This window comes from Rutilus rutilus, assembly GCF_951802725.1.
Source record: "Rutilus rutilus genome assembly, chromosome: 21".
Lineage (NCBI taxonomy): Eukaryota > Metazoa > Chordata > Actinopteri > Cypriniformes > Leuciscidae > Rutilus > Rutilus rutilus.
Genome location: NC_140226.1, coordinates 2,247,398 through 2,523,386, shown reverse-complemented (window position 1 = coordinate 2,523,386; position 275,989 = coordinate 2,247,398). Strand labels below are relative to the sequence as shown.

Below are 275,989 nucleotides of genomic sequence, written 5' to 3'. Positions count from 1 at the left end.
TGGCAACAAAGGCTAATTGTATGAACATACAAATCTTTTTAAACTTTCAGACCAGTCCACAAAATGTTTCCCTTAAATCCCATACAATTAGGCCTACTTCAAAAGCAACTCGCACAGCACTCACTCACTCACCAGCAGGTGGCAGTAATGGCAAATACCAGCCCATTTCACCAGTCAGATCTCTCCAGAACCACTAAAGACAATCACTTCAACAGCAACTCAGTGTTTCTACTCACCAACAGGTGACAACAAAGGCGAATTGTATGAGTATAAGAGCCAGAGTATAACAGTCAGACAGTTTCAGAATACAATAGCAACACACAGTGATTTCAGCCAATCATTTAACCTTTAACAAAAAAGACCAGACCAACGACAACAAAACTATTTTAATGTGAGCATGAACTGCTTAATGATATTACTGTATTTTTAGCTGTGCTTAAGATAAGCTTTTCTTCCTGGGCTTCCATAAAAAAAAAAAAAAAAACACAGCCTATGCATCCAAAACAATGCACTCAAATAACCAGGATATGATAAAACAAAATTTAAAAAGGACTGCTTCTCAAATATTAATGAAAACCAGCTTACAGTCTGATATCCATATCAGTGAGACCCCTGGGATTGCTTGGCAGCCACAAGAACATCATACCGGGGCTTGAAGGTTGACAATGAGACACGCAGGGTATTCCTCACGTCCAGTCTGTTTCTAAGTCTGGTCTTAGTGGCAGTCATGGCAGAAGAACCTGCCTCGCACAGATCGCACAGTCGGGAAGGGGAGCAGGGTCTTCAGTGCAAGGGTGCTGATCTCAATGCATTCTCTTGATGCTTTGATCCAGAAGGATGTCAGTGGTGTTGAATTAAAGACCGTTTTCAGGCCTCCGTCTTTTCTGAGCTCCAGCAGCTGGTCTTCTTGTCTTGATGAGAGCTGGATCTGACCGTCATCATCTTCAGAATCAGAATCAGAATTGACTTCTATTGCCATTAGGGATGCACCGAAATGAAAATTCTTGGCCAAAACCGAAAAAGAGGAAACCAAGGCCGAAAACCGAAAACCGAAACACTGAAAGAAATTATGCCAATTATTGTTAGTACCATTGCATTTATGGCTATGACTGTGTACTAAGTTTACTAAAATCAAGGCATTGCAATTGCATAAATTAATATTAAAGTTTCAAAGAATAAATCCATTAAAATGTTATGCAAATATTTATTTAGCATTTGCAAAGTATAAAATTAAATGTTTAACTTGACCCCACTCATGTGTACATTAAATAATAATGTAAAAGCCTACTGGCCTGGAGAAAGGTTTAAAAATGAAATGTTCTCTCATAAAAACAAAGTGCATTTAGGTCAATACTGCCATAGCCCAAAATAATATCTGCAGTTATATGCTCATGGACGTGAGTTGCAAAAACCATAAACAGCTCAGGTAAACCTCTGAGAAATGACGGCTGCTCTGCACACACACGCAAAGGTCTCTCGCTCCCTCTCTCTGCCGCGCGCTACGTATGCGCGCTCATGCTCGCTCGCGATTCCGGGAGATTTAAACTAATTTGTGGGCATTAGGGAGCCGGTATCAATACGCGGGAGACTCCCGGAACTTCCGGAAGACTTGGGATGTCTGTGTTTTGAAAATCGCTGTCCGTGGGTCACTCTTAGATATATTTAAATACGTCCACACCGCAGATATGTAATGTTGCTTCAGACAAGCACGTGCAGGTCGCGGTGTCTGCTGTTTGCGTCATCACAACATTTCGGCCGTATTGTTTCGGTGATAAAAGTCTTTCGGCCGAAAACCGAAAATGCACTTTTGGGCCATTTTCGGCCGAAAATGTTCGGTGGCCGAATATTCGGTGCATCCCTAATTGCCATGAAAGTTTTCACATACAAGGAATTTGCTTTGGTGTTTTGGTAAATATAAGAAGTATTGATGTTTGAAAATACTGCATTACTATTTTGCCAAATTGAAAATTAAATAGAAAATATATTTTGGGGAGGGGCATTATATATATATGAGTATGTAATGTGCATATATTTGCCTTGGAATGAATTGCGCATCCATACTTTGCCATTCCTTGGGTCTTTTTCAGATGGGAAATAACGTTCAAACTCATCAGACAGTGATGTCAGGTGGCTGTGTATCAAGTCCTTCAGCATCCTCAGAAAAACTTTGGGAAAAAAGTTGCTGAACATGTCAAAAACACCCCGGTTGAGGCGCCGTGCCCAGGTTTCCAGCTTGGCTTTAAACCCAGCGATTTTATCCGCCAGCCTGAATGTGTCGGCCATCCTCCCCTGCATTGTCAGGTTCAAGTCGTTCAAGGCCATGAAAATGTCACTCAAGTAGGCCAGTTTAGCGAGCCAGCTCTTGTCACTGAAGTGCGCCGCTAAGGGTGACTGCTTGTCGGAGAGGAGTTTCTGTAATTCCTCTCTTAGCTCAAACACTCGTGTTAGGCTTTCTCTTTGGACAGCCACCTAACTTCTGTTTGTAGGAGCAGGCGCTCGTGATCTGCATCCATGTCCTCACAATAGTTCAAACAAACGCGTATTCAGGGCATGAGCTTTGGTGTGGTTAATGACACGTATAGCATCATTAAGGACCGTGTGGAGCTCTGGAGACATCTTCTTGTTTGCCAGCATCTCTCGGTGAATCATGCAGTGAGTTGCCTCACATTCTGGCGCAACTTCTTTCACCCTGGCAGTGAACCCCAACAACCGGCCAGTCATCGCGGCAGCTCCGTCAGTGCAGACACACACACACACACACACACACACACACACACACACAACTTCAATCCAGTCTGCCTGCAATGTATTCATTCAATACTTGGAATATTTTGGAGCCGGTGGTTGTGCTTGGAAGTGAAAGACAACAGAGTAAATCTTCCTGCACCTCATCTTGATGCACGTACCTCACATAAACTAACATGATCGCCTTATTTTCCACGTCAATCGATTCGTCCACTTGAATTGCGTACCACGGAGATGCTTTTAATCTGCCCAACAGCTGCCCCTCAATATCCTCAGCCATGGCATCAGTTCTCCTGGCAACAGTATTGTCAGATAGTGGAACATGTCCCAGCTTGCTAGCTGCTTTTCCCCCCAAAAGTTCCCGACAAATATCTTTTGCAGCCGGCAAAATAAGCTCTTCTCCGATTGTAACGTTTTTTTTTTTTTTTGCTATTTGGTGAGCAACAAGATATGACGCCTTTGTTGCAGCAACGTTTACTGATGTTGAGGATATCAAAACTGAGCATCCAACTCGTGTTTCTTTCTTTCGAAGAACTCCTCCGTTTTGTCCTTGAGAGTTGGGTGTTTGGTGGTTAAGTGCTTCTGAAGTTTTGACGGCTTCATTGCAGAGTGTTTCACCACGAACAACACACAATGGATTTGGCACAGCGGGATCGCCTGTTGCCGTAAATCCATACTTAATATATGAGGCATCATATTTACGATTGAACCTTGACTTGCTTTTCTTTTTTCCACTATTTTCAAGTTGGTCATCGCCCTTTCTTTTATTGGAACAGTCCGCGATGAAATGGGCCATGGAAGTTTGCTGGGGCCTGATCATCTCTCCACATACTTCTCTGCAGTCCCGTCAGATACCATATGTTCAGAACCAATGAGACTCTAAGCAATCGCAAGGCGCTCAAAGAAACACATTTTGATCTATTTATTGTTTATGTTTTGGATTAAATAACATGACTGTAACAGTCAAACCTGTTAACATGTTTTTTTTGGTTGTTGTAATTATACTACACACCTTGAGGGGGCATCAAGGAGTAATACTCTCAGGTATATAACGCATAGATATCATATAATAAAGGCTAGATGTCTCGTGCGCGCTGCTGGCCAATGGAGGTCGACGTCCGCACGTGGCGGCCATCTTGTCACAGGCAGCTCGCTCACTCGTAACATTGTGTTTTAATGCTGCATGTACTTTTTAAATAACCATAACTTGCTCAATTTTCTACCGATTTTCAAATGGTTTGGTTTGTTATAAACGTCAGAGATGTAGTTATGACACTGCATACATATGAATAATTATAACCAGCATTCGGAGTTATAGCCACGTTAATAACGTTTGTAAGAAACCAAATCGTTTGTAAATCCGTCAAGATTTCAGCGAGATAAGAGTATTTGTGTTCGTGCTGATCACTCACCTTACATCAGGTACCACAGAGCCCGCCAGAAAGCCTGCCTGTGACAAGATGGCCGCCGGTGATGCCGTTCGAGACTCAGCTGTAAGACATCTAGCCTTATATGGATATCTACGGGTGTAGAAAGTAGAAGTAGTAGATTTGTAATGGAGGAGTACGCATGGCTTATGACTCCAAATAATCAATAGTCCTGATTGGGAAACTTTGAGTTTGATGCTCAATCGGATGTAACCATAGTTTATTTTCTTATATTGACTAAATGTTTCTGGTTGATGTATGAATAGTTATTTTCCTAATGTGATTATTTTTTGTAGAAGGACTCCACATTCTGTGGGATTTATCTTTGTGGTTCACATGCCTGTCTGGACCCTTGTCTGAAAGATGTCTATGAAGTGAGTTTAGAGGCCATGTGGCTCATTGCTGTGGATCCTGAGGCTGGATTATGCCACATATGTGATTTGGTAAAGACTTTCTGGTTTGCTGGTATCAACACTATGGAAGGTTTGCACTGGGAAGATTTGGGATTTGCATTCTTGGACCTGAGCTTTCATGGACATTGATTCCTATAGTGTGGTCAATGAACTTTCAAATGTCATTATCCTTGTCATCGTGGCCTTCATCGTTATCAATCAAAAACAGATAAGACTTTCATTTCTATGTTGCTGGTTCCTGAGTGGTAAAACATGTAAGATATTTTGTGTGTCTATCAAAGGGTTTTGAAAGATAAAAAGATGCAATGAATGAGAAGTATTTATTTAGGCTATTGTTTTCTGCATGTCAGACTTGTTAAGGTTGGTAATAAACACTTCCAGAGTACCTTAAACAACATATAGTTAGTGATTCCCACCCTTTTTAAAAAACAGATTTATAACTAATTATTTTGTGAGATTAAGGAAGGAGTTATAATGTCATAGCACAATTTTTTTTTTTTTAAATTGTAAAAAGACAATTATTATGGTAAAAAAGAAAGAAAAAAGTCCATTATTCTGGGAATATTTCAAGGCCCGGTACTAACGGGTCCACTGACCGGCGGACTGGTGGTTGGGTATCGCTGTATTATACAATAAAGAGTTTCGTTGAATGCAATTGGTTGCCTTTTTTTTTACTATTTTAAATTCAGTATTTGTTTGCATTAATTATATTCACTTGTTGTGTATGCTTATAAACTTGTAAAAATCTAAACTTATAAAACTATCTAATCTAATGTTTGATAATGATAATGTCTAAATGCAAAACCTAAAAAAATAAGCAAGCAATCATGACTGACAATACTCTGGAGCAACTAGACTAAAGCTATATAGATGTATATTTATTTAAGAGCCATACAGGCATCTAGTAGTTAATAGGGGTGGAGCGGATCGCAGTAGATCCATATGGACTAGGCCCCGCGGTTCGGCACGCATGTGATTCGCAGATTACTAACTTGTAAGACTGAAAATACTGGTTGGGGCCTAGTCTAATGAGACAAAAGGCACTGCTGGCTAATTAACATTCGACCTCCCCCATACAATCTCACTTCCTCTCACAACAACTAAGAACTCACACAAAAACATGGTTTAATGTGAATGTTTATCATTGACTGTTATGTTTTTGGTGTGATTTGAAATGTCTCAAAGTGAGTGGTACAGATATCTCATATCCAGATAGATAAAATAAAAGGAAATAAGGTTTATAGAAGTTTAGAGAAAACTGGTTCAGAGCCATTTGAGGGTGGTCTCCCCCATCCCCCATGTCACCTGGTCAAGAGAGAATAAAGGAAGGTGTTCTCGCTCTCTCGGGGCTCTTCTTTGCTGGACGTGAATGGAATAGGTGGTCTTTCTCTCTCTTTCCCTTTCTCTCTCTCTCTCTATCTCAGGTAGTCTACAAGCTGGGTAAGATTATTTGGTGTAACCAATGTATAACCATGTTCTAGATATTTGAATTGATTGTGGAATTGATCTCTAATATCTGAAATATTAAATTGTTACATGTGATTATTCTAACTGATTTTGACATTGTTCATTTAATGGTTAAAAGGAACAGTCATACATTCGCTCGCTTTTAGTGAGGCACAGATGTTATTAAAACCTTTCATTTATGGAATCAGATGAAGTAACGAGTAAATACATATGATCAATGTATTACAAATTTAACCAACCAATACTTTGCATGAGTGAGGACAGAACACGTGATACCTTCCCCGTGTATTGGCGAACCGGCAATTGGACCAATATATCGGGCCTTACAAACTGCTAAATTTAACCATCATAGAGTGAAAGTTTATAATTTGGACATGCTTTGTCTTTTCAGTTTAAATATTCAAACAATATTAAACGCAGAGAAGAGGCAAAAATCGGGGAGAGACAGACAGACAGCGCTCGAACACCGAATTGATTCCTCTTTCGCGTTTCTTTGCCCTTGAACGGACACATAAACACAAAATTATGTCTAAATACCCGTCTCAGTAAGTATTCTCTCCATTGTCATAAATGAACAGTTGAGAAAGAAACCGGATGATTGTCAGTTTTTTTTGGCCCGTGCAGTGGGTCTGAAGTGACAGCACACACCTACTGTTGTCTGTGTCATTAATATTAATAAAACATCAAAATACAGCTTTAAAGGGCTAGTTCGGAGTAAATTCAACCTAGGGTCCTTTGCACCATGACCTCGAGCCACACACCCCCCAGAAGCCTTTTTTCCCTTGATTGAACATTATTAAAGTTAGAGCTTATTTAGAGATATCAGCCGGATGTTTTGGTGCAGGCGCTAATGGATCCAAGGCTGTATCTCGTAAATTACCCCACTAATAATGCCCAGAATGGTACCAAACTTCTACAGTAGTACAAATAGGTTCTGTACTCATAAAACGAGGCATTGGAAAGTTTGTAAGTACATCAGGAGTTTATTTAAATAACACTTGCCTGGCGGCTCATGCTACCGCTAACCCGGACGTCAAGGTCACCTCAGGGGTTTGGGAAAAGCACGTAAAAGTCCTGGCAGAAAGCGATGCATAAGGATGTAGTGTAACGACGCCCAGTTCCAGGAATGCACTAATATTTTGTTGGTAGTACCAGTTTGCAACAATTATTAGTTAACACTAAGTTGTCAACACTTCGGAAAAAATTAAATAAATTCACTAGCTTTTCCCTTACACCTGTGAGTTTTGCAAAGGACTTTTACGGACTTTTACCCCCCACTGGCACACAGTTGGCCCAGGGGTCTACACAAGTATGTATTGTCCCCAGTGAGCCTCATTGCACAGGCTGTGCAAGGTCATAGAGGACGCAGAACAGGTCCTAATGGTCGCGCCTTATTGGCCCAAGCAGACCTGGTTCTCAGAGCTCACGCTGATGGCGTCGGCCCCTCTCTGGCGAATCTTCTTGAGGGGAGGACCTTCTTTCTCAGGGTCTGGGCACAATCTGGCACCCATGCGCAGACCTCTGGAGCCTCCATGTACGGACCCTGGATGAGGCAAGGAGGAATTCAGAGGGTTATCACCAGCGGTGATAGATACAAGTATTAAGGCTAGAGTCCCCTCAACAAGATGGCGATATGCTTTGAAGTGGCGCCTATTCGTTGCTTGGTGTTCTTCCAGAGGTATGCGGTATTGGGTCAGTGCTTTCTTTCCTCCAAGAGGACCTGGAGAGACACCTATCTGCCTCCTCCTTGAAGGTGTATGTGGGTGTATGTGAATCAAGACACAGTGGATGGCAGATCTTTAGGAAATCGCATCCTGATTCTAAAGAGGTGCGCAGTTTTTGACAACTTCAAAAGTGACCGATAGAAAAGGAAAGTCTTGGTTACTATTGAAACACTCGTTCCCTGATGAAGGGAGTGGAGACATTGTGTCCCTCCTGCCACAACTCTGAACTGCTGATGAATTGGTCGTAACACTGTCATGGTTCCTCAGCCCAAACCTGAATGAGTGAAGCACGCTGGCCGTCTTTATACTCGGATGTCCAGTGGCCAGACAAGCAGATTTCACTCGTCAATTCCATTGGCCTTTTCTGAATACGTCAGAGGTGATTGGGGCTTCCAAGAGCGTAACTGAGTAACTGAGCTGTTTTCTTTTGTCAATTCAGGAACAAGAGCCTCTGTGGTGTCCGAATCACACTCTTCAGCAGTACTATCTGGTAACTGATTTGTATTTTAGATGGATTGCTTTTCTACAAGGGCAAAAACGGTTCAAATCGTCTGGTGGTGATGAATACGATGCAAAAGGAAGCCATCCTTCGAGATTCTCATGACAATGCAGAGACGGGTCGACATCAAGGGCAGAACAAGACATATTACAAAGTTTCAGCCTCATACTACTGGCATGGCATCACAGAGGACATCATCCAATGGGTGAGATGATTGTACAGCAGTTGATATTGCTATTGTTTCTAGGGCTTGCATTGAGTAACTGGTAAATGTGAGATTACCAACAAATTTCAATAAAGGTATAGTTTACCCAAAAATAAAAGTTTTCATCATTTACTCAATCTCAAGTTGTTACAAACCTGTAGGAATTTCTTTCTTCTCTTGAACACAAAAGATATTTTGAAGAACATTGGTAACCAAACATCTGATCGGCTCCATTGGTTCCATAGTAAATGTTATGGAGGTTAATGGGGTCCATCAACTGCTTGGTTTCTGACATTCTTCAACTTGGCGGTCTTTTTTGGTGAACTATTTAGATCAGTGGTCTCAAACTCAATTCCTGGAGGGCCACAGCTCTGCACAGTTTAGCTCCAACCAGCTCCAACTCACACCTGCAAGGAAGTTTCTAGTAATCCTGAAGACTTGTTTAGCTGGATCAGGTGTGTTTGATTAGGGTTGGAGCAAAACTGTGCAGAGCTGTGGCCCTACAGGAATTGAGTTTGAGATCACTGTCCTAAAGCTTAGTTCCATATAAATTCACGGATAATTTGTTGTTTTGTTGTTAGTGAAAATCAATTTTGACCTTGTGTTTGAAAAAAGATCCTCATATAAGAAACAATACTAAAATTCAGAGTGAGTTCATTCGCATTCGGATATCGACTATTTTTGAGTGACAAATTGCCGGCGGCCGGAAACAACAACAACAGCAACATTTAAAATATACTTTTATGTTGTTTCTACATTAATTTGGTGATTGAATGTGAAATTAATCGTGATTAATTACAGAAAAATGTGTGATTTTTTTACCGATTGATGGCACTAATCAAGATATATTGTATTTATAGTAGGGCTGTCGCGGTGAAGGATTTTCCCTTGCGGTAATTTTGAGTGGCTCAATAGCGCGATATGCGGTTTTACCGCATTTATTAATTTATTTTGAATTATTTATATTTATTTGTTGCTATATAATTAAGTGTCACGATGTGGTCAGCATGCACAAAAACGAGTACATTTTAAGTAACCAATAAACCGAAACAAAACCGCGTCTCTCCACATTGAAAGCCTGTCACTCAGCGCGCAGTTGTTATGGCAACGGACTGTCTTTGAGTGAGTCATAAACCATTCATTCAACAACACGTTCAAAAACGCTGACTGATTCATTAAAAGATAGTAATGAAACAAGGTTCATTATTTTTAACTTTGAGCTCCACTTTTCAAGGCTCAGCTGACCAGCAATGCGTCGCATGGGTAACTGAAGCTTCACTTAATAGAGACAAATGGCATTGATTCAATGCGTGACTCACTGAGTTTTGTTTCCCGCGGCCGCGACCGCGAGTTCCTCGGTAAATCCATGGTAAATACCCTTTATTTTAAACGTTAAAAGGATGACAGGACATATATTTAACTTTCCTTGGCCACACGGCAACCTTTTCACGAATATAACTTGACCTCAAAGACAGACGCAGGTAATCGCACGCGCTCAGTCGATCTCTCTCATTCACTGTCTGTTTAGGCTTAAGTGCAAATCCACGAAGCCTCTGTACAAATCACCATGATAAAACCACGATCGCCGCGTCTTATTATCATTATTAACTTATTTAACATTCAATACACATGCACGAAGTTCAAAACAAGGAGGGAATAGCCTTATGAAAAAGAAAACACGCGAATATCGCGGTTGCTGCGGTAACTTGAATTCCTCTGCGGTTGGCTTGTCAGTAGCGCGGTACTGCGATATTGCGGTTATCGCGACAGCCCTAATTTATAGTGTTGTATCTAAATGTGTAACAACCATAGTAACCTTTAAAAAAAAACACAACTTGTTTTTGATTTTAAATGATCTTTTCAAACTGGACGAAAACGTTTATTTTTATTTTTAATATAAACTGAAGTTGTGTGTTGTACAAGCAAAAATATCACAGGCTATATTAGGCAAACAAAGTAGCATTTTGATATCGCTCATTGATTGGATGCTTTGTTGGATATTACCATTATTATTGTGACTATTATAATATAATACAAAAATAATAAACCACTTTATCAGTGAAGATTACATTTTCTAAATTTATTCATTTGTATTTTTCACTTTTTTTTTTTTTTTTTTTTTTTGATAATTGAATTATCAGGATATTCATTAGTTGCAGCCTTGGTTACCTGTAACATTACTAACATGCTTATTCTTTCAGATCACCCATTGTCCTCAATGCCAGAGAAACAATGATGTTGAAACAAAAGCTCCAGTGATGCACCCGTACATTGTCAGCACACCGTGGACCGTCATAGTCATAAATCTGACCCGCCTTTTCCCAGTCAGTCTTCAGGGGAACAGTCATATACTTACGATGACTGACCTCTTCACAAAATGGGCCATTGCAGAACCCATAAAGAGTCCGACTGCGTATGAGGTGGCAGAAGTCGTCATCAAAAAATTATTTGAATTCGGACAAGTGAAAAAAATAATCACAGACCAGAAGATGGAGTTTGAGGACCAGGTTGTTATTATTAATGCTAATGATAATTGGTATAATCACTGTTTGCTGTTACTAGTGCTAGTGCTGCTTGGGATATGCTGAAATCCTATTGCAAGTTAGATTTTCATATTGTTATGAATTTATTGTGCTTAGGGCTGCCCAATATATCGAAAATAAAATCAATATCATGATATGGCTTAGTGCGATTATCAAATTAAATAAAATTAATGAATATATTTAAAGGGATAGTTCACCCAAAAATTAAAAAATGTTCCTCACTTTTCACCCTCATGTTGTTCCAAACCCGTTTGAGTTTCTTTATGCTGTTGAGCACAAAAGAAGATATTTTGAAGATTGTTGTAACCAGACATTTTTCGGCACCCATTAATTTCCATAGAAATAAAAATGCTATGGAAGTCAATGGGGACCAGAAATGTTTGTTACCAACATTCTTTACAATATCTTCTTTTGTGTTCAACAGCATAAAGAAACTCCTACAGGTTTGGAACAACACGAGGGTAAAGAAGTGAGGAACATTTTTACATTTTTGGGTGAACTATCCCTTTAATTAAATAAATATATATTGTGTGTATATACAATAATTTATTAAATATTCAGTTTCTTATTTTACAGTAAAATAATTAAAGTAATACAATATATTTCTTATGTTGTTTAATATATAAATTAATAAATAATCACACAAATTTATTATTTTATATGTAATTGTTTAACAGTGGGAATGTGCCCTATGCAAACTCAGTTTTTGAAACTGTTAATGTTATGGTTGTTATATGAAAGCTCGTTTCTGCCATGGAATAAAAAAGAGTTTTATGCCTTTTATCACACAATTCTGACTTTTTTCCTCACGATTGTGAGATATAAACTTGCAGTTGCAAGTTATAGTATGAATTGTGAGGAAATAGAAAATTGCAATAACCTTTTAATTTTTTATTTTGTGGTGAAAAAAGCTTCCATATTACTGTAAGAGTTTCGTGTTCTTGTAAAGAGTCATTTTAGGTTGAGGGCAGATGGGGGGAAAATACCTTCTTTTTTTTAAACTAGTGTTGTCACGATACCGAAATTATTGTTTCGATACCGATACCAAGTCAAGAATTGCGTTTTCGATACTTTTCCTGAAAAGGGAGAAACACTCTCAAATATCATTGCTGTGCTTTATTTTAAAACCGGGACAACATTCTAATCATATAACACACTAATAAATGAACATATGAACAGCAGATATATTAAACATTTGAACAAAATATGAAATATCAAAAATAAATTAGAGCAATGACATTCAAGGTAAAAAAAACAAAAAAACATTTAGCAGCATTATCTCAGTTATCATAAGAAACAAGAGTTACCGGTAATAACTTTATCTTGATTCTGAACTTAGAATAAAAATATGAACAGCTGGTAACATATGATAAGCCTCATTGGTGATATATTTGACATATGGGGAGAGAGTTGTGGAAGGCCTATACTTCATGTTAAACATAAATATATAGCAGCAAAGACAACGTCGGCAGTGTTGACGGCAAAATACGCTACAGAATATTTCGTTCTGTATTGAGAGGTGCAGTATTTGAAAATCGATATTTTTTTTTAAATTACATTTATATCTGCATTTATGTCAAAACCTAGAGACTTTCAAACATCAAAATGTCATTTATTAATATGTATTCGTGTCAAAATGACATAGAAACATCTTTTCCTGTTCTATTTTGCCTGGAAATGCTTCCAACACGCTTGCGGTGTGCTAGCTCTAACCTGTTAACAAGGGAGCCGAAATAAAAACGGACACGCCACGCAGCTGAGACGCTCACGCCACGCAGCCAGTGTGTCGCCGGCCTTACAAATCTGGATCGCGGTCATTCTTAGAAGTATCGATACTAATAAATTTAGGAATCGTGACGGTTTTAATTTCCGAGAATCGTGATACTTTTTAAGTATCGGTGCACGTGCAACACTATTTTCAACTGCATTTGTTTTTACAGCGAAAAGATTTTATTAGATTTTTAAAATGTTAAAAAATTATTAGTGATGCACCGATTTAGATTTTTATGGCCAATTCCAATTATTTTTTTTTACAAGTAAATTGGCCGATCCTGATATCGGTTTTAATTTATTCTTTTAATTACATGTTAAATGTATTTGTTGTTTATCTGCTCTAGAACAGGTTAAACTGGCCTTAAACAAAAAATGTGTAGCCATTTGATATTAGAGGCAATCACTGCATTTTAATCAAAATCCAAACAAAGATGCTACACACGAACATAAGCAGTTATTTTTTTATTTCAATTAGATTGTATCATTTCAAGATTTATAGGAAAAACAGAATGGTCTGAACCAATGGTCCAAACATAGCTATTCAAATAATCAGGTGAACATTCCTGGATTTCTTCATATCGCAATATATATGGCAGAAAAAGTAAATATTGCACTGTCAGGTTTTCCCCCCAATACTGTGCAGCCCTAATTGTGCTTAATATACCTACTGAAAACAGGTGAACGAGGTCATATTTGAAGTCTTCGGTGTGTGGAAGTGTCTGACATCGGTTTACAACTCCCAGGCGAAAGAGCTAGTAAACAGGACCAATACAATCATCAAGAGGACATTGCCGAAGTATTGCAATGCTGAGCAGAATGACTGGGACGAGCACCTGAGTACAATCATGTACGTCATCAACACCTTAGCGCAGGTTTGTTACGCTACAACAGAGTCATTAGTATACATTGATTAGCAGGATTTGTTCGTGATTTGAGCAGCATTTTGTGTTTTCAGGGCTCGACGAAGTTAACACCATTCTTTTACATGTTTAACCGCCATCCGCTTCTTTACAAAACAGTCGAGGCAATGCATGCAGACATTGTCATTGACAATCCAGAGCTCGGCACTGTTACAAAGATTGCTGAGGTGTTGCCAAATGCTAAGGTAAGTCATTTGTGTTATTTGTAGTTGTGATGTTCAGCACTTTGTTTAAATCTGTATGTGTGGAAAGATGTATATTCTGTAGCTGTTCACCATTTCTTTTAACAATTTCACTGGGTTTTTCTTCATTCAAATGGTCCTACGGTCTTACAAATGATACTGTAAGAGTACAAATATTCCTTGTCTCAGTATGAGCTTATTAAAACCACACAATAATTACAATACAGAACAATAGAGGTTATGCGCGTCACCGTTGGCTGGAGTGACTGCGGTCACACACACCGAGCGGCAGAAACACTGAGTGGCAGCATTGGTTTTCAGCGTGAATGCCGCGAAAAACACAAAACGCATCTGAAATGGGAAAGAGCTTTGAGATTGACTTTACAAAAAAAATTGACAAGAAATCTGAGGTGTGTTTTTACAGACTGCTGAAAGCTACAGAACAGAGAAGCAAATGGATCGCTGTAATTCACAGAAACAGCTGGACACGTTTACATGCACACTAAGCTAATAACTCACAAATATCAGCTTATTGAAATAACCAGTTTACATGAAAACCAGTAACCATTACAACGCAAGTAAACCGTGGCACGTTTACATGACTTTATTACTAAATCAGGCCATGCCCCATGTGTGACGACAAAACAATAATTTGCGTGTCTGACTCTGAGTATTTCATTTGTTATGGCGGTTGTGATGTTAAATAAAACTTGCGACATGTCAGCGGGAAACTTACAGCTCGTATGTATTATCCTCTCATGCAGTTACAGATGCAGCGTTTTGACTAAACCACTTCTACTTCTGCTGCACGAGATGAGAGGACATTTTTATCATTTTCTGGGTCATGGAAGAGTCTGCGTTTGTGATACATTTTCTTTTCTTTTTTTGCTAAACGCTCACTCTCTCTGGATGTTTAAACCAGGGGGGCAGCGTTTCAAATTATGTTGAAGCTTCCCCGGGCGCCGCCATTGGCTATCAGACCATCACCTGCTGTTAGCATCCCATTGACTCCCATTCATTTTGGCGTCACTTTGACAGCGAATAACTTTACATCTGAGGCGTTAAAAGACTCCATTACCTTGTAGCTTACGTTATGGCCCCGTAGAAGCAGTTTTTGTGAAAGTAGGCTAACGATTGCGTCATACCAACGCGACTCTCTGTCGCACAGTAGAGAGATTACCGTATGGACAGGAGGAGAAGCTCGCGCGCAATCGGGGGGACGTGGAGGCAAAATGGCAAAGTAATTAATCAGAATACTTAGCAAAAGTTTCTCCTGCTCCAGCTCATGGACACCTCCTACTCACACTCTCCGTCTCTGCAAGTTTCGGAAGGGAATGATTCAGATTTCGCTTGGCACAGCTACTAGAAGACAGACGGGTTGCTTACGTCACATCTACGTCGTCAAGCTCAGTGTGAGTCTGCGCAGTACGCTCGACCATCAGGAAGTTAGTGCTTCTAATTGACTTCACTTGCCTCCGTTGAATCCAATGGGGTCGCTGTGTCCAGTTTATATACTGTCTATGGTTTTCACCAGGCGGTCAGGGTTTCATATTATTTTGAAGGTACCCCCGGGAGCCGCCATTGGCTAACAAGCCTTCACCTGCTGTTAGCATCCCATTGACTCCCATTCATTTTGGCGTCACTTTGACAGCGAATAACTTTACATCTGAGGCGTTTAAAGACTCCATTTGTCCATTGTTTATTTCTAAAGAAACACGACAATGTATAAAAGGCTCCATTACCTTGTATCTTACGTTATGGCCCCGTAGAAGCAGTTTTTGTAAAAGTAAGCTAACGATTGCGTCATAACCACGCGACTCTCTGGAAATTACCGTAGAGACAGGAAGAGAAGCTCGCAATCAATCGGGGGGACGTGGAGGCATAAAGTCCGATAAAGTAAAGGGAGAAGCCCATAGAAAGTCATGACGTTGCTCCTGCTCCTAGCTCATGGACAGATCCTACTCACGCTTTCCGTCTCTGCAAGATTCGGAAGGGAATGGTTCAGATTTCGCTTGGCACGGCTACTAGAAAACTTACAACTGTCAGGCAGGCTGCTCACGTCACATCCACGTCGTCAAGCTCAGTTTGAGTCTGCGCAGTACGCTCGGCAATCAGGAAGTGACTGCTTCTAATGTGCTTCAACTTCTCTCCGTTGAAACCTATGGGGTCGCTGTGTCCAGTTTATATACTGGCTATGGTTTAAACCTGCACCAAGGATGCGTTCCTGTCACGTTTCACACATGCGCACTTCAATAATCCGACAGAAAGCAGGTTAATACGTTTACATGCTGCGCGAAATAGGAGTAAGAGGCAAAAAACTACCCGTCGACCGGTTTATGCTTAAGATGTTTATGACCGTACTCCAATAAAAGTGACCTTACTCCACGTTTACATGACCACATGCACTGTCGGCTTAAGCATAATCGGATGTTTTTAAATAAACACTGACAAAAAACTACACAAGTTTTTGGGCTGGACATGACATGATGATATATACAGTGAGGAAAATAAGTATTTGAACACCCTGCTATTTTGCAAGTTCTCCCACTTTGAAATCATGGAGGGGTCTGAAATTGTCCACTGTGAGAGACATAATTATGACCGCCGCTAGCATAGCTAGCGAAAGCGGTCATATAGGGATTGTCAAAGTTTTTTTTTATTTTATTTTTTTTTATCTTTTTCAAACTCATTTTTATAATACATTATGTAGGGAAAACCACTGTTATGAATGTGACATTTTCACATTACGGATGTTAAGTGTCTAAACTAATGACTTTTGATATAAAACTTAAATAGTAATAGCAAATAATTACAAAACTCTAAATTATCCATGATCCACAGGAATACTCCAGACAGTCTTTTAAAATATACAACTTATATACATAAACACGCAATACAGCCAAATTGCTCCACGTCATTTATTTTTGTGGAAAGCCAGTGCAGGCCTGAGCGGCGGTCATATTTTGTACCGCCATGCGGTACATCTAGTCAAAAAAAAAAAAATCCAGAAATCACAACGTATGATTTTTTAACTATTTATTTGTATGATACAGCTGCAAATAAGTATTTGAACACCTGAGAAAATCAATGTTAATATTTGGTACAGTAGCCTTTGTTTGCAATTACAGAGGTCAAACGTTTCCTGTAGTTTTTCACCAGGTTTGCACACACTGCAGGAGGGATTTTGGCCCACTCCTCCACACAGATCTTCTCTAGATCAGTCAGGTTTCTGGGCTGTCGCTGAGAAACACGGAGTTTGAGCTCCCTCCAAAGATTCTCTATTGGGTTTAGGTCTGGAGACTGGCTAGGCCACGCCAGAACCTTGATATGCTTCTTACAGAGCCACTCCTTGGTTATCCTGGCTGTGTGCTTCGGGTCATTGTCATGTTGGAAGACCCAGCCTCGACCCATCTTCAATGCTCTAACTGAGGGAAGGAGGTTGTTCCCCAAAATCTCGCAATACATGGCCCCGGTCATCCTCTCCTTAATATAGTGCAGTCGCCCTGTCCCATGTGCAGAAAAACACCCCCAAAGCATGATGCTACCACCCCCATGCTTCACAGTAGGGATGGTGTTCTTGGGATGGTACTCATCATTCTTCTTCCTCCAAACACGTTTAGTGGAATTATGACCAAAAAGTTCTATTTTGGTCTCATCTGACCACATGACTTTCTCCCATGACTCCTCTGGATCATCCAAATGGTCATTGGCAAACTTAAGACGGGCCTTGACATGTGCTGGTTTAAGCAGGGGAACCTTCCGTGCCATGCATGATTTCAAACCATGACGTCTTAGTGTATTACCAACAGTAACCTTGGAAACGGTGGTCCCAGCTCTTTTCAGGTCATTGACCAGCTCCTCCCGTGTAGTTCTGGGCTGATTTCTCACCTTTCTTAGGATCATTGAGACCCCACGAGGTGAGATCTTGCATGGAGCCCCAGTCCGAGGGAGATTGACAGTCATGTTTAGCTTCTTCCATTTTCTAATGATTGCTCCAACAGTGGACCTTTTTTCACCAAGCTGCTTGGCAATTTCCCCGTAGCCCTTTCCAGCCTTGTGGAGGTGTACAATTTTGTCTCTAGTGTCTTTGGACAGCTCTTTGGTCTTGGCCATGTTAGTAGTTGGATTCTTACTGATTGTATGGGGTGGACAGGTGTCTTTATGCAGCTAACGACCTCAAACAGGTGCATCTAATTTAGGATAATAAATAGAGTGGAGGTGGACATTTTAAAGGCAGACTACCAGGTCTTTGAGGGTCAGAATTCTAGCTGATAGACAGGTGTTCAAATACTTATTTACAGCTGTATCATACAAATAAATAGTTAAAAAATCATATATTGTGATTTCTGGATTTTTTTTTTTAGATTATGTCTCTCACAGTGGACATGCACCTACGATGACAATTTCAGACCCCTCCATGATTTCCAAGTGGGAGAACTTGCAAAATAGCAGGGTGTTCAAATACTTATTTTCCTCACTGTATAACATTGATATAAGTGATCAGCTGGATTTATACCTATATTATATTTATATAAAGCATTCACAGGCAAATTTGCTTTATGTAACGTTATTTACCCAGCGTTATTTCAGGTACAGAAATTTGAATAAAGTAATCAAATGTAAAATAACACTGCATATTCATTACTGTATAAATTAAACATAGATGGATCTTTTTGTAAAGTTACAAAAGGTGGCCTATTTAGTCGTCAGTTCAACTTCATTTATCAGAATCAGAAGATTTATTGTCATTGTACAAAAAATGAACAACGAAATTTCTTAGCAGCAGTTCACCCAGCAAACATAGAATCTAAATTTAAAAGGCAAGAAAATAAATTGTAGAACAATATCATAATAAATAGAAAAATTATACACACTAAAAGTACTAGTTATTGCACGTGGTCCGTATGTGAAAGTGTGAGTGTGTGTGTGCGGTGAGGTGCTAGTGGCCGTGTGCATTCAGTATAATAATGGCTTGTGGAAAGGGGCTGTTCTTGAGTCTATTTGTCCTGGTCCTGATTGACCTGTAGCGCCTGTAGTGTTGGTGAATGGTCACGTGATCCGCATTTTCAGTCGTTTTAATGTGGACGGAGATCAATTCTAATACGCAGCTAAAACGCTGGTGTGGACGGAGATCGTATTCGTTTTAATTCTCCGTTTCTAAACTAAAACGCAGTAGTGTGGATGGGGCCTGAGTGCTGTGGGAGAACCACACCGTAATGCAGTACGTCAGGATGCTCTCGTCAGTGGAGCGGTAGAAGGTCACTAGCAGCTCCTTCCTGACGTTGTTCTTCCTGAGCACTCTCAGGAAGTGCAGGCCTTGCTGTGCCTTTCTGATGACAGCTGTGGTGTTTACTGTCCAGGAGAGGTCGGCAGAGATCACGGTGCCCAGGAAGGTGAAGGTGTGGACCCTCTCCACGCAGTCTTCGTTGATGTAGAGGGGGCTTAGATCTGCCCTGTGCTTTCTGAAGTCCAGAATGATCTCCTTGGTCTTTGCTGTGTCCAGAGCCAAGTTGTTAGTCAAGCACCACTTGGACAATTCTAAAACCTCTTCTCTATAGGCTGACTCGTCTCCCTCAGAGATCAGCCCGACCACCATTGTGTCGTCAGCAAACTTCAGTATGGTGTTGCTGGTGTGGACGGGTCTGCAGTCGGCGGTGTAGAGGATGTAGAGCAGCGGGCTCAGCAACACACCCTTGTGGGGAGCCCGTTCTCAATGTTCGAATGGAGGAAAGGTTGGGTACAAGTTTTACTGACTGGGGTCTGTTAGTAAGAAAGTCTTTGATCCAGGAGCAGGTGAGTGGGTGGAGCACTTAGTGATGATGAGTGTTAGTGCCACTGGGCGGTAGTCATTGAGGTAGCTCAATCCACTGCACGTTTTTCTCTGATCAGCTCACGCACCACAGCTCTATAGGCCAGCGTTACTATACTATATTTCGTTTAATATTCCACTAATTAGATAGATTTACTTCATAGAAAGCCTTCTTTTTTTATCCCCATAATACTCTCTGTTGTCAGTGTTTCTTTGTCTGGACACACACACTGCCTGGTATCGGTTGTTGGTACAAGTACATGAGCTCAGTATCGGGCCCCATCCCTAGTTTTTAAGAGTTCATAACATCAGAGTTGAGTGTTTGAAATAAATTGCTTTTGTGATCTGACTTTGCTTATAGCATGAGGCAGAAATTATATTATTATACAGTGGTAAAGGCTACTGTATGTCAATTAGCATTGCATTAGAAGTACTTTATTCTTATGAAAATACCCAGAGTTGTGTAGAAGAACAGCTATATATTGTCACAATTGTATGTTTATTGTCTTCATGTTTCATCAGTCAAAACGTCTCTATCTGTGTTTTCTGCTGATGCCTTTGTCCATATGAGGGATTTCCTGGAACATAAGTTTTATGACTTCTAAGAGTCTCTCTTGTGGACTTTCTGTGCGAGGGCGCCCTCTGGCTACGAGTACTCACTAATGCGCACAACACCCCATTTTGGTAGAAATAGGAAAAAATCAATACTTTTCTCTAAAGAAATTTGAAGTAAACATGCAAATCCATACGTTTTTTCCAGAAGTGGATGCAAAATATTTCCTGAAATTATGAAATTACTATCACAGATTTGTTTCATTAATAATTTACAATAAATCTTTAGACTTTTCTAATGATTTATTGGAAAATAGAGCTGTATTTTCAAATGCTCAAGCAAAAGAGATGGATTTCATTTGTATAAACAAAATTAACTTAATGTTAAGCAAGAGGTGTTGCGTTCCTGAAGTCTGCCATCTTTGGCAAATAAAGAAAATGTTTGTCTGAAAACATTTCTTGCTAACGTTTGCATTTCGTGTGCCCTGTTATGACCATTAATGTCCTTTGTCAGTCACATGCCGGTTTAAGTGATGAACTGCACCTACTTGTGGTTGTTTTCAGAGATGGTAACAGACATTTTATTCTTGTGCAACAATTCTGTGTCCTGTGCTACACAACTTTGAATCTCTCTTGCACCAGTGCTATGTGCAAACAGATGTTTTTTTTCTGGTACATTTATAATGGCTAAAAATACGCTATAAATAAATAAATATAAAATGCAAAAAAAAGTCTTCCTTGTTTGCATTTCTTCTGTCAGGTGTTGTTTAACACAGAAAAAGCTCCAGGGAGGCAAGAGCCTCTTCAAGAGTCCCATGAAGGAGAGGATGTACTGTTAGAAAACAAGAAAAAACCAGAACACGCATGTGTGGAGAGCGGCTTGACCGGACCGTTCCTGGTGAGAAATATTTCAAGCAAAGGTCAGGGTGCACGGGCAGATGAGTCGGGCTGCATTGAGAAAGCAATCGTGTCCCGTCTGAAGACATACTTCAAATGCGTACATGAGCTGGACGCTGGGACAAAAAATGGTGAGTCAGAACTTGGCACAAGTTTTATTAAAATTCTGTGTATTCAAATTGTCAATCTAATTTATTTTTTAACAATCTCAGTTCATACCACTGACCACGACTACAGTAAGAAAGCAGACGTGGCTGTTGATGGTGACGATGCATCAGTTTGAGGTATGTTGTTTGAAAGCAAAGTTCTCAATTTACAAGCACATTTGATCAAATCAGATCATCCAAATCTGAATATATATATATATATATATATATATATATAGTTAAATGCCTGAATATAATAATATAATATATATAATGTAAACCATGATAAATAAATGTAAATCTGAATGTATAGTTATAACGATGTGTAGAATGTATAGAGTCCAAAGATGAAGATAAGTCAAAAGTTCTAATCCAAAGGTATTTAATAAAAGAATAAACTCAGAATAGCCAATGGGACTATTTGGTATTGAACAGGCAGATGCTGCTGCAAAGAAAATCTCTGTCTCTGAGAATTACAGATTCCTCCAGTGGATCTCAAACCTGTACTAAACTTGTGTGTATATACAAAAAATTACAAATGGAATTGGAAAACTGCATTAATAATAAGCTATGTGAAGTCAATCCAATCCTTATTTTTGAGTGTAGACATGACTGTCTACACAAAATGCCAAAATTGGTCATTCCAGACTTACTCATTTGTTTTTATTGAAAGGTGATGTACCTCCAACATGTAATTTTTGTCAGACTCCTCTGTCTTTAAAGCATTTTTTTTTTAGGAATGTACTGCTTTAAATGCCACTAGGCAACATTTTTACTCAAAGTTCTCTAATGGATGTTTTCAAAAACATTTCACAAGGAATAATCTTACTTTTTTTTTAAATCAAATAATGAAATGGAAACTCTTATATAATGTTTGTTATAACGATGTGAGTTGTTTTTCATTACTACTGTATGTTACCACTATTTGTTTCTTTTAAAATGTATTGATCTTGCCATGAAAATAGCCGTAGATGCTGGTATGGCATCAGAACACCGAACTGCAGGGGAAGACCCGGCGGTAGCACTGATTCACTCGCGCTGTCTGAGAAATTAAAGTCTGACAGAAGATTTCAAATTATTAATTTGATCTGTTCATCTGGATGAATGAATTAACTCATACATCCTGCTGCATGCTATAGTGAATAAATATATGCAGGAATTTAACACACTATAAGAGTGGAACTTGCGGAAATGGGTAAAATACCCGTCCAGGTAGTGTAACCATTGTTCCTTTAACTTTGAACTTGCGAATTATGCTTTCAACAGTGTCTCGGGGAACATTTAGTGCCTAATCTATCTCTTTGTGTCCTGTTCCTTGTTTGTGAAGGATGATGATATCTTCTCTTAACTTTCTGAACCATTCTTTTGACTTAGCCATATTTCTAACATGCAGTCAAACGTGACACTCATAAACCTAGCCAATTCAGATATTTTATGTGTTCTAGCTCAAGCACACCTGGTGCATCTAATAAAGCTCTTGATGAATTGTATAATGTGTGCTTGAGACAACACCTGTTTTGCACATATGTGCTGTTGTGAGGGATTCTATTTAGGGGTTGAATAATTTTGAGAATGCGGAAGTCATTAAAAGTTGCATTTTCAGTTGAGTTTGGGGAAACTACTTGAAACATTTTTTCCCTTTCAGTCGGTCACTCTCGATGTCAAGTCTGATGACTGACGAATAGGAATCTTGCTAGAGAGGCCAATCTACTTTGAGTGTAACTAAAACAAGGCATGTGATAATTGCATCAGCTGCGCTGCATCGCGGCACATGCATATAATGAGCAGCAGGTGCATCGCATCTTCAGCCTTTTGCTTCGGAGCTGAGCGGTTCATGTTTTCTGCTCTCTGCAACAGTGTTCTTTAATGAGCAGCTCTTTTTGGAGAAGCTCTCCTCGTCAGTGTTGGAGAGACGGTGTTGCAGTGGGGCTGGATTTCCTCTTGTTCCTCTTGTTCCTCTTGTTTTTTTTGTTGTTGTATTTGTTGTTGTTGTCTAAGCACACCATAGGCTGCACTAACCCTATCTGTGTTGCTGCGGCTGTTCCCCTGCGTGCTTCAGCACTGAGAGGCAGCAATTCTCTAAGAGCTTACACAGGTCTGGTCTCATTGACTTCCATAGTAGGAAAAAAAATATACTATGGAAGTCAATGAGATCAGAAACTGTCTGGTTACTGATATTCTTCTAAATATCTTCCTTTCTGTTCAGTAGAAAAAGGAAATTCATACAGGTTTGAAACAACATGAGGGTGAGTATATGATGACAGAATTTTCATTTTAAAGTGGAGTATCCCTTTAAAGATGACATTCAACCCGCGTGTTTCTGGATGCGGTTGTTATCTGGCGCAGAGGTATGGTCACGATCGCTGTGTCACGTTCCTGGGCTTCAAACACACTAAGATTGCGTTCGTGAATGAGTCATGCACCCATTGCGGGAAGATGACTATCGCAGAGTTCCTTAGGGGAACCAACTCCCTAGCTCCGCTCCGCAGCCAGTAGAGTTGCTTCAGGAATCGTTGGACCGTCTGAAGGCGTTATACCAGCCATATCCTTTGGGGCTTCTCCCGACGATCAGATGTCGATCGCTGCATCGGAGGGTGAACCAGACCCTTTTGGAGATGATGATTCGGCTATGCTGCCTCCTTTGGGAACCATAGCGCTGCCCAAGTCAGATCCTGAGATTATGGCTATGTTTTTCCGGGGCTGCTGAGAGGATCTGGCTCGAGTGGAACCCATCACCGTGTCCCGAGCCCTCATGGCTGGACGATTGGTTTCTCTGTGCTGGTTCTCAGTCCCACGAGGTGCACGAGGAGCTCACTAGGACGTGGAACTATTCACTTTTACTGCCCGAAACCGTCTTGGTAGCTTCTCCCCCCTCACCACCCTTGATGGCGGGGCCGCTAAGGGTTGCACAACGATTTCGCCTGTGGAACGGCACATTGCAATGCAACTGTGCCCTAACTGCACCTGGTGGGGGAATCCATGTCTCCCTTCCCAGGCCTGTAAGCACTCGTCGGATTTAACCGGCGAGGCTTACCAGGCCTGTGGGAAAGCTGCCTCTGCCATACACGCCATGGCGTTGTTGCAGGTCCATTAGGCCAAGGCATTGAAGGACTTGCACGAGGGTGGTCACAACCCAGAAGTTCTGCATGAACTTCACACCGCGACGAACCTCACGCTTTGTGCGACGAAGGTTAAGGCGTGGTCGTTGGGTTGTGCGATGTCCACATTAGTGGTCCAGGAACCAACTCTGGCTGTGTCTGGCCGACATGAGGGAAACCGACATGGTCAGGTTTCTTAATTCCCCCATGTCCCAGACCTGCCTCTTCGGTGACGTGGTTGAGAGCTTTGCCCAGCAGTTTTCAGCTGTCCAGAAGCAGACTGAGGCTCTATCACACATCCTGCCCCGGTGGTCCGCCGGCTGCATCACCAAACTCTACTCGTCGCCCCAGCCGCAGACAGGGCGCCCCACCAAACCCGCCGGGAAGCGCAAGGGTAAGAGACTCTCGGACGGGTGACCCGGAGATGGAGGGGATTGCTCTTCGGGAGACTGTGACCGCACCCTCGGAAGAGGGCTGGGTGGAGAATCTTGTGTTCCGTTTTGTTCATTCTGGTGCTTTGAGCACTTCAGAGCGCGCCCTTCGAGCCTTTGCAGCCAGCAGATTTAAATGTTCTGTCTATAAAGACTTTATTGCTGGTTTCAATGGTCTCCATCAAGAGGGTAGGGGCCTGCAGGCATCTTCAGTCAACGAATCGGGCCTAGAGTTCGTGCCGGGCAACGCCCACGTGGTAATAAGACCCCGACCTGGCTATGTGCCCATGGTTCCAGGCTGCGAGCTCACTCAACAAAAAGTGTTGCATCCTCCTGGGCATTGATGTGGTGCCTCGCTAACAGTTATTTGTAGAGCTGCGGGCTGGGCGGCACCCAACACATTCGCTGGGTTCTATAATAATAATAATAATAATAATAATTTGTTACATTTATATAGCGCTTTTTCTGAGACCTCAAAGCGCTTTACATAGAAGGGGGGAATCTCCTCAACCACCACCAATGTGCAGCATCCACTTGGATGATGCGACGGCAGCCATATTGCGCCAGAACGCCCACCACACACCAGCATACTGGTGGAGAGGAGATGATGAAGCCAATCAGTATACGTATTGGTAGGGGATTCCTGTTAGTCATCATCCGAGTGACCAACTGATAGGGAACGTCTCAGTTACATATGTAACCCTCGTTCCCTGAAGGAGGCAACGGAGACGTTGCGTCCCGTCGCCACATTTACTGTGCCCCGCTGGTCACCAGCTCGGCTTCTCAGCGAAAACCTTAAGATGCATTGCACTTGTTGCCCATTATATGCGCGTGCTGCGATGCAATTATCGCATGCCAATGTGCATTGGCTCGTTTTAGTTACACTTGAAGTAGATATAGTAGGCCAATCTAGTGAGATTCCTATTTGTCGGTCATCCGACGTGACGTCTCTGTTCCCTCCTTCAGGGAACGGGGGTTACATACGTAACCGAGATGTTGTGTTGAGCTATTTCAATTACTTTTGTATGATTTGTTCATTGTCTGTCTGTAAATTTTGTCAATAAACTTTATTTGCTATGGGGGTGGGATCATTTTAATTACAACTGTATATATATTCAGACTTATAACTATATATTCAATTTCATGTAATTATTTCCTTTCAGGTTACGTTATTTGTACCCGTAGGTAGATTTGTTTTGCAATGTAAGAGTCATCCACACATTTTAGAAACAAACACAGACAATTGACATTAGACAATATATAAACATCATAAACCAATAAATAAATAAAATAGATAAATAACATTGCTCTGTGACATCTGTGCATTTTGTTCCTCTGAACGATGGCTGCTGGAACAAAACGGTTTTGATACCGCTGTGTACATGGCTCTTTTTAATGTTACTTTTTCATGTTTTTTTCTTACAGAAACGCGACTAAAATCTCCATGTGCCGCTGTTTTCTGTTTGCCTCATCACTGGCTTGTTCTAATGGTGGCACTAAGAGCGTTTGTGATCATGCACGCTGTTGTATAAGGTAATGTTGCTGGTGATGCAGAGAAGGCAGTGTGTGTTGCTTCAGTCTGAAGATGGACTGGGCTGCTTCTCCCAGCATGCATTGTGTGCAAAGAGACCAGTCCAGATGCTTGCACTTCCACACTTCAAGATGTTTGATTAAAAGACCTTTTTTTTATTCATCTAGTTCATCAGCAGTCATGAATGGCAAGTCAAAATCCTAAAACTTTGCAGAAAAGACTTTGGCTATTCCTGTTGACTGTATAAGTTTGTTTTATATGTTTAATATGTATTTTTAATATGTCAGTTTATGCTTTATGCTTTAGTTTATGCTGTCAGCTTTTAAGCTTTGAATGTTTCACAAAGTAAATGTTTGGTAAACCTGAACAAATTTGACACACAAGATTATAACATGCAAGAGGTGATGCTTGTGTATGATTTTATTTGTAATATTTGTATTTCCACAGAAAAGATTACATTGTCAATTATCAGTAAAGTTTGAAAGCAGTAGTTTATCTAAGCAGCCTTGAACTTCACATTGTAATACACATAGTATCCGTTGTTGTACATGTAAAGTTTCTGATCGGCAGGATTGTAGTCCAGGTACACGTAAAAGTCCTGGAACTTCTCAAAGCGAATGCTAACGTGGCTTTCCTCGTTTTTATTGGTGTCATAGGTGTAAAAGATCTCCTCTGTTTGGGTGTCTACTGACCTGGTCGCGTACAGAACGCCGCATACCATGAATGCGTTTGTGATTGACTCCTTGTATTCGCTGGTCTGCCAAACCTGCTCTACTTCAAATGTCTCCTCGTTGATCTTCCCTAAAACCAGGTTACCGTTCGATTCCTCCGTGGCGTACGTTACCCACAGGCCGGACTCATCGGCTGCGAAGTCCAGGTTCTGGTTGGCCGAGTAATGGTATGAGAATCTGGCGCTGGCCTTGGGAATAACCTTGCTCTGAGCTGTTACACTGGTCATGTTGAACTTTGCCATACCAAAAGTGCTTCTGAACTGATAGTACAGGGTGTTTTCTCGCACAACGTAGTTGTTTCCAGTGCCTTGCCAATCATATTGATATCTGACGTAAAGCTCATGTGTCTTAAAGGCCTGTCTCATGATCAGCTTGTAGTAGTCTGAGTACTGTGTGATTTTAGTGACCAGAGTGTCTGTATAGCCGTAGTACCAGTACATGTTCTCAGAGCCAGGCAAGGGCTTGGAGTCTTTACCCCATCCTCCATACTTGAAACCTCCGTTCAAGTCTGCGTTTAGCTGGCTGACGACGGGTTTTCCAATCCTGAGAATGCCTCCATGCTTACAGGACCCTTGGAGATTTTAGACAAAAAAAAAAACTTTTATAACAACACCTAACACTTAATTTGTTAACATTAATGCATTAGCTAACAATTAATGCATGTAGTTAACAAATTAAATCTGACTGTAAATGTTTAATTGTGAAGTATAATTGACATTTAACCAGGTCACATTATTTATTTAAAAATTGGATGAACGGTCTAGGAGGTGGAAAAAATAGGTTAGGTTGTGTCCTAATTCACATACTTATGCTCTATTCTATGCCATTTTGTATTATAAATTGAGCGATTAGTGTATGCACACTGGAAAGTCCAAAAAGAAAAAGTGCACTTTAAATAGTGTGGAGTTTTGGACACTTCATGCATTCGTTGGACACTTCATGCATTCACTTCATGCATCCTACCAGCTTTAGTTGCGTAGCAGAGTGGGAGGGGCTTCAGACTCCGATGATGAATGACAAAATAATCTTTCATAACTAATTCATACACTAGATGGTTGAGTACACAGTGCAGAGTATAAGTGTGTAGTGCGTCAATTTGGACACAACTTCAAAATTTCTGCAAAAATTTATGATGGAAAAATGACATAGTAACGTAGAGGTGCAGTCGAATCTTGAGGCAAATCAAAGGAGAATTTTGTTACTAGCCCTTAAAGGATTAGTTTACTTCAGAATTAAAATTTCCTGTTAATTTACTCTCCCCACACATCATCCAAGATGTTAATGTCTTTCTTTAGTCGAAAAGAAATTCGTTTTTGAGGAAAACATTCCAGGATTTTTCTCCATATGCAAGAATGCAAGAAGTTTTTCGGCCTTCCCTACATTTTTGAAGCGTAAAACTTGTGCATGTCCTTCCAATGTGATTACGCATCTGACAGATAGCCTACATTTTTATTTTATTTTTTGAGAAAGATAATACATGAACATTCTACGGCTGGATCGTGTAGAGCCTTTGAAGCTGCACTGAAACTGCAATCTGGACCTTCAACCCGTTGGACTCCATAGTCACTATATGGGGAAAATCCTGGAATGTTTTGCTCAAAAACCTTAATTTATTTTCGACTGAAGCAAGAAAGACATGAACATCTTGGATGATGTGGGGAGAGTAAATTATTAGTGAACATCCTTTTTAAGGTTCAAAAGTTATTAGCATAAACATGAATACAAGTTTGGTCAGCTAGTGGCGCTAGAGGGATTGAGTTAGAGACTCCAAATTTGCTGTGGATAATGTTGAGACTGTCCTCTGTCTCTGTGCCAAATGTCATTACATTCCCTCAAGTGGTTCTGTGGGCTGCCATAGACTAAAGATCAGAAGAACAAGAAAATGAATGGATACAAGAGATTCCTACGCACATTTAGTGTAATAAAATAAAAATAATAAAATCCTTCTTGTTACATGTATCATATAAAACACTTCAAATAAGCCAAAGGTGTATAACTTTCTCAGAAAATGAGTATTAGCCGACCTATTTGTGCATTAGAGTAGTCTTCCTTATTATCCTGACATTTCTCCAGTTTCCGCTGAAGTTTGGCGAACTCGATGCGAATCACTTCTAAGTTGCTTCGGTCGTAGCTCTCCAGTTGGTCCACAACTAAACTCATATTGCGAATCTTACAAAAGAAAACAAATTAGAGTCATGCAAACACTATAATGCCATGTTTTGTGTAAGTGAAGGAAGTTTCACCTCTATGAAAAGACTCTCGAAGGCGGGTGAAGAGGAGTTTAGAGAAGTTTTCAGTTGCGTGACCAGAGCCTCAAACTCTCTGAGCTCAATGCGGAGGAGCTCAAACTCTAGTTTGATGTACTTGTCCGGTCCGCTCTCCAGATCCTCCACGCGAGCCGTCAGGTTGGAGAGCTGGCCGAGGAGAGTGACTAGCTGAACTTTCAGACTGCTGACCTGAGCACATTAAATAGAATAAAAAAAAATGAGAAATGGATGATTAGCATAGCAAAATGCATTGATTTAATTGACTTTTAACAGCGAGATGGAGAATATCTTTAGTTGATGTCAACGGTTGTGTGTTCGATCACAAACTCTTCTGTCAGTTGGTAGAACTCATCAAACGGATATGAACAGGTTGTGTGACGCACTCATCCTCAAAAAACCATCAAGAAAACTACACTAGGTCAAAGAAAATACGACAGGGATGAACATGGTCTGTGCTGTAAATGATAGTAGTAGTTAATAGGGTGCACAGAGTGTCAAAATGATTGGTGACCTCTTGACCTTGCCACACCCACTGGACCACTGAATGGGTAGGCCTACTATGATATTAGACCACATAGCCTATAATAAAAGATAATGAATTTCAAACCTGAACCAAACATATTTTTATTCAAAGATCAACAGTCTGTCATTAGTCTTTAGTCTGACACAAAAAAACAACATTAAAATTATGAACTCAAATGTCATTGTGAATAAAATGGCCCACTCCTCCTGGTACCTGCAGAGACGTTTTTGCTTTTTAGCGGCGTGTTGGGGTTCCGGTACACCAGCCATGTCAACGAAACGAATTAATGAAAATTAGCCTATCAATGCATATCTAAATTCGTGCCTACGGTTTCTTTGTAGAACTTAAAAAAAAAAAGAAACAGAAAAGATGCTGCAGCCAATGAGCAGCCGGCGGTGGACTCAACCTCCACGGACAGTTTTTAAGGTTTTATCAGACAACAACTACTCACGATTTTGCTTAAGTATAATTTTCGGTACAATTAGGGCCGTATTCGGGATTCGGGACAACAGCTTAGATTCGGGACGTCTGGTGACCCTAGGGTGGTCAGTGATCAGGATGAGACATTGTGAATGTTTTGTTACTGCTGAATTTATTTCAAGTTACACAGTGTTTAGTTGCAACACCGGTTTCATCACTTGCCCACCGCAGCACCGCACATTTTTTTTTTAAAGCAATTACGCAGTATCCGTATTTTCTGTCACCAGTTGACTAGCGTTGTATGATCACGCTCAACCATTCAAGCGCGACAAAACAAGAGACCGCGCTGTAAGCCCTGCCTATCACACACACGCACGCACGCACGCACGGAAAAGACGCGCGTCAGTATCGAGTTCTCTTTTCGGCCTTGAACAAAACATAACACACACAAATTATGCCAAAATGTCCGTTTTGTCGAGTGTCCTCATAAGAGCAAATGATTTAAATAATATCATAAATGAATGTAGAGATTTGTGAGAAAATGGGACGCGTGTCAGATGGAGTGTCATTAATGTTAATCAAAGAACAAAGGTAAGAGAGTAAATTAGGCCTACTCACTCAGACCCGGCGCCAGGAGGATTAGTATACCGGTAGCCTAATAATCATGACTCTCTTGTGTGCATGAATGAATCTTTTACCACATCTCCGGCGAACGGCTTCTTCACGCAAAAGAAAAACTCTTCATAAAGCGCAGTGAAATTCATGTGGCGTTTCCTGATGGAACGAGGTTGTTCGTTAACTTCATTTTATACGTGCAATTCACACGAGCTCTAAACGAATGCGAGACTGCTGCGATTAGTCAAACTTTATTAATGAAACAAAATCAGAGGGAATAGTTTCTTTAATGTATTTTTTCTTTTCTTTTTTACTGGTTGGCCGGTCACACGGCTTTCATAGTTTTCAGTTAGGCTAGTGCGGAGACCAGGGCCGGGTTTCCCGATAACGATGTATCTTAGCTCTTAAAGGGTTTGTTCACCCAAAAATGAAAATTCTGTCAGTAATTACTCTCCCTCATGTTGTTCCAACCCCGTAAGACCTTCGTTCATCTTCGGAACACAAATTAAGATATTTTTGATTAAATCTGAGAGCTGGCTCACTCCTCCATAGGCTTCTAAGACACTATAACTTGCTGGCCCAGAAAATGTATTAAAGACATCGTTAATATAGTCCAAGTGACTCCAGTGGCTCAATCTTAAGTTTATAAAGTGACGAGAATACTTTTTGTGTGCAAAAACAAACAAAAATAACGACTTTATTCCACTTTTCATTTCCTTCTCTCTGGGCCTCGAGTCTTTTCACGTAGTGTTTAAGCGTAGCGCGTCTGTGTTGCACGTCACCACGTATCACACACATGACCAGCGTCGCCCAATAGTGAGCCTACGTGTGACGTGCAACACAGACGCGCTGCGCTTAAACACTACGTGAAAAGACTCGAGGTAAATAAAATGATGACACTAAGTAAATGATGACAGAATTTTCATTTTTGGGTGAACTATCCCTTTAAGTTAAGTTAGAGAACAGACACTTACAGTTAAAAGAACAATTCAGCGTGAGCCGAATGACAGTTGCATGAGTCAGATTTCATTTATCGTGTGACGAGAGAGTGACTGAGGTGAACTGATTTTAAAGAAGATCTTAAGATGACATTGGATTTAGTTTCAAACCGGAATGCTAAAGCACCTGTTTGGCAATATTTGGGATTTAATCCGAACGCAAATAGGCAACCAGAAAATGTAAATGAGGCCATCTGTAAACTTTACCTGATAAAAGTGGCAGCAACCGGAGGAAACACCTCTAATTTACACACGCACCTTCAAGCGCACCACAAGAACGAGGCTGCCAAACTGGGCCCCGCTGCAAAAAATCGACCGCAGAAACCAGACACCCAGGTACAGCTGTCTATCAGTCATGCGTTTGCGCGATGTAATAAATATAAGAGGGACGGTGCAAGGTGGAATGAATGCACTGATGCAGTCACCAAATACATCTGTAAGGAAATGGTGTCTTTCAACACGGTTGAAAAAAAAAAACTTTTAAAGAACTTGTTACCACACTCGACAGCCAGTATGAATTGCCAGGGCGAAAATATTTTTCCAACACCTACAACCGTGTCCGGAGTGAACTGCAACTGGCTATATCATCAGTCGAGCATTTTTCACTCACGACAGATGTGTGGTCCAGCGCAAACATGACGCCTTACATTTCACTGACATTCCATTTTATTGACACAGAATGGGCACTGGTGTCAAAATGTCTGCAGACAAGTTTTCTGCCCCAGGACCACACTGCCGTAAACTTGGCAGATGCTTTGCAGGAGGCTCTGGATGACTGGGGATTAGCAGTGGCGGATTTAGCAAATTGGGGGCCCAAGGCGAAGGTATGTATGGGCCCCCCATCCGATCTTTAAAGGTGCAATGTGTCATATTATGAGGATCTATTGACGGACATGCAATATAAGATCCATAACTATGTTTTCAGTGGTGTATAAAGACCTGAACCGTTATGTTCTTATTACCTTAGAATGAGTCATTTATATCTACACAACCGCGGGAACCCCCTTCTATGAAGATCGACATATTGTGACATCTAAAAATCACACACTGCTCCTTTAAAAGAGAGCAAAATCTTTTTTTTACAGACTGAATGGTGAATAGGCAGGTAAAGGTTGGAGAGGAGAAATAAAACTTCCCCTTTAAACCTTGCATACACTTATTCACTCCTAAACAGAAACGTTACAATGTTTACATGGTACAATTTCTGGTAAGCTCTGTTTTTTTTTTTTTTTTTTTGCTTGACAAATTTCACCATTTCGATTCAATTCTTGTGATTTGATTCAATATTGACTCATTTGTATACATATTAGGTACACAAGATAGGAGTTAATTTTTCTCAAGAAAAAAAAAAAACTCACATAATGCTGCATGTGAACATACAGACAGCCATATCAGCTGGTATTATTTAAGGTTAAAAATAACTAAAATTAAACATAATGCGTTTTTATTATAATTAAATTATAAGTAAACAATATACTAAATAAATAATATAGTACACATATTTAGCTAAATACTCTTTATATCTTATTTTTCTAGTCAACTAACATGCTACCTATATTATGGTAAGTAAATGGCTTTCCTGAGGTAATGTTAGGTTAAACGTTATGTGACGATTGTTCTCTGGTCAGCTTACCTCTTTCCGCGGTTGAAAAACACTGATTGGTCGATATTATGAATAAGGAATGTACATTTTGGTAAGTTATTACCGAAGATGATCAGTTCACGTGCCTCTAGGGATCTGTCACGTCACATTACAAGCTCCAAACGGTATTTATTGTTTGAATTTTTTAATAGAATTGACAGAATCTGAGAGCTGAGATTTTTCATATCATAAGTAACCTAATTTAAACTGCTCTGTTTTGTCTGTCGGTCTCTATGTCCTCTTTGCTTCACGATTTTTCTGTGCGTTGGACGTTTGTTGTTTCTACCCATAAAAAAGTTTGTCATCTTTGGCAGTTTTCCCAAATACTTACAGTATCTGAGTCTTTTTTTCTTTTATTTGAGACACTTGGGTAACTTCGTTAGCGTTGTTGTCATTGTCAGCGGGCATCACAAAAAAAGTTTGTTACCTTATTCTGCAATTTTTCCTCCTTTTTTCAGCACCGCTTGGGTAGCTTCGCTTCGTTTTTACTCTGTACTCTGTACACTCTGTCAATCACTTCTTTTTCGTTTTTTGTCGCAATACAGCCTTGTCACTTTCGCAGATGCGTGAGATAATGGAATAGTCCAATGTAGTGAGGTGGGGGGCCCCCTCCTTTCTGCGACTAATGATTTGATGCCATTTTTCGCAAATGGAGATTTAGAAATATAATTTGCGAAAAGTAAAAAAAAAAAAAAAAACGTAAGCATAAGTTAATGGGGCATTTTGGGGGCCCCTAGGTAGCTTGGGGCCCAAGGCAATTGCCGACCTTTGCCTAATGGTAAAGTCCGCCCCTGGGGATTAGAGGAAGACAAAAGTGTCTTGTCTCACGACTGACAGTGGTACCAACATAAAGGCCGCAGTTCGCAAGTTAGGCTGGCCCTGGTTAAGCTGCTTTGGGCACAACCTGAACCTAGCTGTGTCCAACACCATTGAAAAGACGGAGAAAGCCCGCACAGACTGTGCCCTAGCGGTTTGCCGTACAGTAAACGGCATGTTCTCTCACAGCTGGAGAAGGAGAAGTGAGCTGCAAAAAGCTCAAGCTGATCTTGGTCTCCCAGAGCATTCGCTGGTGACGGTAAGTTTATTATTAAGATAATTTATAATAAATACTAAACAAATGTAATGTTTTAGCCTATGCCTTTTTTTTTCTTAGATGTAGGCTGTTCATATTTTTTATAATAGCTACTACATCCTATGCATTTTTAAAAATTATTATTGATGATAATATTTTTTTTTTCTCCCGTTAGGACTGTGCAACTCGGTGGGGCTCGAAGCAAAAAATGGTTGAGAGGATGCTAGAGCAGAGGACGGCCATCAATCGAGTTCTTGCTGATGACCGTAAAGCCAATCTCAACATCACATGGCAAGACGAGGATGTGTTGCACTCGGTGAACAAAGCGCTGTTAGCGAGTTCACTGACATTATGTCCGGAGAGAGTTATGTAATCGCGTCATCTCTACTCCCTGTGCTGCATCTCATTAAAGAGGACACATTGGCCCCATTGGATGAGGATGGACAACTAACAGCAAATCTGAAAGCCGGCATCATATTTATTTTAAATGAGAAATATGAAGCTCTGCCAGAAGCAAGCCAGCAGTTAATGCGCAAGGCAACATTCCTGGACCCGCGCTACCGGGCTGACTACGACCCGAATGTTGAGGAGACCAAGAGGGTGATAGAGGAAGAAGCGGTCATCCTCGGTAGGAGAGCGCAGCCCATGAGAGAAGAGGCAGAAAATGAGGAGGAGGAAGCTGCCGAGCCGCAGCCCAAAAGAAAAAAAAACGTTTTTAAAACGTAAAAAAGCAATTTTATTAAAAAGAAAAGCTGGCGCTGCTGCACCGTCTGTTCCAGAAAAGGTGGTGACGGAAATCGCCACCTATGCTCAGGAGTCTCCCATTAGCCCAGAGCAGGATCCTCTCGTCTGGTGGAAAGATAACCAAAATAGGCTAAGCCAAAGGTAGCCAAAAAATATCTTTGTGTGTGCGCAACAAGCTGCGCGTCCGAGAGGATGTTCAGCACAATGGGAAACATAGTCACCCCCACAAGATCCCTTCTGAAACCAGATAGGATGAACATGTTAGGTTTCCTAGCAAAGACCATGTAGGCTAGGCAATCATTGTCACAAACAGCGATATAAAATGGAAAATGGAATTTATAATTTCCATTTTTTTCTTTTAATTTTGAAAAGCATTTTATTGACTTTAGCTGTTTTTATTTGGTTCCACAGTGTTTAGGCCTAGCGTTACTGATAAAAAAAAAAAAAAAATTACTTTTTGTAATTCATTTAATTTATTTTGCAAGCATGATACCGTGCCTCCAAGATTTATTATTATTATTATCGTATTCGTTAATTAACGTTCTGTTTCTTTTTTTTTTTTGGTTCCACAGTTTGAGCTGATTTCATTTTTTTTTATTAAACGTTGTGTAAGTTAGCCTATATTTGTTATTTTATATAGCATGGTGTATTCTAATTCTTTTTAATAAACGTTCTATGTTTAATATAAGCGTTTGCCATTCAAATAGGGCGTTATTGTTCTCAACATGATCTCAAGCAGTGAAAAATAGAGGACACTGACAACGCGCTGAAAGACAGGACCGAGCAGGTAATATTTAATATTTAATTTAATATTTCAAATTTGGTCAGTCAAACAAAAATAAAATAGGCCTACCATTTTTTGGCTCTTTAATGTGTCGTGACAGATTGCCTCAGTTAAAGCCAAGTTCAAATCCACCGAAGTTAATCAATAACTCTTCTGACTGCTTTGTCGCACAAAAATGGTGGAATTTGATTGGTCAGATCGCATGTCAATCAAACTCAATACGAATGATGAATTGGCGCCATGTAAAAAAAAAATTACATCACTCTAACACCCCCCACCCCCACGATGAAACTGGTAATACCGGTGTTGTCACAAGTCGATTAACCGGTGGGAGAATATTATCACCGTCACATCTCTAGTCACAAGTCATCTCACACATGAGAAATGTTCAGTATATACTTAAAGGGATACTTCACCGATAAGCATTACAGTGGGTACGGAAAGTATTCAGACCCCCTTACATTTTTCACTCTTTGTTATATTGCAGCCATTTGCTAAAATCATTTTAAGTTCTTTTTTTTTTCCTCATTATTGTACACACAGCACCCCATATTGACAGAAAAACACTGAATTGATGACATTTTTGCACATTTATTAAAAAAGAAAAACTGAAATATCACATGGTCCTAAGTATTCAGACCCTTTGCTCAGTATTTAGTAGAAGCACCCTTTTGATCTAATACAGCCATGAGTCTTTTTGGGAAAGATGCAACAAGTTTTTCACACCTGGATTTGGGTATCCTCTGCCATTCCTCCTTGCAGATCCTCTCCAGTTCTGTCAGGTTGGATGGTAAACGTTGGTGGACAGCCATTTTCAGGTCTCTCCAGAGATGTTCAATTGGGTTTAAGTCAGGGCTCTGGCTGGGCCATTCAAGAACAGTCACGGAGTTGTTGTGAAGCCACTCCTTCGTTATTTTAGTGTGCTTAGGGTCATTGTCTTGTTGGAAGGTGAACCTTCGGCCCAGTCTGAGGTCCAGAGCACTCTGGAGAAGGTTTTCGTCCAGGATATCCCTGTACTTGGCCGCATTCATCTTTCCCTCGATTGCAACCAGTCGTCCTGTCCCTGCAGCTGAAAAACACCCACACAGCATGATGCTGCCACCACCATGCTTCACTGTTGAGACTGTATTGGACAGGTGATGAGCAGTGCCTGGTTTTCTCCACACATACCGCTTAGAATTAAGGCCAAAAAGTTATATCTTGGTCTCATCAGACCAGAGAATCTTATCACCATCTTGGAGTCTGTGCTTTCATGTGTCTTGCACTGAGGAGAGGCTTCCGTCGGGCCACTCTGCCATAAAGCCCCGACTGGTGGATGGCTGCAGTGATGGTTGACTTACTACAACTTTCTCCCATCTCCCGACTGCATCTCTGGAGCTCAGCCACAGTGATCTTTGGGTTCTTCTTTACCTCTCTCACCAAGGCTCTTCTCCCCCGATAGCTCAGTTTGGCCGGACGGCCAGCTCTAGGAAGGGTTCTGGTCGTCCCAAACGTCTTCCATTTAAGGATTATGGAGGCCACTGTGCTCTTAGGAACCTTAAGTGCAGCAGAAATTTTTTTGTAACCTTGGCCAGATCTGTGCCTTGCCACAATTCTGTCTCTGAGCTCTTCAGGCAGTTCCTTTGACCTCATGATTCTCATTTGCTCTGACATGCACTGTGAGCTGTAAGGTCTTATATAGACAGGTGTGTGCCTTTCCTAATCAAGTCCAATCAGTATAATCAAACACAGCTGGACTCAAATGAAGGTGTAGAACCATCTCAAGGATGATCAGAAGAAATGGACAGCACCTGAGTTAAATATATGAGTGTCATAGCAAAGGGTCTGAATACTTAGGACCATGTGATATTTCAATTTTTCTTTTTTAATAAATGTGCAAAAATTTCAACAATTATGTGTTTTTCTGTCAATGTCGGGTGCTGTGTGTACAATAATGAGGAAAAAAATGAACTTAAATGATTTTAGCAAATGGCTGCAATATAACAGAGTGAAAAATGTAAGGGGGTCTGAATACTTTCCGTACCCACTGTAAGCTTTGTATCAGTAGAAACCCGGTAGTATTTTCGAATGACCGTGCTTCCCTCCCTCATGTCCCCATGAGACGAGTGATTTCTGTATTTTGTGTCTGGAAAAAATCCTCTGATGACGCAAAAATCGTCATTTTGCGTTATCGGAGGATTTTTTGCCCAGAGGCGAGAGACTACAGCCAGTAGTAGGAGCTGTTCCGCATGTTTTCAACCCACCCATAGAGGGTGGGATCTCACTCACAGAATGTACAAATAGTGTCAGCCATCCTTTTTTTTTAAGCTAAGCTAACAGTCTCTTGTTCTGTGGAGAAAGCAGAGTAGTAGGGGTGACCATACATCCTCTTTTTACCGGACATGTCCGGCCGGGATTTCGAGATCGTCCCCAAAATGTCCGGGATTCGGCTTTTGCTTTCTACATTCGCCATTCATTATGTTTACATGCACACCTTTTGTTTCAATTGGACTGAATTCATTCCGATTGGCGAATCTGAATGTAGTGTTTACATGAACGCTAAACAAGTGATCGGTTGATGTACGTTTTTGCATTGCTAAGAAAATTCCTGTGTTTTCGTCTCAGTCGGGATCTGTGTGAAGCAGAATGCATGACCTGCAAAGCTGCCACGTACGTGTCAGTGTCAAATAATGTCAATGTAATGAGGTTTGTTGTTAAGGGAAGGAGGAGGCGGGAACCGGCGAATATTTAAAGACTTTAATGACAAAATAAAACGAAAGTAAAAGACAGCAGCCCCTCACGGATGACTGCTGTCACATCAAATAAAACATAAACATCAAATAAACTCCAGGCCGGCCTCTCTCGATCTCCACTGTCGTCGCTCCTCCTTTTATGCTTCTGCTCCTCCGTGAGAGATACGAGACTGGTGCGTCTCACAGGTGTCACTCACCAGTTCTCCCATGGCCCTCAGCCTCGTCCTGCTCGCCACAGTAAACATAATGAATGGCGACTGTAGAGCGCAAAAGCTGAATCCCGGACATTTTGGGCGATCTCGAAATCCCGGCTGGACATGTCCGGAGACCCGCGCTGGGGCGGACTAACTCGCCACGGAGACTCATGATGTTTCGAGTCAACTAGTAGCCTAGTTGTATCATTTCTTCCGATACTGCCCTCTGTAACCAGTAGGCTTGACTTTGGAGTGGCCTCATATAGGGCAGCGAAGCAAGTGCATTCTGGGAGTTGTCTTTCATCCACATGAGCCAAAAATCACCGCCGCGTCTTCAGAGAAATAAGTTACTTGATAATCATTAATGATAGTTTTAGGATATAGGGTGACAGACCAGCTGAGCCTTTGGGCGTCATGTCATAAAACGTACTCAATGATTGCTTCTCCACTGAATTAGCTTTTGTTTAGCATCTGCGCAGCCTATGGGCACGATGCTTTTCCCATTCATCTCGCACATTGATAAAAATACTACTGCGTCAATTTATTACTCCTGAGAGCTTTAAAAAATACACAATAGGTCTCTGAACACCTCTGTGAATCACATCGTAAAATGACGTCCGCTGAATTATCCATTGTTTCGTATCCTCGCAGCCCATGTCTGTGACATTACGTTTTCCTCACAGACCATAGAGCGCTGAGGACATCTGGCGCTCAAAATCTGTCATGTATATCAAATTTAAATGTTAAAGATTAAAAACAATAAGTAGAAATAATTAATATAAACACCACAAAAATATCTTAAAAGTTGCTTATAATACAATCATATATGTATATATATGCATATAATACTTATATAATATTAATTCTATCAAGGAAAGCGATTGATAGTGTTTACCAACCGAAACATGCAAATATACTTTTCCATAAAAGTGTATATATAATCTAAACACATATTATTCATACCATTATTTCTTTTTGATTTGATTTATTTAATTATATCAAGAATGCCTTACACATGAAACAAAAAGGCATCAAATACAATCGAGGATAAAAACACAATAAAGTCCAGGACTTATTTTCATTGTGGTCCTCAACACATAACATCAGGACAAGACACGTACAAATTGTGTGATAATCAATGACATTACATAAAAACATTTTTCTTAAATAAATAATAATAAAAACGGTAACTGGCCCCTGGTTCTATTCCGCTACCTTCTCTAGGAACCAGTCCTTGATTCTCTTTTTTTTTAAAGTTCATGCTGGAAATGACTTTAATTTGCCGGTCTAACTTGTTCCACTGAACTGCCTCTAAATAGGCAAAGGTTTCTTTCCCTAACACTGTCTTAAATGTATAAGGACAGAGGTCTGATATGCTGCCACGAGTGTAAATATTGTGTGTGTCCTTTACCTTAGTAATAAGACACAACAAAAAATTTGGGACATTACCAAACAACATTTTATGGGTCATGGTCAGCCTTGACATAATAACACGCGACTCAACAGAGAGCCAGTTGAGCTCAACAAATTGTAACCTACCTATATGAGACCTATGGCCCAGGTTCAGAATTACACTTATAATTTATTCTGTGCTGTTTGCAGCCTCCGTTTAAGTCGTTTTGTTAGGCCTTCATACCAGGAAGTACAAGCATATTCAAACTGATTTAAAATTAAGGCGTTAGCTAAAATGATCATTGTTGACCTATCTAAAAATGTAGAGTTTCTGGCTAAAAACTTTGTGAGCCCGGTGACTTTACTCAGAACCTTATTAGCCATGTTCCTGCCATCCAAGTTGTTTTCTAGGATGCAACCCAGGTATTTTACTGATGTTTTTGTACTGACCACAACATTATTCAAAATAACCCTAAATTCTAAGCATCTATTCAATCTGTATTTTGATCAATCTGTACTTATCAAAATGTAGGGACAGCATATTGTCAATCAGCCAGTTGTTTACAGAAGATAGCTCAGAACTCAGGTTACTCTCTAGAGTGGATTGTTGTTTATGAGACATTAAAAGTGCCGAGTCATCAGCGTACAGAAATAGTTCACATGAGCAGGAGTCTGCCATATCATTAATGTATGTTAAAAATAAGGACGGTCCAAGAATACTTCCTTGTGGAACGCCACATTCAACTACACAAGGGTCTGACAGTACTCCCCCTAAGACCACCAATTGTTCCCTCCCTGATAGGTAAGATCTAAACCACCTAAAGGTGGAGCTGTCTTCCCCTAAGGCCTCAAGTTTGGCAATCAGTCATGATTCACCGTATCAAATGCCTTTTGAAGATCCAATAACACCATTCCGCAGAGATTTCCATTATCTATTTCCCTGCGTATTGTGTCGGATATATAGAGTAGGCATTATTCTGTATCAAATTTTTTATACTGTGCATAAAATAGAGACTGCTCTGTAATTACCAGGATTTTGGCTGTTTCCCTTTTTTAAAAAGCGGAACTACCTTGGCCCTCTTGAGATAATTGGGGAAAACACCAGTTTCAACCAAGCGTGTCGCACAAGCCCTGAAAAGTGAAGCCAAAACGTCTCGATCGCCCCCCGGTGACTGGTCCTTGTATAGGTTATAAGTCCCGCCTCCCTGTGTTATTCAACGGGACGTGAGACCAACTAAACAATTAAATTACACTTTAAATATCTTTTTTCCAAAGGTGGTTTCTGTCATTTATTGTAGTTTTTATCACGCTGATGTAAGTTCAAGTGTCTGTTTTTAAAATAAGTTTGTTTTTAGTTAGTTACGCGATGCTATAAAAACGGTGGTGTAGCGTCATGATTGACAGCTGTGATTGACAGGTTCTCTGAGCGACTTTTTTTCGGGATCTTCGGAGGACTGAGGAGATTGTATTTACTTTATTTTAACAAGCCTCTTGTCGTACTGCAATCAACAGACATAAAAATTGAAGCAGAACGGAGGAACGGAGCAGACATAGGCCACTTAAAGTGCAGGGAGAGTGCATTCTGCGAGAGTGAGGGCGGGGCGTTGATTTCGCGGCTTTACTTCCTGCTCACTGCTGCACAGGTCTGGTCCCGAGATCGCTACTGTGCAGACTCAAGTCCCAAGATGTCAGCGCCATATCGGGACACTGGCGGCTTCAGTTCTCACCAATGGAAGAGAGCGAAGAGGCGTCGTCCATCTTTTTTTACAGTCTATGGTTCCAACAGACAGGTTAAAAATATGGGAGATGTATCTGGCTATTTGGGCAGCAGCATCTCGGAAAAAACCGAGGGGATAACCCATCTAACCCAGGGCCCTTAGAGCAGTCTAGCTGTAATAGCTTTTTTCCCATCCCTCCTACCTCAACCTTCCGTAAGGAAAATGAGTTAGGCAGTACTCCAAGTTTATTATAGAATGATTTCACCCTATTAATGTTGAATAACCCATAGGAAGGTCGAAGATTTGAGACCAGCTGTTCTGCTATAGAAGTGAAGTAAGTATTAAAATGATTAGCAACCTCTTTCTTTTTGAAATTTAGGATACCCTTAATTGTTTGTCCTGTGCTTCTTGGTTTCTTAGTATTTGTCTTAGCGGCCCCCAATTTCTTTAAGGTCTTCCACAACTTTTTTGGGTTATCTTTATTATTTGATATATCATTCTTATAGTGGGTTGATTTAGCATCTCTATTAAGTTCCTGATTCTTATTTCTTGCTTGTTTATATAAAATAAAATCATCAATCTGCTTTTTCCCTGGTTTTAATAGCATCATGTATAACTTCGTCAAACCATGCACTAGAACGCTGTTTAACTCTTTATATGTCTAAGAGGGGTCACTTTGTTGATGATTTTTAAAAATGTATCTTTAAACTGTGACCATGCTATGTTAACACATGAACAATTTACAACAGGGGACCAATCCACTTCTTCAGCCAGCATCTTGAAAGTTTCCTGGGAGTAATATTTAAATGATCTGGATAGTACAGTCTTGTGAGAGTAAAAGTAAAAAGTTTTTTTTTTTTTTTACAGTTTTTCTTGTGCAAAAAAATATATTATGATCAATTATGCCATAAGTAATAGTACCACTTTGAGATATTTTAGTTAAGATCAGATCAATAATACTCTCAAAAGTCTTGCTTATTCTCGTGGACTGTTTTACCAGCTGTTCAAGACCAAAAGAGCGACACAGGTCCTCCAGCATTTTGCCGTATGGATGAGAACAGCCCGACACATTTGTGTTCATATCCCCGATTCAAATCATCTCAGAGCTCTCTTTGTCTGATAGGCTCAAGAGAACTTGTTCTAACTTATCATAAAAATTGGTATGGCCTGGCGGTCTGTAGCAAGCCCCCAATAAAATGGGTTTGGTTTTTGGTAAACATATGTCCATCCAAACAATCTCTAAATCACTAGCAATGTCATCTCTACAGTTAAAAGCCACATCTGAGTGCACATATACACAAACCCCGCCCCCTTTTCTATTCCTTCCTAACTATACAGTAATTATTAATGGAAATTTCCTCATCGCTTATAGTTTCACCTAACCAACTTTCCGTTAAACAGATAACCCCGACTTCTGATTATTTTACAAGTTGTCTAATTTCCAGACTTTAAAAATGTGGGAAATGTAAACCTTTCTTACTAAAAGTTGATTTAAAGTCCGTGACCTTATCCTCTGGCGTCAGGTCATCCGCTGCCTCGCTGTTAGAAGATGCTGTCATGTGCATATTGTCATGGTCTTCACTACACCGGGGCATATTCTCAGTTACATTATGGTGATGGGCACCGGAGATAGGAGACGCCAGGACAGTGACTCTGTAAGACCCCGATCCACAAGCTGCTGGACTGCCAGGGGCCGCCGGCACGTCCCCATTGACGGCCGGGATGTCGCCGCGTCTCCGGTACGACGTATCATCCGAAGCACCGTCTCTGCCACAGTGAAGAGCTCTGGGAAGCGTGGATAACGAGGTCGCAAACCCAAACCTCAGCCCTGGATTAATTAGCTGGGAAGCAAGGTTGTTAGTCCACTGGTAGTCCCACTGACAGGTGAAGCTAACGAGATGTTGTGTTGCGTGGCTGACAATAGGATCCATGTTAGTGGACGGCCATGGATGTGGGGCCGGATCCAGCTTGATATCCCCAGCCAACAGCAACATAACCGCTATTTGGGCAAGACCCTGATTAGTTGAGTGTCTCTTGCCTTTGTCTAACGAGGACGGGGCGCTAGCATAGCCATTTACCAGCAACTTTGAGTATAGTACGTGTTGGCTCCTTGCCGCAGGTGTAAACAAACATACCTCAGCCCCCGAAGATAGGATTGCATGCCGTGTTTAAACGGCACGACTGTTTAAACAGCAGACACCGCTGCTGTTGTGCCTGCTCCGTGGCGGCCATCTTGTTTTGGCCATCTAATAAATATTTTAATGCTTATAGCACAGTTTTGAACACTCGACAATCCCCTCAGGGTTATTCTATAGCAATGCCCCATCTCCTACAGCGCGCGATGCTTAAATATCTTGCGTCAGTCCAGAACGTAGTATTCTCTCTGAAAACATCGGTGAAACTTCTTTGCTGCTTTTCATCTGCCTAGTGATCATGATGCCGAGATTTTGTGGTGAGTAAAACATTTATCTTTATATCATTTAAGCAGTGTTGGGTGTATTGTCAAGTAATCTCTGTCGTAATGTACAGTGCTATGCATAAGTTTAGACACCCATACTAAGGTTGACTAAAAAGAGGAATAAAAAATCATCTTTTGGAAACTGAACTTAATGCCTTAATTTAAAAAATTAGAAAAAATCCAACCTTTAAGGACACCAATTTTCTTTGTGAATGAATAATGCATCGTAAATAAATAAATGTTCTTCCTTAAAATACAGGGTGCATAAGTTTGGACACCCCTATGTTGAATTCCCATAGAGGCAGGCAGATTTTTATTTTTAAAGGCCAGTTACTTCATGGATCCAGGATACTATGCATCCTGATAAAGTTCCCTTGGCCTTTGGAATTAAAATAGCCCCACATCATCACATAGCCTTCACCATACCTAGAGATTGGCATGGTTTTATTTCAGTTAGCCTAATAGCTAGTTTGATTTGCATTGAGAGATGATCTTATGGAAAGTACCCCATGCCAATCTCTAGGTATGGTGAAGGCTATGTGATGATGTGGGGCTATTTTAATTCCAAAGGCCAAGGGAACTTTATCAGGATGCATAGTATCCTAAACATTTTTTTTTTTAAATACTTAAAAATAAAAATCTGCCTGCCTCTATGGGAATTTAACATAGGGTTGTCCAAACTTATGCACCCTGTATTTTAAGGAAGAACATTTATTTATTTACGATAGATTAATCATTCACAAAGAAAATTGGTGTCCTTAAAGGTTGGATTTTTCCAAATTTTTTAAATTAAGGCATTCAATTTCCAAAAGATGATTTTTTATTCCTCTTTTTAGTCAACTTTAGCATGGGTGTCTAAACTTATGCATATAGCACTGTATCTCCTTAAAGTATGAGAATACGTTAATATGTCGCGATTTAATCATACTTCTGATGTAATTGTATCAGAATGTCTATTGCTGAAATATACATTTTAATATGACGTAGGATTAACTATTTAACTATTATAGTTAACTATTTTCATTTGATAGATTTGACTTGCAATCAAACATATGCATTGGTTTTTGTAAATGATTTTTATGCATGTTTGTTCTGAGTTTGTAAAAGTTGTTTTTATGCATCTGTCGAGTTTTGACATGCAGGGATCGCTATCGTACAACGTTCTGATAGATTAATTTTTGCCGAACGGATTGTGGGGTGTGTAGCGCAAACCAAGATACTGGAACTCGAACATTCTAGATTCAGTCACTAGAGTACCTCTCGAGGATGGGGGGTGCGACTTACACAATCCTGCTATTAATAGTATGTATATGCCTTGTTCATCTTCCTGAATATGTGATTTTATTAATTACCGTCAGTGAATATAAAACTGCTCACCAAATGTTTCAATCGTAACAGATCTTATATTTCCCTAGGTTCAAACGTTGAGCAGGACGCTTTCGATGCCATCGAATTATGTAAGGATTTATCTTCATATGTTTACACTCACCTAAAGGATTATTAGGAACACCATACTAATACTGTGTTTGACCCCCTTTCGCCTTCAGAACTGCCTTAATTACGTGGCATTGATTCAACAAGGTGCTGAAAGCATTCTTTAGAAATGTTGGCCCATATTGATAGGATAGCATCTTGCAGTTGATGGAGATTTGTGGGATGCACATCCAGGGCACGAAGCTCCCGTTCCACCACATCCCAAAGATGCTCTATTGGGTTGAGATCTGGTGACTGTGGGGGCCATTTTAGTACAGTGAACTCATTGTCATGTTCAAGAAACCAATTTGAAATGATTCGAGCTTTGTGACATGGTGCATTATCCTGCTGGAAGTAGCCATCAGAGGATGGGTACATGGTGGTCATAAAGGGATGGACATGGTCAGAAACAATGCTCAGGTAGGCCGTGGCATTTAAACAATGCCCAATTGGCACTAAGGGGCCTAAAGTGTGCCAAGAAAACATCCCCCACACCATTACACCACCACCACCAGCCTGCACAGTGGTAACAAGGCATGATGGATCCATGTTCTCATTCTGTTTACGCCAAATTCTGACTCTACCATCTGAATGTCTCAACAGAAATCGAGACTCATCAGACCAGGCAACATTTTTCCAGTCTTCAACTGTCCAATTTTGGTACGCTCGTGCAAATTGTAGCCTCTTTTTCCTATTTGTAGTGGAGATGAGTGGTACCCGGTGGGGTCTTCTGCTGTTGTAGCCCATCCGCCTCAAGGTTGTGCGTGTTGTGGCTTCACAAATGCTTTCTCCTCTGACCTCTAGCATCAACAAGGCATTTTCGCCCACAGGACTGCCGCATACTGGATGTTTTTCCCTTTTCACACCATTCTTTGTAAACCCTAGAAATGGTTGTGCCTGAAAATCCCAGTAGCTGAGCAGATTGTGAAATACTCAGACCGGCCCGTCTGGCACCAACAACCATGCCACGCTCAAAATTGCTTAAATCACCTTTCTTTCCCATTCTGACATTCAGTTTGGAGTTCAGGAGATTGTCTTGACCAGGACCACACCCCTAAATGCATTGAAGCAACTGCCATGTGATTGGTTGATTAGATAATTGCATTAATGAAAAATTGAACAGGTGTTCCTAATAATCCTTTAGGTGAGTGTATATGTTTTATACATTTTTACAAAATTAAATTCACAAAATTTGTCATCTGCTTTTAATTCACAGTAACTGCAACAGCATTTGATGTAGACAACTCAGACAATGGTAAAAAAAAAAGAAGAAAAAAAAGAGAACCATCTTCTTGTAATGTTCTTAATGTTTATGACGAATCTAAATATTCTCATCTTTTTCTTCCTTGTTATAGATTTGGTCCAATTTGTAACGCAGCCCGGTTTTATCGATCTGACTCAGGGAGATGGTGAAGAACAGGGTCCTAGCACCAGCGCTCCAGCTAGGAGAGTCGGATGTACCCCTAATTCTACGCCGGTCAGAGCTGGGGAGCATATCATTTCCACAAGCGAAACGATAGACCTTACTTTTAATTCACATGATCGTCCAGGGTCAAGCGAAAGAGGAGAAACATCGGTGGTTCTAGTCCTGCGAGGAGTCCTGAAACTGCTAATATACGGTAAGACTATTTTCTTTATTTTTAATTTTTAATTATTAATTGACTTAAAATTTTTCATTTAATATTTTTCATTTATTTTTAATTATCTCATTGTTTTTAATTTCCTTTTATTATTAATAATATTTCTACTTTTATTTATTTTGTTTAAAAAACCTGCAGATGGCAGTATTAAATCCCTAACACATAGAGCAATGTCCAAAAACAATTTAGATTTAATTTAGATCATAATTTAAGTGATTTTTTCATAAATTAATTTTTCATGAGCCAATTTATGGGAAATTTAAAAGATCTAATTTAAACTTTTAAGATTATAATAAATTCAGCACTAACAAAACATTCACAAAGTCTCACCCTGATCACTGACCACACCCCTCCCCTCTGACTCAGAGTGTGTCAAACGCTGGTGTGAGAAGCTCTTACTTCACTCTGAGGTCTTTTGTATTTCAACTTATTGCAATTTTGTAAACCCCTTCATACGTGGTATGGACATTGATGTGCTAGGATCTACTTCTTAATCTCTTTGAAAATGTAAGATGATTTTGTAAATTTTTTGTTTATCTAAAACAAAAATAAATGGTTAACTGTGTTTCAGTAAATTTAGAAAGGTGTTTATTTGTATATTGAGTGATATTATCATTTAATGTACATTCTTTTAAAAGAATAGAATGTTTTTCACCTTTTCAACTGTAGTTAGTGTGTAATACCGGTTTGAAGTGTGTGTGTGTAAGTGTGTGTGTGTGTGTGTGTGTGTGTGTGTGTGTGTGTGTGTGTGTGTGTGTGTGTGTGTGTGTGCGTGCATATTGTGATATGGGCTGTTAACATTTTTCCTTAATCATCATTAGACCTGCATTTACATAAGCATGAGATGGAATACGGACACAACTGGATGTCATAGGTCAAAAATAACCCTCAGGACTTAAATTATAAAATGTCAAAGCTCAAAAATGAATCAAAGGACGTATTATACTCAGGAGGTCATAGGCCAACATAGGCAAACCAATCATCCACTGGTCATAGGTCATTTTCATCCCCGGAGGATACCCAAGGTCAAAGGTGACACCGGCCTGTGTGGTCAAGGTCGTCGGTAGGGCACGACCTGGGTGGTTCAGTGGGCGTGGCAAGGTCAAGAGGTCACCATCAATCATTTTGACAGTCTGTGCACCTTAATAACTACTAATAGTCTGCAGAAAGCCATCAAATTCATTGAGATGGCTGAAAACCAATGGAGGCATTTAGAAACTAAATACTCATACTATTATTATATAAAATGTTTGGTTAAATTATTAAATTTGTACAAAAAATAGTTATGGTAATTAGGGCTGTAAATAAATTGTCACAATATATCGCAATACAAAAATTCAACAATATATTACATTTACATTTACATTTATGCATTTGGCAGACGCTTTTATCCAAAGCGACTTACATTGCATTCAAGGAACACATTTTACATTTTGTCATGTCCTTGCTTTCCCTGGGAATCGAACCCATGACCTTGGCGTTGCTAGCGCCAACGCTCTACTGTTTGAGCTACAGGAAGGCCTGTATATATATTGTGTATAGTTCACCCAAAATAAAAATTATTGTGTGAGGATTAAAAAAAATCAAGTTTAAAGAGTTTTAGTGTCGGTACTACATGAAACCACTATATATAATTTTGAATAATGCAATGGGGGAATATTTGTGGGTCCTGATAATGCCAGATGTCTGATGTTACCAGTAAAAGTGGCCTACATTATTTTACATATATCTAGTCAGTGACAGAACAAGCATATTCATCTACAATAATGCTGTATTTTCATCTTCAGAATCATGAATATTGTTATTCTGGTGTCTCTATTGTCCTGTGCTTTAGGTTTCAGCACCAAGTCCAAGCCTGTTCATTTACACACACACAATGTAATACCTAATTTAGCATTTTAATCAACTGTAAATTTTTTGTTAACCTTTTACCATATGTCTTGGTGTATTGCATAATACAGTATCGTGATATGTGTCGTATCGTTATACCCCTAGTGGTAATGTGTTGGCTCCAGGGTTATTATAGTTAACTAAAACTAAAACCATAAAATAAAAATAAAATAAAAAACTAAAACACCTTTGTTACCTGAAATAAAATAAACATTAACTGGTATAAAATTAAGGAAACATTTCTTATTTTCATTTACTTTATAACTTGATGCACTAAAATAACTACAACTGAAATAAAATGAATAAAAACTATATAGACATAAAATATATATATATATATATATATATATATATATATATATATATCATTAATTAAATTTATATATATAATTAAATCAAAACTTTAAATTAATAAAAATTATAAAAGCATCTCTATGAAGTTAGTTATGGGGTGGTGTGGCGCAATGGATAAGACACATGCCTTTGGTGTGAGAGACCCGGGTTCGAATCCACTGTGAGACACCAATGTGTCCCTGAGCAAGACACTTAACCCCTAGTTGCTCCAGAGGCGTGCGACCTCTGACATATATAGCAATTGTAAGTCGCTTTGGATAAAAGCGTCAGCTAAATGAATAAATGTAAATGTAAATGTAAAATAACACATTGGGTTGAATATAAAATCCGCTTATCTAGACTATATAAACATAAATCTACCTTGCTGATGTGGAGCTTGATTTTTATAGAGAGCTGATTTGAGGACGTCTGTATTTGCTCCACACGGTCCGCTGGGAATGAAGTATCAGGCAGGAACACGTTGCAAACACACTGTCCAAACTCCCCGACGGAGCCGTCGACTCTCCCAGAGCCCCAGTCCTCTAGAGACTGGAAAAACATTATGGGATTATTCATCTTAACATTAAGATATGTTCGAAAATCAAATCTTTGGAAATGGTTCAGCAATGAATCAAAACTGAGATAGTGAGTGTCAGAGTGATTCTTAGTCTCTTACCAGCCATGTGTGAGCAGGGGCCGCGAGCAGGAGCACGAGCAGCAGGAGATCCATCATGTGTCCAAATATGTTTCTCTTTCTCAGCTACGGTCTTATATGCAGCATGTTATCAGAACTAATCTACAGCACGTCTTATTCTCATGACAGTTGTGTTTGACATCCAATGGATGTACGATGAAGTTCCTCATTAAGACATATACACACAGTTCGTGTTTGCTTAATACGTTTGTACGTGTTTTATTGTCATAATCGCCCTGAAAGGAAACATTGTTTGCCAAACCTGGAGAAGGTTCATGGATTACTGTAATAACGTGCCATCACAATGAGTGCTGGTGTGATCTAGACCTCTGTCTGTCCGCCTTTCTGTGCGTCCATTTATTCATCCGTCCATGCAAAAATAATGCAGTAAACTCTATGGAGTGTCTAATAAAAAGCAGCATAACTGGTAACATACACACAATATTTTTTAAATAAAAAAGAAATGTATTTTGGGGGTGGCCTTGATAGAGTTACATTTAAGTGTGCTTTTGCCTACATTTATTTATTTATTTTATGTGGATCAATTCAATAAAAAATGTATCGCAGGGAATGTGCCTTTATAAATTATAAGGTGATTCTGACTTTTCAATTGCAAAAAAGAAAAACAATTTCAGCAATATTTTGTAGTAAAAGTATACATATTGCCTTAAGTATACAACTTCTATTAATTTTAAGGTAGTTCATACTAAAACCCTTTTTTACTGTAAAGGTACATGTATTGTCTTTTAAAATATAGGGAACAATGGGGCTAAAGGCACAACTTAAACAATTTGCTTTTCACTATTCACATAGTGTATGATTGCAGAATAAATATGTTTGTTTTTTGTGTGAAAATAAATCATAAAATTGGTTTATTTTATACTTGTTCAAAACAATCACTTTAGCAAAGTATTTTCTGTTTATTTTGATAAATAAAAGATTTCATTTTGTTCACTAAATATAGGCTACTTAAAATGTTCATATAAAAATATATTTTTTAAATACATACAATTATTTTAAAAAGTAAAGATTGTGAAAGCATTGAATGAAATTCCATAGTTTAATATAGATTTACAGAAGTAACATTAAATCATATTTTATTATATATATATATATATATATATATATATTTTTTTTTTTTTTTTTTTTTTTTTTACTAATTATCAAAATAAAATATAGTTCTACAAAGCTATTATTACCAGAGCATGTGATCAGGGCAGGTAATATTACCATTGTTACCCAGCATGGCTATACCAGCTCAGCAAACAGAAGTCTACTACTGAGAAATTTCACATTATTTGAGCAGACTTTACTTTTCCAGTGCGTGATCGTACATGATTGGAGCGTTTGGGCCTTTAACAACAGAGCAGAACTCGCAGCGTAAACACGGAGCGGAATATTGAGTAGAGAGCGCAGCAGCGCGCCGACACACACACACACACACACACACACACGGAGCGGAAAAGACCCGCTCATGAAAGCTGCGCGAGAATGAAACCTGATCGCCGAACACGGAGGGGCGGGACGGCATATTTTCGGCCTTTTCAATAGAGAGCCTAAGTCCCGCCCCTCCGCTTCCGGCTCATGGGACCTTATTTCGGAAAAAATATGTATGGAAGTGAATGGCGAGAGATAACTTATCTTTTTATTCCGTCTGAACTGTGCCCTGAACTACACATATGATGTTTGTCAATTTAAAAGGTAATTATGAAAGTCAAGAAAGTCGCAGTTTGTCATAAAACAGAAGAGTAACGTTTAGTTTTATGTGAAAATCGCTCAATGAACTACATCTCTCGTCTCGCACTATGTATGTCACAAGATCCGTTGCTCGTATGTGTGCAGTCTGGTACAAAACACTCAGGCATGACGGCGTAACGTTACGATTATAATGTAAGACTATAGAAAAAATGACAGACGTTAGCTTCAGTAAAGTTAGCTTCATTCATTGAGAAAAAAGGTATGACGTCGCATGTGCGCCTTCTGGGTTTGTAGTCTTTGTAATTACGTATTTTCACAGTCTTATACCTCAGCAGTTTTACATCAAGCTGCGACTTTCTTGACTTTAAAATGTATCTTTTAAATTGACAAACATCATATGTGTAAATCAGGGCACAATTCAAACGAGATCAAAATATTTGTTGTCTCTCGCCATTGACTACCATACAATATTTTTCCACCAATATTATTCACCAAGGTCCCATGGTGGTCGACCGGAAGGGGAGGGACTTAGGCTCTCTATAGCAGCCGCAACAGGAAATCATTAAAACAAGGCAAAAAAAAAAAAAAAAAAGTGCTGCTAATTGCGTTTTTTTTTTTTTTTAATGCGTTAAACATTTCAAATTAATTGCAAAGATTAACGCATTAATTCCCCCAGCCATGGGAGTCAGTTTGGTTTGAAATGTGCTGTGGAGACAGAGACGCATTCAGAAAGTGCATTTTCAGAAGTGCTGGGTACAATGAGGCATTCATTTTTTTTTCTCTTTCGCGCAGGTTATGTTTTGAAAGATGATGTCCTGTAGCTCAGGCACGGCCCCACTTTTAAACAGGCCCACCCAAAAAAAAAAATCTAATTTTTTTTTTTACTATATTCTAATTTTGTCAATAATAAAAAAAATTTTTTTAAATCGCCAATAAGATCATAATTTGTGCTAAAATAGTGTTTAGTTTTAAAAACCATTTAAAAAAGCTGGTTGTATTTTGATGTTTCTGCGCAAGTTCAGCAGACAGTGAGGTTCGGGTTTGTTCCGATCAGAGCTCGTGAGTGAATATTCCGCTCCGCTCGTTCATTCCGCAGGGTCGTTCGCTCAACCCAGATGTCCTGTTGCCTGGTTCGAAAAAATGTGGAATAAGGGCTGCTTCCGACTAAAAGTTTTTTTCCTAGTCGACTAGTAGGCTAGTTGTTCATTTAAGTCATTCGTGGACAAATCGACCCTTTATATTAATTGAATTACTTATATAGCCTGCCCTACAGGATAATGAGCTTACATAATATAGCCGCACTCAAGCGCACGACCGCACACATAAAGCTTGCCACAAAGAACCGGTAAAAGTAATGATTATGACTGCGTCTAAATACACTGTGAATGTGCATTATACGCTGAGTTTCGGTTCATTTATGAGACGAACTCCAGTTCACTCGCCGGCGCCTCCATGTCGTGATTCTGCTATATTTACTTCTTATTTATTAAATCCAGGCAATTGGTTCATGAAACATTGATTAAAATTAAGATATAATTAATACAAAACGAAATTCACTTTAAAGAAAGGCAGCTGTTCTGTTTGAGGTCTCTGTGAAAGTTTTAAAGCAGTATTTTAGTGCCACTTTCAGAGCGGTCACGTCCGTAACCGAGAACTGACATGTTGTTTATTCCCTCATAAATGCGAACACGGAAAATAAAATACCACTGAAAACCACTGAAAACGGTAAAAAAAAATCTAACCAAAAGTCAAATTAATATGGACGGAAGTTAAAAGTGGTGGGTACAAAATGACTCATGACGAAATCTGGTGGGTACGCCCCCCCCCCCCCGTCCCCCCCGAAATCGACGCCTATGCCCCCAGCCCTAGTGTATATATATATATATATAATATATATATATATATATATATATATACCACCTTATCACCATATTTATAATGAAACCATCATATTTAAAAAGGAAGTGCAGGCTGTCGTGAGAGCTCGTCGGCTGCACAACTGAGCAGTCCCGAAATGTGAATGGAACGAAGCGACCTCAGATGCTTCTGACTCTATGGGAGGAGATGGTGGGCAAGTTGGGACATGTGACGGAAGTGTAGACCCTTTTTGATGATTGATGTACGCAGCGGCCACAGTGCGGACCAGTACAAGCTCACCTAGTAGCGGCTGTTTGAGCGTAAGGCGTACTGCTAGCAACTCAAGGCAGTTGATGTGCCAATGTAGGTGGGGGCACGTCCACATAACCAAAACTGCATGCCCGTTGTACGTGCCACCACAGCCAGTGGTGAAGGCATACGTGAAGACAACAGCATGGCTGGACACTTGCTCTTGCTCCTGCCTGTAGAAACAAAGGGTCTGGCATAACCGACTGCGTTTACGTGATTGCTCGTCAAGTCGCCATTTTGACACATAAGTGCGTGTATTTGATCGGTAAAGCACTGGAGAACTGAATTGGGTGCTTGAACGCTGACAGAAGGCTTTCAGTGCACACGCCTTGAGTATGTGCTCACAGAGGGCTGCCTGTCAGCATGCGAGTGCTGAATTCAGATCTCTTGTGTGGTTTATGGCAATTTTAATAACTTATCAAGCACGTTTTGCCTTTTATTTTCTCATTCAGCCAAGTTTCTTTATCGCTTAAACGCGTCAGTTAGGCTACTTTAAGCAATCATGGCAAGACGCATTGACACGGTTGTAAGATTTCAGAATACAACGAGTGACAGTAAAATGTCAATCTATCCGGTTATTCCGGCATTTTAAGACCTTTGAAATGTGGATTTAAGACATTTTAATGCTTATTTGTACATAAAAAGTCTTGGGATATGTGGACACCCTGGCCTTTGCTCCTGCACATTACAATAACCTTATAAGATGGGTGTGAATGAGTGTGCTTGCGAACATGTGCATCTGTATATGTTTTTGACTACCATGTCCAGCGTTCAGCAATCAGCATTAAAACCAAACTTTCCGCACAGTTACACATTTACCACATGGCAGGTAAAATTGTTGTGCCGAAGCAAATTTACCCTCATAACATGCATCAAACAGGGTACAATATACAATCTTTTGTTTCAATATATATTAGGGTTGCATTAGTAGTGGCGTAGTGATATCTTAGTAGTTATCATTCGGGAATGGTCCAACTGTTAATCAGTATATTGCATGATTGAGCATTTATGAGTATCAAAAGACTTCCATTCAAGAATTCTGTTTAGAATTCCACTCCTGAAGATGCATTGATCACAAAAACGTATATTTACAACGGTAGATTAATCATGACTGCATAGTTTGAAGAAGATGAGAAATAAGGAATTCAAAGACAAAAATTAATTAAGCACAGTTATTGATTAGCATAAGAAGAAATCTCACTTAGATCATAATGCTCATAAGAGTTTATTACACACAGTGAAATACAGCACATTCATTGCTGTTCTGTTTTTGACAGCTTAATAAAATATTCATAATTCTCTTTTATCAGAATTCGAGTTTATCTCTTGAGCCCTCACGGTTGAACCAAACATGATAGCTGACGTAATAACCATTGTTGTACATGTAAAGTTTCTGATCGGTGGGGTTGTAGTCCAGGTAAACATAGGAGTCCTGGAACTTCTCAAAGGGGACACTAACATAGCTTTCCTTTTCTGTGCGAGTGTCAAAGGTGTAAAAGATCTCTTCAGTTTTAGAGTCTACAGACCGTGTGGCATACATAACCCCACACACCATAAAAGTGTTTCCTACAGATGGTTTGAAAACACTGGTCTGCCAAACCTTCTCTACCTCAAATGTCTCCTCGTTGATCTTCCCTAAAACCAGTTTACCCTTCGATTCCTCTGTGGCGTATGTTACCCACAGGCCGGACTCATCGGCTGCGAAGTCCAGGTTCTGGTTGGCTGAGTAATGGTATGAGAATCTGGCGCTGGCCTTGGGAATCACTTTGTACTGAGCTGTTGCACTAGTCATGTTGAACTTTGCCATACCAAAAGTGCTTCTGAACTGATAGTACAGGGTGTTTTCTCGCACAACATAGTTGTTTCCAGTGCCTTGCCAATCATATTGATATCTGACATAAAGCTCATGTGTCTTAAAGGCCTGTCTCATGATCAGCTTGTAGTAGTCTGAGTACTGTGTGATTTTAGTGACCAGAGTGTCCATATAGCCATAGTACCAGTACATGTTCTCAGAGCCAGGCAAGGGCTTGGAGTCTTTACCCCATCCTCCATACTTGAAACCTCCATTCAAGTCTGCATTTAGTTGGCTGATGATGGGTTTGCTGATTCTTCTAATTCCACTGTGATTGCAGATTCCTGTTAAAACAAGTAAATGAGTTAATAAATTGTTCAAGACAGGTACGCATTCAGTATTTTGATACAGAAAGACTTACCAATGCTGGGGTTAAAGATTTCATTATGGCGTATCTCACACGCCTCTAGTTTCTGCTGAAGAATTAAATATTCTCGACGTGTCACAAGAACCAGGTTCTTGTCGTAGGTGATCTCCAATTTAGTCAGCACAGAAACCACGACACTGATCTGTTTTCATCAAAAAGAAAATTTGATCAAGTTAATCTCAAGCCAAATGTAGGAAATCACCCAGAATAGTCCACCACAGAGTTCACATGCATGCAATTATGCAATTTTATAGTCTCCAATTCACCTCAAGTCTTTGGTTTGTTGAACACCCAGCAACACTTACTTAGAGAACATGCACACTCAACCTATTTTGTTGATCCTGGAACAACATTCCTGTCTTAAAATTGTATCCTAACCATATCCCTATCCTAAACCTAACCCTAACCATAACTTATCCCTAAAATCAGAGGGAAATGATAGGTGAATAATAATGATGTAGAAGCACCTAGCCCTGTTTGTAAGCCTAAACTGTAAAATCGTCCCTCAAATATGATAATTATTTTGGAAAGTTGTTCCAGGATCAACCAAGATGTTGATCCAGGAACACGTTGTATTTGGTCAAATCACGTTCACCTAATACAGAAAGGCCTCTTGAGCCAAGCAGGAATAAAACGGGACTTTCTTGCTGGACGCAGCCGTGCTACCCACTGAGCCACCGCTTGAGAAATAGAAACTCAAAAAGACCAATTTTGATTGTTGGCTGAGCAAAGACTCGCCTGGACATTGGCAAGAGTTTGAAGGTTAAATTCCCTGCTGAAAAGACCAGCATGAATCTCCATGCCAGACTGGTTTTGACTGATTAGTGTTTTTTGTACTAGTGTAGCTGTTTAACCAGCTTTACCATGCTGTAACACCAGTTAGCTGGTGAAGATTAGTTTGTGGCTGTAGCTTGAAATCTACAGGAAAAGTTATAGTTGAAAAATTTGGTCTTGGAACAGAGATTTTTGAAAAGAATCAAACTCAGGCTTTTACAAAAGCTGTAGGTTTGCTTTGTCAACCCAACCATTATTTTATTTTGATCAGAGGTTCAGAAAGTGTCACCTGTTCGCGTATGGTTATAAGCACGGCAGAGGTGGCTTGAATAGACGCCTGCAGTTCCACAATTAGAGCCTCCACTTGCTTGATCTTGATTTTCACCTCCTCCAAGTGGAGCTCACTGTAGGAGTCGGGGTCATTCTCCATCAGCTTGATCAGCACTGTCAGGTTTGTTATCTTTGCCATGTAGATGCTTAGTTTAACCTCGTAAGTCTCCACCTGTACAAGAACCGTTAAAGAACCATTAAAGCATCTGCATGTTACTTCATTTTAGTCTCATGAGTTATTGAGATTGTACCAAACCTTGCTAATCTCTATCTCCAGTTTGCGGTTGATCTCAACTGCTGTGCTCTCCAGCGAGATAAGCTCTCCGGTTGGAAATGTGCTGTTGGGCAGGAAAGCCTTACACATGCATTCTCCACTGGGATCTCCACTGCCCTCAGTCCAGAGACCCTGTGCCAAAAGAAGAGAGGTGAAAGCCATCAGCCTTTCTCCTCTTCTACATCAGTTTGCATTTCATACATTTGTTAAAGAGATTTATATTGCATTCAAGGATTTCATCTTATTAGTTCATGCCTTCACTGGGAAACAAACCCATGACCTTGGTGTTGCTGGTGCCTTGCTCTACTGCAGGCATGACAAAATAATACCAGCTCTGACCCATTCAAGTTCTAAGTCCCAATCTGTTCGTCATATAAAGCGATCAAGTCTCTTCAGAACATTAGGACTAAACTACTTGATTCATGTGTACTTTTCGAAGCAACAAATGGTAGTTCCTTAGACTGTTAATGGAGGGACAAAAATCTCTCAATTTCATTTCAAATATCTTCATTTGTGTTCAGAAGATGAACGAAAATCTTACGGGTTTGGAATGAAGAGGCTAATTGATGACAATTATGGGTGAACTAACCCTTTAAGGCTTTACAAGATTCAGTACCAAAACTACATTGCCTTTGCATTGATCTTTTATTCATTTTCAGGTATCTGAGATATTCCAATTAATATTTTATGGTCTGCTGCTTTAAAATCTATGAGTGAGCATGGTTTCTCTGGTGTCTACTAAACTGTAATCATTTTATATTGATAAACCATTCAAATCTCATCTTAAGACCTACTTTTTCATTTTCCTGCTGAGTCAAAGCAATGACAATGGGATCAGTAAGTATCATATATCCTCTGCTTACTGTTAATTTATCTGTAAAGAACTTTCAGTTTTTGCTGCTTTCAAACATCAAGAAATAAACTGCACTCACCCCCTCGACCACAGCAGACCTGAAGAGGACGAAATAAAGAAGTGTGACGATCATTGTGCATCAGTTAGTTGTGTTGCAGGAACAGAGTTCTCTGGCTTTTAAAGACGATCTTATCTTACATCCCATAAACAGCATCTGGATTTTTCATAGCATTATTACCTGACAAATGATGATGTTCAAATTTGTCTTTTACTCAACACTGCTAAGGCACTTTATTTTATGGATTTAAGGCAGTGGGTATAAACTTAACTGAGAGAGAGAAAAAAACACGTGTGTTTTCACATGAAATATGTCATCAGCAGTTCAGGACAAGACTCGGCTGTGTTGTGTAATTTAGATAAACTAGCATTTAAGAAGGAATGATGTAAAGAAACACATATGGATGTTATCAGGTCACCCAAATTATTATTGAGAAATGGGATATTAGAAAAAAAGTTCTCTCTTTATTTATAAAAAAAAAAGTTTACCAACAATCTATAAGCAAAATTAACTATGGTCCCAAATAAGCAAGACACTATTGAGTAACTTAATTTGGGCTTAATCTGCAACCCTGTAAATATTATGAGCAATAAATCATAACCGGCAATTACTTTTCAATTTATACTGATTTCAGCTATAATTTGGAATAGACAAATAAATTGTATGTGTATCCTGGTGCTTTGTATGCTACGTTAAAGTGGCATTTAGAAAATTACTGAAGCAGTATTTGGGAGAAGTATTGGTGGTAGAAGACATGACCATGCTATATGTATATAACTTTACATTATATAAAGCTATATATAACTTTACTGGAGCACTGCAAATCATTTAAATACATTTTCATTTACTTAATTTGGGGAATCGACCTGGAATCACATACACTACAATCACGTACTGTCAAAGCGTGTACTGCATTTGATGTGGAACGAACTTCTTGAGGGAAGCACAGCAAGAAGGTTCCCGGTTCGAGTCCTGGCGCCACTAAGCAAAATTATGTTCAAAAGACGTCTTTTCAAGCATACGTTGAAGAGACGTCCACTGAGGAGCCAGAATGAAAGTTTTTATGACGTCTTTTTTGACGAGTTCTGCACGTCCGATATAGACGTTCATGGAACCTCCGTACAAGTTTAAAAACCAGTTCAAATGTCATTTTGGACATATTTTCAACATCATTTAAGGTGTCATTTTGACGATTTATACTGTTTCTGGACCAAATATAAACAATCTCAGGATGCATTCAATTTAAACTCACATTTATTTCAATGTAATTTCCATCTTTAATTGCAACTCACAGACAGTGTGTGTTTGTCCAAAAATCATGAAAATAAAATAAACCACTCACACCTTTAGACAACTTAGCATCTGTAATTCACACATCTTTGGATTGTGAGAGAAACCAGATCTGAAGGAAAGACTTTCTGGCTCAGACAGTGATTCCCACTGAGCCTCTTGTGCTGCTCTTAATCACAGACATACAATACAGATACTTTGGCTATTTCTGTCAGATGTCTACAGAAGTTCGTATTGAGAACTGACAGAGGTTTAGACGTTGATATTTGTTTCATTTGAAGTCACCATTGAGGAGGTCAGTGTTTGCTTTAGTTGGGCTCTTTGGCCTCCCTTGACTATTTGATGTCAGTTTTTCTCTGGCTGCTGTAAGTGTGTGTTTTAGCAAGAGAACATGTAATCAAGTATGTTGGCTACTTGATGATAATAGAAGTCTTATCATAATGTAGTGGCTTGATTTTATTCAGTGATTGAATGTCTGGTATCAATTTTACATGATCATAACAATGTAGGATTTCTACACCATGTGATCCTGACGCATTGTAATCAGAAAATCTGGAGTATTTCATTTAAAAAACAAAACCTGTGTACAATAAGTTTTAAACCTCTTCAATGAGACAAAAACAAACCTCAAGATTCACCGCATGAATCTCAATAATGGTGACATGCTTCATGCCGCAATGCATTCTGGGTGCATCATACAAAACTCATCAGTGGCTCCCAGAATGCATTGCGGCATGAAGCATGTCACCGTTATTGAGATTCACGTGCTGATTCTTGAGGTTTGAGTGTGTCTAAGTGAATCAGTAGTTCAAAAGTTTTAGTATTTTTTTTTATATTATGATACAGATTTTCTTATTTAAACATGGTTGGATGTCATGCTAGAAATATTACTACAGTGTGTGCAGAATTATTAGGCACGTTGATTTTCTGATCATATTTTATTTCCAGGAACATTTTGCCAATTCCAAACCATATTAATCTTAATAACTACTATTAATTTTGTATTTAATCATGTATAAGTGATATATAATTGTTCATGAAGGCTGGAAATGAAAAATGTCTTATTTTCAGGTGTGCAGAATTATTAGGCAAGTTTTCTTTTACAGATAAAATAAGCCAAAAAAGAGATTTAACAAAGACTGAAAAGTAAAAAATTATTAAATCCCCATGAGAAGAATGCAATACTAATGCAATACTAGAGATTACAGTTAAGGCATGACCATTGGACAGTGAAATGCTCATTGGGTCAGCAGGGTCAGACAAAAACAGGTGGAGAAGAAAAAACACATGTTAACTGCAAAAGAATGAAGAATTAAGGTGAAGAATTAAGTGTGAAACCATCGGGAACCCTTTAGTCTCCAGCGCCACCATTTTCCAGAACTGCAACCTACCTGGAGTCTCCAGAAGAGCAAGGTGTCAGGGTCTCAGAGACTTGGGTTAGGCAAAGAATCCTAAAAAATGACCCTCTCTTAATAAGAGTCACAAGCTGAAGAGTAGTAAAATACATGAAGACTGTTTTTTTTATAGGCTTTATAGACAGACAGATTGAGAGTGACTCTTGAAGGACCAGCAACACATCCTCTTCTACCACTGTTTGAAGAATTCATCTTCCAGAATACATTTTAATACGTTTTGGGAGTTAATTTTTAGTCCATCTCTGCAAAACGGACTTCAGGGTAGGAGATGGACTAAAAATAAACACACAAAACGTATTGACACAGTGTTAAGAGTTACTTCGATACTTAAGTGATTAATTGAGTGATGATTGGTTGATTATTGAAGACACCTGGGGCCTATACCATGAAGCCAGTTTAGGTGGCTAGCCAGCTATGTTTCAGTTTAGTTTCCGCCAACCCTGGGTTTTAGGTACTATGAAAGTAGCTCGGCTTTAATCGGTGTTCGTCGCCATGGTATCTTACGCTGCACGGCTAACCTGCTCCGGGGCAGGTTATGTTCTGGATTCAAGATCTCAGACTGAAGTTTGACCAATCAGCTGAGAGCAAAGAAACATATAGGTGACGTAACTTATTCCCAGTGTCTGTTACAATGACTTCACCTTTTCTTCCAAATCCGGTGGACATCTCAGCGCAAATTGTGTGACGAGCACTTCGTAGAGAAAGAGTTTTTAGCCAGACAAAATCCCCTTGCCTTTCCTGATAGTTACTTGTATTAAAAAGATACAGATTTTCCGCGGAAGGAATGTCTTATCTTTGCGAACTTCTTGAGCCGCACATAAAGAATTTAACACGTCGAATTCATGCACTACTGTACTGCAAATGGTATTGCGTTGCGTTTTCTTTGCAAGTGGTACATACTTGCACGGTGGGTGACGCACAGAAGCTCGGGGAAAACACGGTTTGTCGAACCTTTCGCAAGGTGGTCCTCGCTCTGCAGGAGAATAGTTTCATTAATAGTGTTCCCCGGACAGTTATCGACCATGTCCATAAAAGAGGGCTTTTATAAAATTGCCGGTAAGATATAAGGTGACATCACATGAACTTTTTTTTTTTTTTTAAGCAAATTTCACAAATGTACTATACAATATAATACATGTTAAGAATTATTTTAAATCTTTATTATTCTGTTAATCTTATGATAGGATTCCCTAGAGTCATTGCAACATGTATGCAGTCTATTGCTCCAATCTCCACTGCTCTAGGGGAACATGAGGCAGATTATGTTAATAGGAAATCCTATCACAGCCTTAATGTTCAGGTAGAGATGATGTGAATATGTGAGATGATTATTTTCTGTGAGATGAATCTTTAAATTAATAGTAACATTAACAGATATAACAATGATCTACTAAACATTTCATCTGCAGACGACTTGTGGTCATGAACGTATGATCACAAGTTTGGATGCCAAATGGCCTGGCTCCAGTGCTTGACTCACAAATTTTCCGTGAGTATGTGTTGTGTCAGTACAAAACACGCTTAATTTGAACTGAGATAGAAAAACCTACACAATAACCCCCTGACCTCAGACAGGGCCACAGCACCGCTTCAATGTGGCCCTCAGTAAAACCAGAGTGAAGATAGAGATGACCTTTGGCATCCTAAAGGCACATTTCAACGGTGTTCGGCGCTTAAGAGTCACCAGAGCGGGCATCACAGATGAAAGATGTAGATGCAATCACCATACAATATTACACTTAATAAAAGCACATTGAAACTGCAGATAGGTCTCAAACTGTTTTATTGGTTTTGTGGGATGAGAGGGAGAAAGAGAGCAAGAGAAAGTTGCATTAATAAATATTCATACTAAAGTGTTACTTGGTTAAATAAGTTCACATACTGACATCAGTTTTATCCAGCTGTTTTTTTTTTGGAGCCTCCTGAGCTCACAGTCCACCAGCTCCTTTAGTGAACAGTCTAGTTCAAGACTCCTTTTGTACAGGGCCCTGACTGAGTCTGTTTCCACCTGAAACATAATTCCACCACAAACATGATCATTACAAGTTTTCTGGTGGCTCATCAAATCACAAAAAGTTCCTTGACTTCCTACAAACACAGGACTGACTGTAATTTATGTCAAGGTTTTTAAATCCTTACCTTGTTCACATTTCTTCTGAAGCCCATTGAGGTAGAGGCCTCAGAGTCTGGGGCAGGTTGTGAAAAATCCTACAATAAAAGAGATGTGTAAGGGCCAGTCCCTTTTTTATGCCACACATTCAAATGTCTGCCATAATAAAAAGCCCAGTGCATTCACATCAGCAACTGTCTGAGAACACACTGGTTTTCTGGTTTTCTGAATTTAACTCTTTATTTCTGTTTGCTGCAAACAAGTGTTTGTGATAAAATGTTCACAAAAGTAATAAAAGGTTGTGGTCAATTCTCACCACTGAATTATATTTTTATATTTTGTCTTTATCTGCTGCCAAGAACATTTGGAGTTGGGGTTGCATCTAAAAATCAATGAATATTAGTCTTAGTACATACATGCAATTTTTTATATATATAACAATAGGCTATAGGCTATATTAGACATATAGGCTACACATACATATATACATACATCATTTTACATAAATATAGAACGTATTTAACTTACACATTAACAATCAGCAATCTTTCTCCAACAGTCATCTCTTGCTTTGGCAGCAGAGACCGTATTGTTTCGAGCTTGAAATACATATTTAAATTCATCGTAATTCTGAATGATTATCTCTTGCTCCTCCGCGGAAAAATATATCGCTCTCGCTCTACCCGCGATTGGTTGTTCAGTGTCGACGTCACTCTTTTATGTGCACGCGCGCCTGGAGTAATCATAGCTTAATGAAGAAATTGGCTGCATTTGTTGCGATAAGCGCAAAACCACATCTTCCAGATTACAGTGTTTGTTAGAATATTACTAGTGCCTCACAGAAAGGTATGCATGTACAGTATGTGTCAAATATAAAATTATATAACTTGTATTACTTGTGAAAAACGTTAACTCCTCACTAATTACTCAAGCATTACCTTGTCATCCCGCAGGAACTACTAGTGATGTGGCCCATTATTTTAAAGTGGCTCTAGAGTTCTGTAAGAATTTTGAAAGAAATCGGCCCCTAGTTGGCGCTAACTCGCCTTATGCCTCTGTTATCACGTTGTTTTTCACACATACACACAATATTCTTATCATTTGCTCCATGGACAAAATAACAGCTGAAAAGTAATGTCAAACTAATAGCTTTTTTGTGAAGCAGGTAATGTATTATTAGTTTTATTCATTATATTAAAGGAGTCATAACCTGCAATTTTCACTTTTCCACGAGAATCAATGTATGTTATGATCGACTAACGATTATACACTGGCCGGGAAGCCGATATTTAAAAGTGAAGCGTTTGTTTACCTCAGGGTAAATAAACCAGCGCGCGTGCACGCGCACTCAAATACGAGATTTTGATTTCAGCTCCCTCTTGACGTCATGAGGTAGTAGGATATACCATATATGGACACCGCAGCAGGAAGCAAGCCCCCCCTTCCCCTCTCCCCCTCATAGTCAGTTCAGTCGAGAAAGATGGAGAAACCGAGTGCACACCGGACTTGCTCTGTGGTTGATTGCCATAAAAAACATGTAAATGTGTTTTATCTCCCAAAATCGGACGAAACTATCAGGGACCAGTGGATGAAATTCATTTTTAATGACGCTGTCCCAACAACCCTTTCAACTGGCGTGCAGAGCCATATAGAGCGTCCACGACAGCCAAAACATCGCATTGATCTCGCGAGACAATAATGCCTTCAGAAATAAGGGTAAAAGTAGGTCTGTGTTTATTTTTTTTCCACTTTTCTTTTTTAGAAGGGCCTGAAAGACTATAATACAGCAGTAGGTATCCAATGTAATACTAGGTTATGACTCCTTTAAAACTCTGATTCTACAAAATAAGAGCTAGCAGTTTTTTGGCAAACAGATAAAGTGAAAGATTTAACAAACAGTTTGTGCACAAAAAGGTATCATCTAAAATACTCTGTGGTATTATGCTGACTCACACAGACATTAAGAATAAGCAAATAAATCTCAGCAATGGTGATAAAAGTATTTGTTCTACAATGCATGATGGGAGTCTGAGTGAGTACCTGTGCTGGTACCCAACATGCACTGTGACATGAAACTTTTAATGTCAACATCGTTGAGATTCATATGCTGATTCTTGATCTCTGTGTGAGTCAGCATAATACCACAGAGATTTTTAAATCAATGAATCTTACAGTATCATCAATTGTGCTACATGATTAGTAATGTGAAACCTGAAAATGGTGTTTTACAAAGGACACTTGCAGTAAACATTTTGTTACCCATCATATATTTCAAATATCTGTATCTAAAACAAAATGTTTGCATGTGTGTGTGTGTGTGTGTGTGTGTGTGTGTGTGTGTGTGTGTGTAAGCATGCTTAGTCTACATTAAGTATTATTATTTATGCCTTTCATTCTTTTGTGAATGTGTTTGAGCATATTCTCCATCATGGATATTTTATGGTGTCAGGCTGTCAGCCCTACATTTCGGGTTGGCCTAGACCTTAACAGCATAGTTGGCATCTTAAAACGCTTGAACCCCGCTAATTGCTGCTTGCAGCTATATTTATTAATATATTTTCACCAGCAATGCTTTCTTGCCAGAGATCAAACATTCTGAATTAAATTTTTAAATACATTATAAGAAAAGAAAAACCTTTAGATACACAAACAAACATCAAGAATCAGCATATGAATCTCAATACATATTATGTTATTTATCTGTAGTGGTTGATGAAGATGAGTGTCATTAGTGTTTGTTTTTGTGTTATTGATGTGTTATACATGTCATATTTTGAGAAATAACAGTATTAAGGCCCGTTCACACCAAGGACGATAACTATTAAGATAACGATAAAGATATAGTTCTTAAAATCGTTCTAAATATTATAGATAGTAGAGTTTACACCACGGTTATAACGAAAATAGGCATAGAGAAGCGATATTGTTGGAATCACTTTCAGAATGATTTTTTCTCCAGCTGATGAACGTGTTTTGGATATTTTACCTGTTTCAAAGAAATATTATTTGCTTGCTTTTAAGTTAATGCCAAATAAAGATGCTTGAAAGCTGCTTGGAAAGAACCTGCATTACTTAAAATGGAGTTAATGTAGAAACAAATGTATTTGAACTCTTTTTTGTAGAGCAGGATGAGATGAGCAAAAGTTTTGAAAGTTGGGTTCTGGAACTTAATGTTTTGTAACCAACCACAGAGATTATCAAAAGGATACACAGGAGTGAAGAGAACGTGTTGAAACCGCCTGTGGAGATGAGATAGATGAAGACTACAGTGAAGAAGAGCAAGAGTGCTAGAAGAAGACAACAGCATAAACGACAGAGGAAGGACATCCAGCTTATTAAGCATGATTTGCAGAAACCTTACCTCACCTCAAGAAGTTTCCTCTTTGGACAGAAGACAAAATTACCAATCCAGTTTAATCAAGTTTGGCAAAACAGCAGTTGGTTATTATAACCCAGCTGGGCAGTTTATGAGGGGGTGCATCATTTCTACTGTCAGTGAAATTTAACACCGTGTTCATATGGAAACCATCAGCAGAGTGTTAAAGAAACACAGACACAGTGTTAAGAGTTAATTCGATACTTAAGTGATTAATTGAGTGATGATTGGTTGATTATTGAAGACACCTGGGGCCTATACCATGAAGCCAGTTTAGGTGGCTAGCCAGCTATGTTTCAGTTTAGTTTCTGCCAACCCTGGGTTTTAGGTACTATGAAAGTAGCTTGGCTTTAATCGGTGTTCGTCGCCATGGTATCTTACGCTGCACGGCTAACCTGCTCCGGGGCAGGCTATGTTCTGGATTCAAGATCTCAGACTGAAGTTTGACCAATCAGCTGAGAGCAAAGAAACATATAGGTGACGTAATTTATTCCCAGTGTCTGTTACAATGACTTCACCTTTTCTTCCAAATCCGGTGGACATCTCAGCGCAAATTGTGTGACGAGCACTTCGTAGAGAAAGAGTTTTTAGCCAGACAAAATCCCCTTGCCTTTCCTGATAGTTACTTGTATGAAAGATACAGATTTTCCGCGGAAGGAATGTCTTATCTTTGCGAACTTCTTGAGCCGCACATAAAGAATTTAACACGTCGAATTCATGCACTACTGTACTGCAAATGGTATTGCGTTGCGTTTTTTTGCACGGTGGGTGACGCACAGAAGCTAGGGGAAAACACGGTTTGTCGAACCATTCGCAAGGTGGTCTCGCTCTGCAGGAGAATAGTTTCATTAATAGTGTTCCCCGGACATTTATCGACCATGTCCATAAAAGAGGGCTTTTATAAAATTGCCGGTAAGATATAAGGTGACATCACATGAACACCTACACAATAACCCCCTGACCTCAGACAGGGCCACAGCACCGCTTCAATGTGGCCCTCAGTAAAACCAGAGTGAAGAGAGATAACCTTTGGCATCCTAAAGGCACATTTCAACGGTGTTCGGCGCTTAAGAGTCACCAGAGCGGGCATCACAGATGAAACTGACCCGATCACACTTGACCACCCAGCTGGTGCAGATGTAGATGCAATCACCATACAATATTACACTTAATAAAAGCACATTGAAACTGCAGATAGGTCTCAAACTGTTTTATTGGTTTTGTGGGATGAGAGGGAGAAAGAGAGCAAGAGAAAGTTGCATTAATAAATATTCATACTAAAGTGTTACTTGTTTAAATAAGTTCACATACTGACATCAGTTTTATCCAGCTGTTTTTTTTTTTGGAGCCTCCTGAGCTCACAGTCCACCAGCTCCTTTAGTGAACGGTCTAGTTCAAGACTCCTTTTGTACAGGGCCCTGACTGAGTCTGTTTCCACCTGAAACATAATTCCACCACAAACATGATCATTACAAGTTTTCTGGAGGCTCATCAAATCACAAAAAGTTCCTTGACTTCCTACAAACACAGGACTGACTGTAATTTATGTCAAGGGTTTTAAATCCTTACCTTGTTCACATTTCTTCTGAAGCCCATTGAGGTAGAGGCCTCAGAGTCTGGGGCAGGTTGTGAAAAATCCTACAATAAAAGAGATGTGTAAGGGCCAGTCCCTTTTTTATGCCACACATTCAAATGTCTGCCATAATAAAAAGCCCAGTGCATTCACATCAGCAACTGTCTGAGAACACACTGGTTTTCTGGTTTTCTGAATTTAACTCTTTATTTCTGTTTGCTGCAAACAAGTGTTTGTGATAAAATGTTCACAAAAGTAATAAAAGGTTGTGGTCAATTCTCACCACTGAATTATATTTTTATATTTTGTCTTTATCTGCTGCCAAGAACATTTGGAGTTGGGGTTGCATCTAAAAAAAAAAAAAAAATCAATGAATATTAGTCTTTGTACATACATGCAAATTTTTAAATGGAAAAATATATCGCTCTCGCTCTACCCGCGATTGGTTGTTCAGTGTCGACGTCACTCTTTTATGTGCACGCGCACCTGGAGTAATCATAGCTTAAGGATCAAAGCCTGAGTTGACAGAGAAAGTTGATGAGCTGCATCATGGTACCAATAAAGCCTGATTGCATCGGTTTGGTTTTGTCAACTCAAAACTAATCCTGTAACCCCGAGTTTGTTCAGCTACCTTCATGGTATAGGCCCCTGATGTTAATGAGCAGAATCACTGAAGAAAAGAGAAACCATTGTGGTGATCAGTGTTTCCTTTAGTTGGGCAGTTTGACTCTGCTTTTTATAGTTTTCATCATCATAAAGAAAAATGTTTGACTAAACTTATAACTGACCAAACCTGCATTGTTAGACCTTACCAGGCTTTTTTACAGTAAAATTATGGCAACACTGTTGCCAGTAATTTACTGTTAATTGTACAGTTCTTTACTCTAATTAAATCATTTCACTTGCAGAAACCGACTGCCTTAAATCAACCAACTGTCATTTAAATGTATTAACTAAAATTTATAATGCACAAATAATGCGAGCAAAGTATTACTGTGAACTTATTTAATTTGAGACCACTAAAAAATATTGTACATAAAAATATTTCCACTGGACCAGCAACTACATAGTCACTGCCTCTTAAATAAAGCAACACACAGCATATCATCAATGTTTCTAGATCTTCTCCTGGACTGAAGCACAGGCTCTACTCTTCTGAACAATGGTGACCCAAAAAAACCTACATTTTACAGTAAACTTCTGGCAACAGTGTTGCCAGTATATACCCGTTTTATAACTTACAGTTTATTACTGTTAAAATACATTTCGTGGGTGTGTCTTTTTATCTTACACTATTAACCCTTTCAACCCCACAGGACAATCCACACTACAAAGAGTAAAAAGTAACATTGACGCAGTGTTGCAGTGAGATAATTAAGGGAATATGTAAGTGATTGTTGAGCATTAGTGATGAACACCTGCTGTTAACAAGCAGAATCACTGAAGGAAAGAGGAACACACGAACAGAAAATAGAGAAACACAATAACTACAACTGCCTTCCAACCATTACACATTATTACACTTATTATTACACAGTATGACTTTATTTCTGTCATACATCTACAGAAGTTGTTATTGAGATGTTTAATTGAAAATGTTTGGTTTGAAGTTACCATTATCAGGGTGGGAATTATACCGCGGCCATGGGCGCCGTTGCCCTACACTTTGGCCTTCATGCCCCGTGAAAAAAAAAATCATTGTACGGCCACAGTGGCCTGTGTGCCCTGGCCCTGTCCAAGTTCCATGTATAAAGCGCCAGTGCGGCATAGTGGGCTTGCTTTGAATTACAGCGAGCCACCCAAGTAGTCTCTGAACTTCGATTAGTTCGTGGATTTGCGCAGGTGCAGTGTCATAATCACATCGATGATCTCACGCCTCAAAACAGCAGTGCAAGAAGCATGTAACGTCAGCACCAACAGAAGAACGACACTCAGGTAAGCATTAGCAAACGAGCTAAGCCGATTTGATATGATACGTAACTGATTAATGTGGTAGGATTTGACTGAACGTAACACTTAGTATTACCGGTATTTGCCATTTTTGCATGCTGAACTAGCAAGCTAGCTGCTAGCTACTTAGGACAACAAACATCTCCTCAGGGGGAAAAAGGTCGGCGGCTGCAGCGCCATTTAGCATTTAGTTTACTACCTGAGGCTGTGAATGTAACGTTAGCTAGTATTTTTCCTGCTAAGCCGTATTGATATTATAGCCTACATGACGGACGTATGTGGTGTTACGTTGAACTGAACATCTACGTTTAAAAGCACTATTTGGTAGGACTATTTAGAACTATTTGTAATCAACGTCTCGCTGACGTTAGTGCTACATTAAACTTATGCTAGCTGCAGCTAGACACTTTTAAATGATGGGTCACTAATACTGTCACACGTCTTTTCCAGAAATGCCAAGCTTAAAAAGAATTTGCGACAAAAATGACAAACTATTATGGGAGTCTGCTGCTAAGTGCATGCGTCTGGATAGATTTATGATACGGTGAGTATCAAGTTCAATCCCAACAGTGACAAGTGTCTTACTAAGAAGAGCACATTCTTAATGTTCTGATCTGCTGCTGATGTTATGGATAGCAATAACGTTATGCCACAGTGTTTTAGTTGTGCTGGTTTGTTGTATTTTCTCAAGGGACGCAATAAGTCAGTTTTTACTAAAAATCTATTTGCTAGTAGATAAGAGCCCTTTTCAGAAAAGGGCCCTATGCAAGGTTCCAGAGGTAACGTTATGTCTTAACCTGTTAACCGTTGCCAGTGCGTCGGCGCACTGAAGCGTTTTATTTTTTTTAAGTTCAAAGTTACTATAAGATTTAATGTTATTACCTTGACAAACTATACATCATTAAAAAGATATAAGACTCACGTTTCAGTACCTTCTGGATGAAATGGTTCTCTCTCTCACACTCACATGATATAGAGGACTGAATGAATATTTTGAATGCTTTTATTGGCATTTGTGTTGTTTCTGAATGCTTTTATTGGCATTTATGTTGTTTCTATTGTGTGAGGGTGTATACCTTCTGGATGTAATGGCGCTCTCTCTCTCTCTCTCTCTCTCTCTCTCTCTCTCTCTCTTTCTCTCTCATTAATTTTTTTTATTTTTATTAAAATTAGGATGTTATGGTATCAATCTGAATGGGAAAACCATCGAATTGTACTCAATGGCCTTTGTGCCCTGTCATATGGCCTTGGTGCCCCTAAAAAAAAAGAAAAGGTGGAGGCCAAATGGCCTTGCCCCTAAAATTACATAATTCCCACCCTGACCATTATAGAGATCAGTGTTTGCTTTAGATGCTGACCCTTGACTTTTTAACATTAGTTTTTCTCTTGCTGCTTGAACTGTGTGTTTGCAAGCCACACTTGTGCATACACACATGGTTTCTGAATGCAGTTTGTTATATTGATTATGATGACAAAATCATCATATAGCCTGTTCATTCACTAATCTCATTCAGAGTTCAATGCTGTATCAAATGTGTTACATTAACACCACTGTGAAACTACAGTATTGCGTTACAATGAGTCCATGAACACATCATACACAGCCAAAGAAACAGAGTTACACTGTCTTGTAGAAACACAGAGATATCAAAAATCAGCACGTCTCTTAACAATGGTGGCAATAATTTATTTATTTATTTATTCATGCAGCAGTGCATGCTGGGAGCTTTATACTATTCTAGAACCCAGCATGCATTGCGACATGAAACTTTTGATTGTCACCATTGTTGAGATTCATATGCTGATTGTTGACGTCTGTGTGTGTCTGAGTCAAGCAGGAGATCAAAATGTTAATATGCACTATATGATTTCGACTATCCTTCAGAATAACTGATTACAGAAATATTGCTGATTTCATGTTGTAGATTAACAGATATATGGTAATCATTATACAATATCCATTAACTCAAAGCTTATATACAGGATGAGGTCAGAGAATCAAATGTGTCCAGAATGATTATGGCATCATTACAACAACCAAGAACACCTGATTATCAAGGCTCTTGGCTTTTTCATGCCATGACAGCCAGAGAGAAACTAATATTATAATTTCATGGGTCAAGAGCCCAACTAAAGAAAAACACTAATCTCCATCATGGTGACCACAAAACTTTACTATTTTCAATAAAACATCAACAACTAAATATTTGTTAATTCTCAACAAGAACTTTGGTACATGTATGAAAGAAATAATGTTAAACTGGTTAGTAAACTGTTTACACACACTGTAGTTCTTGTGTTTCTCTTTTTTCTGTTCTTGTTTCTCTGTCCTTCAGTGATTCTGCTTATCAGGTGTTCATCAGAGTCTGAATTCACTCACTTTTCATTCAGGTGGACTATATTAGTGAACTAATGTAGGGAATAGTGAATGAGGGTATAGGGTGTGATTTTGAACACAGCCGCTGTTAATTGACCCTTCGCTGGGAGTTTGATTGACAGGTGATCTGACCAATCATAATCCGCCGAATCTGCCTTTTTTGTCCGACAAAGCAGTCAGGAGAGTTAGTAGATTAACGTTGGAGAATTTGAACTTGAAAAATGGTGTGTACTGAATATCTTTCCGCGGTTAAAACAACACTCCTTCTTATTTTCTTTCATGTTTATTTGATGCTATAAATTAACTAGAAGGAAGAGATGAACGGTTCACGAGCAGCTTTAACTGAGGCTCTACAGCGATCTGTCAGACACATTAAAGAGCCACAAAATGGTATTTATGCGTGAGAACATGGTGGGGCGTAAGAACAGGCTTGTCGGACATAGCAACAGTAACTAAAGGGGGCGGGTCTTTGCGAACGGTCAATTCACAGTATATTCTTGTAGACTATTTTCTCATAAACAACAAATGTAACCCAGAATGCATTGCTTTCTATGGTAGATTTCTTTTTTTAATGTAAAATGATATGATACTGTCAGAATTTTACCCTTTTTTTAACAGTAAGGGTTAACAGTGTGGTTATTCATTGTTAATATATTTTCACCAACTGTTACAAAAAACACAAACTCACATAAAAAGACAAGAGTCAAACTGCCCAACTAAAGGAAAACACAATATTTTCAATAAAACATCAACATCTAAACCTCTGTTTATTCTCAAAAAGAACTGTAGACACATGACAGAAATAAAGTCAGTCTGGTTTGTAATAAGAGATATTTAATGTATTTTCAGTTGATTTCATCTAAAGCTGTGGTTGAAGTCAGCTGTAGTTCTTGTGTTTCTCTTTTCTTCAGTGATTCTGCTCATTAACATCAGGTGTCTTCAATAATCAAACACTCATCACTCAATTAATCACTTAAGTATCTAATTAACTCTAACACTGTGTCTGTGTTTCTTTAACACCCTGCTGATGGTTTCCATATGAACACGGTGTTAAATTTCACTGACATGATGCACCCCCTCATAAACTACCCAGCTGGGTTATACACTCACCTAAAGGATTATTAGGAACACCTGTTCAATTTCTCATTAATGCAATTATCTAATCAACCAATCACATGGCAGTTGCTTCAATGCATTTAGGGGTGTGGTCCTGGTCAAGACAATCTCCTGAACTCCAAACTGAATGTCAGAATGGGAAAGAAAGGTGATTTAAGCAATTTTGAGCGTGGCATGGTTGTTGGTGCCAGACGGGCCGGTCTGAGTATTTCACAGTCTGCTCAGTTACTGGGATTTTCACGCACAACCATTTCTAGGGTTTACAAAGAATGGTGTGAAAAGGGAAAAACATCCAGTATGCGGCAGTCCTGTGTGCGAAAATGCCTTGTTGATGCTAGAGGTCAGAGGAGAATGGGCCGACTGATTCAAGCTGATAGAAGAGCAACTTTGACTGAAATAACCACTCGTTACAACCGAGGTATGCAGCAAAGCATTTGTGAAGCCACAACACGCACAACCTTGAGGCGGATGGGCTACAACAGCAGAAGACCCCACTGGGTACCACTCATCTCCACTACAAATAGGAAAAAGAGGCTACAATTTGCACGAGCTCACCAAAATTGGACAGTTGAAGACTGGAAAAATGTTGCCTGGTCTGATGAGTCTCGATTTCTGTTGAGACATTCAGATGGTAGAGTCAGAATTTGGCGTAAACAGAATGAGAACATGGATCCATCATGCCTTGTTACCACTGTGCAGACTGGTGGTGGTGGTGTAATGGTGTGGGGGATGTTTTCTTGGCACACTTTAGGCCCCTTAGTGCCAATTGGGCATCGTTTAAATGCCACGGCCTACCTGAGCATTGTTTCTGACCATGTCCATCCCTTTATGACCACCATGTACCCATCCTCTGATGACTACTTACAGCAGGATAATGCACCATGTCACAAAGCTCGAATCATTTCAAATTGGTTTCTTGAACATGACAATGAGTTCACTGTACTAAAATGGCCCCCACAGTCACCAGATCTCAACCCAATAGAGCATCTTTGGGATGTGGTGGAACGGGAGCTTCGTGCCCTGGATGTGCATCCCACAAATCTCCATCAACTGCAAGATGCTATCCTATCAATATGGGCCAACATTTCTAAAGAATGCTTTCAGCACCTTGTTGAATCAATGCCACGTAGAATTGATTCAGTTCTGAAGGCGAAAGGGGGTCAAACACAGTATTAGTATGGTGTTCCTAATAATCCTTTAGGTGAGTGTAATAACCAACTGCTGGTTTTCCAAACTGGAATAAACTGGATTGGTAATTTTGTCTTCTGTCCTAAAAGAAAACTTCTTGAGGTGAGGTAAGGTTTCTGCAAATCATGCTTAATAAGCTGGATGTCCTTCCTCTGTCGTTTATGCTGTTGCTCTTCTTCAATGTAGTCTTCATCTATCTCATCTCCGCAGGCGGTTTCAACGCGTTCTCTTCACTCCTGTGTATCCTTTTGATAATCTCTGTGGTTGGTTACAAAACATTAAATTCAAGAACCCAACTTTCAAAACTTTTGCTCATCTCATCCTGCTCTATAAAAAAGAGGAAGTCAGAACTTGATCACATGTTCTCTTGCTAAAACACACACTTACAGCAGCCAGAGAAAAACTGACATAAAATAGTCAAGGCCAAAGAGCCCAACTAAAGCAAACACTGACCTCCTCAATGGTGACTTCAAATGAAACAAATATCAACGTCTAAACCTCTGTCAGTTCTCAGTACGAACTTCTGTAGACATCTGACAGAAATAGTCAAAGTATCTGTATTGTATGTCTGTGATTAAGAGCAGCACAAGAGGCTCAGTGGGAAACACTGTCTGAGCCAGAAAGTCTTTCCTTCAGATCTGGTTTCTCTCACAATCCAAAGATGTGTGAATTACAGACGCTAAGTTGTCTAAAGGTGTGAGTGGTTTCTTTTATTTTCATGATTTTTGGACAAACACACACTGTCTGTGAGTTGCTTTGCAATTACAGATGGAAATTACATTGAAATAAATGTGAGTTTAAATTGAATGCATCCTGAGAGTGAATATTTGGTCCAGAAACAGTATAAATCATCAAAATGACACCTTAAATGTTAAAAATATGTCCACAATGACCACATTTGAACTGGTTTTTAAACTTGTACGGAGGTTCCATGAACGTCTATATCGGACGTGCAGAACTCGTCAAAAAAGACGTCATAAAAACATTCAATCTGGCTCCTCAGTGGACGGCTCTTCAACGTACACTTTTGTGACAAAGACGTTGAAAAGACATCTTTTGAATATAATTTTGCTTAGTGGGAGACCATTCTGTGTGGAGTTTGACCTGCATCCCAGATAGCAACATAGTCTGGGCCAAATCCGGCTTACATTTGGCACTCCCGGGGGGTATTCCAGAAAGCAGGTTATGTGACATACCCGGGTAAGTTTAAGGGTAAGTTAGTGGATAACCTCTCAACTTTCGGTTCCAAAAACGGAGGTAACTTTCTGGGTATGTATGTAACCATAGTAACTTACTCTCTGAAGATAACCTGCTCGGTAGCAGGTTATGTTCCAGGGTTAGTTTGTTTCAGAGAGGTGACGGAGCATAGCGTGCCCTTTTGAAGACGATCCAGTGGATGTGGAAGCACAGATAATACGAAATCTTTTCCGCCGTGAGGGTGATACAACCACGTATCGATGTGTTTTCGTATCCAAATGAATATGTACCGTTTTTCAAAAGAATCGTTAATTTATTAAACGAAGATAATGGAGTTAAATATTTAACTCCATTTATTTAACTTTTTTGCGACAGGGAGTTTTTTGTATACAATAGGCGATGCAGAGCATGTGGGAAAGGCAACTGTGTGTAGGGCTGTTCGTACAGTATGCATTGCACTCAAACGGTTCCTACACACTTTTGTGCAGTTCCCTGGCCATAAACCACTGAGGGTCATTAAAGAGGAATTCCACAGAGTGGCGGGTTTGTCCATTCTATGATATTCTATGAAAGACCATTTTAGTTACATAGCACTACTTAATTTATTCATACTGTATACAGCCACAATAATTTTAAATGTTTCTAATTATATAACTTTCAATTTCAGGGTTCCCAAATGTGATTGGGTGCATTGATGGAACCCACATTCCCATTAAAGCTCCTTCAGTCAATGAAGGAAACTATGTTAATAGGAAGTCAATCCATAGCATCAATGTGCAGGTGACAATAGATTTTTTGGGTGCTAAATGTTTGGGTGTTTAAACCATTAAATCACCCTCATTACTGGTCCCCACTAACTAGGTAATATGTGATGCAACCCCTAATGTTGAAGCCAAATGGCCAGGGTCTGTACATGATGCCAGAATGTTTAGGGAGTCATCATTGTGCCACAAATTTCAACAGGGTATGTTTTGCCTTACACAATGTTTTTTTTTTGTTGTTTTTTTTTTTTTTTATGCAATTATACACTTTAACTACCTTTATATGACACTTCAATGGTTACTTGCTGGGGGACAGAGGGTACCCTTGTCTGCCCTATATGATGACACCCTACCCTGAACCTGAGCCTGGACCACAGGCACAATTCAACCTGGCCCACAGCAGAACACGGGTCAAGGTGGAAATGACCATAGGCATCCTGAAGGCAAGGTTTCAGTGCCTGCGTGGGCTCAGGGTCAGCCCAGAAAGGTCAAGTACCATCACAGCTACTTGTGTTGTTCTTCACAACATTTCCACACTGAGAGGTGAGAGGGCCCCCCCCCCTTCTCTTGAAGATGGCCAAGAGGAACCCCCAGTGAACCCAGTAGACCAAAGAGATGGCAGGGTGGTACGAGACATGATTTGCCAAAATCACTTTAATTAAAACCAGTTAACAGTCAAGTGTTGTTCATTGTTTCTTTATTTCCTGTAACAAAATACATTTGTATTTATTGCTTTAGATTTCATTCAACAACAAATGACAGATTAATGTTCACATACTGTTTCCCACCTTAAGCTGGTGCTCCAGCAATTCAAGTCTGGCCTTTTTTAGGTTAAGCCTTTTCTCCTCCATTTGAAGCTGTATAAGGTCCATCTCCATGTCACTTTTTCTGTTTGCTTTTGAAGGTGGACCTTATACAGCTCTTTGGCAGGCAACTAAAAAGACAGAATAATTAAACATGACTGAAAGTCTGTAATACAAACACAGACCAAATATTTAAATGAGGAAGGAGAACTGCAGAACATTTCTTACACTGCTAAGATTCTGTGTGGAGGTAGATGGACCCTCATCTGTATTAAAATCTCCTGCCATATTCTGTAAAATGACAATGACAATTTATTTATTCTCTTATGCAAAAAAGGGGAAATGCATTCTATGCATCATACCTCTATGGGCCTCCCCACATTTTCTGTTTCTGTCACAGCAGAAGTGGTCTCTTCATCGTCAGCCTACAGTAAAAATAAGGAATGCTTGGTCTAGCAAACAGAAACCTAAAGACAATAATCACTTACAACTGTGACAGAGTGTGGTGTTGCAGGAGGATCCAATAATACAATGTGGCCATCAGCAACTGCAAGATAATTAAACCAATAATATAATCATGCATATTCAATACTCAATGTATATTCTTAAACAAATACAACTAATAAAGAAGGACATTAGGAACATCTAAGAGTACTAGTAATAAGATTACAGTACACAGCATATGCAGTCAAAGCAGCATGCATACTGCACAAGTGAATCAATGACTGTAAAATGCATTCAAAATGCCTTTTTAAAATGGTGACAGTGTTGATGATTTTCTTTATTAAAACACTGACAAAAACAGTGAAAACATCAATAAATCCTAAGTATTAATATGGTACACCTACATTTTACTAAGCCACTTGTCTTGGTTGCTGAGTCCGATGAACTGCCCCTGGAATCCCATCGACCACAGGTCGCCCTTTATTAAGGGACAGTGCCAGCTCCTCAGCTGGGGTGAGGGAAGGTGGAGGTGGACCCCCACCTGTTTTACGGGCCTCATCCTTCTTTCTATTGGCTATGTATAGAAAACTAAATTAGGCTACATTAAATACTAAATTACATTGCTGGAGAATGTTTTTGTGTTTCATTTTGACTTAGCTCACACTTCTTCTGCGGCTCCAGAAGGATTACACCTGATAAAACAAGAAGCCAACATACTAGCCAATTATGTGCATTACTACTGTAATATTAAGAAATGTATGGAGGCCAACAAGTAAATACTTGTCTATTTTTACTGCATGCCCCAAAGAATGTTTGCGTCACAATGAAAGGGGAAAATAGCCCATTTATAATTTTATAAACTCATACATTTACTCAGTCCGTTATTTTTTGCCAAGCCAACTCTCTTTCTTTTGATGATGCAGCAGTATTGCTTTTTTTTTTTTGTTATAATGGGCTTATAGTCTTCATAAGCAAGCATTAAAACCTCCAACTCAGTTTCATCGAAATATGTAGCTCGCTTTTTTTCTCCCTGGGTTTCCATGGTGACTCCTGAAATCGGTGATCCATTGAAAATGTCTTTATGTACTCGCCGTGTGCGCGCATTAACTCTGGGTTACCAATAGGAGGTTGATTAAACTAACTCTTCTCAGGTGTTTTGGAACCGACATACTCATGGTATGCGGGTTTGGGGTAAATCAACCCAGAGGTTATGATTTACCAAATGGTAAGTTAACCAAGCTTTCTGGAATACCCCCCTGACTTCATTCTGGCGTTGTTGTTTTTGTTTTTTTGCAATCTTGTGTCAAAAGGCATTAGGCTGAGTTCTGAGTATTTTTCGTTGTTTTTTTATCAGCATTAAAAAAACTTTATACTTTGCATTTGCTTGGTTTCTGTAGTAAAAAAAACAAAAACATTTCCAAATATACAAATATTATGAAGTGGCCGTTTTCTGACTGTTGTTGGTGAGTTCTGGGGTAAAGGGGTGGCAGTCTGGGCTCTTCTGGCTGGCATTTGAGGATCCGGGCCCTGTTTTGGGCCAGTTATGGCTGATTTCTGGGGACATGGAAGACGTGGTGAGCTTTGGTCTGCTTCCGGCATGGATCTGGTAAACTTTTTGTAAGTAGCTTCTGGGCCAATCTTGGGCCATATTTCCATGTGGTCCAAACTCACAGCCAAAAATCAACCAGATTGGTCCCAAAATCAATTTGCTATCTGGGATGTATTAAGACTGTGTAGGGTAAACCTAAATTAAATACAGTATACTGCGTTAGACTAAACTGGGAAGGGTCACAGCACTTGCATATTGTTGTCCTATTGTTAGTTTAACTGCTTCTATTGCTCTCCTCATTTGTAAGTCGCTTTGGATAAAAGCATCTGCTAAATGATTAAATGTAAAATGTTAAAAGGACAAGAAATATCATAAAAATTGTCCAAATATCCCATGTGCTACATTGCAAGTTTTCTGAATGTCGTTATTCACTGAAAATGTTCTCTTTGTAGAGCTTGACAGGCATGGACACCATATCCTTTTGCCATTATATCTTTTATTTTATTTTCTTGGTCTTCTTTTTCTTCCCTTTAACCTTTGCTTTGCTGGTGGGCTCAGGGTTTAACGCCGGCCTGGATCTGGTCAGGTCAGCGGTGGGGCTGAGTTTACTGCTGGCCACACTTGGGTTAGACGTGGAGTGCAATCCTTGAGCAGAAGAGGGTTTGCTGGTCGATGGTTTAGGGATGCTGGCGAAAAGATTCGGTTGTGAATAAGAGCGCATGTCTGGTGATCTCGAGGGGTTCCCTATCATGGGAAGGTGCACATGCTCGCTGCTCATGTTATTGACGGAGTAGCGGCTGCTGTTGGACATGATTATATGGTGCCAGGAGCTGAGCGGCGTGGCAGAGAAGTGCTGGGGGCCGCTGGAGTCCTCTTTGCCGGCTCCTGGTGATATTATCATGGAGCTCCGTGGGGTCACGGCCTCTACGGCGCTCTCGAAGGTTTTGAGGATCCTGTCGCTCTTCTGCTTCTCCTTCTTCTGCCGTGACCCCACTTTACGCAGTTGGCGCCGGTGGTCTCGCATCATCTGTTTCCTAGTATCTGCCAGGCCTTTGTGGGGTAGTAAGGCAATAGTTAAGCAATAATAATTCCACTTGAAGGTATTTTTGGTCAACTAAGTGCAATGAGAATGGAAAGAGGTGTAACAGGCCTATAATTCTAGCCTATAATTCTTACATAAATCTCCAGCTCAACCTGAAGACTGCATTGGTTATTAATGTGAGCGCCACATTGACCCTCAAGTTTTGAACGGTTTGAATGTCAGCCAGTTGAGAAGTATGGGTAAGACCTAGAAGGCAAGAGTGGTGGGAATAAGTTTACATGTTTAACGAAATGTAATTATGGGTTCAAAATATCCGTCTCAACAAGAGAAGCTTTGAGTTTTGTACAAGTGCTTACGTTTGCGAATGCGCTAGGGGTGGAACGGTACATGTATTCGTATTGAACCGAAACGGTACGGGCGTCACGGTGATGTCTGAACCGAGGTATGAACCGAACCGTGACTTCTGTGTACCGTTCCACCCCTAGAATGCACTAACATCTTTCCATCACTATCACACACTGGGGAATCGTATTTACGTGTTTAGACATAAGCTAGATAAATTATATAAAATTTGGACTTGACAGATCATTGGAAGGTTTTTTTTTTTGTTTTTTTTTGTTTTTACACCAAATGTGCCACACTCATCCTGAAGGGTGAAGCCAAAGCATTTTATTCTCCTCCTGGTTGCTGGCTTCAGTGTGGGTCATAAACCCCACCCTCTCCATGTAATTGAATGGGATGCGAGTGTACGACAAACATATCAGACACACAATTATTTGTTATATTTAACAATTAATCCATAATATACCTCACCCAACAAGCAAACCATGGGATAGAGTTATCTGAAATACCCCCAAAATGCAGCTAACACACAGGCAGAGCCAGGTGTCTGGTTACAGGACACATTAAGACATTAGAGAGAGTTTTTTCTTGTGTTGAAAAGGACAAATAACTCCTCTTAATCCTACATATTCTATATATAACCACTTGAGAAATGTATAAACATGTATCCAATTTTCCCATCTCATGATTTTCCTTTTATAGGGTCTGGCCCTTGTATTAATTCAAACTCTTTTGGATTAATGTTTCAGAATTGCATACTATGGTTAACTAAGATCACATGTGTACCATGTTTGACATCAATGAGTTTTTGTTTTAATGACCTGTCCTGAATGATCATTTATATTATATGTTGATACCTATGCAACATATTAGTATTATACAAATCTTTAATAGTTTCTACATCGACACCCAATGAAAGGTTTCCTTCCGAAAGTACAATTCCTCATTGGCTCACTTAAAAGATCAGATCACTGATAACAAGATCACGGCCGATAACTCTGATGTGAAGATGATGAAAAGATGACCCCTAAGTTTGTGACAGGCTGTGGCCTTATCTTTCCATTCACCAAAGATCCTATGACTTGTTCTCTCTCATCAAGATCAACTAGAGTTTTGTTCAAATGAGCGAGACATGCAAGTATCAATCTTAGTCTCATTATTTGATACATTAAGTATCCTTACCCCTTTAAAGAAGAGGGCATGCTAGAACTGATGGTTTGCTCAAGGCTGTTGATCTGCTGAATTTCAAACAATGCTACAACTTCTTGCTTTCCTGTATTCTGCTTCAGCTCTCTTTCCCTTGGTAAACTGTATGTGTGTGTATGTTAGATTAGTTTAAGTGTTTAATGTAGTTAATAAAGTCTTTTTTGTGTCACATGTAAAGTTGTCCTTGTTTCCTGCACATATACTGCAGTCCCTAATCACACTGAGTTTGGCTACATGCTCTGAGTAGCATTGTACAGTAAGAAAGTTATTTCCCTTACCCCGGAAATTAACATTTCTTAGAATTAATAAATAATTGATACTGAGCATTCGCTGGACGAACAGGTTAGTTGATTGTGGTATTAATTCTTCTACATCAAGTTAATTCTATTAACTGCTCCAAATATTTATAATTAATTATAAAGGGTTATAATTAATTATTTCATATTTCCCGTGGGCTAATTTACTACACAAGCCAAACTAAAAAAAAATCCAGTTACACTTCAAATGTTGTTGTTTTTTCAAAGATGGTTTCTTTCATTTTAGGTAGTTCTTATAATGCTGACGTATGTATATGTGACCCTGGACCACAAACCAGTCACATGGGTCAGTCACATGATATTTATACATCATCTGAAAGCAGAATGAATAAGCTTTCCATTGATGTATAGGACAATATTTGGCCGAGATACAACTAATCTGGAATCTGAGGGTGCAAAAAAAACGAAACATTGAGAAAATCTCCTTTAAAGTTGTGCATTTATGTTCACGATTGTGCTGCGTTCACGATTGTGCTGCATTCACTCACAAAAATATTTTTTATATATATTTACTAGGGGTGTAACAACTCATCAACTACATCGATGTATCGATTTATATTCCTATGATCCAACTACATCGATCTGTGCTCGGCAAGTTGGCCTTCCGGACGACATATATCGATCTAACATCGCTTTAAAAGGTAATGAATCGATTGTATCGATACTAGGAAATAACGCATTGGATTTAAGCACGTCAGACTTTATATGGATGTTTTTTCTTAGCACTTTTAATGATAAAGGCGTTAAACGTTACTCGATTCAGTCTGCCTATCTGTGTCGTCGTCGCCATGCGTGACGTGCCAGCAGCAGCGCAAAGACAACAAGCAGCGCAAAGTCTCTCAGTCACCTCAGAAAAACGGACTTTCCTGTCCTCTCAGCCACTATACTGCAGTAGCGCGCACTCTTCAATTACACACGCAAATGCGGCGGCGCGCGCTGTATCACTTCACTAAAGTGCAAAAGACATACGAGAATGCAACGTCGTAAATTAATAAGTTAAGAAATAAAAGTAAAATACCAATAAATTACGTTATTGGTACGTCATGTGTGTTGCTTTTTATCAGGAGCAGTTTCCATGTTTCTTTACCAGTTCTTCTAAGTATTGTGTATCACCATGGTAGCCTAATTGTTGTTTGTTTCCATAACAAAATGCCACTTACTGGTTATTTTGTATATTTTTATATGACTGTGGTGGCTCATACCAAGATTGTATTAACAAAAACTAGTTTGGGACTGCTATTTAATAGCTTAACCTCGAAGTGCCTACTGTTTATCAGTATTTGTCATATTCTTAAAAAAGAATTTGTATGTTAAGTAAAGGGGGACAGAACTTGTGTGTCAACAATTTTTGTGTAAACAAATGTATTATAATAGGCCTATATAATTCCTAAAAAGGTGGGTCGCGGCTTGATGACCATGGGGAAATGTGGGTCCCATGGCCAAACTATTCAAAACATCATTCAATGTTGTGATAATCGTAATTAATAATCACAATTACAATTTCAAGGGAATAATCGACAATTATCATTTTTGTCATAATCGTTCAGTCCTACTTTATTCAAATAAAATGTGAATGCATTTGACATTAATTGTTGTTTACTTGTTTGTTTATATCCATAATTAATTGATACCTGATTCCCTTACAAGAATTTTTGGCTAAAAAGTCACTGAATCAATTTCAGGTCACTGAATCGTTTCGGATCGTATCGTTCTAAATGAACCAATATTGTCCTTGAATCGTATCGACAACCACGAATCGCGATACGAATCGAATCGTTGTTAAAACTAATCGTTACACCCCTAATATTTACGGTGTGAAATTTACAAAATATCTTCATGGAACATGATCTTTACTTAATATCCTAATGATTTTTGGCATAAAAGACAAATAGATCATTTTGACCCGTACAATGTATTGTTGGCTATTGCCACAAATATACCCGTGCGACTCGTGACTGGTTTTGTCATCCAGGGTCACATATTTAATGAACTGTCATGACCCTGGTACAGACTGATTACAGAGTCACTGACTGGGTCCTCTTACGAGAGGTCTCTCGTACTGCGTAATATCTTACGCTAGGGGGAAAATCTCTTTTTAGATTAGATTTTAGATTCAACTTTATTGTCATTACACAAGTACAGGTACAAGGCAACGAAATGCAGTTTAGGTCTAACCAGAAGTGCAATAGCAGCAAGTGCAGGATATACAGTGGTTCATAAGTGCAGAACATGGATATGTACTGAATAAATATAGAGTTGAATACTATTATAAACAAAAATTTACAGATAGATTGTCCTATGAATATAATATACAGATAACTATTACTGTGAACAGAATTTACAGCTAGATATGTACTGAATATAATAATATACAGATGGCTATTACTATAAACATAATGTTTACAGATAGATATGTACTGAATATAATATACAGATGGCTGTTACTATAAACATAATTTTACAGATAGATATGTACTATGAATATATATACAGATGGCTGTTACTATAAACAGAATGTGAGCATAATATACAGATGGATATTACTATAAACAGAATTTTACAAATAGATATATGTATAAGTTAGGCTAATGAGCAGTATAACAATGGATTTAAAGTAGTGCAAATAAAGTTTGGACAGAAGCTATCCGAGTGAGTGCAGTGGAAAGTAATTGCATATTACAGTTAAGGTACGATATTGCAATGTATATATAACAGTCGGTACTGTAAATAAACAGTCGGCAGTGCAAATGAGCATATTCCAGTCAAGGTAGTAGTGCAAGATGCATATGTAAACAGTTGTTACTGTAATAACAGTCAGCAGTGCAAATGAACATTATAGTATTGCAAATAACAAAATGGAGGCAGGTGTGAGGAGGGAGAGGAGAGTCAATCAGTATATAAGGGGAGTGGGATCAATGAGGGTTAGAGTTTAATAAAGAGACAGCTCTGGGGAAAAAACTGTTCTTTAGTCTGCTGGTCCTGGTCCGGAGGCACCTGAAACGCCTGCCGGAAGGCAGGAGAGAAAACAGTCTGTGGGCTGGGTGAGAGGAGTCCTTAAGGATGCTGCGAGCTCGATGCAGACAGCGTTTCCTCTGGATGTGCTCGATGGCAGGTAGTGGAGTCCCAGTGATGCGCTGGGCGGTTTTCACCACCCGCTGCAGTGCCTTGCGCTCTGCAACAGAACAGCTCCCATACCACACTGTAGCACAGTTGGTCAGGATGCTTTCTATTGCACAGCGATAGAAGTTCACCAGGATAGTGGAGGAAAGCTGATTCTTCCTCAGTGTCCTCAGGAAGAAGAGGCGCTGGTGAGCCTTCTTGACCAGGCTGGAGGTGTTGGTTGTCCAGGTCATGTCCGCCGAGATGTGGGTCCCCAGGAACTTGAAACTGGAGACACGCTCAACAGCCATTCCATTGATGTGGATGGTGTCGTGTGTGCCTCTTGACACTTTCCTGAAGTCCACGATGAGCTCCTTCGTTTTGGTGGTGTTGAGGAGCTGGTTATTTTCGGTGCACCATGTGGCCAGGTGCTTGATCTCCTCCCTATAGGCAGTCTCATCGTTGTTGCTGATGAGACCAATCACCGTAGTGTCGTCCGCAAACTTGACGATGGAATTAGATCCGTACACAGGCTTGCAGTCGGAGGTGAAGAGGGAGTAGAGGAACGGGCTTAGCACACAGCCCTGTGGTACACCAGTGTTGAGTGTGATGGATGTGGAGCAGTTGGAGCCTGATCGAACATTCTGGGGTCTGTTGGTCAAGAAGTCCAAAATCCAGTTGCACATGGAGGTGTTGAAGCCCAGGTCTCCAAGTTTGGCTATTAACTTAGTTGGGATGACAGTGTTGAATGCTGAGCTGAAGTCAACAAACAGCATGCGTGCATAAGTGTTCTTATTGTCCAGATGTGTGAGCACAGAGTGCAGTGCCATGGAGACTGCATCCTCTGTGCTCCTATTGCTACGGTAGGCAAACTGGTGTGAGTCCAATGTGGATGGTAGAGAGTCTTTTAGGTGTGCCAGGACCAGCCGCTCAAAGCACTTCATTACGATGGGTGTGAGTGCTACAGGGCGGTAGTCATTAAGGCACTTCGGGCTGGAGTGTTTTGGCACTGGCACAATGGAAGTGCATTTAAAGCATGTTGGTACAGTTGCTTGGGCAAGAGACAGGTTGAAAATGTCTGTAAAAACCCCAGCGAGCTGCTCCGCACATGCCCTGAGTACGCGTCCAGGGATGTTGTCTGGTCCAGCAGCCTTGTGCGCGCTGATCCTGCTCAGTGCATTGCAGACATCTGTGGAGGAGAGTGTGATCGGTGGGTGGTCAGCTGAGGATTTGAGCTTGGTGGCAGTTTCTCTGTTGTCTCTTTCAAAGCGAGCATAAAAGTCATTTAGCTCGTTCAGGAAGTTGACATCAGTGGCTGCGGGGGTGGAGTGAGAGGGTTTGTAGTCACTGATGGCCTGAATGCCCTGCTACATGCGCCGAGGGTCAGCGTTGGAAAAGTGTCCCTCTATCTTAAGCTTGTAGCAGTGCTTGGCCTCTTTGATGCCCCTTTTCAGATTTGCTCTGGATGTGCTATAGGCTTGTGCATCTCCTGATCTGAAGGCAGTATTGCGTGTCTTCAATAGGAGTCGCACTTCCCTGTTCATCCATGGCTTCTGATTTGGGTATGTGGTGATCTGCTTCTGGGTTGTAACACTGTCAATGGTGGTATTAATATAATCCAGTACAGAGGAGGTGTAGCAGTCAATGTCCGTGTGAGAGCCACTGGTGGCTTGAGAAGCAAACATACTCCAGTCTGTGTGTAGAAACCTTTCCTGGAGTGAGAAATCTGCCCCCGCAGGCCACACCTTGATGGTCTTCACTGATGGCTTCACGCGATTGATCAGAGGTGCATATTTGGGGGTGAGGAACAAAGAAAGGTGATCTGACTGTCCCAAGTGGGGGAGGGGTGTCGCGACGTAAGCTTCAGCCATGTTTGTGTAAACATGGTCTAAGGTTTTGTTTCCTCTGGTGTGACAGGAAACATGCTGGTGAAATTTCGGTAGCACTGACTTTAAGTTTGAATGATTAAAATCACCCGCAACAATAAACGCAGCTTCCGGGTGAACGGTCTGTTGTTTACTGATGGCTGCGTGAAGTTCTTTCATAGCAAACTTGGCATCAGCATCCGGGGGAATATAGGCTGCAGTTATAATAGTGGAAGTGAACTCCCGCGGTAGATAAAACGGTCTACATTTAACCATGAGAAACTCAAGGTTAGCTGAACAATGTCTCCCAACAATAGCAGAGTTTGTGCACCAAGCTTTGTTAATGTAAATGCACAATCCACCACCTCTGGTCTTACCGGAGCCATGTAATGTTCTATCCGCCCGGAATGTATGGCGTCCCGCTAGCTCAATAGCGTTGTCCGGTATTCCGCTGTTTAACCATGTTTCCGTGAAAATTAGAACATTACAGTTCAAAAGTCTCTTGCTGTATGTGATGTTGAGTCGAATCTCCTCCATTTTGTTCAACAGCGACCGTACATTGGCAAGGAAAATGCTGGGTAAAGAGAGCCGGTGTGGTGTTAGCTTTAGCTTAGCTCTTAGTCCTCCGCGCTTCCCCCGCCTTTGTTTACGATCTCGCCGGCGCCTGCGAGCACTTCCGCCCGGCCGGGCAGAGTGCATAGCCTCGGGTGATCTGGCGATCTCAGGAAGGAGTCGAAGGTTGTCCATAAAACTGTCGGAAATTCGCAAACCAATATCCAAAAGCTCACCTTGGGTGTACGATGTTAAGGCACAACTGTTCTGGACGAACAGACCCGAAATGAGCAAGAAAAATACTGCTAAATTACAGAATCTGGAGAGACCGCGAGCCTCGCGATGTACTCGCGCCGCCATCTTGGATCTTTTCCGCAAGATATTGAAGCCAAAAATTATCCTTAATTTTGAAATAATGTAAAACGCGTTGTGGCAGCATGCAGACATAGGCAAGACGGCTTGCGCGCCTATTGGCTGCCCTGCGGCAACTGCAGCAGCCTATCGAGAGAGGCCCCTCGTATATCTCTATACAGCAGATATTTTCTGGCGCTGAAAAAAGACTGGGGTCTCAGACCCATCCTAGATCTAAGACAGCTGAACAGAGTGCTTTCGAAATGCCGGTTCAGAATGCTCACAACCAGGAAAATCCTCACGCAAATTCGCCAAGGGGATTGGTTTAGGCAATAGATCTGAAGGACGCGTATTTCCAAATACAAATAGCGTCACGTCACAGGCGATTTTTGAGATTCGCCTTCGAGGGCCAGGCATATCAATACACAGTCCTGCCGTTCGGCCTGTCCCTAGCACCCCGTACATTTACGATGTGCATGGACACGGCGCTTGCACCCCTGAAACTTCGGGGCATGCAAGTTTTGAACTACTTGGACGATTGGCTGATTCTAGCTCGATCACACTCAGAGCTCATAGAACACAGGACCTTATTACTCGAACACCTCGAGAATCTAGGTCTCAAAGTCAATTGGACGAAGAGTTCACTGTCTCCCAGTCAGAGAATATCTTTTCTGGGCACAGAACTGGACTCGCTGTCTATGACATCACAACTATCACCACAGCGCAGACTGAATATTCAGCGCATGACAAAATCCTTCTGCTGCGGCACTATAGTCCCGCTCAGAAAGTTTCAGAAAATGCTGGGTCTCATGGCTTCAGCATCATCAGTACTCCAGTAGGGTCTGCTTCGCATGCGCCCACTGCAGTTCTGGCTAAAAGTGCGAGTACCGCGTCGAGCGTGGACCTCCGGTCTTTTTTGCCTCAAGGTCGATCAAAAATGCGTCTCAGCTCTGAAATCTTGGAGAGTGACCGACTGGTACCGGTCAGGTGTAAGCCTGGGAACTTCCTCGAGTGTGAAGGTGGTGTCTACGGACGCCTCCACCTCGGGATGGGGAGCGCTGCTCGAGGGCAGACCATTCTGCGGCCAGTGGTCAGAACGGGAAAAGCTTCTACACATAAACTGCCTGGAGATGATGGCAGTCGACAACGCGCTGAGACGCTTTTGTCCCCAGATAAAAGGACACCACTTCTTGGTCCGTTCGGACAACATGTCGGTGGTGGCCTATATAAATCGCCAAGGAGGTATCAGGTCCCGAAACCTTTACAGGCTGACGGAGCGCCTCCTGGTCTGGGCCCAGCACAATCTGCGCTCGTTGAGAGCAGCGCATGTGCCAGGCCACCTGAATATGGGACCAGACAGACTGTCCAGGAACAATGTTCCAGCAGGAGAATGGTCTCTGCACCCGCAGACAGTCCAACTGCTGTGGAAGACGTTCGGCAGGTAGACCTGTTTGCGTCTCAGGAAAACGCTCACTGTCCGGAGTTTTTCTCCAAGAGCAGGGATGAGCAGGGATGCGGTAAAGGATTGCCTTTAACCGGCGAGGCTTACCGGGCCTGTGGGAAAGCTGCCTCTGCCATACACGCCATGGCGTTGTTGCAGGTCCATTAGGCCAAGGCATTAAAGGACCTGCACGACGGTGGTCACAACCCAGAAGTTCTGCGCGAACTTTCCACCGCGACGAACCTCACGCTTTGTGCGATGAAGGTTAAGGCATGGTCGGTGGGTTGTGCGATGTCCACACAAGGGTAAGAGACTCTCGGACGGGTGACCCGGAGATGGAGGGGATTGCTCTTCGGGAGACTGTGACCGCACCCCCGGAAGAGGGCTGGGTGGAGAATCTTGTGTTCTGTTTTGTTCAATCTGGTGCTTTGAGCACTTCAGAGCGCGCCCTTCGAGCCTTTGCAGTCAGCAGATTTAAATATTCTCTCTATAAAGACTTTATTGCTGGTTTCAATGGTCTCCATCAAGAGGGTAGGGGACCTGCAGGCATCTTCAGTCAACGAATCGGGCCTATAGTTCGTGCCGGGCAACGGCCACGTGGTACTAAGACCCTGGCCTGGCTATGTGCCCATGGTTCCAGGCTGCGAGCTCACTCAACAAAAAGTGTTGCATCCTCCTGGGCATTGATGTGGTGCCTCGCTAACAGTTATTTGTAGAGCTGCGGGCTGGGCGGCACCCAACACATTTGCTGGGTTCTATAGTATACGTGTAGCATTTTCTGTGGTGCTTTGGTAGGGGATTCCTGTTAGTCGGTCATCCGAGTGACTGACTAAATAGGGAACGTCTCGGTTACGTATGTAACCCTCGTTCCCTGAAGGAGGCAATGGAGACGTCGTGTCCCGTCGCCACATCTACTGTGCCCTGCTGGTCACCGGCTTGGCTCCTTAGCGAAAATCTTAAGATGCGATGCACCCTGTTGCCCATTATATGCGTGTGCTGTGATGCAGCGCAGCTGATGCAATTATCGCATGCCAATGTGCATGGGCTCGTTTTATTTACACTTGAAGTAGATTGGCCACTCTAGCGAGATTCCTATTTGTCGGTCATCCGACGTGACGTCTCCGTTCCCTGGGGTTATATACGAAACCGAGATGTTGTGTTGAGCTATTCCAATTACTTTTGTATGATTTGTTCATTGTCTGTAAATTCTGCCAATAAATCTTATTTGCGATGGGGGTGGGATAATTTAATTACAACTGTATATATATTCAGACTTATAACTATATATTCAATTTCATATAATTATTTCCTTTCAGGTTCAGGTTACTTTATTTGTACCCGTAGGTAGATTTGTTTTGCAATGTCAGAGTTATCCACACATTTTAGAAACAAACACAGACAATAGACTTAAGACAATATATAAACATCATAAACCAATAAATAAATAAAATAGCTAAATTTCATTGCTCTGTGACATCTGTGCATTTTGTTCCTCTGAACGATGGCTGCTGGAACAAAACTATTTTGATACCACTTTGTTCTGGGACTATAAACCTTCATCTAGAGGGATGAAGATGAAATTCACTGTGCAAAGGGTGTGAATCATCATTTAATACTGAGCCAGTTATCCGCTATAACTGCCTGGTGTACAGGGATACTGGGTTAAGCTGTGACGCACCAATCAGCTTACTAGACCATTTAACAATTTGATTTAGTTTCTGTTCTTTAAGAATAGGTTCCCAAACCATGACACCAAAGAGAAAGATAAGATTTATTGAATAAAAGCATGGTAGAATACGGCCATTAAGGTTTTGTCAATGTTAAAATAAGACTGGTGCCCCTTTTTGCACGCAGCTTCGCAATTTGCCTCAAAGTTCAGTTTTGAATCGATAATTGTCCGAAGATATTTGTAAGATTGGGTACATTCAACTGTCTGACCTTTAATGGATGTGACTTCATGCGTGTGGCCATGTTTTCTGAAATCAATGATCATAGTGTATGTTTGGTTTTAGATATGTTTAATTGAGGGTAGGACGTTTAGCCCTTCATAGTATGTTTATATATCCCATGTTTTTTGATAATTCGTTTGAAGAATGCGGTTGTCACTCCCATAAAATATTGAATGTGTGTACAGAATGGGATTAAGCACTAAAAGGTGAACTGACAACTGTTAATTTTTTCTTTTTTTTCTTACAGAAACGCAACTAAAATCACCATGTGCCGCTGTTTTCTGTTTGCCTCATCACTGGCTTGTTCTAATACTGGCACTAAGAACGTTTGTGATCATGCACACTATTGTATAAGGTGATGTTGCTGGTGATGCAGAGAAGGCAGTGTGTGTTGCATCAGTCTGAAGATGGACTGGGCTGCATCTCCCAGCATGCATTGTGTGCAAAGAGACCAATTCAGATGCTTGCACTTCCACACTTCAAGACCATATTTGATTAAAATACCTTTTTTTATTCATCTAGTTCATCAGCAGTCATGAATGGCAAGTCAATATCCTAAAACTTTGAAGAAAAGACTTTGGCTATTCCTGTTGACTGTATAAGTTTGTTTTAAATGTTTATAGCTGAAGGACTTTAGTTTATACTGTCAGATTTTAAGCTTTGAATGTTTCACAAAAAGTTCATGTTTGGTAAACCTGCACAACTTTGATACACAAGATTATAACATGCAAGAGGTGATGCTTGTGTGTAATTTTATTGAGATATTTGCATTTCCACAGAAAAGATTACATTGTCAATTATCAGTAAAGTTTGAAAGCAGTAGTTTATCTAAGCAGCCTTGAACTTCACATTGTAATACACATAGTATCCGTTGTTGTACATGTAAAGTTTCTGATCGGCAGGATTGTAGTCCAGGTACACATAAAAGTTCTGGAACTTCTCAAAGCGAATGCTAACGTGGCTTTCCTCGTTTTTATTGGTGTCATAAGTGTAAAAGATCTCCTCTGTTTGGGTATCTACTGACCTGGTCGCGTACAGAACGCCGCATATCATGAATGCGTTTGTGATTGACTGCTTGTATTCAGTGGTCTGCCAAACCTTCTCTACTTCAAATGTCTTCTCGTTGATCTTCCCTAAAACCAGGTTACCGTTCGATTCCTCTGTGGCGTACGTTACCCACAGGCCGGACTCATCGGCTGCGAAGTCCAGGTTCTGGTTGGCCGAGTAATGGTATGAGAATCTGGTGCTGGCCTTGGGAATAACCTTGCTCTGAGCTGTTAAACTGGTCATGTTGAACTTTGCCATACTAAAAGTGCTTCTGAACTGATAGTACAGGGTGTTTTCTCGCACAATGTAGTTGTTTCCAGTGCCTTGCCAATCATATTGATATCTGACGTAAAGCTCATGTTTCTTAAAGGCCTCTCTCATGATCAGCTTGTAGTAGTCTGAGTACTGTGTGATTTTAGTGACCAGAGTGTCCGTATAGCCGTAGTACCAGTACATGTTCTCAGAGCCAGGCAAGGGCTTGGAGTCTTTACCCCATCCTCCAAACTTGAAACCTCCGTTCAAGTCTGCATTTAGCTGGCTGACAACGGGTTTTCCAATCCTGAGAATGCCTCCATGCTTACAGGACCCTTGGAGATTTTAGACAAAAAAACTTTTATAATAACACTTAACACTTAATTTGTTAACATTAATGCATTAACTAAAATGTATAAATATTGTTGAAGAATTTGGTCAAATGAAACCTGACTGTAAATGTTTAATTGTAAAGTATAATTGACATTTAACCAGGCCGCAGGGGGTTAGGGGTTGCACAACTACTGATTTCTGCTAGTCGATTTCTTATCAAAACAATACTCGAGTTACTCGACTACTCGTGGTTCATGCTACTGTAAATGAAAAAACATGAAATTGTTCTTACCAATAAATATTAATTCATAGCCTAATGCAACAATTACATAAGTAAACTCTCAAAACATTATAATTATGACATTACACATCCGCGCTTTCCACGCGTTTTTAGACGCGATATGTGAACGGCCCCTTACACGTCATCCAAGATGTTCATGTCTTTTCTTTCTTCAGTCGAAAAGAAATGAGGTTTTTGAGGAAAACATTTTTCTCCATATGCAAGAATCCAAGATTTTGAAGTTGGACGAGAAAAAGGTTTTCGCCCTTCTACATTTTTGAACCGGAAAACGCGTGTCCTTCCAGTGTGATTCCAATGTGAAAGCTAAATTTTTTTTTTTGCTAATTGCCAATGGTTTGTCTAGATAAGACGCTTATTCCTCAGCTGGGATTGTGTCGAGACTTTGAAGCTGCACTGAAACTCACATTTGGACCTTCTACCCGTTGGACCCCATTGAAGTCACTATATGTAGAAAGTCCTGGAATGTTTTCCTCAAAAACCTTAATTTCTTTTCGACTGAAGCAAGAAAGACATGAACATCTTGGATGGCGTGGGGGGAGAGTAAATTATCAGGAAATTTTAATTCTGAAGTGAACTAATCCTTTTAAGGTTCAAAAGTTATTAGCATAAACATGAGTACAAGTTTGGTCAGCTAGTGGCGCTAGAGGGATTGAGTTAGAGACTCCAAATATGCTGTGGATAATGTTGAGACTGTCCTCTGTCTCTGTGCCAAATGTCATTACATTCCCTCAAGTGGTTCTATGGGCTGCCATAGACTAAAGATCAGAAGAACAAGAAGAATAAGAAAGTTCATGGATACAAGAGATGCCTACGCACGTTTTGTGTAATAAAATCAAAATAATAAAAACCTTCTTGTTACATGTATCATATACAACACTTCAAATAAGCCAATGGTGTATAATTTTCTCAGAAAATGAGTATTAGCCTACCTATTTGTGCATTAGAGTAGTCATCCTTATCATCCTGACATTTCTCCAGTTTCCGCTGAAGTTTGGCGAACTCGATGCGAATCACTTCTAAGTTGCTTCGGTCGTAGCTCTCCAGTTGGTCCACAATTAAACTCATATTGCGAATCTTACAAAAGAAAACAAATTAGAGTCATGCAAACACTATAATGCCATGTTTTGTGTAAGTGAAGGAAGTTTCACCTCTATGAAAAGACTCTCGAAGGCGGGTGAAGAGGAGTTTAGAGAAGTTTTCAGTTGCGTGACCAGAGCCTCAAACTCTCTGAGCTCAATGCGGAGGAGCTCAAACTCTAGTTTGATGTACTTGTCCGGTCCGCTCTCCAGATTCTCCACGCGAGCCGTCAGGTTGGAGAGCTGGCCGAGAAGAATGACTAGCTGGACTTTCAGACTGCTGACCTGAGCACATTAAATAGAATTACAAAAAATGAGACATAGATGATTAGCATAGGAAAATGCATTGATTTAATTGACTTTTAACAGCGAGATAGAGAATATCTTTAGTTGATGTCAACGGTTGTGTGTTCGATATAGGGCCGCAACGACGTGTCGACGTCATCGATTATGTCGTCACATTAATTATTTACGTTTAAATATCGAGTAATGGTGGCTTCTGCTCCTGCTCATGGTGAAAATGACAGACCACGATCATCCAAAGTATGGGAATTTTAAACTACGGCCGAACAGAAAGGTGCTTTGTTCACTATGCAAACTATGCCCCATTCGGCGACGATAAAATGGACTTTAATTTATAACTTCAGCTTAAATCTGTCAACTAAGCTTTCAGTGCATTTGCCAGTTTTTAAAAGTTGCGTATGCACATGTAGACTAGAGACCTGCAGTCCCGTTAGAAAACTAACAATATTTATATAGTTTTTACCTCTTGTACACAACCACGGCGCTTTCCGGCGCTTGCACAGACTAAGCCAGAACGCGCGCACACGTCACACACCAGGAAGCGCGCGCGCCCTCAGATCACTTGGACGTGGTTGTGTACAAGGTAAAAACGATATAAATACTGTTCGTTTTCTCACACAAACTGCTCGTTTCGTGTCTTAGGCCATCAATGTGTACTTACGATGGGGAATTGTTTAATTTGGACTTCTCTGTGCATGCTCTTTGAGGTGGTGACCATAGACCTGCATTATATGACTGACAGACAAGAACGGTTTGACCTAAAAATATCACAATTGAAACTACTGCGGAAACAAAGACACCTACATCTTGGATGCCCTTGAGGTAAGCTAAAACATACCAAAATTTAATTTAAAAGTGAACTATCCCTTTAATTGAGTAAATCATACTCCCACTACAGTAATTAATAACTACAGTAAACACATTTCCTAAATAGCCCTGTGACTGTATACATATAACATTTTATGAAATAGTACCATTAGTTAAAAATAAAGTTTAAAATGCTTCCTGTTCGCATATTTCATAATAAAATGACAATTACCCTTTCTGAAACACAATTTTTTTGTCATCATTCATAGATTTCATGTTAAAATAAAATACAGATGCACTACCCTCTTCAAAATACAGCTGATATATTGTTGTACTTATTATTTATTGGAAAGTTTGCCAATGGATAAATCAGCTAATCCCCCAAAAAATCATTAATCGGAAAAATAATCGTTAGATTAAACAACAACAAAAATAATCGTTAGATTAAACAACAACAAAAATAATCGTTATAATGCAGCCCTAGTTCGATCACAAACTCTTCTGTCAGTTGGTAGAACTCATCAAATCAAACAGATCCTCATCCTCAAAAAAACATAAAATAAAATAAACATTAACTGGAATAAAATTAAGGAAACATTTCTCATTTTCATTTAGTTTATAACTTGATGTACTAAAATAACTAAAACTGAACTGATAAAAACTATATAGACATTTAAAAAAATAAATACAATTAATTAAATCAAAACTTTAAATTAATAAAAATTCTAAAAGCATCTCAATGATGTTAAAGCTACAATATGTAAAAAAAATTGTTGATGACGCAGATGTTGATGACGCAGTGAAATGCGGAAACCGAGGATAGCGCGGATGTTGCGTCATTGACATGCAAAAAAAAATTCCGGGACGGGCTATTATTTAAAATTGGAGTTTCTCTGAAATAAAAAATCTTTGGAGACTTTTGGGATATTGTAAGTACACAACTGCAGGAAATATATCACACTGTGCAAGTGATTTTTGGATATTTTATTACAAAATTCTTACATATTAAAATAACACGTTGGGTTGAATACAAAATCCGCTTATCTAGACTATATAAACATAAATCTACCTTGCTGATGTGGAGTTTGATTTCTACAGAGAGCTGATTTGAGGACGTCTGTATTTGCTCCACACGGTCCGCTGGGAATGAAGTATCAGGCAGGAACACGTTGCAAACACACTGTCCAAACTCCCCGACGGAGCCGTCGACTCTGCCAGAGCCCCAGTCCTCTAGAGACTGGAAAAAACATTATGGGATTATTCATCTTAACGTTAAGATATGTTCGAAAATCGAATCTTTGGAAATGGTTCAGCAATGAATCAAAACTGAGATAGTGAGTGTCAGAGTGACTCTTAGTCTCTTACCAGCCATGTGTGAGCAGGGGCCGCGAGCAGGAGCACGAGCAGCAGGAGATCCATCATGTGTCCAAATATGTTTCTCTTTCTCAGCTACGGTCTTATATGCAGCATGTTATCAGAACTAATCTACAGCACCTGTCTTATTCTCATGACAGTTGTGTTTGACATCCAATGGATGTACGATGACGTTTCTCATTAAGACATATACACATGTCATGTTTGCTTAATACGTTGTACGTGTTTTATTGTTAGATTATCATAAAAGACATAGTCATAATCGACCTGAGAGGAAACATTGTTTGCCAAACCTGGAGAAAGTTCATGGATTACTGTAATAACATGCCATCACAATGACTGAGTGCTGGTGTGATGCAGACCTCAGTCTGTCCGCCTTTCTGTGTGTCCATCTATTCATCCGTCCATGCTAAAAAAATGCAATAAACTCTTTGGAGTGTCTAATAAAAAGCAGCATAACTGCTAACACACAATATTTTTTAAATAAAAAAGAAATTTATTTTAGGGGTGGTCTTGATAGAGTTAAATTTAAGTTTTTTTTTTATTTTATTTTTTTATGTGGATCAATTCAATAAAAAAAGTTATCGCAGGGAATGTGCTTTTCTAAATTATAAGGTGATTCTGATTTTTCACTTGCAAAAAAGAAAAACAATTTCAGCAATATTCTGTAGTAAAAGTATACATATTGCCTTAAGTATACAACTCGACGACTGAGCAATCTCGGAATGTGAATGGAACGAAGCGACCTCAGATGCTTCTGACTCCATGGGAGGAGATGACGGGCAAGTTGGGACATGTGACAGAAGCCTAGACCCTTTTTGATGATTGATGTACGCAGCGGCCGCAGTGCGGACCAGTACAAGCTCACCTAGTAGCGGCTGTTTGAAGCGGCCCAGGTGGGGGCCCATCCACATAACCGAAACTGCATGCCCGTTGTACGTGGCACCACAGCCGGTGGTGGAGGCATATGTGAAGACAACAGCATGGCTGGACACTTGCTCTAGGGCAGGGGTCGGGAACCTTTTTTGACCAAAGAGACATTTTTTTTCATTTTTGGATAATGCATTTTTCCAAAAGAGCCACAGTAGAAAAAAAAATATATATATATAATTAAAGACGTGCTTTTTTTTCAATAAAAATGTCAATTATTAGGTCCATAGACAAATAAAAACAAACAAATATTCAGCAAACAATATATAAGTTGCAATATGGAATTAATTGTGCAGGGCTTTCACTGTGAGGTTGAGTTACCAAGTGATGAGCATAAATCCTCTTTTGTGTGCGTGTGTGTGTGTGAGAGAGAGAGTGAATGCACACAGTAGGCCTACTATCTGCTGTGTTTACGTGAATACTCGACTTGGCATTTTTATATATTTCTGTGTTTATTTGGCCGTTTAGGAGCGCAACCGAAGACAAAGGCTACCATGCTTGTCCGTGTTGCGCTCGGAGCGCGCGCACAGCATCCTGTCAGTAGAATTCAGTTCTCTTTCGAATTCTGCTTTTAATGTTTATTTTCAATATAAAGCACATCCTGTTCTTTTCTTTCTCATTCATTCATGTTTTGTTATTAATAACTTTAAACAGAATCGTCAACTGAAATCTGCGCGTATTATCAAAAATACGACACATTTATAGGACATAAAGGGTCTCTGCGGCAAAAGTGAAAGTACTAGCGGGTGAAATGTCTCTTTGCGCACCAAAGCACCCGTTTCAATAAAATGATATATTAAAGTTTATAAAGCCTACTTTTACATTTTCGCTGCTGTTCTAGAATGTTTTTCGCCAGCTTGAATCCCAGTGCAGGAGCTGTAGGTTACCACAGAAACGTAAGCGGTTAGTTGATTGCTGTGGTGACTCGAGTCGTGACACTGGCGAACAGCACTGAACACGCACTTTTGCCGGTACAACTTTAATATTATTATTATCATAAACTTTTCATTAACTTCAGTAGGCTGTACTACAACAAGGGAATTGTAATTGGCTGCTTTTTCTGCAGAGAGCCGATCTCTGTTGATGTGTTTTAATTGTTTCATCGATGGTTTGTTGGTAAAGGGTGAGAGACCTCGCGAGCCACATGATTTTTGCCATAGAGCCAGATGTGGCTTGCGAGCCATAGGTTCCCGACCACTGCTCTAGGGAAACTCCTGCCTGTAGAAACAAAGGGTCTGACCAGTGGCTGAAGGGGCTCAGCAGACTTGCAGGGTACACTTCACCCCTGAGAGGATCATGAGAGGAAAATTTTTGTCATTTCATTTTTTTGGCAGCAATATGCTTCCATATTGCCAAAGTTCTTCAGGCACATCTTGGAAGGCGGCACGGGGGTGGGGCAATGCCATTTACCCCCAATGCAACAGCCCAGGAAAGCATGGATGTCAACTCAGAGTCTGATTCAGCATGAGCACACCATTATAGTGGGAAGCTCAGCATCACCTTCATCTCCAGAACGTAACAGCCCTCTCTCCCAATGCAGTGATTGACATCTGATCCTCTGCTGGAGCCCAGAATTAAATGCTGGGTCACCCATGAGAAGGATGATCCGGAAGCTTCACAGCTTGCAATGCGGTAGAGGAGGGAGGGGCCCATGGAGATGTAAGTCCTCACTGTAATCCTCAGGTCACCCTGGCTATTCGCCGAAGTAGTCCTCTTCTGAAGCCCAGGGGGAGTATTACAGAAAATGTCTTAAGTCTTAAGTTAAGATATGACAAGTTAATTTAGGATTTTTCACAAATTCTTATTGCAGAAGCAAATCTTAAGTTGATTTAAGATTCGTATCCTATCTTACAAAATCTCATCTTATCTGTAGTTAGGAAATCTTAAACCCCTCCATCGAGTTGGGTAATCAACTCTCAGGTCTGTTATCAAGCAACCTACGATGCACAAACAGCTGCTGTGTGAAGTAAAATGGAAAAACTCTAGAGATTAAAATGAAGAAACAAAATAAGTGGTTGTAACGAAGGTATGTTGTTGTGTGAAGGAGGCGGGAACCGGCAAACATTTAACCACTTTAATAATCATAAAATAATAAAAAACAGAACGAAAGTAAAGGCAGCAGCCCCTCACAGCCGTCTGCCACACACACAAACTAAACAAAACATAAAATAAAATAACATAAATAGTCCAGGCCTGGTCCTCTCTCGTCGCTCCTCCTTTTATGCTTCCGAAGCGTTGCGCAGGTGTTGCTCATCATCAATCACGCCACCGGCCTGCTTGCCACAGGGGTGCTTTTTTCATTAAATTGAAAAAAGTTGTGACACTATATTAGGGCCAAGAGAAATACATAAATATACTTTATTTTACCAATGTGAGGAAGACATTGAATGTTAGATAATGTGTAAAATATGTATAGGGATGATTTAATTGGTTTCAGGCCCTAGTTGAATTTCTCTGTCCTTTTTGTATGTGGGACTTTTATGTTTGGTGGAGAAACATCCTGTAGTAGGCAAAATGGTCTTTTATTTTGACAGGAGAGCACCTAGGGGAAGGAAGGCCTTCTTTAAGAGAAATGGCCAAGCAAGTTGAGAAAAGAGGCATGTGAGTTGATCCTGTTTGAATCAAACGGATTGGTGTTTTTTTAGCCTTCTCCTTTGAAGTCGCTTATGGATTAATTTCCCATCGAGATTCAAGAGAAGACTTGGTTTTTTGGGGTGTTTTTGCTATTTCATCACGTTTGGAGGATTATTATCATTTTTTGGACATTTTGATTCGTTTTTTGGGGCTCAAGGACTAAGGATTCACACATAAGGACAATACTTCTCAAGCACGGACTATTTGATCAAGGACTCTCGGATAAGTGTCATTTTTTCTGATTTGACTATTGAGTTATCAATATACTTTGTTGGTTAACCTGCTTATGTCTATCTTTGACTGATTACAAGTGTTGATTCAGTTATTCACCTTATTCATTAATGCCTTGTGAGAACCCTGAACTTTTAAGTGACTACTGGTTTAGTTAAATTGCAAGTCCAGTTTGTTACAAAGTTAATTTTTCAATTTAATGAAAAATTAAAGAGAACACCTCTCCAAAGTGCCAGACGCCATCGATTCTGAGCATTTGCCCACTCAAGTCGGTTACAATGATGAACTGCAGTCAGGTCGAGACCCTGATGAGGACGACGAGCATGCAGATGAGCTTCCCTGAGACGGTTTCTGACAGGTTGTGCAGAAATTCTTTGGTTATGCAAACCGATTGTTGCAGCAGCTGTCCGGGTGGTTGGTCTCAGACGATCTTGGAGGTGAAGATGCTGGATGTGTAGGTCCTGGGCTGGTGTGGTTACACGTGGTCTGCGTTTATGAGGCCGGTTGGATAGACAGCCAAATTCTCTGAAACGCCTTTGGTCGAGAAATGAACATTCAATTCACGGGCAACAGCTCTGGTGGACATTCCTGCAGTCAGCATGCCAATTGCACGTTCCATCAAAACTTGCGACATCTGTGGCATTGTGCTGTGTGATAAAACTGCACATTTTAGAGTGGCCTTTTATTGTGGCCAGCCTAAGGCACACCTGTGCAGTAATCATACTGTCTAATCAGCCTCTTGATATGCCACACCTGTGAGTTGTTTATATATACACTCACCTAAAGGATTATTAGGAACACCATACTAATACTGTGTTTGACCCCCTTTCGCCTTCAGAACTGCCTTAATTCTACGTGGCATTGATTCAACAAGGTGCTGAAAGCATTCTTTAAAAATGTTGGCCCATATTGATAGGATAGCATCTTGCAGTTGATGGAGATTTGTGGGATGCACATCCAGGGCACAAAGCTCCCGTTCCACCACATCCCAAAGATGCTCTATTGGGTTGAGATCTGGTGACTGTGGGGGCCATTTTAGTACAGTGAACTCATTGTCATGTTCAAGAAACCAATTTGAAATGATTCGAGCTTTGTGACATGGTGCATTATCCTGCTGGAAGTAGCCATCAGAGGATGGGTACATGGTGGTCATAAAGGGATGGACATGGTCAGAAACAATGCTCAGGTAGGCCGTGGCATTTAAACGATGCCCAATTGGCACTAAGGGGCCTAAAGTGTGCCAAGAAAACATCACCCACACCATTACACCAGCCACCAGCCTGCACAGTGGTAACAAGGCATGATGGATCCATGTTCTCATTCTGTTTATGCCAAATTCTGACTCTACCATCTGAATGTCTCAACAGAAATCGAGACTCATCAGACCAGGCAACATTTTTCCAGTCTTCAACTGTCCAATTTTGGTGAGCTCGTGCAAATTGTAGCCTCTTTTTCCTATTTGTAGTGGAGATGAGTGGTACCCGGTGGGGTCTTCTGCTGTTGTAGCCCATCCGCCTCAAGGTTTGTGTGTTGTGGCTTCACAAATGCTTTGCTGCATACCTCGGTTGTAACGAGTGGTTATTTCAGTCAAAGTTGCTCTTCTATCAGCTTGAATCAGTCGGCCCATTCTCCTCTGACCTCTAGCATCAACAAGGCATTTTCGCCCACAGGACTGCCACATACTGGATGTTTGTCCCTTTTCACACCATTCTTTGTTAACCCTAGAAATGGTTGTGCGTGAAAATCCCAGTAACTGAGCAGATTGTGAAATACTCAGACCGGCCCATCTGGCACCAACAACCATGCCACGCTCAAAATTGCTTAAATCACCTTTCTTTCCCATTCTGACATTCAGTTTGGAGTTCAGGAGATTGTCTTGACCAGGACCACACCCCTAAATGCATTGAAGCAACTGCCATGTGATTGGTTGATTAGATAATTGCATTAATGAGAAATTGAACAGGTGTTCCTAATAATCCTTTAGGTGAGTGTATATAAAAAGTTGATTGGATTGGATTTTTGCTGCTGCATCCTTCTCACCTTTTTTTTACCCCTGACCAGTTTTCATGCCTGAGATCTCTTGCATGGTTTATTGCAATTTTAATAACTTATCAAGCACGTTTTGCCTTTTATTTAGTCATTCACCCAAGTTTCTTTATCGCTTAAACGCGTCAGTTAGGCTACTTTAAGCAGTCATGGCACAATGCATTGACGGTTGTAAGATTTCAGAAAGCAACGAGTGAAAATTAAATATTAATCTTCACTGCGGTGACTATCCGGTTGCATTTTAAGACCTTTGAAACGTGGATTTAAGACATTTTAATGCTTATTTTTACGTAAAAAGTCTTACATTTGTTAAAGGATATGTGGACACAATGGATATGTGTCCTTTGCTCCTGCACATTTCAATAACCTTATCAGATGGGTTTGGATGAGTGTGCATGCGGACATGTGCATCTGTATATGTTTTTGACTGTACAATGTCCTGATCAGCGTTAAAACCAAACTTTCCACACAGTTATACATTTACCACATGGCAGGTAAAATTGTTGTGCCGAAGCAAATTTACCCTCATAACATGTATCATACAGGGTACAATATAAAATCTTTTGTTTCTATGTAATATTAGGGTTGCATTTGTAGTGGCGTAGTGATATCTTCGTAATTATCATTCGGGAATGGTCCAACTGTTAATCAGTATATTGCATGATTGAGCATTTATGAGTATCAAAAGACTTCCATTCAAGAATTCTGTTTAGAATTCCACTCCTGAAGATGCATTGATCACAAAAACTTATATTTACAATGGTAAATTAATCATGACTCTGCATAGTTTGAAGAAGATTGAGAAATTATAAGGAATTCAAAGACAAAAATGAATTAAGCACAGTTATTGATTAGCATAAGAAGAAATCTCACTTATATCATAATGCTCATAACAGTTTATTAAACAAAGTGAAATACAGCACATTCATTGCTGTTCTGTTTTTGACAGCTTAATAAAATATTCTAAATTCTCAGGTCAGTCGCCAATCAAGAGTTTATCTCTTGAGCCCTCACGGTTGAACCAAACATGATAGCTGACGTAATAACCATTAGTGTACATGTAAAGTTTCTGATCGGTGGGGTTGTAGTCCAGGTAAACATAGGAGTCCTGGAACTTCTCAAAGGGAACACTAACATAGCTTTCCTTTTCTGTGCGAGTGTCAAAGGTGTAAAAGATCTCTTCAGTTTTAGAGTCTACAGACCGTGTGGCATACATAACCCCACACACCATAAAAGTGTTTCCTACAGATGGTTTGAAAACACTGGTCTCCCAAACCTTCTCTACCTCAAATGTCTCCTCTTTGATCTTCCCTAAAACCAGTTTACCCTTCGATTCCTCTGTGGCGTATGTTACCCACAGGCCGGACTCATCGGCTGCGAAGTCCAGATTCTGGTTGGCCGAGTAATGGTATGAGAATCTGGTGCTGGCCTTGGGAATAACCTTGTACTGAGCTGTTGCACTAGTCATGTTGAACTTTGCCATACCAAAAGTGCTTCTGAACTGATAGTACAGGGTGTTTTCTCGCACAATGTAGTTGTTTCCAGTGCCTTGCCAATCATATTGATATCTGACGTAAAGCTCATGTTTCTTAAAGACCTGTCTCATGATCAGCTTGTAGTAGTCTGAGTACTGTGTGATTTTAGTGACCAGAGTGTCTGTATAGCCGTAGTACCAGTACATGTTCTCAGAGCCAGGCAAGGGCTTGGAGTCTTTACCCCATCCTCCATACTTGAAACCTCCATTCAAGTCTGCGTTTAGTTGGCTGATGATGGGTTTGCTGATTCTTCTAATTCCACTGTGATTGCAGATTCCTGTTAAAACATGTAAATGAGTTAATAAATTGTTCAAGACGGGTACACATTCAGTATTTTGATACAGAAAGACTTACCAATGTTGGGGTTAAAGATTTCATTATGGCGTATCTCACACGCCTCTAGTTTCTGCTGAAGAATTAAATATTCTCGACGTGTCACAAGAACCAGGTTCTTGTCGTAGGTGATCTCCAATTGAGTCAGCACAGAAACCACGACACTGATCTGTTTTCATCAAAAAGAAAATTTGATCAAGTTAATCTCAAGCCAAATGCAGGAAATCACCCAGAATAGTCCACCACAGAGTTCACATGCATGCAATTATGCAATTTTATAGTCTCCAATTCACCTCAAGTCTTTGGTTTGTTGAACACCCAGCAACACTTTCTTAGAGAACATGCAAACTCAACCTATTTTGTTGATCCTGGAACAACATTCCTGTCTTAAAATTGTATCCTAACCATATCCCTATCCTAAACCTAACCATAACTCATCACTTAAATCAGAGGGAAATGATAGGTGAATAATAATGATGTAGAAGCACCTAGCCTCATGCAGGTTTGCAGGAAACCTCATGCAGGTTTGCGCTGCACAACATCAGGAAGATCAGGCCTTTCCTAACTGAGCACGCAACACAACTCCTCGTCCAGGCCCTGGTCATTTCTAGGCTTGACTACTGCAATGCTCTTCTGGCCGGACTTCCAGCATGTGCAACCAAACCTCTTCAGATGATCCAGAATGCTGCAGCTCGTCTTGTCTTCAACGAGCCCAAGAGGGCCCACGTCACTCCTCTGTTAATCTCTCTGCACTGGCTACCTCTCGCTGCTCGCATCAAGTTCAAGGCATTGACGCTTGCTTACAGATCTATCACACGCTCAGCTCCCTCCTACTTTCACTCACTCCTACGAGCCTACATCCCTACCAGACGCCTACGATCAATCAACGAGCGACGTCTCGTGGTTCCATCACAGAAAGCCACAAAATCACTTTCCAGATCATTCTCATTCACAGTTCCATGCTGGTGGAACACTCTCCCCACCCTCATCCGGAATGCAGAATCCCTGACAACATTCAAAAAACAGCTGAAAACCCATCTCTTCCATGAGCACCTAAACTAAAAAAAAAATATAAAAATAAATAAATAAAAAAAACCTTTCCCTTAAAACCCCACTTATCATGCTTATGCTACTCTGAATAATGCCTGAACTTCGTATTCTGAACACTTCTTGCGTTGTTGTTGTTTTTTGCCTCTTCATGATGACTCGCTTAATTTAGTCCTGATTTGTAAGTCGCTTTGGATAAAAGCGTCTGCTAAATGACTAAATGTAAATGTAAATGTAGCCCTGTTTGTAAGCCTAAATTGTAAAATCGTCCCTCAAATATGATAATTTTTTTGGAAAGTTGTTCCAGGGTCAACCAAGATGTTGATCCAGGAACACGTTGTATTTGGTCAAATCACGTTCACCTAATACAGAAAGGCCTCTTGAGCCAAGCAGGAATAAAACGGGACTTTCTTGCTGGACGCAGCAGTGCTACCCACTGAGCCACCGCTTGAGAACTAGAAACTCAAAAAGACCAATTTTGATTGTTGGCTGAGCAAAGACTCGCCTGGACATTGGCAAGAGTTTGAAGGTTAAATACCCTGCTGAAAAGACCAGCATGAATCTCCATGCCAGACTGGTTTTGATTGGTGTTTTTTGTACTAGTGTAGCTGTTTAACCAGCTTTGCTATGCTGTAACACCAGTTAGCTGGTGAAGATTAGTTTGTGGCTGTAGCTTGAAATCTACGGGAAAAGTTAGTTGAAAAATTTGGTCTTTTTTTTTAAAAGAATCAAACTCAAGCTTTTACAAAAGCTGTAGGTTTGCTTTGTCAACCCATCCATTTTTTTTAAGTGCAGTTTATGCTGACTGATCAGAGGTTCAGAAAGTTTCACCTGTTCGCGTATGGTTATAAGCACGGCAGAGGTGGCTTGTATAGACGCCTGCAGTTCCACAATTAGAGCCTCCACTTGCATGATCTTGATTTTCACCTCCTCCAAGTGGAGCTCACTGTAGGAGTCGGGGTCATTCTCCATCAGCTTGATCAGCACTGTCAGGTTTGTTATCTTTGCCACGTAGATGCTTAGTTTAACCTCGTAAGTCTCCACCTGTACAAGAACCGTTAAAGAACCATTAAAGCATCTGCATGTTACTTCAGTTTAGTCTCATGAGTTATTGAGATTGTACCAAACCTTGCTAATCTCTATCTCCAGTTTGTGGTTGATCTCAACTGCTGTGCTCTCCAGCGAGATGAGCTCTCCGGTTGGAAATGTGCTGTTGGGCAGGAAAGCCTCACATCTACATTCTCCACTGGGATCTCCACTGCCCTCAGTCCAGAGACTCTGTGCCAACAGAAGAGAGGTGAAAGCCATCAGCCTTTCTCCTCTTCAACATCAGTTTGCATTCATGTATTTGTTAATTAAAGAGATTTACATTGCATTCAAGGAATTCATCTTATTAGTTAATGCCTTCACTGGGAATCAAACCCATGACCTTGGTGTTGCTGGTGCCTTGCTCTACTGCAGGCATGACAAAATAATACCAGCTCTGACCCATTCAAGTTCTAAGTCCCAATCTGTTCGTCATATAAAGCGATCAAGTCTCTTCAGAACATTAGGACTAAACCACTTGATTCATGTGTACTTTTTGAAGCAACAAATGGTAGTTGCTTAGACTGTCAATGGAGGGGCAAAAATCTCTCAATTTCATTTCAAATATCTTCATTTGTGTTCAGAAGATGGGCGAAAATTTTACGGGTTTGGAACGACGAGGGTAATTGATGACAATTATGGGTGAACTAACCCTTTATGGCTTTACAAGATTCAGTACCAAAACTACATTGCACTGATCTTTAATTCATTTTCAGGTATCTGAGATATTCCAATTTAAAATCTATGAGTGAGCATGGTTTCTCTGCTGTCTCCTACACTGTAATCATTTTATATTGATAAACCATTCAAATCTCATCTTAAGACCTACTTTTCATTTAGCTGCTGAGTCAAAGCAATGACAATGGGATCAGTAAGTATCATGTATCCTCTGCTTACTGTTAATTTATCTGTAAAGAACTTTCAGATTTTGCTGCTTTCAAACATCAAGAAATAAACTGCACTCACCCCCTCGACCACAGCAGACCTGAAGAGGACGAAATAAAGAAGTGTGACGATCATTGTGCATCAGTTAGTTGTGTTGCAGGAACAGAGTTCTCTGGCTTTTAAAGACCATCTTATCGTATATGCCATAAACAGCATCTGGATTTTTCACAGCATTATTGTCTGACAAATGCCATTTATTTTATGGATTTAAGGCAGTGGGTATAAACTTGAAACTGAGAGGGGAAAAAACAGGTGTGTTTTCACATGAAATATGTCATCAGCAGTTCAGGACAAGACTCGGCTGTGTTGTGTAATTTAGATAAACTAGCACTTAAGAAGGAATGATGTAAAGAAACACTTACGGATGTTTGTTATCATCAGGTCACCCAAATTATTATTGAGAAATAGGATATTAGAATAAAACGGTTTTCTCTTAATTTATAAAAAAAAGTTTACCAACAATCTATAAGCAAAATTAACTAAGGTCCCAAATAAGCAAGACACTATTGAGTAACTTAATTTGGGCTTAATCTGCAACCCTGTAAATATTTTGAGCAATAAATCATAACCGGCAATTTCTTTTCAATTTATACTGATATCAGCTATAATTTGAAATAGACAAATAAATTGTATGTGTATCCTGGTGCTTTGTATGCTACGTTAAAGTGGCATTTAGAAAATTACTGAAGCAGTATTTAGGAGAAGTATTGGTGGTAGAAGGCATGACCATGCTATATATATATATATATATAAAACTTTATATAAAGCTATATATAACTTCACTGGAGCTCTGCAAATCATTTAAATACTTTTTCATTTACTTAATTTGGGGAATCGACCTGGAATCACATACCCTAAAATCGTCTCTTTCTGTCAATTTAAATTTTATTGATGTCAAATATTTTACATTCACATTCCCAAATAATTTGCATACAAATAAAACATTTAATATATATTAATACAAACATAAATATGAGGAAAAAAACTATACGGTATAATTGACAAACTAAGATAAAAGTCCCCAGCATTGACACCACGGACACTTTGAGATCTACAATATAGCTGCGCCTGAAATCACGTACTGTCAAAGCATGAACTGCATTTGATGTGGAACGAAGTTCTCGAGGGAAGCACAGCAAGAAGGTTCCCGGATCGAGTCCCGGCTGAACCTGGAGACCATTCTGTGTGGAGTTTGACCTGCATCCCAGATAGCAACAGAGTCTGGGCCAAATCCGGCTTACATTTGGCACTCCTGACTTCATTCTGGCGTTGTTGTTGTTTTTTTAGTTTTTTTTTGCAATCTTGTGTCAAAAGGCATTAGGCTGAGTTCTGAGTATTTTTCATTGTTTTTTTTATCAGCATTAATAAAAACTTTATACTTTGCATTTGCTTGGTTTCTGTAGTTAAACAAAAAAAAAAAACCTTTCCAAATATACAAATATTATGAAGCGGACGTTTTCTGACTGTTGTTGGTGAGTTCTGGGGTAAAGGGGGTGGCAGTTTGGGCTCTTTTCTGGCTGGCATTTGAGTTAAAAGTTAAAAATTAACTTTTTGCAAGTAGCTTCTGGGCCAATCTTGGGCCATATTTTCATGTGGTCCAAACTCACAGCCAAAAAGCATCCAGATTGGTCCCAAAATCAATTTGCTATCTGGGATGTATTTAGACTGTAGGGTAAACCAGAGTCCCCAGAGGAAACCCTCCAAAAATGACATACAGTATACTGCGTTAGACTAAACTGGGAAGGGTTACAGCACTTGCATATTGTTGTCCTATTGTTAGTTTAACTGCTTCTATTGCTCTCCTCATTTGTAAGTCGCTTTGGATAAAAGCGTCTGCTAAATTATTAAATGTTAAATGTTAAAAAGGACAAGAAATATCATAAAAATTGTCCAAATATCCCATGTGCTACATTGCAAGTTTTCTGAATGTCGTTATTCACTGAAAATGTTCTCTTTGTAGAGCTTGACAGGCATGGACACCATATCCTTTTGCCATTATATCTTTTATTTTATTTTCTTGGTCTTCTTTTTCTTCCCTTTAACCTTTGCTTTGCTGGTGGGCTCAGGGTTTAACGCCGGCCTGGATCTGGTCAGGTCAGCGGTGGGGCTGAGTTTACTGCTGGCCACACTTGGGTTAGACGTGGAGTGCAATCCTTGAGCAGAAGAGGGTTTGCTGGTCGATGGTTTAGGGATGCTGGCGAAAAGATTCGGTTGTGAATAAGAGCGCATGTCTGGTGATCTCGAGGGGTTCCCTATCATGGGAAGGTGCACATGCTCGCTGCTCATGTTATTGACGGAGTAGCGGCTGCTGTTGGACATGATTATATGGTGCCAGGAGCTGAGCGGCGTGGCAGAGAAGTGCTGGGGGCCGCTGGAGTCCTCTTTGCCGGCTCCTGGTGATATTATCATGGAGCTCCGTGGGGTCACGGCCTCTACGGCGCTCTCGAAGGTTTTGAGGATCCTGTCGCTCTTCTGCTTCTCCTTCTTCTGCCGTGACTCCACTTTACGCAGTTGGCGCCGGTGGTCTCGCATCATCTGTTTCCTAGTATCTGCCAGGCCTCTGTGGGGTAGTAAGGCAATAGTTCAGCAATAATAATTGCACTTGAAGGTATTTTTGGTCAATAAAGTGCAATGAGAATGGAAAGTGGTGTAACAGGCCTATAATTCTAGGCTTATTCTAGGCTTAATGCACAGATTCAATCTTTTGGCCATGCCGTTTTATCATCCCACCTTTTTACATTCAACTTACGACTTGACTTGTATCTGATATCTGTATTTACATAAATCTCCAGCTCAAACTGAAGACTGCATTGGTTATTAATGTGAGCGCCACATTGACCCTCAAGTTTTGAACGGTTTGAATGTCGGTCAGTTGAGAAGTATGGGTAAGACCTAGAAGGCAAGAGTGGTGGGAATAAGTTTACACGTTTAACGAAATGTAATTATGGGTTCAAAATATCCGCCTCAACAAGAGAAGCTTTGAGTTTTGTACAAGTGCTTACGTTTGCGAATGCGCTAACATCTTTCCCTCACTATCTCACACTGGGGAATCGGATTTATGTGTTTAGACGTACGCTAGATGAATGATATAAAATTTGGACTTGACAGATCAATGTGCGGTTTTTTTTTTTCACACCAAATGTGCCACACTCATCCTGAAGAGTGAAACCAAAGCATTTTAGTCTCCTCATATTCTATATATAACCAGCTTAAGAAATGTATAAACTTATCCAATTTTCTCATCTCATCATTTTCCTTTTATAGGGTCTGGCGAATTGCATACTATGGTTAACTAAGATCACATGTGTACCATGTTTGGCATCTATGAGTTTTTGATACCTATGCAACATACTAGTATTATAAGAATCTAATATGTAATTATAAAGGGTTATAATTCATTATTTCATATTTCCCGTGGGCTAATTTACTACTACACAAGCCAAACTAAACAAAAAATCCAATTACACTTCAAATGTTGTTATTTTTTGTCGATGACAGTTTCTTTTATTTTAGGTAGTTCTTATAACGCTGACGTATGTATATTTAATTAACTGTCATGACCCTGGTACGGACAAATTACAGAGTCACTGGTTTCACCAGTTCCTGTCACCCCTGAAGTGAGGTGGTTTTTAGCGATCACTCAACTAAAATTAAAGCACACCCTCCTTTAATGATGACACATGCTTACTGAAATATTGCAGTGAAGCGCTGATGTTTGAACACTCTCAAAATCAGTCACTTAGTAACACAGCTTGCTAGGGTATTGATTAGAGTTTATGATTTATGACCTTCTGTAAGTGTGTGAACATGATCATAAAGTTACAGTATTGGTGAGAACGATCCCGGTCTGTGTGCTTTATCATGCATTTAATATTTGATGACTACATTATCTCAGTGTTTGTGTTAGAGCAGTAAAAGACAGTCCACCTGTAGTCCACTATGCCTGTTCGGTCTCTGTCCAGTCTCTGAATCAACTCCTCAATCTGGAATCTCTCCAATGGGATGCTGGATTGCTGTGAGGTGGGACCAGAAAAAACAACACATTTCAGTTGATGCTCAGGGTTAGGTTTTCTTACATAGTTTCACACTACCAGACATTTGGACTCCTCTACTCATTTTTAAACTATTTTCTACAGAATAATAGTGCAGTCCCAGATGACATTCCCAGAACACTGGATAAAGTTCGGGCAAGGTTCTCTCAAAGTTATGAACTAACGTTAATAGAACGTTTGTTCAGAATTATCTGGTCTTTAATAATTTTAGAATAAAAACATTTATTTATTTCTGAAACATTTTATTTGGATGTTTGTTTGAATGTAACTAGTTTGGGAATGTTCAGAAACAAAAGTAACATTCCAGGAATGTTTGCAAAATGATGAAATGGAATGTTCCCTTCATGGAATGTTCCCTTAATATTCAGAAATAATGTTGGCGTAACTTAATAGGAATGGTAGCAAAACGTTCTTAGAACATATTTTTGTTGGCTGGGGTGATGACGAACAAATAAAAACTCTTCTTTTATTCAAGCTTCTTCGTTGTCTAGATTGCAGGCAGCTCTGCTCACTCTGGACATTCATCGAGCAACTTCATGGATTTGACTTCACAATTTTAGAAAAATGGGACTTTTAAAGACACAGTATCAATACCTGAACGGCTTTTCTGAAGTCTACGACAGGAACGCGCATTGTCCCATCCTTGTCGATGTTACGGAAGAAGTCCCACAGACGAAGCTTGCGCTGATCAAGGTAATCCTTCGAAAAGACAATTCAGCAAAACCGTCAGACTTGAGAAATACAAAAATCCAAATTTTGTCAATTTACTAATTATACTTAAAGGGATAGTTCACCCAAAAATGAAAATTACCTCATGATTTACTCATCCTCAAATCATCTAGGTGAATATGACATTCTTCTTTCAGACGAATACAATCAGAGTTCAAGCTTTATAATGGCAGTGAATGGCCAGTTTCTGTTTTGAAGTCCATAAAAGTGCATCTATCCTTCATAAAAGTGCATCTATCCATCATAAAAGTGCATTTTGTCCATCATAAAAGTGCATCTATCCTTCATAAAAGTGCATCTATCCATCATAAAAGTGCATTTATCCATCATAAAAGTGCATCTATACTTCATAAAAGTGCATCTATCCATCATAAAAGTGCATTTTGTCCATCATAAAAGTGCATCTATCCTTCATAAAAGTGCATCTATCCATCATAAAAGTGCATTTATCCATCATAAAAGTGCATCTATTCATCATAAAAGTGCATCTATCCTTCATAAAAGTGCATCTATCCATCATAAAAGTGCATCTGTCCATCATAAAAGTGCATCTATCCATCATAAAAGTGCATCTGTCCATCATAAAAGTGCATCTATTCTTCATAAAAGTGCATCTATCCATCATAAAAGTGCATCTGTCCATCATAAAAGTGCATCTATCATCATAAAAGTGCATCTGTCCATCATTAAAGTGCATCTGTCCATCATAAAAGTGCATCTATCCATCATAAAAGTGCATCTGTCTATCATAAAAGTGCATCTATTCTTCATGAAACTGCATCTATCCATCATAAAAGTGCATCTATCCATCATAAAAGTGCATCTGTCCATCATAAAAGTGCATCTGTCCATCATAAAAGTGCATCTATTCTTCATGAAAGTGCATCTATCCATCATAAAAGTGCATCTGTCCATCATAAAAGTGCATCTATTCTTCATGAAAGTGCATCTGTCCATCATAAAAGTGCATCTATTCTTCATGAAAGTGCATCTATCCATCATAAAAGTGCATCTATTCTTCATGAAAGTGCATCTATCCATCATAAAAGTGCATCTATCCCTCATAAAAGTGCATCTATCCATCATAAAAGTGCATCTGTCCATCATAAAAGTGCATCTATTCTTCATGAAAGTGCATCTATCCATCATAAAAGTGCATCTATCCTTCATAAAAGTGCATCTATCCATCATAAAAGTGCATCTGTCCATCATAAAAGTACATCTATTCTTCATGAAAGTGCATCTATCCATCATAAAAGTGCATCTATCCTTCATAAAAGTGCATCTATCCATCATAAAAGTGCATCTGTCCATCATAAAAGTGCATCTATCCATCATAAAATAAGTGCAATAATAATTAATAAAGGCCTTCTGAAGTGAAGCAATGTGTTCATGTAAGAAATATCCATAGAGGAGTGTGGAGCACTTTTGTCATGGATGGATGCAATTTTATGGACTTCAAAACAGAAACCGGCTGTTCATTGCCATTATAAAGCTTGGAAGAGCCAATTTTTAATTATACATTTTTTAAGATAACTCCGATTGTATTCGTATGTCATATCCACCTAGGATGACTTGAGGGTGAGTAAATCATGGGGTAATTTTCATTTTTGGGTGAACTATCCCTTTAAGCCGTTTTAATTCATGAGTGTAGAGTATATACCTGAATGACTTTCATGGGGTCAATGCGTTTCCGAGGCTTTTTGGCGATAAAGCCTCCAACGCCTCCATACTGCACCTCCAGACTGGGATGTTCCTGACAGATCAACTCTAAGAGCTGCACGAAGTTCTCGTTCACCAGCACGTTCTGCAGCACAACAAACACACGCATCATGTGCGAAGAAAACACATTTTACTCCAATTCTGTATTTTACTGTTATATTCAGTTGACCAGTGGTTCTCATCTATATGCTCAAATATATGCAACCAGCCACTGTTAGCACAGTGAAATAAGTAACAGTAAAAGGACAAAACACTTCCTGTGTGTGATATCAAAGGTCATAAAGGTCAATTAAACTCTACAGAATTTTGCACAAATACAAATCACATTAAAATACATATTTATCAAAAATGACAAGATTTCTTTTGGAAAATATGGAAGCCTGTATTTATGGAAGCTTGTTTCCACCAGGGAATGAAAAATAAAAAAGGTAATTCTGACTTGTTTTCTTGCAATTGCAAGTTTATATCTCGCAATTCTGACTTTATAACTCGCAATTGTGAGAAGAAAAATCTATACTTAGTTTATCTATTTTTCTTCATGCCTTAATCTTTTACATTATTTAAATGCACTGTACTGGTGATTCCCTTTTTGAACCTCACAGTTGTTGAAGTGATGGCCATATCAGAACAATAAGTAAAGTTTATTAAAAAAATACATTATTTTGCATACTGATTGGTCTATGCAGGTTATGCTCACGTTAATACATTTCAGAACAGTTTGTAGGATGAGAAACTTTTCTGTGTACTTTGCTGGCTCGGCCCTTAAAATCATAAAAGCATAAAAGCAAAAGCAGCACTCACACATATGTTGATCTCCTCAATGGCGGTTTTCGGTGTGTTCTTGACTACATTGATCAAAGTAAGAGCCCCCTCTACTGTCAAAGAGTTATACGCCAGCTGTAAGGAAACAATTATTAGTATATAACAGCAGGTGACACTTCAAAATATGTGTAGTTTTAGTACAATGTGTAAGTACACTGCAAAAAATTATTTTCTTCCTCAGTATTTTGTATAGTTTTCCAGTACAAATGTCTAAACATTCTTAAATCAAGATACATTTACTAGAGAAGAAAAATTATATTGTGTTATTTAAAAAAAAAAAAAAAAAAAATCATAAACCTTAAGCGAGTTGTGTTTTTCTGCTTAAAACAAGAAAAATTATCTGCCCGCAGGGTAAAAAAAATCTCACTTCATATTGACATTTTTCAAAAAGTTTATATATCTTGATTTAAAAATGTTTTGATTTTGTACTGGAAAACCACAAAAATACAGTAAGAAAGTGTAAAAGTGTAATGTAATTGCTCATGGAATGAATTGTTGCATATGAACATTGCATTTAAACCGGTGAATCCAAACTAATCTGGCACAGTAATCAGTATTGTGGAGTAAAGGCACACACACCTGCAGCACTCTGAGCGTATCGTTGGCCTCCAGCCCTTTACACAGCAGGCCTGCTCCTTCATCAGTGATGCGGTTGTTGTTGAGGTCCAGGTGCACCAGCGTGTTGTTGAACTTCAGTGCTTCACCCAGAGCTAAAGCGCCCTCGTTTCCAAAGCCGTTCCAGGAGAGGTCTAAGTGCTTCAAAGTCGTGTTGACCTGATGAGGGGGAAATCTCTTTCCATGATTTGCACAATGTGACACTGAAAAACATGTGATCCTTCGAAAAATAGTGAAAAATAAATAAATAATAATTTTATACTGTAAAGAATGTTAGTAATCACTGACCTTAAAGAATTTAAAATATGAATCCTGTACATACGCTTAAATGACATGCGGCTGTTCTGTAACATAATTGTTAATTTTTCATAAATTTCATAAACCAACACAAAAACAAAATATCGTCTATTAACCGCTATCGAGAAAATCCCAGAATTTGTCAATATCGCACACCCCTAGACAGGAGAATGCATCAAAATTCAATGAGTGTGTGGCGTGACCCACAGTACACCCGTAGGGCCCTGAATACTGTGTGTGTGTGGCCGTACCTTTAGTCCAGCACAGAAAGCTACAGCTCCTTTCATTCGCAGATGATTCCAGCTCAGATCAAGAACTTCTAAACCGTCATTATTTGCTGCATGAACAGACATTTAATCATCGTGCTTTCTTTCATTCTATTGTATGTTTAACTCTATCACATCACACGTGTGTTATCTACCGATCATTTGACCCAGGTGTTCGCCGCCTCTGCCGCAGAACTGATTGTGGCTCAGATCCAGCTCCTTGACTCTGTAGTTGCTCTGAAAAGATGCAGATGAGATGTTTCTATTCTCAAAAACAAAAGTTCAGTTTGTTTAAACATAATTTCTTGCAATATAACTTTGGTTTTTACGCATTACTTCTTAAAGGCGCAGAGTGTAATTTGTGCACCAGTAGCAGTGCTGTGCTCAATGTCTATCAGAACACAGCATGCGATCATGATGCTTTGCTCTGGATCATCAAGAGAGTCTTTTAAACCAGTTTGCACTATGCTAAGCTAAACTGAAAACACTAAGAAAGGGAAAATGTTTCATTTGACCATTTTAGCTTTGGTAATATAATGTAATGTATGCTTTAAAAATACATTTTCTATCATAACATTTTCTATAAAGTGATTTTCTACAATAGTCATGAAAACCAACCAGGGAATATTTTGAGAACTTTGGCTAACGTTCTGTCAAAGTTATGAACAAACGTTCCTCCAGTAACATTAATAGAATGTTTGTTCAAAGTTATCTCGTCTTTAATAATGTTCTCAAAACGTTAGCACAAAAACATTTATACATTGTTCATGGAACTTTTTGTTTTCTGAAATGTTTAAATTTTACTTCTTGTTTCAGAACTTTCAGAGAATATTCAAAAGTAACGACCCCACAATGTTTGCAAAATTATAAAATGGAATGTTCCTTTAAAATGTAGACGGCCAAGAAAAAAAACATAAAAAATAAAATAAAAAAACACTGGAAATTTTGAAGTTTTAGAAGTAATGTTTTCATAACTTAAAGTCACCCTGTAGTGAATAATTTTATCCCTTAAAACTCACCAAAATTACATATTTAAACGTTTTTCCTTGAAAAAATGTTTCTTCTTCATGCATGCCTTAATATAGCTTGAATGTAACTCGATAGCCTTGCCTAATTTAGTATACGCGGTTATATGAATATGCAAATGAGCCCCGCCTCCACTCACTCACAGCAGCTCAGAGATCCACTGGTTGAAAAACACACATATACAAACTTTGTAAGTGTGTTTCTTATTGAGATTTAGTGAGTATATGCACACACAAAAATTAAACAAAGTGCCTAAAAGAGTTTTGAGTGCGGATCACAGCTGTATTCTAGGATTAATTAAATAGATTTACGCACCAAAACGAGATACAAGATATGAGACGAGAGGGCGCGGTGTAAACGACTCTGTGGTACTCGATTATTATTGAGATTTAGCCACACCTCACCTAGTGTTTTTTTCCCTCCACTTTACCCACAGATGAATGTGTGACTATGGCAACTGGATTTGTTTTCTGTTCTGTTTGCTGCCATTAATTTTTATACTTACCGAAAAAGAATCTGCAAACCATTTGGCATCATGTTCAGCAAATTTATTCCCTGTGAACGCAAACATTGTGGTGTGTGTCAGTGTGAATCAGGTTCACTGTGTGAGCATGTGCTACTGTGCAATGGAAGCCCATTTAAGTAACAAAATCATGCTTTGGTAAATCACAATTATGACATAAAAGTGGAAATTATGACTTGTCAATTATGAGATAGTATGTCAACTTCGACTATCTCATAACTATGACTTAGTATGTCAAATTTTAATTTTTATCTCAGAAATATGACTTGGTCTGTCCTAATTGACTTCTTATCTCATTATTATGAACTAGCATGTCAGTTTCACTTTTAATCTAATAATTTACTTTTTATGAATTTTGACTCATAATTATGACTTAATATGTATAACTTAATATAATAATTATGACTTAGTCAATTTTGAGTTCATATTATCATAATTAAATCATAATTAGATAAAAAGTCAAAATTATCAAAGTGAAAATTCTGACATGAAAAGTCATAATTATTAGATAAAAAGTTAAACTGATATACTAATTCATAATTATGAGATACCAACTCAATTATGACATACCGTTCGAGTCATAGTATATGACTTGGTGTGTCATAATTGAGTTTATCTCATAATTTTGAATTAGTATGTCAGTTTCTCTTTTTATCTTGTAATTATGACTTTTTACCTCAGAATTTCACATTTTTATCTAATAATTTTGAATTTCATCTCATAATTATGACATTTTATGCCACAAGATTTACCAAGGCATGATTTTTTTCTTATTAGACAGAAATGGGCTTCCATATTATGCACATATATATGAAATACCTGCAAGTTTTAGTGATTTAATAGAAATGTTTTCCAAGAGCATTTTAGCAACACACTCCGCTCCAGCGGACTGAAGGTGATTGTCGGAGAGATCCTGCAAGACGCCAGATGTCACATGTTAACATTTTGCTTCCCTCTAGTGGACAAATGTATTGCAACAGGTAAATGAGATGAAGAGACAGACTTACGAGGTTCTGAATGGTGAAATTGGCCCTCAGCATCTCCATGAAGTATCTGGCCCCTTCGGCTAGCAGAAAGTTGTCTGCTAACTCCAGTGTTGTGGTGTGCATGTCTGTCTGCGCACACAGAGAGAGCGAGAGCTCACGTCAGCATCGCCACATCAGCTTTAGTCTAACTAAATCTGCCTTACCACGAGGGCGATCGCGAGGGCTTTTCCTCCCAAGGGCCCGAGTCCATGGTGGTTGAGGTTAATGGTGGCGCAGCCCAGGTTCCTGAGGAAATATCTGACTGGAACGACACCCACCAGTTTACAGGCCTGCAGGTATAACTCTTCAGTGGACAAATCCTGCCTGACGGGCTTCAGCTCTGATACTGTACAAACACACACATGCTTTCTCATCATCATCATCATCATGTGATGCTGCTGAAGTAGTGATGCAAACAGGGCCGGGTAAAATTCACTGTTTAAGAATATTACTGTATCTTTTCTTCATAATGTCATGATAAATGTCTATTTATACAGTACACTGCCTTTCAAAAGTTTTGGATCAGTAATATTTTTTTTATGTTTTTAGGAGAAGTCTCTTCTGCTCACCAAGGCTACATTTATTTGATTAAAAATACACCCCAAAACAAAACAAAACCCCCCCAAAACAGTAATATTGTAAAATATTATTCCAATATTAAACAGCTGTTTTCTATGTGAATATATAGTAAAGTGTAATTTATTCCTGTGATCAAAGCTGAATTTTCAGCATCATTCCTCCAGTCTTCAGTGTCACATGATCCTTCAGAAATCACTCGATTTCTTGATGATCAAGATGCTCATTTATGATTATTATCAAAGTTGTAAACAGTTGTGTAAAATTTGTTTTCAGGATTCTTTGATGAATAGAAAGTTCTATTTCATTTATCTGAAATAGAATATTTTGTAACTTTATACATGTCTTTACTGTAACTTTTGATCAATTATTTTACCCCCGCTGGTTTGTCTAGATAAGACTCTTATTCCTCGGCTGGATCGTGTCGAGACTTTGAAGCTGGACTGAAACTCACATCTGGACCTTCGACCCGTTGGACCCCATTGAAGTCACTATATGGAGAAAAATCCTGGAGTGTTTTCCTCAAAAACCCTAATTCCTTTTGACTGAAGAAAGAAAAACATGGACATCGTGGATAACGTGGGGGAGAGTAAATTATAAGGAAATTTTAATTCTGAAGTGAACTAATCAAGCGTAGCGTCAGTTCTGGCAGGTCACGTTAGTCAAGACTCTCAGCTGATCCACGTCGACCTATAGGAATACGAGGCCTATCACTGTATTCATATATAAGCTCCTTCAGTATTATCAGCAGCTATCGCGTTTCGGAGCGAATTACCCTCCTCCCTCCCCAGCTCCACCTCTCGTCAGTCAGGATGGCATACTGGGGTATCTGGTAAGGGGTATCTGATTCCCTTTTGAATCTGACTAAATTCTCAAATTATGTTGCACATAAAAATTTTGAATTAATGATATGTGTAATACATTCATGTTGGTTCTGTTCTGTTCTGTTCAGAATCAAACCGTCAATCCAAACTGTATGCTAATTGTGGTCTTTGGTGTTTTATGCCCCCAACGGCGCCTTCCAGGCAGCGAGGGGATGGGTAGGTTTAAGGTTGAGGGTAGGGTTAGCTGCCTCTAAGGAGCCATTGGGGGCTTAAAGGGATACTCCACTTTTTTCGGAAATATGCTCATTTTACAACTCCCCCAGAGTTAAACAGATGAGTTTTACCGTTTTAGAATCCATTCAGCCGAACTCCGGGTCTGACGGTACCACTTTTAGCATAGCTTAGCATAGATCATTGATTCAGACAAGTCCAGTAGCATTTCTTACAAAATGACCAAAGAGTTTCAATATTTTTCCTATTTAAAACTTGACTCTTCTTTAGTTAAACCGTGTACTAAGATCGACGGAAAATGAAAAGTTGCGATTTTCTAAGCCTATATGGCTAGGAACTACTCTCATTCCGGCGTAATAATCAAGGAACTGTGTGTCTGTACCATGGGTGCAGCAGGCGTAATGATATGACGCAGCGCCTAAAAATAGTCCCCAGCTCGGTAACTTCTTCCAACGTGACCGGGACTAAGTTTGTCTAACCTATTAGACCTATTTTCAGGCGCTGCGTCATATCATTACGCCTGCTGCACCCATGGTACAGCCACACAGTTCCTTGATTATTACGCTGGAATGAGAGTAGTTCCTAGCCATATAGGCTTAGAAAATCGCAACTTTTCATTTTCCGTCGATCTTAGTACACGGTTTAACTACAGAAGAGTCAAGTTTTAAATAGGAAAAATATTGAAACTCTTTGGTCATTTTGTAAGAAATGCTACTGGACTTGTCTGAATCAATGATCTATGCTAAGCTATGCTAAAAGTGGTACCGTCAGACCCGGAGTTCGGCTGAATGGATTCTAAAACGGTAAAACTCATCTTTTTAACTCTGGGGGAGTTGTAAAATGAGCATATTTCCGAAAAAAGTGGAGTATCCCTGTAAAACACCATTGAGCGCTAATTGTCAGTCGTATTTGATGATAGTGGTCCTGCCAGAAATCCTTTAATCTAATGCTACAACTAGAAATATGATAACATGTTTATGGGTAATTTAAACACTGAAAGAGAAATGTATTATTATAAACACATTTTTTTTAATTTTACTGCATTTTAATTACTTAAAGTACTATTACAAATCGGCATCCTGTTTGGTATCGGATTTCAGCTCGGCACACAAGCCTGAAGGCTTCATGAGCGCAGCAGATTGAGTTCTCCAGCGTCTCCAGTCTTACCCGGAGCGTCAGCTTCATCCTCCAGGATCACCTCGTGTGGATCCTCGTGTTCGGTCAGGCTGAGGGAGTCCAGAGAGAGGCTGTGGACACCGATGCCGTCAGCCTTCATCTTCTACACACACTCCAACAGCGCTCTTGCTGATGTGTGTAGGAACATGAAGCTGGCGTACGTGTCTTAGCAACAGGTGTATATGTGACACCTGCACTAGTGCTGGAATCCGGCGAGGGAAGAGAGAGAGACATTAAAAATGCATGTCAGACACAGTCAGAGAGAGACTCACATTCCTACAGATGAAGCCATAGTAACAATAACATAGTGAACTTAAACACTTAAAAACTAGCAGAATTATCTGGAATCCCCCTGTGGTGAAAATCCAGCTTTTAATGTTGTTTTTGTGTCTATGTGGTGTTTTTAATACGATTTAAGACAAAGCATGTGTAAATTCATAAGTCGACACCATTGCTGAGTATTTCTGGTGTTTCCAGTATTGCTGGTGTTTCTGACGTCACAAACTACCTTGTAACCAATCAGATCAACGTGTGATCGTCAACCAGTGGATCTCTGAGCTGAGTGAGTGAGTGGAGGCGGGGCTCATTTGCATATTCATAGAGCTGCGTATACTAAATGAGGCATGGGTGGCGAGTTACATTCAAGCTATTTTAAAGTCCCCGTGAACCAGAAGTTGCAAACTACTTTTCTCCAGTGTTGTGATGTATTTCCAAGTGAAAGGGAATATTGAACAGAGGGCGGGGTTTGACTTTAGTGCTCCTCCTCTACATCTCTGCTCATAGCAGACTAGCGGTTTGAGGAGTGGTTAAGCGTTTTCAACCCAAGCCGTGAAACTGACGTCATCAGAGAAGGAACGCCATTCCAGACCGGAAGCAACTTTTCAGATTTTGTTTAAAGATTATGACAGCAAAAAAAAAAATTCTGTGTATTAACTTGCATGGATAAATTGTTCAGCCCCAAGACTAGTAATAAGCTCTAACAAAGTAAATAGGGTCAATTTTCGACTTTAAGGCATGAAGACATTTTCTTCAAGGAATAAACATTTAAATATGTCATTTTGGTGATCAAAGATGAGTTTTAAGGGATAAAATGATTGACTACAGGGGGACTTTAAAATAAGTTGCCAAGGTAATGCATGAACAAAATAAATACAAACAATTTGCAAATTTAATTGTTATAGCACGAAATTGAAAAGATGTCCTAGTACCTTGGAAAAGACTTTATCAAATGACAAAAACAACAACAACGATAATATTAATAATCCTCAGAATTGGTCAAATGGAATAAATCTCACAAATGTTCATGCTCAGATCAAAACGTGTAAATGTAAAATAAATAAAAATAAGCATAAATGTTTTGATCTGAGCATGAACAGTTTTTATGCATTACTCCATCTGAACAATTTTTTGAGGATTTTTGTGTCAATTTTTTCCAAGGTAGGAATTGCTATCTTTTCAGTTTTGTGCTATTACAGCATTCCAGGCTATAACAACTAAATTATGCATTATAATTCTGTGCATGCTAAGCTCATCACTAAATACTGTATGCTACAATTTAGATGCAAAGCACGCAGTTCTGATAACGTCTTCCATAAAGTCATCCAATATTACCGAGCAAAAACAGCTTTTATGAACTCATAACATTGCAAACAACAATCATATTCAGGCACAACATATATAAAAGATACTGCATATTGAACGAATACAAGTTAACGAAAAATAATGAACGTTTTTAAACAAAAACATGACAGGTACGCTCCTGTTGGTCGTGACGTCATCCCGCTGGCGTTGGTCGTCATGCTGTTTACGTTCAGCGTTATGAATAAAGTTTGTCCCCGTGCTCCTGTGAATCATGATAGCGAGTGTGATGTTTTATGTGCTCTATCCGCTCTCGATGTTCATCGGAAGACTCTCAGGTAAGAAGTTCTCTGTGTTTCGTTCAGTTTGCCGTTTGTTGATGTTGCAGAACGAGGACGAGCACGAGCACGTGCGCCCGAGGCTAAATGAACCACAGCAGCGTCCGTGAGACGCGCAGCATGTCGAGGTTTGGGTTGAATAATGGATATAAAGTGTGGCGACAGAATTAGCGATCAGCAGATGCTGACATATAGCTGGGTTCTGCAGGCCTTCATTTATGTGCACGCTGTCAATCAATCAATCCGTCAATGCTGTCAAACCACCCAATCAAATCATTTCTAACATAACCCATCTGGTGCAGTGATGGTATTAGATGGGAATACCATGGTATTTTGATTTAGGAATAGTCCGGGGCTAGCTGTCACACTTTATAATCAAGTACATATCTCTAAGGGTTGGTTTATTTTTGAACGTTTCCTATGAATACCGTACTATTTTTTTTTTTTTTTTCATGGACTAATTTTATGGTTAAATTAGCCTGTTAGTAATAAATCAAGCATGTCTAATTAATTGAAATCATTAAACTTAAACAATTGAACTACATTATTGAAAGTAAAAAAAAAAAAAAAAACGTTTTAGAGCCATTCCACCGAATGGGTGACATTTCTGTCCCAAGGACATTATGTATAAAAAATACATGAAAATTAATTCAAGAATACTTTTTATTATCCCTCACATTAAGCTACCTGCAAATAATAGTTAAAAACATTAATAAAAACTAACTAGAACACTGAAAAAATAGCATTTGTTACATGTCCCCACTCTCTATCTCTAAACTTTATCTTGAAATATGATTAAAATCTTTTAGAAATTTTTTATTTTTTATTTTTTATTGTTGTGTGACTTTATATCCAGTCTATGCTTTAAATGTTTTGTTTTGTTTTCATGGAAAAAATAAATAAATAAAAAATCTAATATTTTAGATAAAATACACATTTTAGTCGTGTCCCCGGGTTTTCACTCCTGTTACCTTTCAGTCCTGTTACCCTAACATGCAATATTCCACAAGACACATTTTCAACAGGAAGTTGCATCATCTGGATCTTCTGAAGGCAATGGGAAGACCAAAAGTAAGTCCTCTCATTTTAATTTCTGTATATTTGATGAAATTGTAACTATGACTGAGAAGATCAATCTCAACATTCTGTCCTGTTACCTAAATTATATCTTAGATGTTTTTTGTTTATTTAAAAAATATTAACTTTTGGTAAGTCACTAGAATTTGCTCAGTGTCCTCATGCTATTAGCACATCAATCCTGTCAATTTCAATTGAATGCCATATGTCATGTATTTGATAACTTTTTCCTGAAAAACTCAATCCTGTTACTTTCAGTCCTGTTACTCATATGAAAAATAAAAGGAGTGAATTAAAGTAACAGGAGTAGAGTCCTCTGTTTGTTGATTTAATACTGTAAATATTAGTTGATATAATACTATTCACCTGAATTATGAGTTTTAAGGTTGCAAGTACTTAAATTGTAGACATTAGTATTAGTTTTACGATGTGAATGCCATACTTCCAGGGAGCCAGTCCACCACGAAGTGACTTAAACGTTTTGTCTCTCTTATATTTTGTAGAAGATGGAGAAAGCCCATACTCTGCAGGTGCCAGAAACACCCACCCATGGCATATTGCAGTGGAAGGAGCGAAACACACCTGCAACCCTCTCTTTTCCCCCTTTTTGTCTTAACTTCCCTCTTTCTCCCTTTCTCTCTCTTCTCTTCTTTCTCTTTTCACCTCTTTCGCTGTGAAATACTACTAGCACATAGTACATCACTTCAACACAGAAATCTTATGCACACACAGTCATGTTCACTCTCTCTCATGCACACACATATGGACACTCATTCCTGTTACCAAGTGTTCATTCCTGTTACAATTATTTATTTATTTTTTTTCTAAAAAATAAAGTTAAACCACTCTTTTTTTTTTCTTTTTTTTTATCAGTTTTGTTTGGTCCATCATTTATTCAATTGTTTAATAAATCAAATAATAAAAAAAATATACATTTGACGCTTCGGACTTCTTTAAAATGAAAAAATGGCTTTGTGTTTTTTATTAAAATACACTTTGCCAAGTTAATATATATTTATTTTTTTGTCACAAATTTCAATTATTTGAACATATAACCAACAATTTCTTTAAAATAAACACGTTCTTGTGGGGAAAACAATGGAATTAATTGACATGCTTTTAAACATGCTTTTTGAATGAGTTTCGGTAACAGGACTGAGAAAACATGCACCCATCTTCTGCTTAGAAACCTTGTAAAAAATAAATAAAGTTGCTTGAGATTGACCAATACACATTTTGAATATTTAAATATGTGTAGTATTAGATTCAGTGTAGAAAAAAAAAAAAAAAAGTTTAATTTTGAAGGGTTGAAGCAAATGTCACCCATTCAGTGGAATGGCTCTTTAAGGGCCCTAAGAAAGTCACCATGAAATAAAAATGGACAATTGTTTTTAATAAAACATTGCAGTATTTATTATAATAATAATTATTATTTTTTATGTATATGCCTCGTAGTCTTTTAATCAGACTGATGAGAAGAGTGAATTCTATTCTCTTCTCTGATGACGAGGGCGGGGCAACCTGTCACTCACATGAGATCCACTAATAGCAAACCACAACCATCCAATCAATTCCCTATGGACAAAATCAGGCCCCGCCCACATTTATTCTTGTTCCAGAAGCTTTCCACTCGATATACGGCACAATAGAGGAGAAAAGACCAGTATAACTTCCATTTCATGCTAACTTTAACCATCGGGCTCACGTATCCGCCATGTTTGTAGTTTTTTAACACTTAATTCGTGTTTGTAGTTCTGAACCGGTTCCTCCTGCATTTTTTCCTGTAAAGATTTAAACAAAATCTTTGTTAAAGAGTTATAAACCATGAACCAAACCAGTCAGCTATGAGGAGAATCACAACATCATAAACTTTGAATTGAAGCAACAAAAAAAAGTATATGAAAATTAGACAAAAAGACATAGATACAAGACTGTGAACTTCAGTGAGGGAAAGAACTATAATCCCATGAAGCATTGTGAATGACAAACTAATTAAAATCCATAGAGAAAATATAAAACCATTCATTTAAATTTGTTGATTACATCTATAGAAAGAAACAATATATTTTGACTTGATTACATCATCTGCAGTCCTTAATGTGAGTGGGCGGACCAAAAGAACTCTTTTGGCACGATTTGATCACCGTGACACTCTAATTGGTGGAATTTTCTGCACAGCATCATGGGTAATGTAGTTTTTCACCACAAATTCCGCTGATTTTGAATACCATTTAGGATGGATATGATGTGAATTTAGATGCAGCAACAGTTCCTAAATTAATCAAATTGGTTGAATGAATGATTCAATGACTCACTCATAAAGACTTACTCACTTTGTCGCCACCTACTGGTGTAACAGTGTAACATGCAGAAAGTGTCACGGTAAAATCCTCACCTCCAACACACAGACTGTCAGTCTGTCTGGATGGAACAAACACAGACAAGCCGAGTATAACGCAAAAAGTCATAATAGTGGAGTTCTGGAGGAATTCATAACCTGATTTATGTGCAATTGAATTTTTGATTCAAAGTTCCCCATGTGACAGCTAGCCCCAGTCTGCCCTTGGCTCTGAAATATTACCATATTCATACACTATCCTTTTCCAAGAAACTCCAAATTGCACCATAGTACTGCAAAAAAACAGAACCTGATGTAAATTTAAGAAATAAATGACACTAAGTGTCTCTTCAAAGTGAGTGACCTAGTCATGGAAATGACACTATGTGAAATACATTTCCAAATTAATCTGTGTGTCACTTTTATATTTTCTCTCGACAGAATTGTGGCGCAAGGCACCGTTTGTGTATGTTAATGGTAAAGAGGTCTGGGATGGTGGCGGCGCTGTTTCTGGACCGCAGCAGACGGGCCTGTCACTACAGTGGCACAGCGCTGGAGACACCGACACCGGTCCCGATCCGGACCACACGGAGACAGAGAGTCCTCAGGGAACGCTGGAGGTAACAGATGGACCGGGTCTCTGCGGTCCTTAAAGTCTTCAATTCAGTTTTATCAAATTCCCCCTGTAGTCAATAGTGCGCGGTTCTATGAATATCAAATGAGCCCCGCCTCCACTCACTCGCTCAGCTCAGAGATCCACTGGTTGACGATCACACGTTGATCTGATTGGTTACAAGGTAGTTTGTGACGTCAGAAACACCAGCGATTTCAAAGTGTGTTTTTGAGACTGTCTTTGGTTCACTGCAGTTTTAAGGAGGAAATACTCAGCAATGGTGTCGACTTATGAACTTACACATGGTTTGTTTAAAAGGGGAACTTTCACCACAGGGGTACATTAAATATCTTAAATGGTTCAAGAAAAGTCTTAATTATCATTTCAAGAGGTCTTAAATTTGGAAACAAAAATCATGGTATGGCTTAATATGATTGATTATTAAACTTCAAAAGGTGATGATGTAATAATAAGCGCTGCATGTGTCAGAGTAAAATGCTGCGCTCGTGGTTTCAGAGCAGTTCACAATCAGTGCAAACTGCACGCTTATGCCAAACGATCACTTATTGATCTACTGTTGATGAATTATGACATTGTTTACCTTAAAGTGTTTATATATTGCATGCAAAATTGTGGCCTTTTGGAGAAATTAGCTGTTCTAGTTTGCGCAGTGTATACAGGGTTTACCAGGGTAAGCGCTATATTTCTGCTGTTGCATCAGCATCACCTGCTGGAAATCATCACCTTTTGAAGTTAAAAAATCAATCACATTATTAAGCCATATCGCGATTCCTTTCTGTATCCAAATTTAAGACCTCTTGAAATGCAATTTTTTTCTAAACTGGTGGATCAAAAAGAAGCAAATGTGCATGCTGAGGCATATATAATATATCATGCATAATCATGCATTTTAAATATAATCATCAGAATATAAATATAATCACTTACAATTTTTACTCTAAAAAGAAGCAAATGTGCATTTAGAAAATCTAAACATATATATGCATATATAATATATCCTGCATAATCATGCAATTTAAATATAATCAACAGAATATAAATATAATAATTTATAATTTTGACTCATCCCATAGAAAAATGTTTTAAAGGATGAAATGTGAGGTTTACTTGTTTTTGTCAAAATCTGTATTTGAACTGTATATTGTAGTTTTCACAGTCATAATTGTGCTGTACCCCCCCCACCCCTGCCCATGTGGTACTCATTTTATGCAGCTCTTAAAATCAGATTTTTTAAACCCTGCAGATCGCCTGCATGGAAACTTCTGTGAACGATGGAAACACAGACGATGAGAAAGCGGCTTTGGTGCTGGAGGAAGAAACAAATGATCGTGACCCTGTGATGAATGAGTCTGCGTTTGCCAGAACTGACTTTCAGAGTCACTCTGACACCATGGACGAACACGGCTGCGCTCAGACTGATGCACACGCGGGATGTGATGATGACCGTATAGTGGATTCCTCCCTGTCTGACATCTACCTGGGCTTTGATTCTGACTCTGGAAACGAGGCTCTTCTGCACACCGGCAGCCCAGTGTTTGATCTGGCAGCTCTGCTTGCAGACTCTCAGGTTCAGACAGAAGCGGAGCCCTTCGGCTGGCACTTCCCCACCGGTCTCGGACTGTCTCAGATGTGTTATTGCCCTTACGTGCAGTTTCCTGACGTCAGCTACTATCCTGCCTTTCAAGACAATGACAGTATTGAAGGTGGGATTCAAAAATATACACTTTTCCAGACAGAAGTTTAGACTGAATGATTTTAAAGGTGCCCGCTTCGATTACTGAAATATGTAAAAACTAGGGCTGTTCAACGATCAATTGCTTCCCAAAAAATAGTTTGTGTTTACATAATATATGTGCGTGTACTGTGTATAATTATTTTGTATGTTTAAATACACACACATGCATGTATATATTTTAGAAATATTGGCATGTATATACTGTATATATATTTATATATAATTTATATTATATCAAAATATAGATATTTTATATATAAATAACATATTTTTCTTAAATATATACATGCATGTGTGTGTGTATTTATATATACAAAATAATTATACACCGTACACACACGTATATTATGTAAACACAAACCTTTATTTTAGATGCGATTAATCGTTGAACAGTCCAAAAAACCCAAAGACAAACCCATTGTTTTTTCATGTGCTGGTCAGGTTTGAGATTTTGCTTCCATAACGTGTCTTCTTTCAGACTAGTGGAAAGAAAACAATTAAGTGTTTATTTTTTTTGCATCTATTTGCATCTGTAGATTTCAATTGCAAGTCAGAAATCTCCACTTAAAGTAACAACATGTAGTTTTTCAACCTTCATAATATATTTCCAAGACCCTTGTGATGGTACATCGACTTACAATAGGTTGAATGACACATCTGCCAGAGCCTGATGGGGTCTGTAAAGCTTTTACTGGCACTATGTAACTTCGGGGTGCGGGTAGTAACCAGAGCTCAAAAAGAACTACAAAATTCGACTGCTTTACGGCATACGTCACTTCGCCCACCACTTCCTCAAATTCGGCCGTGACAGGCCAACCAGCGCGTCTGTTTTCGTCATGGCTGAAGCAGCAGTCAAAGGTTTTGTCGGAGTAGAGTCGGAAGAGGAAAAGGGAGAGTGATAAACTGAAAGGCAGGATGAGGATCAATATTGGTCGAGCGTTTGCTCGCTGGCGTGAGCTTATCGTCAGACCGATGCTGACTTGGCCGTCATGCTGTTGAACTAGTAAGTAAATTGCTTGCATACTATCTTTAGTTTTTCTAATCTGTTGTCTGCCTGGCTACGTTACGGAAACTATCTGGTCCTCCATTTATCTTCATGAATCAGTTAGTAGATGAGCGAATTATCAATCTGGTAGCTAGTAAACACTAACATGCTAGTTTTAGATGCTATCGCTATCATTCTCGTTCAGATTTGAGCATTGCAATCGACATGCAAATCGCAAATGTTTGAGTTAAAATGTTTAGTCTACTAAACATGTATAAATTATGAAAGGAGGAAGATTAATAATATTATCATTGCCCATATGAAAAAAAACCCTGCATGCTTCATATACAGTAACAGCCCGTTCTCATCCCAAGTCGTCATATACTGACGCTTTCAAAATTTCTTCAATATCTGACGCACAAAGCACCCTTTAGCGTCCATATGAGACGCATAACCCTACCACAGACCTAAACCTACCCATAACCGAAGCGTCTCATATTGACGCTAAGGGTGCTTTGTGCGTCGGATATTGAAGAATGTTTGAAAGTGACGATTTGGGGATTAGAATGCGTTGACAGTAACCGTACATCATTTTACGACAGCGGTAATGGACAATTCCGCTTCCAACCTGTAGGGCGACCGCAGAGGAAAAGTTCCATGTTGTTGCTTTAAGCAGCTTTACACACACCAAACTTTACAGTTTTATTCATATCTATATTATGAAGGTTTGTTCATATAACATTCCCCTGGTTTATAGAACATTTTATTCCTAAAAACTTTTATGTCCTAATAACTTTTATGAAAGTATTTTCTGATTTATGGAGGGATAAAAACAGATATCCAAAATTAAATCTAATATTCTAACAAAATAAAACAAGAATTGTGAACTTGGCTTTATCCAGTGTTCAGATTTCTGTTCTGGAAATGTATACAAATTAGTGCGTATTTAATTAGATAATGCATCATTTGCATATTTAAAATTTTCAGAAAAGCAATACAAAACAATTTCAGAAAAGCAATAAACAATTGTCTTAATGCACATGATTAATCAAATGGGTAAAAGTATGGTGACATTTTTACATTTATATTCTATCTCAAATAAATGCTGTTCTTTTGAACTTTCTATTCATCAAACATTCCTGAAAAATAAAATGTATCAGTTTTCACAAAAATATGAAGCAGCACAAAACTGATAATTATGAAATATGGAAATAATAATAAAGAGCCGAGTAGATGTGTCCAAACATCTGACTGGTAAAGTTACACATAGATATCATCTGTTAAATGATTGTGTAGACGACTCAATCTTCCACTTAAGTGACTGTACATTGTAATCACACACAGTGTCCTTTGTCCTCTTTCCAAGTGACGTGGCGAGTGTGGGAGGACTTTGGTGAATCCCGGACCGGCGCCTTTGTGGACGCGGCTGATGCGTTTGACTTCAGCATCATGTCGTACAATATCCTGGCTCAGGATCTGCTGGAAGCGAATCCCGGTCTGTACGCACACTGCCCGGAGGAAGTGTTAGCGTGGGACGCCCGGCTCCGGACCATCCTGAAGGAGCTGCAGATCTGGCAACCTGACGTAAGACCACAGGCAACCCGAAACAGAGAAACATGACGGACATAGATTCTAATAGAGTGCATCAGCGCCGTCCACTTCTTCAGCACTGAATTGTTCCTGAAGTATTTTTTCCATTCGTTTTTCCCATGGAAGTCCTTGTTAAAGCATTGTGAGCCATGAACAGAACCAACCAGCTATGGGGAGAATCACAACAGCATAACCTTTGATTTGAAGCTAAAAAGTAGTTTAAATAGCAATAGATTCTAATTACACTATGTAAAAATAGCTGTATTTTCCTTGCAATAAGTATAAATAGTAGTTAGATGCTATTTATACTTATAAATAGTGGCAGATACTATTTGCAACACTGTGTTGTTGTACATTAAACGGTATGCAATAATAACATGGAGAGTAAATTGTTATATTTATTAAAATGATTAAATGGATTCCTCCCTACAGCTACCCCTAACCCTAAACACTTTATTATTAAACATGTTAGACACTTTATTTCCACTTTTTTAATATTTTCTTAATTTTTATTGAAAATAAATGCCTCTCTGATCTGATATGTGATGGGAAAGGTGAGTAGAGAGAGTTCGGCAAAAGGTGGATTCAAACTCTAGTCTATTTGCGTCAAAGCTTTCTGCTGCACGCCTGACTCCTACAGACACTATTGCTACTGCTGACAATACAGCGTCTTCCCTAATTTTGTCTGGCCCATTCAGATGTCAGTGGGCGGAGTTAGTGTAAATAATCCGCCTTGTTGGCAGAGGCTAGTTACACAAAATTGAAAATTGAACAAAAAGATAAGACTGTGAACTTGATGGCTTTAATGAGAACTACAATCCCATGAAGCATGGCGAATGACAAATTAAATAAAAAACGAATATGAAACTATTTCTGAGAGCATAGGGAAACGGACTTGATTATATCATTAGTGGTGCTTCATGGGAGTGGGCAGAGCTAAAGAGCTCTTGGACAATTTCGCTTGCCGCGACTCTGATTGGTGGAATTTTCTGCACAGCATCATGGGTAATGTAGGTAAAATAACGTCTCGAGTTACGACTGTACGACTGAGAAGGGAACAAGAGGCTGCATCACTTTGCCATTCTCCCTGCATTCCTGTGATCGACTTGCTTCGGCTAAATCGAAGCTAACGCCGGTCAGACCGGATGTGCTTTATCCTTTCCTGGTCGAGACGTCACCCGCCTGTGACGCTCACTCTCGCCATTGGACTAGTTGACACAAGTGCTTCAGACGCAATCACTCAGGGGCGTTCCCAAAGCGTCACCGACGCAGCGCGAGTTCCCTCGAAAGGGAAGTTGAAATAATGCGAACAGATTGCTTTAACAAAAGCATACCATCAACTAACAACCACGTAGCTCAGACTTGTCTTTAAAAGTTTATAAGTTATCGTTAAACAATAAATTCCACTATGTAGAAAATTAATGGAGTTTTAACCATCAGGCTCACAGATCCGCCATGTTTGTATTTATTTTTATTTTTTTTACTTTTTGGTGTTTGTAGTTTGTAGTAGACCCAACTGTTGCACTAATATGAATATTTCCTCTTCTGTACAGATTATTTGTCTTCAAGAAGTTCAAGAAGATCACTTTCATAAGCAGATGTATCCTGTCCTGACTGAAATGGGTGAGGTGCCGAACATAAACCGCTGCCAGAATTATTCTGGGAACATGAAATGAACCTGCCGCTGATAACATAACACTGAGAATAATCTTCCCCTACTGAGGAACAAGCCTGCAAAAAAAATAATGCATAATGAAATAAATGACCCAATGTGTAGATAAAGTCAAGTTAAAGGTGCATTGCGCAACTTTTCATGTTAAAAATACCCGTTTTCTAACCCATACATGCTTAAACAATTGCCTGATGGGCTGACTGAGCCCTTCTCTGATCACTGCGATTGCCTCTATAATCCTGTACAGTAAAATAAATAAGAGGGATTCGGGTCGGAATCTGAGACTGGGCGTGACGTCATGCGCGTTCACGGCACGCTCATATGTCTGGCAGGTTTGTGTATGCGCCGACGCCGCCATTCTCCGTAGAAAATGGATTCTAAGAGACCGGCTTGTAGTTCATTTCAAACACCAACGCAAACTCCACGTAAGATAAAAAAAAAAGAGAACTTTTGTCTAGTGCAACCAAAAGGTCCAAATTGGAGTCAGACAGGCGTCGGGGTAAGACGAGAGTAAACATAGGGAAGGCTTTCAACAAATGGAGAGATCTCCGGTCTGCTCTAGGGCTCAAACGGGATCCTCAGTTGGCTTTTTTCTTGATAAAAAGGTAAGATATATCCCATTCTCTAATGTCTGATACGGCCAATAATGACAATAAATGACGATCCATAAAATGTGTAATGCTTTAGCGTAAGCTAGATAAATGTACAATCGGAATAGGTTTTACTAACTTACCATTGTCAGTGATCAGGTTCAGAATGATTGTGATATAAAATGCTGATATATAAGTTAGATACTTAGACACAAATTTTGAGCAAATTACTGCTTAATTACGATGTACTGCTATTGGAATATGCTACTTAGCTGATCAATAAAACAGGCTAAACCCCCGCAAATCTTCGGCGGATTAGCCTGTTTGGCTTTTATGGTAACGTCATAGTGCCACTTGATTGTTTATTACCTTGAGACATTTGGGTGTACTTTGTTGACCGACTGTGTATGGTATGGTATCATGATTACAATTTTGAGCTTTTACAAAGTTATAACTTATATTGTTCATGAACGTGTTTCCATAATAATAGTCATAAGTGGATACAGTAAACACATAACACAGTTCAACATGGAGATAGATGGGAATAAAAAACGAAGTTTTCTACTACCCCCATTTTTTCCCTCACACATAAGTGTGTTATTTACTCAATTGCCTTTCCTTTCACATATTTTAAATTACTTGCAGATTTAAAACTTTATTACCTCTGAAGACATTATGATTGTAAACAAAAGATTTGTGCGGCTGATGCTCCTTGGGTTATGACCAGCTCGAGCTCGTGCAAGCGTGCGTGTGCGTGTGGTCCGTGAGCGTGCACACCTCTGGTTGCAGTTTCGCTTGCCGCCAGAGGGGGCGTAGTTCTGCGAAAACTCAGACTCTCGCGCAATGCACCTTTAAATTTGTATTGTGCTTTTTAGTGTTATATCTTAATCTTAATATCTTCATGCCTTATAGTCACATTTATCAGGTTAGAGCTGTTTGACAATATAGTTACATTTTACAACAATGCAAACAATCACGCAGATTAAATTAGTCAAAGTCAATAATTTTATCCCTTAAATCTCATCTTTGATCACCAACATGAAGTATTTAAATGTTTTTTCCTTGAAAAAAATGTCTTCATGCCTTAAAATAGTGTAAATGTAACTCGACACCCTTGCCTCATTTAGTATACGTGGTTCTATGAATATGCAAATAAGCCCCGCCTCCACTCACTCACTCACTCAGGTCAGAGATCCACTGGTTGACGATCACACGTTGATCTGATTGGTTTACAAGGTAGTTTGTGACGTCAGAAACGCCAGCGATTTCAAAGCGTGTTTTTGAGACTGTCTTTGGTCATTTACAACTTATGCATTTTTCACATTTCACATGAACACCTGAGTTTTGAGAACTCCAGTCAAACAGGTGCTGAGTTTTCTCTTAATCACCCATTCAATCGTTTTTTTTTTTCATCAAGGTTACATCTGCATCTACAAACGACGCACAGGAACCAAAACGGACGGCTGTGCGGTGTGTTATCACAGGGAGCGCTTTACCCTGCTCTCCGTCAAGCTGCTGGAGTTTCGGCGACCGGACTGCGAGCTGCTGGATCGGGACAACGTGGGCATCGTGCTCCTCCTCCAGCCACTGTCAGCGCAGGCCAAAGCGTTCAGCCCTGTGTGTGTGGCCAACACACACCTGCTGTTCAACCCCAGGAGAGGAGACGTGAAGCTCACGCAGCTGGCCATCGTGTTCGCGGAGATCGACATCATGATCAAGAAATGCTGGAGTGAAGGACGGCGCTGTGAGGTTGTCTTATGTGGGGACTTTAACGCTTTACCCAACAGCCCTCTGTGGAGGTTCATCAGCAGCGGACAGCTCTACTACCACGGGTTACCAACCTGGATGGTGAGTGACCCGTTTACTCATGGGACAGCAGAGGTTTCACTCAAGCGGCACCATTCTAATCTGTAAAATGAAGCTTACCCGGAAGTGCGAAAAACTGCAATACATCGAAAATCCGCTACAGGCAGGTCCCAAAAGGGAGTAAATGTCCAGAGACCACCATGTTAAAATGTCCGTTTTCACAACATAAATTCATGTTTTTACAGGTTGGTCCCATGGACTTTTATTGTATTTTTCGATAGGTTCCGAGTGCCTGACAACTGTGAGGGGGGTGAATTTTTTCTTACTCGTTAGTTTAGATCATATTTAAATATAAAATGTATGTCAAATAAGGGCGTGGTTAACTTTGATTGACAGCTGATAATGAGCATAGGCTGCGCTGAGTGGAATTCCTGAAATTTGACCTCTCGGCCATGATCTGACACAACACATCATACCACCTCTGTATCCTTTCTGAACATTTGTATTAAAATATCGTACAAGATGGCGCCGCCCATACCCCCCCTAAACGGCCTCAAAACCGTTCTTCAGAAAGTCTATGGGTGACGTCACAGACACTTTGTCCATATTTTTTACAGTCTGTGGTTTCACTACAGGACCCAGATTTAAGTAAGGGATGATGAACATCCAGCCGGTTGTTATCTCAGAATAAACCCAGCAGGGTGATCAGTAGAGGTCGACCGATAGTGGATTTTACCGATACCGATATTTAGGTTTGACCGTACATGCCGACAACCGATTAAACCGATAAATCTTGTGTCCATCGGAAAGCTCAATGGGCTCAAAAATATCCCTATTGTGTATATTCCTATTAATATTTCCTGTTGTGTACTTCTTGTATGCGTGATGCATACAGTGATTCTGATCACTGCTGCTGTTTGTAGAAAACACTGAATGTATTGTTTGCCTTTGCAGGTTTCAGGACAGATGGATTTGTCATATAAAGTCCATCAGGCGAGGCTTTTCGCCCCCTTGTGGCCCAGCAGCCTCGGCATCAGTGACCACTGTCAGTACAAGTCTGAAGCCCAGACCGCAGCTTCAGGTCAGTGCCAGATCACATCGTTTCAGGACAATCTTTCTGTCGTTGCTTGAAATTGAAAATACTGTCTATTATTATTACCTTTACACCTATCCCTTGTGCATCAATTTAAAAAAATTACACATAGGTCTAGGGCTGTAATCTCCCAGTCGATTATTTGGTCGATACGTTCTGGCTCGACCAAAATTCTGATTGGTCGATTTTTGGCCGCGTTCATTTCATTAGTTTTGCCGTGTTCATTTCATCAGGTGGAAAGCACTAATTGCTAATGGGGGTGTTTTCAGAGCACTCCTGTTTCACAGGTAACAGTCTGTCTTCAGAACACCCCCCTTGTTTTCACTTCTTTTGGATTAGCCCAACCCACTGGAGAAGAGCGACAGTTTGAAGAAAGTTGGCTACTAGAAGGTTTGCTGAATATTATTTATTTAATTGTGAGAGCGTTTAATTCATAGTCAGTCCTTTTCTACCATGTCAACAAAGACATCGGCAGTGTGGCAGCATTTTTTTAAAAGTTAATAGTCTATTTGTGTCTCAGCCACGAAGCTGAGATCCACAGAGTGGCTGCACAGATAGTGTCTGTCAGTTAATACATATGACAAAAACAATTGTCTAAATTATGTTGCATATTCGTCAAAAGTGCTTGTGATGATATCACTATTTTCGGAAATCATAGGCTCTGATATTGCGCAGGTGCACGTGATGCAACACTGTCAGAGCCGACAGACTCGTGTGTCAGACTCATTTCAGTGTAAAATAATTAGGTAAAAAACTATTTCATATACCGCAAATAGCCTACTAGTTTTTTACGTTTATTTTTAATTCATTTAGGCGGACAACAAGGCTACCAAGTACTGCGCACAGAGCGTAGCTAATTAAAGGTGCTATAAGCGATCTCGGTTGGCGTAACCTCTTGTTGATGTTTGAATTATTATCAAACAAAACGGAGGCTAGCTAGACCCTCCCTCCTCCTCATCCGCGCACTAACCCCCGAACCCCACCCCCACATCATTCTTGTCGGTTATTGGCTGGAACAGTTTGTTATGTTTCGTGGTGCGGGTCGCTCTGTTTGTTGCTCAGTATGTTTTTGCTGCAGTTTGTGGAGCCTGGGCTGTCTGCAGAGACCGTGTTTTTTTACAGTGTGTTCAGGGGACAGGCAGCTAGCGGATAGTGAGGAGATGTTTGTGGTATGTGAAAAAAAAACGTTTTGGCCTAAAAAACACGTGAGCATGTATAGCACCTTTAATTTAACGTTTCTTTTCCTAACGTAATTTTTAGTCGAAAATTTCAGGATTTCAGTCGACCAAGATTTTCTTTGGTTGATTACAGCCCTACATAGGTCCATAGTGGACAAAAATGTCAAAAAACAGTCATAAAAATGTGAAGCCTGGGAGCACAGACTTAAGTTTGGTCTCATTAACACACCCACACAATTATCTCTGCATAATTTGTCCATTTGGCTCTATAATATGCAGAAGCAGAAAACGGGAATAAAGCGAGTATTTATAGGCCAAACCTGAGGTAATGGCACCATCTTGTAATTTTTTTTTTTTTTCATTTACATTTTGAAGCCTTGCCAACAGAATGAAAGCCTATTAACAAAGATTGCATAATTTTATAGTTAAATGTCCCTGGGATTAAAAAATGCAGTTTTAATGGGTTTCAATTGGGACAGTTTTGTGCTTTAGGTCCTGACTGGAACTATTTTGTGTTTCTAGTGCAAAATAGATTTATTAAAGGAAATGGGGATGAAATAGTAAAATTCCAATAAAAATACACACCAGTGCCAAAATGTATGCAGTTGGCAGTTGACATTAAACAAAACTGAAAAAGATGAAAATGCCCATAAGGGCTAAATTAGTGTTCCGGGTCAAAAATGGCCGACCTTTTAAATTGCGTGTAAATCTCTAATCATGCTATATTATTACCAAATATTGGATTCAATCTTTTTGTCAACTTGTTTTCTTTTAGTTGGCACTGGTTTTGTATGTCTTTTTGGAAGTGATTGATCTAAGCTCATGCATTTTTGAGGTTAATTAGCTTGTGTAAAAGTTTTTCACTCATACACTGAGGGGCATGAGCTCAGATCAATGAGGCCTACGATCAGTCAGTAAAAAAAAAAAAAAAAAGTTGATAAAAAAGATTGTATCCAATATTTGGTGATTACAAAGCGTACAGAGAGATTTATTAGCATTTTTTTGTTGGCCGTTTGTTTTTGACCCAGCAAGCGTAAAAATGTGGTGGAAAAATACCCTAAAAGTTCAAAACTTAAAAAAAATTTTTTTGGGGGTAGTTGTTATACTCTGTGTGAGCAAAGCCGGTAAGTTTTTGTCCAATGCAAAAACATTAACCAGCATTTTCAGAAAAAAGAAATTCTTCTCCGAGTCAAAATTACTGGAGCAATATTAAAGGATTGGTTCACAAATGAAAATTTCCTGATAATTTACTCTCCTCCACGTCATCCAAGATGTTCATGTCTTTCTTTCTTCGGTTGAAAAGAAATGAAGGTTTTTGAGGAAAACATTCCAGGATTTTTCTCAATATAGTGACTTCAATGGGGTCCAACGGGTTGAAGGTCCAGATGTGAGTTTCAGTGCAGCTTCAAAGTCTTGACACGATCCAGCCGAGGAATAAGAGTCTTATCTAGACAAACCAGTGGACATTTTATATATATATATATATATATATATATATATATATATATATATATATAAATACAGTGAGGAAAATAAGTATTTGAACACCCTGCTATTTGCAAGTTCTCCCACTTAGAAATCATGGAGGGGTCTGAAATTGTCATCGTAGGTGCATGTCCACTGTGAGAGACATAATCTAAAAAAAAAAAATCCAGAAACCACAATGTATGATTTTTTAACTATTTAATTGTATGATACAGCTGCAAATAAGTATTTGAACACCTGAGAAAATCAATGTTAATATTTGGTACAGTAGCCTTTGTTTGCAATTACAGAGGTCAAACGTTTCCTGTAGTTTTTCACCAGGTTTGCACACACTGCAGGAGGGATTTTGGCCCACTCCTCCACACAGATCTTCTCTAGATCAGTCAGGTTTCTGGGCTGTCGCTGAGAAACACGGAGTTTGAGCTCCCTCCAAAGATTCTCTATTGGGTTTAGGTCTGGAGACTGGCTAGGCCACGCCAGAACCTTGATATGCTTCTTACAGAGCCACTCCTTGGTTATCCTGGCTGTGTGCTTCAGGTCATTGTCATGTTGGAAGACCCAGCCTCGACCCATCTTCAATGCTCTAACTGAGGGAAGGAGGTTGTTCCCCAAAATCTCGCAATACATGGCCCCGGTCATCCTCTCCTTAATACAGTGCAGTCGCCCTGTCCCATGTGCAGAAAAACACCCCCAAAGCATGATGCTACCACCCCCATGCTTCACAGTAGGGATGGTGTTCTTGGGATGGTACTCATCATTCTTCTTCCTCCAAACACGTTTAGTGGAATTATGACCAAAAAGTTCTATTTTGGTCTCATCTGACCACATGACTTTCTCCCATGACTCCTCTGGATCATCCAAATGGTCATTGGCAAACTTAAGACGGGCCTTGACATGTGCTGGTTTAAGCAGGGGAACCTTCCGTGCCATGCATGATTTCAAACCATGACGTCTTAGTGTATTACCAACAGTAACCTTGGAAACGGTGGTCCCAGCTCTTTTCAGGTCATTGACCAGCTCCTCCCGTGTAGTTCTGGGCTGATTTCTCACCTTTCTTAGGATCATTGAGACCCCACGAGGTGAGATCTTGCATGGAGCCCCAGTCCGAGGGAGATTGACAGTCATGTTTAGCTTCTTCCATTTTCTAATGATTGCTCCAACAGTGGACCTTTTTTCACCAAGCTGCTTGGCAATTTCCCCGTAGCCCTTTCCAGCCTTGTGGAGGTGTACAATTTTGTCTCTAGTGTCTTTGGACAGCTCTTTGGTCTTGGCCATGTTAGTAGTTGGATTCTTACTGATTGTATGGGGTGGACAGGTGTCTTTATGCAGCTAACGACCTCAAACAGGTGCATCTAATTTAGGATAATAAATGGAGTGGAGGTGGACATTTTAAAGGCAGACTAACAGGTTTTTGAGGGTCAGAATTCTAGCTGATAGACAGGTGTTCAAATACTTATTTGCAGCTGTATCATACAAATAAATAGTTAAAAAATCATATATTGTGATTTCTGGATTTTCTTTTTTAGATTATGTCTCTCACAGTGGACATGCACCTACGATGACAATTTCAGATATCTATATATAAATATAAACAATTTATATACTTTTAAACACAAATGTTGGTCTTGCACTAGCTGTGATGCGCCACGCATTACGTAATCACATTGAAAGGTTAAGTGTGTTCAGGTTTATAAATGTAGGGAAGGTTGAAAAACTCCATGCTCCTCCAACTTCAAAATCGTCTGACATCGTTGTTTTACCTTTTTTTTTTTTTTTTTTTTTTTTTTTTTTTAATGACGTTTGTCTTAGTCTTTGCATGTTCGCTGTATAAACACTAGGTCTGTTCTTCCGCCTACGTTACGCGTGAATTATCAGGAAATTTTCATTCTGAAGTGAACTAATCTTTAAGATATGTAATCAAACATAGCATTGTTTTTTGTTCAGTGTATAATGTATATAATCGTTAAGGAACCAAAATTATCAGTTGGTTTTGATTCCCAACATGCATGTGTTTAATTCTGTCCATAAAGGTATTTTCCCAGTGTATAATCGGCAGTACAGCCATGACTCGATGCTTCAGCTGCGTTACTGTCCAGCGGCGTGTGTGCGGCCCGCGGATCTGGAGCTCATACCAGGAGTCACCGACAAAACACCAGGTGATCGATTCACACCGAGTCAACGCTAAGCCTAGTTCTGACATGAATCCGCACTGAGATACAATTAATGCACTACTCAATTAATTTAAGAACAAATAGTTATTAACTAGTAGTTACTAAGTCTCTAGAGTGGATTTTAATGAGCGTAACTGTGGACTGTGGACGACTTCTGCATGTGTCTGAAGTGTTTGCAATGATGGTATTTCTTGTGTTTATTTCCAGACCCAGAAGACATGGAAATGTTCAGTAGACGGTGAGTCAGCTGGTGTTCAGGTTTGACAAGTCTTTCCCAAGCCATAATCCTGAGGCGATAAGCATTAATTAGAGAATCGGCTTCTTCCTTGAGACACTTATTTAAATTGCCTTTTTTTCCTATCGCATATTTTAATGATCATCATAAATTAGGTATCATGCACAAAAGGCACTTTTGCATCTTTTACAGATATTTCCCTGCCCTTCTTTTCTCTGTAAAGTAAGGGTTCACACAAACCTACTTAGCAGTCAGATGTCCGTGTGAACAAAGGCACAGATGCCTCAACAGGTCATATCTGCTGCTAAACCTACTGTAATTTAATATGCACCATTTTGCGCTGTGATGTTTATATTTGCACCAGAACAGTGGATTGCGGCTTTGAAATCGAGTGCATTTGGACTTAATTTTCCAAACTGTCTGTAGTAAAACACTATAACGCCTCAAATTACGCTTTTTTTTTCACTGACCGATCCCCACTTTTGCCTCCGACACGGAGAACAGACAAGATTACAGCACAACTGGCAAAATGTTGGTGACATTTATTGTCATGTAAACATAATGGGTGATGTATTGCGTCACCAAAGATTATTGAGGTCATGTACATATATTGTGCGAAAAGTCGATATATGGATTATTGCCAGAGCCTATATACATTTAATCTATAGTTTTATTTTGTACCATAATTTCAGTTCAATGCTGTGCATTTCTAGCGCTTCACATCTGGAAGCTAATTGGTCAACTGGTCTTTATGGTCCATGGAGAATGGACAGTGGATGTGCTGCTTTTGAACACTTTTCCTGTGGCATGCTGTGTTTTAATGTTTTAATACAGCAAGGATTAAACATGGTATCACGTGGATGAATATGCATATGCAAATGATGTGCAGATGAGGATATGCATAGTAAAACGAGGCATTGTAAGCGCCATATATGGTTATTTTGGGGAGGAGACGCATGAGCGCACAATCTTCCGCTGACTGGGATTTATAAAGGGAATTCTGCGCAGGTTCTGGCGTATGCACGGTTTTATAAGTCTGAATATTCTTTGCCATAAGCCATTTTTGCCTTTTGTGCGCACAAACACTTTAAGTAAGGATCCTACGCACAGTTTTGTTAATGAGACCCCAGCTCAGAAACATCTCCCGTTTCTCACATGAATCTGATTGTGTGTTTGCAGGTTCAGGCTCACCTTACATCACACGCTGAGCCTGGCGTCAGCTTACAGCGAGGTGCGTCCCGACACTCAGACCCCTGCGGTCTCCACACTGAACTCAGACGGGGCGGCCATGGTCGACTACATCTTCTACTCCACCCGGAGGAGCGGATCTGCTGGAGAGGAAGGTAATGACCTGAGCTCCATCAACTATCATCCAGCATGAAGATGAGCTCAGTTTAAGGCTTCGTCTACATTAATCCACATACATTTGAAAACGCTATTTTCGTTTCAAAACGCTCTCCGTCCACACTGGTGTTTCAGGTGTATTCCAAAAGCTTCTCATCCACACTGAAAAGTTGGAAAACGCTAAATTCACCTTTACTGCACATGAGTAAACCCTCATAAAAGCTCACTGAGATGGAAAGTAAATAATAAAGTTATCGCGCAATTCTTCTGACAGGATAATTTTATTTAGCAAAATATCTCCTCATTCACTGAAGGTCGCTCTCACTCAGCATTATATGTTTGGTGTAAAATGCTAAACCTGTCCTCATGTTCAGCAAATGCGAGTGAATTTTCTGTCATTTGCAGGACTGTGATATGAAGAGTGTGCAAAGTAACATATTTCAGCAACTGTGTGAAAGTGAACAGCTCATAACAGGCACAATACCGCTATAAACATCTATATCTATGGGTACAATATGTGTCACATGACTAAACTTACGTCATCGTTTTCAAATACCTGTTTTCTCAGTCCACACTACAACACGAAACAGCGTTTTCACATTTATCCACTTTGGAGAGCGTTTTCAAAAAGCTTCGTTTTCATTAATAAAAATACGTCTCAGTCTGAAAAGAAGCACAAAACTGAGAGAGAAAGATGCATTTACAAACGAAAGCGTATTAGTGTGGACAAGGCCTAAAGCCATCAAATATCTGTAACCGCACTGACTTTGATCCGTCGCAAATCAAACAGTGTGATTTTATCTGTTGAATTAGCATTTAATTGTCTTTTTAATTTTCAACAATTTGTGTTAGTGCTACTGTATCATATTTATAAGGTCTTTAAGTGCTCAACATGATCAGATAAACCTGTCGCACACGATCTCCTCTTGAAACTTCGCAAGCAGCTTCGCTTTACTTGATTATCATACATCATTTATAGAAAAATCATGCGTATCAAATATGATCATCAGGCTTTTGAGGAAGGTTTATTTGTTCATCTCTCAATCATAATTATATTGCATTGCATTATATGATTTAAAACTACAGATCTTTGATCATAAAACTAAGCATTTAAATATCATCTAAATAAAACATTATTGACAGATATTGATATTTAAATGAGTTTTATGTTATCTCATTGATTACAAGCATCAGAATTTCATCTTTTTGTTCATAATAATATCAGCATCTGCCACAAATTGCATATTTTTGCTCACTTTGGGCCTGTGAATAAAACTGAGCTGTTTTTCCTTCATATTCTCACTGTATCAGACTATATGAGCAATAAAAACATGATGTATCAAATATGATACTCAACAAAAAAACACATGCAATCTTCTTCTTTTTTTTATATTTAGTCTAAAAGTTCAATAAACTGTATATATTTTTTGACTGTTATTTGATGGGATTATTGTTTGGAGCTTCAGGTTCTGTTTGTTGACCTTCACATGACTGATATGACGTCAGTGTGTGTGTGTGTGTGTATGTTTCCGCACAGAGAGCGCTGGTGGTCTGCAGATGTTGGGTCGTCTGTCTCTGCTGTCGGCGGATGATCTCTGGTCTCTGAAGGGTCTTCCCAACCAAACCTTCCCCTCCGATCACCTCAGTCTGCTGGTCAAGCTCCAGCTCCGCTCGCTGCCCTACTCTGATAGTCGTCTAGTGTAAGGATCGTTTGTCTTTAATTGCCTTATAATTGGATTGTGAATGGAAAAAAATATATATTTTTGGTCAGATGAATATTTTGTTCTGTGAATATTCTCCAGCATGGCATTTGAAGATGCACCATTTACGCCTCCAATAGTTTAATCAAAATGCACTTGCATTTATGATACACTTTTTGTATTTCTTTTGTTTTGGTTTTGAATTTCTATTTTGAACAGACCTGAATAAATAACTGCATGTGCTGCTGTTGTTTTTGCTTTTAGTTAAAGTACTGTGACAATTTGAAGACACACACATTATTAACAGGGTTTGTAAAACAGCATTATCACCTTTGTGATGCATTTGTTATAGTTTTTCACAGGCATCAAACATTTGCTTCTCTACAGGTAAGGCTGGTCAAGACACAAACTGTCATTGGTTTTTAGGCAGGGGGACAGAAATGTTTGGAAAACCTGTCTGGAAATTATAATTTTTCAATTCCATTAGGTGCAGAAATTAAACACGTTTGTTTCATTTTTTAATTTTTAATTTACAAAGATAAAAATGAGCAAGTACATCATAAAACCATTTTCAAAATGGTATAAATCTCTATGGTAAGCTTATTTTTATTTTAAAGCCGTCTGGACTTTCATCATTAGTTTCTTTTTGTGAAGAAAAATATACTTTTGTATGAGACGAATTTAGTGATTAACAAAATGATTAACACATGCATGCACAATTATGCATAAACTTGATAAATGTAAGTAAACTCAATGTATGTTTTACTATCCACTAACCAAATGCCTTTCAACTTGGGTGTGCAAAATTCAGAATTAAATGAATGTGCAGTATTTTGTATAAATAGATTCATTTTTGTTAATTCAAATGTTTTCTTTTGTGTTAGTGTTAAATGATTTGCGCATACAACACAGATGATTTGTGGATCAGGTGACACGTTCATTCATTGACTTCTTTTCTGAGTCAATCTCATTTAATTCATTTGGATTTTGAGACTTTCTTTTCGCGGTTTTCAAGCATTTCACAAACCACACACAAACAACTACAACTGAATAGGACTGGTGCTGATTATTAATGTGTGCACAACTACCCATCTATTTGATAAATTCACAAATTTGCGTTACTACATTTAAACTAATAGCATACTTTACAACTTGTGTGAGCATAATCCAGTGTTACATGAATTTGCAGCATTTATATAAAAAGCATAAATATAAAGGCTGGATGTTGCATTAATGTTGGTCAGAATTTGTGGATGCAACAAGTAAGATGTGCATTTGTGGATCAGGTGGCATGCGTGCATTCACTGACCCGTTTCTGCGTCAATTCTATTTGATTAATTTGGATTTGGATTTTCATTTCGCTGGTTTAGCCTTGCACGATACACACACACACACGTCTGAGAAAACCTGTTACCACTAGATGGCAGTAGCTGCTAAAACAGACAACGGCACGGTAATCAAGGTTCCCACGCAGTGGGGAAACTCCTACTGAAGCCTAAAATGTAAAATGCATTTGCAGCTGCCCAGCTAGCACAGTGTCTGGCTCACTCATTGGCTGTGCTGCAGCAACTGCACATCCAATGGCGTGGCGCTTCTGAGCTACCAGCGCGCTGACACACGTCAGAGACCGCCAAATTGGGTGTGGCTAAGTCTATATTAGAGCCGAATTCGCCATTATAGCAGATTTATCTAGCCTGGATGCCAGCCAAACTTAGCCCCGCCCACAACATTTTTAGGTTTGGTAAGTTCGGTCTGGACTTGATCTGAACTTGATCTTTCATCCACATCACCAAAGAGCGCTTGGGTGGAATTTGTTTACAACAAAGATGACTGCCACTGGAGAATTGAGATTTCTCGAGTTCACACTTACAAATAAGTCAGATAGAATAAATGCATATTTGGCGTGCTGTTCGAGGACAGGCTCCGGGCTCGGTATTCGGCCCGAACCCAGAGTACTCCCCCCTGTATTCCAGGCTGTGGAAGAACAGTCTAAGAGTGAGTGGAGGGATGCTGAAAACTGTCAAGGAATGTTAGGTGAGTTGACAGAGTGAATAAATATATGCTTCCTCTCATGCTGATAGGGTAGACATGGTAATTGTTTGATGACAAGTTGATTGGATTGATTATTTGAACGTGCTCCTCCCTTTATAAACTTTGTTTATAAAACATGTGTAGATTCCGCCATCGCGTCTGTTATAGAAGATATCGACCACGATCAATGCATTTGTCGATCGAAAACATGAATGAAAAATATACGTCACTTACTCCGTTGCTCTGATTGGTTGTAGGTCTATCCAATTGAGTGCAGAGGCGTTTTCTTTCCTGGTTCGGTTGAAACGCCCCATAATTACAGCCCAATGGAGCAGTATCAGACTCACATTCTGACTAGAATCTGAGTATGACAACGTCAGGCTAAGATTTATCTCCTTCAGCGACACAATTTACGTCTCTGACTACTCTTCAAGCCTTCGCCGTAGAAACAAGCCTTTTACAGAGCCGTTTTACTGCAGACTACGCCTTCAACACCTGAAGTCGTTTTTCTCCTGTCGCCGTTCTCCTGTGGCCATCCGGCGATCGACGCATATCCTTTTCATTGCATTATTGCAACTGTGTGCTTGCAACTGCGTTCACAAAGTCTAAAAGAGCAAGCGAGCGTTGTTACAAATGCCTCGCTCTACATGTGCCACGTGCGGATGCCATCTGCACTATAGTAGGGAGGTTAAGTGACTTTTGACTTCAAGTCATGATGCAAAGGTCCCCTTTGGTATGGAAGTACCTTAGGGCCATAGAAATAAATTTATCTATTAACATATTAAATGTATCTTATATACGCACATTTTTTAAAAATGGCCGCCGACCATACTTTAGAGGCCCATATCTTTGCTTCTGTTAAATTTGGTATCAACGTGTACATTTTTGGGGTCAAGGAGTCCAATAAAATAGGTTCTAAGACTAAAAAACAATAATGTTGTCCTTACCATGACAATTGGAGGTGAAGTATGCAATTTTTTTATTACAAAACGCATGCCAAACACACAGTCCATTCACAACTTAATAATAATTTAATAAATAACAACTCAAAGTGTTGAATATGTGTATTATGGGTGCAAAGGAACTGATTAGTGAGACAACAAGTTGTCGTCCAGGTTCTCTATGACACCACCATGATTCTTGAGCCAATCAATTAGTTGCTCATGAATCTGGTCATGGGGGATCTTGGAGAACGCTCGTCTCGACTTCTGCCCCATGAAGTGACCACTCTGGAACTCCACAAACAGAGCAGGATGTCGTTCTTCTAATGTAGCCATATCACGGAGATGGATGGGTAGGTTCCGGGCATAGTGCGTATGATCCAGTGCAAATACCCATGGCATCAGAGAGTCAAGTGCTTCCATGTAGAGGGAAAAGTCTGCTGAGCGAAAGGACTTGACAAACTGAAAAAACAAATAATATTTATATGAAATACTAGGTGAAGGAGCTTTAATCTTGACTTAAGAATATGAATTGGATAAAGGACTGAATGAGACACACGATTTGAACATATCTTACCTGAAGAATGAGAAGATCCAGCTCCATGGACTTCAACCAGAAATCTGCTTGGGGTTGTGAGGCACAAAGCGTCTTGAGCCATTCATCAAAAGGCTGAGGGATGAGATCGCTCGGCTCATCATTGTCATTTGTTGCCTTCTCCATGTACTTATCATAAGCCTTCTTCATGAGCACATAGAGAGCAGCTACAGACACCTGATGCATGTATCGGGTTCTGCATATGTGGTGAACACTAATGAAAGCCTGAGCTTTGCCACTAGTCGAGATGCCACTATTGATAAGAGCTGTGGTCCACCCGCTGCCATCCAGCCAGTCACCAGACACGCTCCACAGCATCTTTTCGGTATGCATTGGCCCCAGTGTTACCAGAAGGAATCCTCGCCAAGCTCGGTCTGAGGAAACTTCCACTGAAGTTTCTTGGTCAGTGTGAAGAGTGGTTGATCAGCTACCATGACTGGTGTCTGACCTGGATTAAGGTAGCTGATTGTTTGTCTGAGGACTTTCATTGCATGCCAAGCCATAGTGGGGCTGGTAGATAGAGGGCTCTGTGAACAGTGGCAACGTATGATTTGGATGGGGGAGGTGAAGTAGCCTCTGTGATGCTGGCATAATATGCAGCCCATGAGATCCATTCTCCGGCTTCAAGGTTCTCTTTCACGAGAATGTTTCTGACTCTCTCTAACCACTGGTAGCCTTCTTCAATTACATTGATGAGAGGGCGGGAGGCTGGATGAGGATGACTGTTGGTATGCAGGGCAGGAACATACAAGACCTCATCAGTTGGCAGTGAAACATCCAGATCCATGGTTGTGTAGTGAAGGTGTCAAGGATTTCACATGCTTCTTCCCCATTTCAGCTGGATCTAGGATGTCAGTCAGATTCTCAGTCTGTTGGCTGTCTGAAGAGAAGTGCTGTTGAATGCTGATGTATGTCCCATGGAGGGCTGATGTTGCTATTGTCGATGATGGGTTGTGGTCAATGTTATCAAAACCGCCAATGGTGAAGACACCCTTGACTGCCTGAGGTGGGACCACGACACCAATCTGCTCCCAGTGACTGATCACTGAATTTGCTATATCTATGCTAAATGTTTTCAAGCGGTCATATGACACACACATTCCTCTTTTATGCATGGCCTCCACCAGATATCTACTACCACTTTGCTGGTGTTGTTTCATTGCCAGATATAGCGAAGCTGGTGTTTCCCTCTCTTATGTGACGAGGAACACTGCCATGTTTCTTGGATCTGCATCTTACAGAGTTGAAAATTATTTGCCTGTCACCCACCACCTGAGCACATTCTTTCATTTTTTTTATCCAAGCCAAGGGTGGCAGCCCTCCTCAGTTCCTTTTTTTTTGCCCACTTCACCACAGAAGAGACACGGTTTATCGAATGGTTCACATGATGATGTTGAGGGTCTGGGTAAAGCGAGTGTGGTGGACTTGTCACTCATGCGCCGTGTTTTTACTGGGCTCACAGACTCTTCATGCTTTTTTCTTTTACTTGCTCTCTCAACTTTTTGTTTATCAATCGCATTTCTGCAGCTTTTGTGCCACACCATAGGATTTTGAATCATCAGCTGAACTACATCCTGACTACCACCACTAATGTCCACTATAAACTCAGGCAGATCCCCTAATGCCTTCAGCTCCTGGATGTTATCTAAAGCTTCTTTGTAACATGATTGCAATCTTTCAGGATTGTTTCTCAGTTTGAGTGATGAAGAGGGATCTAATGTTTTTTTCAATCTTTAGGGCGGACAGACATAGGAAGCATAAACTCCAGTCACAGCATTCCATTATGGCTAATCTGAAAAAAGAAATGAAGTTGCTTTAACATCATAAGATAGATAATATAAGCATTAACAAGCATTCGCAAAAGTAAAAATCTATCAAATAATGAAGCTAACTAACTAGCTAGCAACATGTAGGCTATGTGCTTGCTTCAATAAAAATGACGCTAACTAGTCACTAGCTAGTTATGATGAAGCTAACTAGTTACTAGCGACCTAGTTATAATGAAGCTAACTAGTTACTAGCTAGCTAGTTATTAGTTATCTAACATTAAAAACATTTTTCTATTTAATGAGAAAGTCATACGTACCTCAAAGTGTTAACCTGTTACCTCTGACCTTCAACAGCTGTCACAGCTCCTGGTGCAGATGAGATGTGTTGTTGCAAGAACTGATTTGCTATAGGCTGCTCCTGACTGGTCAAAATCTCATGCTACTTAGGACAAATGTAATGTACAGAAGTAGCTGCACTGCTTAAATAAAAAATTAAAGTTTTTGAAGGAAAAGATAAGTAAAGTCACTCTGATGACACAATTTTTATGTGAAATGTGCATATTTACCCCCAATTGTCATGGTATGGGGAAAATTTTAGTTTTTTTAAACTTGAAACCAATTTTATTGGATTCCTTGACCCCAAAAATGTACACTTTGACACCAAATTTGTCATTATAGCGATAACAGAAGCAAAGATATGGGCTCTAGAGTATTTTCGGCACATTGACGGCCATTTTTGAAAAAAACTGCTTATTTCTGATACAAAGTGTGATTTCACTTGTGTCTTAGGATACATTTATTTGTATGACCCTAAGGTACTTCTATATCAAAGGCAACCTTTGCCTCATGACTTTAATTCAAAGGCCTATTTTTTGGCCTTAACCTCCCTACTACTAGGCCGACGGGCACACAAAGTGCGTCACATGCCTGGGATCCCCCCCATGCTGAAGCTGCACTCTCTGCTGGAGGCAGCTCTTTCTGCGAGAGTATGCCTGTTCTGTGACTGCGTACGCGGCTAGCTCTCTGCTAAGATGGCGACGCCGCTTCTCCTGCTTTTACTTTTACCGGAGGAAAAAGAAGCGCCACAGCCAATGACAGCCCGAAAGAATGGAGGTGAGCGAACCTCGTTTTCCCCATCTCAGTCTCACTCGTTGGTCCTGTTCACTCAGGCAGACCTGCAACCCTCCCTTCGAACGGCGGGTCTCGTCTCCCTCGGCGGATCGGCTTATTTACACCCTGCGCTCGTGGCTAGCTCTCCTTTGGACGGCAAACCGCCTCTTGCGCTCCCCCGTTTCTTCCCTCGTCGAGCCTCGACGGAAGAAGTGCGTGGGTAAATGTTCTCGCAGCTAGCTCCCTTTACGACACAAGAGAGCTACCCCGCCCTCCGTTCTGCACGTTACACAGAAGCGCGTTTTCTCTGAAAATGTTCTCTCTCATGCACTTCCCTCATTGAGCCACGATAGAAGAAGCGCGCGGTCAGATGTTCACATGGCTATCTCTCTTTATGACACGAGAGCTACTGCTCCCTTCTGTTTTGTTCATCACGCAGTACCTTCTCCGTGATTCAGACTCAACAGTGCAGTTTTCATGCCTGGAATCAAACCACGCTGAAACTGCTCTCTCTCATGACGGCTGTTCTCACTGATAAGAGCTCTTATCTGCCAATCCCCCTGTGGCTCAGTGGTGGATTCTAAGACTTTTGCGCCAGAGACCCGAGTTCGAATCTCGGCTGAGCTGAATCTTTTCACCAAAGCGAACGAGCTCACACCGGCCCCGCCCCCACGCGACTCACTCTCTTTGGCAGTGTCCGAAGAAGGGGTTGGTCGGGCTCAATGTTGATCCCGCCCCCCCATCTAAACCCAGCAGGAGTGCAATTGGACGAGGCATGGCCAACTAGTCATGTTAAATAACCATTCAAACAGAGCTATAGCTGCAGTCAAGGGGCCTGCTGTAAACCGCGCACCGCTGCAAACTAACGTTGTTCTCACATCAGCTCAAACTTTCTCCTCTGAGGCATCAGGGAGTGCACGTGCACAATTATTTTGACGACTGGCTGGTCCTGGCATAGTCGAGAACCGAACTTTTGACAAACAGAGCTTTGATACTCAGCCATTTGGAATGCCTGGGTCTCAAAATCAACTTATCCAAGAGCAAACTGAACCCCAGCCAGAGTCTGATCTTTCTGGGCACAGTTATCGACTCTATAACTATGAGAGCGCGGCTTACACAAGAGCGCACGCTCTCTATACAGCAGCTGGCAGCCTCCTTCAAGGTAGGCGAGCGCATACCCTTAAGAAGTTTCAGAAACTTCTCTGTCTCATGGCAGCCGCATCGTCAATACTCCGTATGGGATTACTGCACATGCACCCACTGCAGCACTGGCTCAAACACTGTGTGCCAGCCCATGCATGGCAGTCAGGCAGCTCGTGCATCATGGTGAATCACGGTTGTTGACGGACCCTGATTCCCTGGTGGGCTCAGGACTGGTACCACAAGGGCGTGACCATGGGGGTGACTTCTGGGAGGAAAGTGGTTTTCACAGACGCTTCCAACCTAGGTTGGGGAGCGCTGCACGAGGGCAAGCCTGCCTCCGGCCTGTGGTTGAGCACGGAGCAGAGCTTACATATCAACTGCCTGGAAATGAAAGCAGTTTGTTTGGCCCTCAAAAGCATTTCTGTCAAACCTCACATTTACATTTAGTCATTTAGCAGACGCTTTTGTCCAAAGCGACTTACAAATTAGGACTAAATTAAGTGAGTCATCTTGAAGAGGCGAAAAACAACGCAAGAAGTGCTCAAAATACGAAGTTCAGGCATTGTTCAGAGTAGCATAAGCCCGATAAGCGAGGATATAAAGGGAAAATAATTTTTTATTTTTTTTATTTTTTTTATGAGGTTAAGTGCTCACGGAAGAGAAGGGTTTTCAGTTGTCTTTTGAATGTTGCCAGGGATTCTGCATTCCGGATGAGGGTGGGGAGAGCATCCCACCAGCATGGAACTGTGAATGAGAATGTTCTGGAAAGTGATTTTGTGGCTCTCTGTGATGGAACCACGAGCCGTCGCTCGTTGACCGATCGTAGGCTTCTGGTAGGGATGTAGACTTGTAGGAGTGAGTGAAAGTAGGAGGGAGCTGAGCCTGTGATAGATCTGTAAGCAAGCGTCAATGCCTTGAACTTGATGCGAGCAGCGAGAGGTAGCCAGTGCAGAGAGATGAACAGAGGAGTGACGTGGGCCCTCTTGGGCTCGTTGAAGACAAGATGAGCTGCAGCATTCTGAATCATTTGTAGAAGTTTAGTTGCACATGATGGAAGTCCAGCCAGAAGAGCATTGCAGTAGTCAAGCCTAGAGATGAACAGGGCCTAGACGAGAAGTTGTGTTGCATGCTCAGTTAGGAAAGGCCTGATCTTCCTGATGTTGTGCAGTGCAAACCTGCATAATCGAGCTGTCTTTGAAATGTGATCTGTGAAGGTCAGCTGGTCATCAAGTATTACTCCAAGATTTCTGACCAACCTTGATGGGGTGATTGATGATGGATCTAGCTGGATGGTGAAGTCGTGCTGTAGAGACGGATTGGCAGGGAGGACGAGAAGCTCAGTCTTTGCCAGGTTGAGCTGCAGGTGATGTTCCTTCATCCATGCCGAGATGTCCGCCAGACAGCTTGAGATCTGTGCAGCTACTGTGGGATCATCTGGTTGAAATGAGAGGAGAAGCTGTGTGTCATCAGCATAGCAGTGGTAGGAAAAACCATGTGCCTGTATGATGTGTCACAGTGACGTGGTGTAAATGGAGAAGAGGCAAGGGTCCAAGAATTGAACCCTGAGGAACCCCTGTGGTCAGCTGATGTGCTTTGGATACCTCGCCTCTCCATGCGACCCTGAAGGACCTACCTGTGAGATAGGACTCAAACCAGTGGAGGGAAGTTCCTGTGATGCCCAGTGATGAGAGGGTGGACATAAGGATCTGATTATTCACAGTGTCGAAGGCAGCAGATCGAGAAGAATGAGAACTGAGGACTTGGAAGCAGCTTTTGCGATCCGTAGGGCTTCTGTGACCGACAGTAATGCAGTCTCTGTTGAATGCCCTTTCTTGAAGCCAGATTGGTTGACATCCAGCTGGTTGTTCAGAGACTAGAAGGATGTTACTTGGTTGAAAACAGCTCTTTCAAGTGTTTTCGCAATGAATGGTAGGAGAGAGATAGGTCTGTAATTCTCTACAAATGATGTGTTTAGTGTTGGTTTTTTAAGCAGTGGAGTTACCCGAGCCTAGGGAAAGTAGGGAAAGTGCAGTAGGGAAAGTGTCCTGTCACAGTAAACTGACCTGTCAATCATCTAAAAATCAGTGAAACGCTTATAGATAATTAATTAAATGTACCGGCTATGAAAACACACAGACTGAGAAACTGCTTCTTTCCGAGAGCTGTGACCTTCATTACTCCCGCTACACACACACACACACACACACACACACCTTCCAGCTAGTGACATAATTGCACTTTATTTTGCTGTAATTGTTGCTGTTTATTATTAACAAAAAGTTTTGTTTTTGTTTAGGTCTTTTACCGAGATTAACTAGACAGAATTACGTTGAACTAAAAATTACAATAAAGTCTAAAGTTAAATTTTTTTTAGACCCCAATAAAACACATTTAAAATCTTCATTTAAAATGAAGAGACAATTTCATTTATTTTTTACAATTTCTATAAAGACATTTATTGTTTAGGTATGAATAATAAAACAAACACTTGTGTGTTAAACTGCAAGCATAAGGTTAGGAGCAAAACTATATATACAAATAAATTTTACAAATGAAAAGAGCCTTAAGATAAATAAGGTTTTGAGCTGCAAATTATCTTCACATTCATTTAAAATTGCCCTGTGACATCCATCCTATGACGTGACTGAAGACAGAAAGATAAAGGAACAAGAGAAAAAGCTAATATGACAGAAATGTGTTTAAGACAGAAAAAGACATTTCCACAATAGAAGACATTATGCATATTTCATGTACATTAGGGACCGTTCGGTATTTATGAAATGGACCACCGGAGGAAAATAGGGGAGGGTCATCCAAAATGTTTTAGTCTAGGGGGAGGGTCACCCAACTTTTGTATTCATGAAAACAGCAAAATTTCAAAGTGGCTTGTTTTGTGCATATTTTTCCATCGCTAGCAGATGGGTCTGACCCTACAAAAGTTCAGTTTGGCGCTGTTTGACAGTGCGTGCGCGCGTCGGGGCGTACACACTCAGAAAAAGTGCATCATGTCAGAACAGAAAGCCAATGAAATGTTTACCCGGCAAAGCTTTAAAACACAAGCAAATAATGGACTTTTGTGGTTGTGAATAAGTGCAGTGTCCTGTGAGTAACTCTACCGCTGCATTAACATACCGGTACAGTATTGGGACTGAGGCGCCAGAACTGCAGCTGATAGAATGTGCGCTGTAGCATGATACTACCATATTTTAGTTTCCATGCTTATTGTTTCCACAACAATGTTAGTGAGTAAATCTACTGAAATGGCCACCATAACAGTGGAGTGTGATGTGTAAGATAATAAGAGAGAGAAAAGAAAGAGAAAGCAGAGGTTAACGCCTGTTTCACACATACTCCGTGTGCAGTGTGTATGCGGTGCAGGAGCAGCACGCTATAGTGCTTTCACATATGCTGCGTTTGCAGTGTGTAACTGATCCACGGCTGTACCACAAACACATACTCACTATTTTTATTTAAAATCCAGAAGTTATCAGCAACTTTTATTTAAAAAAAAGTTTTGTCAGCATTGCGATTCTCTCTAGGATACACATACACTCTTTAATAAACTTAAACTTAAAATTGACAAAAAAAAAGCAGACTCTCATGCCTTTTCTTTTGCATTAAAATTTTAATACAAAAAATATTGTATCTCACAAAGAACTTGTTTTTCCACCTCCACGAATGAGACGAGTGTTGTTCATTATGTCGCCTTGTTGAGGTAAATTTTACTTTACCCCAGTCTTAAAGTAAAAAATATGACTGAAAAATAGTAGTATTTAATTAAATACATTTATGGTGAGATTACTACATTTAATTTAATTAAATGCATTTATGGTGAGATTATTATATTTTCATGTCAATCTGTGTTCACTTTGACCACAAACCATGCACTGTCACTTTAATTCAGCGCGTGCAGCACAGCAAAAATAGACTCGGTGCAATCTCTGCACTGCTGTATACGCACCGCACCTGGAACGCATTGCCGGACCGCATCCGCGTGCAGTGTGAAAGCTCTAAGGGTACGCGTGCTACACACAGCCTACGACGTAGTTCGACGCAGAAGTATAAATTGGGCTTAACCTGTTAACTTGGGTACAGAAAAAAGACGCACCGCATACTAGTGATGGGGACGAGACCGCCTATGCCGAGTCCGAGTCAAGACCGAGTCTTTGAAGGGTCGAGTCCGAGTCGAGACCGAGTCCGTTGGTTTTCAAATTCAGTCGAGTCCGAGTCAAGACCGAGTCTTTGAAGGGTCGAGTCCGAGTCGAGACCGAGTCCGTTGGTTAACATGGGAGGATTTGAACTTGAAACACGGAGTGTACTAACGCCGTGGTTAAAACAACATTGCTTATGTTTGTTCATGTTTATTTGAGGCTATAAATTAATTGGAAGATCGGTTCACGAGCAGCTTTACTGATGCTCTACAGCGATCTGTCACGGCACATTTAAGAGCCACAAAACGGTATTTATTGTTTAAATTTCTTTTAAAAAATGACCAAATTTGAAAGGCAAGACTTTGTTTAATATGTTTAATATCAAAAGTAACCGAAAAATAACCTGGTCTGTCCTGTCTGTCAGCGTGTTGTCAGTCTCCTCTCTGCTCCGCGATGTATTTTTCACTGCGTGAGAACGGTGTAGCTTGTCGGACATAGCGACAGTAACTAAGGGGGGCGGGTCTTTGCGAACAGTCAATTAAAATTTTCTAGTGGTATGTATTCTAGTGGACTAGTGATGGGACGAGACCGCCTATGCCGAGTCCGAGTCAAGACCGAGTCTTTGAAGGGTCGAGTCCGAGTCAAGACCGAGTCTTTGTAAGAACAAGTCCGAGTCGAGTCCGAGAAAGCAGAAATCGGTCTCGAGACCGGACTCGAGTCCGAGACCGGACTCGAGTACTACATCACTACCGCATACGCACTGCAAACGGAGTATGTGTGAAACGGGCGTAAGTCGTTTGTCATGGTTGTAAAAAAACAATGGCTATCTGACATCTTTGCCAAGCGCAAACCAGTACAGAAGTAATCAATAAATTATCTGGGAGGGTCATGCCTTTTTTCACAATCATTTTGGAGGGTCATAGAAAAATGTATTGATGGCGAAGGGAGGGTCAAGTCTATTTTGACTAGATCTCAAAACTCCTCCGGTAGCCCCTTAAATAAAAAACAAACAGTCCCTTAATTGATATTACATTAAGGACATCTCTACAGTTATTAACTCAGAAAAACAAAACAAAACTATGCTTGACACACTTGAGTTTTCACAATTCCTAATTAATAATTAACCATTTAAAAATGTCAAGCTCTTAACCAGCAAGATTCTTAATAATTTCAGACAGAACCTTTTTCGTACTCCACGTAGATCATAAACCACTGAAATCAGTTGAGAAATATCAACGTTATTGTTCTTTTTGTCCAGAAAAGCCGCAGCTCCTCGTTTACTTGTATTTGTTTATAGAGCGATCTTGTCCTGATCAATATGGCCGACTCGTTGACGTATCGCAGCAACGGTCCAAACCGGCCAATGGGGCGTCTATATATTTATTATGTCTATGCTCTCATCTCCTCATAATGGTTATCATTTACATCCATGTACTTAAAGCTACAATATGCAAGAATTTTTGGCCTCTAGAGGGCGCTACATTCCAAACAACAACAACGGCGTAGCTTGATGACGATGTGAAGGAGCGTGGAATGATGGGAACTGTCGTTTTAAACTCCACCGTGGATGTAAATCAGTCAGACGGGAATTGAAAAATCATGTTCATGGATGAGGCTAAGTTCTTTTTTTATAATGACATGCTTTTTGTGGCGAGGGGGGCGTGGTTCAGCGCGGTCTGTAATGGGAGAGAGAAGAGACGAGTGTCCCGCAAGTAGGTCAAGTGCAAACGAACACCTGTGTCTTACTGCAGTGATCGGCGTGGAGAGACTGCTTATAAGCCGCGCTGGAACGAAAGAGAGACTGAAGAGAAAATTGGACGCAGAGAAAGAAAACCGGTGGATCCGAGCTCTCATTTTTGAACTGTTTTGTGCCGTCGCGGTTGCCACGGTGAATGCACGTTGTGCGCGACTTTTGTTTGTTTTGTTTTATTTTAATAAAGTACGAGTCCCAGTCACGCCGACCCCTGTCTTCTTCCTTCCTGACTCTTGAACCTCATCACACTTTTATTTCATTAAAATGAATTAACCGCAAGAAAAGTAAGGTTTAATACTAAATTGGTTATCATAGATATTACTGTATGTCAAATTCATTGTTGTGATAACGCGCCGCAGTTTTACGTGTTCTAAACAATTGTTGTAAAAGTACATTCGAACATACCCACATCATTTGCCAAAATACTGATTAATCTTTATGTATAACACATGCTATATTTATTTACATGGCCATAAACACCAGACGTGATAAACAATGTCAATAAACTAAACACAAATCTAAAGCAATAATACTTCCCTTACATAAACATAACTATTACAGAATGCTACATTTGGAAAATATAAAATTAAGCATGCTTTGTCGACAGAACCAGCTGCAATCGGTAAAGAATAATTGTGTTCCATAACGACTGCACAAAACAAGCTAACGTTTGTTGCTTGATAGACGCTACAACTACAACTTCCGCATTTGTCCAGGACTCCACGCAGTACGAGCGGAAACCGAGGGTAACGCGGATATGACGCAATAGACTAGCGACTCCCAGCTCCCCCCTGTTCTAACGCCCCGTTTCCTTGGTTAATATATATATATAATTATGTGAAAATTCACTCTTGTTTATTGAATTCTTAAAGCAACATGAGAGTGTGAGTGTTGCTGTATATCAGTCATGTGATCATCACGGCCCAATCACAGTCACCGTACTGATATTCAGATCAACAGCACTTTTACTTATGAGATATGGATTAAATATTGGAAACATGATGAAAGTAGGAAGATCCAGACCTACAAGCATAGGCGTAATTTGCGGGTGGGACGGGTGGGACATGTCCCCACCACTTTTTGCCAGGGTCAATTTTGTCCCCACCACTTTTTAAAACATCTTGCGGCACAAATGTACCAATTCTACAAATAAATAAAACATCTCCAGTTAACTGTCAGAGCATTCATTTCGTTCGTTTTTTAAATAAGAGACGATCTAGCACTGAAATGTGTTTTTTAAATCAATGGATCAAAGTGCTCGCTGCCGCTGCAATCAGTGGCGCAAATACAGTGTTTTCTCGTGTGGCTCGAGCACACACCACACTGTCTTCACTTGGATGCGTGCTTCAGTCCGTTGCGGATACTCTCTATTCGTTCTGGTGAAATCACAAAACATAATGCACACAAATGTGTCCCTTCCTGATATACAACCACTGATAAACATAATCGGTTTTCATGAGAGAAAAAAAACGATACGAGAAAAAAAAACTACAATTGCGGATTAGAACCCAGAACCTCCAACACACTTGGTGAAAGTTCTACCACTGGACCATTAAGATACACATCTTATACACATACTACATATCATTAAACTACAAATTAAACCCCATATAGCCTACTATTTAAATCGATTGCTGGACATCGGAATGTTATTGTACATATATCTGATTTAGCATTGTATTAGCAACCCCCGCCCCACCTCACCCCACCCAACCCCACCTCACCTGTCCCACCCGACCTGTCCCACCCACTTTTTAAAACAATGTTACGCCACTCCCTATTGACCGGTAAGATTCTCAGAGAGCCATAACAATGGAAGAATGGAAAGAGTGTGTGAGTGAAGGTGGTTGTGAATGTGTGTAAATGTGTGTTAGTTACAGGATCAGAGAATGACACGGTTCCTCCGTCATAGTCCAGATTTACTCTCACACGATCAAGCTTCTGTTTAACACGAAAACCTAGAGTCCATCCGTACGACACACTCCAGACATCAGTGTTGAAGAAAACACTTCCCTTCCTCTGGATTGATGCTGTAGTTACTCCAAGAGTCCAGTGTTTATTCTCTTTAACCTCCACATCCCAGCAGTGTGTTCCTGAGTTAAAACCCTCTGAACCCAGAACACAGGGAAGAGAGTCAAATCTCTCTGGATTATCAGGAAGAAGTTGATTGTTCCGGCTGTATCTCACAATGGTCAGATCATCAGACAGGACGAGACGTGGATCTGCAGTGTTTGGATCCAGAATCACAGGAGCTGATGAGACACAATCAACAGATGCTTTTATTCTGATCTTCATATAATGATCGACAGTGAACCCAACATAGATTATTATGAATTATGACACTCGTCCTGTTGATCAAACACATTTTCAGCTGATCACTGTCAGTGCTGTTATTAGTTTCACACTCGTTTTTATCATCATCATCAGTAAATATGGGATTCAGACATTTGTGTCCATCAAGAGAAACTGATACTTGGGAAATTTAAATAACAACTTGATTAAAAAGTTAATCGAGACAAACTTTAAGTTGGCTTGAGAAAGTTTGGATCAGAAAGTTTGAAGTACTTTGAAGTGTAAAGTAATTTGAAGTTTAAATTAGTTTTTAAGTTTAAATTAGTTTGAAGTAGCCTGGCAAGCCAGACCTACATCAAGATGTTTAGTCTGGCAACTCACCATAGACACGCTCACTCCGAGGGGCGGGATAAACGGCTATCTTTCAAATTCCCTCTGCACGCAATAGGACAGCGCTTCTACCAACCAGAGCGTTTTCCCAACAGCGGAGCTAACGTTAGTTGATAGATTCAACTTTTGCCATATCTGGCCGGCAAAATGACGAACACATCTTCCTTTTTTAAGAATGACTTAAGTGGCGTTCTTTGCTCTTTTCTCAAAGAACAACTTAACTCCAAGTCCTCCAGAGTCGCGGACAAAGCCGATTCGAAAGACTGTTCTCCAGCAGCCGTCATTCTTTGTTTTCAAGTAGCAGGTAACCGTCGCAACCCTGTCGTCATATGTTAAGCCCGCCCCGCCTACTCTATAAGCGACGTGATTGGCCTGACCCAATTTAGGTTTTTGCAGCTCGAAAGTCTATGGAGAGTTGCTAGACTGCCCTGGCTGCAAAATACATGTTGCTGCCGCTAGGGTGCGTCTAGATTTCTAGGCTAAGTTTGAAGTTTAAAATAGTTTAAAGTAGTTTAAAGTTGCTAGGTTGTTTCTAGTAGGTTGCTACGGTGTTCTGGGTGGTCGCTAGGGTGTTATGGGTGGTTGCTAGGGTGTTGCTCGGCGGTTGCTAGGGTGTTGCTAGGCGGTTGCTAGGGTGTTGGCTGTTTTTTTTACAGAGTTGCTAGGTGGTTGCTATGGTATTCTGGGTGGTTGCTAGGTGGTTGCTAAGGTATTTTGGGTGGTTGCTAGGGTGTTCTGGGTTATTGCTATGGTGTTGCTAGGCTGTTCTGGGTGTTGGTATGGTGTTCTGGGTGGTTGCTATGGTGTTGCTAGAGTTCAGAGTTTATTAATGTATGAGTTTAAGAGTTCATAAGTCTATGAATTCATGAGTTAATTAGTTTATAAGTGAATGGAGTAGAGAGTTTATTAGTTTAAATGAGCCTAAATGGCTCATATAGTATATAGAATGGCAGTTTGATTGAGTCTTGGGCTTCAAGGAGTTTAGATTTTCATTTTTGAAAGTTGGGGAGTTTGAAAATCTGAACATTCCGCAATGTTAAGTCAATGGGAGTTTTTCTGAGTTTTGATTGTCATAAAAAAAAATAAAAAAAAAATTAAGTCCGATCAGTTAGAAAAGATATAGCACAACTGAATCAGAACAGTCTGAGTCGCGTTTGGAGAATGTAGAGTTAAAGCTCTAGGAGGAGTTTGAGTTAGAAATTTTAGGGGCAGAAGAAAAAGAATAATAATAATAAGTTTATTAGGATTTCAGTAAGTTGGCTCTCTCAAGCCAACTTTATAACTAGAATGGACATTTCCTGAAGAAAATGTGAGTGGTGCTTGCAGTGGCAAAACTCGCCACTGGGTAGATGCTAACACAATTAACCTGTTGTGATACCATGATATACCACGTTTTAGCATGATATACCAAAATTTACCACATTATAACATGATTTGCCATGTTTCTATGATGATTTACTACGATTTACCACATTCTAGCATGATTTACTATGATTAGTATGTTGCTAGCATGATGCTAACATATTAGCATGTTGCTAGCATGTTTTAGCTAGATGATGTTAGCTTGATTAGCATGTTATTAGCATGTTTTTAAAAAGTTGCTAGCATGATTAGCATGATTGCTAGCATTATTAACATGTTGCTGGGGTATTCTGGGTGGTTGCACGGCAGTTACTAATGTATTCTGTGTGATTACTATGGTGTTCTGGGTGGTTTCTAGGCAGTTGGTAAGGTATTCTGGGTGGTTGCTAGGGTGCTGCTAGGTGTTGTGGGTGGTTGATAAGTAGTTGCTAAGATGTTCTGTGTGGTTACTAAAGCGTTTCTAGATGTTGCTAGGGTGTTCAGGGCAGTTGCTAAGGTATTTTTGGTGGTTGCTATGGTGTTACTAGGTGATTGGTAGTTGTCACAGATGGTTACTATGGAGTTTTTATAGAGTTCTTAAAATCTTCTCTTAAAAAGAAAGATTAGTTAGAAAGAAAGAAAGAAAAGTTAGAAAGACAGAAAGAAAGAAAAGTTAGGAGAAAGAAAAGTTAGAAGGAAGAAGAAAAGTTAGAAGGAAGAAGAAAAGTTACAGGAGATCACAACCGCTTCGGAGATCTGATGTGATATACTTTCCTACTGATGATGATATTTTTATTTGGATTTCTAGTTATGTTTGGTTGAACTGATATCACTTGAGCTTGCTACTTACAGTTACATGCTGACAGGCTGACTAACACTTATACTGATCTCTTGACATTTCATGTTTATTACTTTATTTAGATAAATGTATTTGTTTACACAGCGGTTGTGTGGCGTCTCCCTTACTTTGTTGCGATCTTTGAGAAGAATCGTAACAAATGGGGGCTCGTCCTAAAAGAGTAATTAGTTGACAAATGAGATTTTGTTGGATTAAAATGTAGGCATTGTTTAGCTCATTTGTTAGACTAGTGCTCTGTTGGATGATAATGTGAAAAACTTCATCTTGTTTATTTCACATTATTTTGGAGATGTACGTAAATCTTTGATTAGATTATGTTGGAAATGTCCCGTGAGTTTGAAGGTAGTCATTTAAGGTAAGTGCATGTTATTAAGGTACGGATGAAACCTTATTCATTTTTCCCCAGTAGGTATTAGCAACCTTGTTGACTTGTTATTTTGCTTTTTTATTTTTGTGCAGGCTTCTGGGTGAAGCACGCCGCCGTGGCTACGGATTGGGCTGTATTGCTCAGTTTCGAAACCAGTGGTATTTGGTGTTTAAAGTCACTTTACTCTTGAAAGCTGCATGAAGATTAGGCATAGAATAGGTTAGTGGGTTGTTAGGTAGGGTAGAAGGGGAGAAGTTGAATGAGTGTTTTGGTCTGTTGCTTATTAGGTTTTTAAATGCACTTACTTTAAAGGAGGGGTGAAATGCTATTTCATGCATACTGAGTTTTTTACACTGTTAAAGAGTTGGATTCCCATGCTAAACATGGACAAAGTTTAAAAAATTAAGTTGTACATTTGATGGAGGATTTCTGTGGCAAAAATACTCCTTCCGGTTTGTCACAAGTTTCGGAAAGTTTTTTTTCGAGTATGGGCCTGTGTGACGTCAGATGCGGCGGAATTTCCTTATACGGGTCCTAAGGGCACTTCTCCCGGAAGGGCGCGCACACCCGTAGACCAGAGCAAGAGAGCGAAAGCAGTACGCCCATCAAAGCGCTGTGCTCGGCTTTAGCACAATGTCAAAGAAAGAAGTGTGTTTTTGGTTGCCAGGGCAAGACAACCCTGCACAGATTCCCAAAGAACCCAGCGATAAGGGACCAGTGGATGGAGTTTGTTTTTCCAGAGCATCAACGGAGTTGTGCAAGTGTTCTTGTTTGTTCCCTGCATTTCGACGATGATTGTTTTATAAACAAGGCCCAGTTCGACGCCGGATTTGTAGATTGTCTAATGCTTAAGGATGGAGCAGTCCCAACGATAAAGGTTCACGGTCATGCGTTGGAACCGCAGGCGGTGAGTAAAACTGCTTCAAATGTCTGTGTGTTGTTAGCTATCGGCGCGTAAGCACAGCAAGTAATCAGTGAACAGCGCTCGTGATTCTTTAGCTCCAGCCGCTTGTTTTTTTCCGGAAAGACTCGGTACAGCCTATCTTTCTTTTATAAATATAATAAAACTAAAGACTTTTTGGAGATATGTTGGTTGCAATACTACTCTATAGGTATCAAGATTAACATGAGATTGACTGAAACTGAGTGTTTTTCACCCCCCCCCCCTTAAGTCGAGAGTGTAATCAACAAGTTAAAGGTTAAAATGACATCCGTTGAAGAATTTGTTAAAACTCCGTCAGAGGACTTGTTCAATTCGTTTGTAAAGCAACAATTGTGGGAACTTATAGAGCTTTTTAAAATTGGTGATGTGGATAAAAAAATAAAGAAGAATGAACTTCGTTCTATTGTGAGAGATTGTTTAATCGAAAATAATCTTTTGATCGTTTCCGCAAAGAAAAAACATAACGTTGAAATAAAAACTTCGTTATATATTTTTTCAGGGTTGTCTTTTGAACAGAAAAAAGAGATTTTGCAAATGCAACAGATTCACGATAGAGATTTGGTCATGGAGACTAAACGGTATGAGTTGGAGATAGAAAAATTAAGAACAGATAATTTGCTCAAACAACGCGAAATTTAATTTGCACAGAAAAAAATTGAGTTTTAAAAATCAGAACGGGAGTTTGAGCTGCAGGCGGAACGTTTGCAATTAATAAAGGAGGGTATATTATCCCCAGAGGGTGGTGAAAATTTACATTCGTCTGGCAGTTTTGACTTTGCCGGTAATTTAATACCTAAATTCAACGAACATGACCCTGATGTTTTTTTCTCTTTATTTGAGACCATAGCGGAAGAGGGGAAATGGCCAAGTGCAGTTCTGAACACATTCTGAAGTGGTAAGAGAACTTGTTTCACATTTTGATCGTTGGTGTATTGCTTCCGAAGTTGATAATTTCGAGAAGTCGCGTAACTTGGTTATTTTAGAACAATTTAAGAACATTGTACCTGACTATATTGCTACATATATAAACGAAGACACATTCGAGCTGCACGCGGTGCAGTTTGAGCTGGAAGCTGTAGAGAAGCAGATCCGTGACCTTTTAGAGAGACAAGCCGAGCTGAGAGACTGGCGTTTAGCTCTTGAAACATCACGCGCCGATGCACACTAATCAGTGATTAACGTTAGTAACCCGCTGACCCCGACCTCGTCTACTCCGTGTGTTTCTCAGCATCGGTCCCGAGCGCCCAGGTCACGATCAGCCATGGTTTCATTCACTCCGGCTCCGACACACCACCACGAAGCCTGGGTGGTTCCACAGCGGAAGACGCGAGCCAGGACCAGAGCAAGAATCTCTCCGCCCCTCCCAGTTTCGAGATCTCCACCCAGAACCGCTTCTCCCCTCTTCGCGAAATGGAACGCGATGCTGTCATCATCGGCGATTCCATCGTCCGGCACGTCCACGCTACGTTAGGTAAAAGTAAGGTGCACAGTCACTGTTTTCCTGGTGCTCGTGTTTTCGATATCGCTGCGCGGGTACCCGAGATCTTGAATGGTGATGAGTGCGTCGGAGCTGTCGTGCTGCACACGGGAGTGAATGATATCAGGCTGCGGCAGACGGAGGTTCTGAAGAAAGACTTCAGGAGCCTGATCGAGACGGTATGCAGCACATCGCATGAAACAACAATCATTGTGTCTGGACCGCTTCCCACTTACCGACAAGGGGATGAAAAGCTTAGTAGATTATTCGCTCTAAATGAATGGTTAATGTCATGGTGCAGTGAGCAGAAACTGCTCTTTGTAAATAATTGGAATCTGTTTTGGGAGCGTCCTAGGCTCTTCCGTGCTGATGGCTTACACCCAAGTAGAATCGGAGCGGATCTTCTGTCGGATAACATCTCCAAGATGTTAAACACCGTTTGACTAGTAACCAAAAGTCCAAATCACAGTCTCTTCTGCACCAATTTAATTGATATAAATACTAGTGTAGAACATTGCATAGAAACTGTGTCTATTCCTCGTTTAGTGAGATCAAATAATAAATCTACTGCAGGATCTAGGATCTAGGATCTAAGCTAGGTCTTCTAAACATTAGATCACTCACACCTAAGGCAGTTATTGTAAATGAAATAGTCATAGATAATAGCATCGATGTACTTTGCCTTACTGAAATCTGGCTTAAACCAAATGATTATTTCGGTCTAAATGAGTCTACTCTACCAGGATACTGTTATAAGCATGAGCCCTGTCTGATTGGTCGTGGCGGTGGTGTTGCAACAATCTACAGAGATATTCTTAATGTTACTCAGAAAACAGGAGACAAGTTTAATTTGTTTGAAGTACTTGTACTAAATGTTACGCTCTCAGATGTATGAAAAAAATCCCTATTATCTCTAGCCTTGGCTACCGTATATAGACCACAAGGGCCTTACACTGATTTCCTAAAAGAGTTTGCAGATTTTCTCTCAGATCTATTGGTCAACGTCGATAAAGCATACATTTTTGGAGATTTTAACATACACGTAGATAATTCAAATGATGCGTTAGGGGCTGCGTTTACAGATTTATTAAACTCCTTTGGGGTCAAGCAAAACGTTACCGGACCAACTCATCGTCTTAATCATACACTCGATTTAATTATATCATATGGAACCGATCCAACCGATATAGATATCATTCCACAAAGTGATGATGTCACTGACCATGGTAACTTGCATATTACGTACTGCTGTAATATGTCATGCGGCGCCGCGTTATCGACCAGGCAGAACAATCCTTCCATCCACCATAGATAATTTCTCAAATTGCTTATCTGATCTGTCTCAGCTGCTGCCTGAACCCAAACAAACAGATGAACTAGAGGAACTTACTAGCACTATGAGCACAATTCTCTCTAGAACATTGGATATTGTTGCACCCATTAGATAAAAAAAGGTCAGAGAGAAAAGTAAAGCACCATGGTACAACAATACTACGCATGTTCTAAAGAGAGAAACCCGTAATTTAGAGCGAAAAATGGATACAAACTAATTTAGAGGTCTTTAGAATCGCGTGTAAAGACAGTATGTCACGTTATAAAAAGGCCCTAAAAGCGGCCAGGGGTGAGCACCTCCGCAAACTAATAGAAAACAACCAAAACAATCCAAGGTTCTTATTTAACACCGTGGCTAGACTAACAAATAAACAGACGTCACCTGAACAAAATATCCTGTTACAGTTTAGTATTAATGATTTCATGAACTTCTTCACTGAGAAAATAGAAAGCATCAGACCCACAATTGTAAACGTTCAATCTTCAATCGCGCCTTATAATTCAGCCTCAATTATCGACCCCGCAAGAACAGTTACAGTGCTTTACAACTATAGAACAAAAACAGTTAAATAAACTTATCACTTCATCTAAAACAACAACATGTTTATTAGATCCTATACCAACTAAACTACTGAAAGAAGTGTTACCTGTAGTGGAAGAGCCTCTCCTCAATATTATTAACTCATCTTTATCTTTAGGTCATGTTCCAAGAACATTTAAACTGGCAGTTATAAAACCACTCATTAAGAAACCACAATTTGACCCACATAATCTAGCAAATTATAGACCCATTTCAAATCTTCCATTTATGTCTAAAATATTAGAAAAAGTGGGTGTCCGCTCAACTGGGCTCTTTCTTGCAAGAAAATTACATCTATGAAAAGTTTCAGTCTGGATTCAGGCCGCACCATAGCACTGAAACTGCGCTCGTTAAAATCACAAATTATTTACTTTTAGCTTCTGACCAAGGCTGTATCTCAATACTAGTTTTACTTGATCTTAGTGTTGCGTTCGATACTATAGATCACACAATACTCTTAGATCGACTACAAAATTATGCTGGTGTTCAAGGACAAGCATTAAGCTGGTTCAAATCATACCTAACTGACCGTTACCATTTTGTCTATTTAAATGGAGAAAAATCGATCATAACTTCAGTAAACTATGGAGTGCTGCAGGGATCTGTGTTAGGCCCTCTATTATTCTCAATATATATGATGCCACTTGGAAATATTATAAGGAAACATGGAATTAGTTTCCATTCTTTTGCTGATGACACTCAAATATATATTTCATCACGGCCGGATGAAAACACTAAATTATCCAAATTGACAGAGTGTGTTAAACATATAAAAGATTGGATGACGCGTAATTTTCTTTTATTAAATCCAGACAAGACAGAGGTACTACTTATCGGTTCAAAAAAACACCCACAAAACCTCACACAATACAACTTTAACATAGTAGGATGTCCTGTTACTTTATCCTCTACAGTAAAAGACCTGGGTGTTATACTAGACTGCAACCTGTCTTTTGAAAATCATATTTCATATGTTACAAAAACAGCCTTTTTCCACCTTAGAAACATTGCTAAGCTACGTAATATGCTATCAGTTTCTGATGCAGAAAAGTTAGTTCATGCATTCATGACCTCGAGACTAGATTACTGTAAAGCTTTTTTTAGCTGGTTATCCTGTATCCTCAATAAACAGGCTACAGTTAGTCCAAAATGCAGCCGCTAGAGTTCTTACTAGATCAAGAAAATATGATCATATAACACCATTTTATCATCACTACACTGGTTACCTATAAAGTTCCGTATTAATTACAAGGTATTGCTACTGACTTATAAAGCCCTAAACGGCTTAGCTCCAGTCTATTTAACGGATCTTCTATCGCCCTATAATCCATCGTGCTCTTTAAGATCACTAAATGCGAGGCTTTTGGTCATACCTAGGATATCCAGATCCACCAAAGGAGGGAGAGCATTTTCACATTTAGCTCCAAAACCCTGGAATAGCCTTCCTGATACTGTTTGTTGCTCAGACTCGCTCTCCCAGTTTAAAACTAGATTAAAGACTCATCTCTTCAGCCAGGCATTCATATAATATTTGAAATCTTACAGTTAAATCCGGCCTCTAGTTCATAAACGCCAGAGGAGAACTGGCCCCCGACTGAGCCTGGGTTCTCCCAAGTTTTTTTTTTTCTCCGTTAGGTCACCTGATGGAGTTTTAGGTCACCATTAGGTCACTTGATGGAGTTTTTCGGTTCCTTGCCACTGTTGCCTTTGACTTGCTCAGTTGGGGATATTTATTTTAATTTAATCAATCAATAATACTATTGATCAGCCTTACCAAACGTGGACGTTTTTTCCACTAGAAACAAACCTTGTTGTGTTATTTTGATTTAATACTGTGAAGCTGCTTTGATACAATCTGTATTGTGAAAAGCGCTATACAAATATACTTGACTTGACTTGACTCTCTACAGTCCCCGAGTCAGCGGTTAATGTGCTGGATTCTCTTTTTGCAGCCTTACAGTTTAACTGTAAAACACATCAAGGGAACTGATAACGTAGTGGCAGATGCGTTATCTCGTGTTCCTGACTAGATCGAATAGTGTACTGTAAGTGTTTGGACAGTTGTTACTATTTTTTGGTGCTCTCTTTTTGTTGCCTTAATATGCTTTCAGGATCCAGATTGCTGGGGATAAATTTAGTGGCCTAGAAGAATGGAGGTGACTGTGGAAAACACTTGTTATACAGGAATTGGATCTCATAAAAAAAAAGAATGCTTTTGAAAGGAAAGTATGAATTTGTTCATTTTTATTTTTGAGATTCTTTTTGAGAGGTTTTGAGGATCCTTATAAGATATCGGATCTTTTAAAGGGGTGTGTGTGACGGTTCAATGAGTGGTTGAGTTACAGGCTGATTGCTGGAGGGCGTGGCTTTACACCTGAACCAGATCATGGTACTTTAAAAGACACTGGGTCAAACAGAGAGAGAAACGATGGCTCGCTGGTGATGTTGTGGCTCTGGAGGCTTCTGGAGAGCTGACGGGACATGTGGATTACGGGAGATCACAACCGCTTCGGCGATCTGATGTGATATACTTTCCTCCTGATGATGATATTTTGATGTGGATTTCTCATTATGTTTGTTTGAACTGATATCACTTGAGCTTGCTACTTACAGTGACATGCTGACTAACACTTATACTGATCTCTTGACATTTCATGTTTATTACTTTATTTAAATAAATGTATTTGTTTACGCAGTGGTTGTGTGGCGTCTCCCTTACTTTGTTGCGATCTTTGAGAAGAATCGTAATAATAGTTAGAAAGAGATAGATTAGTTAGAAAGAAAGATAAATAGATTAGTTAGAAAGAAAGATAAATAGATTAGTTAGAAAGAAAGATACATAGATAGTTAGAAAGAAAGATAGATTAGTTAGAAAGAAAGAAAGACAAAGATTATTTAGAAAGAAAGATAGATTAGAAAGAAAGAAAGATAAATTAGTTAGAAAGAAAGATTAGGTTGAAAGAAAGAAAGAAAGAAAGAAAGAAAGAAAGAAAGAAAGAAAGAAAGAAAGAAAGAAAGAAAAAAAAACAGAAAAGAAAGATAGATTATTTAGAAAGAAAGAAAAAGAACGAAAGATAGATTAGTTAGAAAGAAATAAAGATCAGTTAGAAAGAAATAAAAAGATAGATTAGTTAGAAAGAAAGATTAGGTTGAAAGATTAGGAAGAAAGAAAGAAAGAGAAAGAGAAAGAGAAAGAGAAAGAGAAAAAGAAATATTAGTTAGAAAGAAAGATTAGAAAGAAAGATTAGTTAGAAAGAAAAAAAGAAAGATTTTTAAAAAGAAAGATAGATTAGTTAGAAAGAAAGAAAGAAAGATAGATTAGTTAGAAAAAGAAAGACAGACAGATTAGAAAGAAAGAAAGATTAGTTAGAAAGAAAGATTAGTTAATAAAGAAAGAAAGATTAGTTAAAAAGAAAGATTAGTTAGAAAGAAAGATTAGTTAGAAAGAAAAAAAGAAAAAGATTTAAAAAAAGAAAGAAAGACAGATCATTAAGAAAGAAAGATTATTTAGAAAGAAAGATTAGTTAGTAAGGAAAGAAATATTAGTTAAAAAGATAGATTAGTTAGAAAGAAAGAAAGATTAGTTAGAAAGAAAGAAAGATTTAGTTAGAAAGAGATAGACAGACAGTTAGATAGGCTCAATTTGAACATTCTGCAATGAAATTCAATGGGAATTATCCGAGTTGTAGTCGTCATTTTTAGGAAAACCGTAAGTCGGATCAGTCTGAAAAGATATAGCAACTCGAGTCAGAACAGTCTGGAGGTCTGAGCCGAGTTTGGTGAATGTAGCTTGAAAAGTCTAGGAGGAGTAGCAATTAGAAATTTAGTCTACATAAGTTTGTCGAGACAAACTTTAAGTTGGCTTGAGAGAGTTTGGACCAGAAAGTTTGAAAAAGTTTAAAGTAGTTTTAAGTTTAAATTAGTTTAAATTAGTTTAAAGTATACTGAAGTTTAAATTAGTTTGAAGTTTAAAGTAGTTTAAAGTAGGGCTGCACAATATATCGAAAAATTATCGTTATCGCGATAATAGTATATGCAATATCCGTATCGCAGAGAGGTGCGATAAATAATAAAAAGAAAAAAGTATGTGCCAACTTCTGCCAAGCATTTGTGCGTTGCATGCATACGTTGTTTATCCAAATTTGACCAATCAGATGGGGCCTTACTATCTTTATACCCGCCTCCCCAGTAAGAGGAACCTTGTGGCTCAGAGCGCTCAGAGCAGATGGTGGAAAACTAAAACTAATGGCAGGTGTTGAGACAAGCAAAAATGACAGTAGCGAAGAACTTGTGGCTAAAAAGAACTCCCAAGTCAGAAATATGGCAATATATTTTGGCTTCTTGAGAGGAGACGTGTCACAAGTGCAGGTACTGTGTAGGTCATGCCGAACACTTGTGGCCACGTTGAGAGGAAACACAACGAATCTCCACTCTCACATGGAACACAACCACAGGGAGCTATATAACGAGTTCAAAAGTAGGCCCAAAACTGCTAATGAAACAGACAAGCATTGATCAAAGTTTTGCAAATGTAACTCCATATGAAAAAACGTCGCACCGCCACAGGGAATTAACAGAAGCTATCACGTGCTTTTTAGCTAAAGACATGATGCCTGTTAACACCGTGAGCAGAGAAGGCTTTGTGAGTCTAGTTAACAAATTGGACCGGAGATATCAGCTGCCATCGAGAAATTATTTTTCTCAAGTTGCATATTCCACAGATGTTCGACACATGCGTGAAGACCGTGAGTTCCGAGCTGCGCCAAGTGGACTTCTACGCTAGCACCACTAACCTGTGGTCCAGTCGTACGACTAAGCCCTACATGAGCTTTACCGTTCACTTTCTTACTCAAGATTTTGAATTAAAAGCACGTTATCTGGCCATTGTATATTTCCCCGAATCCCACACCAGTGAAAACATAGCCCATGGACTGCGGGAAGTTTTAGCCAGCTGGAACTTAAAAGAAGAGAATCAAGTGTCCATTACTACAGACAACTACTCGAATCTACCTTTTCTGTCAAAGATATTAGAAAAAGCAGTATCTTCACAACTGTGTTCCTTTCTTGAAAGAAATGATATCTGTGAGGATTTCCAGTCCGGTTTTAGACCGTACCATTGTACCGAGACTGCCTTCATTAGAGTCACAAATGATTTGCTCTTATCATCCGATCGTGGTTTTATCTCTCTATTAGTGTTCTTAGTGCTGCATTTGACACCATTGACCACAAAATTCTTTTAAATAGACTACAAAACTATGTTGGCATTAGTGGAATTGCACTAGCATGGTTTAAATCATACTTATCTGACCGTTATCAGTTTGTAGCAGTAAATTAAGAGATGTCTTATCGATCACAAGTTTAGTATGGCGTACCACAAGGCTCAGTACTAGGACCGTTGCTGTACATGCTACCATTAGGAGATATCATTAGGAAACATGGAATTAGCTTCCACTGTTATGCTGACGATACTCAGCTCTATATTTCTTCAAAACCTAACGAAACTTACCAATTCAGAAAATTAACGGAATGCATAGCTGATATAAAAAACTGGATGACTCGTAATTTCCTACTTCTAAATTCTGAAAAAACAGAGATTCTAATTATTGGAACAAAAACTTCACGTAATAATCTAGAATACTGTCTAACACTTGATGGCTGCTCTGTTGAGTCTTCGTCGTCGGTTAGGAACCTGGGTGTGCTTTTTGATACCAATCTTTCATTTGAAAGTCACGTGTCTAGTATCTGTAAAACCAAATTTTTCCATCTTAAAAATATATCTAAATTATGCCATATGCTCTCATTGACAAATGCGGAACAATTAGTTCATGCGTTCATGACCTCAAGGCTAGATTATTGTAATGCTCTACTGGGTGGTTGCCCTGCACGCTTAATAAACAAACTACAGCTGGTTCAAAACGCAGCAGCTCAAGTTCTTACCAGAACCAGGAAGTATGACCATATTGACTCTATAGCTCTGCAGTACTTGAGCGAACTCTTAACACATTATAGTCCTTCACGTCTATTGCAATCTCAAAATTCCGGCCAGTTGATAATACCTAGAATATCAAAATCGACTGCTGGCAGTAGATCCTTTTCCTATTTAGCACCAAAACTTTGGAACATTCTTCCTAACATTGTCCGGGAAGCAGACACACTCTGTCAGTTCAAAGCTAGATTAAAGACACTTATCTTTGACCTAGCATTCACATAACACATTATAGACTTCTATAATTAAATGTTAGGCTGCATAGATTAGATCAGCTGGAACCGGGAACACTTCCCATAAATCCTGATGTACTCATTACATCATAAGAAGAATGGCATCTACGCTAATTTTAGTGTCTTTGTTTATCACGAGGTTTTCCCGCAGCCTGCCGGATCCAGGCCGTATCCAGATCTGAAGAAGGACCTTCGCCTGGACCCAATGACAACGCAACGCTGAAGTGCCAACTAGTCTCTCCCTATGGAGGATCCCTTTACCACTCTACAGATAAAGGGTCGTCGGGAAAACTCAATTCGCGTATCTACCCCGAATTGATAAAATTCTGTATCAAAATTATAAGGAAACACCAGGACTTTGTTTAGGCTTGGTTTGTAGGGAATTCCAAACCTGCGCACATATATTCAAACGCACATAACTATAGAACCAATTCTTAATGCGCATGTGAACGCCATCAGCGTTTCTCACAGGTTCGCGTTTAAAGTCTGTGTAGAGAGAATGGTGTCGTCTTAGCGGCCTCTCATTTAATAACAAATGATCATTGCGACGGAAGCGAATCAATCAAAACTAACTTTAGCTGGAAAATAACTTTATTAAAGAACCGCTATAAATCCAAAACAATCTTACCTTAAATTATACGTTTATCTCTGTAAAGCTGCTTTGAAACAATCTACATTGTGTGGGGGGGGGGGGGGGGGCACCACACTGTCTTAATACGGCTGAGCTGTTGGTCTTTGCAAAAGATTAGTGGGACATTTCTCCCACAGCTGGAAGAAGATGGCCCTGAAAAATGCACAAAAAGAGCACAACCTCACGGAGCACTACCTCATCACAGAATACACTACAAGGTGGGGTTCGCGACAGAAAATGATTCAGAGAGTTCTGGAGCAGCAGCGGGCCATAAGCGACGTCCTGTCAGCAAACAGAAAGTCAAGACATTTGGTTCCTTCTTGGCAGGACATAGATGTACTTGAGTCTATAAACCAGGCATTGCAGCCTCTGCAAGAATTTACAGATGCTCTGTCAGGTGAACATTACGTAAGTGTTTCGTATGTGAAACCTGTACTTCACTTGATGAACACCTCAGTTCTTGCTGCAAAGGAAGAAGACAGTGATTTAACAAAGTCCATAAAGATGAAGATTCTATCTAGACTACATGAACAGTATGTACGACAACCCAGCAACTCAAGAACTTCTGGACATGACCTCCTTTATGGACCCCAAATTCAAAGTCGGCTACATCAGCAGTGACAAGGTGTCAGACATCAGAGCCAGGGTGATGTCTGAAATTAAAGCAACTGTGTCAAAGGTAAATGTTAATGTCACAATAGAAAGTGATAATAATACACTATTACTAGATTTGATTGCAATATTGACTTTATTTCTCTATTTTAGAAGCAAAGCCTAAGTAATCAAGATCACCAGGGCATGGGTCCATTAGATGTCATCCTAAAGAAGGCCAAAAAATCCCTGTGCAGTTTCTTCAAGACATCCCCAGCTCCGTCGTCATCTATGGTACCATCGCACACTGTGGAGGCTGAACTGAACAGCTACTTGGTGTCTCCCACCATAGAGAGTGAGATGGACCCTCTCACTTGGTGTCGACTCCATCAGGTCAACAACTCAAGTAAACTAGCCCACAACTAAGTAAACTAGCCAGGAAGTATCTCTGTATACCTGCAACTAGTTCACCTTCAGAGAGACTTTTTAGTACATTAGGAAATGTTGTGACATGCCAATGCACATGTTTAAAACCTACCAAGGTCAATATGCTAGTTTTCCTGGCAAAAGAAACTTAAATAAAATTGTTTCAGTTTCACTGTTAAGCACATATGGCAGTGCAATTGCACTGTGCTGAAATATAGGTTTACATGTTATTACTTAATGTTTACATGTTAATACTTAATTATTTTATTCTTGTGGATGTTAGTATTTCCACTAAATAGTAATTTATTTAAGGCCTGTAAACTTTGTTTAATAGTATATTTTTATTTAAAAAAACAGGCAAGAAAGGGACTATTTTGTTAAAAAATGCTCTTGTTTTTGTTTCAAGATGCTCTTGATTGCATGGTTACATGTGAATAAAGTAATGTTTGAGAGTAATGCATTTCTTTGTGTTTGCAGGTCTATGGTAACAGCAAACCAGAAATCAGAATATATGCCGAGGTTTTCAGTCATTCATAGTGTTTTAAAGTCTAAATGTTTGCACCTTGACAGTAAAAAAAAAAAAAAAAAAACACTTTAAAAAAAGTGAGATGAGAACTGTTTAATTGCTTTGGTTCACAGTGCATTTAATTAAATCAGAAGAATATCTCTTACCTGTTTATTTTAGTATGATCATTACATATATAATTTTTTTTTTAAATAGCTAATAAAACTAGCATTTCTCTAGGGAAATGTAATATCGCAAGAAATTTTGTTATCGCAATATTCAACAACAATATCGCATATTGCTTATTTTCCCAATATTGTGAAGCCCTAGTTTAAAGTATAGTTTGAAGTAATTTAAAGTTGCTAGAGTGTTTCTAGTGGGTTGCTAAGGTGTCCTGGGTGGTCGCTATGGTGTTGCTATGCGGTTGCTAGGGTGCTCTGGGTGGCTGCTAGGCAGTTGCTAAGATGTTTTGGGTGGTTGCTAGGGTGTTCTGGGTGGTTGCTAGGGTGTTCTAGGTGGTTGCTATGGTGTTCTGGGTGGTTGCTAGGCAGTTGCTAGGGTATTTTTGGTGGTTGCTAGGGTGTTCTGGGTGGTTGCAATGCAGTTGGTAGGGTACTTTGGGTGGTTGCTAGGATGTTGCTAGGTTGTTCTGGATGGTTGCTATGGTGTTGCTATGCGGTTGCTATGTCATTCTGGGTGGTTGCTATGGTGTTGCTAGGCAGTTGCTAGGGCGTGAATACACAGTTACCATGGTGATATTTACAGACTGTTTCCCAACCGAAACAAACGAGCCAACCCCCATCTCTATACGATGTTCTGATGCAGAGATAGGTCTTGATAAATGGTTGTTAGGATACTCTGTTTGGTTGCTAGGGAGTGGCTTGGGAGCTGCCAATGATGAAACTCCAAAGGCTGCTTGTCAGTATGAATGATATAAACCAACTCCCATTCGTCTGTGACTGAGGTCCCATTCGAACCTACCATGGTATTACCTCATAACCAAGTTTTTTGCCTTGGTTTATCGTCCGCCTCAACCGAATAAGGATTTTTTAAATGAATTTGCTGAGTTTGTGGGGGATAGATGGTCACCAGATTTGACAGAATTTTAATCCTGGGTGATTTTAATATTCATGTGTGCTGTGATACTAAGCCACTTTCTAAAGAGTTTCTGAATCTTATTGTCTCTTTTGACCTGGATCAATGGGTGTCTGGACACACTCATATTCAGGGACATACTCTAGATTTAATTTTATCACGTGGTTTACTGGTATCAGACATTAACATCAGTAATACTGGTATGTCGGATCATTTTCCGATTCTGTTTTCTCTGCCTAATAATGACACCAGACATAAACTTCACACTTGCACACGGACAACTCGAATTTTTAATGAACGTACTAAGGAGGACTTTGTGGCATTATACCCAGGTTTAGTTACGGAACAAGCCCCCTGCTCCATAATTGAGCTCCCTGGATGCTGAAGATCACTTGAACTTTTTTAATTTTGTCTGCTCAAATGCTCTAAATGCTGTTGCCCCAATCAGGGAAAGGAGAAAGAAAATTAATCATGTTTCAAAACCATGGATCAATTATAATGTTCGTTCTCTGACTTAGACAGACCTGTAGAAGGGCTGAACGTAGGTGGAGTAAGGACAGACTACATGTTTCTTATGAAATTTTAAAGAATTCCCTCGCCGCATTCCAGCAAGCTGCTAAAGCTGCTAAAAATCACTACTTTTCTGAGCTGATTAGAATCAACAGTAACAGGCCCAATGTTTTATTTTCAATAATTGACTCTGCTTTAAATCCCACTACTAATCTTTTACCAGAGATTTCTGATTCTCTCTGCGAAGATTTTGCAATATACTTTAATGAGAAGATCTCAATGATCAGATCTCAAATGTCTCTGTCTATTTATATGCCACCTGAAGTTCCCATATGTTCTTCTACATGGTCTGTCTTTGAACCTGTTTCCCTTGACTCTTTGGTTGAGATTGTTTCAACTTTAAAAACTACTAGCTGCTTTCAAGATGTGATTCCTACCAATTTTTTTAAGCAGGTTGTATGTACTATCGGTTCTGATTTGATGTCTATTATCAACAAATGTCTCTACACCGAGGTTGTTCCTAACAGCTTGAAACATGCCTCGGTCTTGCCGAAACTTAAAAGAGCTAGCTTGGATCCATCAATTCTAAGCAACTACCGCCCCATTTCAAATTTACCCTTTATTTCAAAATTTTTAGAAAAAGTGGTTCTGAGCCAACTCCAGTCTTTTTTAACTGATAGTCAGATCTACGAGAAATTTCAGTCTGGTTTTAAATTATGTCATAGTACAGAATCTGCACTTTTACGAGTCATGAATAATGTTCTGCTCAGTACTGACACAGGGCAATCTGTAGCTCTCGTCCTCTTAGACCTTAGCTCTGCTTTTGACCTGGTCGACCATGATATTTTAATCTCTCGTCTTGAAGCATGTACAGGTTTTAGGGGCATGGTGTTGAAATGGTTCCGCTCATATTTGTCTAACAGAAGCTACTCTGTTCGTATCGGGAAACAGTGCTCATCCAAAATGAAACTTGGGTTCCACAGGGTTCTATCGTTGGGCCAGAACTATTTAATCTGTATATGTTACCTTTAGGTTCTATTTTAACTAAACATGGGTTTCTTTTCACCTGTATGCCGATGATACCCAAATTTACATGCCTCTAAAGCGTGACGACAAGTCTGCTTTAAAGCCACTACTGGACTGTATAGATGACCTGAAATGATGGCTTACTGGTAACTTTTTGAGTCTGAATGAAAACAAGACGGAAATTATCGTGTTTGGCCCCAGTGATCGTAGTACATATGTTTGCGACCTCCAAACGTTGTCACCCCACAGTACCACCTGTATTCGGAATCTGGGGGTCTGGATTGATAACAACATTACCCTTGAAAAGCAGATAAGTGCGGTGGTAAAGTCCTGCTTCTTTCACCTCCGTCTCTTAGCTAAGGTTAAACCATTTTTGTCTGGTAAGCACTTTGGGATAGCTATGCATGCTTTCGTAACATCCAGATTGGACTATTGTAATTCTTTATATATTGGGATTTCTCAGAAACACATCACCCATCTACAAATAGTCCAAAATGCAGCTGCACGCCTTCTCAAAGGAAAACGTAAATTTGAACATATTACACCGGTTCTGATCTCGCTTCATTGGCTACCGATTAAATTTCGAATCGATTTTAAAGTTTTGATTTTTGTTTTTAAATCTATACAGAACTTAGCTCCCCAGTACCTATCTGAATTGCTTCATCCAGAAATTAAGTCAAGATCACTAAGATCGGGGGACTCGAACTTACTTTCTGTCCCCAGGACCAGATTAAATAATAGGGGTGACCATGCTTTCGCAGCTTATGGACCTAAGCTATGGAACAGCCTACCCCCCAATATCAGATCTGCCCAAACTCTGATACTTTTTTAAACTTCTCTGAAAACGAATTTCTTCTCACTAGCTTTTAATATACCCTAAAGTGCCCGACTTTTTCTCTTTGATGTGTATCTTTGCTGGTTTTGTGCTTGTATTGTCTACACTTATTGGCCTTGTTAAGCACTTTGGTCAACACCAGTTGTTTTTAAATGTGCTATACAAATAAAATTGCTGTTGTTGTTGTTGTTGTTGTTGTGTTGCTAGGCAGTTGCTAGGGTCTTCAGGGCGGTTGCTAAGGTATTCTGGATGGTTGCTATGGTGTTACTAGGTGGTTGGTAGTTCTCACAGATGGTTACTATTGGAGTTCATAGCATTTTCTTGTTATGATTTAGCACTTACCTAATTGCTATTAGCATGTAGCTATTCATAGCTAGCATGTGTAGCATGTTGGAAGTCCTGTTTGCTAGCATGAGTCAAAAGAGCCAACCCCCATCTCTATATGATTTTCTGATGCAGAGATATAGGTCTTGCAAAATGGTTGCTAGGGTACTCTGTTTGGTTGCTAGGGAGTGGCCTGGCAGCTGCCAATCATGACACTCCAAAGGCTGCTTGTCAGTAAAAATATATATAAACCAACTCCCATGCCTCTGTTACATTCAGAATGGAAGATATCCCTCTATGGATTTTGGTTGATAAGGTGCTCAACAATGGTTGCTATGGAGGGGCTAGGAAGTGTCGAAGTGATTCATGATTAGCTGTTTGCTGCCCCGAGTCAAACGAGACCACCCTCATGTTTCTTTGACTCTTCTATCCAGAGTAGGGGTCGACCGATTAATCTTTTTGCATTTTTTAACATAATCGGCATCGGCCAACATCCAAGTATATCAAGCCGATTATTAGGCGGGCGCATCTGTGGGCAGCCTAGTGTTGTTGTTGTTGTTGTGGAACACGTGTTCGACGCACGCTGCGCCTAGAGTTATTTTCCAGCAGAGTGAGCAGACCTCATTCAGTGCCTAAGGAAAGAGCTAAGTTCCTTGGAGAAAACTCCTTTATATTTAATTAAAAACTTTTGATATGTTACTGCCAACTTCGAGAAAAAAATATGAATAGGCGACATGACGTTCGGCTACTTTGGATATTGATAGCGTAGTTGAGGTTGCATTAGCACAGCAGAAGGGTTGCTATCATGTCACAATAAGAATTTTGCAATTACAGACAGAGAATCTGAGACTTATTTGTTCTGTTTGAGTATATTTGAGAGGGTTGTCACTCAATGCAGAGAAAATAAGTAATAAAAAAGAGACCAAAGCACTATAGGCTAGTGAGGTACTGGCTTTGCTTTGCTAGCGTGCTACAGACAGTCCCGGTGCTAATACGGCACTGGTGCCTTAACGACCATTATCTACTGGACCGAATATCAATGCGGATTTCTGTGCTTCATTTCGGTGCTATTGTTATGCCTGTGCTTCTCTTGGATGCTCTGAAAACGGACGTTAGCATAACAGAAACATCGCTTCGCTGCCCGTGACGCTAGTCAGCAGCTAACTTTAGCATACCGTTAGCTAGTAGCTGGATTAAACAAGGTTAAAATGCTGGCCAAACAGTGTAATGTGTGACTGTATTTCACTGTAGACTAGGGGTGGAACGATACATGTATTCGTATTGAACCGAAACGGTAAGGGTGTCACAGTTTGGTGTATAAATTTACACGGAGAATACATGGTATAAAAATAAATAAAACTCACGTGCAAATTAATTAATGTAATGCAGAGCTACTGTACTGTTAGATACGCGGGTTCTTTAGGGACACCTAATCTGTAGCTCCGCCTTAGCTCTGAAGCAGGCTGCGATGTAAAGATTGCAATGCTGGAATATGTTGTGTGTGTGTGTGTGTGTGTGTGAGTGTGAGAGAGAGAGAGAGAGAGAGAGAGAGAGAGAGAGAGAGAGAGAGAGAGAGAGAGAGAGAGAGAGAGAGAGAGAGAGGCGCGGGCGCAATCGAAAAGTCGTGTGTGTTTAAAGTCGCAAAGTATTTACTTATGCGTGTGTGTGTGTGTGAGGCGCGGATGCGATCGAACAGTGGAAACATAAAAACATACTCCGTCATTTTGTTTATACAAGACATCATTCAAACTGCAAAGTGTTTAAGTTACTGTTTATTAAAATTTTAAGGAAAACAAATTAATATGAATCTGAAATGTAGCAAATAAATTTTCAATTAATTCAGGTACAATTACAAAACATATCTCAAGGTATTTTTGTCTTTTGTACAAGTGCAGATTGGTCAAGTGTTCAATAAATGTTTTTGTTGAGAAATCTTGTCTATCTTAAGTAATTATTTGTGTTACATTTTATCTTTCAAATAGAGTTTAAAAACAAGCACATAATCGGCCAAATATCGGCCAAAATAAATCGGCAGCATTTATCGGCCATCGGCCGACCCGGATTTCAAAAGATCAGCATCGGCCTGAAAAAAAACATATCTGTCGACCTCTAATCCGGAGATATCCCTTTGATCTCTTTCAATGGAAGTCTATGGAACTTGTTGCTAAGATGCTCTAAATAGTTGCTAGGGTGTGGCTTGATAGCTTCACAATGATCCTGAGAGACTGATTGGTCATCTGAGTAAAATGAGCCTACCCCCTTGTCTCTATGACACTGTGATCCAGAGCTATGTTCAATACAAAATCCCTATGCAATTTACCATAGTAGGAAAAACACATGCATTTCCTGCCCCCCAGGGATGCAACTTTTACCCCATTGTGAGGTATGGTCTTACAGAGCCTGTCAACCTCTTAAAATGTGGTAAATCACACGTTTCCGCGAAATCCTCGCTCTGAGCTATGACTTATCAAAGTTTGTCGCAATGCTAAGTCTATTGGATTTTTAGGCCGCTTTATCGCCCCTGGGGCGAACACCGTACCCCCAATCACTTAAAAGTCATAGCACACCATTCCCGAATAATCCGCATGATGTGGGTCTGTGACAAAAGCTGCGGGAGGAGTAGCGCGTAAAACTTTTGGCGGAATAAAAAGAATAATAAGTATGAGTAATAACAATAGTGAGTGCCTTGCCTTTGGCAAGCACCCACTAAAAAGAAGAATAATAAGTATGCAAGAGAACACTAGTGATGCCTTGCCTTTGGCAAGGACCACTAATAATAAGTATGAGCAATAACAATAGTGATGCCTTGCCTTTGCCAAGCACCATTAATAAATATGCAAGAGAACACTAGTGATGGCTTGCCTTTGGCAAGCACCACTAATAAGTTTATTAGGATTTCAGTAAGTTTGCTCTCTCAAGCCAACTTAATAATAAGATTAAATACAATATCAGTAAGTTGGCTTTTTCAAGCCAACTTAATAAATCTGTTGAGATTTCTGCCGTAGATTTCTGCTGGTGTGGTGTAATACAGAGGACCCCAGTATTATGCCTGATCTAAAGCTGTTCTCGTGATTCTTGATGTAATCAAACTTTAATCCATGTAATAATCTTTTATTTTTTATCCGGATTATTTATATAGTTAAAGTGAAAGAAATTGCATTTTTAGGTGTTTTGCAAGATTTTTTTTTAAATTACAAGCATGTAATGTCATAATTAATTCTTAGATGTATGCTTGTATCATATTTGTTATCAAAGTTTTTTATTGAAAATTATTGCATATGATGAAAAAAACGTTATCTCTAATCATTTCGGATAGCTGTATGCAATGCTAATATCTAAGCTAACTAAAAAAACACTAAGAATGAGAAATGTTTAATTTAACAATCTAGAGCTTCGGTTATATACTAGTATATGAAACATAAGTTAAAAGACATTCATGGTCGTTAAAACGTAGTTCAAACGACTTATATAATAAAGTCATATCTGATTTGTTACCAGACACTAAAGCGATTACCCATCAAACGTAATTCACGCAAGGAAATGGAATCATGGGAGCTAGAAATAAGGTGGACAGTTTGTGTATCGTTTAAAACAGTTTATTCTTACGGTCCGTTGTGTTTGACTAACTAATTATTTTGGATTGAGAAATTATTATTATTCTGAGACTAAATGTTCTAATTGTAACTTTCCTAACTCCAACCTCGGCTCAGACATTCAGACTGTTCTGACTCCGACTTTATCTTTTATAACTGATCAAACTTACAGGTTTCCTTAAAATGATCAAAACTCTGAAAAATCTCATTGACTGTCCTTGACAGAATTTTCAAATGAGCCAAAACTTTGACACAACTGACAAAAAGGCTAAAAAATCCAGAAATAAAGTTTTATAAGCCGTCGACCTAAAAAACGAGCGAATTTGACACAAATTGGATTGTTTTCCCCCCTGTGGGCGTGATTTTCAGATTAGGAAGTGTGTCGCTCTCTCTCTCTGTTAGACTCAATTAACCTGCCATTATATCTAATATTTCTAATCTGTGACCCTGGACCACAAAACCAGTCACATGGGTCAATTTTTTTAAATTGAGATTTATACATTATCCGAAAGTTGAAAAAATAAGCTTTTCATTGATGTATGGTTTGATAGGATAAGACAATATTTGGCCAAGATACAACTATTTGAAAATCTGGAATCTGAGGGTGCAAAAACACAGAAACATTGAGAAAATTGCCTTAAAGTTGTCTATCTATCTATCTATCTATCTATCTATCTATCTATCTATCTATCTATCTATCTATCTATCTATCTATCTATCTATCTATCTATCTATCTATCTATCTATCCTTCTGCTCTCTTCTACTGTCAGACTCACTGTTTTGGACGAAGTCCTGCATCTTCTTCCAGACTCTGAACAGCAGGTTGCCCAAGTATCGTGGCGAATGAATCAAAGCGCCAGAAGCCATATGTGGATCCGGCTGTGAGCTCTGGACTCTGGAAGAACATTCAGGAGTCAGAACTGCAGTGGCTTTGGATCAGAACCAGAGAGACCAGAGACAGGAGCAGATCACTCACCTTTCCATTGAGACTGGAAACTCCTGCAGAACAAACACCATTTATCATCAACAACTCAATCAATCAACCAATGATCAACCAATGATCTGAAATCAGACCTTCAGAAAGCAGACGTCATTGGCTTTCATTATCTCCTCCATGTCTTTGATTGTGTGTGAAAGAGCTGAGATGTGTGTGTTCATCTCCTCCAGCTTCTCCTTCATCATCTGCTTCTTCTGCTCCTCTTCCTCCCTCAGTGCAGTGACTGTAGCTTTTTCTTCATCTCTGAGAAACTGATGAAGCTTCTCAAACTGTTGTTTAATCTGACGCTCTGTGTGCTCAGCTTGAGACTGAAATCACATCACATTCACTTCAATCATCTCAATCGACACACATCAACACCACATCATTCATATCAACTGGAATCCATTATATAAAATCATAACTGTATACAGTGATACTATACATGACTTTTGATTCTGTTTCCTCACCTTGATGTGTTGAACAGTTTTCTCAAACTCTCCTTTCATTTTTTCATTGTGTTTAAGTTTCTCTTGTAAGGTCTTCAGTGCTGTATTGAGCTCCTCCTAGAATTGAACAAAAAACATAAAACACAAGATTACAGTGAAGAGCTCAAACATGACAATCTGGGGCTCAGGTCAGGAAGCAGACAGACTGGCTAAACCGACCGTCTGCCAGCTGTCTCACGTCACTAAGGTCAGATAAATCCCATCACATAGAGCCTCTTTCACCTAGATATCATCATATAGAGACCGAATGTTCCCCATATGTTCCCCGAATTAGGACTTAAAAAAAACCTTCCAAACCCATCTAAGAGTAAAAATGTAATTGATGTTCAACAAATTAAAAACAGATATAATACAAATGAGCAAATGATAAAGCTTGGGTTGCTGAATATTAGATGCCTTACTTCAAAAGCACTCATTGTTAATGATATGATTACAGACTATAATCTAGATGTGCTGTGTTTGACAGAAACCTGGCTAAAACCAAACGAGTAAATGAGTCTACCCCGCAAGATTACTGTTATAAACATGAACCTCGTCTGAAACGCAAAGGGGGAGGTGTTGCTGTTATTTATAGTAATATTTTTAGAATTACTAAGAAGTCTAGTTTAAAATATAATTCTTTTGAAGTGTTGGTGCTTAATATAGCAATATATAGTGTAAATGATAAATCATGTTTGAGATTTGTGCTGGCTACTGTATACAGGCCACCAGGGCACCATACAGACTTTATCAAAGAATTTGCGGACTTTCTGGTTGCAGATAAAGTCATTATTTTTGGTGATTTTGAAAAGATGCATTTGGACTGGCATTTAAAGACATTCTTAACTCTATTGGAGTTAGACAACATGTATCAGGACCTACTCGTTGTCGTAATCATACCCTAGATCTAATATTATCAATGTTGATGCCGTTGAAATTCTGCAGCAGAGTGATGACATCTCTGATCATTATCTAGTCTCGTGTAAACTTAAAGCAGCACTAGGTAACTTTTCAACCTTCATAATATATTTCCAAGACTCTTGTGGTGGTACATCGACTTACAATAGGTTGAATGACATGTCTGCCATAGCCTGACGGGGTCTGTATCGTTTTTAATCGTACTTTTAAACTTCGGGGTTCGGGTAGTAACCCCCGCGCACACAAAGAACTACAAAATTCGACTGCTTTATGGCATAGGCTACCTCACTTCCCCCAACACGTCCTCACATGCTGTTGGACTTGTAAGTATATTGCTTATATTGTATATCACTCGGACAAGCTTTCACTCGTTGGTGTGAGCTAAAAAGCACCTGGCGTTCTTGTTGATGGATTAGTAACTTAGACATCTTCGGAGGCTAGCTGTGCTTGTTCGATGTCCGACGATTTGTAACGCGTTGTGTTTATTCCCCAATCGAACTCGTGTAACTGTCTGTCACACGTTCTACCGTCCACAGCATTACTTGATAGACAAAAATAGGACAAGAATGAGCATCAAATAGAAACAACCAGCTTACGGGGTGTTCGAGGCACACATACAATACAGACTGCCGACAGTTAAACAGGGCGCGCGCAGCTCTTAAAGGGGCCACACCTTATTTCCACTCGTTACAGCTTCCATCCGACTGAACAGGGACCGGTATACAGGGGGGAGGGGATCAGGCCGTGAGTGAAGAGACTGCTCTGCGTGAGTGGTATTTACGACAGTAACGTTAAATACAAGTAGTCCACAGCGACTCTAGGGGTCGTTGTTTGACCAAAACGGAAATCTTACCTAGTGGGGCTTTAATTTAGCCAAGGCTGCAAAGCTGACTCAAATATGTTAGACCTATCACTTCTGCCACTAAAGATTGCTTTATTAATAAACTTCCTGATCAGTTTCATCATCTCAGACAAAACGAAAACAAAACGAACGGAGACTTAGTCAATCGTACCGACTGTATGGGATAACGACTAGTGAGCCCGATCACTCTGATTACTCTTAAAATCAAGCCAACAAGCTTTGGCAGGTGCGTAATCAACGCCCCGCCTTACCCTGCGGGTATAAACACGGAAGTGGATGCACCTACCAGTTGTTTTTCGCTGAGGAGCAGATCGTGCCCCAGTCAGCGGTGGTCCAGTAGAAGTGGCAAGGGGACTAAGTCTCCGTTCCCTCCTACAGGGAACAAGGGTTACATTGGTAACCGAGATGTTCCCTTTCAGTCGGGGTAACGTACGACTTAGTCAATCGTACTGACTGTATGGGATCCTCTAACACGCCACTACTACTGCCACCTTCCAGTGCCTTCCAGTGCTGGACACAACGAAGGAAGATACAAGCTTACTGTAGGAAGCATGTCGTAGAGAAATACACATATGGGATCACCGTAGGGATCGCAATGTATGGGCCCCACCTAACACAAGTTTCACAAGCATACAAGTGATAGGAATAGTATCAGACGCTCCGCCACGTCTACTACCGACAGGGGGCTCAGAGGAACTCACTAGGGTTCCGTAGAACTCACCAGAGTAAATTTACGCACTTATCCAGTCCATAGGTGGGGAATGGCGTAGCAAGCCGACACTAAACTCAGGCTAAGTGAGGCTGACTTCAATGAAGGAGCCTACTAAGCCATGAGTTCAGTACACATTAGTGTAATGTCGCCCAACCCCTAACACAATATCTGTTCAGCGAGGCACCCATGTCAACGCTTAGGAAAGAGCACACGCTCCAGATGGAGGGACTCTTAACCCAAGTAGACACGGTGCACCTTGGACTTCCACCAAGATGATGGCCACCCTCCTTTCTGCTGGTCCCCAAACAGACAAGTAGTTAGTCCGGTACCGAGACTTTGTGTTCTGTTCTACCACCGCAGAGCGAGAGAAGCAGAGAAAAGTCATGGCTGGGTCTGCCTCCTCCGAGGCAGCGCTCGCAGGCTCACTATCTATTCCCATCACAGGAGAGATAGGAGCCTTGGCATATATCCAGGCCAGGGTCCCCTGCAGGAGTAGCCCTGGCCCGGATCCAGGCACACTTTGTCAGCTGAAATGATGCAAGTTCCCACCTTCTGAGGAGTAAAACACAATAGGAGAACTGTTACTTAAAACAGGTTTTTAACTCGCTATCTGACTACTCAGGGGACCGCTCCAAGTGCATGGCATTGGAGAAGTCTCTGAGAAGGTAAGAGCTATGCAAGAAGGATGACCCCTTAGATTGCTCAGGAACCAGACGATCAAATTGTACCCCCCTCAGAAGCCGCACCGCGACGTGCCCATGAGAACAACGTCACCCAGAAAGGTGGAGCGGAAGCCGCACCACACAATTCTAGTGCAGTAGGGAAGTGACAAAATGACCGAACATCTTAGGGGTTCTTATTTTTAAGAACGCCAACGAACCGGTTAAACTTCAGATCACCAGCAGGCCTCCAGATGGAGGGGGCTCACGCAGAAGTATTAGTATCCATAGCTCTTTCAGAGGTAGATACTGAACCACCACAACCAAGCTGCCATTTAGGGCTCGTTGTGGGTGCCATCGATGCCCATCTCTGAGTGACTCAGAGGAAGTCAGAAGGCTCTCAAGGAATAAGTCTAGTTGGGCCGGAACGGGGCAACTGAAGACTGTTTCATTCTGACATAGCACGCTGACGGGCAAGAAAGCTCACCGGGGAACGCCCTTAGCGTGAACCCTGGCGTAAGTCCATTCCGATACAACCACTATTCCCAGTGAGTAGCGAAAAGGCCCTGAGGCAGCATGATTGAGCAGGCCAGAGTTCTACTGTGGAGAAGCGTACCCAGCTTCAGCCCCATCGGAGGTAGTGGCAGGCGAGTTTGGACCAGCGAGGAAGCCCTTGAATTATCCTCGCTGAAACTCTAGGCGAAAAGACGGCAATGTAGACTGACACGCCCAACCTAACTGACTACATGCCCGTTATACATGGCCCCTGCGCTCATGTCCCCAGATCTGGTCTAGAGTCACTGACTCGAAAACCAAGACCTGTACACGGCTAAGGGTTTGGTAGCACACCACGTGAGTGTGCAACTCTGCCACGGCCACTAGTGAATTTGGTCATAAAGTCAATGTTGAAGCGGTCAACACATGGAGGAAACCATCCAGGATGGCTGCGTCTCAGACATGCCCCGGGAGTCTCTGAAATTAATCAGTGGGACCCTTTCTCACCCCAACACTGACCGGACATGTCCCCTGGGAACATGTAAACCAAGTTCACCTCCAGACTAAGAAAGGTTCCTCTCTGTTTAGGAAAGGAACCCCTCTCAGTTGACCTGCGAAGCCCCTGGCTATGCAGCACTCGTAGGGTAAGGACCCGTACCGAGACCTCCACCCCAGACGCCAGGCATGGGATGACCAATGTCTCGCGGAAGAGTGGAGCCCAAAGTACTGATCCAGCAGGTCCTTTGTTGCAAACACTGAAGGACCACAGTTTTACCTGCTGTGTGAAAACTGAACGGGGGCTTTTTATCTTCCAAAAAAGGCCTGAACAGTAAACAATGATCCCAATGAACTCATTGTAACCCAAGTATTACAGAAACGGATCCCATAGAGACTTGTTTCCATATCGGCTGGAGGAATGGCCTTACCGCGACCCTCACCAGTGGGAAGCGATAACCACGCTCGTCACGGTACTACCTGCTCACATAGTGACACAGGCAGCAGCGGACCGAACGGGTGCCGGACGAACTGAATCGCCTTAGCCGAGTCAAAAATGCACGAACCAATCGAGACGATCAGGAACACTTTCAGCACTACAACTGACCACCCAAAAAGGCTCAGCGTACCAGACCTACTCAGAATGAGGCAACGGTTCGGAGGCAGAGACCTAGCTTCAGAGAGCCCGTAGGCGGCCAAAGACCAGGTCTGCCTCCTTAGTTAGCAGCCGAGTGCGTGAGAAGGCATGAGCGGGTCCTCGAACGCATTACTGCTAACTAATGAAGCTGAGTCTCTAGCATAAGGAAAAAAGCTGAAACAGCCAGGAACACCTCACGGTGCTACACCGGTGAATCAACAGAATTCCAGATACCATCAACCACAACTTCAGTAAACAGGGACTCTACTCGGAAGGCCCGTAGGTGGCCCGAGACTGAATCGTGCACATGTAAGTGCACTTACCCGTTTCCCTCATTTCAGAGGATCTCAAAATAGCGTCAGACGGCCAATATGATACGCCACCATAATGAGGGCTGATGATACAGATGTGACTGTTGGTGTCAGGCTCCTGGGTTGCACACCTACAGCTCATCTCTGCTAATGCTCAGGGATAAAGAAATTTCCTCTTTCTTTGAAAATATAGGTACTGCTGGCCCTGCTTACAGGGAGCCAGTGGCGGAACAGACCTACACAAACAAAGACTCCCCCTGGTCCTCCACCGAGGGGAGGGAGTGAACCGGTACCATCTCCAAGAACAAAATCCCATCCCTGGGCGGCCCACCTCACTACCGCTTGTGCTTACCATCTGGCTTGGCAGCACCTGAGGTGGGCGGGGCGCTACGCCTTCTTCTGGATCCACGCTGAGCCCCGGGTGAAGGCTGTCACACGTGCTCAGCGGGAGAAGAGGTAGACGCAGGGGGACGCCCTCGGCAACGGGCGGGCGGAGGATCTACCCCCGACGGCCGGATGGAAGCAGTAGCAGGCCGTCGGGGAAGGATGTGCTGGATGGCCTCCGTCTGCTTCTGTACAGTGGAGAACTGTTGGGCGAAGTTCTCCGCCGTGTCGCCGAATAACCCAACCTGGGAAATGGGGAAGTCCAGGAACTGAACCTTGTCCACTTCCATCATATCCGCCATGTTGAGCCAGAGATGGAGCTCCTGGACCACCAAGGTAGACATCGCCAGACTGATCGCATGAAGCTGCAACCTTTGTGCCCCGGAGGGCCAAATCGGTTGCAGTGCGGAGCTCACCCATGAGCTCACGATCTGCACTACTATCGTGCATGTCCATGAGTGCCTGGGCCTGGTGGCCCAGAAGCAATGCCATGGCATGCAGCAAAGATGCGGCCTGCCCACAGGCCTTGTAAGCTCTGCCCGCCAAAGCAGACGAGAACTTACAGGCTTTAGAGGGGAAACGAGGGTCTCCCTTCCAGGAGGTAGCGGTCGCTGGACACAGTTGCATCGCAACAGACCGCTCCACTGGGGGGATCACCTTGTAACCCTTATCCACACCTCTGTCGAGGGTAGTGAGGGAGGAGGAGCTACCAAGCCTGTTTCTGGCAGAGAAAGGTGCCTTCCACGACCTAGTGAGCTCCTCATGCACTTCAGGAAAGAAAGGTACCGGAGCGGCGGGCTGAGAACCAGACCGGCCTGCTCCAAGAAACCAATCATCCAACCAAGACGGTTCGGGATGCGGTGGAGTACTCCACACGAGCCCGACCGCCTTGGCGGCCTTCAGTTCAGTTCAGTTCAGTTTGTTTTTATTTATCCCTTAGGAAATTAGTTTTGCACAGGTGCTACACATCACATAAACACAAAAACGCACAAAGTAGACAGGTTAAAAAAGGCAAATGGTTACAGACTATTCAGCATTAAAATAGCAGTTGGTATGAATGAGTTTTTGAACCTCTTCGTTTTTTCCCCCATAGCTCTATATCTACGGCCTGATGGGAGCATAACAAACTCTTTGTATAATGGGTGTGATGGGCAGATAATTATCGAATAGGCTTTTTTAACAACCCGTTCCTTAACAATGTCCTGGAGCAATATCTGTTGAACTCCAATTACTTTAGAAGCAGTCTTAATCAGTTTAGTCAATCTGTTTCTATTGGGCAGGCTAGTACTATCAAACCATACAATGGCACAGTAAGAAATGACAGATTCAGTAAAACTCAGATAAAACAGTGTCATCAACACTGAACATACTTTAAAAGAGTTCATTTTCCTTAGGAAAAACATACACTGTTGAACCATTTTACAAATAGCATCAGTGTTGGCATTAAAGTTTCATTTGTTACCAATCACAATACCAAGATATCGTACAGTAGGAGAGGCTAAAATGGCAGATTTTCCAAAGTCTATAATCATGTCTTTGGTCTTTGATATATTTAAATTTAGATTACAATTTGCACACCAAGAGACAAAATCCTCCACCACAGGTCCATGAGATGTCTCTTCATTTGCTAGGAGACTCACGATCACGGTATCATCTGCAAACTTTAACATATCTATTGTCAAATGTGCTCCTACAATCATTCGTGTACAAAATAAAAAGCAAAGGTGAAAGAACGCACCCTTGAGGGGAACCAGTAGAAGAACATAACTTAGAAGAAAGCAAACCATTGACTCTCACACACTGAGTCCTGTTCGATGAAAAATTGACAATCCATCCTACTAAATTAAGATCAAGGTTGAATAATCTGACAAGTTTATCAGCTAGCACATGTGGCCTAATTGTATTAAATGCGGATGAGAAATCAATGAAAGCTAGTCGTGCCCTTGTTTTTGGGGTCTCCAGATGTTGAGCTACTAAATGTACAAGAGTAGTTATGGCATCCTCAACACCCCTCCCTGCTCTATACGCAAACTGGAGAGGATCTAAATTGACTTCTACATGCTTCAATATCTCCTCTCTCACTATTTTCTCAAATGTTTTCATCACCAAAGAGGTGAGGGCTACTGGTCTGAAATCATTTAAAACCTTTGGACTCCTACACAATAGCTCAATGTCCGGTAGGCAAATTTTCTCCCGTACCGTCACATTATTACACCATCTTGGGTTAATATAAAAACATACTCCACCTCCTTGCCGCTTCCCCGTCGTACATGGATCACGATCGAGACGTTTTGGTACCCCGAATCCATCAATGTCAATGATAGAATCCACGTCTACGTCCGTCAGCCAACATACACGCATCTCTTAACTCCCGTGTGTATGATACTCGTGCCTGCAGTTCATCCACCTTGTTTTTCAGTGATTGGACATTAGCCAGGACTATTGAGGGTAGAGGCAGACGTCTCTTCCTTGTTAAGATTCTCACGCGCTGCCTCACGCCACCCTTTTTACCTCTTTCTCTTTTCCGTATTTTTCTTTGAGTCCTGCCATCTTCTTCAGAACTGAAGTGCTGGCAGTTATTATGAGCCATAAAGTCCTTAAACAGGGGAGAATTTGCAAGTTGCCTCGACACCAAGCTGCCTGTATTCAGTTCAAGGAGAAAATCTTGTGTATATTGGATCCGGTTTGGTAATGTTCCAGCAGCCAAGTTGAGTAAAAGTATTAAAACCAGCAAAAATATGATCCCCATCTTCCTAGGAACCATCACAGAATAATAAATAAATAAATAAATTATATAAAAAGTAAAAAAGTAAGAATAAAAAGAACTGCAAACAAGCCAAGAAAAACATAGTCTACTCCAACACACATGAACACAATCACACTCAACTGCGAGGACCTGTTGGAGTTCTTGAGCATAGCTGTCATCTCAGGATCCAACATTGGCGTTGCCACCCTCCTGGAGGAGGGCAACGGCACCGAGTCTTCCTCCGTCAAATCAAGCTCCCCCTCCGATGCTGCGATGGACATCACATCGTCCGGAGTCGCCCCAAAAGAAATGTCCGGTCGGTCCATCACAGAGGGACCGGCGCATTCCTGCTGAGCTTCCCCCGGCTGCGATGCCTGAGAAACGGGAGGGATCCACGCCGGGCGGATTACCCCTAACCGTAGCTCCCAGATCACCCGTACACTGCGGCATTGCAGGTTTCCCCTGGAAGTTTTTTTTTTTTTTTACCCAGGAGGCGCTCTAGAACTCTCGATCTTAGCACCGAGATGATCATATCCCCGTAATCAGGACATGAATCATCCACAAGAGCCGCCTCAGCGTGCTGAATGCCCAGGCACGTGACACAGCCCTCGTGGCCGTCAGAGGACGACGGAGACCGACTGCACCCAGAAACGCACGGAAGAAATGGCATCTTGAAAAAGACACACAAATCACAACCGTGTTTGCTCTTTTAGGAATGGGACCCGTCACCAGTGCCGGAGCACACAGGGGAACAACCGCGGCAACACTCGAAAGTGAAGCACTCACTACTTCCGCCCTCAACCGCGTCAAAAAAACACTCTTACTAAGAAGAAAAAATGCTGTGGAAACAGCTGAAGAGAGCTTCCATAGCTCGCGACCACCACTGTAATTGCTGTAAACACCGACACCAGGAGAGTCTTCCAAAAGAACACCGGCACACTCGTTGTATATAGTTATAGAGACCATCGGAATTAACCAATCAGCCTCGAAAGCGAAACACAACTGGTAGGTGCATCCACTTTCGTGTTTATACCTGCAGGGTGAGGCGGGGCGTTGATTACGCACCTGCCAAAGCTTGTCGGCTTGATTTTAAGAGTAATCAGAGTGATCGGGCTCACTAGGTTATCCCATTCAGTCGGTACAATCGACTAAGTCGAACGTTACCCGACTGAAAGGGAACTCGAGGTATTTCGCATTTCATGGAAAGACAGCTCGATTGCATACAAAGAGGCCTTAAAAGCTGCTAGATCTGCTTATTTTTCAACCCTGTAAGAAGAAAATAAACAAAACCCAAGGTATTTATTTGAAACAGTGGCTAAACTAACGAAAAATAAAGCTTCGAGCCCAGAAGTTTCCAAGCAGCACAGCAGTAATGACTTTATGAACTTCTTCACTTACAGTATAAGATAGATAACATTAGGGAGAAAATTATAACTATGCAACCGTCTACTACAGTATCGCATCAGGTAGTGCATTGTAGTCTCCCGAAGGAAAAAATTTATTCATTCATTGCTATAGAAGAGGAAGAATTCGTTAAACTCATTAAATCATCTAAATCAACAACATGTATGTTAGACCCTATTCCGACTAAGCTACTGAAAGAGATGCTTCCAGAGGTCACAGATCCTCTTCTTAATATCATTAATTCATCTTTGTCTCTAGGATACGTACCAAAAACTTTTAAGCTGGCTATGATTAAACCGCTTGTTAAAAAAAACACAACTTGATCGTACATAATTAGTCAATTACAGACCGATCTCGAATCTACCTTTTCTGTCAAAGATACTAGAAAAGGCGGTATCCTCACAACTATGTTCCTTTTTAGAAAGAAATGATATCTGCGAGGATTTTCAGTCTGGATTTAGACCGTACTATAGTACTGAGACTGCTCTCGTTAGAGTCACAAATGATTTGCCCTTATCATCCGATCGTGGTTGTATCTCTCTGTTAGTGTTACTCGATCTTAGTGCTGCATTTGATACTATTGACCACAACATTCTTTTAAATAGACTCGAAAATTATGTTGGCATTAGTGGAATTGCATTAACATGGTTTAAATCATACTTATCTGACAGTTATCAGTTTGTAGCAGTAAATGAAGAGATGTCTCATCGATCACAAGTTCAGTATGGCTTACCACAAGGCTCAGTACTAGGACCGTTGCTTTTCACTCTGTACATGCTCCTCTTTGGGAGATATCATTAGGAAGCATGGAATTAGTTTTCACTGTTATGCGGACGATACTCAGCTCTATATTTCTTCACGCCCTGACAAAACACCAATGCAGAAAATTAACGGAATGCATAAGTGATATAAAAACTTTGATGACTAGTAATTTCCTACTGCTTAATTCTGAAAAAACAGAGATTCTAATTATTGGACAAAAAACTTCCTCACGTAATAATCCAGAATACTGCCTAACACTTGATGGCTGCTCTGTCAAGTCTTCTTCGTCGGTTAGGAATCTGGGTGTGCTCTTTGATACCAATCTTTCATTTGAAAGTCACGTGTCTGGTATCTGTAAAACTGCATTTTTCCATCTTAAAAATATATCTAAATTACGTCATATGCTCTCAGTGACAAATGCGGAACAATTAGTTAATGCGTTCATGACCTCAAGGCTAGATTATTGTAATGCTCTACTGGGTGGTTGCCCTGCACGCTTAATAAACAAATTACAGCTGGTCCAAAATGCAGCAGCTCGAGTTCTCACCAGAACCAGGAAGTATGACCATATTAGCCATACAATGGTTAAACATTGTATAAATTTTAAAATATTGCTGATTACTTACAAAGCACTAAATGGTTTAGCTCCGCAGTATAGTCCTTCACGTATTGCAATCTCAAAATTCCGGCCAGTTGATAATACCTAGAATATCAAAATCGACTGCTGGCGGTAGATCCTTTTCCTATTTAGCACCAAAACTTTGGAACAGTCTTCCTAACATTGTCCGGGAAGCAGACAAACTCTGTCAGTTCAAAGCTAGACTAAAAACACATCTCTTTGACCTAGCATACACATAACACATTATAGACTTTTATAATTCAATGTTAGGCTGCATAGATTAGGTCAGCCGGAACCGGGAACACTTCCCATAAATCCTGATGTACTCCTTACATCATAAGAAGAATGGCGTCTACACTAATATTAGTCTCTCTGTTTAACCCGAGGTTTAACCCGCAGTCCGGCGGATCCAGGCTGTATACAGATCTGATGAAGGACCTGTGCCTGTACGCGACGACAGTGCAGTCCTGAAATGTCAACTAGGCTCTTCCCCATGAAAGCAGGGAAGATTTCCTTGTTTAATAGTGAAAATTCCTATTTACTAATTCCTCAAATCTTTGAAATGTATTTATAGTGCGGTTCAGCTGGACTAAACACAACCAGTCCTGATTACTGAAGCCCTATTCAATCAAATCAACACTTAAATAGGTATTTTTCAACAGCATCAAATTTGTTAAAAGGTCTTAAAATGCCCCATATGCTTTCTCGAATATTCCCCTTCATGCAGTGTGTAATACGGCTGTTTGTGAATGTAAATGTTCTGCAAAGTTGTAAAGTGGAAAGTGCACGATAAATAAAGTTATTGTCTCCCAAAAGAAATAATCGAGTCTGAACTGCCTAAATGAGTCGTCAGTAACTCCAGTCTCACTTCTGTGACCGGCATACGTAACAATGTAACACATTTGCATAATTAACGCCTATGGTCTTCATTGGCTACCGGCAAACAATGTCTTCTTCTTTGCTCTGTGACCTCACACAGACATGCACTGAAAATAAAAAAAAAAACGTTTAGCCTTTTATGTTCAAACCGGATTCAGACAATGATGGAGAGACTCAAGAAGAAGTGCCAACATGTAGAAGCAACGGGAAAAATTAAATCATAATCAACCACCCCTTTAATATTTGTCAGGTGTGTGTGCTGCTGTGCGTCCCTGTGTGTGTGATGAGCAGACCCGCCAATAGGCGCACATTACTAACACGCTCTTTAAATAACAAAACAATATTGCGCCATTGACTCTAGACCAGATTTCAGTTGGTCAATGGCTCAGTCTATTTCAGTTCCTCAAAATAGCAACGGCCCAACAATGCGCCTGAACACACTCCTGGTTTTCAGACCAGCAGCCCATGGGTGCACAGATGGGCGCAAATGCATTTGCTATTTAAACAATGTGGGCAGGACCATAGACTGTAAAAAATATGGACAAAGCGTCTGTGACGTCACCCATAGACTTTCTGAAGAACGGTTTTGAATCCGTTTATGGGGGGTATGGGCGGCGCCATCTTGGAAAATCTTGGGAAATCCTAACCCCGCCCACCTTTTGGCCAATCCATATATGGGTAAAGGACGCAGCGCGCGTCACTCAGCTCGCTCTGCTACTCCGTTTATCTCTGTATATTTTAGGCAACGAAATATGTTATAAAACACCATACTAACTCTTTTCGTTTCCATTTAAAGAAATCTTAAACATTATAGCCACACAAATGTGGTTCAGGCAACGCGTATTAATTATATTCACTGCATATAACGTTTGCCTATTTATAACAAAACGAAATATAAAACACAAACCTGCCTCTTTTCGTTTTAAATAGAATATAAAAATATTAAACATTTTAATATGGTCCAGGCAATATGTGCATTTGTACTAAACAACAGATGTTGCAGTAAACAACATTACAGATCATCTTCGTTGTATTCAAATTTAAAATGACAAAACTCAACCCAGTCTCTTTTTGTTACATTTCAGTTTTATGAATATTAGCTATTATAAAAGTATAAGTAAAAGGTACAAGAAGCTATACAAATAAAGCAAACAATTCAGTCAAACATACAAAGTCAGCGCTCTAGTCTAACCATACAACGGTAGAGTTAAATAGCTTATAAAGTTATGAAACTTCCCCTCAGCCAAAACGATTGGCCAGGGAACTATTATAGATTCACAAGACCAAAAATTGCCCATTAGATATACACAAGACTAATTATATCTCATGTTTAACCACTACAGAGACGCCAGGGTCAGCGGCAAACATCAGAACGACTAGCCAAGGAAAAGCTGTTTCAGGCGGTGTACATGAGCGCCGAGCGCCCGGTCATCGCTGGATCTCACAACCTGGATAAAATTTTCATAAATCTTTATAAATAAACCACAGATTTGAGCTTTAAACAACTACATTCTCGCCTGAAAAACTCTTAAAACTACATTTCATGATTCAAAAACAGTAGTATTATATTTCAACTGTGTTAAAAAATGGCGCTTCTTATGTTGTCATTCTCCTTGGCGCTGCCTTATCAGCTGTCAATCAAGCTGTCAATCAAAGTTAACCACGCCCTTATTTGTCAAACATTTTATATCTAAATACAATCTAAAAAAATTCACCCCCTCACAGTTGTCAGGCACTCGGAACCTATCGAAAAATACAATAAAAGTCCATGGGACCAACCTGTAAAAACATGAATTTATGCTGTGAAAACGGACATTTTAACATGGTGGTCTATGGACATTTGCTCCCTTTTGGGACCTCCCTCTAGCGGATTTTCGATGTATTGCAGTTTTTCGCACTTCCGGGTAGGCTTCATTTTTCAGATTAGAATGTTGCCGCTTGGGCAGGACGTGAAAATGAAAACTTTTCAGGCTGAAACTAGCAAAACACTTGCGCCGCTCCTGGCGCTGCATTGCTCCGGATGTATGATAGGGCCCTGTGTGTGTGTGTGTTCGAGTGTGTGCGAGTGTGTGTGTGTTAATGAGTGTGTGGGTATTTACTACTCTCTTCATGTCACTTTCAGTTTCATTTACATGTAAAACAAGAGATATTTGTCTTACCTTATATGATGAAACCACTTCACTGATGGGTCTGAATTTATGATTGTCATGTTGTTGTGAAGTAATACACACTAAACACACAGGCTGTTTGTCCTCCAGACACAAGAGTTTGAGTTTCTCACTGTGTAAACTGCAGATCTCCTCAGATCCTGATGAACGCGTCTCATTTCTCTCCTTCTGGATTGACTCGCACAAGTTTTTTAATGCCAGATTAAGAGGAGGTTGATCTTTTGTGAATCTTCTCCTGCAGACAGGACACTCCTGAGTTTTCTTGGTTCTCCAGAACTGTTGAAGACACTCTTTACAGAAACTGTGACTACATGATAAAAGAACAGGAGCCTTGAAGATTTCATAGCACACGGGGCAAGAAAGCTCTTCAGCAGAGACATTTAGTGAAGCCATTTTCACCGTTTGAGCTCCAGCAACACAAACTTTACTTTCAGTTTCTGAATAACGGTTTAAAAAATGAATCGCCTTGAGAATCACAGCGATCTGCTGTCTGTTCAGAAACAAATGCCTCAAAAATACTTCTTGAAAGTGTTTATCATTATTCTCCACTGATCGCTGCTTCTTTATTGCTTTTGTCGAGAGAGAAGAGAGTCAGCATGACAGAAAAGAGAAATAATAAGTCTCTTCCTGGTAAGTGTTGTAAGAGGGTGGAGTTTATGATCACATTTGCTTCAAACAACAACATCAGGATTTCTTCAAATTAGATTTGAACAAAACTTCTATTGAAACTGTCACGGTTCATGAATTCACTGACTCTTTTTCGCCTTGTGTTGTTGTGTGTGCGTGGTCACTAATCACTACCGCTGATCAGCAGCACCATCTGCATCTGATCAGCGGCTCCTATTTATGCTCACAGTTTGCATCTTGTATTTGTCAGATCATTGTGGAGTTGTCCCAGTGTGTTTCCCATCCTCTGCCTGTCCCAGAGTTTCCAGTGTTTCACAGTGGATTTAGTGCACAAGTCCGTTCTCTCTGCCGTCTGCTACAGAGGTCTTCCCTTCGAGTTCCTTTGGGGATTCTGAGTTCCAGTTGGACTTCCTTCGCTCCTTCATCCACTTCGGGATCGGGTTGCTCATCGGCGTCCCTGCGTCGCCAAGAGAGACTGTTCCGGGTACTTGCTTTCTCCCACCACTCACTCCCAAGTTATACTTGCTTTCTGCTCCAGAAATGGAGGCCATGGAGAAATACATTTCTGATTCTCTAGCATCCGAGTTCATCCGTCCTTCTTATTCTCCAGCGGGGGCAGGGTTCTTTTTTGTGGGGATGAAGGATGGTTCCCTGCGACCGTGTATTGATTATCGAGGGTTTAACAACATCACGGTAAAGAATACTTACCCTTTGCCATTGATGTCTTCATCGTTCGAGCGGTTACAGGGAGCCTCTGTCTTCACAAAATTGGATTTACGCAATGCACATCATTTGGTTTGCATTAGGAATTGGGATAAATGGGAAAACCGCATTTAACGCCCCCAGGGGTCATTTTGAATATTTGGTTATGCCGTTCAGGCTGTCCAACTCCCCAGCGGTTTTCCAGGCACTCGTCAATGACGTGCTGAGAGATATGGTAGACCAGTTCATATATGTCTATCTGAGTGACATATTGATTTTTTCTTTTCTCCAGGAACACGTTCAGCATGTCAGACGAGTGCTTCAGAGGTTGCTAGAGAATTGGCTTTTTGTCAAGGTGGAGAAATGCGCTTTTCATGTACTGTCTGTTCCTTTCCTAGGTTACATCATCTCGTCTGAGGGAGTGCGTATGGATCCTGACAAGGTTAAAGTCCCTGTAAATGCAATTCTAAAAAAAAATTCTAAACACATTATAAATGTTAGAAATGTATTGCTAAAACATACTACAAAGACTGTGAACTGTGAAGTACTGAATTGTGGAGTTAGACAGTTAAACAGTTTTTCACCATTGCTGTGTTCCGGATTTTTTGGGCGGGGCTAAAACGGGGGCTCGATGACGCACTGAAGCCCCTGAGCTCCTGGACACGCCCCTACTTGATGACGCATCGGAGCCCCTGAGCTCCTGGACATGCCCCTACTTGATGACGCATCGGAGCCCCTGACGCTGGCCCCTCCCCTAACAGCATAGCACATTCACATCAGTTTGCCGATCGCGAGTTACTGTCAGTACTATTAGTTACTACAGCCTACAGTTTGCTAGCTAGCTATGTCTTCTTCACGGAAATGCGTACTACCTGGATGCGATCACGTACAAAACAGATCGGTGTCCTTATTTAAATTTCCAAAAAACGATCACATCAAGAAGAGGTGGATTAATTTTGTGAAGAGCCACCTTGATGGACAGCTGAGGATCACCGCCAAAACCCGCCTCTGTAGTGATCACGGGATTTACACGGGGCCCTACAGAGGTTTCTGGGGTTCGCCAATTTCTATCGATGATTCATTCGCAACTTCAGCCAACCAGCCGCTCCTCTGACTGCCTTGACCTCCCCCAGAACGATGTTCAGGTGGTCCGATACAGCCGAGGCTGTATTCGCCAACCTAAAGAGCCACTTAGTTTCAGCTCCCATCTTGATAGCCCCTGATCCGTCACGTCAGTTCGTGGTGGAGGTCAACGCGTCAGAGGTGGGGGTAGGTGCAGTCCTCTCCCAACGCTCTCCCACAGACGCCAAGATGCACCCTTGCGTGTTTTTGTCCCATCGTTTATCACCTGCCGAACGTAATTATGACATTGGTAACAGAGAGTTGTTGGCAGTCAAGTTAGCGTTGGAGGAATGGCATCATTGGTTAGAAGGGTCGGGGGTACCTTTTATCGTTTGGACCGATCACAAGAACCTGGAATATATTAGAACCGCCAAAAGACTCAACTCCAGGCAGACTCTGTGGGCACTTTTTTCGGCCGTTTTGATTTTTCCCTCTTGTACCGCCCAGGTTCCAAGAACATCAAACCAGATACTTTTTTTAGCGCACCAGTCCGTTATCTCTACCGTCTGCTACAGAAGTCTTCCCTTCGAGTTCCTGTGGGGATTCTGAGTTCCAGTTGGACTTCCTTCGCTCCTTCATCCACTTCGTGGGATCGGTTGCTCATTGGTGTCCCTGCATCGCCAAGAGAGCGTTCCATCTGACTGTCATCAATAAACACTATTTTACTTGCATTTGAATGCGTTGTTTCTATATAATTACAGAACGATCTGACCAATCATGGATTCAGCAAGTACTCCTGATTTTGGTGAGTTTCTTTCTTGCTGTATTTGTCGAATGGATCAACAAGAGGAGAATTTGGCCGTTACTGGTCGTGCAGTGCAAGCCTTGGTGACGCAGGTGTCCGAACTCACTCTGCAGCTTCAACAACTAGCGCGTCCCACTGCGCCACCCACACCACCTGTTCCCCCCACCCCTCCAGCACCCAGCCGTCAACCGGAGCCACGGTTACCTACTCCAGAGCCTTATTCGGGTGAGCCAAATTTTTGCAGAGAATTTTTAACCAAGTGCTCGATGGTTTTCTTCCTTCAGCCACAAACCTCCAATACTGTTGTTTCTATATCATCACAGAAACTTTCTCAGGTATAATGCTATAAATTAAAACCTTGAATCAAACACTAAAGAACAATGAAAAACACAAATATTGGCAATACAAAATACACTTTATTTGTGTGTTTTATTGCTCTTTATTTTTAGATAGACTGTTTGTTCAAGTATCCAATTGTAGCGGACTATGTCTTGCACAAAGAAACTCCTGACACCACTGGCTTCTGTGGACCACGTCTGCAGTTTATTGACAGAGGACAGACAATCAACATACAAGCCTTCAAGTTCACTCTCTTTCAGCTGAAGGATGTATGAGAAAAGACACGTTAAGTACCGTCCTCCCCAACAGAAACTGCAATTCATCTAATGCACAGGTCACACAAATGGCTATAAACATACATTTTAATATCCAAATGAAAGCTACACACATTTAATATACTAAACGACATTTTCACAGACTCAATCCACCAAAATAATAAGTGGAGAAAATTATTAACAGGGAAAAACCTGCACTCTAATTTGGCACGCAGGAAGCAACATAAAACAAACACGTGTGTTTGGGTCATTGACGAATAAGGTTTTTAAAAGTGTAAAAAAATAGAATGGAGATATAACTATATTTGAAACTATTTTTTAGTTTACCTAGGTGTTAACAATAAGATTTTGTGGTTTGTACAATCAATTAACACTGTTTTCTTGTCATTTTTTACAAGATGGACAAAATTTGTCACCAAAAAAGTCATTCGGTTTAACCATGAATATATCTAAAATTATTAATTTGCAGATAATTATTCATGAAAAAAACTGATTTGACATTGATGTTGAGATAGTATATAGTATGTACCACAGAAGAAATATTAAATAAAATTATCACTGATCTCATAAATGTAATCATTTATTGGAGTACTCTAAACACTCCAACATATTCAAGTAAAACAGGAGAAAAGGGGAAAAAAAAGAAAAAAAGAGCCTTATCTGCTTTATATTTGTATTATTGTAGTTCCTTTAGTTATTAAAAACAATATTATTCCATTTAAATATTTACTATATTGGTTTTAACGAATGACCAAGGCCGGTTATACCGAATTACTATGTCTGCTGTCCTTGACATTATGAATATTTAAGACAATAAACAAACACAAATAGCTTCAAAAGCACATTTTATTTTTAATATATATTAACAATATTGTTAATATAATAGGCTATAATGTAAAAAGTACTTCAAACATTAAAACATTTTGATATCCAACATTTTGATATTGGAATGAACATATAACTCATATCGCAAATATATTAATTAAAACATTATGGGCTCTGTTTTAACGATCTGAAACGCAAGTATCAAGCGCGAAACACAAGTAACTTTGTGGGCAAATCTAAAATGAGTTGGTCTGAAGTAGCCTCATTATTCATAGGTATGGTTTGGGCGTAACGTGAAATAAACCAATCAGAGCGACATCTCACATTCCCTTTAAGAGCAGGCGCGCTTGTTCCATGGCGGATGGCTATCATAACGGCGGATTTGCCAGACGCACGCCAGGAGCGGCTCACAGCCGAGGAGACCGACGTTCTCGTCAGGGTCGTAAAAAACAGAGAAGTGACATTGTACGGTGATGGGAGTAACCCACCCAAATTAGCTTCGGTTAAACAGGCGTATAATAATTTGGGTAAATGTGTAAGCTAGATTTATGCCTATTTTTCACATCTTCATGGACACAATGATTTCCCTCGTGTGGTAATATTTTTCTTTGTAATAATGTATGATTTGCAAAAATGAAAACTGCTGCTTCTGTGTAGATGAGATAAGCAAAGTGTGTGTGCGTTGTGCACACGCTACATTGATTATGGCCAAGCATGTGCCCTTAAAATAGCATCTGAATAACATGCACAATGCGCCACTGACTTTAGACGAGGTTTCTCCTGGTCAGTGGTGGAATTGTTTTCTGAAACTGCAAAATAGCACCAGGGAACGTTTGCGCCGGAGCACGCCTCCTCTTTTTCGCTGAACCGCCCCCGGGAGCGCAAGTTCATTCCCTAATTTACCGACGTGCGTCTGTGGAGGGAAAAGTCCGCTGTGCACGGGTGCAAAATAGGAATGAAACATGCGTCGCTGTACAAAGTCCATTGCGCTGGGTGCAAGATAGGGCCCTAAAACATTAAAGCATTTAATTGGTCTTGGAACAAGTGTTTAAATTGTTAAACAATGAGCTGCTAGGCTATAAATTCATGAAAAATGTTCGGATTTGAAAGATATCCCTCTCTGTTTGGGTTGCTAGGGTGCTCTTAAAGGGTTAGTTCACCCAAAAATGAAAATTCTGTCAGTAATTACTCACCCTCATGTTGTTCCAACCCCGTAAGACTTTCGTTCATCTTCGGAACACAAATTAAGATATTTTTGATTAAATCTGAGAGCTGGCTCACTCCTCCATAGGCTTCTAAGTGATTGAAACTTGCTGGCCCAGAAAAGTTATTAAAGAGATCATTAATATAGTCCGTGACTACAGTCGATTCTTGTCGCTTTATAAACTTAAGATTGAGCCACTGGAGTCACTTGGACTATATTAACGATCTCTTTAATAACTTTTCTGAAACATGCTAGCTTTCGATTATCAGAGCTGTTAACAGACTTGCTAACAAACACTCGTTTCTCTTACATGTTTTTTGCGTTATGTTTTATTGCTTGCCTCACGAACTAGTTTGCCAGCTGAACTCAGGTGTTGTGAGGTGTATTTATAACGTATTTATGTAGACTTTGTGGATAGAGGAAAATAAATAATAGAGTTATCGTGCAATTCTTCTGACAGGATCATTTTATTTAGCAAAATATCTCAGCTCTCACTCAGCATTATATGTTTGGTGTAAAACGCTAAAACTGTCCTCATGTTCAGCAAATGTGAGTGAATTCTGTCATCTTTGCAGGACTGTGATATGAAGAGTTTTCAAAGTAACATATTTTAGCAACTGTGTGAAAGTGAACAGCTCATAACAGGCACAATACCGCTATAAACATCTATATCTATGGGTACAATATGTGTCACATGACTAAACTTACGTCACCGTTTTCAAATACCTCTGTTTCTCAGTCCACACTACAACACGAAACAGCGTTTTCACATTTATCCACTTTGGAGAGCGTCTTCAAAAAGCTTCGTTTTCATTAATAAAAACGCATCTCGGTGTGGAAGGAGGGCAAAACGGGGAGAAAAAGATGTGTTTACAAACAAAATGTATTAAGTGTGGACAAGGCCTAAAGCCATCAAATATCTGTAACCGCACTGATTTTGATCCGTCCCAAATCAAACATCGTAATTTTATCTGTTGAATTAGCATTTGATTGTCTTTTTAATTTTCAACAATTTGTGTTAATGCTAATATAATATTTGATATGCAAATTCCCAAGGTCTCTAAATCTGATAAACCTGTCTCACTCGATCTCCTCAACCCTTCTGTGTCTGACTGAGAGTTTAGACTCTTTTATCAAGTAAAAGTCTTATTATAATTGTACAAACGTCCTCCTTCAGCTGGAGCTTCACGAGTCTTTCTGTGTCAAATCTGCCCTGATTTATCAAGGAAACGCAAGAATAACTTTGATATTGTTAGTAATATTTCAGCTGGACTAAAGCAGCTTCGCTTTCCTTGATTATCATACATCAGTTATAATCATAATCATGCATATCAAATATGATAATCAGGCTTTTGAGGAAGGTTTATTTGTTCATCTCTCAATCATCATTATATTGCATTGCATTATATGATTTAAAACTACAGAGATTTGATCATAAAACTAAGCATTTAAATATCAGCTTACTAAGACATATTATTGGCAGATATTGATATTCATATGGATTTTATGTAAGTATCTGCTATTCTGTTATAAAAATCTCATTGATCACAAGCATCAGAATTTCATCTTTTTGTTCATATTAATATCAGCATCTGCAACAAATTGCATATTTTTGTTCAGTTTGGGCCTGTGAATAAAACTGAGCTGTTTTTCCTTCATATTCTCACTGTATCAGACTATACAAGCCAAGCCTGATGTATCAAATATGATACTCAACGAAAAACACATGCAAACTTCTTTTTTTAATATTTTGTCTAAAAGTTCAATAAACTATATATATTTTTTGACTGTTATTTGATGGGATTATTGTTTAGAGCTTCAGGTTCTGTTTGTTGACTGTCCCATGACTGATGACGTCAGTGTGTGTGTGTGTGTGTGTGTGTGTATGTACTGTATGTTTCCGCACAGAGAGTGCTGGTGGTCTGCAGATGTTGGGTCGTCTGTCTCTGCTGTCGGAGGATGATCTCTGGTCTCTGAAGGGTCTTCCCAACCAAACCTTCCCCTCCGATCACCTCAGTCTGCTGGTCAAGCTCCAGCTCCGCTCGCTGCCCTACTCTGATAGTCGTCTAGTGTAAGGATCGTTTGTCTTTAATTGCCTTATAATTGGATTGTGAATAAAAAAAATTGGTCAGATGAATATTTTGTTCGTGTGAATAATGTGTGAATATTCTCCAGCATGACATTTGAAGATGCACCATTTACGCCTCCAATAGTTTAATCAAAATGCACCTGCATTTATGATACAATTCTTGTATTTCTTTTGTTTTGGTTTTGAATTTCTATTTTGACCAGACCTGAATAAATAACTGCATGTGCTGCTGTTGTTTTTGCTTTTAGTTAAAGTACTGTGACAATTTGAAGACACACACATTATTAACAGGGTTTGTAAAACAGCATTATCACCTTTGTGATGCATTTGTTATAGTTTTTCACAGGCATCAAACATTTGCTTCTCAACAGGTAAGGCTGGTCAAGACACAAACTGTCATTGGTTTTTAGGCAGGGGACAGAAATAATTGGAAAACCTGTCTGGAAATTACAATTTTTCAATTCCATTAGGTGCAGAAATTAAACCCTATGTTCGTTTTTTTCATTTACAAAGATAAAAATCCGCAGACTGGCTGATCCTAGCTCACTCTCGAGACCAGGTTTGCGAACACAGGGACCTAGTGCTCCGGCACCTAGCTCGTCTGGGCCTTCGGGTCAACTGGGAGAAGAGCAAACTCTGCCCCGTGCAGGGGATCTCTTTTCTCGGTATGGAAATCGACTCGGTCGCCATGTGCGCGCAGCTTACGAGCGAGCGCGCGCAGTCACTGATGACTTGCTGACAGTCCTGTCTGCCTCGCTGCCTGCTGCCTGCTGTGAGTGTGTTTGTTTGCTTCGGTGCTGTAAGCTCCGTCTTAGCCTTATATTTCTTTGTTTTGAACCATCATTTTACTACAATTTCTAGTTGTTTATACTACTACATTTTACCCAACATCTCAGATTAACCTGACATCACTAGCTTTTGTTATTAGTACTACTAGCACAAAACGCTAGTAATTCGCTAGCCTGTTAACGCGCCACCTGTGCGCTCAGCTATTTTTATTTATTTATTTTTCTCTCGCGCATCCGCACCTTTGAGTTCATAAAAAGCTCAGGTGAGTAAGAATCAGTCAACAAACACGGTGAGTAATGTCTTGTCCTGTTATTGTCACCTGCACTTCATGTCACATGTTTAGTATAGCCTTCTCTGTCGACAATATAGGATTTATATGTGATAAATGTAAGGAGACAGTTAGGTTGACAGAGAAGATTTCAGAATTAGAAACACGCATCCAAACTTTAATTGAGGATAGTAAGAGTGCTAGTGCTTTAGATGTTTTGGATGCGCATAGCACAGTGATCACTTTACATGAGTCGGTTCCGGCTGAAGTAGAGCCTGTGCAGCCGGGCAAATGGGTGACAGTGAGGGATCGCTCTAGTTGCGGATCTAAAAACCACTCTTCCGTTCCGATTACCATAACAAATCGATTTGCCCCGCTCAGTGAAACACCCACTGAGAATGATTGTGCCCTAGTTATTGGCGATTCTATTAGACGGAACGTGAAAATAGAGACACCAACCACCATAGTCACATGTTTGCCGGGAGCCAGAGCGCCTGGCTAATGCTAATCGTAAATTCTCTAAGATCATTATTCATGTCGGCACTAATGATGTTCGACTCCGCCAGTCGGAGATCACCAAAATTAATATTAAAGAGGTGTGTGAACTTGCAAGTACGATGTCAAGGACTGTAATTTGCTCTGGCCCCCTTCCTGTTCGCAGGAGTGATGAGATAGTTAGCAGATTGTGTTCGCTTAACGGTTGGCTGTCTAGGTGGTGTCCGCTTAATAATATAGAATTCATAGACAATTGGAAAAGTTTTTGGGGCAAACCTGACCTGTTGAAAAGAGATGGTATTCATCCCTCCTGGGATGGTGCTGCTCTTCTCTCTAGTAATATGGCTCATAGTCTTAGAGCTCAAACATGACAATCTGGGGCTCAGGTCAGGAAGCAGACAGACTGGCTAAACCGACTGTCTGCTAGCGGCCTCGCGTCACCCAGGTCAGATAAATCCCATCACATAGAGCCTCTTTCACCTAGCTATCATCATATAGAGACTGTGTCTGTTCCCCGAATTTGGAAATCCAAAAAACTTTTAAACCCATCTAAGGTTAAAAATTTAATTGATGTTCAACAAATAAAAAACAGCTATATTACAGATGATCAAATGCTAAAGCTTGGGTTGCTGAATATTCGATCGCTTACTTCTAAAGCACTCGTTGTTAACGATATGATTTCAGATAATAACCTAGATGTGCTGTGTTTGACAGAAACCTGGCTAAAACCAAACGATTACATTACTTTAAATGAATCAACCCCGCAAGATTACTGTTATAAACATGAGCCTCGTCTGAAACGCAAAGGGGGTGGTGTTGCTGTAATTTATAGTAATAGTTTCAAAACCACTAGGAAATCAAGTTTTAAATATAATTATTTTGAAGCATTGGTGCTTAATGTAAAAATATATAGTGTAAACGATAAACGTTTGAGATTTGTGCTGGCTACTGTATACAGGCCACCAGGGCACCATACAGACTTTATCAAAGAATTTGCGGACTTTCTATCAGAATTAATATTGACTGCAGATAAAGTACTAATTGTTGGTGATTTTAATATACACATCGATAATGAAAAAGATGCATTGGGATTGGCATTTAAAGACATTGTAAATTCAATTGGAGTTAGACAACACGTGTCAGGACCTACTCATCGTCGTAATCATACTCTAGATCTAATATTATCACATGGAATAGATGTTGATGCCGTTGAAATTCTGCAGCAGAGTGATGACATCTCAGATCATTATCTAGTCTCGTGTAATTTGCATTTAGCCAAGGCTGCAAAGCCGACTCCGTGTTTCAAATATGTGAGACCTATCACTTCTGCTACTAAAGATTGCTTTATTAATAATCTTCCTGATCAGTTTCATCATCTCAGCATCCCAGATAGCTTAGAAGAACTAGATATTGCAACAGAAACTTTTAACTCTCTCTTTTCCAGAACTTTAGACACAGTTGCTCCGTTGCGCTTAAAGAAGATTAAAGAAAATAGTCCAACGCCGTGGTACAACGAGCACACTCGGGCCCTTAAGAGAGCAGCCAGAAAAATGGAGCGCAACTGGAAGAAAACAAAACTAGAGGTATTTCTCATTTCATGGAAGGAGAGCTCAATTACTTACAGAGAGGCTTTAAAAGCTGCTAGATCTGCTTATTTTTCAACCCTATTAGAAGAAAATAAACATAATCCTAGGTATTTATTTGAAACGGTGGCTAAACTAACGAAAAATAAAGCTTCAACCACCGAAGTTTCCAAGCAACACAGCAGTAATGATTTTATGAATTTCTTCACTTATAAGATTGATAATATCAGGGACAAAATTATAACTATGCAACCGTCTACTACAGTATCACATCAGGCAGTGCATTGTAGTCTCCCTGAGGAAAAATTTGATTCATTCGTTGCTATAGGAGAGGAAGAATTTACTAAACTTGTTAAATCATCTAAATCTACAACATGTATGTTAGACCCTATACCAACTAAGCTTCTGAAAGAGATGCTTCCAGAGGTCCTAGATCCTCTTCTTAATATCATTAATTCATCTTTGTCTCTAGGATACGTACCAAAAACCTTTAAGCTGGCTATGATTAAACCACTTGTTAAAAAAACGCAACTTGATCCTACAGAATTAGTTAATTACAGGCCGATCTCGAATCTACCTTTTCTGTCAAAGATATTAGAAAAGGCAGTATCCTCACAACTGTGTTCCTTTCTTGAAAGAAATGATATCTGCGAGGATTTCCAGTCCGGATTTAGACCGTACCATAGTACTGAGACTGCTCTCGTTAGAGTCACAAATGATTTGCTCTTATCATCCGATCGTGGTTGTGTCTCGCTATTAGTGTTACTCGATCTTAGTGCTGCATTTGACACCATTGACCACAACGTTCTTTTAAATAGATTAGAACATTATGTTGGCATTACGGGAAATGCACTAGCATGGTTTAAATCATACTTATCTGACCGTTATCAGTTTGTAGCAGTAAATGATGAGATGTCTCATCGATCACAAGTTCAGTATGGCGTACCACAAGGCTCAGTACTAGGACCGCTGCTGTTCACTCTGTACATGCTACCATTAGGAGATATCATTAGGAAACATGGAATTAGCTTTCACTGTTATGCCGACGATACTCAGCTCTATATTTCTTCAAAACCTAACGAAACTTAGCAATTCACAAAATTAACAGAATGCATAGCGGATATAAAAAATTGGATGACTCGTAATTTCCTACTTCTAAATTCTGAAAAAACAGAGATTCTAATTATTGGACAAAAAACTTCCTCACGTAATAACCTAGAATACTGTCTAACACTCGATGGCTGCTCTGTTAAGTCTTCATCGTCGGTTAGGAACCTGGGTGTGCTCTTTGATACCAATCTTTCATTTGAAAGTCACGTGTCTAGTATCTGTAAAACTGCATTTTTCCATCTTAAAAATATATCTAAATTACGTCATATGCTCTCATTGACAAATGCGGAACAATTAGTTAATGCGTTCATGACCTCAAGGCTAGATTATTGTAATGGCCTACTGGATGGTTGCCCTGCACGCTTAATAAACAAACTACAGCTGGTCCAAAACGCAGCAGCTCGAGTTCTTACCAGAACCAGGAAGTATGACCATATTAGCCCAGTTCTGTCAAAACTGCATTGGCTCCCTATTAAACATCGCATAAATTTTAAAATATTGCTGATTACTTACAAAGCACTAAATGGTTTAGCTCCGCAGTACTTGAGCGAGCTCTTAACGCATTATAGTCCGTCACGTCTATTGCGATCTCAAAATTCCGGCCAGTTACTAATACCTAGAATATCAAAATCGACTGCTGGTGGTAGATCTTTTTCCTATTTAGCACCAAAACTCTGGAACTGTCATGAAGGTAAGAGGATCAGACAGCAGATGCGGAGAAACAGTCACTTTAATTAGAAGCAAAACTTGCCAGAGAGTTCAATAAACAGAATGGGTTCTCAAAGGGAAACTTAGAACTACAAGCAGTAGTAAAATGTTCAAATAAGGTCTCGGCTTGTTGAAAAAACATAAACAGCAGTCAGCCTGGGTGAAATGGGATTCTCAGAAGATAGCTCCGTAACAGGAAAGGTGCAGGCTGAAGTTTCCCGTGGGAGAGAAGAGGCAAGCGGCGAATCTCCGACTCAGTTGATGTTTCTCAAAGGCTATCGGCTCCACAAACAGCTTCTGACCTGACAAGACTATGACAGGACACGACATGACATGATAGAAACAGAGATTAAATCGACGTTCTGCAGTAGGGAGATTATGCAATACTCAGGCAAAGACAGGTATAGACAGGGAAGAGAAATAGGAACGCTAATCAGAGGAAAAGGGGATTCAGGTGAGGGAAATGAGCGATGGCAAATGGTAAAGGATAGACAGCTGTGAGAATGAATGAGGAGGTGTGTGCGTAAATGAGGAAATAGCGCTAACGTGTGAGTGTGTGAATGAATGAGGAGGTGTGTGCGTAAATGAGAAAATAGCGCTAACGTGTGAGTGTGTGTGAGAAAGAAACAGGATCATGACAGGAACAGTCTTCCTACCATTGTCCGGGAAGCAGACACACTCTGTCAGTTCAAAGCCAAATTAAAGACACATCTCTTTGACCTAGCTTTCACATAATACATTATAGACTTCTATAATTTAATGTTAGGCTGCATATATTAGGTCAGCCGGAACCGGGAACACTTCCCAAAAATCCTGATGTACTCGTTACATCATAAGAAGAATGGCATCTACGCTAATTTTAGTGTCTGTGTTTATCCCGAGGTTTTCCTGCAGCCTGCCGGATCCAGGCCGTTTCCAGATCTGATGAAGGACCTTCGCCTGGACCGATGACAACGCAGTGCTGATGTGCCAAATAGTCTCTCCCTATGGAGGATCCCACTACCAGTATACAGATAAGGCGTTGTCGGGAAAATCCGTTTCGCGTTCCTACCCCAAAGCAACAAAATAAAATAAAATTCTTTATCAAAATTTATAAGGAAAGACAAGTACTTTGTTTAGGGTTGGCTTGTAGGGAATTCCAAACCTGCGTATATTCAAACGCACATAACTATAGAACCCATTCTAAATGCGCATGTGAACGCCATCAGCGTTTCTCACAGGTTCGCGTTTAAAGTCTGTGTAGAGGGAATGGTGTCGTCTTAGCGGCCCCTAATTTAATAACAAATAATCGTTGCGACGGAAGCAAATCAATCAAAACTAACTTTAGATGGAAATAACTTAACTCTGCTATAAAGCCAAAACAATCTCTGTTACCTTAAATTATACGCTTATCTCTGTAAAGCTGCTTTGAAGCAATCTACATTGTTAAAAGCGCTATATAAATGAAGATGACTTGACTTGACTTGACTTGCCTCCGTCAATTCGAGGGCAAGAGTGCGGTTCCACTGAAACTGTTTCAGAGGCTCCTGGGGCATATGGCATCCGCAGCCGCAGTAACTCCGCTCGGATTGCTTCATATGAGACCGCTTCAGCTTTGGCTTTGCGATCGAGTCCCGAGGTGGGCATGGCAACACGGCACACTCCGAGTTCCAGTGGCTCTGACCTGCCGTCAGACCTTCACCCCGTGGACGAACCTCAGCTTTCTACGGGCTGGAGTGCCCTTAGAACGAGTTTCCAGGCATGTTGTCGAATCGACAGATGCCTCCACCACGGGCTGGGACCCCAGTGCCTTTGGCATGTCAATTGCCTCAAATTGCCTGATCAGACTATACTGCGACAGTAGCATACATCAACCAACAAGGTGGTCTGCGCTCCCGCCGTATGTCGCAACTCGCCCGCCACCTCCTCATATGGAGTCAGAAGTATCTGAGGTCGCTTCGAGCCATTTATATCCCGGGAGATCTGAACCAGGCGGCCGACGAGCTGTCTCGGCTTTAGCCTCTCCCTGGAGAATGGAGACTCAGCTGATTTGGGATCAGTTCGGGGACACACAGGTAGACCTGTTTGCCTCCCACGACTCGTCCCATTGCGACCTGTTTTATCCCCTAACCGAGGGCACGCTCGGCACGGATGCACTGGCACACAGCTGGCCGCGGGGCCTCCGTAAGTATGCGTTTCCCCCAGTGATCTGATCTTGATCCTGAGACCCCGGCCTGGATATGTGCCCAAGGTTCCCACCACACCCTTTCGAGACCAGGTAGTGAACCTGCAAGCGCTGCCCTAGGAGGAGGCAGACCCAGCCTTGGCACTGCTCTGTCCAGTACACGCCCTCCGTGCTTTCGTAGACAGAACGCAGTGTTTCAGGACCTCAGACCAGCTCTTTTTCTGTTATGGTGGGAAGCTGAAGGGAAAGGCTCTCTCCAAGCAAAGGTTGTCTCACTGGATAGTGGCTTTGGCATACCAGCAGCAAGGTCGACCGTGCCCCCTTGGTGTGACGGCCCACTCCACCCGGAGTGTTGCTTCCTCTTGGACTCTAGCGCATGGCGCCTCGCTAACAGACATCTGCAGAGCTGCAGGCTGGGCCACACCTAACACATTCGCGAGATTCTACAATCTCCGAGTGGAGCCAGTTTCTTCTCATGTACTCGCTTCAACTAGCCGGTAATAGATTCTGCTCAGGTGTCTTCGCTTGCTCGCCATTCCTCTCCACGGACGGGATACATGCGATATTCTCTTCAGGTTTTATCTCTAACATTTATCAAGTTCGTGGATAATTGAGCATGCATTTATTAATTGTTTTGAGAATAAATTCATGCCATACTTTTGAGTGTGTAGCAAAAAGTAGACAAGCTTTGGGACAAACTATCACGTCATAATTGTGTCCTTAACAGTTGGTTTCTGTCAATCATCCTGAATCATCTTCCAGCTAGTGACATAACTGCACTTTATTTTGCTGTAATTATTGCTGTTTATTGTTGTTTGTTGTTTGTTTTAAGTTTTGTTTTTGTTTAGGTCTTTTACTGAGATTCACTAGACAGAATTTCGTTGAACTAAAAATGACAAAGTCTAAAGTTGAATTTTTTAGACTCTAAAAAAACACATTTAAAATCTTCATTTAAAATGAAGAGACAATTTTATTTATTTCACTATATTACAACATTTCTATAAAGACATGTATTGTTTAGGTATGAATAATAAAACAAACACTTGTGTGTTAAACTGCAAGCATAAGGTTAGGAGGAAAACTATATATAGAAATAAATTATATAAATGAAAAGAGCCTTAAGATAAATAAGATTTTGAGCTGCAAATTATCTTCACATTCATTTAAAATTGCCCTGTGACATCCATCCTATGACGTGACTGAAGACAGAAAGATAAAGGAACAAGAGAAAAGCTAATATGACGGTGTTTAAGACAGAAAAAGACATTTCCACAATGAAACACATTATGCATATTTCATGTACATTACATTATATTACATTAGGGACGTCTCTACAATTATTAAAGGAGAACTACGGTCAATTTTAACATTGAGCTAATTTTTTTGTACATTTGGAGTGCTGTCAGTACAGAGAACAATGACAAAAATCGGTGTTGCCTACACCGTGTTATCCTCTTTTTAAAATTTGCAAAAAGAGGATAACATGGTGTAGGCAACACCGATTTTGTCGTTGTTCTCTGTACTGACAGCACTCCAAATTTACAAAAAAATTTGCTCAATGTTAAAATTGACCGGAGTTCTCCTTTAACCCAGAAAAACAAACCAAAACTATGCTTGACACATCATTTAAACCGAAATAAACAATTATGTATTACTTATTAATTATTTATTTATATAACAATTCATTGAAACTGTACATGTAGAATTAGGCTCAGTTTATAGAAAAAAATATTATATAATTATGTGAAAATGAGCAAAGTGACAAACTTCACTCTTGTTTATTAATCAGTTAAAGCAACATGAGAGTGTGAGTGTTGCTGTAGTGCTGGATATCAGTCATGTGATCATCACGGCCCAATCACAGCCACCGTACTGATATTCAGATCAACAGCACTCTTACTCATGAGATATGGATTAAATATTGGAAACATGATGAAAGCAGGAAGATCCAGATCTACAGGAGTGACGTTTACTGAATATTGACTGGTAAGATCCTCAGAGAGGAAGAAGAACACCAGAAGAATGGAAAGAGTGTGTGAGTGAAGGTGGTTGTGAATGTGTGTAGATGTGTGTTAGTTACAGGATCAGAGAACGACACCGTTCCTCTGTCATAGTCCATATTCACTCTCAAACGATCAAGATCCTGATTAACACGAAAACCTCCTATACATCCGTACGACACACACCAGACATCAGTGTTGAAGAAAACACGTCCCTTCCTTTGGATTGATGCTGTAGTTACTCCAAGAATCCAGTGTTTACTCTCTTTAACCTCCACATCCCAGCAGTGTGTTCCTGAGTTAAAACCCTCTGAACCCAGAACACAGAGACACCCTTCAAATCTCTCTGGATTATCAGGAAGATGTTGATAGTTCTCGCTGTATATCACACTGGTCAGATCATCAGAGAGAACGAGATGTGGACTCGCAGTGTTTGGATCCAGAATCACAGGAGCTGATGAGACACAATCAACAGATGCTTTTATTCTGATCTTCATATAATGATCAACAGTGAACCCAACACAGATTATTATGAATTATGACACTCATCCTGTTGATCAAACACATTTTCCTCTGATCACTGTCAGTGCTGTTATTAGTTTTGTAAGGATGGACTTCTACTAAGACTGAATTCAAGAATTCGAACCTGCAATAAAACAATAAAACGTACTGATCTGAAGAAGAGATCTATGGGACAGAGAGCACAACACAACTGGCCCAATCTCATCTCTCCCCCCCATGCTGAGTTCCTGACTCCTCACACTGTCTTCTCCCCTCAGTCATACAAAACACACAAACCTACTGCCCCCAGCTGTTTTATATGAGGGCAAAACAAATACTTCTGGTGCGAATGGTAAAGGAGTTTCATTCCCGCAGCAGCAGAACAGTCAGAAAAAAGAAAACAATGCCTGTTCTTCTGATGTGGGAGATGCCCCAATAAAGATCGCTGATAACCATTTGTCTTTATCCCCCAAACTCAGGCGTGAGCACTTGGGGCATGAGAAAGGGTCCAACGAAAGCGGAATAAATATTTGGGTGCTAGATGTTTATTGTTCTTTTGTTCCACTTGGGTATTTAAAGGGAATTGGCAAACCACTCAAGGAAGCATCTGTAACTTCCAGAACTTCCCACACTGTTGCTGTGTGTCTGTATTGCCAGGTATGCTGACTCTTTGAAACTATTTGGATATTGCATTTTGAATGATGTCTCTATTATATGCTGATCATTTGTATACTATGTATTCTTTTTAATTATTTTATTTGATGTTTAATTCTGCCTGGCAAAAATAAATGTTAACCTTGATTTATTCTGCATTCTTCTGAAATCATTATCTACTTGTAGATTAAAGTGCAGTCTGGTGTTTCCACAAATCTCTGTCCAGGATAGATCAAACCGAAGGCACTATGAATGGAGCATGGGGGCACATCATTAGGGAGACCTTCTGATTTCTGACTATCACTGACTTAGCATGTTGCAAGCTTGCAACTATTAAAAAAAATTACACCTTTGTTATGAGTCAGCAGTGAGCAGCCGCTTAGGGTAAAATAGTTGCACTGCACCCTCTGACTATTTCAGGACTGGCTAGTTTGTGATCGTGAGCGCACATTCGCGACGACTCAAAGTGACACTGAGTCCTTAATGAACGAATATTTGAAATCATGAGATGCCCAGAATAATCCTTGGTCTAAATTAAATCACAACTAATCCGAGGATCAGCTGTTAAGATAGAAAAAAAAAAAAAAAGAGTCACTTAAATTTGGAGTCAGATTAAATTATTCATGGAGTCAGAATAAAAAATTGGAAATCAACTGTTTAATAAATTAAAGTGATTTTTCCAGAAGTGCCCGAAAAGACATACACGCTGAATTACCTTCGACCACAACACCGGACACCGTTCTTGGGCCAGTGGGTGGAGTTTCACACTCGTTTTATCATCAGCGTTTAACGGCATCAACTACAAACATTAAATCTATCTATCCAGTCATGAAGAACCTTTAACTCTCCAGCTCAGATCTCCTGCAGTCAGACTCACTGTTTTGGACGATGTCCTGCATCTTCTTCCAGACTCTGAACGGCAGGTTGCCCAAGTATCGTGGCACATGAATCAAAGCTCCAGAAGCCATCTGTGGATCCGGCTGTGAGCTCTGGACTCTGGAAGAACATTCAGGAGTCAGAACTGCAGTGGCTTTGGATCAGAACCAGAGAGACCAGAGACAGGAGTAGATCACTCACCTTTCCATTGAGACCGGAAACTCCTGCAGAACAAACACACCATTTATCATCAAGAACTCAATCAATCAACCAATGATCAACCAATGATCTGAAATCAGACCTTCAGAAAGCAGACGTCATTGGCTTTCATCATCTCCTCCATGTCTTTGATTGTGTGTGAAAGAGCTGAGATGTGTGTGTTCATCTCCTCCAGCTTCTCCTTCATCATCTGCTTCTTCTGCTCCTCTTCCTCCCTCAGTGCAGTGACTGTAGCTTCTTCTTCATCTCTGAGAAACTGATGAAGCTTCTCAAACTGCTGTTTAATCTGACACTCTGTGTGCTCAGCTTGAGACTGAAATCACATCACATTCACTTCAATCATCTCAATCGACACACATCAACACTTCACATCATTCATATCAGAGATAAACTCAGATACCCGACATAGAACGGATCCAGAAGCAGATTGATGCTCGTCATTTACAGAAATAATAAACTATAATACATTATATTAAATCATAACTGTATACAGTGATACTATACATGACTCTTGATTCTGTTTCCTCACCTTGATGTGTTGAACTGTTTTCTCAAACTCTCCTTTTATTTTTTGATTGCGTTTAAGTTTATTTTGTAAGGTCTTCAGTGCTGTATTGAACTCCTCCTAGAATTGAACAAAAAACATAAAACACAAGATTACAGTGAAGAGAAGAAGAGAAGACAATACAGTGATATGATCATATAATGCAGTGAAAAAGTATTTGCCCTCCTCCTGATTTCTTACATTTTTGTGCACATCTCATATTAAATTGATTCAGAAATTAAAACATAAAACAAAGACAACCTGAGTAAACACAAAGTACAGTTTGTAAAAGAAAAAAGTTATTCAATACCGACGTGAAAATGTATTTGCCGCTGTAGTTACTAATTCCTCAAATCTATGAAATGTATTTATAATGTGGTTCAGCTGGACTAAACACAACCAGTCCTGATTACTGAAGCCCTATTCAATCAAATCTACACTTAAATAGGACTTTTTCAAAAGCATCAAGTTTGTTAAAAGGTCTTAAAGTGCCCCATATGCTTTCTCGAATATTCCCCTTCATGCAGTGTGTAATACGGCTGTTTGTGAATGTAAACGTTCTGCAAAGTTGTAAAGTGGAAAGTGCTCGATAAATAAAGTTATTGTCTCCCAAAAGAAAATCATTTTTTATCATAACATTATAAATCATGTTACAGGGGCGGGGTTTATGTTAATTCTAGGGTTTGTGATGTCACTAACCCGGGAGGAATGTGGTGTAGTCTCTACCAGCCGTTTGTTGTAGTTTTTAAAAAGAGATTTCTGTAAAATAAAATATCTCCCTTTGCTTTGAACTTTGCAGATGTTGTTTATGCTCAAACAGCAACATTACACACTAACTAAAGTTAGAACAGTGAAATCATAATCAACCACCCCTTTAATATTTGGCAAGTGTCTGTGCTGCTGTGTGTGTGTGTAATAAGCAGTGTGTGTGATAAGCAGAGGGTAAGTGCATTGTGGATCCGCCTATAGGCGCACATTACTAACGCGCTCTTTAAATAGCAAAAAAAAAATACTGCACCATTGACTTTAGACCAGGTTTCAGTTGGTCAATGGCTCAGTCTATTTCAGTTCCTCAAAATAGCAACGGTCCAACAATGCGCCTGAACACACTCCTCGTTCTTAGACCAGCAGCCCCCGACTGCGCATAGACACGTCGAACGACGTCTTTTCTACGTCGTTTTTGCACGTCCAATTTTGCTCCCCTGAAGGTGCAGACAGTGACGCCAGATGACGTCTTTTTTCCGACGTCCTTTGAACGTCCGGTATGGACGTCGACAGGGCCTCTATTTAAGGGCTAATTGCAGTCCAAATGTGGTCATTGTGGACGTAATTTCTACGTCAATTTTAAACTAATTTCTTACATAGTTTTTATACTGTTTCTTAGCTCTGTGCATAAGTGTCCCATTTTCAGAAGGTGGCATACTGTCTTAGCAGCAGACAATTACTGGCAACACACACAAAGGTGTAATGCATTTCCAGTTCAAACCTGCTGCAACTGTTGAGCCAAACGAAGCTACAGGGAAATGAACCGCAACAGGAAACGGGTCATCCACTTTCTGGAAAAATGGGACTACAGTTATACACAGAAGCTTACAAATAAATCACAATTCAATCCCCACTCATTTATTTCCATCTTTATTTTTGTAAATCACTGGCACAATTTACCTTTGTCTGACAGGTTAAAATACAACATGCAATCACACAGCCCACCTTGCTTGGGTCTGTACCACAACACATACAACAATAATATAAAACAATACAAATTAAAGTGCTAAACTGTGCTTTGAGGTAACAACGTTCTCCACAATGGATAATCAGTCCTGAGCGACTGTTGTGTCCCCTCCACTTCTTTGTGGTGATACAATTACACAGCCCACCTTGCTCGGGTCTGTACCACAATAAAAATCTGTACCACAATAAAAATATAGGTTACACTTTATTTTAAGGTGTCATTGTTACAATGTAATTATACATTTAAGTACTGAGTAATATTAATTAACTACATGTACTTACTATAGGGTTAGGGTAGGATTAGGTTGAGGGTTAGTTGCATGTAATTATGTAACAAGGACACTGTAAAATAAAGTGTTACCAAAATATAAAACAAGGTCTGTACCACAATAAAAATCTGTTCCACAATAAAAATATAAAACAAGGTTTGTAACAATAAAAATCTGTACCACAATAAAAATATAAAACAAAAATTTGAGGTAAAAATCCAACTATATTGAACACAAAGGATTAACATGAAAAACATTCTCCACAATAGATATTCAGTCCTGAGTGACTGCTGTGTATCCTCCACCTCCATTTCTTCGTGGTGCATGCTTCAGATGCTCAGCACAACACATCCTAATGAAGCCTTCTGTGGCCGTCTCATCACATTTCATGACTCCATCGGCACAAGTAGAAAAACACAAATTAGTAATATGCAAAGGTAATATACAGTCATACACCAAGCCCCCATATTTGTGGTGTTTTTTGCCCCCAACGGCGCCTTCCAGGCAGCGAGGAAATGGTTATGTTTAGGGTTAAGGTTAGCTGCCTGGAAGACGCCATTGGAGGCAAAAGAACACCATCGTCATAGTGTGTGCCTTGTGTGCCTTGACACGTCATGTCTGGACTTGGCGGTGTACCTCGAACCATCACTGTGCCTGGACCTGGACCTGGAGACATCTCTGTGTTTGGACCTGATGCTGGATCCAACGCTGGACCTAGTATCATTTAAATTTATTTTAATTACTTGGCCATTTTATAAATTGACATAATACAATACCATGTCATAACACTGAAACAGACTAACCCCTACTGGTTGGCCAACAATAAGGTCTGGAGACCAACCAGTAGAAGTCAGCAGCTACTGACGCTGTGCCTAATCCTGTTGCTTTACCTGGAGCGATAGCCATCTCTGGCACAACCTCTGACATCCCTGGCATGCCGATGTCCTGAAAAACAAAGAATGTTCTAACATTTCACAAGGCCTGAAAAAAGTCAAATAAAATTGACTGTTTGAAGGGTTATGAGGAATACTCACCGGGTGGCGACAGATCTCTGCGCCAAGGTGCTGTGCTTGCATCTTGAAAGTCAGAAAAAGACAAAGAATATTCAAAGATGCAAAAATATTTAAATGAAACAAAAAGGTGTGCATTAGCTGTAATGGATACTTACTTGGTGTCAACGTTTCCCATCCCCGAGATCCATTGGCAAGCTCCACCAGACCAGACAAGTCTGAAATGCGATCAAGCCTTTAACTACCGTCTTTGTCATGGCTCGAAAAGAACAGTCAAGGATTCAATAGCAAGTGAGTACTGGTGTTTATTAACACAAAGAAGTAAATAGGAAGTGCAGGCCCAAAGAGAGGCAGGCAGAAGAATTCCAGGCTCGGCAACGCAGGACTCAGTGGGCAGACGGCGAAACGGGAAACCAGCAAACGGTCCTCAGAACAGGGTAGAAATCCACAGAACGGGAAACAGGAACTGGAGCGAGGAGAAATGACGGTGAGCAAACTGGAGAACCTCCACAACCATCAACCATTTGATCCAAATAGAGGGTGGTGTTGTTCATGGTCAAAGTACTGTGTGACGTGCCAGAAAGGTAAGAGTTGCTTTAAAGGGGTCATGAACTGGATTGTTTTATTATTTTATAATGTTGCCTGGGGTGCCCTTATAATGTTAGTATGATTTTTACATCAAAAATTGTCATAATTTATAAATAAAAGCCATTTTTCCAAGCCTGATTTCAGGCTCAGATTTGAACGCTCCGTTTTAAGGGGCGTGTCTGCTGTGAGACTGCAGTGCAATCGCCCACTGCTGTGATTGGCTGACATGCTTGCATATGAAATAGCTAGTATTACATGAACTCTCTCGAAAACTTTTACTACGTTTTTACTATTACTGCTATCGAGATTAACAAATCGTGAAAAGTATCGTTTAAAGCATTATATTTAAATCTATTCCATCACATGAAAGGTTGCAGCATGATGAGCTTTGACTGAGCAGATGACAGACAGTCTGTTGATCGCGTGAATAAAGATCTTATCATTGCAACGCAATTTTTGCACTCTCACAAATGCTTACTCCAAATCACAATGCAAACACGATGTGAATACACAGTAAGAGCTTCGTTGTGTAGTGTAACAGTGTCATTATTTCATCACGAGTTTGGTAAGTGTCCAGATAAGCTCTCGCGGCTCGCGCTGTGCTGTTTGATTGACAGCTTGGGCGAATGGAAAGGGATCGTTCTTTGGTCGCTTTCTGATTTAATCTAATTTTAATAACAGTTTAAAAAGGATTATTTTCATAATACTACGAGAAATTATGTGAAGTTGATTGTTTAGTCACTGATGCATAAACAGTAGGCTATTGAACGATTTTAAGAGAATCTGAACTTGAATAATTACACACAAACCACTGATCGCAGATCAGGCATTAGAATACACATGGTTACTTACATGTTGCTGGCAGATCCGTGTCGGGAAATTGTGATTGACTGATTTAATAAAGTTGTTTAACCATGCTGGAATCCGAAGGAAGCTTATGCAGACTGTCTTCTTCCACAAACAGGCACTGCACAATATTTAGTCAACAGCATGTTTATTGCTTGGAAGTAGCTCGATCCGGTAAGCAATCATCATGTCGTCCTATGTTATTTAGCATGTTTGGGCGAATCGGTGGGCGGGGCTAAACAGGCCGTGTTGAAGTAGGCGTTGATCTTCTTTTGTGGAGGCGGTGTTTTATCCTCTTTGACGTCATAGTTCCCCACTTTGAAAAACGAGTCGTTTGCTGAGCCTGATGTCTATAAAAGCTTTTATTGGACTAACAAGGTAGTTTTCAGTTCTGAAACTTACAGGATATTATTATAGTATGATGATCTCTTATATGTCAAAAGCTCAAGTAAATTTTGATTTCTCAGTTCATCACCCCTTTAAGTTTGTCCAGTGGGATGATTGGTGCAACTGGAAATGTAATTATACTCACGTGGAGTGGTCATCTCCCTGCCCCGAGATCTGTCGGCAGGCTTCACTGGGTGAGACGAGGCTCGATATCAAGAGTCTGAAACACATGAAACAACCAGTAACTATAATGTTGTGAATACTATAGTCATTACCATGCTTAATTCACGTGCAGTGTGAAACTAGCCGTCATGAATGGACTTTAACTTTGTGGAATGGGATGGTTGGTGCAAGGGGAGAAGTAAATACTCACAAGGATTGGACATTTCACTACCCTGAGAGCTGTCAGCACGCTCCACTTGGACAGACAAGGCTTCATCTTCAGAGGCTGAAACACACGAATCCGCCTGTAATGATCATGTTGTGGATACACGCATTAACCGTGCTTCATAAGTTGTCATCAGTACTCAAAAGCATTGTGCATCATGTTGGGGTCCTGAATGGACTGCAGCTTCCTTGGTGCAGTAGGGCATTTGGGCAGATTGTCACCTATACAGAGGTAAAATAAAGTAAAAATAAGCATATCCATTTCCCCCAAAAAAGGCATAATCTTAAAGAATTTGATTCATTTTGAAACTGGAATTATAAATTATAGAAAATCATTACCCCTGACGTTCTCATGACGTAGAAATTGTTTATAAACATTGATGCCTAAAATTTGAGGCCCAATTTGTGTCAACAGACTACAAATGTATTTACTACTTGAGAAAGAGAAACATACCATTTCTTATAAAACCATCCGGAGGTCCTTTTTTAGCGCGTTTCCTCGCCGATCTAATCAGCACCTCATCATCATCATCATCATCCTCCTCCTCCTTCTCCTCCTCCTCCCACTCTGCCTGACTGATCAGGTCGTAGGTGTTGCATTCACAAAACTTGGCTAGAAGTTAAGACATTTCAGCTTTAAAAATATTTTGACTTGGATATACATTTAATTTTCTATTCATCAACCCAAACTTACCTGAAGTAAGTTAAACTTACCCTACTTTTTTACATGTTTTCATATGTCCCCGTGTACGGACGCTAGCTAGTTAGCAACGAGCTAACAGTTAAGTCAGTCAGAACTCCATGCCATGCTGCTAGCGGTATAAGTGCAGTTTAGTGTCCCAAATTGTTCAAATAGACATGTTCTCTCGCGGACAGCCAAAATAACATCGAAACTGAACATGAACTAAGAGCAGCAATAAGCTAACGCAAAACAAAAAATACTGCCGTTAAGGCTAACGCCCTTGATCGTTTGCGGCTGTAACCACAGCAAGTTTTGTGAAGTTTAATACAATAACGCTAAACTACCTAACACTATACGTACACATGGACATAGAATTCACTAGGCTGACCGAACTTACCTTCAAAGAGGAATCGGGTTCACCAGCGATGCAGGCTGAAAAGCTGTGGCGTGGCGTCCTTTTGTAATGCTTGAACACGTCAAATAATCGCGCCAAATGCCTGCCGTGTCGCCTTGGCCAATCAGAGTGACGTTTACTGGTTAGCAAAGCCCTTGATAGAGCTGTCCTGGGCTGTCCTTGACTTTTCTGCTGCTGTTGGTTCTATTTAAAGGGTAACTAAACCCCTGGTCAGAGCCTGACTCCACCCACTGGCAATATTTGAAAAATGCTAGAAAAGTGGAGATAGAGGGGACGAACCTATTTTTTTACAGTCTATGTGTCAGACTCTCTAAAATGGAGAGTGACTCACAGGGTCGCACAACGACGTAGAGTACATGCATCTGATGAGTTTTATCGAGTTGATGTCAATAGCGCGCGCGCTATATTTTGCCGCTATGTGAAAAAATCCAGCAAAATGCGCCGACGCGTTTGTCGACCCCAGAGGATTAACTTTAGCCTAACCATAAATTGTGATTAAAATATATATGATCACTCACATCAAGACGCCGCTGCGGTGGTGGAGTCCATGCAGGAGGAGCAGCGTTTGGCACTGCGTCACTTTTCAGCGCAAGCTGTGTGGAGAAGCCCATTTCCAAATTCCGCGTAAAATGCAGGTTTCACACTCACGGTCTTCCAGGCCAAGTGCATGCATCCACTGACGCCTAATTTCCAAGTCTGCTGGAAAGCAATGCAGTCCAGCAGTGCTGTTGCAACCAGCAACACTACACCTACGTACCCTCCTGACCACTGTACTAAATACAGATAAATCTACGCTAGCTCATACCAAGGGCATGGTGAGCTCGTACCAAGGGCGTGGTGAGCTGGAATCTGCTTACGTCACCTGCCACCGCTTACAAATTGCATTTCCAAATAAATAAACAGATGCAAAAATACATATATGCAAAAATAAATAACTTGATTAGGCTAGTTAAAATAAATAAACCAGTTAAAGAAAAACAGAAAAAAATGGCCTACTGAATAAATAAATAGGCATACACATAATACAGTGAATCGTGTTTGTTTATAAATAATATCTGAAGTGTTTATATCTGTATTCATATTAATTAATTCTGTTGATAACAACAATGTTGATATTTGTAAATAAAAAAATATTACATAAAATACAGCACCTGTCATAGACGTCCAAATGATGTCCAAAAAATTACCCAGTTCAAAGGTCAAATGTTGAACGTCAAAATGACGTCCAAATAGTGGACCTAGATTTGATGTTGAATAGAGGTCCAGAATTGGTCATGGACCGACGGACCAAATATAGACATGATCTGCACGTCTATCCGACGTCCAATGTTTAGTGGGCCATGGGTGAACAGATTGGCGCAAATGCATTTGCTATTAAATAACGTGGCGCAGGACGTGAAAATGAAAACTGCATCGGGCTGAAACTAGCAAAACACACCTGGCGCTGCATTGCTCCAGATGTATGATAGGGTCCAGTGAGTGTGTGTGTGTGTGTGTGTGTGTGTGTGTGTGTGTGTGTGTGTGTGTGAGAGAGAGAGAGTGTGTGTCTGTGTGTGTGTGTGTGTGTGTGTGTGTGTCTGTGTGTGTGTGTGTGTGTGTGTGTGTGTGTGTGTGTGTGTGTGTGTGTTCGAGTGTGTGTGTGTGTGTGTGTGTGTGTGTGTGTGTGTGTGTGTGTGTGTGTGTGTGTGTGTGTATGAGTGTCTTCATGTCCCTTTCAGTTTCATTTACATGTAAAACAAGAGATATTTGTCTTACCTTATATGATGAAACCACTTCACTGATGGGTCTGACTTCGTGATTGTCGTGTTGTTGTGAATTAATACACACTAAACACACAGGCTGTTTGTCCTCCAGACAGAAGAGTTTGAGTTTCTCACTGTGTAAACTGCAGATCTCCTCAGATCCTGATGAACGCGTCTCATTTCTCTCCTTCTGGATCGACTCGCACATGTTTTTTAACACCAGATTAAGAGGAGGACTGTCTCTTGAGGATCTTCTCCTGCAGACAGGACACTCCTGAGTTTTCTTGGTTCTCCAGAACTGTTGAAGACACTCTTTACAGACACTGTGACTACATGATAAAACAACAGGAGCCTTGAAGATTTCACAGCACACGGGACAAGAAAGCTCTTCAGCAGAGACATTTAGTGAAGCCATTTTCACCGTTTGAGCTCCAGCAACACAAACTTTACTTTCACTTTCTGAACGACGGGTTTAAAAATGAATCTCCTTGAGAATCACAGCGATCTGCTGTCTGTTCAGAAACAAATGTCTCACAAATCCTTCTTGAAAGTGTTTGTCTTCATAATCCACCGATCGCTGCTTCTTTGTTGCTTTTGTCGAGAGAGAAGAGAGTCAGCATGATGTGGTCAGTGTTGTAAGAGGGTGGAGTTTTTGATCACATGTGGTTCAAAGAACAACATCAGGATTTCTTCAGGATAAATTTTAACTTCCATTTTCCAAAACTTCAATTAAAACTTTCTCAGGTATAATGCTATAAATTAAAACCTTGGATCAAACACTAAAGAATAATGAAAAACACAAATATTGGCAATAAAAAAGACACTTTATTTGTTTTATTTATTGCTCTTTATTTTTAGATAGATTGTTTGTTCAAGTATTCAATTGTAGCGGACTATGTCTCGCACCACAAATAAACTCCCGACACCACTGGCTTCGGTGGACCACGTCTGCAGCGACCCTCCAAACACTACACAATGATTTATCTGATTTTGGTTACTCCTTATGTTATTTAAACCATTTTGTAACTCTTCATCACCAGCACTGGACTAAAATGTTACATGTTAATTCACAGCTACTCTTGTTTTGCAGTTTTTACAATTATGCTGTGTTTTTACTGTACTCTAATTTTCAGGCTGGCTGGCAACCAAAATTTACTGTAAATATATATATATATATATATATATATATATTTTTTTTTTTACAATGAGGATACAAGTACTTAAATAAAGTTATAAAGTTTATGGTGGTCAACAATAGAGTGCTTCAAATAAACCAAACAAATAAAATAAAATAAACAACGTCATTATTTGAAGTAAAAACAACAACAAAATACCTCCAGTTTTTGTGTCCTAGCTGGAGGAACAATGTAAGCAAACAACAATGTGGTGTTTCACAAGACACAACATCTAAATAGAATTGAAATAATCATTGTGGGACGGTTTTACACTCTAAAAACCAACCATCAATTAATACATCCTAGAAAACAAATCCTGTTCTGACATAAGGAGAACGAAAGATATAAAGAGAAGACCATGCATTATATCAAATGAAGAGTTATTGCAAACATGAAAATACTTCAATGTATTAAAGTCCCCCTGTAGTCAATAATTGTATCCCTTAAACTCATCTTTGATCACCAAAACTACATATTTAAAAGTTTTTTCCTTGAAAAAAACATCTTCATGCCTTAACATATCTTGAATGTAACTCGACACCCTTGCCTCATTTAGTATGTGTGGTTCTGTGAATATGCAAATTAGCCCCGCCTCCACTCACTCACTCAGCTCAGAGATCCACTGGTTGACGATCACACGTTGATCTGATTGGTTACAAGGTAGTTTGTGACGTCAGAAACACCAGCGATTTCAAAGCGTGTTTTTGAGACTGTCTTTGGTTCACTGCAGTTTTAAGGAGAAAATACTCAGCAATGGTGTCAACTTATGAATTTACACATGGTTTGTCTTAAAGCATATTAAAAACATAGACATAGACATATAAACAAACATTAAAAGCTGGATTTTCACCACAGGGGGACTTTAAGTGTAGAAGTTCACGTCTCTGCAAGTGCACAGGCAAATGGCATTTCAGGCCGCTGAAAGGGTTGGGTTGGCTTCCTATATAAGCCACAGAAATGCCATCTTTCTCCTTCAGTAAGAAGATCATCTCATTGCTCCAAAGAAGACTGAAGCCTCGTGCACACCAGGACGATTATCGCGCACACTTAACGTGAATGTGCAAATTCACTCCCTGACAGTAGATGGCACTCCCTAACTCACCATCGAATCCTATTTGATCTGCAATTCCTCACCATAACAACTACCTCTTATCGAGATTTTTGTTGTCGCTGTGGCGTTTATCATAAAGCTCTTTATGTTCAGACACCAAAGAGACCAGCAGCTCTACATTCATATTGCCTCGTTGCATCTTCTTTTTATTCGTCTACTTACTTCCTCTTCGTCGTTTTCTTCTATCAATGTGTCGGCAAGACCGTTTTATGCTTAAGCGCCACCAAGTAACGTTACTGTGACTTCAGCAGCTCCAGGCACTTGAATAAAAGGGGCAATCTCATTGGTCGGCCAGTTTTTAACGCAGCACGTCAAACCAAAAAAAACGAACCCGAGACGTTTTAAAAAATTTTTTTACGCTTTTACGCCTGACGTTTGGCACGTTGGTGTTGTAAGGGGATTTACAGTTAAAGACCCAGAACCAGATATGATGAATGAAGACCCGGAGGAGTCAAGAGTGCAATCAATTGAAGAAAATGTTTTACTGAAGATAGTGTGCAGTTTCATCAGGCAGAAGTCAGCTTCAAAGACTCACGCAGGAGTTTGTAGGCCGCCCCGCTTACAGTTACAAAGATCACAGCAATTATACCCTTCACCAAGGTCTAAGCTACGTCCTTGCTTCAGGTTGAATGATTCTACTTGGTGAAGAAATAGATAAACAGTAATTTTCCACACATATACAGATAGACTGAAGCATATCCCCATCGATTAGGCAGCTGACACTCGGACCCTGAAGTTAGGCACGTCATGACCTTCCAGGTCGTAGATCTGGGTTGATGGATGTCGAAGAAAACAAGTCAGCCAATCTCCAATAATGCCAGTTGTTCTTTACCCTGTAGCCAAAAAGACTAACACACACACCGACACACATCTTCTTCAAGGTTGGATTTGGCCAAGCTCTAACTATAAACAGGAGAGTCCTCTCAAAACATCAAGATAATATGTTCTTTCTCTCAAGGAGAGCACACTTTAGTCTAACTGGAAAGAAAGAAAGATATGGTCCCTTAAATTGTAGACTTCAATGACCCCTGTGACCATAGTTGTCAGGGTACCCTAGAAAAGCAGATGGGTGTATTGAAACATGTTAAATAAGTCCAAAATTAATTTCTGGAAGCCGGGCTAATTGAGCAAGCACTGTTACTGCATTCCTGGCATTTGAGCCAGACCCTCAGTCACCTCTCAGATATTTCATACAGACTTTGAAAGAATACAAGAAAGAACATTTTTGATAATCACACTCATATTATATATAGAGGAACTATATTCAATCAAACTTGATTGTCAACCATATATGTAAATCACTCATCAAATCACTCAAAAGGATCTAGATATACTGAAGAGACAAAGAATTCCAGATTTTCCCCTTCAGTCCCCCGATTTAGACCAATGTTGGGTCCAATACCACCACGTCTGGTCTATCAAGTGAGGTCACTACTGAAGGCTGAGTAGTGATGCATGCTTCCCTGACGGGTCACACTTGTCTCTTCACCCCATCATGGACATGCTGGAAACTAACAATTCCGGTCCCCATGGCAGGGGCTCTCACATCTTCCACTCACAACAGGGCGTTGATGTTTTCTTTCGACAGCTTCAGGCTGTTTGCCAGCATCAGCAGTCGGGTGTCCTCCTCCGCAGGATTCACTGTTCTGCAGGCAGACCTGAACATATATATATAAAAAATAAAAAAAACAGTGAACAAACATCCGGATACACAAACAAAACAACAATAATCCCACACATGCTCCGAATACAGAAAGCACATACTTCGCTACACTCATGACAATTTCCTCAGATGCTGACACAAATTTTTCGCAAGCCTCCTCTACAAACCCCTCAACAGATTCCGTCACATCAGTAAAGACTGATCCTACTGTGAAGGCAAACATCAATGCTATTGCTAAAGCCGACGGTTCTACAGGTTCTGACATAAACAGAGCCCTATTTGATCTTAGCCATACTGAATTCAAATGTTCATAACCAGCAAAAGCATCCATTGTTTTAATTTGATTCATGAACGAATTCATGTATTTCTCATGGGATCGCCTCACCTTCACCTCTGGATAATACTCTGTCTTGTTTTTCATCTCTACAAAACATAAAGCAAGTTCACCACAATCTCCATGTTTACATTAGCCGGGCTCCACAACGGTCCAATAGCATGTACAAGCTTAAGATTAGCACAATTACCAGAGTTTGGTTTAGCATTGAGGTCCTTAATCTCGTGAACTGATGGAATTGGTTGTATGAACTGACGAAATTGCTTTTCCCTGTCGAACCATTCGTTCCCTATGGCTACATCGGTTACCTGAGGCCACATGAACACCTGAAAAGTTCTGCCAAATCAAATCATCAATGGTCAACGGCACATGCAATCTTGTTTTTCTGCTGTCTACAATCTCTAAACATAAATGGAACATGTTGATATGCATCCATGCAGTAACATTATAGACCATCAAGGTGGCACTATAGCACTTACTTTCAAGATGGTCATGTAATGGTTCCATTCTAATAACAGATTTATAAGCAAGCACTATATCAAGATCATGTTGTAACACATCAAAATAATTTGCCCAGGTATAATCTGGCTTCACAAAAGATGCATTGCAAACTTCCCATGGTATTGCCATAACTTTAGTACCTGTGATTCTCTCAGCGACTCCCTGACATTTATCAGTTGGACTTGTATGAAAAGTCTTAACAAACCACTGCTGAAGTTCTCTACCCAGACAACGCTCCACACGTGCAGTCTCTTTCCATGGGTCATCAAAGCTGGTGTACCTAGACCATGAGAAAGAGAGAGCATCTACCAATGGCAACCCATTATTGCTGTTAGCCAAAGTTAGCCTTGTCAGTTTGATCCAATCACAGATTGCTCCATAAGACCTGTCAGCATCCCATCGGATGGTTTCAACACTCCCCATCTCATCAAAAATGTGTCTACAATTACCTTTTGTACCATTCGGAGCTTGGGTCGTCTAAGAAAAAAGTTGTTATACAGGTAACTCTGGGCAACTGTTTTAACCACTTTATTCAAAGCTAATTCATCTCTAGCTTTTGGAAGAAAGTATGACATTATGTGCCTTGGATCAGGAGCACTAGGACAGAATGGCATTCTAACTGCTTTCCCTCCCAATATTATGTGAACATCTTCAGATTTCCCCGCATTTCGTCTTTCTCCCTCTGTGTGACTCGCGATAGGCTTCTAGTGCAACACATATCCATTAACCCTATCCATTAGTGAAGTGCAGGCACTTTGCTTTTCGTGTGCTATAATCAGAATGCAGCTCAGGGAGCTGAAGTCACCTTCAAACACATCCAGACCACCATTGTTCACCCACTGACCTTTCTGCATTATGAGGGTATTCTGTGGATGATTTGGGGAGTGACTGAGCCAATAGGTCACTGTCTCATTACCGTCCAAACGAAAACATTCGTCGTTCACAGTCTGATACATCATCGGAATTAATTTTAGCTCCTCAGTTGAATTTAGCCATGGCCCAGTCAACAATTTGATCTCACAGTGATTTCACCATGAGCTCCCAGGATACTTGTGATGTGGTCACAATGTGAGTTTACAGTGAGCTAAAAGTGTAACCTCACAGCGCCCTCACTGTGTGCTCATACTATGGTCACAATGTGAGGTCAAAGTGCACAAAGACTAGATACCCAGCATGCATTGCCGCATGAAGCTTTTGATTGTCATCATCATTGAGATTTATATGCTGATTCTTGATGTCTCTTTGTGTCTAAATGACACAGTAGGTCAAATGTTTGTGCCTTATTATGCATTTAAAATTCTTTGTAAATGATTATAACACTGTTGGATCTCATATTTTATAATCACAGGGCTATTATAATTAAAATATAAAATGAACAACACCACACAAAGACTGCATACTGAATATGGGTGATGTTAAGATCCTGTGTGCTCCTACAGTAGTCACATTCAAATCCAGACTCAAAACACATCTGTTTAGCTATGCATTTACTGAATGAGCACTGTGCCGCTGTTCGTCCGACTGTTTGTACTGTACTGTAGTTTATTTTATTTTCTAAACTGTTTTAATAATTCTTAATTCTTATTTCTTTTTATTATTTTAATTTATTCTATGTAAAGCACTTTGAATTGCCATTGTGTATGAAATGTGCTATATAAATACACTTGCCTTGCCTTTCCTTGATGATTATGTTGTTTTCATCAATAACAAAACAACATCATCTGGATACATTCTCTTTTGGCTTTTCCTGCCATAACAAATGTGTCAATACAGTGTGTTACAAACACAGTTACAGCAGCCAGAGAAAATATAAAGTCTAAAAGTCAAGGGTCGAGAGCCCAACTATAGCAAACACTAACGTCAAACGAAATAATAAAACATCAGCATCTAAACCTCTATTAATTCTCAATAAGAGCTTCTGTAGACAGCTAACAGAAATAAAGTCAGTCTGGTTAGTAATAAGTGAAGCTGGTAATGCAGTTTGTGAAGTTGTTTAATCCTCCTCTGCTGAGATCTTGAGAGATTTTTGTTTTATTATTTTATTTCATCTAAGGCTATGGCTGGAAGTCAGTTGTATTTTTGGAGAACGTTCTTATAACAAAAATCTGTTGTCTGAGTCTGCACAGTAGTGAGCAGGAGGTAAAGCAGCGATATCAAGGTCTGCCCTCACTCCCGCAGAAATGGTTAGTACAAAGTTTACTGTGTGAAACAAACAGTTATGGATGTAGAAATTAAAGTTGAAGCTTCAATCTCCTACCGAAAATCCAAAAAAAGTCTGTTGGTGCCTCAGTGACTACTTCATTTAGAGAAGCTGTCAATCACACAGCTGTCAATCATGACGTCACATTCCTGTTTTTTATTGCATCAAATAACTAAGGTCAAACTTATTTAAAAAAAACGAACACTTAAACTTAAAACAGCGTGATAAAAACCTAAAATGACAGAAAACATCTTAGGAAAAAACTGTATTTGAAGTGTAATTTGATTGTTTAGTTTCCATCGCATCCATTAGACTTCATGGGGAGGGGGTTTATGACCTATACTGGGACCAGCCACCAGAGGGCGATCGAGACGCTTTGGCTTCACTTTATAGCACTTGTGCGGCATGCTTGGTCCAGAGAGAGATTTGAATCCACTTCAGAAATGATAATGCAATCAAAAACAAAATTAACATTACAAAAGAGAGCGTGAGATCTCATTTTCAGCTGTTTCTTACGAATTATTATTATTAATAATTCAGCTTATTTCTTCTTGAAGAATTAGCAGCTTCAAGAGGTCCACTGGCCCAGACATCCGTAATGACAAAACACTGGTTTCAGAATTAAATTCACAAATAGTTAGCATCAGGGCCGTTTCAAGATATTTGGGGGCCCTAGGCAAAAGAGTTAAGTGAGGTCCCAAGTCTTCCCTCAGGAAAAATTTTTAAATTCAGATGGGATTTCTTGTATTCTGGTGCATTTTAAGAGTCATGAATTACTCTGTAGTACGCTACACAAAGTGGCCACTAGAGTGTAGTAAAGGACACAGTGTCTTCAATGAGGCATTGTTGATGGGAATGACACAATTTGATTAATGTTTATTTTTGTCAACAAGGCAAAAAGAAGGTAAAAAAAGTATAATTATTCATATTATTATTATCATTCTTAAGAACTGTCTTCTCTTTATGCAGAGCAGTGTTTTAATCTTGAGCTATACAATTTATGTTATGTAACATTGTACAACAAGGATTTTTTTGTCAAAGAATAACCATCCAAAATTAAGAGGTTTAACAAAATATATGGATATGAGAATGTGTATACAATATAAACAACCTCTTACATATTTTCTAATTTCACTAAACATTTCATTAAGTTTCGTGAACATTTTTATTAAACATGGACCTTTATGTTCATTAAAAATACTTTTTATGCTATTGTATGCTCATTTTTTAAATGTAAGCAACTAATGTAGACGTGCAAACTGGGTGCCGGTGTGGTGAGAAGTTCGAGCTCAGCCAGATTCGGCTCGAAGTCGTTCATCTTCGGATGCGGCGCCACGCGCGTTGTTACAAAAAATGTCGCACACACCGCCAGGCGAAATTGGGTCTTGCGAACCCAATGCGCACGACCGCCCACACCGCAATGATGTAATTTTTGCCGCGTGCGTCGAGTATAAACCTAGCTTCACTGTGGTGGTTTGTTTACAGTGGTTGATACTGTTTGACGAGGGCAGATACACAACCTAAACGACCGTGCGGCCATCGGGGGCCCCCTTCAGCTGGGGGCACTAGGCAGCTACCTACCTTGCCTACCCCATTGCAACAGCTCTGGTTAGCATCTTAACTTATCATATGAATGCTTCTCTCATTCCAGGGGAACGGGGTAGGATGGTTATTAAGAAGCAGAGTGTGGCGAGTCGCGCTCCCCCTCGTAAGGATGGGGCACCGGCTCGCCACACCCAGCAGCCTCCCAAACTAGACCTCAGGACTATTATCAATAAAAAGAGGAAGTCCTGATGGTCTGGCGCCCAGTCTGGTGGGGGCAGCCCCCCACGGGATGGGGCGCGTATTATATCTGACCGCCCCTTCTCGTTATCCCCACGAAACCTCTCCATCCCCGCCACCTCTGGTGCTTCGGGGAGGAAGCGGTTTCCAGCGAATTGTTAGATGTTCCTTTGCTTCCTGCTTTCATCCAAGACACGGAACATCTAACATCCCCTCAAAAGGAAGTGTTAAAGTTGATACCACTATCAGAGAGTCTGGCAGCGTGGAAACTTCTGCCAGGCATTTCTGCTTGGGTATTAAGCACAGCGCAAATAGGATACAGAATTGAATTTATTCGTCGTCCTCCGCGTTTCAACGGCGTGGGCTCCACTCCCGTGAGACCAGAGCTGATGCATGTACTGTCACAAGAGCTACAAACTCTTCTGAGCAAAGAGGCCATAGAACATGTTCCTCTTCCAGAGAGGGAGTCGGGCTATTACAGCAGATACTTCCTGGTCCCCAAGAAGGATGGGGGGTTGCGTCCAATCTTAGATCTTCGAGGCTTAAACCGTACAGTCAAAGCACTCAAGTTCAAGATGTTAACCGTCAAGATGGTCGTGTCGCAAATTCAACATCACAATTGGTTCGTCACGATCGATCTGAAGGATGCATATTTTCACATACAAATATTGCCACAACACAGGAAGTTCCTGAGGTTCGCTTTTGGGGGTGAAGCATACCAGTTTCGGGTTCTTCCATTCAGCCTAGCCTTATCACACCGCACATACACAAACTGCATGGATGCAGCACTGGCTCCATTACGACTCCAGCGCATTTGCATTTTAAATTATATCGACGATTGGTTAATACTAGCACAATCGCAAGAGATGGTGCTTCAACACAGAGACATCGTGTTAGCTCATCTAGTTTCTCTAGGGTTGAGACTCAACACCAAGAAAAGTGTTCTTTCTCCTGCCCAGAGAACGACTTATCTCAGGATCATTTGGGATTCGATCACGATGCGGGCACAACTGTCTCCCGCTCGAATCGAGACCATTCGGCTAACCATGAGCAAAGTCAGGCTAGGCCAAGATCGTACTGTTCGTCAGTACCAAAAGATGTTAGGTTTAATGGCTTCAGCATCCACGGTGATTCCTTTGGGGCTGTTGCACATGAGACCATTTCAGTTGTGGCTAGAAGCCAGGGGATTTCATCCAAGGGCCAATCCTCAAAGGCAAATAAAAGTGAGGGGCTGCGAGCTTCGTACACTATCTCTGTGGCTCAGACCCCGGTTCCTCGCATGGGGTCCCACTATAGGGGCGTCTTGTTGTCGCAGATTGTTAACCACAGACGCCTCCCTGATGGGCTGGGGAGCGGTCTTAAGTGGTCGTCCAGCTCAAGGGGAATGGGAGGGTCATCAGCTCGATTGGCACATCAACTGCCTCGAGTTGATGGCTGTATTTCTGGCCCTGAAATATTTTCTCCCCCAGTTGAGAGGTTGTCATGACCTAGACTAGTGCGGGTGGACAACACAGCGGCAGTCTCTTATATAAATCACCAGGGAGGTCTGCGCTCGCGCAATCTGAAAAGAATAGCGAGGCAGATTTTTCTCTGGGCCCAGGAAAAGTTTCTGTCACTCAGGGCAGTCTACATTCCGGGGTATCTGAATGTGGGAGCAGATGTACTGTCCAGACAGAAATTACACACGGGGGAATGGAAACTCAACCCAGATGTAGTAAAACAGATCTGTACCAGATTTTACGAAGCAGAGGTGGACCTCTTCGCCTCCCAGCAGACAATCCAGACAACTCCCAGCGCAATGTCCCCTCTACTTCTCTCTGAGTCACCCAGCCCCCCTGGGTCTGGATGCGATGGCGCACACATGGCCCAGAATGCGCCTGTATGCGTTTCCTCCAGTCTCTCTGCTCCCGGGAGTTCTAGCCAGAGTTCGCCAGCAAGGGTCTTGCCTCTTACTGATAGAGCTGCGTTGGCCGAACAGAGTATGGTTCTTGGAGATATTATCTCTCCTCGACGGCTCGATACAATATTCCATCCCAGGCCTTCATGTTTGGCCCCTGATGGGTACCAACTGAGGGGCACTGGGCTTTCACCTGCCTATATTAAGACCATCCTAAGTACTAGGGCCTCCTCCACCTCTCTTAAAAGAATCGGGGATATGCAGGCTCTGTCAATATCGCCATCCTGCTTAGACTTTGCCCCAGGAATGGTGAAAGTGATTTTGCATCCTCATCCTGATTACCTGCCTAAGGTACCTTTCTCAGCTGTACATCCAGTCACTCTAGAGGCCTTCTGCCCTCCACCGTTCACAACACCGGAGCAGGAGAGATCTCACAGACTATGTTCAATTCGTGCTCTTCAGACCTACGTCCACCGCACTAGCCAGTGGCGTAAGTCAGAGCAACTATTCGTTTGTTATGGGGGCAGCAACAGAGGCGCTGCCGCCACCAAACAGACCATGTCACATTGGGTCAGGGATGCTATTGCTCTTGCCTAAGGCGCGTGGTCAAGCTTCGCCAACGGGTCTAAGGGCTCACTCCACCAGAGGGGTCGCCTCCTCTGCTGCCTTGGCAAGAGGTGCCCCCCTGCAGTTTGTTTGTGATGCGGCAGGCTGGTCCTCTCCACACACATTCATAAGATTTTATAGTTTGGATGTTCATGCCACTCCGGGCCCTCACGTCTTTGAGTCAACATCACAAGCTGATGTATAGGGCTTTCCTGCGTTCTTGTGAGCACACCTACACAACCGTAAGGAGTCCAGACACCTTCAAGCATGGCGGCGTGGGTATTCTCGTTCCCAATGCGCTAAGTAGCGCGATTGTAGTTTTTGAAAGGGAATGTTCTGGGTTACTTGACTGTAACCCTGTTTACTGAAAAATCGGAACGAGATGCTGCGCTGCATTGCTGTGCTGATGATGTCCCAGGACTACTCTTCAGACAAAATATGCTGACGATGCACCTGCGGCTCATCTAATTATAGCCTCTTGTCGCGGGTGTGCGCCGATGACGTCACCGACCAAGGCTATATTACTTCGGGTTGATTCCATCGACGTGTTTACACACTATATTCACAGCAGGTCACGATTAAAGACGTTCCCAATGCGCTAAGCAGCGCAGCATCTCGTTCCGCTTTTTCAGGGAACAGGGTTACAGTCAAGTAACCTGGAACGTTAGATTACTATGTTAGGGATGCTGTGCAATTGCATTTGCACTACTTAGTAGTGGTGGTTTAAATATCTTTGGTAATATACACACCTGCACAAGTTGGATATCGATGACTGTGCTGGTTTCAAGATTCATCTCAGTATACCTTCCAAATTTGGCACAATGGCCTGCAAGACAACGGTGCACAATTTTATTGCAGTAAAACAATGTAGCACAGTACATGTAATAAAGTAAAGCGATATTAAGGCAGTTTAAAAAAAAAAACGGTGCAACTATTTCAGGTGTAGCACTACACAGTGGCGCTCCGGTCCCATATTCAACCTATAGGGTGATACAGTGAAAGTGCTTCCAGAAAATAGTTTTCAACTCAAAATGATGGTGTTTCTGCTACTAACCTGGAGGAACTGCCCACATATCTCCTCCAATGATGACCTTGCTCTGCTGGCTTAAACTATTAAGCTCAACCAGCTGGGCCCTTTTCCATTTCCAAACAATGGCAGGTTCAAGATTTTGGCATGTTTACGGAAAGCTTGGTATCGCATGCTCTTTACACCAAATGCATTGAAAACCTTTTTTAAAAAATCATGAAAAAATGTAAATCGCAAGTTTATATGCGTATAACAATAAATTAATTTGTACAAATGATTACCTAAATACCTTTTTGGATGAAAGATGTCGCTGTACAATATACAGCTGGAGAGAGATGAATGTTCCCTGCAGGTGTACTTCCAATGAACGGTTGACTCTTCCACTGTCTGTTGAACTCACAACGTTGGCATGTCTGATCAACAGCAAGGAAAGTCCCACGTATTGTCTTCCAGACATCACACATGGAGCTGCACACTGGACATAACTCAAACAACTCGAGGAGGAAGTCTTCATATACAATATATTTAGGTACATCATGTGGTGGTGAGGCTTGTCTGTGCAAGTGAAAAAAAGAAGAAAAGAAGGACAACAGACAAACACAAGAATTATTATTCATATCAGAATTGAGACGCATCAAAGATAAATAGCTATTGGAGCTTTCTTTGAGAAATTACGATACAGTCGATGACTCTGTTGTCATTGATACACTTTGAATGAAAATACAATGGAGCAAAAAAGCGGCTAGCGCCTCCCGGGGACTTCGGGGTGCTTTTGCCCCTAAAAAACGGACTTGAACCCGGCGAGAGCACCAACACCGATTCGCTGAGTATACGCGCTCCGCCATCTTGCTAAAAGACGACGTGATGCACTCACACAATCAATCACAGGTATATAAGGCAGTGAGCGATTTCACATTTTCACGGCTATTAATTTACACCCCCGAGCCTATATGACACACAGAATCCCATAAAAACCCATTTTCACCATATGGGACCTTTAACTTTTCTACATGTTATATTTTGTTTCTTGAGGCCTCTGTATGAACATTTATTTGATGTGCACTTGAACGTTGTCAGTGTTGATGAACCCCTTTTGGTCCAGACTGAATGTTGTCATAACATTTTGTAAAGACATTGGTGTTCCCCATGGGAATGATTCAGGTTTTTTCAAGCAGTATTTATTGTTGTGTGGAGGCTCTACACAGAGATTTTGCTGTAGCCAACATAAGTGGAATGAAGTTTATACTTGTGTGTTGGTGTCTGCATCAATTTCTTTAAGAGAATAGGTGTGTGTGTGTGTGTGTGTGTGTGTGTGTGTGTGTGTGTGTGTGCATTTGTATGTGTGTCTGTGTCAGTTGATTGAGATTACCTAATCTGACACATTCCCACTTTTCAGACTCATTCATTCTCCTTTAGCTGCTTCGTCATCCAAATTGAAGCCAGCAATCCCATTCAGCAATCCCATTTAGCATCATCTTAAAATTAACTATACTGTAATGATGAACCTGTAGGTTATCACCATTATTGTGTACATTGATTTATTGTTTAAGGTTATGATTGTTTTCATATTGTTTACCTTTGATTAATGATATTATTTGTGATTATGTTATCTGTTTAAATGCATATGTAAGAGCACTGACATTGAATGTGTTTCTGTAGTCATGAGATTTAACCGACCCCTACTGTTGATATGTTCCACTAGTGTTTGGCTGGAAGATATCATATACAAAGGAGTGAGAATAGTTGAGCCAGGAGAGATGGGCCAAGGGCCAGAGCTTGTACAGTCAAATGCTGTAAGATGTGAGTCCTCATTGTCAGAGGTTTGTTCCTCGGGGCTAGATCTGATGCCGTGTTTTGCTGCTCTCAGAATGTTTTATTTGTTTTGCACCGTTTATTTTGAGCATGTTTTAATGATTTGTTTTGGTTATTTAGAACTTTATTTGGGATCACGTGTGTGGAGACAGTATTCCATCTCTTTCCGGGCCTATCGGCAAACAAATTTACTCAACAACTCAGGGTAGCCGTATACAAACAGCCCTCTGACAACAAGCCATGGCAGCTTTCCTTCATCAGGCGGCTAGTTGTAACGTCATCCCGACAACTACAAATATTAAATCATTATATTCCACATCTTTCAACATTCTGGGTATTATTTAACGTTTCAAAAACATTCATGATAATTAAACCCATTCCCACTTTTTCAACTAATCTCACTACTTCTAACAAAAATCAAGCCAGCAATCCAGTGTAGCGTCAGCCTTTCAGCATAGAGCATTCACCCGGCAATTTCTTTAGAATTTGCATTCTTTAGGCAATTCTTTGTGTCTAACACAATGACAAATTACTTATTTTGAGGTCGGGGAGCTTGTTGTAACCATGGAGTTATGGTCATTTGAATAGATCATGTTGCTGTTGTAAAAATAATACATTTAATATGAATAAAATCAAATATATATGTTTGCATACCACTTGGGTTTGTGCATATATAATGTTCAGTCATTCTATTCTATTCAAACCATTAATATTTTAGAAATATGTTGTACACCAGGTTGTAGTTGTAATAGTGGGTTTATGTAACGGAAGCTACTTCAATTATTCTAAAACTTGTTACCCTGAGTAAAGGTCTTTCTGTTAAATACATCTATGCTTACCTGATTTTGTTTTCTGCTTGTGTTAAATCATTGGTGCAAGACATGTTTCAGCAGCTACCAAGTAATAATTGAACTATAAAAAAAAAATAGACTGGAATCATTTCGAGTGTTCTTTCCACAGAAGTGGCATCATCATTGGAACGTCTTTATAGTTTTATTTCCCAGTAGGTGTGACACTTTCTGTGGAAAAACACTGCTAACCCATTGAAAGAGTAACCACTGCACCCTCAGGGTCATAGATATTTTTCCTTGTATGTCAAGTAAGAAATCACAAATCCTCCACTTTAACCCTCTGGCGCCTAAGGTGTTTTTGGGGTCCTTGAGATGTTCTGACATGCCCTGACATTTGTGCTTTTTTCAGTTGCTTATAAACATATTAATGGCAAAGGTGTAATTACACTCTATTTAGCACAAACAGGGCTAGCATAATATGTAAGCAACATGTATGTACATGTTTGTATTTATGAGAGAATAATGTTTATGAATGGTTATTGAAAAAACTAAAAATGAAAGTTTCTGAAATAAGGCCACAAAACACATACTAAATATATGTGTCCATAAGACTTCTGATTAATGCATTTTGTCGCATAGAGTTTTTTCTTCAAAATGATGTGAAAATCATCCTGCCTAATCATTCACACAAAACAATACATTGATTGAACAGCGCATCTTTCTCTGACCACATGCCTGTACTTTTTACTGTTCCTCTCACTGGACGCACACTTAAAAATCCATCGCTGGCACGTTTAACTCGTTGTCTTACCCAACGCTCTAGTGAAGATTTTTCCACAGCCTATCACAATGTACGTAACTGCCTGGAATCTGTCTCTACCCTGCATTACCTGGATGCTGATGCACATCTTAATCTTTTTAATTCCACCTGCGCAGATATCATGAATTCTATTGCACCTTTGAGGTACAAAAATCACAAGCCTGCACCAGTGCCTTGGCACACTGACACTACACACACCCTTAGACGGGTATGTAGACAGGCGGAGCGCCAATGGAAAAAGGACCATCTGCAGGTTTCGTATGAAATCATGAAAAATGCCTATAAGGTGTTTCAGAAAGCTGCAAAGTCTGCAAAATGCAAACATTTTTCTGAACTTATTTCTAATAACTGTAATAAACCTCAAGTTCTCTTTGCTACTATTAACTCTGTTTTAAATCCCTCTGTGCATCCCATCTTAGAGCCCTCTACTGCTCTCTGTGACAATTTTGCAAAGTTATTTGTTGATAAGATCACAATTTTAAGATCTCAGTTGGCTAACTCAGTGTATATACATGATGTTCCATTATGTTCTTCCATCTGGTCTGAGTTTGAGCCGATTGATCTGGACACTTGTAATGAAACTGTTGGTCACTTAAAACCCACTATCTGTCCGCAGGATATCATTCCACCTTCTTTCCTTAGGCAAATTATGGACACAGTTGGACCTGGACTGTTACTTTTAATTAACAAATGCCTGTCAACTGGTTACTTCCCTAACAGTCTGAAAGTTGCTGTGGTGACGCCTTATCTTAAAAAAACTAATCTCGATCCTTCCATTCTTTCTAACTTTCGTCCTATTTCTAATTTACCTTTTATTTCCAAGATCCTTGAGAGAGTTGTACTGATTCAACTACAATCATACTTATCCGCAAATTCTCTCCATGAAACATTTCAATCTGGTTTTAAAGCTCTACACAGCACTGAATCTGCTCTTTTAAGAGTTTCAAGTGATATTTTCACTGAAACTGACTCTGGGAAATCAATGGCCTTAGTTTTATTAAATTTGAGTTCTGCATTTGACTTATTTGAATATGAGGTCCTGTTGCGACGTCTGGAGACATCCGTGGGCTTTCGAGGCGTTGTCCTGCAGTGGTTCCGCTCTTATCTGACCAACAGATGTTTTAGTGTCCGTATTGGTCATCAATCCTCCAATAGTGTACCTCTGAACTGTGGAGTCCCACAGGGATCAATCCTCGGCTCCATATTATTTATTCTGTATCTGTTACCTCTGGCTTCCATCTTTAATAAATATGAAGTATCCTTCCATTTGTATGCCGACGATACTCAGATTTATTTTCCTTTAAAACATAATGATAAAAATGGTCTACAACCCTTGTTTGCCTGTTTAAGTGATCTTAAACTTTGGCTTTCAAGTAACTTTCTAAACCTAAACGAAAATAAAACTGAAATAATTGTCTTCGGGCCCAAGGAAAACGTCTCGGTTACGTATGTAACCCTCGTTCCCTGAGTAGGGAACGGAGACGTTACGTTGGATGACGACGAATGGGGTTTCGCTTAGAAAGCCTATCATCTTCGAGTATATAAAACGCGCCAATGGCAAAGAAATGCCATGGGTCTGCGGAATAGCGTAACTCCGCCCCACCCTGGGGGTATATAACCACTTGCACCTCTTAAGTGTTCTAATTGTTCATTGATTTGTTGTATTCATCCTTTAATAATTCATCATTGTGTACCACTATTTCACAGCTGCACATCATACTTTGCATCCATTTTCAGATTTTCAGATGGTCTGAGCAACCACATGTGGCTCCTGGCTAATAAGGTTGGTGGGATGCGGCCGCGGGAGGACTTTACTTTGCTTAACAGGCAACCAGACACAAGCATGCGGCCAGAAGAGAATAATGCCGAGCACCCAATCATGCGTTTATTGCTTTATAAGTTGTAGTTATAGTGGTTATAGTGGCTTCCTTAAACTACAGGGGGCATAAGTATACACACCCCTATGTTAAATTCCCATAGAGGCAGGCAGATTTTTATTGGCATGGGGTACTTTCCATAAAATCATTTCTCAATGCAAATCAAACCAGCTATTAAGCTAACTGAAATAAAACCATGCCAGTCTCTAGGTATAGTGAAAGGTATGTGATGATTTGGGGCTATTTTAATTCCAAAGGCATAGGGAACTTTATTAGGATGCATAGTATCCTGGATCCATGAAATAACTGGCCTTTACAAATAAAAATCTGCCTGCCTCTATAGGAATTTAACATAGGGGTGTACTTACTCATGCCCCCTGTATTTTAAAGGAGCCGTATGTAAGATTGTGGCCAAAACTGGTACTGCAATCACTTTCAAATTACTGTAGAGCGGTGTATCCCCTCCCCCTCCCACCTGACTCGAGGTTGCCAGATAGGCTGCAGGATCCAGCACGAATGTTTGTAGCTGCAGCTGTGGTACCTAGAGCTGAGCTGGCAACCCGGATGCCGAAACACTACTGACTTCGTGATTGGTAGATAGGTGGAGGGTGGCGCTTCAGGCCAAAACACAACATGACAACATCAACATCAGTTGAGGGCTGCAACTTCACTTTTTAAATGACAATATCCTGGCCGGACTACTGTTGTCAGTGATATAAGTATTTGAAATGAACATGATTTCTTAATGTCTAGTGACATATCAGGGCCATTTTATGATTAATTGAAATACATTTCTTACATACAGCTCCTTTAAGGAAGAACATTTATTTATTTACGATACATTATTCATTCACAAATAACACCTCCTTTCTTCCTCTCTTCTTTCTCTACTCCTCTCCTCTCCTCCTTTCCTTATCTTTTTCTTCTTTCTCCTCCTCTCATTCTCCAGATTATCAAGAAGTATCACCAACATAATGTAACAACAATGGTAGACACACAGGTACTCAGTGATGCCGATATTGCCTACAGTAAGGTTTCTTTTGATAAGAGATTAATCTGACTGGTAATTTTGCCGCTGAACACACAAGTGTTTTCCCAAGAAGTTTCATTAGGCACTTTCTTAGTTAATAGACAACCTTCCCCTGGGCAGGGCTTTGAAGAAGTAGTAAGGATCAAGAAAGTACACTGCAAAAAAATGCTTTTCTTACTTCGTATTTTTGTCTTGTTTCCAGTCCAAATATCAAACATTTCTTAAATCAAGATGCATTTACTAAAGTTGTAAAATGACATAAGATATTATGTCCTGTTTTCCGGGGGAATTAATCAAAATGAAGTGAGTTGATGCTTTATAAAAGCTAAATTATCTGCCAATGGGGTAAGAAAAATAATATTGGTTTCTGTTTTAATTTAGATTATTTTTCTTACCCCATTGGCAGATAACTTAGCTTTTATAAAGCATCAACTCACTTCATTTTGATTAATCCCCCCGGAAAACAGGACATAATATCTTATGTCATTTTACAACTTTAGTAAATGCATCTTGATTTAAGAAATGTTTTATATTTGGACTGGAAACAAGACAAAAATACGAAGTAAGAAAAGCATTTTTTGCAGTGTAAAAAAAAAACGATCACACACACACCATGTTATCTCCGGTCACTAACTGGGAATTTTGCTGCTGTACACACGTTCCCACCCTCAGAAGTGTCTTGTTCTGTGGAAGTCACACCTTCTCAGTAACACACACATACATACGCACACTTTCACACACTCTCACACAGTAACACACACATACATATACTCACACTTTCACACACTCTCACACAGTAACAAGTCAAGTCAAGTCGTTTATTTTATATAGAGCTTTTCACAATACAGGTCGTATCAAAGCAGCTTCACAGTATAAAATCTAAATAATACATCAATGTTTGTTTCTAGTGGAAAACGTCCACGTTTGGTAATGCTGATCAATAGTATTGTTGATTGATTAATTATTAAATATCCCCAACTGAGCAAGCCAAAGGCAACAGTGGCAAGGAACTGAAAAACTCCATCAAGTGACCTAATGGTGTCCTAAAACTCCATCAGGTGACCCAATGGAGAAAAAAAAACCTTGGGAGAACCCAGGCTCAGTCAGGGGCCAGTTCTCCTCTGGCGTTTATGAACTAGAGGTCGGATTTAACTGTAAGATTAAAAGTATTATATGAATGCCTGGCTGAAGAGATGCGTCTTTAATCTAGTTTTAAACTGGGAGAGCGAGTCTGAACAACGAACAGTATCTGGAAGACTATTCCAGAGCTAAATATGAAAATGCTCTCCCTCCTTTGGTGGACCTAGATATCCTAGGTATGACCAAAAGCCTCGAATTTAGTGATCTTAAAGAGCGACTCCCCTGAAGCGGGGAGGAGACCGCGCGAACTGAATCGCGTAGCCGAGCCTGATGGTCCTCGCGACCCAGCGGGACAGCCTGGGAAGCTCTAACCAGGCTTCCAGGAACTGTACCAGCGGGGTCATGCGGACCACAGACGGCACAATCGCACTGCACAGATAAGCAGGGAATGTGCACTCGCTGGAACTCGCTGTCACACCAACACTTGGAGAGAGGCTCGTCTCGAAGAGAAATGAAGAGATGAATCTCAGGATTGGCTGTGGAGTGAAGTACATCAACTTGGCTCCGAAGCGAAAACATATCTGCATGTTGCCAGCGTACTTCCTTATATACTCCCAGGGTGGGGCGGGGTTACGCTATGCAAATTCCGCAGACCCATGGCATTTCCTTGCCATTGGCTCGTTTTATATACTCGAAGATGATTTGATTTCTAAGCGAAACCCCATTCGTCGTCATCCGACGTAACTCGGAGTGACAACGAAAGGGAACCTAGGATTGTTTTGGTTGTTTTCTATTAGTTTGCAGAGGTGCTCAGCCCTGGCCGCTTTTAGGGCCTTTTTATAACGTGACATACTGTCTTTCCACGCGATTCTAAAGACCTCTAAATTAGTTTGTTTCTATTTGCGCTCTAAATTACGGGTTTCTCTCTTTAAAACATGCGTAGTATTGTTGTACCATGGTGCTTTACTTTTCTCTCTGACCTTTTTTAATCTAATGGGTGCAACAATATCCAATTTTCCAGAGAGAATGGTGCTCATAGTGCTAGTTAATTCCTCTAGTTCATCTGTTTGTTTGGGTTCACTGAGCAGCTGAGACAGATCAAATAAGCAATTTGAAAAATGATCTATGGTGGATGGAAGGATTGTTCTGCCTGATCGATAACGCGGCGCAGCATGACATATTACAGCAGTACGTAATATGCAAGTTACCATGTAATGGTCAGAGACATCATCACTTTTTGGAATGATATCTATATCGGTTGGATCGGTTCCATGTGATATAATTAAATCGAGTGTATGATTAAGACGATGAGTTGGTCCGGTAACGTTTTGCTTGACAGCCAAAAGGAGTTTAATAAATCTGTAAACGCAGCCCCTAACGCATCATTTTGATTATCTACGCGTATGTTAAAATCTCCAACAATTAATGCTTTATCGACATTGACTAATAGGTCTGAGAGAAAATCTGCAAACTCTTTTAGGAAATCAGCGTAAGGCCCAGGCGGTCTATATACGGTAGCCAAGGCTAGAGATAATAGGGATGTTTTTCTTACATCTGAGAGCGTAACATTTAGTACAAGTACTTCAAACGAAATAAACGTATAACCCGTTTTCTGAGTAACATTGAGAATATCTCTATAGATTGTTGCAACACCGCCGCCACGACCAATCAGAGGGGGCTCATGCTTATAGGAGTATCCTGATGGAGTAGACTCATTTAGACCGAAATAATCATTTGGTTTAAGCCAGGTTTCAGTAAGGCAAAGTACATCGAAGCTATTATCTGTGACTATTTCATTTACAATAACTGCCTTAGGTGTGAGTGATCTAATGTTTAGAAGACCTAGCTTTAGAAATTGTTTTTGTTTACTTATAGCAACATTTTCTGTTTTAATAACAATTAGATTTTTCCTAGATCCTGCAGTAGATTTATTATTTGATCTCACTAAACGAGGAATAGACACAGTTTCTATGCAATGTTCTACACTAGTATTTATATCAGTTAAATTGGTGCAGCAGAGACTATGATTTGGACTTTTGGTTACTAGTCAAAAGGTATTTAACATTTTGGAGATGTTATCCGACAGAAGATCCGCTCCGAATCTGCTTGGGTGTAAGCCATCAGCACGGAAAAGCCTAGGACGCTCCCAAAACAGATTCTAATTATTTACAAAGAGCAGTTTCTGCTCATTGCACCATGACATTAACCATTCATTTAGCGCGAATAATCTACTAAACTTTTCATGTCCTAGTCGGTACGTGGGAAGCGGTCCTGACACAATGATCGTTGTTTCAGGCGATGTGATGCGTACCGTATCAATCAGATTCCTGAAGTCTTTCTTCAGAACCTCCGTCTGGCGCAGCCTGATGTCGTTCACTCCCGCGTGCAGGACCACAGTTCCGACACACTCGTCACCGTTCAGGATCTCGGGAACGCGAGCAGCGATTTCAGAAATACAAGCACCAGGAAAGCAGTGACTGTGCACCTTACTTTTACCTAACGTAGCGTGTACGTGCCGAACGATGGAATCGCCGATGATCACAGCATCGCGTTCTGTTTCGCGAAGAGGGGAGAAACGATTTTGGGTGGATATCTCGAAAACCGGGAGGGTCGGAGAGAGTCTTGGTCTAGACCTGACTCGCGTCTTCCGCTGCGAAACCACCCAGGCTTCGTGGTGGCGTGTTGGAGCCGGAGTGAACGAGACCATGGCTGATTGCGACCTCGGCGCTCGGGACCGATGCTGAGAACCGCACGGAGTAGACAAGGTCGGAGTCAGCGGGTTAGTAGCGTTAATCACTGATTTGTGTGCATCGGCGCATGATGTTTCAAGAGCTAACCGCCGGTCTCTCAGCTCGGCTTGTCTCACTAAAAGGTCGTGGGTCTGTTTCTCAACAGCTTCCAGCTCAGACTGCAGTGCGTGTAGCTCAAATGTGTCCTCACCTGCACCAAAAGGTAGACTACTTTTATTTTAACAGATGGACAGTAAGTTAGCAGCGACGCTACCAGTGATGCTATCAATATTAATACTAATTTATGACTGAAGTCTTGGATATAATCCATCTTTGTAGTGGTACGGGTGTAGAGTAGACGCACGATACTCCCGTGGATCACGGCTGAACGCATCTTCTCCACACTCACTTACAAATAAACATTTTTTATTTATTTTTCGCCTATCATGCGTCTACTCTACACCCTTACCACTAAAAAGACGGATTATATCCAAGACTTCAGTCATAAATTAGTATTAATATTGATAGCATCAATGGTAGCTTCGTTGCTAACTTACTGTCCATCTGTTAAAATGGAGAATATATCAGATGTAAGTAGTCTACCTTTTGGTGCAGGTGAGGACACATTTGAGCTGCACGCACTGCAGTCTGAGCTGGAAGCTGTTGAGAAACAGATCCATGACCTTTTATTGAGACAAGCCGAGCTGATAGACCGGCGGTTAGCTCTTGAAACATCACTCGCCGATGCACACAAATCAGTGATTAACGTTACTAACCCGCTGACTCCGACCTCGTCTACTCCGTGCGTTTCTCAACATCGGTCCCGAGCGCCGAGGTCGCGATCAGCCATGGTCTCGTTCACTCCGGCTCCAACACGCCACCACGAAGCCTGGGTGGTTCCGCAGCGGAAGACGCGAGTCAGGTCTAGACCAAGACTCTCTCCGACCCTCCCGGTTTTCGAGTTATCCACACAAAACCGCTTCTCCCCTCATCGCGAAACAGAACGCGATGCTGTGATCATCGGCGATTCCATCGTTCGGCACGTACGCGCTACGTTAGGTAAAAGTAAGGTGCACAGTCACTGCTTTCCTGGTGCTCGTGTTTCTGAAATCGCTGCTCGCGTTCCCGAAATTCTGAACGGTGACGAGCGCGTTGGAACTGTGGTCCTGCACGCGGGAGTGAACGACATCAGGCTGCGCCAGACTGAGGTTCTGAAGAAAGACTTCAGGAATCTGATCGATACGGTACGCAGCACATCGCCTGAAACAACGATCATAGTGTCAGGACCGCTTCCCACGTACCGACTAGTACATGAAAAGTTTAGCAGATTACTTGCGCTAAATGAATGGTTAATGTCATGGTGCAATGAGCAGAAACTGCTCTTTGTAAATAATTGGAATCTGTTTTGGGAGCGTCCTAGGCTTTTCCGTGCTGATGGCTTACATGCAAGCAGATTCGGAGCAGATCTTCTGTCGGATAACATCTCCAAAATGTTAAATACCTTTTGACTAGTAACCAAAAGTCCAAATCATAGTCTCTGCTGCACCAATTTAACTGATATAAATACTAGTGTAGAACATTGCATAGAAACTGTGTCTATTCCTCGTTTAGTGAGATCAAATAATAAATCTACTGCAGGATCTAGGAAAAATCTAATTGTTATTAAAACAGAAAATGTTGCTATTAGTAAACAAAAACAATTTCTAAAGCTAGGTCTTCTAAACATTAGATCACTCACACCTAAGGCAGTTATTGTAAATGAAATAGTCACAGATAATAGCTTCGATGTACTTTGCCTTACTGAAACCTGGCTTAAACCAAATGATTATTTCGGTCTAAATGAGTCTGCTCCTCCTGGATACTCCTATAAGCATGAGCCCCGTCTGATTGGTCGTGGCGGCGGTGTTGCAACAATCTATAGAGATATTCTCAATGTTACTCAGAAAACGGGTTATAAGTTTATTTCGTTTGAAGTACTTGTACTAAATGTTACGCTCTTAGATGTTAGAAAAACATCCCTATTATCTCTAGCCTTGGCTACCGTATATAGACCGCCTGGGCCTTACGCTGATTTTCTAAAAGAGTTTGCAGATTTTCTCTCAGACCTATTAGCCTATGTCGATAAAGCATAAATTGTTGGAGATTTTAACATACACGTAGATAATCCAAATGATGCGTTAGGGGCTGCGTTTACAGATTTATTAAATTCATTTGGGGTCAAGCAAAACGTCACCGGACCAACTCATCGTTTTAATCATACACTCGATTTAATTATATCACATGGAACCGATCCAACCGATATAGATATTATACCGCAAAGTGATGAAGTCACTGACCATTACATGGTAACTTGCATATTACGTACTGCTGTAATATGTCATGCTGCGCCGCGTTATCAACCAGGCAGAACAATCCTTCCATCCACCATAGATCATTTTTCAAATTGCTTATCTGATCTGTCTCAGCTGCTGCCTGAACCCAAACAAACAGATGAACTAGAGGAAATGACTAGCACTATGAGCACTATTCTCTCTAGAACATTGGATGTTGTTGCACCTATTAAATAAAAAAAGGTCAGAGAAAAAATTAAAGCACCATGGTACAACAATACTACACATGTTCTAAAGAGAGAAACCCGTATTTTAGAGCGTAAATGGAAACAAACTAATTTCGAGGTCTTTAGAATCGCATGGAAAGACAGTATGTCAAAAAGGCCCTAAAAGCGGCCAGGGCTGAGCACCTCCGCAAACTAATAGAAAATAACCAAAATAATCCTAGGTTTTTATTTAACACCGTGGCTAGACTAACAAATAAACAGACGTCACCCGAACAAAATATCCCGTTACAGTTCAGTAGTAATGATTTTATGAAGTTCTTCACTGAGAAAATAGAAAGCATCAGAACCACAATTGTAAACGTTCAATCTTCAATTGCGCCTTATAATTCAGCCTCAATTATCACCCCGCAAGAACAATTACAGTGCTTTACAACTATAGAACAAATAGAGTTAAATAAACTTATCACTTCATCTAAAACTACAACATGTTTATTAGATCCTATACCAACTAAGCTACTGAAAGAAGTGTTACCTGTAGTGGAAGAGCCTCTCCTCAATATTATTAACTCGTCTTTATCTTTAGGTCATGTTCCAAGAACATTTAAACTGGCAGTTATAAAACCTCTAATTAAGAAACCACAATTAGATCATAATAACCTAGCAAATTATAGACCCATTTCAAATCTTCCATTTATGTCTAAAATATTAGAAAAAGTGGTGTCCGCTCAATTGTGTTCTATCTTGCAAGAAAATTATATCTATGAAAAGTTTCAGTCTGGATTCAGGCCGCACCATAGCACTGAAACTGCGCTCGTTAAAATCACAAATGATTTACTTTTAGCTTCTGACCAAGGCTGTATCTCAATACTAGTTTTACTTGATCTTAGTGCTGCGTTCGATACTATAGATCACACAATACTCTTAGATCGACTACAAAATTATACTGGTGTTCAAGGACAAGCATTAAGCTGGTTCAGATCATACTTATCTGACCGCTACCATTTTGTCTATTTAAATGGAGAAAAATCGATCATAACTCCAGTAAACTATGGAGTGCCGCAGGGATCTGTGTTAGGCCCTCTGTTATTCTCAATATATATGCTGCCACTTGGAAATATTATAAGGAAACATGGAATTAGTTTCCATTGTTATGCTGATGACACTCAAATATATATTTCATCACGGCCAGATGAAAACGCTAAATTATCCAAATTGACAGAGTGTGTTAAAGATATAAAAGATTGGATGACCGGTATTTTTATTTTATTAAATCCAGACAAAACAGAGGTACTAATCATCGGTTCAAAAAACCGCCCACAAAACCTCTCGCAATACAACTTTAATATAGTAGGATGTCCTGTTACTTTATCCTCTACAGTAAAAGACCTGGGTGTTATACTCGATTGCAACCTGTCTTTCGAAAATCATATTTCATATGTTACAAAAACCGCCTTTTTCCACCTTAGAAACATTGCTAAGCTACGTAATATGCTATCAGTTTCTGATGCAGAAAAGTTAGTTCATGCATTCATGACCTCGAGACTAGATTACTGTAATGCTTTATTAGCCGGTTGTCCCGCATCCTCAATAAACAAGCTACAGTTAGTCCAAAATGCCGCCGCTAGAGTTCTTACTAGATCAAGAAAATATAATCATATGACACCGATTTTATCATCACTGCACTGGTTACCTATAAAGTTCTGTATTAATTACAAGGTATTGCTACTGACTTATAAAGCCCTAAACGGCTTAGCTCCAGTCTATTTAACGGATCTTCTATCGCCCTATAATCCATCGCGCTCTTTAAGATCACTTAATTCAAGGCTTTTGGTCATACCTAGGATATCCAGAACCACCAAAGGAGGGAGAGCATTTTCACATTTAGCTCCAAAACTCTGGAATAGCCTTCCTGATAGTGTTCGTTGCTCAGACTCGCTCTCCCAGTTTAAAACTAGATTAAAGTCGCATCTCTTCAGCCAGGCATTCATATAATATTTTTAATCTTACAGTTCAAATTACAATCCGGCCTCTAGTTAATAAACGCCAGAGGAGAACTGGCCCCCGACTGAGCCTGGGTTCTCCCAAGGTTTTTTTTTATCCATTAGGTCACTTGATGGAGTTTTTCAGTTCCTTGCCACTGTTGCCTTTGGCTTGCTCAATTGGGGATATTCTGGGGATATTTAGTTTGATTTTATCAATCAATAAATTCCACTAGAAACAAACCTTGTTGTATTATTTTAATTTAATACTGTGAAGCTGCTTTGATACAATCTGTATTGTGAAAAGCGCTATACAAATATACTTGACTTGACTTGACGATAGGCGAAAAAATGTTTGTTTGTAAGTGAATGTGCAGAAGACGCGTTCAGCCGTGATCCACAAGAGTAACCTATAAGAGTATCCGATGTTGGATCACTAATAGGCTTGAGACGCGTCTGCTCAACAGTCCGCGTTGTAACTATGAGGTGAGGAAAAGTAGAAAATGTTCGTTGTAAGTGAGTTTAAAGAGAAAAATCAAGAATTATAAATCAAATCGATGTAACTCCAAAGACAACAACGCGTTCAGACGCGACGCATGCGCATTCGTCAATCAAACAGGAAGTCAACACACACATACGCACACTTTCACACACTCTCACACAGTAACACACACATACATACGCACACTCTCACACACAGTAACACACACATACATACGCACACTCTCACACATCCTCGCACACTCTCGCACACTCTCAGACAGTAACACACAGTAACACACAGTAACACACACATACATACGCACACTCTCACACACATACATACGCACACTGTCACACAGTAACACACAGTAATACACATACACACACATACGCACACTCTCACACAGTAACACACAGTAACACATACATACACACACTCTCACACACACACACACACACACACACACACACACACACACACACACACACTCTCACACAGTAACACACACATACATACGCACACTCTCACACACTCGCACTCTCAGACAGTAACACACAGTAACACACACATACATACGCACACTCTCACACACATACATACGCACACTCTCACACACTCTCACACAGTAACACACACATACATACTCACACTCTCACACACAGTAACACACAGTCTCACACAGTAACACACACATACATACACACACTCTCACACACTCTAACACACACACACACACACACACACACACACACACTCAAACAGTAACACACATACATACGCACACTCTCACACAGTAACACACATACATACGCACACTCTCACACACTCACACACAGTAACACGCAGTCTCACACACTCTCACACAGTAACACACACTCTCATACAGTAACACACATACGCACACTCTCACACACTCTCACACATTAACACATACGCACACTCTCGCACACTCTCACACAGTAACACGCAGTCTCACACTCTCACACAGTAACACACACTCTCATACAGTAACACACATACGCACACTCTCGCACACTCTCACACACTCTCACACAGTAACAAACATATGCACACTCTCGCACACTCACACACAGTAACACGCAGTCTCACACACTCTCACACAGTAACACACTCTCATACAGTAACACACATACGCACACTCTCGCACATACGCACACTCTCACACAGTAACACACATACGCACACTCTCGCACACTCTCACACAGTAACACACAGTAACACACACATACGCACACTCACACAGTCTCACACAGTAACACACACATACATACGCACACTCTCACACACAGTAACACACACATACATACGCACACTCTCACACATCCTCGCACACTCTCGCACACTCTCAGACAGTAACACACATATACATACACTCTCACACAGTAACACACAGTAACACACATACATACGCACACTCTCACACACCCTCGCACACTCTCAGACAGTAACACACAGTAACACACACACACACACACACACACATACGCACACTCTCACACAGTAACACACATACGCACACTCTCACACACATACGCACACCCTCACACACTCTCACACAGTAACACACTCTCGCACAGTAACACACACATACATACACACACTCTCACACAGTAACACACAGTAACACACATACATACACACACTCTCACACACCTTCGCACACTTTCCTTCACTCTCGCACACTCTCAGACAGTAACACACAGTAACACACACATACCCACACTCTCACACACATACATACGCACACTCTCATACACTAACACACATACGCACACTCTCACACACCTTCGCACACTCTCACTCACTCTCGCACACTCTCAGACAGTAACACACAGTAACACACACATACATACGCACACTCCCACAAAGTAACACACACATACGCACACTCACACACTCTCACAATGTAACACACACATATGCACACTCTCACACAGTAACAAAAAAAAAAAAAAACTTTCCCTTTAAAACCTCACTTATCGTGCTTATGCTACTCTGAATAATGCCTGAACCTCGTATTTTGAGCACTTCTTGCGTTGTTGTTGTTTTTTGCCTCTTCATGATGACTCGCTTAATTTTAGTCCTAATTTGTAAGTCGCTTTGGATAAAAGCGTCTGCTAAATGACTAAATGTAAATGTAAATGTAACACACATTCTCACACACTCTCATACACATACATACGCACACTCTCACACAGTGACACACACATACGCACACTCTCAAACACTCTCACACACAGTAACACACACATACATACGCACACTCTCAAAGTAACACACACATACGCACACTCACACACTCTCACACAGTAACACACACATACGCACACTCTCACACACTCTCACCCAGTAACACACATTCTCAAACACTCTCATACACATACGCACACTCTCACAGAGTAACACACATACGCACACACTCTCACACAGTAACACACATACGCACACTCTCGCACACACTCTCACAGTAACACACACATACGCACACTCACACACTCTCACACAGTAACACACTCTCGCACAGTAACACACACATACATACACACTCTCACACACTTACACACACATACATACACACTCTCACACACCCTTGCACACTCTGACAGTAACACACAGTAACACACACATACATACGCACACTCTCACACACATACATATGCACACTCTCACACAGTAACACAGTAACTTACATACGCACACACTCGCACACATACGCACACTCTCACACACTCTCACACAGTAACACAGTAACACACAGTAACACATACATACGCACACTCTCACACAGTAACACACACATACGCACACTCTCACACACAGTAACACAGTCTCACACAGTAACACACACATACATACGCACACTCTCACACACATACATACGCACACACACACTCACACACTCTCACACAGTAACACACATACGCACACATATGCACACTCTCGCACACATATGCACACTCTCACATAGTAACACACAGTAACACACACATACACACACTCTCACACAGTAACACACTCTCGCACAGTAACAAACACATACATACACATACACACTCTCACAAAGTAACACACACATACGCACACTCACACTCTCACACAGTAACACACACACATACGCGCACACACTCTCACCCAGTAACACACACTCTCATACACATACGCACACTCTCACTCAGTAACAAACATACGCACACCCTCACACACTCTCACACAGTAACACACAGTAACACACACATACGCACACTCTCACACACTCTCACACAGTAACACACTCTCGCACAGTAACACACACATACATACACACACTCTCACACACACTCTCACACACTCTCACACAGTAACACACATACATACGCACACTCTCACACACCTTCGCACACTCTCCCTCACTCTCGCACACTCTCAGACAGTAACACACAGTAACACACACATACGCACACTCTCACACAGTAACACATATACGCACACTCTCGCACACTCTCACACACTCTCAGACAGTAACACACACACACACACACATACATACGCACACTCTCACACAGTGACACACAGTAACACACACATACATACGTGCACTCTCACACACTCTCACACACAGTAACACACACTCTCACACAGTAACACACACACACACACACACACACACACATACGCACACTCTCACACACACACACACACACACACACACACACACACAGTAACACACACATACATACGCACACTCTCACACACATACATACGCACACTCTCACACACACACTCACACAGTAACACACAGTAACACACACATACATATGCACACTCTCACACACTAACACACACACATACATACGCACACTCTCACACACATACATATGCACACTCTCACACACTCTCACACAGTTACACAAAGTAACACACAGTAACACAGACATACATACGCACACTCTCACACAGTAACACACACATACGCACACTCTCACACACTCTCACACAGTAACACACACATACAATTCAAATCCAAAATCCACTTTTCTCCCCTCTCAATCTGTTAATTTTCTGTTGATGACTAGACCACAGCGTATTAATGGCAGGAGAGGAGTTTAAGGCACACAGCTGTAACATCTGCCTACAGCGTTCTCACTGCAGTATTCTCTGATCGTTGATTCGCTGAAACCTGATACGTCAGTTGTGTGTGAAAAGTTCAGAGAGAGTTCAGAGCATGGGTTCGGAGTCGGAGCCACTGATGTGCGTTTGAAAGTTTGGATGACAATCAAGGTAAGCAGATAATAAAATGGTGTGCCTTTCACTACAGATGTAGCCTTGCCTAATCAGTCTGTGTGCCGAGAGTACAGACTTCAACTATAGTTGCGAACGTTGTCTGACATGCGTTATGTGGGCTAGCTATTTGCTCAATAAAAATACGCTCATCGTACAAATTACGCTTTGGCAAAGGTTGCCCAGATTGTGTTGAGCCTGCCACACTCGAATGCGGATACTGAGCGAACCTTTTCAGTTATTGGCCGAAACAAGACTGACACCAGGAACAGACTGGCACTTGATGGCACACTGTGAGTGATGGGAAGTTTGTATGAAGTTCTACCTCATTCATTAAAATGAACGAATCTTTTTTCGAGTCATTTCGTTCATTTAAGGGGCTTTAAATGTTATACTTTAACAGCCAAATTCCCCCGAACACATCCAACTATGCAGTCTTTATCATATTCTGAATTAAGAAATCATTATAATGCAGTCAAAAATAATTTACAGGGAACATAAATACTTACTTTACCTTCCGAGTCTTTTGTTCATGTGTCACGTGACAGACGCATTACGGTTCATGAACGGATTGAACCCTGCTTCAGATACGAGCCTCCTGCAGAGGTAGTGAATCAGGCCAACACTGCCACTGTGGCACAGGCTACAACAGGTCTAATCATACCTGTCAACACTCCCTATTCCCCCAGGAATCTCCCGTATTTCACACCCATCTCCCGCCCCCCTCCCGTTTTGTTATTTCTCCCGTGAAACTCCCGTTATTTGTATGGCCCAAACGTCGTTATGAATAATCACATCAATATTATTCCATCCAAGGTTGTCCAGTTGCCAGATCTTGTATGAAACCCATCCTACGCAATCAACACATCATACAAATTTCAACCCATTTGTGAGCTAAACCTGGCAACCTACAACCCAGTTCTGCCGTCGATATCTTATGAAGGTAAAATAGTAGCAAAACTCGAGAGCACGTAGATGTGAATTTTAGAACTTGTACAATAAATATTCGTACTTGTACATGAACATTTACACTCACAGCTCCGATGTGAAAACCTGTAAAATAAAAATCTTAAGTTGAATGTTGAAATTTGCAATCGCATACAATAGTCACAAACCTGTATTCTGAATCTGAAGCTGCAGACAAGTAGACACAAATGTGTAAAATGCCATTCACAGAAATACAACGACAGACACAAACTTGTAATATATATTTTGCGTTTAATCTTACGTTCACATTCGCAGTACAAATTTCGCGCCTTGACTTTTGCTACTCTTTTTGCAATATATCAGGTGCAAAACTAACTTGTGCACTTGAAACTCAGAGGCGGCGAGAGAGAAAGGGGGGCGGGAGGAGGGGGGGTCAAAGGAGCCGTTTTATTGGTTGGCAGTTAGCCAATGAAATGGGACTTCGATGATGTCACGAAACCCGTGTGCACTGAAACGTTAACATGGCTTAATGCATTAGACTGATATTAAAAGAAATACACGATATTATCAAACTCAGTAAACACAATGCTTATAAAGCATACTACAGAAAAGCAGATGAGCACAGAATATGAACACAATGCGTTTAATTGAGACAGTGGTATTAAAAGACCAAACTCAGGAAACACCATACAAATAAAGCAAAGCAATTGAGCTCTGAAAATGGATGAAACGAATTTAATTATATGTTTTCCTCCCATAGAAAACCAAGAAAATGCTTAATAAGGCTTAATGGACCAACAGTTATAAAAAAAATCAGACCTTGATTAGCTGGTTCAGGTGTATTTAATTGGGGTTGGAGCTAAACTCTGCAGGACAGTGGCCCTCCAGGACTGAGTTTGGACACCCCTGGTCTAATGCATTAAGGTGTGCACGAGGGTTTCGGGACATCATCGAAGTCCCATTTCATTGGCTAACTGCCAACCAATAAAACGGTTCCTTTGACCCCCCCTCCCCTTTCTCTCTCGCCGCCTCTGAGTTTCAAGTGCACAAGTTAGTTTTCCACCTGATATATCGCGAAAAGAGTAGCAAAAGTCAAGGCGCGAAATTTGAAATTGCAGTGACAGATTTGAGAAGTTGCAAGTGCCTATTTGAGGTAGTACCGCGAATGTGAACGTAAGATTAAACGCAAAATATATATTACAAGTTTGTGTCTGTCGTTGTATTTCTGTGAATGGCATTTTACACATTTGTGTCTACTTGTCTGCAGCTTCAGATTCAGAATGCAGGTTTGTGACTATTGTATGCGAGTGCAAATTTCAACATTCAACTTCAGATTTTTATTTTACAGGTTTTCACATTGGAGCTGTGAGTGTAAATGTTCATGTACAAGTACGAATATTTATTGTACAAGTTCTAAAATTCACATCTATGTGCTCTCGAGTTTTGCTACTATTTTACCTTCATAATATCTGCACAGGTAGTAGACGCGGGAAGTTGAACAAGACTCAGTGGTAAGTAAATATTTAACGCAATTAACGCAGCATACGTTTTTTTCTGTCATTCTTTGGCTGCATGGCGTTACATTTTGTGCTTTTATTCTTGCTAATGCTTTTAAACCATTCAAGCCATAGCCTATAGGCTACTTATTTTATAAAACTTTAAAAGCGGAACGGCATCACTCACTCCTGGGAATACATTTGACATCGTAGCCTGACCTTGACGGAAATAAATATCCTATACGCCAAAAGTAGGCTACCAGAGAAAAAGTCTCAGCTGTGCTCAGATTTGTAAACCGTAGCCTACAGTTGCTTTGGTTTTTCAATCCATATACCCATTTCACCCCGTGGCTCAAAAGGGACACAACAAACATAGGGACACCCGAGAAAGTCAAAATAGAATGCAAAATTTATTAACAAAATAGAACTATACAGAAAAAAAAACAAAAAAAACAACGTACAACGGTAACAGTGAACAAATTCATAATCCGTGCATGCTATTTCGCAATCGTTGTTTTGTAAATCGTTCTTTCGCAATAGTTGTTTGTAATATTCAGTTCCTGTGAAAAATTGTGAAATACTGTTCCAATAGGTGAAGTTACACAACAATATGCTGATTGATTACATAAAATATTTGGATGTAATATTCAGTTTTAGTGAAAACCTGTTCCAGTTAATGGGAGTAGATGATGTGTAATATTCAGTACCAGTAAACTCCACCCGCTGGAACAGTTTCTTACAGTAACTGAATATTACACAACATCACCTGTTCAGTTTTGAACACTGTAGCCCTACTCACAGATTTGTGGCCTATACCTTATTTTAGAAATCTGTTTTTCTGTATATTGATTTGTTGTGTATTGTTAAGATGAATACAACTGTCTTAAAGGAACACTCCACCGTTTTTTGAAATAGGGCTTATTCACCTTCTTTCCTACATTTAGATAGGTGGGCAAATGCATTTTTGTCTCAGTGCATGCATTGTTTTAGTTTGACAGGGTCGGCGCTAGCTTAGCTTAGCATAATGAATGGAATCCTTTGTTGCCAGCTAGCATGTCCTGAGTAAAAGTGATATAAAAAAAAAAAAACCCACCTAATTACTTCTTGTGGCCTGCGTATTCACAACAAGTACAAATAGTGATGCAGATTAACACTAGGCGATTTTCTATGCAGATACTGACTTGGGACTATATTAGGGGGAAGCACAGGCGAAGCACTGCTACTTGGGCGCAGAGATATCACGCCCAAGTAGCAGTGCTTTGCCTGTGCTTCCCCCTAATATAGTCCTTAATATATAAGTCAATATCTGCCTAGGAAATCACCTAGTGTTAATCTGCATCACTATTTGTACTTGTTGTGAATACGCAGGCCACAAGTAGTAATTAGGTGTTTTTTTTTTTTTTTTTATCACTTTTACTCAGGACATGCTAGCTGGCAACAAAGGATTCCATTCATTATGCTAAGCTAAGCTAGCGCCGACCCTGTCAAACTAAAACAATGCATGCACTGAGACAAAAATGCATTTGCCCACCTATCTAAATGTAGGAAAGAAAGTGAATAAGCCCTATTTCAAAAAACGGTGGAGTGTTCCTTTAACTAAATTTTTCTATGATTTGGCGATGGGGTGTGTAATGTATAGATGAAACCGCATGTGGTTGAACTGAAATCCCCCCAGGTCTCCCGTAGTGCGTGCGCGCACTGAAGTTTTACAGAGTCTCACTCCAGCCAAAGTCCCAAAGTTGGCAACCCTGATGTTATTGATGTAGCAAATTAGCTCTATGAAATATTAATAATCAGTAATAACTGGTTATAATTGATTATGAATATTTGGATCAGTTAATATAATTAACTTACCGTCGTAAATTAATAATACAATCAATTAGCCTGTTTGTCCCGTGAACACTCAGGATTAATTGTTTATTAACTCTAAGAAATGTACATTTCCGGGGCATGGGAAATGTCTTTCTTAATTTACAGTACTACTAAGAGCAGTAGCAAAAATCTTAAATGATTAGTGACTCCAGTTATGAGCTTGAACAAGATTTTATTAACTAGTCTAAACACTTAAACTACTCTAACATACACACACATACAGTACATGCATACAATTTACCAAGGGAGCAGTATCCCCGAAAGCAACCATTGTTTGAAATTCAGCAGATCAACAGCCTTGAGCAAACCATCAGTTTAGTTCTAACACGCCCTTCTTTAAAGGGGTAAGGATACTTAATGTATCAAATAATGAGACTAAGTTTGATACTTGCATGTCTCGCTCATTTGAATTAAACCATCCTGATGCAATCTGTTGAGGCTCCAGTTGATCTTTGCTGATGTGGTCTTGATGAGAGAGAACCAGTGGTAGTCAGAGTATCTTTGGTGAATGGAAAGACAAGGCCGCAGCCTGGCACAAGCTTAGTGGTTCCTTAGAGGCTTCTAGTTCAGCATCAACTTCACGTAAAATCCTCTTATCAGTCTCTGTGTGTCCTGTAACAAGAGACCGTGTTCTGCCAGTGTGTTAGCTTCATTTGGGATGTTAGGTTTTGGGGGAAGTTTCACAGGCATTTGTTGGGAGAGTGAGTTTGCTGCATTATTCATTAAATAAATGAATAATTTGTGTGTGTCTGATTGGTCCAGACGCTACATTGATCGCCATGGAACTGAAAGTTTCCTCATTCCTCAAAACACAAAAGAACACTTGATTTAGTGTCTGTAAGGGCAATCAGACGCAGAGACAGAAGTACACATGAAAACAAACTTTCAGACCGATCGGCAGATTTGATCTAAGATTAGCTGCCATCTAAGATTAGCTGGTTCCATCGTTCCATCATCCATTGTATCTGCAAACAACTGTGGATACTATCTCACTATGGCCTTTGCAATCATCAGACATTGGGCTCTGCTTGGATTCACTTCAAACTTTCTCATGTCATCAACAAGTATTCAAAAAGTAACTGTTGCTTGTCCCCCGGCAGAGGCCTCTTTCCATTCGGAATGGCTGTATGCAGGGCAAGAAATATTATGTCCCACTTAATTTTCGAAAATGTCAATCCTGTTTGTTATTCTAGGCTGAGGTGTAGACATTGGAGGAGAGGATATGGGGCTACTTGACAATGAAGAGGTCTCCATCAATGGGCCAAATGCAGAAATCTGCCTGCGAAGGTCACAACTGTTCTCTGGCTCTGCAATGACAAAAAATATACCATTTTAAGATGGAATGTTGTAGAGTCAGAATGATAACATTCACTCACATTATTTCAGTTGTTGGTGCATATGCTCTTTTGCGCATGTTTATCCAAACATTAGTTTGATGCTTTGACATAGTCAATATGAATATTTATTTGTAGTTTTGTATACAATTGCTACATTAAGATCTATCACATGTCACTGTAAATTTTAGAAACCATCTGTGAATGGGTAAAAAGATTCATGTCAGGATTGTTGGTTTCTGTTTCCTGTTTTATTTTATTTTGGTCTGGTTTTCTGTCTTGTCTTGTTTTACTTCCTGTCTTTGAGTTTTCCCGCCCTTGTGATTGTCTAATGTGTTTCACCTGTTCCTTGTTTTCTCATTACCCTGTGTATTTAGTCTCTGTGCTTCCCTTGTCTGTTGTCAGGTCATTTTATTTTCTGTGTCGGTGTGTTGTGTATTAGTCTGCCTGTTTTTGTCTCTGTGTTGCTTATTCCCGTGGTTCCTTTGTTACTTCGTTTTTTAGATAACCTTTCCTGCTGTTTTTGGACACTTTTTGTTGTATTGATTTTTGTTTAATAAATATCCAAGCTCATCACATCGCCTGCCATCTCTGTATTTGGGTCCACATTCTCTGAATCCGTGACAATTCAACATACCATATGAATGTACTGTATTTAGTTATCGGCTGTAGAAGATAGGAATACGAAACACACTTGCTAAGTGTGTTGACAAAACACCATAATGTAATACATTGGGTAATACAGGGGTGCATTGTTTTAATTGAGTAAACTTACTCAATTTTAAGAGTGTGTTAAATATATTACAGTTTTTCTCGATTGCTTAAACACATTTCTTGAAACTATGCCTCGTATTCTCAAAACTGTAAACACAAATCCATAACGTCTCACCCAATTCCCCAAACATCCTATTTTCAGGTCAAAATGAAGCTCTACACTCAAAACCATTCACTCTTGCTGAAAACAGACGTGCGAGACACGTAAGCCCTTAATGCCCTAACCGGGCAAAGGAAGCTGGCGTCCTTTTCCTCGTTAGAGACCGGCAGGGCAGAAAGGGAAATCACCTGAGCCCTAAACGGTGTGTTGAGGGATTTAGGAACGTACCCGTGCCTTGGTTTGAGTATGACTTTCGAGTCATTCGGCCCAAACTCCATACATGTCGCGCTCACTGAGAGCGCTTGTAAGTCCCCTATGTGCTTCACTGAAGCGAGAGCCAGAAGAAACACTGTTTTGAAAGACAAGTGCTTGATATCTATTGATTGGACAGGCTCAAATGGGGCACTTTTCATGGCCTCCAAGACCGTGGAAAGGTCCCAAATGGGAACTGAGGGAGATCTGGGAGGATGTAACCTCCAAGCTCCTCTAAGGAAGCGAATGACCAGATCGTTCCTTCCGAGTGACTGACCAAGCGTTGGTTTAGAAAACGCTGCTATAGCCGCCACGTAGACTTTGAGCGTGGATGGGGCTGTGCCCTTATCCAGTAGCTCTTGTAGGAAGGAGAGAACCTCCGAAACTCCACAGTCTTGGGGTGAAAAGCCGCGTGCACCAGCTAGAGAACACAGACCATTTCGAGGAATAGAGCCGCCTCGTAGAGGGGGCTCTAGCCTGCACAATCGTGTTTAACACTCCCTCTGGGAGATCAGTGGGTACCCGTTGATGGCCCACGCATGTAGGGACCAAAGCTCCGGGCGAGGATGCCAGATCGAGCCCTTGGCCTGAGAGAGGAGGTCCCTCCTCACTGGTATTGGCCATGGGGCAGCGCTCGTCAGCTGCATCAGAACTGGGAACCAAGCCTGGTTCTTCCAGAGCGGAGCGACTAATGGCGCTTTTCCACTGCATGGTACGGCACGGTTCGGCTCGGTACGGTTCGACTCGGCGCGAAACGGTTCGGCTCGCTTCGCTTTTCCACTGCGTGGTACGACTCGACTCGGTACGGCACGGTTCGGTTCGCTTTAGCTCGGTTGCTTTTCCATTGCAGTTAGTACCGCTTCAAACTGGGTGGGACTGATCATTATAGTTGCCGCCTCTACTGCCATGACATCATCGTAAACGCGCCACATTTCAAACGCACAACACAAGGGATGGTGCTCTTGATTCTCGGCATGTGGATGTTTTTAAATTAAATTAAACGTTCTTATAATGGTTTACTATATGGAAGGAAAATTCTTAACGTGTAATTAAACGTTGCGTTCATATTCTGGGCTCATCTGATTTTTTGTACATAGCATAGCCTACTTTGTTATGATTTTAGTATCATAATGATTAATAAATGCACGCACAATTATCCGTGAACTTGATTTGAACAAATGCCTTTCAACTTGTGTGTGCAAAATTCAGAATTAAATGAATGTGCAGCAATCTTTACAAATAGAGTCTAGGCCTAATGTAGCCTACTGTTTTAGCCTACTGCCATTAAAAAAGCTCATTTAGTTAATGTTATGTTATTTTTTTCCATCTGTTGATTATGAAAAGTGAACAGCACGAGTAGAGAGACATGGAGCGAGTCAGACATAATTTTGACCACTTCATTAAGTTTTGTTTTGTAGAAAACATTTCTTTAAAGTGAATTTCGTTTTGTATAAATTGTATCTTAATTTTAATAATTTTTTCATCAAACAATTGCCTGGATTGAATAAGATGCAAAATAGACAATTTAACCATTGAGGCGCCCGAGCGGCACTTGCATTGTACGTTAACTGGAGCGCATCTCATCCTCAAATACACAAAGCTTGAAATGTCTTTAAACGAAATAATTCAAAACAAAAAGAAATAGGCTACTCTCTTATGTAATCCATTATGTGCATTTCTCTCTATAGGCGCGTTTACTACGAATATGGCGATCGTCAACTTCATCTTTGCCATGCACAGACAGAAAACACTATTTTATAAATAAAAATCAGTGCACGCGTTTTAATAAAATTAAAACTTTAATTGTGATCATTAAAATAGCCTAATTGAATATTAAATATTTTGTGGCCAAGTTTTGCTCATTTATTAATAGTATAGCCTATATATAGGCTATATATAGGCCTAATTTTATTAAATTGAACAAGCCAAAATTCAGCATTCAATCAAATATTCAAAAAGACTTAATAATAATGTTATTTCAACATAATATCTCGTTATTTCGACATAATGTGTGTGCAACAAGCAAGATGTGCGTTTGTAAATCCAGGGACGCGTGCACTGATTTTTATTTATAGGCCTATAGTGTTTTCTGTCAGTGTCTGGCAAAGATGAAGTTGACGATCGCCATATTCGTAGTAAACGCGCCTATAGAGAGAAATAACATTATTATTAAGTCTTTTTGAATATTTGATTGAATGCTGAATTTTGCGCTGTTCAATTTAATAAAATTAAAACTTTAATTGTGATCATTAAAATAATTGAATATTAAATATTTTGTGGCCAAGTTTTGCTCATTTATTAATAATATATATATATATATATATATATATAGGCTATATATACACACACATATGTGTGTGTGTGCCCTCAGAAACTACAGCGTTGGCTGTTGTCTACTGGCTATTTAAATCTAGCGGGTTTGTCTCGTGCATGGTCTCGTGTCGCAAATACAATGACACTGGTAGTGACGATTCTGTCTGACCAATCAGTGATCTTCAGTGTTTTCACGTCACATTTTAGTATCGGTACGGTACGCTTGGAACCTCAACAGAGGTGGTACCATTTAAAGCGAGCCGAAGCGAGCCGTACCGTACCGTACCATGCAGTGGAAATGCGCCATAAGTGAGCCGTACCGAACCGAGCCGTACCGTACCATGCAGTGGAAAAGCGCCAAAGCGTGCCGTACCGAACCGAGCCGTACCGTACCATGCAGTGGAAAAGCGCCATAATAGCACTGAGCATCCGTTTTCCCTGATCCGCTCTAACACCTGGGGTAGGAGCGCGACGGGGGGAAAAGCATAGAGCGGGCAGCGGGGCCAGGCGTGGGCCAGCGCATCCCTGCTCTTGGAGAAAAACTCCGGACAGTGAGCGTTTTCTTGAGACGCAAACAGGTCTACTTCCGCTTTGCCAAATGTCTCCCACAGCAGCCGAACTGTCTGTGGATGTAGAGACCATTCCCCTGCTGGAACATTGTTCCTGGACAGTATGTCTGGTCCCACATTCAGGCGGCCAGGCACATGCGCTGCTCTGAGCGAGCTCAGATTGTGCTAGGCCCATACCAGGAGGCGTTTCGTTAACCTGTAAAGGTTTCGGGATGTGATGCCTCCCTGGCGATTTATGTAGGCTACCACCGACATGCTGTCCGAGCGGACCAAAACTTGGTGTCCTGCTATTCGGGGATGAAAGCGCCTTAGCGCTTTGTCGACTGCCATCATTTCCAGGCAGTTTATGTGCAGGAGCTTCTCTCGTTCTGACCACTGGCCGCAGAACAGTCTGCCGTCGAGCAGTGCTCCCCATCCCGAGGTGGAGGCATCCGTAGACAACACCTTCACCCTCGAGGAAGTCCCCAGGCTTACACCTGACTGGTACCAGTCGGTCGCTTTCCAAGGTATCAATGCTGAAATGCATTTTCGATCGACCTTGAGGCGAAAAAGACCGGAAGCCCACGCTCGGCGCGGAACTCGCGCTTTCAGCCAGTACTGCAGCGGGCGCATGCGAAGCAGACCCAGCTGAAGAACTGCTGATGCTGCGGCCATAAGACCCAGCATCCTTTGGAACTTTTTGAGCAGGACTATAGCGCCGCGGCGGAAGGTTTCCGTCATGCGCTGAATAGCCAGTCTGCGCTGTGGCGACAGCGAGTCCAGTTCTAAACCCAGAAAAGATATTCTCTGACTGGGAGACAGTGAACTCTTCGCCCAATTGACTTTGAGACCCAGATTCTCGAGATGCTCGAGTAACATGGTTCTGTGTTCTATGAGCTCTGAGTGTGACTGAGCTAGAACCAGCCAATCGTCCAAGTAGTTTAAAACTCGCATTCCCCGAAGTTTCAGGGGAGCGAGGGCTGCGTCCATGCACCTCGTGAATGTACGGGGTGCTAGGGACAGGCCAAATGGTAGGACTGTGTATTGATATGCCCGGCCCTCGAAGGCGAATCTCAAGAATTGCCTGTGACGTGACGCTATTTGAATTTGGAAATAGGCGTCTTTCAGATCTATCGACACAAACCAGTCCCCTTGGCGAACATGCGAGAGGATTGTCTTGGTTGTGAGCATTCTGAACCGGCGTTTCGCAAGCGCTTCGTTCAGCCGTCTTAGATCTAGAATGGGTCTGAGACCCCCGTCTTTTTTCGGAAGCAGAAAATATCTGCTGTACAGCCCCCCTTCGCTCTGAGCTTGAGATAAAGGCTCTATAGCCCCTTTGCTCAACAGTGTCGCAATTTCGGCACGAAGTAGATGTGCTACTTCTTTGTCTACCGTGGTTTCGATCCGCGCCGCGCAACGGCGGGGGCGTCGAGCGAACTGTAGCGAATAGCCTCTTTCTATAATGTTCAGCACCCATTCTGATACCCCGGGAAGCTTCACCCATGCATTTGCATGGATAGCTAGGGGCTGAATGAAATCTGGGCTCTGACCGTGACATAGTGGCGGTTGGAGAGTTTCGGTATGCTGTAATATAGACACCGCATTTGCAGCATTTGAGGAGGGGGGTGCGCTGATAACAGCGGGCAGTCCCGTAGGATTCGTCATGTCTGTGGGTGAATGTGGGCGCGAAACAGCAGGCACATTTACACTGAGGACATGTGTTGGTTTCGTTTTTACAGAAACCGAAAGACATGCAGTGTGTAGTGTTTGTGGGCACTGGGACGTGGGCACATTCACTACATTTAGTGCGCAATCGACGTGAGTCGATTTTATGTGCGCGAACCCTGTGGAGCGGGCTGTGTCTGTGTGTAGGAATGGGCACTGGACAGTGGGCATTTTTACTACACTCATAACACCATCGGCCGTGGCCGGAACACCAGAAAATATGCTCTTTATGGGATTTCTCTGGGTCGCCGTAAAAACGGCGTTTGTGTGCAGGCAAGCGGGCAGTGTAGCCGACTTTTTTACTGCAGAATACACTGGAACAGTCGCATGTGAAGGAACTGAACGAGCGAAAAGTTTTAGTGGAAGTCCGGCCGCAGCGGGACTTGAACACCGTCGTTTTCCTAGGAGGGCTAGGAAGACTTTGAGGCCTCGGGCTTTATCTCAATCTAGCAGAGCCAGCAGAGCGAGAGCGCGGTCTCGGGTCCCGGGCCTGTCGACGCTGCGAGGCGGTGGCAGGGGGCGGCGGCTGCGGCTGTGAGCTTCGAGCAGACGGCTGTTTAGAGCGGCCCGTTGCGGAGCTAGAGCGCTTTGGCAGAAAGTGCTTCATGGCTTGCGACGTCTTTTGTACCTCAGCGAATCTGTCCGCGAAATCTTTGACGGACGATCCAAAGAGGCCAGCAGTAGAGATGGGGGCGTCGAGGAACGCAGAGCGCTCCGAATCCGGCATCTCAGAAAGCGTCAGCCATAAATGTCTCTCAGCAACGGTGAGAGAGGCCATGTTCCGCCCTATAGCCTGTGCAGCGGATTTAGTAGCGCGGAGTGCGAGATCAGTAGCACTTCTCAAATCCGGCACGCTGATAGCTTCCAAGCCGTCCTCGTCCAGTTTACGGAGAAGGTTGGCCTGGAAAATCTGGAGTGTGGCCATAGTATGCAGCGCTGAAGCGGCCTGTCCAGCGGCGGTATAAGCGCGACTGTGCAGGGCTGAGGTAGCGCGGCAGGCTTTAGAGGGAAGCGCTGTCTTAGCGCGCCGTCCAGCAGAGGGCGGGCAAAGATGGGCTGCTACTGCCTCTTCCACAAGAGGAAGAGCGAGGTATCCTCTGTCCTTAGCACCGTCCACCACGGAGAATGCTGCTGAGGCAGAAGTACGTAGCCTGGCCGAGAAGGGGGCGCTCCAAGACTTTGCGAGTTCTTCGTGAAGCTCAGGAAGAAACGGGGCGGGTCTTGAAGGCGACGAAACGCGGTCCCCCTGCAGGAAACAACCATCCAGCCGGTTGCGTGCGGGTTCGTTGGGCGCTAACCACTCGAGGCCGAGGCTCTAACCAGGCTCCCAAGAACTGTACCAGTGGGGTCATGCGAACCACAGACGTCCCCTCGGTGGTGCAGCAAAGCGGAATGACGGCCCAGACGTGGGTGGCATAGCGGCCCGGTCTGGGGACACGGTTATTGGCCGCGTCCTGACAGAGGAGACCAGGGAAGGACCAGCGTTCCACAGGGGTCTGCGCTGCCAGGGGTCTGGCGACAGCGGGGGATGAGAGTGGCGGGGCCCGGGGGCGGCGCGCACTGTCATTCGAGAACTCTGTGACAGAGGAGGGCGATAGTGGCGGGACCCGTGGGTGGCGCGCACTATCGTCCGAGAACTCTGTGTGCTCAGGGATAAGGGTGTCAGTTCTTTCTTTAACCACATTAGGGTGCTGTGTGAGCAGCGGGGAGAGGAGAACAAAAGATTCTCCCCTGGTCCTCCTCCGGGGGAAGGAGTGGTCCTGCTACCACCTCCTGTAAAGAACTGACGCTCATCCCTGAGCTGCCCGTCTCAGGAGCGCCGCTTGGCCTGGCGTTTAGCAGGGCACGGGGCTGGAGAGGGCGGGGGCGCCTTCCTGCGGCTTCCTCCACGACACGGCCTGGGTGAAGGCTGCTGCCGGGGCCGTGCGGGAGGAGCGGGAGCCGCGGGAGGGCGCCCTCGGCGGTGAGCAGACTGAGGCACCTGTGCCGATGGCTGGGTGGAGGCAGCAGCAGGCCGTCGGGGCAGGATGTGTTTTATAGCCTCAGTCTGCTTCTGCGCGGTTAAGAACTGTTGGGCAAAGTCCTCAACCGCACCGCCGAAGAGGCCGGCCTGGGATATGGGGGTGTCGAGGAACCGGGTCCGCTCGGCATCCCGCATATCATCCAGGTTCAGCCACAGGTGTCTCTCCTGGACCACTTTGGTGGCCATCACCTGACCCAGGGAGCGTGCGGTCACTTTAGTCACCCGGAGAGCGAGGTCAGTGGCGGCACGCAGCTCATCGAAGAGCCCTGGGTCAGTCCTACCCTGCCTTCCAGGACCTCGTGACCTCCTCATGCACATCTGGGAAGAATGACATTGGGGTTGGATGCTGGCGTTGACATAAGGTTGTAACAATTTCCATTACACTATCAAAGCAAGAGAAAAGTACTGCACGCAAACCATAAGGTAACGGGCGGATCTGATACAAATAAAGCCAGTAACAGCTTACTTTCGTTAAATAAACACTAAAGAAAAAATATATAGAATAAGATCTACATGTATGTAGACTTGAATTAATTATATATTAACGAAAAAACAATGAAACACAAGTTCAACCAAGTGTATTGAGAGATATATCACATTATAATACCCAGACGGGCAGCAACATGCGCTTATTTCACAGCTGGAGGCACGGCCGCACTCCGACACAGCAAACAAACATTCTCAAATTATCCACACACATTTAACCCTCAAAACCCCAATGTCCCAATGTCCCAATGTCCTGGCCAGCAGACCGAATGTTCATTCAAGCGACATAAATTGTCCGTACGGAACTACAATGTCCTCCGCGAGAAGAAAAAGACACAAAACAAAAATATAAGGCGAAGCGTGGCGAGAAGCCGCAGTCAATATATCCCCCGTGGACTTACGCAATCTCGTCACAGGCTGTTTAGCCGATGGGAAGCTGTGGTAGTCCAGAAAACAATTGTCATGTAATCCACAAAACAATAGGGTATTAGTCCCTTTGATGAATTCTTCATGCAACTATTACACAGAGCCCGCTAAACTCAGACCGCTTCCCCGTTTGAACTCCGGAGTCCTCCCCCGACGTCACTTCCCATTCTCCATAAAACCATATTGCGTGACATAACAATGACGAGAGGACAAAACAAAAACAAATAAAAGTCCATATAATAGTCTGTGATTACACCACAGGCATCTGATACAACAATTAGCTTTTTTCATGTGAAGAGAAAAAACAATACAACAAAGCATGTTTATCATCACCTCAAAAAGCTGTACATAAAGGCAGAAATAGGTGACTATTACAAGGTTAGGAGGAAATCTATATATAGAAATAAATTATATAAATGAAAAGAGCCTTAAGATAAATAAGGTTTTGAGCTGCAAATTATTTTCACATTCATTTAAAATTGCCCTGTGACGTCCATCCTATGACGTGATTGAAGACAGAAAGATAAAGGAACAAGAGAAAAGCTAATATGACAGTGTTTAAGACAGAAAAAGACATTTCCACAATGAAATACATTATGCATATTTCATGTACATTAAATGATATTACATTAGGGACGTCTCTACAATTATTAACCCAGAAAAACAAACCAAAACTATGCTTGACCCATCATTTAAACCGAAATAAACAATTATTTATTTACAAATTCATTGAAACTGTCCATGTAGAATTAGGCTCAGTTTATAGAAAAAAAATGATATAATTATGTGAAAATTAGCAAAGTGACAAACTTCACTCTTGTTTATTGATCTGTTAAAGCAACATGAGAGTGTGAGTGTTGCTGTAGTGCTGGATATCAGTCATGTGATCATCACGGCCCAATCACAGCCACCATACTGATATTCAGATCAACAGCACTCTTACTCATGAGATATGGATTAAATATTGGAAACATGATGAAAGCAGGAAGATCCAGATCTACAGGAGTGACGTTTACTGACTATTGACCGGTAAGATCCTCAGAGAGGAAGAACACCAGAAGAATGGAAAGAGTGTGTGAGTGAAGGTGGTTGTGAATGTGTGTAGATGTGTGTTAGTTACAGGATCAGAGAACGACACCGTTCCTCTGTCATAGTCCAGATTCACTCTCACACGATCAAGCTTCTGTTTAACACGAAAACCTAGAGTACATCCGTACGACACACACCAGACATCAGTGTTGAAGAAATAACTTCCCTTCCTCTGGTTTGATGCTGTAGTTACTCCAAGAGTCCAGTGTTTATTCTCTTTAACCTCCACATCCCAGAAGTGTGTTCCTGAGTTAAAACCCTCTGAACCCAGAACACAGGGATAATAGTTAAATCTCTCTGGATTATCAGGAAGAGGTGGATTGTTCCGCCTCCGTCTCACACTGGTCAGATCATCAGACAGGACGAGACATGGATCTGCAGTGTTTGGATCCAGAATCACAGGAGCTGATGAGACACAATCAACAGATGCTTTTATTCTGATCTTCATATAATGATCAAGAGTGAACCCAACACAGATTATTATGAATTATGACACTCGTCCTGTTGATCAAACACATTTTCCTCTGATCACTGTCAGTGCTGTTATTAGTTTCACACTCGTTTTTATCA

The 275,989-nt window shown here is 40.5% G+C and overlaps 8 protein-coding genes and 1 long non-coding RNA gene across 10 annotated transcripts; 1 reads left to right on the top strand and 8 right to left on the bottom strand.

The window, feature by feature from the left end:
- Positions 1 to 26,764: 26,764 nt before the first annotated feature.
- Positions 26,765 to 50,824, bottom strand: LOC311280915 (olfactomedin-4-like). The gene is made up of 5 exons (XM_084393442.1): positions 50,665 to 50,824; positions 50,370 to 50,537; positions 29,337 to 29,549; positions 29,118 to 29,262; positions 26,765 to 27,664 (listed from the first exon to the last, which is right to left on the bottom strand). The coding sequence occupies exons 1-5, from the start codon at positions 50,719 to 50,721 to the stop codon at positions 26,859 to 26,861; spliced, it is 1,389 nt and encodes a 462-aa protein (XP_084249568.1). The 5' UTR covers positions 50,722 to 50,824; the 3' UTR covers positions 26,765 to 26,858.
- A 4,928-nt stretch (positions 50,825 to 55,752) lies between these two features.
- Positions 55,753 to 59,252, bottom strand: LOC311280806 (olfactomedin-4-like). Its single transcript, XM_084393257.1, has 5 exons — positions 59,076 to 59,252; positions 58,126 to 58,275; positions 57,829 to 58,041; positions 56,760 to 56,907; positions 55,753 to 56,682 (listed from the first exon to the last, which is right to left on the bottom strand). Exons 1-5 carry the CDS (start codon positions 59,127 to 59,129, stop codon positions 55,853 to 55,855), a joined length of 1,395 nt encoding a protein of 464 aa, XP_084249383.1. The 5' UTR covers positions 59,130 to 59,252; the 3' UTR covers positions 55,753 to 55,852.
- Positions 59,253 to 76,641: 17,389 nt separating this feature from the next.
- LOC311280808 lies at positions 76,642 to 79,287 on the bottom strand. The gene is made up of 4 exons (XR_014625729.1): positions 79,059 to 79,287; positions 78,573 to 78,757; positions 78,439 to 78,501; positions 76,642 to 78,341 (listed from the first exon to the last, which is right to left on the bottom strand). It is a non-coding gene; the product is annotated as an uncharacterized lncRNA (long non-coding RNA).
- A 13,822-nt stretch (positions 79,288 to 93,109) lies between these two features.
- On the bottom strand, positions 93,110 to 98,005 carry LOC311280807 (olfactomedin-4-like). The gene is made up of 5 exons (XM_084393258.1): positions 97,852 to 98,005; positions 97,556 to 97,723; positions 95,449 to 95,661; positions 95,230 to 95,374; positions 93,110 to 94,001 (listed from the first exon to the last, which is right to left on the bottom strand). The coding sequence occupies exons 1-5, from the start codon at positions 97,906 to 97,908 to the stop codon at positions 93,196 to 93,198; spliced, it is 1,389 nt and encodes a 462-aa protein (XP_084249384.1). The 5' UTR covers positions 97,909 to 98,005; the 3' UTR covers positions 93,110 to 93,195.
- A 6,657-nt stretch (positions 98,006 to 104,662) lies between these two features.
- olfm4.1 (olfactomedin 4, tandem duplicate 1) lies at positions 104,663 to 108,792 on the bottom strand. Its single transcript, XM_084392831.1, has 5 exons — positions 108,669 to 108,792; positions 107,745 to 107,894; positions 107,448 to 107,660; positions 105,591 to 105,738; positions 104,663 to 105,513 (listed from the first exon to the last, which is right to left on the bottom strand). Exons 1-5 carry the CDS (start codon positions 108,720 to 108,722, stop codon positions 104,678 to 104,680), a joined length of 1,401 nt encoding a protein of 466 aa, XP_084248957.1. The 5' UTR covers positions 108,723 to 108,792; the 3' UTR covers positions 104,663 to 104,677.
- A 1,261-nt stretch (positions 108,793 to 110,053) lies between these two features.
- Positions 110,054 to 122,631, bottom strand: lrrc74a (leucine rich repeat containing 74A; the record flags this gene model as incomplete). The annotated part of the gene is made up of 13 exons (XM_084393681.1): positions 110,054 to 111,207; positions 112,575 to 112,660; positions 113,294 to 113,398; positions 115,092 to 115,235; positions 115,952 to 116,047; positions 116,552 to 116,746; positions 117,136 to 117,221; positions 117,306 to 117,387; positions 118,682 to 118,731; positions 119,519 to 119,612; positions 119,707 to 119,814; positions 119,889 to 120,070; positions 122,523 to 122,631. The coding sequence occupies 13 exons, from the start codon at positions 122,629 to 122,631 to the stop codon at positions 110,652 to 110,654; spliced, it is 1,893 nt and encodes a 630-aa protein (XP_084249807.1). The 3' UTR covers positions 110,054 to 110,651.
- A 1,685-nt stretch (positions 122,632 to 124,316) lies between these two features.
- On the top strand, positions 124,317 to 208,874 carry angel1 (angel homolog 1). Of its 2 annotated transcripts, XR_014625700.1 has the most exons (12): positions 124,317 to 124,447; positions 128,304 to 128,482; positions 129,740 to 130,199; positions 132,583 to 132,800; positions 134,360 to 134,429; positions 136,486 to 136,916; positions 137,829 to 137,955; positions 142,661 to 142,786; positions 143,009 to 143,039; positions 144,216 to 144,379; positions 145,918 to 146,567; positions 208,824 to 208,874. XR_014625700.1 is itself a non-coding variant. In XM_084392833.1 (11 exons), exons 1-11 carry the CDS (start codon positions 124,384 to 124,386, stop codon positions 146,082 to 146,084), a joined length of 2,037 nt encoding a protein of 678 aa, XP_084248959.1. In that variant the 5' UTR covers positions 124,317 to 124,383; the 3' UTR covers positions 146,085 to 146,911. The 2 variants fall into 2 exon arrangements, 1 of the variants encoding a protein (XP_084248959.1); XM_084392833.1 differs by lacking the exon at positions 208,824 to 208,874 and having other exon boundaries at positions 145,918 to 146,911.
- LOC311281046 (nuclear factor 7, ovary-like) lies at positions 160,903 to 201,054 on the bottom strand (the record flags this gene model as incomplete). The annotated part of the gene is made up of 7 exons (XM_084393680.1): positions 200,417 to 201,054; positions 186,357 to 186,452; positions 185,985 to 186,215; positions 185,887 to 185,909; positions 185,687 to 185,805; positions 161,298 to 161,825; positions 160,903 to 160,949 (listed from the first exon to the last, which is right to left on the bottom strand). The coding sequence occupies exons 1-7, from the start codon at positions 200,816 to 200,818 to the stop codon at positions 160,903 to 160,905; spliced, it is 1,446 nt and encodes a 481-aa protein (XP_084249806.1). The 5' UTR covers positions 200,819 to 201,054.
- An 8,177-nt stretch (positions 208,875 to 217,051) lies between the features above and the next one.
- LOC311280589 (nuclear factor 7, brain-like) lies at positions 217,052 to 228,792 on the bottom strand. Its single transcript, XM_084392835.1, has 6 exons — positions 228,335 to 228,792; positions 220,250 to 220,345; positions 219,803 to 220,033; positions 219,703 to 219,725; positions 219,503 to 219,621; positions 217,052 to 217,924 (listed from the first exon to the last, which is right to left on the bottom strand). Exons 1-6 carry the CDS (start codon positions 228,734 to 228,736, stop codon positions 217,440 to 217,442), a joined length of 1,356 nt encoding a protein of 451 aa, XP_084248961.1. The 5' UTR covers positions 228,737 to 228,792; the 3' UTR covers positions 217,052 to 217,439.
- Positions 228,793 to 275,989: the final 47,197 nt, after the last annotated feature.

Excerpts from the sequence above, each read along its gene's own strand:
- LOC311280915 (XM_084393442.1), bottom strand. The coding sequence starts at position 50,721 with ATGATGGATCTCCTGCTGCTCGTGCTCCTGCTCGCGGCCCCTGCTCAC. Across the intron at positions 29,550-50,369 it reads TCAAGCTCCACATCAGCAAG|GTCAGCAGTCTGAAAGTTCA; the intron begins GTAGATTTATGT and ends TAATGTGCTCAG. Across the intron at positions 27,665-29,117 it reads CTACTCTAATGCACAAATAG|GGTCCTGTAAGCATGGAGGC; the intron begins GTCGGCTAATAC and ends AAAATCTCCAAG.
- LOC311280806 (XM_084393257.1), bottom strand. The coding sequence starts at position 59,129 with ATGATCGTCACACTTCTTTATTTCGTCCTCTTCAGGTCTGCTGTGGTC. Across the intron at positions 58,276-59,075 it reads GGTCTGCTGTGGTCGAGGGG|GGTCTCTGGACTGAGGGCAG; the intron begins GTGAGTGCAGTT and ends CTTTTGGCACAG. Across the intron at positions 58,042-58,125 it reads TGGAGATAGAGATTAGCAAG|GTGGAGACTTACGAGGTTAA; the intron begins GTTTGGTACAAT and ends GTTCTTGTACAG.
- LOC311280807 (XM_084393258.1), bottom strand. The coding sequence starts at position 97,908 with ATGATGGATCTCCTGCTGCTCGTGCTCCTGCTCGCGGCCCCTGCTCAC. Across the intron at positions 95,662-97,555 it reads TCAAACTCCACATCAGCAAG|GTCAGCAGTCTGAAAGTCCA; the intron begins GTAGATTTATGT and ends TAATGTGCTCAG. Across the intron at positions 95,375-95,448 it reads TCGAGAGTCTTTTCATAGAG|ATTCGCAATATGAGTTTAAT; the intron begins GTGAAACTTCCT and ends TTCTTTTGTAAG.
- olfm4.1 (XM_084392831.1), bottom strand. The coding sequence starts at position 108,722 with ATGATCGTCACACTTCTTTATTTCGTCCTCTTCAGGTCTGCTGTGGTC. Across the intron at positions 107,661-107,744 it reads TGGAGATAGAGATTAGCAAG|GTGGAGACTTACGAGGTTAA; the intron begins GTTTGGTACAAT and ends GTTCTTGTACAG. Across the intron at positions 105,514-105,590 it reads AATCTTTAACCCCAACATTG|GAATCTGCAATCACAGTGGA; the intron begins GTAAGTCTTTCT and ends ATGTTTTAACAG.
- angel1 (XM_084392833.1), top strand. The coding sequence starts at position 124,384 with ATGATAGCGAGTGTGATGTTTTATGTGCTCTATCCGCTCTCGATGTTC. Across the intron at positions 130,200-132,582 it reads AGACAATGACAGTATTGAAG|TGACGTGGCGAGTGTGGGAG; the intron begins GTGGGATTCAAA and ends CCTCTTTCCAAG. Across the intron at positions 136,917-137,828 it reads ACGGGTTACCAACCTGGATG|GTTTCAGGACAGATGGATTT; the intron begins GTGAGTGACCCG and ends TTGCCTTTGCAG.
- LOC311280589 (XM_084392835.1), bottom strand. The coding sequence starts at position 228,736 with ATGGCTTCACTAAATGTCTCTGCTGAAGAGCTTTCTTGTCCCGTGTGC. Across the intron at positions 220,034-220,249 it reads AAACAGTTCAACACATCAAG|TCTCAAGCTGAGCACACAGA; the intron begins GTGAGGAAACAG and ends ATGTGATTTCAG. Across the intron at positions 217,925-219,502 it reads GCAGGACATCGTCCAAAACA|CTCCTGTGATTCTGGATCCA; the intron begins GTGAGTCTGACT and ends GTGTCTCATCAG.